The following is a 256,713-nucleotide window of genomic DNA, read 5'->3' on the forward strand; positions in this document are numbered from 1 at the left end:
AAAGAAAATGTCGTCGATGTATCTGGTGTATAGTGTTGGTTGGAGGTCCTGTGCAGTGAAGAAGTCCTGCTCGAACTTGTGCATGAAAATGTTGGCGTATTGGGGTGCGAATTTGGTCCCCATGGCTGTTCCGTGTGTTTGGGTAAAGAATGGGTTATCGAAGGTGAAGACATTGTGATCCAGGATGAAGCGGATGAGTTGTAGGATGGCGTCTGGAGATTGGCTGTTGTTGGTGTTGAGTATTGATGCTGTCGCAGCGATGCCGTCATCGTGGGGGATACTGGTGTAGAGTGCCGAGACGTCCATCGTGGTGAGAAGTGTTCCTGGTTCAACTGGTCCGTGGGTACTGAGTTTTTGTGGGAAGTCTGTAGTGTCGCGACAGAAGCTGGGAGTTCCCTGCACGATGGGTTTCAGGATGCCCTCGATGTATCCAGAGAGGTTCTCACACAGGGTTCCATTGCCTGATACGATAGGACGTCCGGGTGTGTTGGCTTTATGTATCTTTGGGAGGCAGTAGAAGTCTCCCACGCGGGGAGTACGTGGGATGAGAGTGCGTAGGATGCTTTGAAGGTCTGGATCGAAGGTCTTGATCAGTTTGTTGAGCTGGTGGGTGTGTTCTTTGGTCGGATCTGTGGGTAACCGTCTGTAGTGTTCCTGGTTGTCCAGTTGTCGGTATGCTTCTTTGCAATAGTCCGTTCTGTTCTGTATGACGATGGCTCCTCCTTTGTCCGCTGGTTTGATGACGATGTTGCGGTTGGTCTTGAGAGCGTTGATGGCGTTGCGTTGTGCTCGGGTGACATTCTGGACTGTCTTCTGAGTGCGGCTGATGAATCTGGCATAGACGCATTTCCTGACAGCTTCAGCATACATGTCCAGCTGAGGGCAGCAACCCTCCGGAGGAGTCCAGTGTGACTCTTTCCTCTTCGGTTGCTGTACCGCGGATCCCTCTGTCTGCTGTTCCAGATCATTGATTGTCTCATTGGGTTCGCTGCTGAAATCTTGGGGTTTGTGGTAGAATTCCCGGAGCCTCATTCTCCTGATGAATTCCTCTGTGTCCGCCGCGAGACTAGTGGGGTCCATTTTGGTAGTGGGGCAGAAATTGAGCCCTCGGCTGAGAACTTCAATTTCATCTGGTTGAAGGGTGTGGTCGGACAAATTGACGATAGACTTCCCTGTGATTGCAACCGTGGTACCAGGGGAAGCTTGGTCGATGCTGGTGGTGCTGCCGAGTTTCTCAAGCTTCCTGCTCTTGGTTTTCATGTAGGCAGCGTAGTTCCGTTGCCTCGTCTGTCTGGCGGTATCTCGTAGCTGGTCTGCTGTGTCCTGAGTACAGGTTGAGAGTATGGACTCTATCTTAGTTTCGAGGTTGCGGCGTCTGCTGTAGAGTTGGTGTACGAGATGGTTGCGGAGTGTGCGAGAGGTACGGCGGCAGAGTCTCTCAGCGTAATCCGAGTTGTATGTGGACTTGAGTGGGTTCGTGATCTGTAGTCCTTTCGGGATCTTGTCTGCTTTCTTGCAGCTCTGTAAAAACTTGATGTCTGTGTCTATATGTGCGATCTTCTTGGATATCCTTTCCACTGTGAGCTAAAGACCAAGATGTAGAATCAGTTTGGGTAGAGATAAGAAATAGTAAAGTCAAGAAGTCACTTGTAGTTTATAGGCCCCCTAACAGTAACCACATTGTAGGGCAGGGTATACAGGAAGAAATAATGGGGGCTTGTGACAAAGGAACAGCAATAATCATGGGTGATTTTAATCTACATATAGATTGGAAGAATCTGATTGGCAAAGGCAGCCTGGAAGATGAGTTCATTGAGTGCTTTCGGGACAGTTTCTTAGAGCAGCACGTTCTAGAGCCAACTAGAGAGCAGGCTATTCTAGGTCTGGTAATGAGACAGGATTAATTAATGACCTCATTGTAAATGAGCCTCTAGGTAGCAGTGATCACAATATGATTGAACTTCGCATTCAGTTTGAGGGAGAGAAGAGTAAGTCTAAGACCAGGGTTTTAAACTTAAATAAGGACAATTATGAGGGCATGAAGACAGAGCTAGTTAAAGTGAACTGGGAAATTAGGTTAAGGGATATGTCAGTAGAATGCAGTGGCAGACATTTAATGAGATATTTCATGACACTCAGCAAACATACATTCCAGTGAGAAAGAAAGACTCGAGGGGAAGGACGTACCATCCGTGGCTAACTAAGGAAGTTAAAGATAGTATCAAATTGAAAGAAAAAGCATACAATTCCACGAAGATTAGTGGCAGGTCAGAAGGTTGGTCAGAATATAAGAAACAACATAGAATGACTAAAAGAATAATAAGGAGGGAGAAATTAGAGTAGGAGAGAAAGCTAGCTCGAAATATAAAAACAGATAATAAGAGTTTCTACAGGTATTTAAAAAGGAAAAGAGTAAGTAAAGTGAGCTTTGGCCCTCTAGAGAGTGAGTTTGGGGAATTAATAATGGAGAATAAGGAAATGGTGGATGAACTGAACAGATATTTTGTGTCCGTCTTCAATGCAGACGATACAGATAATATGCCAGAAATAATTGCGAATCGAGAGGTGAAAGGGAGGGAGGAACTTAAAAAGTTTACAATCACCGGGTACGGTAGCAGTGTGGTTATGTTACTGGACCTGTAATCCAGAGGCTTGGACTAATAATCCGGAGTCATGAGTTCAAATCTCGCTACGGAATTTAAATTAAATTAATTAAATAAAATCTGGAATTAAAATACTAGTATCAGTAATGGTGGCCATGAAACTATCAGATTGTTGTAAAAACTCATCTGGTTCACTAATGCCCTTTAGGGAAGGAAACCTGTCGTCCTTACCTGGTCTGGCCTATATGTGACTCCAAACCCACAGCAATGTGGTTGATTCTTAATTGCCCTCTGGAATGGCCTAACAAGCCACTCAGTTGTAAAATCTCGTGAAAAAAAGTCATAATAAGAATAAAATCGGATGGACCACTTGACACGACAAAGGCAATCCAAGGCCAGTTGACCCTGCAAAGTCCTCCTCACTATCTGGGGACTTGTGCCAAAATTGGGAGAGCTGTCCCACAGACGAGTCAAGCAACAGCCTGACATAGCCATACTCCCAGAATCATACCTTTCAGCCAGCGTCCCAGACTCTTCCATCACCAAACCTAAGTATCTATTTTCACCACCGGCAGGACAGACCCACCAGAGGTGGCAGTACAGTGATATACAGTCAGGAGGGAGTGGCCCTGGGAGTCCTCAACATTGACTCTGGATCCCATGAAATCTCATGGCATCAGGCCAAACATGGGCAAGGCAACCTCCTGCTGATTACCACCTACCGCCCTCCCTCAGCTGATGAATCAGTCCAACTTCATGTTGAGCACCACTTGGAGGAAGCACTGAGGGTAGCAAGGGCACAGAATGTACTCTGGGTGAGGGACTTCAAAGTCCATCAACAAAGGTGGCTCGGTAGCACCACTGCTGGCCGAGTCCTGAAGGACATAGCTGCCAGACTGGGCCTGCGGCAGGTGGTGAGCAAACCAACACGAGGGAAAAACTTACTTGACCTCGTCCTCACCAATCTACCCATCTCAAATACATCTGTCTATGACAGTATTGGTAGGAGTGAGTTCCGTCTTTGCACTGAGGATACCATCCAACCACGATGCTAAATGGGATAGATTCAGAACAGATCGAGCAGCTCAAAACTGGGCATTGTGGGCCATCAGCAGCAGCAGAATTGTATTCCAGCACAATCTGTAACCTCATAGCCCGGCATATTCCTCACTCTACCATTACCAACAAGCCAGGAGATCAACCCTGGTTCAATGAGGAGTGTAGAAGAGCATGCCAGGAGCAGCACCAGGCATACCGAAAAATGAGGTGACAACCTGGTGAAGCTACATCTCAGGACTACATGCATGCTAAACAGGGGAAGCAACATGCAATGAACAGAGCTAAGCGATTCCACAACCAACGGATCAGATCAAAGCTCTGCAGTCCTGCCATATCCAGTCGTGAATGGTGGTGGACAATTAAACAACTAACGGGAGGAGGGAGGCTCTGTAAACATCCCCATCCTCAATGATGGCGGAGTCCAGCACGTGAGTTCAAAAGACAACGTTTGCAACCATCTTCAGCCAGAAGTGCCGAGTGGATGATCCATCTCGGCCTCCTCTAAATATCCCCACCATCACAGAAGCCAGTCTTCAGCCAATTCGATTCACTCCACTTGATATCAAGAAACGGCTGAGTGCACTGGATACAGCAAAGGCTATGGGCCCCGACAATATCCTGGCTGTAGTGCTAAAGACTTGTGCTCCAGAACCAGCTGTGCCTCTAGCCAAGCTGTTCCAGTACAGCTACAACAATGGCATCTCCCCGATAATGTGGAAAATTGCCCAGGTATGCCCTGTCCACAAAAAGCAGGACAAACCTAATCCGGCCAATTACCGCCCCATCGGTCTACTCTCAATCATCAGCAAAGTGATGGAAGGTGTCGTCGACAGTGCTATCAAGCGGCACTTACTCACCAATAACCTGCTCACCAATGCTCAGTTTGGGTTCCGCCAGGACTATTCGGCTCCAGACCTCATTATAATCTTGGTCCAAATAAGGACAAAAGAGCTGAATTCCAGAGGTGAGGTGAGAGTGACTGCCCTTGACATGAAGGAAGCATTTGACCGAGTGTGGCACCAAGGAGCCCGAGTAAAATTGAAATCAAAGGGAATCAGAAGGAAAACTCTCCAGTGGCTGGAGTCATACGTAGCACAAAGGAAGATGGTAGTGGTTGTTGGAGGCCAATCATCTCAGCTCTAAGCTCCAGGACACTGCTGCAGGAGTTCCTCAGAGCAGTGTCCTAGGACCAACCATCTTCAGCTGCTTCATCAATGACCTTCCCTCCATCATAAGGTCAGAAATGGGGATGTTTGCTGATGATTGCACAGTGTTCAGTTCCATTCGCAACCCCTCAAATAATGAAGCAGTCCGAGCCCGCATGCATCAAGACCTGGACAACATCCAGGCTTGGGCTCATAAGTGGCAAGTAACATTCGTGCCAGACAAGTGCCAGGCAATGTCCATCTCCAACAAGAGATAGTCTAACCACCTCCTCTTGACATTCAACGGCATTATCATCGCCAAATCCCCCACCATCAACATCCTGGGGGTCACCATTGACCAGAAACTTAACTGGACCAGCCATATAAATACTGTGGCTACAAGAGCAGGTCAGAGGCTGGGTATTCTGTGGCAAGTGACTCACCTCCTGACTCCCCAAAGCCTTTCCACCATCTACAAGGCACAAGTCAAGAGTATGATGGAATACTCCCCACTTGCCTGGATGAGTGCAGCTTCAACAACATTCAAGAAGCTCGACACCATCCAGGACAAAGCAGCCCACTTGATTGGCACCCCATCCACCACCCTAAACATTCACTCCCTTCACCATCGGCGCACAGTGGCTGCAGTGTGTACCATCCACAGGATGCACTGCAGCAACTCGCCAAGGCTTCTTCGACAGCACCTCCCAAACCCACGACCTCTACCATCTAGAAGGACAAGGGCAGCAGGCACATGGGAACAACACCACCTGCACATTCCCCTCCAAGTCACACACCATCCCAACTTTGAAATATATCGTCGTCCCTTCATCGTCGCTGGGTCAAAATCCTTGAACTCCCTTCCTAACAGCTTTGTGGGAGAACCTTCACCACACGGACTGCAGCGGTTCAAGAAGGCGGCTCACCACCACCTTCTCAAGGGCAATTAGGGATGGGCAATAAATGCTGGCCTCGCCTGCGACGCCCACATCCCATGAACGAATAAAAAAAAAGGTTCTGAAAGAAATATTCGAACTAAAAGCTGACAAGTCCCCAGGTCCTGATGGACTTCATCCTAAGGTCTTAAACGAAGTGGCTGCAGAGATAATAGATGCATTGGTATTAATTTTCCAAAATTGCCTAGACTCTGGAAGGGTCCCATCAGATTGGAAAATATCGAATGTAACTCCTCTGTTCAAGAAAGGAGGGAGGCAGAAGGCAGGAAATTACAGGCCAGTCAGCTTAATATCTGTTATTGCGAAAATGACAGAATCTATTATTAAGAAGGTTATAGCAGGACACTTAGAAAATCTCAATGCAATCAGGCAGAGTCAATACGGGTTTGTGAAGAGGAAATCGTGTTTGACTAATTTATTAGAGTTCTTTGAGGAAGTAACAAGTAAACGTGGATAAAGGGGATCCTGTGGATGTGGTGTACTTGGATTTCCAGAAGGATTTTGACAAGGTGCCACATCAAAGGCTACTACACAAAATAAGAGCTCATGGTGTCGGGGGTAACATATTAGCATGGATAAAGGATTAGTTAGCTAACAGGAAACAGAGAGTCGGCATAAATGGGTCATTTTCAGGTTGGCAAGAGTGGAGTGCCACAGGGATCAGTGCTTGGGCCTCAGCTATTTACAATCTATATCAATGACTTGGACCAAATGTATGGTTGCTAAATTTGCTGATGACACAAAGGTAGGTAGGAAAGTAAGTTGTGAAGAGAACACAAGGAGTCCGCAAAAGGATATAGACAGGTTAAGTGAGTGGGCAAACATTTGGCAGATGGAGTATAATATGCGAAAATGTGAACTTGTCCACTTTGGCAGGAGGAATAGAAAAGCAGTACTTTATTTAAATGGAGAGAGATTGCAGAACTCTGAGGTACAGAGGGATCTGGGTGTCCTAGTACATGAATCACAAAAAGTTAGTATGCAGGTACAGCAAGTGATTAGGAAGGCAAATGGAATGTTGTCATTTATTGCAAGGGGAATGGAATATAAAAGTAGAGATGTTTTGCTCCAGTTGTTCAGGGCATTGGTGAGACCACATCTAGAATACTGTGTGCAGTTTTGGTCTCCTTATTTAGGAAAGAACATAATTGCTTTGGAGGCGGTTCAGAGAAGGTTCACTCGCCTGATTCCCTGCTTCACCTTGATTCACAGAAATATAGTAACAAAAATGTTGCATTTAAATTTCAGGAGTTAACAACATTATATTGTGTCATTAACATATTGGAACATTCCAAGGCACTTCACAAAGGGGTGGGGGTGGATAAGATGGACACCAAGCAGGAGTGAGGGGAAGTGAGCAATGGTGCGGTTGAAGAACTGGGTTTTGAGGAGGCTTTTGAAAATAGGAGAGAATGTCGGGGGTTTAGGCAGAGAATTCCAGCGTGAAAGGCCTTGATGGCTGAAGTCTCTGCACTGATGGTGGACTGGAGGGAGGGACACACACAGTAGGCCAGAGATGGAAGAGCAGAGGGTGAAAATTGGAACATGGAGCTGGAGGAGGTTAAAGAAGTAGGGTGGGTCATGGAGGAATTTATGCAAGAATGAGGATTTTAAAATCAATGCATTGAAGGATGGCCAGTCAGTGGAGGTCACTGAGGACAGAGCTAATAGGTGAGTAGGACTTAGTACAGGATAGTGTGGTGGAGCTGGTGGAGTTTTGGATGAGTTGGACTTTGTACGGGGTGAAGCAGAAACATCAAGTGAGGTGAGCTTTTGGTTAGTGTTGTAACAATTTCTTGAAATTCAGTGATGTGATCACACTGTCTTCCCCTCCAATGCAGACATGAACCCCTTGTTCTGACCTTTCCATAGGACATGAGTTATCCCGAGGCTTCTCCCCCTCCACCGCTGTATGTCAGAAACCCTGTTTATGCACCTAAACAGGGTTTCCGCCAAAGTGAAGGCGGCGGGGCAGGGAAAGTCTCAAGGAAATCCACCCTCATCGTGCCCAGGGGTAGATTAAAGCCTATCAGATATTATATATTTCCATAGCCACTAGAGGGTAATATATTACAGTGAACAAATGCTTGCTTTCATTAACAATGGTTATCTTTACCTTCTGTAACTACAATTATTTAGAGCTAAGAGCTAACAGTGTAAGTTACTCACAAAACCTCTGCCTTAAGGTAATTTGCGTTAACTTTCAGCCCCTTAACTGTTGAGCTTTGTAAAATGTTATTTCAAGCTATTTAATTATTTTGTGCCCTCCCTAAGTTGACCTGAACAACACTTTGAACTGAGGTACTAGTCCATGTTCTCACAAATTGTGTTTTTTTTGTTTGTTTGTTTTTAAAGGAGAAGGTCGCAAACAACCACAGAGAGAGACAGACCAGACTGGTGGTGAGCCTGACAACTTCCTAATTCTAAATGTGCATACGAGGGTAATCCTTCAAATCACAGGAGTTGAGGCAATAGGGTTTGTGAGCCAGGAAGAACTTGGCGGCTACTCAGCAAGTCAAATATTCTCTTGAATTTCCTCTTCTTGGTCCCTCTTCAAACTCACCTGCAGGCACATGTGTGAAGCAGAAGCATTGCACTCAATGTGTTGGCATTGGTACTGAGTACAGAGCCATTCCATGCAGGCACCAGGGTGATACATACTCCTTTTCTATTTGTCTCAGAGCCTCCTGAGATGATATCCCTCCCACCAGACAACAGGTTTATGCTACCATGGACACTAAAAGCTAAATGGCATAAAGCACATTCATAACAGTATATAATGTAGTTATATTCAGGACTGGAACATTTGAACAACTTTGGATGCCAAATTCAAAGTTCAAACTTTAGAACCCAGTTTATCCGCATGAAAGAGACTCCACTGGAGTGGTAGGACTTGCGGGGGGGGGGGGGGGGATTTTAACTTTTCCTGATCAACGGGAAAAGAACGGGGAGAACAGTTAAAATGGAACGGCCTGCTCTGTTCCTGTCAATCACCCATTTTAATGCTGCTAATTTTGACAGTAAATGAGTCACCCACCAGACGTCGGTGTTATTATAACCTGCCTGCGGTGGCTGCCCCTATCAGGAAGCCAGTGAGGTCCTCCAAGGTAAATTAAGAAACTTTCCTTTAGTGGGGCCAGGAAGAGCAGGAAAGCTCCTCTGGGCCCCACCAGACTTTTGCTACCCCAGACTCCCCGCACCCACTCAAGCCACAAGATACTCACAGCACCTCAGACCCCCCAGACATATGTTGCTATGGGCAGCCTTCTCTTTGTACCGGCAAGTGGCTCAGCTGCCACTTTCCGACGGAAATGGGAGAGCAGCTGATCAGCAGCATTCAAATGAGTCCCAGCACTTAAAACGTGCCAAGCCATCAATGAAGATTCCAGCATGGGATTGCTGCTCACTTCTGCTGGCTTCCCACCAGGGGTGAAAATAGGCCCTTTGGTATTCATATATTACTGTGGCACTAGTGCTTCATGGGATCAAACTCACAACAAAGCTGAGAGTGTACAGGGCTGTTGTCATCACCACCCTTCTATATGGACGTGAGTCCTGGACATGTTACCTTCATGAAATCCGGCAACTCACCAAGTTCAACCTCCAATCTTTGAGACCCACCACGATGCCAACCCTTGTTGAAAAAAGAAAGTCTTGATGAGCCTGTTGATGGCTTTTGAGACCAAGTGAAGAGGGAGAAGCTCTCCCCCATGTTTCACAGACACAAACAGCCCATATAAGGGCTAGTAGGTGGCTGTAGTTCATACTTCCATTGTTCCTGTTGCTTTTTCCCTTTCAGAAGATTTCTGTGCAGATGTTCATACTGGCAGTGAGTAAAATAAATCAGATGTTGGGATGTATTAAAATGTCAATATTGAGCTGAAATAGTGAGGTAATTCTGCCACTTTACAAATCATTGGTGTGATCACACATAGAATATTGTGTACAGTTCTGGTTGCCTCAGTACAGAAAGGCTATTGCAGCTATTGAAAGGATGCAGAAGATAGCAACCAGAACAATTGAGGGGATGGAGGGATTGGATTATGAGGAGCGATTACGTAAATTGACATGTTCTCACAGGAAAAGGGAAGGTTGAGAGGTAATAATAGTGTTGTTTTTAGGATTCTAAAGGGACTAAATAATGTAGACTCTGGCAAGCTGTTGCATTTAGTCCAGAGCTGTAGAACCAGAGGACATGGCCTGCACTTGAAAGGGGGTAAATTCAAATCTAACCTGCACAAATATTGGGCCAAATCTTACTGAAGTGGGGCTTCTCACAGCGTAAGCCGTTAGTTAGACATTTTCCTGCACCCTTCAGTTTGAAAACGTTTTGCACCATAACTTGTTGGAAGTGCAAACTGATAATGGGGCAAGGGGGCATCTGGGACCTTAGTGAACGGCAGGACCAATAGTCTATCTCCTTAACCAATGAGATTTATGGATTGAGAAAGAAACAGGGGAATGACTGAGAAGAAGGGTGAATTAGAGTCAAATCAGGTACAGAAAGAAAAATAAAGAGGGAAAGAAAGATTGGATTAAGAGAGAGAAAAAAGAGACAGAAAGGAAAAGTAAGAAAAAAATAAAAATATTAAATTTAACATTTTTTAAATCTCTAAGAAGATTTACTGCATGCAGGAATTAGATTCAACGGTCTAAATAGTTCCCTTTCTGGGCTGGAGAGATTGATTGTATTAACAATGATCACATTATTAAAAGGGTCATTACATTGTTAATTATGAGCCCTCATTTTCTGTGGCAAGTTTAAAGGGTAATTGTTTTGCAAATCCAGCAACTTCTTAAAAATAACGGGGAGCTAAGGGCAGGTGTCATTTGTGCGAAGCAAACGGCGGAGCGGCGTAAATCGACCGACAAGTTCTGGAGATTGACAACACTCGGCGTATCTCTTCTTCCCCTGAACTTGCTGGACGATTTGCGCATTAATAATGGTGTGTGTTGTTAACACGCCATTATTTCTCCAGAAAGATTTGGCCCATTATTTCAGAGAGCAAGCGGTCAATCGATGGAACAGGCTCCCTAGGGATTGTATTGAGTCATTCAAATGCAAATTATATAGATTTCTTTCAGAAAATAATATTTTGGGGTACAGTATATGAGTAATTTGAGACATGACATAAGGGTGAGTGTAGCATGCTTGGGAGAAACAGGTGACTTTAGACTTATGATTCCCAATATTTTCCACCACTGGGGGTTTTCTTGCCTCATGTCTGGGTCTGTTGTAGACTAATTGATAGAGATTGATTGCTAGGATTAGTTAACACCTCCATTATCGTTGTATCATGCAACTACCCGGATAGTAGATGGTAGAAATTGATGGACCTTTGGTCTAATTTAAGTTATCATGACCTTTCACCTTATTCAAACAGGTCATTCCAATTACTATGTAGCTTTGCATTAGCTTTTTTAAAAAATGTACTCTGCACTGAAATTTAGCTCAATACCTTCAGGTGTTGATGCAATTAAGTGAGACACATTGCAGTATCCATATACTTAAGGGGTCTTTGGACTGCTCATCTCTGGAGCTTCTATTAAAGGATCAAAGTCCTCTGAATCCAGAACATCACAGCACTACAGATTTTTCTCTGATGATTACTGCCCCATCATCCCATCAGAGAAGGAGTGGGATGAATGGCAGGCCAGGGTACACAGGTGTAAGACTTATTGTGCCATGGAAATTACAGCAAAGAAGGAATGAACAGTTCAGGATGGGCAATAACTATGACCTTGCCAGCATTGCCCACATCCTGTGAAAGTTGAGGCTGTTTGAGCCATCATGCTTGTGCTGTTGCTCGCTTATCAAGTGCAGCTATCTGCACTTTAATCATATTCTCTTGACCTTTATCTGTATCATTTTATTTTCTTGCTTTTCAAGTACTTTTCTCCCTGAGGTTTCCGCAGCTCTCTGCCAAAGTTACGGTGGAAAACCAGGAGAACCCCTGTGGAAATTCACCCTCCATATTCTCAAGAAAGGATGCATAGGGCCAGAATGTTCTACCTGGGACTGACTGAGGAATGGGGCTGAAGAAACTAAGGCATTCCAGGAATGCAGTTACTGAACTATGTTTAGTATTAGCGATGGACTTGAAGGTCTGCTCCATGACTAGAAATATCTGTAAAGTTCACAGGTGCATTCAACATTTTTGTTACTGGATAATTCCAATCACCTATAGGGGATATCTTGGGTAGTAGAGAGTTTTATCTACCTGCATTCAGGACTGTTTCACATGAGCAGCAGTTAGAACCCCAATGGCTGAATGGACCTCATTGTATCGTAGGTCTGCTGGGATGCTGGGGGATCTGCACAGTTGTCACCAGTCAAGGCTGAAATGGGTAGATTTCATCACCCAAGTTCTAGTCAGACACTTGCCTTTCGTCTTGCAGGCAAACTGCCATTATGGAATTATCCCTTTAGATTGGAAAATTGCAGATTTTGCTCCATTATTTAAGAAAGGTGAGAGAAAGAAACCAAGAAATTACAGATCAGTTAATCTAACATCTGTTGTGGGGAAGTTATTGGAATCTATCATTAAGGACAGAGTGACTAAGCACTTAGAGAAATTTGAACTGATTAGAGAAAGCCAACATGGATTTGTAAAAAGTAGGTCATGTCTAATGAACCTAATTGAATTTTTTGAGGAAGTAGCTAAAGTAGTAGATAGGGGAATGTCTGTGGATGTAGTTTATATGGACTTCCAGAAGGCATTTGATAAGGTTCCACATAAGAGACTGTTAGCTAAAATTAAAGCTCATGGAAATGAAGGCAGATTATTGACCTGGTTAGGAGATTAATTAGGCAGTAGAAGTCAGAGATTAGGGATGATGGGTATGTAATCAAATTGGAAGGAAGTGACTAGTAGTGTCCCACAAGGATCTGTGCTGGGGCCTCATCTATTCATTATATTTATTAATGACTTAGATAACACGATAGCCAAATATCCAAGTTTGCCAATGTCACAAAGATTGGTGGCATAGTAAGAAGCGTAGACGGGAGCATAATTGTGAGGTCATCCATTTTGGATCAAAAAAGGATAGATCCGAGTATTTTTTTAAATGGTGAAAAGCTAGGAACAGTGCAGGTCCAAAGAGATCATGGGGTCCATGTACACTGATCACTAAAATGTAGTAGTCAGGTACAAAAAATAATCAAAAAGGCTATGGAATGTTAGCCTTTATAACTAGAGGGCTAGAATATAAAGGAGAGGAAGTTTTACTACAGCTATACAAAGCGCTGGTTAGACCACATCTGGAGTACTGTGTACAGTTCTGGGCATTGCACCTAAGGAAGGATATATTGGCCTTGGAACGAGTGCAGCACCGATTCACCAGAATGTTACCAGGGCTCCAAGGGTTAGATTATGAGGAGAGATTACATAAACTAGGCTTGTATTCCTGGAATATAGAAGGTTAAGGGGCGATTTGATTGAGGTTTTTAGGATTTTGAGAGGAATTGATAGGGTAGATGGAGAGAAACATTTTCCACTGGTGTGGAAGTCTAGGACAAGGGGTCATAACCTTAAAATCAGAGCCAGGCCATTCAGGAGAGAAGTTAGGAAACATTTCTTCACACAAAGGGTGTAATAAGTGTAGAACTCTCTCCCACAAATAACAGTAGATGATAGCTCAATTAATAATTTTAAATCTGAGATCGGTAGATTTTTGCTAGCCAAGGGTATTAAGCGATATGGAGCAAAGGTGGGTAAATGAAGTTAGGATACAGATCAGCCATGATCTCATTGAATGGCGGAACAGGCTCGAGGGGTTGAATGGCCTACCCCTGTTCCTATGTTCCTATGGACTGCATTAGTATAAATGCATCATGGCAGTTCCCAGGAAAATGAGCATTCATGTGCATGGTGCACTTGGTAGTCACATACCAGCTACACCTTGAAGGAGTGGCATCCTTTCCTGTTGATGTAGGACACTGACTTAGTCAAGGAAGCACATTTGGCCATATACTGCACCTTGAACTTTTGGGAATCCTACTGCTCTAAAGAATTCCGTGGCCCGCTCACGCCAAGTATCCATAGGAAAGCAGATAAAGTCACTTGTTGGAGCAAACAAAACATCCGTCAGTTGCCTGCGCATCTGTGGACAGCGAACTGAGACACGTTCAATATATCCCCTGAAGCAGTCTGAAAGGAATCAGTGGCAAAAAAAAAATCACTGCGGTGGTTACTTTTGACAGTCACTGGCAGTGCAGTGCATGAGCTTGAGGTGGTCTGCAGGTCAGCTTGCAACATATGTCACAACTCATGGATGGCTTCCCTTGGGAAGCAGGAGGCTCCTGATTCACTACTCCTGAGCAAGATACAGGTAGGAATTGCGGGATAGGTAGATGAGCGTGGCTGGATTCCGCTAGGCATTTTGGCGACGCCTCCTGTGCAGCCTTACTCACCTACTTTTCCTCTGATGCTCCTCCTCATCTTCCTATATGGCAGCCAGGTAGATGGATATTTTGAAAGGGAATGCCATCATGCCCAGGCTGGTATGGTATGTCTTGCAAAATTTGCCAGCTAAGCAGAAATACACATAACAGAACATGTTAAAGCGGCTCCAAATGAGAGAAATTTTATTAAAAACAAAGTTTAACCACTCAGGAAGAAGTCCTTGCCAGGCAATGCTCCAGGCATATGCTTAATGTTGCAATTTAAAGGTGCTGCTTCCTTGACTGCTGTGGCATAGCAGCAGTGAACATGTGCCTTACACAGGCTCCTCCAATGTCAGACATAAATTAAGGCATAATGATAGGAAATGTGACATCATTGTGCCTTCATTTACGGTTTTGTGCCTGTAAGTGGGCGGATGCAGAATGATTGTGGTGTGCTGCATGATCTCTCCATCGAGAAGGGGTTTCAGATTCAACAACAACATGCACTTATATAGCTCCTTTAACATAATAAAACATCCCAAGGTGCTTCACAGGAACAAATCAGATGAAAATTGACACCGAGCCAAAGAAAGAGATATTAGGACAGGTGGCCAAAAGCTTGGTCAAAGAGAATGATGGAGGAATCAACATCACTGGCTGAGTTTAGTAACAGGGCAAAGAAATGCCTTGCACAGCTGCCGTGGAGGGTACTTTGCCTTCCAGCAGGGCATAAAAAGCAATTTGTCAAAGCCTGTGCGACATCTGGGACAGGCTACTGTACAGAGTTCCAACTTCCTAATACTGCAATGTTCTATTTATGCCACTGGCGATGGTTATTTCCTTATGACTACCACTAATCTATTTCAGCATATGACACTGTACATCTATGAAATGAGTAAAGTCATCCATTATAGGTGACTTTAATCTTTCTCCAAGATGAGCTGGCCCTGACCATAGATCTTCTTGGATAGCAGGCCCATGTTAGGCATAGCAACAGTCAAAGCATTGTGGAGGAATGCCATTATTTATGATGTCCCTGTATGAATAAGGTTCCCACAGTAGCCAATCACTAGTGGAAAATGCTACAGAAGTCACAAATACAGTTTTTTATCTTACCATGGATGTATACTCAGTGTGCAGATGGAGCAATTAAGTCTACAGGCAACAAAGCATTGATAAAGATTCTTTAAGAACATAAGAAATAAGAACATAAGAACATAAGAAATAGGAGCAGGAGTAGGCCAATCGGCCCCTCGAGCTTGCTCCGCCATTTAATAAGATCATGGCTGATCTGATCCTAATCTCAAATCTAAATTCATGTCCAATTTCCTGCCCGCTCCCCGTAACCCCTAATTCCCTTTACTTCTAGGAAACTGTCTATTTCTGCTTTGAATTTATTTAATGATGTAGCTTCCACAGCTTCCTGGGGCAGCAAATTCCACAGACCTACCACCCTCTGAGTGAAGAAGTTTCCCCTCATCTCAGTTTTGAAGGAGCAGCCCCTTATTCTAAGATTCTGCCCCCTAGTTCAGAACAGGAGTAGGCCATAAGGCCCCTCGAGCTGCTCCGCCATTCAATATAATTATGGCTGATCTTCGACTTCAACTCCACTTTCCTGCCCTATCCCTTGATTCCTTTAGTGTCTAAATATCTATCAATCTCAGTCTTGAATATACTCAACGACTGAGCATCCACAGCCCTCTGGGGTAAAGAATTCCAAAGATTCACAAGCTTCTGAGTGAAGAAATGTTTCCTCATCTCAGTCCTAAATGGCCGACCCCTTATCTTGAGACTATGCCCCCGTGTTCTAGACTCTCCAGCCAGGGGAAACAGCCTCTCAGCATTTACCCTGTCAAGCCCTCTTAGAGTTTTATATGTTTCAATGAGATCACCTCTCATTCTTCTAAACTCCAGAGAATATAGGCCTAATCTACTCAATCGCTCCTCATAGGACAACCCTCTCATCCCAGGAATCAATCTAGTGAACCTTCGTTGCACCCCCTCTAAGGCAAGTATATCCTCACTTAGGTAAGGAGACCAAAACTGTACACAGTTGAGACCTCTTGCCATGATCTACAGATGGTCCACATGGCAATAACCCAGCTAGCGATCTCTCAAACTTGCCTTCCTGCACGCAGAAAGGATTATCCCAATCCTTTTGGCAAGAGTCTCTTATTCTGTGAATTGCACATCTGCGTCAGTGAAACATCTTTCTTGCCAACGATTAAGCCATGCCTATCAAAATCCTGATGAGTACATCGGCATTGATGAATGTTTCCTATGAGGGTAAGGAGTTCATTCCCTGTCTGTTTAGGTGCTAAATGCTAATAATTGATATTTCCCTATAATTGGCTTGAAAATGTTCACTAAACTTGACAAACAATAAGCAGCACAGAGACACAGACAGGAAATTTCAACATGCTTATGTGGTTATACATTTTTTGGGGCCAATTTTCACCCTCTTAGTGCCTGATTTGGAGTGCTAATAAGTCAGGAAATCCAGTGGAAATCAGTCCCACCAGATTCCCATTGGTTTTGGGGCCCGATTAAATCTTCTGGTCGGGCCATCCAAAGTAGTTGAGCGTTTCATTAATATATGCAAAAGGGAAGAGCACCACACCATTTTCTGGCCTGTAGGTACGTTGGATGCTGAATGCCCAGCAGGCCTATGGAAACCTGGCAAAAAGGTGGATCTGCAGGTAGGAGGACCTTTAAAAGGCCCACAGATTTCAAAGGTAAGTGCTTTAGGCCCTTTAAAGGCTCATCTTATATCATAAAATCATAGGGGGAAATAAATTGGATAGGGCCTGTTTTTGGGCGGGGGTAGCACGATCTGCTATTACCCCATGCCCATTGACCCCTGCGCAGGAAGGACAAGACTTTCCTCAGGCCTGAGGACTTACTGCAATCTGCGTTGCAAATCAGCATTGAATGAGGATTCCATGCAATTTGCACTTTCCACCAGCAGAGGGAGCTCAAAGAGTCATAGAGTCATAGAGTTATACAGCATGGATAGAGGCCCTTCGGCCCATCGTGTCCGCGCCGGCCATCAGCCCTGTCTACTCTAATCCCATATTCCAGCATTTGGTCCGTAGCCTTGTATGCTATGGCATTTCAAGTGCTCATCCAAATGCTTCTTGAATGTTGTGAGGGTTCCTGCCTCCACAACCCTTTCAGGCAGTGAGTTCCAGACTCCAACCACCCTCTGGGTGAAAAAGTTCTTTCTCAAATCCCCTCTAAACCTCCCGCCTTTTACCTTGAATCTATGTCCCCTTGTTATAGAACCCTCAACGAAGGGAAAAAGCTCCTTAGTATCCATCCTATCTGTGCCCCTCATAATTTTGTACACCTCAATCATGTCCCCCCTCAGCCTCCTCTGCTCCAAGGAAAACAAACCCAATCTTCCCAGTCTCTCTTCATAGCTCCTATCTCTTAAAGGCAGGCTGTCTGTTAGAAATCTCTTAAAGGTAGCCAGTGCCTGTTATTTGCTGAAAATAACAGTCTGCTGTCTGCACGGAGTCTGAACGGAGATCAGGCATCGCACACGTAAAACACAGATGCAAGTCCTGTCCCTATACACACTGATGAGTTATGTTAAAACATTGAATAAAGGTTGCCTACGACTAAATCCCACATCCTCCAATCTGTATGCCAGACCTCACCAATCTGCCGATCTGAGTTGGTACCATGCCTGCGAGAGAGCATGCACCAAGGTTCTCTGCTGATGCACTGGAGGCCTTGGCGCAAGAGGTGGACAGAAAGAGGGACATCCTATATCCGCGAGGTGGGGGGGGGAGCAAGAGGCCATCCAGACATATACCCAAAAGGCAATGGGAGGCAGTAGGGGACGAAGTCATTGCCAGGCGTATAGCACCAAGAACATGGATGCAGTGCAGGAAGAAGTTCAATGCTTTGACGCGAGTGGTCAAGGTGAGTGAGGTCAACTGTCAAGTGGCATCTCCTACCAACTGCACCATTAGCTGCATCCACTGCTCCACACACTACACCCCCATCACCCACCTACCAACAAACTCTTTCCATCAGTACTCAACTCTTCCAATCAGATGCTTCCTCTCACCCTGACACATTACCACAGTTGCAAGCCGCCCACCCACAACTCACAGGCCACACACACTGGCAACTATTCAACCATGACAGGCACATCACCCAGACACATGTCACACTTTCCTGCAGAAGAAGGTGGCGCATATCAGAGGCAGCAAGTGGCAGTGGCATTTAGCCCCTCAAGCCTGTTCCGCCATTCAGTGAGACCATGGTGGGCCTGTGACCTAACTCCATATACCTGCCTTAGCCCCATATCCTTTAATACCCTTGGTTCACAGAAATCTATCAATCTCAGATTTAGAATTCACAATTGAGCTAGCATCAACTTCCGTTTGCAGAAGAGCATTCCAAACTTCTCCCACCCTTTGCGTGTAGAAGCATTTCCTAACTTCACTCCTGCACGCCCTGGCTCTAAATGTTAGGCTATGTCCCCGCGTCCTAGTATTCAAGTATCCTAGTATCCAAAAACAGTTACAAATGTCTCGGCAGCCAGAAGCAATAATCCAGTCACTAACCTGTAAATCCTGCATGGTCTCTTTAAATAGCGCTGCTGTGGTCCTCCAGGCACTTTAAGACACGTTCAGATGGTCGGGATTAAGACTGTGCGTTGAGTTGAACGTTAAGTTCCAAAATTATGCCTATCACTTTAAATCAGAGTTGCACACTGATTGTATCCATTTTCTCCCTACTTTACATGCTTCCAGCGTTTGTTATCTGCGCCTGAGCTAACTCCTATACCAAGCACACGTCACACTGGAAATATGCATGTGCAGCCAAGACCCCATCTTGGCACATCAGGGGGCCATGTAGCGCTCAAACAATGGGCGCTACAAGGCCCAATTTAGCACGCATAGAATCTTACAGCACAGAAGGAGGCCATTCATACCTGTGCCGGCTCTTTGAAAGAGCTATCCAATTAGTCCCACTCGCCCGCTTTTTCCACATAGATCTGCAAATTTTTCCTTTTCAAGTATATCCAATTCCCTTTTCAAAGTTACTACTGAATCTGCTTCCACCACCCTTTCAAGCAGTGCATTCCAGATCATTACAACTCGCTGCGTAAAAAAGACTCTCCTCATCTCCCTTCTGATTCTTTTGCCAATTTTCTTAGATCTGTGTCTTCTAGTTACAGACCCTCCTGCCAGTGGAAACAGTTTCTCCCTATTTACTGTGAGCCTTTGTGCCAGTTATCATTATTCATTTATTTATTTATTGGGCTTCGGCTCTCTTTATTGGGATTATGGAATTTCTCAATAGGGATCCTCCACACTGATGTGTTTGGAGGGAGAGGAGGAGCTGTGGAGGGATGTCAATCAGATCAGATCCCTGAATGGTGCTCTGTGTCCTCCTATCAGCATCTGCGCTCTCACATCTGCAGAGAGACTTGCACCTGGAAGTGTGACTAATTACGCAAGTGACCTTAGTCTAGAGAATTGAGTGCCATTTGCACTTGAGATCAAGGCGGATCTTAAAAAGTCCAAACCCAATTAGAACTGAATTATACCTGAAGATAAAAATCAGTCCTAAACATGTCTGATGACAGATATATCCATTGGAAGCCCAAGTTTCCTATATGCAGCAACAATGACATACAGCATGCATGGGATTATATCATCCTATGTGAGAGTGACCATGGTAAACGAAGCCTCCTCATTCTTCTCGACCTGTCTGCAGCCTTTGACACAGTTGGCCACACCGTCCACCATCAATGCCTCTCCTCCGTGGTCCAGCTAGGTGGGACTGCGCTCGCCTGGTTCCATTCTTATCTATCCAGTCATAGCCAGTGAATCTCCTACAATGGTTTCTCTTCCCACTCCCGCACTGTTACCTCTGGAGTCCCCCAAGGACCTATCCTTGCCCCCATCCTATTTCTCATCTACATGCTGAGCCTCGGTGATATCATCCAAAAACACGTCAGGTTCCATATGTACGCTGACAACACCCAGCTCTACCTCACCACCATCTCTCTTGACCCGTCCACTGCCTCTGATTTGGCACACTGCTTGTCCGATGTCCAGTATTGGATGAGCAGAAATTAAATATAGGGAAAACTGAAGCCATTGTCTTCAGTCCCCGCCACAAACTCCGTTCCCTTTCCATCGACTCCATCCCTCTCCTTGGCCACTGTCTCAGGCTGAATCAGACCGTTCACAACCTTGGCGTCCTATTTAACCCTGAGCTGAGCTTCTGACCTCATATCCTCTCTATCACCAAGTCCGCCTACTTCCACATCCATAATATGTTGATTAGTTGAACAATTGTTTGCGTTGTAGACCAACAGTACGTTAGCATGTGGGAAGTTGTATTTATTCAGCCCTGCTCCATGCATAAGCATCAAATGGCCACTGCTTACTGGCTTCTGACTTAGATTACATTTCAACTGATTTGGAAGAAATTGAATGTTGGCAGAAGGGCCTATTTTATCCTTGTCAAGCAGAGAATGCTGTACAATGGAACACTTTCCCATTTCGGACATCCAGGCCCTGATTTTAACGGTGGGGGGGTGAGCCTTGAAGCGGGCGGCGCACCCGGAAACAACTGTGGGGTTTCATTTCAATACATTTCCTCCAACTCCCACCAAGCATTTGTAACAAAATGGATGAATTAATAACTCCAATAGAAATAAATATGTACGTTCTGATAGCCATTACAGAGATATGGCTGCAAGATGACAAAGGCTGGAACCTGAATATTCAATGGTACTTGACATTTTGGATGGACAGGAAGCGAGGAAAAGTTGGAGGGGTAGCTCTGTTAATTAAGGATGACATGAATATAATAGAGAGAAATTACCTTAGTTATAAAGACCAAGATGTAGAATCAGTTTGGGTAGAGATAAGAAATAGTAAAGGCAAGAAATCACTTGTGCGAGTAGTTTATAGGCCCCCTAACAGTAACCACATTGTAGGACAGGGTATACAGGAAGAAATAATGGGAGCTTGTGAGAAAGGAACAGCGATAATCATGGGTGATTTTAATCTACATATAGATTGGAAGAATCTGATTGGCAAAGGTAGCCTGGAAGATGAATTCATTGAGTGCTTTCAGGACAGTTTCTTAGAGCAGGATGTTCTAGAGCCAACCAGAGAGCAGGCTATTCTAGATCTGGTAATGTGTAATGAGACAGGATTAATTAATGACCTCATTGTAAAGGAGCCTCTAGGTAGCAGTGATCACAATATGATTGAATTATGCATTCAGTTTGAGGGAGACAAGAGTAGGTCTAAGACTAGTGTTTTAAACTTAAATGAAGGCAATTATGAGGGAATGAAGACAGAGCTAGTTAAAGTGAACTGGGAACTTAGGTTAAGGAATTTGTCAGTAGAATGCAGTGGCAGACATTTAATGAGGTATTTCATAACACTCAGCAAAGATGCATTCCAGTGAGAAAGAAAGACTCTAGGGGAAGAACATACCATCCGTGGCTAACTAAGGAAGTTAAAGATAGTATCAAATTGAAAGAAAAAGCATACAATTCCACGAAGATTAGTGGCAGGTCAGAAGATTGGTCAGAATATAAAAAACAGCAAAGAATGACTAAAAGAATAATAAGGAGGGAGAAATTAGAGTAGGAGAGAAAGCTAGCTAGAAATATAAAAACAGATAGTAAGAGTTTCTTCAGGTATTTAAAAAGGAAAAGAGTAAGTAAAGTGAGCGATGGCCCTCTAGAGAGTGAGTCTGGGGAATTTATAATGGAGAATAAGGAAATGGTGGATGAATTGAACAGATATTTTGTGTCTGTCTTCACTGTAGTGGATACAAATAACATGCCGGAAATAATTGTAAATCAAGAGGTGAAAGGGAGGGAGGAACTTAAAACATTTCAATCACCAGGGAAAGGGCTTTGAAAAAAATATTAGAACTAAAAGCTGACAAGTCCCCAGGTCCTGACGGACTTCATCCTACGGTCTTAGAAGAAGTGGCTACAGAGAAAATAGATGCATTGGTATTAATCTTCCAAAATTGCCTAGATTCTGGAAGGGTCCCATCAGATTAGAAAATAGTGAATGTAACTCCTCTATTCAAGAAAGGAGGAAGACAGAAAGCAGGAAACTACAGGCCAGTTACCTTAACATCTGTCATATGGAAAATGACAGAATCTATTATTAAGGAGGTTATAGCAGGGCACTTAGAAAATCTCAATGCAATCAGGCAGAGTCAACACGGCTTTGTGAAAGGGAAATCGTGTTTGACTAATTTATTCGAGTTCTTTGAGGAAGTAACAAGCAACGTGGATAAAGGGGATCCTGTAGATATGATGTACTTGGATTTCCAGAAGACATTTGACAAGGTGCCACATCAAAGGCTACTACACAAAATAAGAGCTTATGGTGAAGGGGGTAACATATTAGCATGGATTAAACATTGGTTAGCTAACAGGAAACAGAGAGTCGGCATAAATGGGTCATTTTCAGGTTGGCAAGAATGGAGTGCCACTGGGATCAGTGCTTGAGCCTCAACTATTTACAATCTATATCAATGACTTGGATGAAGGGACTGAATGTATGGTTGCTAAATTTGCTGATGACACAAAGGTAGGTAGGAAAGTAAGTTGTGAAGAGGACATAAGGAGTCTGCAAAGGTATATAGATGGCAGATGGAGTATAATGTGGGAAAATGTGAACTTGTCCACTATGGCAGGAGGAATAGAAAAGCAGTATATTATTTAAATAGAGAGAGATTGCAGAACTCTGAGGTACAGAGGGATCTGGGTGTCCTAGTACATGAATCACAAAAAGTTAGTATGCAGGTACAGCAAGTGATTAGGAAGGCAAATGGAATGTTGTCATTTATTGCAAGGGGAATGGAATATAAAAGTAGAGATGTTTTGCTCCAGTTGTTCAGGGCATTGGTGAGACCACATCTAGAATACTGTGTGCTGTTTTGGTCTCGTTATTTAAGAAAGGACATAATCGCTTTGGAGGTGGTTCAGAGAAGGTTCACTTGACTGATTCCTGGGATAAGGGGGTTATCTTATGAGGAAAGGTTGGACAAGTTGGGCCTGCATACACTGGAGTTTAGAAGAATGAGAGATGATCTTATTGAAACATTTAAGATCCTGAGGGGACTAGAAGGGGTAAATACTGAGAGGATGTTTCCCCTTGTGGGAGAGACTAGAACTGGGGGCCACAGTTTAAAAATAAGGGGTTTCCTGTTTATGTTGGAGATGAGGAGAATTTTTTTCTCTCAGAGGGTCATGAGTCTCTGGAACTCCCTTCCTCAGAGAGCGGTGGGGGCAGGGTCATTGAATATTTTGAAGGCTGAGTTAGATAGATTCCTGATTAACAAGAGAGTCAAAGATTATGGTAGGTAGACGGGAAAGTAGGGTTGAGGTCGCAATCAGATAGGTCATGATCTTAACAAATGGCAGAGTAGGCTCGAGGGGCCGAATGGCCTACTTCTGCTTTTAATTCGTATGAAACCCGGCCAAATCCACTACCTGACCAACGGGCGGGAGTGGGAATTCAGGTGGCAGGAAGCTGCATCTGGAAACCAGTGGCAACAGTCCACAGCAGTCAAATAAGTGGTAAAGAGTGGGGGGAACGGAGGGGCGATTGAGATCGGGATCAGGGGAAGGTGGAAGCCTGGGTCAAGGAAAGCTCCTCCTGGCCCACAAGGGAACCTAAAAAAATGTTTCAAACTTACCCACCTGGGCCTCTTCTGGCCCATGATTTGGCACCCAGCAAGTTTGGACTAATGGGGAAGCCGTTGCTGCTCCCCCGCTCAGGCCTCCAACTAAAATTATACTCACCTCCCAATGATGTCACCGGGACCAGATCTGCATATTTCAAGAAGGACCCTGCTGCCTTCCTGCGGGTATTCTGCTTGCCTGCTCAAAAGAGCAGCTTAATATCAGGACCCAGAGGGAAGGCAGTGGGATCACAGGGCGTAAGTAACTGTCCTTATTTTATTTTCCCACCGCCTGGATTCTGTCAGGTGGGGGCAGTTAAAATCGGGATCCCGTGTCAGCATCACGCATTCTCAGGCCAGGAAAAGCATGGATGGCTGTACAGCAAAGGTCCCTCTACTGATCCCTAATAACGTACCTTAGTCCCAATCTCAGAAAAGTACTCCTGCTACACGACTGTCACATTTTCATTTCCCACACCAGCCAGTTTGTGCCTATTTAGTTGAGTGACAGTTCTGTGTCAAGGGCCTAACTAGGAACTGTATTTAAAATGCCCAAATTCATTTCAGGGAACACCAGCAGAGAGAGGAAACTTACATCTCATCACTTTAGTCTACAAATGGAAGAAAGTGGGCATTTTCAGCACACTAGTGGTGCATAAATGGCACAGGAAATTTACTGAGCCAGAAGAATCAGGTGGAAGTCATTTTCACTTGCTTGGTGCCATTAAAATACTCCTCCGAGTTCCTTCATGGTTTTTGATTCTTCCCACAATCTGTCCACCAAGTCCCTATGGCCACATTTGCATATATCAGAGTGGGGGTCAGTAGCATTGCAGCTGCGAGTCTCCAGGGTTTGCACTTCTAATGCACTCTGGCTAAGTTAGGCTGAGATATGTGAGGAGCAGCAACAGTCTGGATCACCTGATACAGGCTGAAGTGAGGAGTTTACGAGCTGAATAGTTGGCGAGTTTAAACACTGATTTCTGAGAAATCGTGAAGCTGAGAAATGCTTTTTGAAGTGTTTTTAGGGGTATTTCTGACTACTGTGCTCTCTCAGTGGCTGCGAAAGTGACCACTACTCTCAACATCTGCAGCACGGGGTAATTTCAGGCAGCCATGGATAGTCTATTTAACATCAGCTAGGAGGCAGTACAGGCGTGCCTTCGTCAGGCCACTGATGCTCCTTTACAGGAGAGCAGGCTAATTCATCACCATTGGCATTATAGCAAGACAGCAGTGAGATATTCATGTAATTTTATGGGGGTGCTGACTTCCCAAAAATCTGGGGTACAATAGATGGCACACACATTGCTTCGAGGGCGCCCACAGAACATCTACTCAGCTACGTGAACAGGAAGGGCTTTCACTCCCTCAATGTATGACAACAATTAGTGGATCTGCATGTTAACACCCAATATGCAGGAAGTTTCCATGATGACGTTATCCTTCATAATTCATCCCCCCACTGCCCCAACCTCTTCAGCAAACAGAATCAAATCAACAGATAGCTTCCGGATGACTAAGCCGACAGAGGTTTTTACCTCCAGAGGCTGCAAGCCAGGAGACAGCTGAAAAGATTGCTAAAGAGCAAAACCTTGCAGTCCCCTCTACCTTTGGCAATATTTGAGCTCACTCAACCACCTCATCGTTCACCTACTCTTAAGCGCTCTGTAACCCAGAGACACCCACTTGAAGGGATACAGATAATGTAGATGAGGATTTGGCACACAGTGAGACACAGAGCTAAGGAAACCAGAGAATGTGGAAGTCGAGCTTGATGTAGTTGACTGGAGGTGTAAGACATGTCAACCATTGGCTGCAGAACAAATGGATAATGATTCCAGAGGTCGAGCCATGAAGAGTAGGACATCAGACATATATGGAGGTTCTGCATGGCCTCTTTTATTCGTTCATGGGATGTGGGCATCGCAGGCGAGGCCAGCATTTATTGCCCATCCCTAATTGTCCTTGAGAAGATGGTGGTGAGCCGCCTTCTTGAACCGCTGCAGTCCGTGTAGTGAAGGTTCTCCCGCAGTGCTGTTAGGAAGGGAGTTCCAGGATTTTGACCCAGTGACGATGAAGGAACGGCGATATATTTCCTAGTCGGGATGGTGTGTGACTTGGAGGGGAATGTGCAGGTGGTGTTGTTCCCATGTACCTGCTGCTCTTGTCCTTCTAGGTGGTAGAGGTCGCGGGTTTGGGAGGTGCTGTTGAAGAAGCCTTGGCGAGTTGCTGCAGTGCATCCTGTGGATGGTACACACTGCAGCCACGGTGCGCCGGTGGTGAAGGGAGTGAATGTTTAGGGTGGTGGATGGGGTGCCAATCAAGCGGGCAGCTTTGTCCTGGATGGTGTCGAGCTTCTTGAGTGTTGTTGGAGCTGCACTCATCCAGGCAAGTGGAGAGTATTCCATCACACTCCTGACTTGTGCCTTGTAGATGGTGGAAAGGCTTTGGGGAGTCAGGAGATGAGTCACTCACCGCAGAATACCCAGCCTCTGACCTGCTCTTGTAGCCACAGTATTTATGTGGCTGGTCCAGTTAAATTTCTGGTCAATGGTGACCCCCAGGATGTTGATGGTGGGGGATTCGGTGATGGTAATGCCGTTGAATGTCAAGAGGAGGTGGCTAGATTCTCTCTTGTTGGAGATGGTCATTGCCTGGCACTTGTCTGGCACGAATGTTACTTGCCACTTATTAGCCCAAGCCTGGATGTTGTCCAGGTCTTGCTGCATGCGGGCTCGGACTGCTTCATTATTTGAGGGGTTGCGAATGGAACTGAACACTGTGCAATCATCAGCGAACATCCCCATTTCTGACCTTATGATGGAGGGAAGGTCATTGATGAAGCAGCTGAAGATGGTTGGGCCTGGGACACTGCCCTGAGGAACTCCTGCAGCAATGTCCCAGGGCTGAGATGATTGGCCTCCAACAACTACTACCATCTTCCTTTGTGCTAGGTATGACTCCAGCCAATGGAGAGCTTTCCCCCTGATTCCCATTGACTTCAATTTTACTAGGGCTCCTTGGTGCCACACTTGGTCAAATGCTGCCTTGATGTCAAGGGCAGTCACTCTCACCTCACCTCTGGAATTCAGCTCTTTTGTCCATGTTTGGACCAAGGCTGTAATGAGGTCTGGAGCCGAGTGGTCCTGGCAGAACCCAAACTGAGCATCGATGAGCAGGTTATTAGTGAGTAAGTGTCGCTTGATAGTACTTGATGGACACCTTCCATCACTTTACTGCTGATTGAGAGTAGACTGATGGGGCGGTAATTGGCCGGATTGGATTTGTCCTGCTTTTTGTGGACAGGACATACCTGGGCAATTTTCACATTGTCGGGTAGATGCCAGTGTTGTAGCTGTACTGGAACAGGTTGGCTAGAGGCGCAGCTAGTTCTGGAGCACAAGTCTTCAGCACTACAGCCAGGTTGTTGTCTGGGCCCATAGTCTTTGCTGTATCCAGTGCACTCAGCCGTTTCTTGATATTACCTGGAGTGAATCAAATTGGCTGAAGACTTGCTTCTGTGATGGTGGGGATATCGGGAGGAGGCCGAGGTGGATCATCCACTCGGCACTTCTGGCTGAAGATGGTTCCAAACGCTTCAGCCTTGTCTTTTGCACTCACGTGCTGGACTCCGCCATCATTGAGGACGGGGATGTTTGCAGAGCCTCCTCCTCCCGTTAGTTGTTTAATTGTCCACCACCATTCACGACTGGACGTGGCAGGGCTGCAGAGCTTTGATCTGGTCCATTGGTTGTGGAATCGCTTAGCTCTGTCTATAGCATGTTGCTTCCGCTGTTTAGCATGCATGTAGTCCTGAGTTGTAGCTTCACCAGATTGGCATCTCATTTTTTGGTACGCATGGTGCTGCTCCTGGCATGCTCTTCTACACTCCTCATTGAACCAGGGTTGATCCCCTGGCTTGTTTGTAATGGTAGAGTGAGGAATATGCCGTGCCATGAGGTTACAGATTGTGCTAGAACACAATTCTGCTGCTGTGATGGCCCACAGCGCCTCATGGATGCCCAGTTTTGAGCTGCTAGATTTGTTCTGAATCTATCCCATTTAGCACGGTGATAGTGCCACACAACACGTTGGCTGGTATCCTCAGTGTGAAGACAGGACTTCGTCTCCACGAGGACTGTGCGGTGGTCACTCCTACCAATACTGTCATGGACAGATGCATTTGTGACAAGTAGATTGGTGAGGACGAGGTCAAGTAGGTTTTTCCCTCGTGTTGGTTCCCTCACCACCTGCCACAGGCCCAGTCTGGCAGCTATGTCCTTCAGGACTCGGCCAGCTCGGTCAGTGGTGGTGCTACCGAGCCACTCTTGGTGATGGACATTGAAGTCTCCCACCCAGAGTACATTCTGTGCCCTTGCTAACCTCAGTGCTTCCTCCAAGTGGTGTTCAACATGGAGGAGGACTGGTTCATCAGCTGAGGGAGGGCGGTAGGTGGTAATTAGCAGGAGGTTGCCTTTCCCATGTTTGACCTGATGCCATGAGATTTCATGGGGTCCAGAGTCAATGTTGAGGACTCCCAGGGCCACTCCCTCCTGACTGTATATCACTGTACCGCCACCTCTGGTGGGTCTGTCCTGCCAGTGGGACAGGACATACCCAGGGATGGTGATGGAAGAGTCTGGGACGTTGGCTAAAAGGTATGATTCTGTGAGTGTGGCTATGTCAGGCCGTTGCTTGACTAGTCTGTGGGACAGCTCTCCTAATTTTGGCACAAGTCCCCAGATGTTAGTGAGAAGGACTTTGCAGGGTTGACTGGGCTTGGTTTGCTGTTGTTATGTCTGGTGCCTGGTGGTCCGTCCGGTTTTATTTTTATTATGACTTTTTTTAAGCAAGATTTTACAACTGAGTGGCTTGCTAGGCCATTTCAGAGGGCAATTAAGAATCAACCACATTGCTGTGGGTTTGGAGTCATATATAGGTCAGACCAGGTAAGGACGGCAGGTTTCCTTCCCTCAAGGACATTAGTGAACCAGATGGGTTTTTATGACAATCTGGTAGTTTCATGGCCACCATTACTGATACTAGTATTTTAATTCCAGATTTTTAAAAATTGATTGAATTTAAATTCCCCAGCTGCTGCAGTAGGATTTGAATTGATGACTCCAGACCTCTTGGATTATTAGTCCAGTAACATAACCACTATGCTACCATACCCATAGATGTGTGACAAATTGCTGGGATAGCAATGGAATCCACTGACCTGCTGTGTGCCAACATCTAATTCATTGCACGGCAGCCTGGAGGAAGTGGCAGTTGTAGGAGCATCTGCAAAACTTCTCCCACTTCATGCGAGGTCCAGACAAGTCAGTCAACTTAATGCGGAGGCATTGAATGAAAGATTTCAGGTTTTGGGGGACCACCTGGAGAGGGCATTGTGAACTGGGTTGCAAAGTATAGAGGGCAGCATTTCAGAGGGACACAAAGACATTCGGTTGACTCTCTCTGAGATATATAACAATCTTTCTGATTTGTTCTCACATTGATTGTTCGTAACTAGAATCCTGCTCCCAGGACCATTGGAGAAGCTGATGTGCATGCCTTAGAGGTTGCTCCCATTAATGGCAGCAGCACAGAGGAGCACTCCGTCAGCTCCCCCAGAAGCCTTCATTTTTGCAGGAACATGCAGGCAAGGAGCCCATGACAAACAGTCAGCCTGTCCCAGGACCATTCTTCCATCCCGAAAGGCTCATAATATTTTGCAGCAGTCATCTACATCTCAGCCCCCAGGCCCTCAGGTGAAACATAGAAGATGTTTTAGAATAATGCAAAGAAAATCTCACGTGATCACAAGAAGTATGCATGGTGACAGAACCAAAAAGTGTTTTTGTTATTAGTTGCAATAAATCACTGGAATATTTGATGGGAGGACTGCTTGTTGTTTGGTTCTCTTGTATGACAATGCGGAACAGGTAATGTGCTGATGTTGAGGCTCAGGATTGGAATGTGATGGCTGGCTGTGAAGGGCAAGGATTTTCTTAAACATTAGAGAGGTTGGTGAGAGGAGGCAGATCTTTGATGGGTTGAGTCTTCAAACAATAGTACTCTATTCATCTGTGAAGGTGTGCCGAATGAGTCTGTCTCTCATAAGAACAAAAGAACATTAGAAATAAGAGCAGGAGTGGGCCATACGGCCCCTCGAGCCTGCTCCGCCATTCAATAAGATCATGGCTTATCTTTGGTCTCAACTCCACTTTCCTGCCCGATCGCCATATCCCTTGATTCTCCTTGAGTCCAAAATCTATCGATCTCAGTCTTGAACATATTCAATGACTCAGCATCCACAGACATCTGGGGTAGAGTATTCCAAAAATTCACAACCCTCTGAGTGAAGAAATTCTTCCTCATCTTAGTCTCAAATGTCCGACCCCTCCCCTAGTTCTTGACTCGCCAGCCAGGAGAAACAACCTCTCAGTATCTACCCTGTCAAGCAATCTTTGAATCTTATATGTTTCAATGAGATCACCTCTCATTCTTCTAAACTCCAGAGAGTATAGGCCCATTCTACTCAATCTCTCCTCATAGGACAACCCTCTCATCCCAGGAATCAATCTAATGAATCTTCGTTGCACCGCCTCTGAGGCAAGTATATCCTCCCTTAGATAAGGAGGCCAAAACCGCAAACAGTACTCCAGGTGTGGTCTCACCAAAGCCTTGTACTATTGCAGCAAGACTTACTTACTCTTGTACTCCAACCCCCTTACAATAAAGGCCAACATGCCATTTGCCTTCCTAATTGCTTGCTGTACCTGAATGCTAACTTTCTGTGTTTCTTGTACGAGGACACCTAGATCTCTCTGAACACCAACATTTAATAGTTTCTCACCATTTAAAAAATATTCTGCTTTTCTATTCTTCCCACCAAAGTAAATAACCTCTCAGCTGGCCAGCAGCTGTTGCCGCTGTACCTCCTTATTCTTCGTGGACCAGGACTACAGCACCAGCAGTGTCATCATCACGCTCTTTGGCATTCTCTGAGACGTGAGTCCTTTCCAGATTGCCAAGTTGTAAAGCACACAAATTGCTACCACTATTTGCGAGATATTACTGGGTGCATATTGCAAGGCAGTCCCAAATCTATCCATTTCCTTGGAGTATCCCAATGGTTTGCTCAATTCTTATCCCTGTCTTCATGTGTGCAATATTGTAATGCTCCTCTGCAGCATTGGTGGCCCTACAAAGAAGTGTCATGAACCATGGGAGTAGTGACTATTCTTTGTCACCCAGCAGCCATCCTGGCCCTTGCCTCTGATACTGAAATACAGCTGAGACGTTGGTCTGATGAACTATAAAGGCATCATGACAGTTCCCAGAATGTTGTCATTGCAAATGAGCTGAAGCCTTTGCGGTTCATATAAATATGGAGATTATATTTGGGGCACGCAATGCCACATGGGTACAAACAAGAGCCTCAACAACTCGGGAAATCCAACAATTCTGAAAAATTTGACAGTCCCCTCAGTCATCTCTCTGGGAGCACAGTCAAATTGTAAAAATTGACCAGCCCTGGCAAAGGGGTTTTGGTGACTTACCTTATAGTGGAGTGCACAGAAAATTGGCTGATCTGGTAAAAGTCCCTTGTGGCCCGTATACTGAGGCTGTGATGCAAAAGTTGAGAGCTGTGGTCACCTTCTGTGCCACAGGGAGAGCTGCCTGAACTGTGGACTTGGGTTGCAGATCTGGCTGCGGCAATGAAGAGAATTCCATCAAATATTTACAACTGAAATGCAACCTCCTGAGACAGAGCTCCTGGGAAAGGTCTCAGAAAGTGCACCTGGGTCTATACATAATATTGAATAGGTAGTGCTGGGATGGACTGGCTCTCATCTGGTGCTGCTCGATTAATCTGGCTTCGCTTACAACCTCTTGCTGCTCATCTTCTTCCAGCAAGCATATTGTGTAAAATGGGACCCCCACAGTACAGCCTCCAGAACCTAGCTCAGTAATTGTGTTGAAATGGAATGCTTTCCAAGGGTAATACAGAATGTAGGGAAAGGCTTCCTGAATATAAGAGTGAATTTCTTTTTTTGCAATATCTGCAGAGTCCCAAGATATGGCCAGAAGTCTCCACAAGCAATCTCAGTTGAGCAGAGTCCCTTTAACCAAATGCTTCCACCTTGCTAAAATGGGTCCTGGTAAATAATGACGCACATGCTCATGGATGGCAAGGTGGAAATGATGGAATTTAGGATGGGCGACATCATCTCGTCCTATCTCCGTCATTTGCATGTTGCTGCCACAGTGAGGATGGGTGTGTCTTCAACCCGCATTGAAACTCAATTCAATTTTTGCTGAGGCGCTTCTTCAGCGTAATCGGGTCAGTTTGAAATTCCTGGCCCTGCAAAGGCGCAAATCCTGACTTACAGCCTCCCCCAGGATTTGCGGGGCCATTGTCTTTTGAGGCATTTTACTTATTTCAGGCATGCAGGTTTAGAAAATGTATTTCTGTCAATTCAAACTGTTCTGTTTAGAAGTTTTTAGAATTAATAACAAATAGGTAGAAATGTGTGTATGTGCTATTTGTAATGAATTGCTTAACTTACTTGAGTGAAATTCTTCCACTGACTGTTTTAAGGAAGTTGTTAACTCATTTATAATAAATGGGTGAATGACTTTGTTAAAATAGTGAACAGAGGAAATTCAACCAATTTGTTACAAATAGACTACAAAGAAGCTTCTAGGCTTGAGATTATCTTTGGTTTCCAACTAATTGATGTCCCCATTTTTGATCGCCTACTGGGATAGTGCTACTGGTTTTAAGCTCGAGAAAAATGATTACAGCAAAAGTCTGAGAATAACACATCTTGTTCTAAACTTGTGGAATTATGTACATGATGAATTTCTGTACTTGGCAAACTTCACATTACAATTGAACATGTGTTCCATTCCACTTGTTGAGAACAAGCCAGTTCTTTCTTGAAAACAGCTGTAATATTATTTATACCACAGATATGGGCTTTAACCCATGAAAACATTTTTCAGATTTCCACAGGTATGAAGGTATTAAAACAAAACCAAGACTTGTTTAAAAAAACAAATTGTGGATCCATGTTCTTAATGATCTCCACTCATTCCCCTCCACTTCCAAAAAGATTCACCAAAGCAGAGAAAGCTCCACATTGTTTTATGCACCATTTCATAGAAAAGTGATGTGTGACAACCTAAAATATCTGCTTTTGGGCAAAGTTGAAACAGGGAGTGGGTCACAATTAGTGTTAACTCTTGATAGATTTTTACTTCAGTTACTCAGCTAGATATGTAGACTAACATTATGATAATGTTTTGGGGATTGCATTTGCTCAATTAGGAGATTGTGTATGTAATTGGCTAATGGATAGGAGGCAGAGAGTAGTGGTAAACGGATGTTTTTCTGACGGGAGAGAAGTATACAGTAGGGTCCCCCGGGGGTTGGTATTAGGACCGTTGCTTTTATTGTTTTATATAAATAGGAACAAAGGAACAGGAGTAGGCCATTCAGCCCCTCGTGCCTGCTCCGCCATTTGATAAGATCATGGCTGATCTGTGATCTAACTCCATATACCTGCCTTTGGCCCATATCCCTTAATACCTTTGGTTGCCAAAAAGCTATCTATCTCAGATTTAAATTTAGCAATTGAGCTAGTATCAATTGCCGTTTGCGGAAGAGAGTTCCAAACTTCTACAACCTGGACTTGGGTATAGGGAGTAAGATTTCAAAGTTTGCGGATGATACAAACTTGGCAACATAGTAAATAGTGCGGAGGATATTAGCAGACTTCAGGAGGACTTAGATAGGATGGTGAAATGGGCAGACAGATGGCTGATGCAATTTAATGTGGATAAGTGTGAAGTGATGCACTTTGGGAGGAACAATATGGAAAGGCAGTATAATCCAAATGGTACCAATTTGAGAGGGGTGCAAGACCAGAGGGACTTGGGGGGCATATTCACAAATCTTTGAAGGTGGCAGGGCAAGTTGATAAGGCAGTTTAAGAAAACATATGTGATACTTGGCTTTGTAAATAGGGACATTGAATACAAAAACAAGGAAGTCATGCTAAACCTTTACAAATCACTGGTTAGGTCTCAGCTGGAGTACTGTGTACAATTCTGGGCACCAAACTTTAGGAAGGATGTCAAGGCCTTGGAGAGGGTAGAGAGGAGGTTTACCAGAATGACACCAGGGATGAGGTAGGTGATTGGCTGATAAGTATTACAGCACTTTTTCCTCTCTAAATTAGGGCAGTGGGTTAAATTAAGAACTCGGAGAATAAAACTGCTATTACTTTATTAAATTAGTAACTTAAACTAGATTATTAACTAGATTAATAAAACTATAAATAACCAATTTAATAAAAACTTTTTAAAAACCAGTTAGATAAAACAAGGTTAGATAGGGATGGCAGGGCAGGTGGTGTGTCATAACTGCAGCAAGTGGGAGTTGGTGGAGACCAGTGAGATCCCAAGCAACCACATCTGCAGTAAATGTCTGCAGCTTGAGGAACTTCAGCTCAGAGCTGTCGAACTAGAGTCCGAGCTACAGACATTGCGATCCATCAGTGAGGGGGAGAGATATCTTGTCACTTTGTTCCAGGAAGCAGTCGCACCCCACAGGTTAAGTAGTAGTTTAGAGTTAGTCAGTGGTCAGGGACAGGAGGGTGTGACTGTGAGTCAGACAGGCATGGGGACACAGAATGTAGTGATGGTAGAGCATCAGCCCTCGACCTTATACAACAGGTACAAGGTACTTGCTACCTGTATGGATGAGAACGAGGACTGCAGGGAGGGTAGGCAAACTGACCACGGCACCTTGGTACAGGGGGCCATTCAAGTGGGGGGAGTAAAAAGGAATATGGTAGTGGTAGGGCATAGTACAGTCAGGGAGATAGATATTGTTCTCTGCAGCCACGACCAAGAGTACCAAAGGCTGTGTTTCCCGCTCGATGCCAGGGTTAAGGATATCTCCTCGCGGTTGGCAAAGAACTTGGAGCATGAGGGGAAGGATCCATTTGTCGTGATCCACATAGGAACCCTCTGCTGAGGGAGGTCAAGGAGCTAGGATCTAAATTAACAAGCAGAACCTCAAAGGTAATAATCTCTGGATTACTACCTGAGCCATGTACAAATTGGCATCGGGTCAAACAGATCAGAGTTAAATGCTTGGCTCAAAGAGTGGTGTGGGAGACAGGGGTTTCAATTCATGGGGCACTGGCACCAATACTGGGGAAAGAGGGAGCTGTTCCATTGGGACAGGCTCCACTTAAACCGGGCTGGGACCAGTGTCCTGGCGAATCGAATAACTAAGGCTGTAGATAGGGCTTTAAACTAAAAAGGTGGTGGGGGGGGGGGGTCATGTGAGGGGAAATTTAAAAATCTAATGAGAAAAGCTGGTCTGGTCACCCTATTATAGAAAGGATATTATTAAACTAGAAAGAGTGCAGAAAAGATTTACTAGGATGCTACCAGGACTTGATGGTTTGACTTATAGGGAGAGGTTAGATAGACTGGGACTTTTTTCCCTGGAGAGTAGGAGGTTAAGGGGTAATCTTATAGAAGTCTATAAAATAATGAGGGGCATAGATAAGGTAGATAGTCAAAATCTTTTCCCAAAGGTAGGGGAGTCTATAACGAGGGGACATAGATTTAAGGTGAGAGGGGAGAGATACAAAAGGGTCCAGAGGGGCAATTTTTTCACTCAAAGGGTGGTGAGTGTCTGGGACGAGCTGCCAGAGGCAGTAGTAGAGGCGGGTACAATTTTGTCTTTTAAAAAGCATTTGGACAGTTACATGGGTAAGATGGGTATAGAGGGATATGGGCCAAGTGCAGGCAATTGGGACTAGCTTAGTGGTATAAACTGGGCGACATGGACATGTTGGGCCGAAGGGCCTGTTTCCATGTTGTAAACTTCTATGATTCTATGATTCTAAAAGCGATTTGGGTAAAGATAAGTAGAGTGTGACAGGAAGGGACAGAGAACTTAACTGCAATAATGCATCAACGAATAAGGTCAAAGTAGGGACTAATGGTAGAAAGTTAAAATTAAAGGCTCTTTCTCTGAAGGCACGAAGTATCCGTAACAAGATAGATGAATTAATGGCAGAAATAGAGATGGATGGTTTTGGTCTAGTAGCTATTTCAGAGACGTGATTGTAAGGTGACCAAGGTTGGGAACTAAATATTCCAGGGTACTTGACTTTTCAGAAAGATAGGCAGAATGGAAAAGGAGGTGGGGTGGGGTTTAGCTCTGATAACAAAGGATGACATAAAGACAGTAGTGAGAAAGGATCTTGGCTTGGAAGACCAGAAAGTAGAATCAGTATGGGTGGAGATAAGAAATAATAAGGGGCAGAAAACACTGGTGGGTGTACTTGATTTTTTAATTTATTTTTTTATTCGTTCATGGGATGTGGCTTCACTGGCAAGGCCAGCATTTATTGCCCATCCCTAATTGCCCTTGAGAAGGTGGTGGTGAGCCGCCTTCTTGAACCGCTGCAGTCCGTGTGGTGAAGGTTCTCCCACAGTGCTGTTAAGAAGGTTGTTCCAGGATTTTGACCCAGCGACGATGAAGGAATGACGATATATTTCCAAGTCGGGATGCTGTGTGACTTGGAGGGGAACGTGCAGGTGGTGTTCCCATGTGCCTGCTGCCCTTGTTCTTCTAGGTGGTAGAGGTCGCGGGTTTGGGAGGTGCTGTTGAAGAAACCTTGGCGAGTTGCTGCAGTGCATCCCGTGGATGGTACACACTGCAGCCACAGTGCGCCGGTGATGAAGGAAGTGAATGTTTAGGATGGTGGATGGGGAGCCAATCAAGTGGGCTGCTTTGTCCTGGATGGTGTTGAGCTTCTTGAGTGCTGTTGGAGCTGCACTCATCCAGGCAAGTGGAGAGTATTCCATCACACTCCTGACTTGTGCCTTGTAGATGGTGGAAAGGCTTTGGGGAGTCAGGAGGTGAGTCACTCGCCACAGAATACCCAGCCTCTGACCTGCTCTTGTAGCCACAGTATTTATGTGGCTGGTCCAGTTAAATTTCTGGTCAATGGTGACCCCCAGGATGTTGATGGTGGGCGATTTGGCGATGGTAATGCCGTTGAATGTCAAGGGGAGGTGGTTAGACTCTCTCTTGTAGGAGATGGTCATTGCCTGGCACTTGTCTGGCGCGAATGTTACTTGCCACTTATGAGCCCAAGCCTGGATGTTGTCCAGGTCTTGCTGCATGCGGGCTCGGAATGCTTCATTATTTGAGGGGTTGCGAATGGAACTGAACACTGTGCAATCATCAGTGAACATCCCCATTTCTGACCTTATGATGGAGGGAAGGTCATTGATGAAGCAGCTGAAGATGGTTGGGCCTACGACACTGCCCTTTGGAACTCCTGCAGCAATGTCCTGGGGCTGAGATGATTGGCCTCCAACAACCACTACCATTTTCCTTTTTGATAGGTATGACTCCAGCCATTGGAGAGTTTTCCCCTTGATTCCCATTGACTTCAATTTTACTAGGGCTCCTTGGTGCCACACTTGGTCAAATGCTGCCTTGATGTCAAGGGCAGTCACTCTCACCTCACCTCTGGAATTCAGCTCTTTTGTCCATGTTTGGACCAAGGCTGTAATGAGGTCTGGAGCCGAGTGGTCCTGGCGGAACCCAAACTGAGCATCGGTGAGCAGGTTATTGGTGAGTAAGTGCCGCTTGATAGCACTGTTGACGACACCTTCCATCACTTTGCTGATGATTGAGAGTAGACTGATGGGGCGGTAATTGGCTGGATTGGATTTGTCCTGCTTTTTGTGGACAGGACGTACCTGGGCAATTTTCCACATTGTCGGGTAGATGCCATTGTTATAGCTGTACTGGAACAGTTTAGCTAGTTCTGGAGCACAAGGCTTCAGCACTACAGCTGGGAAGTTGTCAGGGCCCATATCCTTTGTTGCATGTTTGCTTTCAGTGACTCATGTACAAGGACACCCAGATCCCTTTGAACATCAACATTTCCCAATTTCTCACCATTTAAAAAGTACTCTACATTTCTCTTTTTCCTACTAAAGTGGATAACTTCACATTTTTCCACATTATATTCCATCTGCCATGTTCTTGCCCACTCACTTAGCCTGTCCATATCCCTTTGAAGCCTCTTTTCATCCTCCTCACAATTCACATTCCCACAAGTTTTGTATTATCAGCAAACTTGGAAATATTATATTTGGTCCCCTCATCCAAATCATTGATATAGATTGTGAATAGCTGGGGCCCAAGCACCGATCCCTGTGATACTAATACCAAAAATAGAGGGGAACCAAGGGGCAAATGACAGAGAGGAACTTAAAACAATTAATATCAGTAGAGAAAAAGTACTAGACAAACTAATGGGTCTGAAAGCCAACAATTCCCCTGGACCTGATGACCTACATCCTAGGGTTCGAAAAGAGGTGGCTGCAGAGATAGTGGATGCATTGGTTGTGATCTTCCAAAATTCTCTAGATTCTAGAACGGTCCCAGCAGATTGGGAGGTAGCAAATGTAATCCCGCTATTCAAGAAAGGAGGGAGAGAGAAAATAGGGAATTACAGGCCAGTTAGCCTGACATCAGTCATCAGGAAAATGCTGGAATCCATTACTAAGGAAGTTGTAACAGGGCACTTAGAAAATCATAATATGATTAGGCAGAGTCAACATGGTTTTATGAAAGGGAAATCTTGTTCAACAAATTTAGTAGAGTTCTTTGAGGATGTAACTACCAAAGTAGATAAAGGGGAACCAGTGGATGTAGTATATTTTGATTTCCAAAAGGTATTCGTTAAGGTGCCACATAAAAGGTTGCTATGCAAGATAAGGGCTCATGGGGTTGGGGGTAATATATTAGCATGGATAGAGGATTGGTTAATGGGCAGAAAACAGAGAGTAGGGATAAACATGTCATTTACAGGTTGGCAGGCTGTAACTAATGGGGTGCTGCAAGGATCAGTGCTTGGGCCTCAGCTATTTACAATCTATATTAATGACTTAGATGAAGCGACCGAGTGTAATGTATCCAAGTTTGCTGACGATACAAAGGTAGGTGGGAAAGTAAGCTGTGAGGAGGACAAAAAGAACCTGCAAAGGTATATAGACAGGTTAAGTGAGTGGGCAAGAAGATGGCAGATGGAGTATAATGTGGGGAAATGTGTGGTTATTCACTTTGGTAGGAAGACTAGAAAAGCAGAATATTCGTACAAGAAACACAGAATGTTAGCATGCAGGTACAGCAAGCAAGTAGGAAAGCAAATGGCATGTTGGCCTTTATTGCAAGGGGGTTGGAGTGTGAGAGTAAGGAAGTCTTGCTGCAATTGTACAAGGCTTTGGTGAGACCACACCTCGAGTACTGTGTACAGTTTTGGCCTCCTTATCTAAGGAAGGATATACTTGCTTTGGAGACGGTACAACAAAGGTTCACTGGATTGATTCCTGGGATGAGAGGGTTGTCCTATGAGGAAAGATTGAGTAGAATGGGCCTATACTCTCTGGAGTTTGGAAGAATGAAAGGTGATCTAATTGAAACGTATACGATTCTGAGGGGGCTTCACAGGGTAGATGCTGAGAGGTTGTTTCCCTGGCTGGCAAGTCTAGAACTAGGGGGCATAGTCTCAGGATAAGGGGTCAACCATTTAAGACTGGGATGAGGAGGAATTTCTTCACTCAGAAGGTTGTGAATCTTTGGAATTCACTACCCCAGAGGGCTGTCGATGCTGAGTTGTTGAATATGTTCAAGACTGAGATCGATAGATTTTTGGACTCAAGGGAAATCAAGGGCTATGGGGATTGGGCGGGAAAGTGGAGTTGAGACCAAAGATCAGCCATGGTCTTGTTGAATGGCGGAGCAGGCTCGAGGGGCCATATGGCCTACTCCTGCTCCTATTTCTTATGTTCTTATGTTCTTATGAGGGGCTTCAGTTATGTAAGAGATTGGAGAAGCTGGGATTGTTCTCCCTAAGCAGAGAAGGTTAAGGGGAGATTTAATAGAGCTATTCAAAATTATATGGGGTTTTGATAGAGCACATAGGGAAAAATTGTTTCCTCTGGCAAGTGGGTCAGTAACCAAAGGTGATAGATTTAACATAATTAGCAAAAGAACTAAAGGGGAAACAAGGAGAAATTTTTCCACAGAGTTGTTAAGATCTGGAACGCACTACCTGAAAGGGTGGTAGAAGCAGATTCCATAGGAAATTTCAAAAGGTAATTTGACATGTACTTGAAGAGGACTCATTTTCAGGGTTATGGGGAAAAAGCTGGGGTGTGGGATTAAATTGGACAGCTCTTTCAAAGAGCCGACATAGGCACGACGGGCCAAATGGCCACCTTCTGTACTGTAAGATTCTATGATTCTATGATTTCCACAATACAGCCAGGTAATGAGTGTAATGTATCTAATTTTGCCGATGATACAAAGCTAGGTGGGAAAGCAAGCTGTGAGGAGGACACAAACTGTCTGCAAAAGGATATAGACAGGTTAAGTGAGTGGGCAAGAAGGTGGCAGTTGGAGCATAATGTGGGGAAATGTGAGGTTATTCACTTTGGTAGGAAGAATAGAAAAACAGATTTTTTTGTAATGGTGAGAAACTATGAAATGTTGGTGTTCAGATGAATTTGGGTATCCTTGTACGCGGAACACAGAAAGTTAATAGGCAGGTACAGCAAGCAATTAGGAAGGCAAATGGTATGCTGGCCTTTATTGCAAGGGGGTTGGAGTACAAGAGTAAGGAAGTTTTGCTGCAATTATATAGGGCTCTGGTAAGACCACACCTCGAGTACTGTGTACAGGTTTGGTCTTCTTACCTAAGGAAGGATGTACTTGCTTTCGAGACGGTACAACAAAGGTTCACTGGATTAATTCCTGGGCTGAGAGGGTTGTCCTATGAGGAGAGATTGAGTAGAATGGGCCTATACTCTCTGGAGTTTAGAAGAATGAGAGGTGATCTCATTGAAACATATAAGATTCTGAGAGGGCTTGACAGGGTAGATGCTGAGAGGCAGTTTCCCCTGGCTGGAGAGTCTAGAACTAGGGGGCATAGACTCAGGAAAAGGGGTCGGCCATTTAGGACTGAGATGTGGAGAAATTTCTTCACTCAGAGGGGTGTAAATCTTTGGAATTCTCTGCCCCAGAAGGCTGTGGATGCTCAGTTGTTGAGTATATTCAAGGCTGAGATTGATAGATTTTTGGACTGTAAGGAAATCAAGGGATATGGGGATCGGGCAGGAAAGTGGAGCTGAGGTCGAAGATCAGCCATGATCTTATTGAATGGTGGAGCAGGTTCAAGGCGCCTTAAGGCCTACTCCTGCTCCTATTTCTTATGTTCTTATGTATCTCTCATTGATTAAAGTGAAATTTGTTAAATTCATGCCTTGTTTGCTTCTTTGATCCTTCAAAATAGCTTTCAAAATTCATTTTTGTAAAAGTATTAGACCTTCAAAATTGTTTTAAATGTCTCATTAACTAGTAAAAGATCATTGTTTGGTGAATTGGCATAAAATTATGATCACCAAAAGGGAGGGCTTAGGAGCATTTTTTTTTACACAGAGAGTTGCTAGGACAAGGCATACCCTCCATCTTACTTTAAAGCAGCAAGGCTGAATTTATGTAAATCTCTAACTCACAAAATGGAATTGAAGAATTAAAGAAAAACTAAACAAAAATTTAATTTGCAGCATATTTGAAAAATAAACTGATATATGTAAACCTAGCTGCTGTCAATAATCTTAACAGAAAAGGGAAACAGGCCTGTGTATATTTAAGAAATCTAACCAGAATAACTGACCTGCAAAAGACAATTTATGTATAGTGCCTAAATTACACCTAATCATAGAATCATAGAAAGTTATGGCTCAGAAGGAGGCCATTCGGCCCATTTTGTCTGTGCCAGCTGAAAAAGAGCTATCCAGCTTAATCCCACTTTCCAGTACTTGGTCTGTAGCCCTGTAGGTTACGGCACTTCAAGTGCACATCCAAGCACTTTTTAAATGAGGGTTTCTGCCTCTACAACCGTTTCAGGTAGTGAGTTCCAGACCCCCACCACCCTCTGGGTGAAAACATTTCTCCTCAGCTCCCCTCTAATCCATCTACCAATTACTTTAAATCTGTGCCCTTAGTCACTGACCCCTCTGCTGAGGGAAACAGGTCCTCCCTACCCACTCTATCCAGTCCCGTCATAATTTTATATACCTCAATTAAATCTCCCCTCAGCCTCCTTTGTTCCAAAGAAAAAACAACCCCAGCCTATCCAATCTTTCCTCATAGCTAAAATTCTGCAGTTCTGGCAACATCCTTGTAAATCTTCTCTGTACCCTCTCTAGTGCAATCACATCTTTCCTGTAATGTGGTGACCAGAACTGTACCCAGTACTCAAGCTGTGGCCTAACCAATGTTTTATACAGTTCTAGCATAACCTCCCTGCTCTTATATTCTATGCCTCGGCTAATAAAGGAAAGTATCCTGTATGCCTTTATAACCACCTTATCTACCTGTCCTGCTACCTTCAGGGATCTGTGGACATGCACTCCAAGGTCCCTCACTTCCTCTACACCTCTCAGTATCCTCCCATTTATTGTGTATTCCTTTGCCTTTTTTGCCCTCCCCAAATGCATTACCTCACACTTCTCTGGATTGAATTCCATTTGCCACTTTTCTGCCCACCTGACCAGTCCATTGATATTTTCCTGCAGTCTACAGCTTTCCTCCTCACTATCAACCACACGGATAATTTTTGTATCATCTGTAAACTTCTTGATCAAGCCCCCCGCATACAAGTCCAAATTGTTAATATATACCACAAAAAGCAAGGGACCTAGTACTGAGCCTGGCAGGACCCCATTGGAAACAACCTTCGAGTTGCAAGAACACCCATCAACCATCACCCTTTGCTTCCTGCCACTGAGCCAATTTTGGATCCAACGAGCCACTTTCCCTTGGATCTCATGGGCTTTTACTTTTTTGACCAGTCCATGTGGAACCTTGTCAAAAGCCTTGCTAGAATCCATGTACACTACATCAAATGCGTTACCCTCATTGACCCTCCTTGTTACCTGCTCAAAAAATTCATTCAAGTTAGTCGGGCACGACCTTCACTTAACAAATCCATGCTGACTGTCCTTGATTAACCCGTGCCTTTCTAAATAACGATTTATGCTGTCCCTCAGAATCAATTCCAATAATCTCTTCCACAAGAAAACTACCAAAAAAGAAAGAACTTTTTTCTGAAAAAAAAGTATTTCTGGATTTGGTAATAAGTGGGAAAGGATGGTGGAAAGCACTTTGGTGGACTAGTACGGACTGGGATTCGGGCAGAGAGTGGCCCAATGTGGGAGCTCAGTGAGATTTGAAATTTAATTTAAGTTAATCTTTCTCCAACTTCAATGTCATTTCTGTCTTCTTGTGACTTCTCCAGTCAGCCCAGTTTGATACCAACTTCTGAGAACAGAGCCCCAGCTCTGAGATTGTATCGCAGAAGAACATAAGAAATAGAAATAGGAGCAGGAGTAGGCCAATCGGCCCCTCGAGCCTGCTCCGCAAAGCACTTTGGCATTTGCACAGAGACATCAGAGGTACCTGAAAAATACAAATTTTGACAATTAAAACATCCCAAAGAAGACATCCATTTTGATTCATTGTTCTCTTAAAAGGCGAAGAATGTTCAGTTTCTTTTGGAATCTGTTTTGATTCAAGTGTCACCCTTGGCTTAGTGGTAGCAGGTAGAAGGTTGTGGGATCAAAAACCACTCCAGAGTCTTGAGTACATCATCTCAGCTGATACTCCAGTGCAGTACTGAGGGGGTGCTGCACTGCTGGAGGGGCTATTTTTCAGATGAGATGTTATCTCAGGTGGATGTAAAAGAACCCATGGCACTATTTGAAGAAGGGCAGCTTCAAAAATACTTTATTGGCTCCAAAGTGCTTTGGTATACCCCGAGGTTGTGAAAGGCGCTATATAAATGCAAATTCTACTTCTTATCTATTTACAGTTAGGAACATGAAATAAATCCTGAGAATGCTGCTTTTATCTTTTGATCTTTTATCTTGATTCTTTGAATAATTTTATAAGGCGTTAATGACTGCCAAACACACAAAACAGATCTTTGATTTTACTTGTATTATTAAAAGGAAAAGAAAGTATATGATGCTTACTCAGCTTTCCTAGTGTGCTTTCCTAGGATTAGACGATTCCAAGTTGCCTTTTAGGCTAGCTTGAAGTTATGTAAATAATGGAGCTAGTCCAGGACGCATGGGGCTCATCCCTGGCAGTGATGTCCCTGGAGCTACCAGGAGGCAAGTGGACCTCATTTGGCAGATCTCCTGAGGCCAGAAAATGCAGCTTTACAAAAAAAAAATCAAGGATTATTTTTGTGAATCTTGTTTTGATTAGGCTGACAAGTTTTATGGGTGGAAAAATTGGATAAGGGTCCGTTCTGGGCGATGGGTGGTGCGCTACTTCGTGCTGCCTGCTACTTAGCATGAAATCTCCATGCAGCAAGCGCTACCCGCACCGCTGAGAGGCTGCATGGAGAATGAGGAAGTTGGAAATGGGGCGTGCGCAGCGCACATCAACAGCAGCCTGCACTACTTAGAGGTGCAGGCACATTTCCAATGGCAGGTACACAGCCAACTAGGAGAAGGGAGAATGGCATTGCGAGTAGCTGCACCGGCAAGTGAGAGGGATCCACAATTCTCGGACGATGCTCTGGAGGCCCTGGTGGAAGGCGCACCACGCACGTAGGTGCAGTGCTGGAAGAAGTTTAATGATTTGACATGAGTGGTCAAGGTGAGTGAATACAAGTGTCAAGTGGCACATCCAACCAACTGCACCAATGTTCCACGCACGACACCTCCTGTCACGCACCCACCAACCAATAAACACTGCCCATCAATACGCAATGCTGCATCTCACCCGTTCATAGTACCACATTTTCAGGCCACACAACCACCACTCACAGGTCACACAAACTGGCAGCTATTCTACCATGACAGGCACATCGCCCACACACCTTACAGGACACTCACTGACACACTGTCCTCTGTCTTGCAGGAGAAGGTGGCGTATAACACCCACCAGCAGGAGGGACCTGAGGCTGGAAGGGCACGTCCTCACCCCCCCAGAGGAGACGGCGCTGCTGATCATTGGGCGAGCTGTCGCTGCAGCCGTCACAACGTGCCGCACTGGAGGTCCCAGTGAAGGGGGTCTCTGCATATCTAATGATCCTTCTCCTTTACCAAATCTCCCTCCTCCCATAGTCTTTTCTGACTCACGTGCTGCACATGCTGTCAGCACGCACATCTTACTTGCTCCTCTCCCCACTCCACAACTCAACCTGTTTCCCTTTGTCATTGCAGATACCCAAGAACACGTGACGGCACCCGAGGAGGAGGAGGAGAAGGACACTGAAGCCACACCGTCACTCGATCTGACACTTGCTTCCACCAGCTCAGAGACTGACACTGCGCGTCCTTTAGAGGTTAGGTTAGAGGAGGGATCTGCACGTGGTGAGACACCGAGCACAAGTGCGCAGGAGCTGGGACGAGGGAACGGATACCACAGGAGACAACTCGCCGGAGGGCGTGGCCACTCACCAGTTCTGCTGCAGAGGAGTCAGATGAGGACTTCGATGGGCCAGGCTACAGAAGACGGCTGATGGCCGTACACCAACAAATGCTTGGGGCACTGGAAAGCCTGCCAGAAAGCCTGCGCACAATGAGAAGGGGCATGGAGGAGTCCAGCTCCAACTTGGCACAGGGCTTTGTGCAGAGCTTGGAGCCCATCCTTTCCAACATGGAACGGGTGGTCACCTCCATCAGTGCACCTGTCGATCCCACCATGATGCAGCGTCTGATGACTGATGTCACAGCATCCATTGCAACACAAACATCTGCCATTCAAGGTCTGACTGCTGCATTCGCAGGTCAGACTGCTGCCTTGGAAGCTCAGACTGCTGCTATTATAGCTCTGGGGACCACTGTGGAACGGGGCTTCCAGGGCGTCACAGCACTCCAGCAATCCGTTCTCCAGCCAATCACCAGAATTGCTGAGGCGCCGCCCCGGGAGAGTGACAGTTGCACCATGGCAGTCAGATCTGCTGTCCTCTCTCAGGACAACAGCCTTCCTGCTCCCTCCTCTGCCACTCTGCCAGTGCCCCTGATGTTGCTTCTTGGCCAGCCAGGCCAGACTGCTGCAGCCTATGCTGAGGCGTTGCAGTTTGAAGCCGGGCCCTCTAGGCCCAGAGCTGCTCGAGGTCGTCCTCAAAGGCCATCTGGACATTCCTCCATTGAAGGCCAGCAGCCTCCCACCACCCATGCTCCAGCCACTGGGGAAGCACCTCGTAGGAGCACTAGGATAGGTAAAGGCACATAGACAACAGGCACTAAGGGAATGCACATGAGTGAATAGTTCTGTTATATTTGCATAATTTCATTTATTCATCCATAAATGAGAGTTTGATTTTGCATTTGATGGTGGTTTTTATTCATGCAATGAGCTGAGAGGGACACCAATGTGTAATCTGATGGAGGGCGATTTGATTGTCTTGTGGGAGGGGAAAGGTGGGGAGTGTAGGACTGTTGGTGAGTTGGGGGATGTAGTTCCAATTATTGATAGCAGGCACGGATCAGGCGAGCACGCACAGCCCTTGCAGACAAGGCATGTGGTTCCTGTTGCAACCTTGCGTCTTCCTCCACCTCCACCTCCTCTTCCGACTCCACCCCCTCCTCCTGCTCCTCCTCAGCCTCTTCCTCCTCCTGCTCCTCCGCCTCTTCCTCCTCAGCCTCCTCCTCCTCCGCCTCTGGCTCAGGATCTTCTGCAGTCATTGGTGGCAAAGGCTGATCCCTCATGATGGCGAGATTGTGCAGCATGCGGCAGACCACCATGAATCTGCCCACCCGCTCAGGGGAGTACTGCAGGGCTCCTCCAGACCGGTCTAGCCAGCGGAAGCATTGTTTGAGGAGGCCTATGGTGTGCTCCACGATGTTGCGTTTGGCAGCATGGCTCTCATTATAGGCCTGCTGTGGACGTGTGTGTGGATTCCTGACCGGTGTCATTAACCACATCGTAAGGGGATAGCCCTTGTCGTCCAGTAGCAAGCCTTTGACTTGCCAAGTCAGATGAAAGATAGCTGGCATGTTGGACTGCCGCATGATGAAGGCGTCGTGACTACTCCCAGGTTGGCGGGCATTGACCTCCAAGATGCGATGCGTGTGGTCGCACACCAGCTGCACGTTGAGTGGAAGTCCTTTTGGTTGACGAAGACAGCCGGGTTGATGTGCGGGGCACGCAGGGCAATATGTGTGCAGTCAATGGCACCCTGCACCATGGGGAAGCCAGCAATGCGAGCAAACCCTTGTGCTCACTCGTTCTGATTGTCTCTGTTGAGGGGGAAGGTGATGAACCTGTTCCTCATGTGGTACAGTGTGTCTGTGACCTCCCTTATGCAGCAGTGCACTGCATACTGCGAGATGTTACACATGTCACCAGCAGAGGCCTGAAATGATCCTGAGCCGTAGAAATTCAGCGCCACGGTGACCTTGACAGCCACAGGCAATGCTGTCTTCGCCCTGCTCTGAGGCTGCAGTTGTGGCCGCACCAGTTGACAGATCTCAGTCACGGCTTCCTTGGTGAACCTCAGACGTCAGATGCAATCCTCCTCGGTCATGTTGAGGTAAGAGAATTGATCACTGAAGGCCCCCATTGGGTAGGGCCTCCTGCTCAGTGCCCTGCGCCTCCTTGTCCTCCGTCTCCTCGTAGCTTGACCTGTTGCCCGTGGCCTCTCTGCATGCTCCCAGTCATGCTCAATGCCCAGCGGGAGCCCTAGCAGACCACTCACGGTTGGCAGGAATGTTGTTCCACCAGGGTTGTAACTTTCCGATCCGTAAGGCAATACCTGCCAAAGCACTCTCAAACGTAGTATAGGAACTCTCAATAAGAATAGGGAGCTTCAAAAATCACTTCCTACTTCTCCAGCAGCCAGAAGCAATAATCCAGCAACTAACCTGCAATACCTGCATGGCCCTATAAATAGCGCTGGGGCGGGCGGGTCCTTCAGGCACTGCAAGAAACATTTAGATGGTCGGGGATAAGACTGTGCGTTGAGTTGAGCGTTAAAGTCGAAAATGGTGTGTATCACTTTAAATCAGCGTTGCAAACTGATTGCAGCCATTTTCTCCCTACTTTACATGCTTCCAGCGTCCCGTATTAGCGCATGCACCAACTCCTATACCAAGATGGCGTCTGGCGCACGTCACGCAGGAAACATGCGTGCTCATCCAAGACGCCATCTTGGATGTCAGAGAGGCCGTGTAGCGCCGAAACAACGAGCGCTACACGGCCCAATTTAGTGCCCCTCCTCTTTAAAATAAATGTCATAATCCTGTAATATTGGCCCAGATTAGACATTTTCTCTCACCTTCTAGCTCTAAAATGTTTTGCCCTGCAAGTTGCTGGAAATGCGAGCTGATAATGGCACGGAAAGAGCAACGGGGCACCAGGGCCGTTTATGAATGATGGGACCAACAGTCTATCTCCTTCACCAATGAGATTTAAGGACTGAGAAAGAAACAGGATAACGACGAGAAAATAGTGTGAATTAGAGTCCAATTAGGTACGGAAAGAAAAATAAAGAGGGAAAGAAAAATTGGTTTAAGAGAGAGAAAAAAAGACAGAAAGGAAAAGTAAGAAAAAAAATGTAAATTTTAAATTTTAAAAGTCTCCAACAAAAATTTACTGTAGGAATGAGACTCCACAGTTTGAATTGTTTCCTTTTTGGTCTGGAGAGGTTGAGTGGCATTGCAGAAACATAAATCTTGTCATTAAAAAGGTACTCACACTGCCAAATACTAGCCCTAACTTTCTGTAGTGAGTTTAATTGGCAATTAATGTGCAAATCAGCAATTTAATGAAACTCACAGGGAGGTGGAGGGCAAGTTGCTATTTTCACTAGGCTAATGGCAGAGCAGCACAAATCGTCCAGCAACTTGTGAAAATCACAAATCACAGGGTGGCTCTTCCTCACCACAAGTTGCTGGACAATTTACATATTAATAATGGTGAGCGGCATTAAACCTCCCGTTATTTTGGCAGCAAAATCTGGACCATTGCTTTTTTCAGATTGATCAGAAAATGTAACGGTTAGGATTTCATCCTCAGATGTTTTACAAATGAAAATATCTCTTACAGTTCTTAGAGAAAGGTATCCTAACCTGGATTTGTGAAGACTGAGTAGACACAGGAAATCCTTGTTCAGTCTCTTAATCCTACCCTTGTCCAGAGTACTTATTAACTTTCATCAGTCCTGGCACATCAAATGAATTATGATAAGTAGATGAAATGAGGAGAAAATATTGTACTGAATGCTGACTGGTTACCCTCACTGGAATAATACTTGAAAAAGCATTCCGGTCTCACACTAAAAAACATGTTTATTTAAGAAATTTAAAATTTTAAGAAAATACTTAGCAAATCAAAGAGATTTTAACCATTTGAATCAATGGATGTTCTCATTTGGGAAAAAAAAAAGGGGATTGTATTAATGTCAGATATCATTTGGCCAGTTGTCTGGTGGCAAGTATATACAACAGCTCAATGGATTTCTTACATAAACAGAATTTGACACAGCTTCATCCAACAGTTACTCTCGCTGAACAGTAGAGTACAGACTCATGGAAGCAAAAATTAACCTCAACCGTCATTCTATAGCCTGAGGAATTGCTTGCTTGTTTCTGCAGAAATAATGACTTCATATGTCTGCTTCTATACATTTTATTTAAAAGGTCAGGAGAGGGTCAGCTTTTGCAACTCAAACAAAATAAATACTAGCACAGGACAAGGCTGAGACATGTTCAAAATATTTTGATAAAATGTAAGCCATCTGGACAGTCCATTAAAGTGGAAAATGTATTGGAGGTGTTATGTCAAGACAAATTTCAATCATTTTCTGAACTTACTGTTGGGGTATATCCAAGAACCATTGAAATTCCTTCCCACACTCCACCCACCAAAAATAAATCCAAAACTTTCTGCGGGCTGTTGGTACAGATATAAAGATAATCGCCTGAATTTTCCGTTGGGACTTTCCTGATCTACTGCCTTAACTTTGGCAGACGTTCAGCAGAACCCCCAGAGAAACTGCATAAACACTTGTTTACGCACTTTCTCCAGGGTTTTTGGCAATTATCTGCCAAAGTTACGGCTGTAGATTGGAGAACTCCTGCGGAAATTCTTCCCCCATAACTTGCTTCACGGAAATACAATGGACCTGAAATTCCAGGGGTTCTAATGTACCTTTGGTGCCTAATCCTAATTGCCCTGAGAAGATGGTGGTTGAACTTCTTGAACTGTTGTGGTCCTGGTGGTGATGGTAATTCCTGGGTCATTGCCAATAACTTCATCCAAATGTTCTCTTATGGTTGTGTTCTGTAGTGATTGTTTTACAACTGAGTGGCTTACGAGGTCACGTCAGAGGACATTAAGAGTCAACCACGTTGCATGAAACTGGAGTCATGCATAGGCCAGACTGGGTAGGAGTGACAGGTTCCCTTCCCTGAAGGACATTAGTGAACTAATTGGGTTTGTACAACAATCTGGCAGCTTTCCTGGTGCTAGCCCATAAATTACCAGAATTTGTTAAATTCAATTTAAAATTGTGCAGGGTGTAAAACCGGCGGCCATTCTGGTCCAATCACTTTCCCACCAGGAGGGTTAGGTTAAAATTACTCCCTCAGTCCCTAAACATGTTACAAAGAAAATGGAAAAATTACATTTTAATAACTGGATATGCATTGTTTTAAACACCAGTAGCATTTACCTCTTCAGTAATCAAGAGCATTTCCTTGAGGCCATCAATTTTTCTCTCCCTTAGAATAATTTATTAGTGGCAGTGTGAAGCGGTTACCTGTTTAGGTTGGTGTAGTACTTTACACCATGACATGTTGAAATAAAATCTCAAAGAACGTTAATAGAATTTTCTTGGTTTACTATTTCCTTGCACTAAAATATGAATTCTTTTGTACACAGTTGCATTTAATTTATATAAATGATGTAGGAAGAAACAATTCCAGGACTGTAGTAAGCTACCCTCAGTTAAGTATCTCAGTGATCTGTAGCATCAAAAATCTCAAATCAGCCTCCAGGCACAAGTAGGCGCATCATGCAGTTAAATTAATTAAATGGCACAAGGGAAAAATGAGAATTATAGATTGCATCAAAAATCTTAAATTGTCATTGAGACAAATTGTTTTTTTACCTTAAGTTATTCATGATCGGAGACATTCTTCTGCATATTTTCCCCAGCTCTAATTATTCTTCTCCTGAAGGCACTGTGTCATGCTGGAATACAATTCGCTGAGTGCTGGCAACCATTCTTCAGCTGTGAACCGAGATTGTGAACATTGGCCAGCTGTTTTCCTTGGTGGGGGGGGGGGATATCACAGCTGAGCCTAATCCTGTTCTCATCGAACATCTGCACACACAAACTTTCCAGCCAGTGTCACTAAACAATGACTGATTATTTTCCCTTCCCGAGCATCCTTTGAGTTTTATCATTTTTTGCTGTTCAAGCTTCTGCTGTTAATTTTGCACGATATTAACATTTTTTAAAATTAAATCTTTGTAAAAGTAGCTTTATAAAAAAAGAAAGTGTGACTTAGACTAAACAGTATGCAGTCATGTGAATTTTTTTCTCACTTAGTGGAATTTGTGCAGAAAGTAATTGAGTTGTAATTAAATACACTTTTGTCACTGAAGCAAAAAGATTATCTTTTCATTGTTACATAGTTCTCATGTTTCTCTTTTTTATACTCTGGTATTAATTGCAGATTGAGAAATCTCACCTAGGAATGAACTGAAATGTTCTAAGTTGGATTATAGAATTGCTGGGAGTCTGTGGGGGGCTTGAAGATTTATCTCCTGAAACAATACACATTTTAGACTCAGAATGGGTGGTACTCTGGAATGATGAGATGAGGAGAGAAAGTAAATGGCCATTTTTTTGCCAAACAAATGGGCGCAGATGGTTCCAATATGGCAGACGGCCTGCGTGCTTTCATTCTGTGCCAGGAGAGCACCACATGCCAAATTGGTTTGGGCACCCCAAAGTCGTCCAGGGCACACACCTGAAACTAGTGTAAGGCCCATATACTATGCAAATCCAGGGCCTAACAACAGTTAAAGGGTACGCTGGAGCTGCCACAAAATGGTAAGTAAAAAATGTTTACTTTCATGAATGTGGAGCCAGGAGGAGTGGGATTGTTCCTCCTGGCTCCACTTTGAAACTGTGGGCTGCTGCCAGCCACTGCTCGCCCCCTCCCGATCTCTCCTTCCTCCTCCCCCCAAATCTTAGACTCACTGTGGGCCCAATACTGGCATCTCCGCCGACCAACTTTCGTCCTCTTTAGGACCGGTGGACTGACTCTTGGGCACTCCCAGCACACCCGTCTCATCCTGATGACACAAGAGGACCAAGTTGCAGCATGATGATCTTGGGTCTGAAATTCCTCAATTTGTTAACTTTAGCAGAAATAATATCCAGAAGTAGGTAGTATAAATTTGTTAAATTAGGATTTAAATGGTTTTATGGTTGATTTTCCTTTTCAAATGTTACTGTGCAGTTCTTCTGCCATCATTGGGGAAAGATTTCATACGTGCCCTAAGTGCAGCAAAATCATAAGCCCATTCTCTATAAACAAGTGTACAATTTGATCACCTATAGCATACAAGGGAAATCTTCTCTTACACAGTCCTAGATCTAATAAAACTTCTCAGTTCCTATCTCTATTAAGCTTATTTGCTTCCGTTTCTTAATTGTAGCTCCTATCAATCCTATTGTTGCAGTTCCTTCTCTGAATTTTTCTTTGTTTCAGGATCACTGGTTGTACACTGGTAGAAAGAGGTTTATTCTGTTCACTTCCTCTTGTGTAATGATGTCTCTTTGATGTTAGTCTTGCGATATTTTCAGCTCATTTCAGCTTCTGCTGACCTGAAAATGATTACTTAGGGCTTGGTATTCCTTGTATTGAAATGCCTGTTCTTCATCATTATTGACAAACCATTAATGAAATTTCCTCAAGGCATGGCTTTAAAACACTCACCTCCTATGAATATAAGAACATAAAAACTAGGAGTAGGAGTAGGCCATATGGCCCTTCGAGCCTGCTCCACCATTCAATCAGATCATGGCTGATCTTCGACCTCAACTCCACTTCCCCGCCCGATCCCCGTACCCCTTGATTCCCCTAGTGTCCAAAAATCTATCGATCTCAGCCTTGAATATATTCAACGACTCAGCATCCACAGACCTCTGGGGTAGAGAGTTCCAAAGATTCACAACTCTCTGAGTGAAGAAATTTCTCTTCATCTCAGTCCTAAATGGCCGACCCCTTATCCTGAGACTATGCCCCCTAATTCTAGACTGTCCAGCCAGGGGAAATAGCCTCTCAGCATCTCCTCTGTCAAGCCATCTCAGAATCTTATATGTTTCAATGAGATCATCTCTCATTCTTCTAAACTCCAGAGTACAGGTCCTATACTACTCAATGAATGTAATTTCATTTGCTGCATGCAATAGTGTATCTGCAATAATGATCCATTAACACTTTAGAGCGTACAATTTTGTGGAAAGTGGATCAATATGAAGTGAAAAGATGTGATTTACTGATGAGGCCCTGTGAGCACTGGTAACCGCTCTTATGGAGAAACGAGAGCAGATTTTTGATGGGGGAGGACTCCCTAAATATGCTCCAAATGTGGCAATATGTCATTCAAAGAGTAAACTCAGTGCCAGTTAAGCGAAGACCACAAAGGGAAGGCATGAATATTTTTGCAAAGTAGAAGCACAATGCACATTTGCACCTGAATAAAGGTTAAAATGCATAAAGATATATTCAAAAAAACTCGTGTACTGACACAGAGAAATGTTATCCAGCAAGGCAATAGAAATTAAAGTAGCAGGGTTATGCAAATTACATTATACTTGCTGTGATGGGAAAGAAAATGTAATGTGGGAAGGAATGTCCATGGGTAAAATTGCCATGTCTCAATCCCTACTGCCCTTATGTTTAAAAGTCAAATTCACACATGTACAGCCCAGACCAGATAGCGAACACCCAAATATAAAATAACTCCCTCAATATAGCAAATGATAAATAATTGACCACTATGTTGGAAGGTGGTCTGGGAAGTGTGAAAGAGTCCAACACCCAGATATTCGCTGCTATCTCAAGAACATCCAGCTGACAGTAGTTTCGTGACATCAGATAGTCCTTTACAAACAGTGGGTTCTACCTTATGAAACAACAAGCCCATAGTCCCTTCAGCAAAGACGACTACTGGCATAAATGCAGATCCATCATTGCTAGTCACAGGTATAGATGGTAGTAGCTCTTCTGTATTGCTTGCAGTTTACCAGCTGGCTATGTGGTCATTCACCATTGCTACTTCCTCAACTAGAAGTCCGTCCCTAGTTGAGGAAATAGCGCTGGTGAGTGACTGTATAGCCAGCTGGTGAGAAAAGTAGGACAGAAAAGTTTATGACATACAAGCAGCTAACATGACATGAAAAAATTTCGACATGCACAAGATAGTATAGCAAACTGAATTCAATATATGGACACAAAGAAAATAATCCAGAAGTTGGAAATCTGAAACAAAATCAGAAAATGCTCGAAATACTCAGCAGAGCAGGCTGCATCTGTGGAGAGAGTAGATAAATTAAGGTTTCAAATGTAGATCCTTGTTCTGATGAAGGGTCCATACTTGAAATATTAACTTGTCTGTTCTGTCCACAGATGCTGCCTGACCTGCTGAGTGTATCCAGCATTTTCTGAATTTGATGTATCTTGCTGTTCGTCATTCTCCCATTGTGTTGCAAGTGAAGTTTCAACTGTTCAAACGCCAATGGTGACTGACTTCTGTGATTTCACCTGTGGATGTTTGGAAGATGTATTTCTAAGGAGTTCCAATAGTACGTTTCCCTGGAAAAGTTTGAATTTTTGCATTATAAATGTTACATTCTGGTTAATTTTAAACAAATTTATACTTCAAAATTGTTAGATTTTGAATCTTAAGAAAAAGTAATGCAAAGACATTTGCATTTTCAAACGACAAACCAGCCATGCACTAAAATAGCAGAGATATTGGGCTCCATTTTAGCACCCACTATCGGGTGCGTTCCTGGCAGGGGGGGCTCCGAAAATCGGGGAAGCCCGGAGCGGGTCGGGACCCCTGCTCCAACCCGCCCACTTCCAGGTTCCCCACAGACGCGCCGACGTGCGCGCGCAGCCCCCGCTGGTGGGAATCCCGCAGGCAATTAAAGCCAGCGGGGTGCCACTTAACAATATTTATCTAGCTATTTCAGGTCATTAACAGACCTGATTAAGGGAATATGTCTGGAGGGGTGGGATTTTAGAAACAACTGGGACTGTTTCCCACACTGGGGGAAACAATCCGAATTGAAATGGACGTGTTGCAGCTATCAGCCTGTGGCAGCTGCAAAGGTCCATTTGACAGGTGGGGGGGGAGACCCTCACTCATTGCAGGAGGCCACTCTGTCACTTGGGACAAAGTTTGGCCTCTACCACCCTCCTCCTGACAATCAAATTCACCAACTTGCACACTTACCCCGGGGTCCGGAGACATGTACCTACCTTACGGACCCCCTCAGATGTACATCTTCCGGATGGGGGCTGCCGTAGCTGCAATCATGACCTCCTCGGAGGACGAACAGCATCACCAGCCTCGCCAGCCTCGCCGTCCACCTCTGACACGTGGAGCTCCACAACACAGTGCTGTGACACATCCACCTGTACAGCAGGAGGGAGGGCTACCGCAGAGAGAGATGAGTCGCAGAGGGCACTACCCTCGCCACAGGGTCCACAGACCAAGGCTCAGCTTCCTGGACCTCTCTGAGCAGCAGTGCACACGGAGGCACAGAGGCACTCGACATGTAGTCGTGGACATCTGCAGCCTCCTTCATGCCGAGCTGCCCCCGGCTGGCCCAAGCACCATCTTCTTACCTGTCGCTCTCAAAGTCACCACTGCCCTCAACAACTTCTCCTCCGCATCCTTCCAGGGTGCCACCGGGGACGTCGCTGATGTGTCTCTCAGTCGTCTGCACAAAAGAGTCCTGCAAATACACCTACACCCATTTTGCAGTGACACAATGGATGGCATCAGTTGTGGGTCTTCATCGTGGTCCTCAGGAAATGGCATTATTGCACAAACCAGACAAGGTTCGCAAAGACGTGACAGTAGTGGTGCCAATATAATATGTGATATGAGTTGGTCAGAAATCAATAGAAGTATAAACCATGACAAACCCTCAAACACCCTTGTGCATCCCCTTCATGCTCACAACACGTTTGCCTTACGCTGCCTACTGCACATATGTGATGCATGCCCTGTGGCTGCAGCACAGGTAGTGGCAGGTTGAGTGTGGCTGACCGTGAAAGAGATGCATGAGAGGGTGAGTATGAGATAGAGCCATGAGATTGTATGAGGATTGGGTTGAGTGGTAGTGGCGGGATGAGTACTGGCGAGGTGAGTAAGTGCAGGTAAGATGAGGATGAGGTTTGAGTGGGTATGAGGGGTGATGTGACAGAGTAGTGTTGGCAGTGCAGAAGGAGATGTGGGGTGGGGGCAGTGTTGTGGCAGATGGAGTGCAGGGGAATGAGTAAGTGTACTCACTTTGACTGACCTACTGAGGTCATTGTAGTGCCTCCTGCACTGTATGCAGGTGGGCGATATGTTGGTGGTGCAGGTGACCTCCTCTGCCACCTCGAGCCAGGCCTTCCTGGTGGCAGAGGCAGGCCGCTTCCTCCCGCCCACCGGGGGGAAGATCTCTGTCCTCCCCCTCCTCCTCACCCCATCTAATGATACCTGGAGTGAGGCATCATTAAACTGGGAGCAGCCTTACCCCTGGGCTGCTCCATGCTGTAATTTTTCCTATTTGTTGCAGCATCTGTCAGTGGAGGACTGCCCCTTTAAATAGAGCTCCACCAGCTGACAGACCTTACTGCGCATGCGCAGCCCGCCCGACGCGCAGATCAGCAGTGGGGAACCTGGAAGAACAGGTAAGTGGCTCCAATTAGGCTGCGATCGCGTGCGGGGCAGACTGATTTCACCGGGCGCTAGACTCCCCCCCCACCGCCCCATGAACCCACAGCCCTGGCAATATTGAGCCCAATAACTTTGACAAACACAATAAGCATTCGTATGCTATTATCTCAAGCATAATTTCAAAGCCATGTTAGTTAGTGCCAATGGTAAGTTAAGTTGTGCAATTAGATATAATACAAATTAAACAGATAAACTAGTAGAAATTTCATCATCGACCAGAAACATTGGGCATCATTTTAGCACCCGCTATCGGGTGCGTTCCTGGCGGGGGGGCTCCGAAAATCGGGGAATCCCGGAGCGGGACCGGAGCCCGGCTCCAACCCGCCCACTTCCGGGTTCCCCACTGACGCGCCGACATGCGCGCGCAGCCCCCGCTGGTGGGAATCCCGCAGGCAATTAAAGCCAGCGGGATGCCACTTGAAAGTATTTATGTTGCCCGTTCGGGTCCTTTCCAGACCTGATTGAGCTGTTTTATTAGGAGGGGTGGGATTTTACATACTGGGGAAACACTTCCAGTTCAAACGGAGGTGTTGCAGCCAGCAGCCTGTGGCAGCTGCAAAGGTGCATTCGACAGGTGGCCACTCCGTCACATTGGACAAAGTTTGGCCTCCACCACCCTCCTCCTAACTAGAAAATTCACCGACCTGGAACCGCAACCCCGGTGTGAGGACACACTTACCTACCTTGCGGACCCCCTCAGATGTACATCTTCTGGATGGGGGCCGCCGAAGCTGCAGTCATGACCTCCTCGGAGGGCGAACAGCATCACCAGCCTCACCAGCCTCGCTGTCCACGCCGTCCACCTCTGACACGTGGAGCTCCACAACACAGTGCTGTGACACATCCACCTGTACAGCAGGAGGGAGGGCAACCGTAGAGAGAGATGCATCGCAGAGGGCACTACCCTCGCCACAGAGTCCACAGACCGAGGCTCAGCTTCCTGGACCTCTCTGAGCAGCAGTGCACACGAAGGCTCAGAGTCACTCGACATGTAGTCGTGGACATCTGCAGCCTCCTTCATGCTGAGCTGCTCCCGGCTGGCCCGAGCACCATCTTCTTACCTGTCGCTCTCACCACTGCCCTCAACAACTTCTCCTCCGCATCCTTCCAGGGTGCCACCGGGGACATCGCCGACGTCTCTCAGCCGTCTGCACAAAAGAGCCCTGCAAATACACCTACACCCACTCTGCAGTGACACAATGGGTGGCATCAGTTGTGGGTCTTCATAGTGATCCTCAGGAAAGGGCATTATTGCACAAACTAGACAAGATTCGCAAAGACATGGCAGTAGTGGTGACAGTATAATATGTAATGTGAGTTGGTCAGAAAGTCAATATAAGTCAAAACCATGACAAACCCTCAAACACCCTTGTGCATCCCCTTCATGCTCACGACACGTTTGCCTTACACTTCCTACTGCACATATGTGATGCATGCCCTGTGGCTGCAGCACAGGTAGTGACAGGTTGCGTGAGGCTGACCGTGAAAGAGATGCATGAGAGGGTGAGTATGAGATAGAGCCATGAGATTGTATGAGGATTGGGTTGAGTGGTAGTGGCGGGATGAGTACTGGTGAGGTGAGTAAGTGCAGGTAAGATGAGGATGAGGTTTGAGTGGGTATGAGGGGGTGACGTGACAGAGTTGTGTTGGCAGTGCAGAAGGTGGTGTGGGGTGGGGGCAGTGATGTGGCAGATGGAGTGTAGGGGAATGAGTAAGTATACTCACTTCGGCTGATCTACTGAGGTCATTGGAGCGCTTCCTGCACTGTATACAGGTGCGTGATATGTTGGTGGTGCTGGTGACCTCCTCTGCCACCTCGAGCCAGGCCTTCCTGGTGGCAGAGGCAGGCCGCTTCCTCCCGCCCGCCAGGGGGAAGATCTCTGTCCTCCCCCTCCTCCTCACCCCATCTAATGATACCTGGAGTGAGGCATCATTAAACTGGGAGCAGCCTTCCCCCTGGGCTGCTCCATGCTGTAATTTTTTCTGTTTGTTGCAGCATTTGTCAGTGGAGGACTGCCCCTTTAAATAGAGCTCCTCCAGCTGACAGATCTTACTGCACATGCGCAGCCCGCCCGACGCGCAGATCAGCAGTGGGGAACCCGGAACAACAGGTAAGTGGATCCAATTGGGCTGCGATCGCGCCTGGGCTGACTAATTTCACCGGGCGCGTTACCCACGGGCCCAATAGCCTCCCCGCCGCGAACCCGCAGCCCTGGCAATATCGAGCCCATTAACTCGGTTTCTCTTTCCACAATTGTTGCCTGACCTGCTGAGTATTTCCAGCATTTTCGGTTTTTATTTCAGATTTCCAGCATCTGCAGTATTTTGCTTTTGTACTAGAAGTGAACTATTTGTTCTTTGAGTGTAACTCGTTTGCCATGGTAGTTAACTGAAGCAAAATGCCTTACCAAAGCCCATTGAAAGAGAAACCATATTTTAGAGAGCTGGAGCATTTTAGTGAAAGAATTTATGCTCAAGAAAGAAGTAATTATGGGCTGCAACCCAGTGGGAAGCCAAGTTAAAAAGTCCCTGCCTCTTTGTTAACATTAAAATTTCTCAGCACTTGGTTGTCTCTGGTCAGAAAGTGACAGACACATCAGCCAATGGTTTGATGTATTCCAAAATGGACTTAGCAGCTCAAATTGACAGTGCCACCGCACTGGCCTCATGGAGACTAAGTCCCATCTTCGCACTGAGGATACCATCCAACGTATTGTGTGGCACTATCAACGTGCTAAATGGGATAGATTGAGAACAGATCTAGCAGCTCAAAACTGGGCATCGATGAGGTGCTGTGGGCCATCAGCAGCAGCACAATTGTATTCCAGCACAATCTGTAACCTCATGGCCTGGCATATTCCTCATTTAACCATTACCAACAAGCCAGGGGATCAACCCTGGTTCAATGAGAGTGTAGAACATCATGCCAGGAGCAGCACCAGGCACACCTAAAAATGAAGTGCCAACCTGGTGAAGCTACAACACAGGACAACATGCATGCTAAACAGCGGAAGCAACGTGCTATAGATAGAGCTAAGCGATTCCACAACCAACGGATCAGATCAAAGCTCTGCAGTCCTGCCACATCCAGTCATGAATGGTGGTGGACAATTAAACAACTAATGGGAGGAGGAGGAGGATCTGTAAACATCCCCATCCTTAATGATGGCGGAGTCCAGCACGTGAGTGCAAAAGACAAGGCTGAAGCATTTGCAACCATCTTCAGCCAGAAGTGCCGAGTGGATGATCCATCTTGGCCTCCTCCCGATATCCCCACCATCACAGAAGCCAGTCTTCAGCCAATTTGATTCACTCCACCTGATATCAAGAAATGGCTGAGTGCACTGGATACAGCAAAGGCTATAGGCCCCGACAACATCCCGGCTGTACTGCTTAAGACTTGTGCTCCAGAACTAGCAGCGCCTCTAGCCAAACTGTTGCAGTTCAGCTACAACACTGGCATCTACCCGACAATGTGGAAAATTGCCCAGGTATGTCCTGTCCACAAAAAGCAGGACAAATCCAATCCGGCCAATTACCACCCCATCAGTCTACTCTCAATCATCAGCAAAGTGATGGAAGGTGTCGTCGACAGTGCTATCAAGTGGCATGTACTCACCAATAACCTGCTCACCGATGCTCAGTTTGGGTTCAGTCAGGACCACTCGGCTCCAGACCTCATTACAGCCTGGTCCAAACATGGACAAAAGAGCTGAATTCCAGAGGTGAGGTGAGAGTAACTGCCCTTAAATTAAGGCAGCATTTGACTGATTGTGGCACCAAGGAGCCCTAGTAAAATTGAAGTCAATGGGAATCAGGGGGAAATCTCTCCAGTGGCTAGAGTCATACCTAGCACAAAAAAAGATGGTAGTGGTTTTTGGAGGCCAATCATCTCAGCCCCAGGACATTGCTGCAGGAGTTCCTCAGGGCAGTGTCCTAGGCCCAACCATCTTCAGCTGCTTCATCAATGACCTTCCCTCCATCACAAGGTCAGAAATGGGGATGTTCACTGATGATTGCACAGTGTTCAGTTCCATTCACAACCCCTCAGATAATGAAGCAGTCTGTGCCCGCATGCAGCAAGACCTGGACAACATCCAAGATTGGGCTGATAAGTGGCAAGACAAGTGCCAGGCAATGACCATCTCCAACAAGAGAGAGTCTAACCACCTCCCCTTGACATTCAACGGCATTACCACCACCAAATCCCCCACCATCAACATCCTAGGGGTCACCATTGACCAGAAACTTAACTAGACCAGCCACATAAATACTGTGGCTGCAAGAGCAGGTCAGAGGCTGGGTATCCTGCAGCGAGTGACTCACCTCCTGACTCCCCAAAGCCTTTCCACCATTTACAAGGCACAGGTCAGGAGTGTGATGGAATACTCTCCACTTGCCTGGATGAGTGCAGCTCCAACAACAATCAAGAAGCTTGACACCATCCAGGACAAAGTAGCCCGCTTGATTGGCACCCCATCCACCACCCTAAACATTCACTCCCTTCACCAGTGGTGCACCGTGGCTGCAGTGTGTACCATCCACAGGATGCACTGCAGCAACTCGCCAAGGCTTCTTCGACAGCACCTCCCAGACCCGTGACCTCTACCACCTAGAAGGACAAGGGCAGCAGGCACATGGCAAAAACACCACCTGCATGTTCCCCTCCAAGTCACACACCATCCCGACTTGGAAATATATCGCTGTTCCTTCATTGTCACTGGGTCAAAATCCTGGAACTCCCTTCCTAACAGCACTGTGGGAGAACCTTCACACACGGCCTGCAGCGGTTCAAGAAGGCGGCTCACCACCACCTCCTTAAGGGCAATTAGGGATGGGCAATAAATGCTAGCGTTTCCAATGACGCCCACATCTCACGACCGAATTTTTAAAAAATTAAGCAGTTACTGATGCCTTTTTCTGTCTTGGCAGGCATTTCACTAACATCCCAGATTGCATGAGATAAGAAACATTTGTTCTATCCATGGAAGTAAAACATGGGCCATTAAACAAAAAGGTAATTTTTAAAGTAAACCCTACATTTGACCCAAAGATTAAAACAAATAGAAATACAGTAGAGACAAAAGCCATTTAATGCATGAACCACACAATCTTGTCTTCACTGTTTTGGCCAGGTTAATAAAATGCATCCAGAAAGATAGCTTACTTGTCATATTGTGCATTTCAGAATGGGGGCAGAAGAGATCATGCAAAAAAAAAATATGCCATGAGAGGAATTATTCAACTTAATAGATAAATATGATAAACGTTCAGCCACATCTTTTCCCTGCAACAAGATAAGACAGCAAAAGGAAAGTATCCTAATTGCTGAAATGGAAAGGGGAATGCCACAGTGTTTATTGGGTACTCTAGTGATTGAAGTCACATAGCTGCCCTACACTCAGGAGGCCTACTGGCCTCAGCTGAAGTTGTCAGCTAATCTACTAAATAAGATCGGTGACAAAAGAATCTCTACACAGCCTAACAAAAAAAAGCTTCATAATTGTCATAACAACTTTTCTGACCTTTCAGAAAGAACAATGTTAAAAAATGGAAAAACAAAAGTGTGGCATTTACCATAGAAACTGGTTCAGCTTCACACAATCAATCAGACTGCAACAAGGATGTCCTTATTGAAAACATTTTATTACAGAGTATTGATATCTTCAAGAATACAATTTCTGCACAACATGTTCCCAAAAACAAAACCACTGCCAACCAGGGAAATCCTCCTCACACCCATGTCTCAAGCAGAATCAGGGGGCAAACAGGGGGCAGGTCCTGCACCACTCCTTCAATTGGCCACAGACTCTGTTTCATGCCTCCACATTGATTTTCCTGTCACTTTGTTTTTGCCTGTCACTCCTCTCCCCACACACCAACAGCTATCACAAAGGCTGACCAATATTTAAATCCACTTTGAACCTTTATAAAAACTGAATCAATATTGTCTCCCATATGTAGCCACTCACCTATAAATAAGCTGCTAGCCAGTTTTTTTGCATCCACCATTCGTCTAATTTCTGGTGCTTGGAGCTCATGTTAATTATTCAAATGAACTGATCCCGGAAAATTGCAGGCAGTCAGCTCAGCACACTTTATGCTAGCTATTAGCCATTCCTGTCTCCACTTTACCAGGATCAAAAAATTGGCCCTCAAATGTCAGGGACACCTGAGAGGTATAGAAGGTAGACCCATCTGTAAAGGATGAGCTTCCAAATGAGCTATTCTGACTGGAAGTATGTAGGGTAAATGCAGCTAAGATAAATCTAGGGGATTGCTATGGACTACCAGGTAAAAACAAAAAGGACAGGTTATTTTATGAAGGGAACATGAAATTAGGTGTAAATATAAAAATGATGCTAATGGGGATTTTAATCACTAATATCAATTGGGAACACATAATGGGTCAAGAATATAAGCTAGTAAATGCAATGCATCACTACATTTTAATTCTTTGTATTAGGGATGCCAGGAGAGGTAAGGCACATCTTGATTTGGTAATCACAAGTGACCTAGATAGTATTCTAGGAATGGAAATAGGCACTCCTAGGAAATAGTGATCATAACATAATTACATTTGACATGATCTAGGGTACACCAGTATCACAAATCTATAATCAGATATATTATTTTTAAAAGGCTAATGTCAAGGAAATAAGGGAAAAGCTTAAACAATTCAACTGGGTAGTTCCAAAGAAAAGTTCAGTTGAGGGCATACTGTTGAGCATGAAGGATAAATGTATACCAAAGAACAGTAATTGGAGACTAAAAAATCATGACACTAATTGGATTAACAACACAACATAATAAATATAAATAAGAAAAAAATCTATGGGAACAAAGGTGAGAAGACCCTAGGTAAAATACAAGAGACTGCAAAAAAAAGGTGAGAAAGGGGCAGCCATAGGGGCAGTATATCTGTAGCAGCCAAATGTAAAAGTAAGAAATCCTTGCAGTATTATAATAATGAGTTATTAAGGAAGAAATGGGATCCATTAAAAATGCAACTGATGTTGAAAGTCAGGAGGAACTAAAATGAGATACTAAGTAATAATTTCCTGCAAGTATTCACTAGAGATGACACTAGTACCACGCCACCTGCCATAGGAGGCTCTAGTACTAAACTTTGGCATATACTTGTTTGGAGGTCCCAGACATGCTCAAAACTAACAAATTCCCAGGGACGGACAGTATATTCCTGAGGATGCTAAGTGAGATTAGGGATGAAATCTATAAAGTGCCGGGTGGTCATCATGAGGGAGTCCCTAAGCACAGGGCAGATTCGATTGCATTGGAAACAAGCCAACATTGTATCCAGTTTCAAAGGCAACAAAACAAATTTGGTAACTATATACCCATTAATCTTACATCTATAACTTACAAAAAATTGAGTCAAATCGTTAGGAATAAATGTAAGCAACCTTGGACCTGGTCCTGTGTAATGAGCCAGGATTAATTAATAATGTCCTAGTTAAGGATCCCCTTGAATGAGTGACCATAACATGGTTACATTCCATATCCAATTAGAGGTTGAGAAGGTTGGTTCTCAAACAAGCGTACTGAGCTTGAATAAAGGAGACTATAATGGTATGAGAGCGGAATTGATTAAAGTGGACTGGGAAAATAGATTAAAGGGTAAGACGGTACATGAACAGTGGTGTTCATTTAAGGAGTTATTTTACAACTTTCAAAAAATATATATTCCACTGAGGAAAAAAGGGTGTAAAAGAAATGACAGCCATCCGTGGCTAAGTAAAGAAATTAAGGATAGTATCTGACTAAAAACAAAGACATATAAGGTAGCCAAACTTAGTGGGAGGATAGAAGATTGGGAAGTCTTCAAAAGACAGCAAAAAGTAACTAAAGGATTGAATAAGAAAGGGAAGATAGATTATGAAAATAAATTAGCAAAAAATATAAAAACAGATAGCAAGAGTTTCTACAGTTATATAAAAAGAAAAAGGGTGGCTAAGGCAAACGTAGGTCCGTTAGAGGATGAGACCGGGAAATTAATGGTGGGAAACATGGAGATGGCAAAAATGCTGAACAAATATTTTGTTTTAGTCTTTACGGTAGAGGACACTAAGAATATCCCAACACTAGACAGACAGGGGGCTCTAGGGGGGGGGGGGGGGGGGGAGGGGCTAAATACAATTAAAATCACTAAGGAATTGGTACTCAGTAAATTAATGGGACTCAAGGCGGATAAATCCCCTGGACCTGATGGCTTACATCCGAGGGTCTTGAGGGAAGTGGCAGTGGGGATTGTGGATGCTTTGGTAATAATTTTCCAAAATTCTCTGGACTCGGCAGATTGGAAAACTGCTAATGTAACACCCTTATTTAAAAAGGGTAGTAGGCAGAAGGCTGGAAATTATAGACCAGTTAGCCTAACATCTGTGGTGGGTAAAATTTTGGAGTCTATTATTAAGGCGACAGTAGCGGAACATTTGGATAAACATAATTTAATAGGACAAAGTCAGCATGGCTTTATGAAGGGGAAGTCATGTCTGACAAATTTGCTTGAGTTCTTTGAGGACATAACGTACAGGGTGGATAAAGGGGAACCAGTGGACGTAGTGTATTTAGACTTCCAGAAGGCATTCGACAAGGTGCCACATAAAAGATTATTGCTCAAGATAAAGAATCACTGGATTGGGGGTAATATTCTGGCATGGGTGGAGGATTGGTTATCTAACAGGAAGCAGAGAGTTGGGATAAATGGTTCATTCTCGGACTGGCAACCAGTAGCCAGTGGTGTTCCGCAGGGGTCGGTGCTGGGTCCCCAACTCTTTACAATCTATATTAACGATTTGGAGGAGGGGACCGAGTGTAACATTTCAAAGTTTGCAGATGATACAAAGATGGGAGGGAAAGTAGAGAGTGAGGAGGACATAAAAAACCTACAAGGGGAAATAGACAGGCTGGGTGAGTGGGCGGAGATTTGGCAGATGCAATACAATATTGGAAAATGTGACGTTATGCACTTTGGCAGGAAAAATCAGAGAGCAAGTTATTATCTTAATGGCGAGAAACTGGAAAGTACTGCAGTACAAAGGGATCTGGGGGTCCTAGTGCAAGAAAATCAAAAAGTTAGTATGCAGGTGCAGCAGGTGATCAAGAAGGCCAACGGAATGTTGGCTTTTATTGCTCGGGGGATAGAATATAAAAACAGGGAGGTATTGCTGCAATTATATAAGGTATTGGTGAGACCGCACCTGGAATACTGCATACAGTTTTGGTGTCCATACTTAAGAAAAGACATACTTGCTCTCGAGGCAGTACAAAGAAGGTTCACTCGGTTAATCACGGGGATGAGGGGGTGGACAAATGAGGAGAGGTTGAGTAGATTGGGACTCTACTCATTGGAGTTCAGAAGAATGAGAGGTGATCTTATTGAAACATATAAGATTGTGAAGGGGCTTGATCGGGTGGATGCGGTAAGGATGTTCCCAAGGATGGGTGAAACTAGAAGTAGGGGGCATAATCTTAGAATAAGGGGCTGCTCTTTCAAAACTGAGATGAGGAGAAACTTCTTCACTCAGAGGGTAGTAGGTGTGTGGAATTTGCTGCCCCAGGAAGCTGTGGAAGCTACATCATTAAATAAATTTAAAACAGAAATAGACAGTTTCCTAGAAATAAAGGGAATTGGGGTTACGGGGAGCGGGCAGGAAATTGGACATGAATTTAGATTTGATGTTAGGATCAGATCAGCCATGATCTTATTGAATGGCGGAGCAGGCTCGAGGGGCCGATTGGCCTACTCCTGCTCCTATTTCTTATGTTCTTATGTTCTAAGAATTACCTGTATGAAAATATTTTGTAAACAAGAAGTAACATGGCTTCAGAAGGTAGCGATCCTTTCTGATCAACCTCGTTGAGCTTTTAAAAGTAACATTTGTCACATACATGTCTGTTTATCCTGTGGTCATGTTTTAACTTGAAATAAAACCTTTTCCATTCCACTTAGTAATTTATATACCTTAATTAAGTTACAAAGTTGAAAATTGCGAGTTTTTCTAACACTGCTATCTAGGGATCGGCACTGCTTCCAGGGCTTAGATGTTTCTCTTGTGCCTTGTTTACTAGGACTGAATGAAGTATTTAGGGTGCTGCCTGACTATAGTACGATTCAGCATGATGGCCTCAGACTCAGACACTGCTGATTTGGTAACATAGCTCAACATTCTAAGAGCATAAGAACATAAGAAATAGGAGCAGGAGTAGGCCATCCGGCCCCTTCTGTTTAGTTTTTCATGCAGGACTTTATCTGGAAGTTCAGATGCAGTAAATTATAGGGCTTTCCAATGAAACAGACATGTATAAACCAGTAAATGACTAATTCAGGACGAATGTGAGGAAGCACTTTTTCACAGAGTGATCAATACCTGGAATGATCTTCCAGGAAGGATAATGGAGGGAAGACCATGAAATCATTGAAGAGCCCAATGGATGCTGTAAGTTTATATGGCAGGATAAGCTCAATAGGCTGAATGGTTTCCCTCATCTGTACTTATTTTTGTGATCTTGATGAATAGGAATGTTCTATGCTTCTCTAAAGAGGGTCATCAATGGACATGCTAAGTCAACACTGCAGCCTTTCAAGGTAATGGGACAGATGATTGGGACCTTTTGTTCATCAGGAAGCCCTGAATCAACTGCCATGATGTCTGAGGGGGCACTTAGAGGTCAGAAACCCAAAGTCATTGCATTTATATAAGGTCTCATTACACCAAACCATCTAAAAAAAACTTCACACAAAGAATTACTTTTAAAATGTGATGATTGTTATGTGACAACCATACTACACTAGCAAACTGAATGAGGAGCTAATCTATTTGGTATTGGTTTTGTTGTATTGGAATGTTGGCAGAGGACCTATAGAACTTCTTGTGTTTCTTTGAATAGCACCATGAGATTTTTAGCATTCATCTGAACCTGCAAATGGGAGTCAAGTTAGTACCTCATTCAAAGGACTGTGCCTACATAATGCAACATTCCTTCAGTACTGTACCGGAATGTCTGTCAGATTATGAACTCAAACCTTAGGAGAGGACATGAACCCAGAATCTTACCACCTGGGGCAAGATTGCCACCAACAGAGCCAAGATGACATACTCCATACATCTGAATAAAATTTCTCAGTTTGACTTTTCTCAAGATATTCTCCTGCCCAAATTTTTTTACGTGCTACAATGTTTTGAGATAAAACACAACTGCCACTGGCTAGATGTCTGTAGAATTAGCACAACAATAGAAGTAAAGCACTGCGAATGCTTAGATCATTTAATTAGACGAGGTTTACTCCATCATCATGCAATGTATTAGTAGATGGGTTATGGTGTATATATACATATAATATAAACTATCAGGTCAACAACAAACAGATAAAATTATAGTTTATCCCACTTCAGCTTTGGCCACCAAATGGTCCAATATGAAACAATCACTCTAGAATTTATTGGTAAGGTAGCCCATGGAATAATCCGTTAGGCTCCACTAAACAGAATTTGTCTGGACTTTAAATTCAGAATATGGTCTTCTTAAGATAGATACAACATAAACGATACAAAGCCCACTCCACATTTTTGCCACTGCAGTTGGCACAGTGATAAATTAGGCTCAATGAATGAGAAAGACCATACCTCAGGTATGATGTGGAGATGCCGGTGATGGACTGGGGTTGACAATTGTAAACAATCTTACAACACCAAGTTATAGTCCAGCAATTTTATTTTAAATTCACAAGCTTTCGGAGGCTACCTCCTTCCTCAGGTGAACGATGTGGAAATGAAATCCTCAAAATGAAGTCGCATTTATAATTCACAGAACAATATACATTCTGTGAGACCATGCAGGTAACACCTGTCTGTCTGCACACTGATTGCCTTGGCAACGGGCAGTTGAAAAAACTGTCTGTACTCACCAAGCATTGTTCTGTGAATTATAAATGCGACTTCATTTCGAGGATTTCATTTCCACATCGTTCACCTGAGGAAGGAGGTAGCCTCCGAAAGCTTGTGAATTTAAAATAAAATTGCTGGACTATGACTTGGTGTTGTAAAATTGTTTACAAATACCTCAGGTAGGCCATTAAATTTCTTGTTTTCCATATAATTTCCAGTTATGTATGTTTGAAACCCCAGAAAGTGTGTGTGGATCTAATAAGTAAAGTCTTTGGGCTTGATTTTCGCACCCCCGATCGGGTGCGTTCGTGGCGGGGGGGTTGCGAAAATCGGGGATTCCCGGGGTGGGTCTGGAGCCCGGCTCCAACCCGCCCACTTCCGGGTTCCCCAGTGACGTGCTGAGATGCGCGCGCAGCCCCCGCAAGTGGGACTCCCGCCGGCAATTAAAGCCAGCGGGGTGCCACTTAAAGTACTTAAACAGGTACTTCAGGTCGTTTACAGACCTGATTGACCTGATATTTTAGGAGGGCTGGGATTTTGAAATTAACTGAGACTGTTTCCCGTACTGGGGGAAACACTCCCAGTTCAAATGGACGTGTTGCAGCCATCAGCCTATGGCAGCTGCAAAGGTCCATTTGACAGGTGGGGGGGTGGGGGGGGAGACCCTCACTCATTGCAGGAGGCCACTCTGTCACTTTGGACAAAGTTTGGCCTCCACCACCCTCCTCCTAACAATAAAATTCACCAACTTGCACACTTACCCCCGGTGTCCAGACACATTTACCTACCTTGCGGACCCCCTCAAATGTACATCTTCCAAATGGGGGCCGCCATAGCTGCAGTCGTGACCTCCTCGGAGGGCGAACAGCATCACCAGCCTCGCCATCCATCTCTGATACGTGGAGCTCCACAACACAGTGCTGTGACACATCCACCTGCACAGCAAGAAGGAGGGCAACCGCAGAGAGAGATGTGTCGCAGAGGGCACTACCCTCGCCACAGGGTCCACAGACTGAGGCTCAGCTTCCTGGACCTCTCTGAGCAGCAGTGCACACGGAGGCTCAGAGTCACTCGACATGTAGTCGTGGACATCTGCAGCCTCCTTCATGCCGAGCTGCTCCCGGTTGGCCCGAGCACCATCTTCTTACCTGTCGCTCTCAAAGTCACCACTGCCCTCAACAACTTCTCCTCCGCATCCTTCCAGGGTGCCACCGGGGACATCGCCGACGTCTCTCAGTCGTCTGCACAAAAGAGCCCTGCAAATACACCTACACCCACTCTGCAGTGACACAATGGGTGGCATCAAGTGTGCGTGTTCATGGTGAACCCCGTGAAAGGGACCTATTCCACAAGCCAGTAAAGAATGGGCAAGACGTGGCAGTAGTGGTGATAATAACAATATTTATTGTGCATGTGAAAGAAAACAAATATAAATAAAAAACATGACAAATCGTCAGACACCCTTGTGCATTCCCTTTGTGTTCACAAAACCTTCGCTTGCATTTCCGGGAACCCTTACGTAGTGCTACCCCTGTGGCTTCAGCAGAGGTAGTGGCAGGTTGCTTTTGTCCATGCCCTGACCGATGAGATGCATTGGGCCGACGCCCTCTGGGTTTCAGTGCCCGTGAGGGCCGCTCCAAAGACTGCTCCACCTGCACCTGTGCAGGGGCAGACTCAGCCACCTGGAGAGGGGGCAGCATTGCGGGTACTGGTTGAGAGGGGGGGCAACGGGTGAGACGTAGGAGCGCTTTGAGTGGCGTCCCCACTTCCACGTCCCCTTTCACCATCATCCCTCTCGTGGCCCAGGCCCACATCACTCCTTCCACCCTGCTGGACGGCAGTTTGGAGGACTTGTGTGAGGCCTTGGAAGGCCACTTGTAAAGTATCTGTCAGCCTGTTCAAGGCTGCAGAATGTTGCTCACCCTGAATCCGAATGGCCGTTGTCAGGGCCTAAATGGACTCATTGTTGAGCCGTGCTTGACGCTCGAGGGAGGCTAGCCTTCCCTCCATTGCAGACATTCCCACACCTACCCACGACACTATCTCAGAGATGCCTTCACGTCCCTGTATCAGTATCTCGGAGATACCCTCCTGTACCCGTGCCACCATTCCACTCATGCAGGAGTTGGACTCCTCCATCCTCTGCACGATTGTGGAGAGTGCGCGTGGCAACTGTTCCAGTACCTCGGCAAAGTGCTGCTGGCCCTCGATGACTCTCCTTTTCATGGCTGGCCCCCAGGGTTCAGCATCTGGGTCCAGCTGAGCAGAGCCTGGAGAAGAGTGCTCCCACTGACGCGGACTCTCCACGGCTGCTCCTGCCACCAGGGTCTGCTTGTGCTCACATGTGCGTGGTGACTCACCATGTGCAAGCCCAACTAAGTGAGGACGGGGACCCACCGAGGTGTGTGTATCTGCGCTGGTGGATGGCTGGCTCAGATGTGATGATGGACCCTCAGAGGCCGGCAGGTCCTCTGAGGAATCGTGCTCTGCAGTCACGGCGCTCGCAATTGGCCCTGCAAGAGAACAGAAAGCAATATTAAGCATGTGGACAGATGTTGAGGTGCTGCAGATGCCAAGTGATGCTAAGGTCATTCGCTATCACGAGTGCTGAGTGTTAGCTTTCTGTCACCGGCCGCTTGTGCAATCCCAGCCTCGGCATCCGCCACGGACAAGCACTCCATCGTGCGGCTGATCTCCAATACCTGCTGCTCTGTGTCTGTTAGTGCCACCTGGTGTGGTGGGCCCCCTCCGGTCCATGCCCTCTCCCGGCTGTTCTGGCATCTCTTCTCCTATCAAGGCAAAACACAGAGGCATGATTGAGTAATGGTTGCATGGTGAGCCGCTCATGCATTGGTGTGGGTGGGGGTGACTGTGAGGGAGATGCATGGGAGGGTGCATGTGCAACATAGCCTTGATATTGTATGAGGATTGGGTTGCGTGGTAGTGTTCGAATGGGGACAGGGGCGGTGAGTACGTGCAGGCAAGGTGAGGATGATAGTTGAGTGGATGTGAGGAGTGATGCGAGAGCGTCATGGTGGCAGTGCAGAAGGAGTTGTGTGGTGGTGGAGGTGGTGTGGGAGAATGCGTAAGTATACTCACTTTGCCTGACCTGGTTAGGTCATTAAATCTCTTCCTGCACTGGACCCAGGTTCGTGGCACATTGCCGCTGCTGGTGACCTCCTCGGCCACCTCCAGCCAGGCCTTCTTCATGTTGGAGGGAGGGCACTTCCTCCCATCACACGGGAAAAGGATTTCCCTCCTCCTCCTCACCCCATCCAGCAGCACCTGGAGTGAGGAGTCCGAAAATCTTGGGGCAGCCTTCCCTCTGGCCTGCTCCATGATTCAGCATTGGTTGTTTGCTGCAGGAGGAGCATTGGTGGCCTGCCCCTTTAAATAGGGCTCCTCCAGCTGACAGACCTTGCTGCGCATGCGCAGTCCTCCCACCGCGCAGCTTACCAGCGGGAAACCCGGAAGCACAGGTAAGTGGCTCCAATTAGCCTGCGATTCCGTGCGGAGCACACTGATTTCACTGGGCGCGTTACCCACACGCCCAGTCGACCCCCCCCGCTGAGAACCCGACGCCCTGCTAATATCGGGCCCTTTAGCACTGTAGAAAGATGGGATTTTAGTAAATGGACAAGTATAATATGTTATACAAGCCTGCCCAAGATGGGGTCCACTAAGCTATTGAACTTTTGAACTGAAACTGACCCCTTCAGCAATGGCCATTTTAATTGGGTTGCTTGATGAGCTAACCACTTAATGTGCCTAGTAATATAGGTACCAGGATTCTTAATTGGAGTGTTGCCAGTGTAAGCTATTTGCCTAGTTTAGATTAGAACAAATGTACAAAAGTACAGAATTAAAAGCAGACTTGTGCTCAGTAGATTCACATGGTTAAACAACAATTAACTACAGGAATTAAGGGCTATGTTACAACAGGAATAAGGAATTGTACTGATCTTGTTAGCTTAACTGTAGAAAGATATATGCTGGCTTCTTAGTTTGGAACTCATCACTGCAGAAAGATATATGTTAGCATAGAATTATAGAAAGGTTACAGCATGGATGGAGGCCATTCAGCCCATCGAGTCCGCGCCGGCTCTATGCAAGAGTAATCCAGCTAATCCCACTCTTCCGCCTTTTCCCCCGTAGCCTTGCAATTTTTTTCCTTTCAAGTACTTATCCAGTTCCCTTTTGAAGGCCACAATTGAATCTGCCTCCACCACCTCCTCAGGCAGTGCATTCCAGATCCTAACCACTCGCTGTGTAAAGAAGTTTTTCCTCATGTCACCTTTGGTTCTTTTGCCAATCACCTTAAATCTATATCCTCTGGTCCTTGACCCTTCCGCCAATGGGAACAGTTTCTATCTACTCTGTCTAGACCCTTCATGATTTTGAATACATCTATCAAATCACCTCGCAACCATCTCTGTTCCAAGAAGAACAACCCTAGCTTCTCCAGTCTATCCACATAACTGAAGTCCTTCATCCCTGGAACCATTCTAGTAAATCTCTTCTGCACCCTCTCTAAAGCCTTCACATCTTTCCTTAAGTGTGATGCCCAGAACGGGACACAATACTCCAGTTGTGGCCAAACCAGGTTCATCGTGACTTCCATACTTTTGTATTAAGTACTAAGGGTAATTTGCGCTGGCAGCTCATTATGAGACAGGTGTGCAGCCAGCGCTACCTGTGCTGCTTATTGGCTGTGTGCTTCTTTGAGGGGGGAGGGGGGGGAGGGGGGGGGAAGGGAGGGGGGGGGGGAAGGGAGGGGGGGGGGGAAGGGAGGGGGGGGGGAAGGGAGGGGGGGGGGGGAAGGGAGGTGTCTGAAAATCAGGAACCACTGATGCCACTTGAGGGCAGTCTGCACCTCTAAAGAGGAGTTGCATTGTAGCTGCAGACACAGCATGAGGTAACATGGCTGGAAGAGATGCAGATAGGTCCCCCAGATTTTCAGATACTGCTCTGGAGACCCTTGTGTGGGTAGTCACCAGGAGGAGAGAGATCCTGTTCCACCTTTGAGGGAGGGGGGGCGGCAGAAAGTGCAGACAATGCAAGGAGGTGGTTCAGGAGGTCAATGCCAGGAGATTAGCTCCCAGGACCTGGCTCCAATGCCAAAAGAAGTTTAATGACCTCACCAGGGTTGTCAAGGTAAGACTCCTCACTCAGCTCATTTACTCTCTGCTCACACCTACAGCCCGCATTACTCAGAACCCTCCCTACCCTGCTTCACTTCATTCTCCTATACATTACAAATCAGGCAGAGGCAGGCAAATTCACTAAAGGGTCTTACAACCAGCGTAGGTCCCTTTATTATAATGAGTTTTGTATGCTTCTGGCACAACCAGGATGCCTATGGAGCACCCGATCCAATATGACAGCTAATACGATAGCACGTCTGCCGTGGGATGAGCCCATATGCCATTTGGACCCTTGGTCATCCATTTCACACCTGAAAATCGGTAGCGTATATCTGTTTATGTCTACTGAATATAGCTTACAAGGTGATGGAGTGTCTCATTGTAGGGTGTATCTAGAATTTGTCACTGCCTATGTACATCTTGTACAAGTGAAAGTTAATTACTAATGCCATTTTAAGGCACTGTCATTGAGAAAACAGAAGTTTGGGAAAAGTACTTTCAATATCAAATACTTCCCTATCGATGTAATCATCTCCTATCTTGTAGACGTATTCTTTTTGTTACATCTCCCTTTCTTTCACTTTAATGTCTGTACACAGCTAAAGCAAGAAAAAAAACCTCGCATTTTAGACACTGAATTTTTGAACAATTCGACCTAGGTTGTAAAACTGAAAAAAGTAAAAGGGAGATTTCTAATTTTATTTAAGCATTTCTTCTAGAGTTGTGGTTACAGTTCTTTTGCGTTCAATGATTAAATCATAATGAGTAAAATGTTCAACAGCTTCTTGATAATTTATTATACTCCAGTCTTAAATCAGTCTTACTGTCGTCACCCCCAGCACTACAAAATTACCTACAATTAATTTTCTATATTTATTCTTGGCAAATATCATCTGGCAACAAATTTAGGGTATCAGTTGTACTGTGTACTTATGTTCTACTATAATGCCAACACAACTGATCAACATCCAGCACAATGAATCATGTCACTGTACAAAAGATGCTCCAGCTGGTGCTGGTGATGTAATGAAATTAATGGCACCAGGAGGCTAATGTGAGCTTGTCTGAGTGGGAAAACTCAACCTTGTATTGTTACCAAATTTACATTGTTTCTGACAATATAACAGGGGATAACTATGGAATATTACAGTAATTTATGTACATTTGAGTCTCACCACCAGGACCCCTATTAAAAATAAAACTTTCAAAAAAATTAGCATTAACAGAAGCATCCTCTTCTGCCCTTTTCATTTGATTTTAGATTAGTCACCTATAGCAGATCTTAATCTGCTGCCTTCTTGTCATCAATGTGTCACACACCTTCAGAGGCCCAGTGCAATTCCACCTTAAGTTAATTTGGAACAGTGCTGTAAACAGATAACATTGACTTGCTCTTCTTAGCCTCCTCTTGGTGCAGTACTGTGGTCCAGGTCTCTGACTCAGTGCTCCCTATGTCTCGATACATCTCTCCACACCTGCAAAAGACACCAATACCTTCTCTTTGATGACACCTTCAGTTACCTCCCATAACTTTTCGACCAACTCCTGTTTGGTGTCCACTCCCTCCTGCAAAGCATCTTGGGATTTAAAAGGTGTTTTATGAATGCAAAAAGCTGTTTGGCAAACACAAATGATTTGAATACATTATAGATGGAACTATAAAAAGAAAAAAACAGGTTTAGAAAATGTGCTACTTAATTGAGAAGGGGCTAAAATATCACAGTTACAGGTTTATATCTGTGTCAAATTTTAATTATTCTTCAATATACAAGGCATGTGTGAACATTTTTTTATTCCAAAGTTTTCATTTTCCATTATTATATATGTTCCACTGAAATCATTGCTAAAAGCATTAGAAGGAAATAAACTATTTGACAAGGAAGTCAAAATCCATACATTTTAATTCATTGAGCAAAAATACTTTAGCTGGTACTTTTGATTACAAATAACAATTGCATCCTGTGGATGAAAAATCAGTTTGTAAATTGCCAACACAGACCAGAATTTTGAACATGTAACATCAGAATTTCATGAGAGAAAATTCTAAAATCATAATATGAACAAAAGGCTCTCCCACATCAGTCAATAATCTCTGAATGAGACTGCCAATTGATACTGAATTATGGGCAGTTTTGTACTATGGACAGTGCCCAGTAGGGACTGAGTTGAATCTTCCCAAATTGCTTTATGCCATATCCTAACAAGTACTAGAGGGGCGAGACAGCCTATCAGTCTAGGGTGGATTCAAACCGAGGCTCCAGGAGTGAAATTAGCCCTTTAACCTGCTCCCGTACTCCTGAATTACTAGGGATTTCAAAGTCCTTTCCAGGAATGTATTTCTTTAAAAGGAAAATAATTACACAGTATCCAGGAAAACAGTGAATTTTCCAACTACTGTAGGATAAATTCTAGAAGAGAATTAGCGACCTCAGATGCTGCTCCAACTGTTTATGGATTGGTGGAGTTACTGATGATCTGAATTACAACAGAACTGACCCACCTATTACTTGCAGAAGTGAGTAGATTTCCCACAAAAGTAGTGAGTATTCCATGGTTTAATTTTAAAAAGCACAGCAGCAAGACTGGAAGTTAATTGTATCCCTTCTTTTGAAGGTCTCCCACTTAAAAATATACTCTTTAAACTTTCATAGTTATCAGTGGGACGAAAGGCAGCTATCAGTGAGAAATTCAGGAAACTAACAATGGCTCGCAAAATGTTAAAATTCAAAGCATTTTAAATATAAAATTAATAAAGCTGGTAGAAATGCAGCCGACATAAATTATGAAAAGCCCTTGAAAAGCATATCCTCTTAGCAACCAACAAAAGTGGTTTTGTTTTTATTCATTTTTCTCCTCTTTAGACTCCAATGCACCATTCTTTGACCATAGGGACAATCAATCAGCCTGCTCCCATGCTTCCAACTACCCACTAGGATGTGCAAAAGAGCATTCCTCCCTACAGGAATGTATCTATCTTCTGCTGCCCCACCACACCCATTCACTTCCATGACCATTTTGGAACTTTTATTACTCCATTCAACATCTCAAGCACTGGTGTCAAAATATTAAAGCAGCATATTTTAAATGTAAACAATAATGATGTACGGCAATACTTCTTTAAGGAATTTGCTCTTATTTTTACAAAAAAATCTTATGATAGCAAGCTGGCACTGCATGCTGGAGTATCAACAAATTGCACCGCTCAAGCTCCTAAACCTCGCTAGAGGAAGCCAGGCAACTCCATTAGTGCTGCACTGTCTCTAGAAGGTGTATGAAAAGCAGCCTGATCAGGAGGTCTGACAGTAGGTCACCTGTCTCACTGCTCAGTTTGAAGACCAGGGATGGAGACAAAAGCTACTGAAAAGACAGATTTAAATGTTGCATCAAAACAAGGTGAGAACATCTCACAAGCTGTTGCGAGGGACAAGAGAAATGCGTAGAAACTTTTGTGTTAACCCTATTTATATCTTTGAATCTTATATTATTTTGAAATATATATATACACTTCCCATGCAATTCTAGTAATTAGTGGATAAGCAATAAAAGGATGATGTAGCTCTATTTGGCTTCCCTTCCCTCCACCACCCCATCTCCCACCTTCGCCAATTCCACAGCAATTTGGTCAGGCTTTCGAAAAAGTGACATGTAGAATCATAAAGATAGTCCCATCCCTAATTACTCTGTTGCATAGCTTGTTAATGCACCAACCTGCTACACCACCATAAAATGTTTAAATCCAACCTGTGGAAATTAGAAAATGAACTGTATTGTTAATTAGTTAACACTTAAAAAGTAAGAGGTGCCATTTTCCATTTCATTCCTCACCATCTTTAAAATCTATTGACACAACCAACACCATTATATATCAGTGCACTTGCTATAAGAAAATGAGCAAAATTAATTTTAAATGTAAGAGTTATACTGTTACTGATTTTTTTTCATAAACATGAAACGCTGATCTGATTAGCAACCACTGTGGCAGAAAACATGAAACTACAGTCTGCAATATGACTGGAACATCATTCTCTTTTTTAAAAAAAGTCTTTAAGATTAATTATACCTGAATTATTCCAGAATAGTTTCTTAGCTGTATGTGATGAGATAGATCCAAATACTGGAGTGCACAAATTTATTTCACCTCAGTTTAATAACCCAATAGAGTACAAAGAATACAAAAAATGCAAATAACATCATGTAGCATATCACTTTTGTTTGGCTCCCACGAGATAAATGTTTGAGTCTACCCATGGTTGCTCCCAGCAGTCCACCTGTAGATTCAAATCCTGTATCCTGTGAAAACAGGGGGTAAATACATAGTAAAATACCCAATGAAACATTATTCTAATGTGTACACAGCGTTATGTATAATTTTTAACACTAAAAGATGGTCTGGTGCTTTAGCACGATAATATACTTTATCTTAAATGTAAAAAAAAAATCGGCTCAATTCCAACAACTTAAAAAGCAAAGACCTGGAAGAAATTAACATCCTTCAGAGTAGTTTGCTTTGGAGTAACAAATAGTATTTCAAGAGCCTACAACTGCCTGTCTCAAACCATTTTTAGCAGTTATAAATTAAATTCCTATCCCAATTCATCTGTTTTCAGTTACACCAGCGCAATTCTTGCTGCCTTTGTATTTTTTCACCAGTCGGGCACATCTTTGTTTTACATAACCTCACTACCATAGGAGCCAAGGATCTTACCTTCATTTTATTGATTCACCTACCAGAGTGCACACTTGCATTTGAACTTAGTGACTTGCACTTGTTTGCACATTTTTTTTTGTATAAATGAACAGTGACTGGTGAATTTTCACCGTCACAATGTGTCGTTACATTTTTCATTGTTGGCAATGATAGGATAGCCATGATGTAACATTCCTTGATAAACAGAAACAAATAACTTGGAAAAACTAACTTCCAGCATAATCCCTTAATGAGGTAATGAAGCCACTATAGGCACTGAATGTTTACTAAGGTGGACTTTCTTTCCACTGGATCAAATTGAAGCTTTCCTACCTCTCGATTAACATTATGACTTGGCCAATGGGAGTAGCTAGAAACCCCCCTCCCGCCCAGAACAAGGGCAATATTCAAGTCTCATTTATTAAGGACAGCTTGTGAGAGCGTGTGATACGTACCATTTCATCCAGCATTTTATTATGGTATTTAACTTCAGTTCCAATATCAATGGAAAGCTGTGGGGAAGGAGCGGGAAGAACAAACACCAAATGTTTAACAGCATACAGTTGTCTTAGTCCATATTTTACACTATAAATACTTTTTATTTTATGCCATGCTAATGATGCAATTTTCATTCAATGCCATATTTCATGGAGTTTTTTCTAGTCTATATTTGATGGCAAAACAACAGGGTGCAGGTAAAGACATCCAATGGCACCTCACAAAGTTGGCCCTGGTGGTCACTGGGACTTTGATAAATTTTACCAGTGTCTAACATGTCCTATATATGGAACCATTTTCACTTGAAAAGACTGTTCATAGTAAACATTCTACCAACATTCCACAATTATGGCCCAATTACACTGACAACAAAGTAGACAACAGAATAATACATTATTGGTGCATAACAGTCAGCCGGGAGCAGAAATCAGAGGGTTATCACACAGACAGTAATTACTGCAGTTTAGCAGTAGCCCTGCATGGAAACCTTCTGGAATATTTACCGATTTGGCTGCTGTCTCGTAGCCAAATGCACATCAATAAGTAGAACACGCAATCTTGGAAGGGTACAGTGAAAGTTAATAATAAATAATAATAATAATACAGAAAATGCTGGCCAAGTGAGGCAGCATCTGTGGAGAAAGAAAGAGTTAATGTTTCAGGTCAAAGACCTTTCGTCAGAACGTTTTGACAAAAGGTTTTCGACCTGAAACGTTAACTCTGTTTCTTTCTCCACAGATGCTGCCTCGCTTGCTGAGCTTCTCCAGCATTTTCTGTTCTTGTTTCAGATTTTCAGCATCTGCACTATTTTGCTTTTGATGGAGTGAAAGTTAGACAGTAGCCTGTTCTTAAAGGCTTACCCTCAAACTGTAATTGTTCTCAAATTTAAGAACCAGGTGGGAGTCGAGGAGAATTTTTTTTACGCAGCGAGCTGTTGTGATCTGGAAGGCACTGCCTGAAAGGGTGATGGAAGCAGATTCAATAGTAACTTTCAAAAGGGATTTGGATACATATTTCAAAAGGAAAAACTTGCAGGGCTATAGGGAAAGAGCAGGCAAATGGAACTAATTTGATAGCTCTTTCGAAGAACTGGCACTGGCACGACAGGCCAAATGGCCTCTTTTTGTGCTATAAGATTCTATGATTGTACGAATTACAAAAGGTGGCATCTTCCCTCTTCCAATGTTTCTTGTTTGGCATTTTTTCCATATTCTCCTTCCCTTCCAACTAGGGCATGTTTTTGTCCATCCTGCTTATTTTTGCTCGATTTCCAACTCTAGATGCAGTGAGTGGGAAAGGGAGACTAAAAGGCACGAAGCGCGAGAGGGGTAAACAACTGAACAATTCCACTGATTATTATTTTTCCAAAGAATTAGATCCCAGAGTTCAAACACTGATTCATTTTGCTGTGTGTGGTAAAGGAGTGTGGAGATATATATATAAAATTACAAACATTCCAGTTCTTAAACTGCAACACGACTGCACTTAAACCTATGGCTCAAATTCAGTGCAATTTTTTTTTTTAAAAAAGAGAAACAATAGTGTTCATTCATTATCAATTTTAACAGGTAAAACTTGCACGAAAGGTTAACATCAAGTCCCAAGTGTTGGGAACAGAAAAATTCGTAGCAGAGGATACTTTTGTGAGGTTGAGTTAAGCCACTTCAGGAGAAGATTTCCCTCTTCACTTTAGTAACAAAATCACAAATAAATGCATTATACTCAAGTTGATGATTTTGTTACAAATATCAGAGGAAATCTTACCCCATTGTTGGGGACACCATCTGGTCTGTGTAAAAGAGCTCCATTCCCCAGCAAGGACAACAATTCATCAAACAGCTCATAAAACATTCTTTGAGCTCTTCCAAGACCATCATTGTTTCTAAATGTTAATTTCTCCTCTATTGATACTGCTTTCTGTTGTCTTAGTTTGATTGATGAGGAGATCAATTCATTCAACTAATAATTAATCTATCATGACATAGAAACAAAAAAAATACTATAGCAGTTTAGAAATAATAATTGGGGTCCACTGGAAATTTTTACAGTAAAGCCAGTTCAAAGTACAAAGTACAATCTGTTAATTGAAAGCCATGTTTCACTCAAACAAAATGAAATTATCCAGTAGTTTGAATTAATAAACACAACAGCACATGGGGTGTTTTTTGTACTATTTCAATTCAATTTAAATTAAGCAACTTCAAATTAAGAGCAGCAGTCTGTATTCAGAATTGATGGACTTCAGTACCTAAGAAAATGAGTGCAAGGAAATATATAATAAATAACATAATGAAAACATGCACAATATCAGAACGGTTATTAGTTCATTTGAAACTTAAATCATTGTTTACAAGTATTTGAACTTACTGATTTTAATGCAGTCACTTTTTCTCGAAGGCCCTCTGTTAATTTATCATTTTCTTCTTCATAAACACTGTAACCACTTCCAGCGTAGGCAGCGGATCCTTCCCCTAGGGGCAGGGCGGGGGAGAGAGATAAAGAGTAAATTGTGTGCAAGTGAAACATTGAAATCTATCTTTGTAAACTAACAAGTGGTTCCCAAACATAAGAACTTTGATTTTATGTTACATGTAGGAATGTTCATCTTTCAACATTACAAAAGCACTGGAAATGTCATAGTAGAGATGAGAAGACAAGAGGGAAATTAGAGTGTTCTAGAATACAACTAAGTCTGTGGTACTTACTGAAATTAAGTCTCTGTAACCTCTCAAATAATCTTACCATTTAAACATTTTTTAAAAATTCACAAGTTATTTTAATTTCTGTAATTTACAACAATGAAATAATTTTAAGTAATTACATATTGCCAGATCATTTTAAGCCATGTTATCACTAGTTTTGTATTTAGCAATATAAACCATGAAATTAGTTTTCTGGATAATTTGACACCCAGCTCGACTTCTCCATCACCTCTCTTGGTCCCTCACTGCCTCGGTGCTGTCAGACTGCTTGTCCAACATATAATCTTGGATGCATGGCATATCATCCAGCTTATCATGGGGGAGACCAAAGCCATCGTTGGCCCCTGCAACAAATTCCATCCCCCTCCCTGGCCACTATCTCAGCTGAACCAGACTGTTCAAACTCAGCATCTTGTTTAACTCTGAATTGGGCTTCCGATCCCATATCTTCTCCGTCATAGGGACCGCATAGTGCCACCTTTGTAACACTGCCTGCCTCTACCCCTACCTCAGTCCATGTGTCACTGAAACTCTCATCCATGCCTTTGTCACCTCCACACTTGACTATTCCAATGCCCCCCTGGCAGACTTCCCATCTCCCATGCTCCATAATCTTCAGTTCATCCAAAACTCTGCTTCCTGTAGTCTATCCCTTATCAAGTCCCACTCACCTATCACCCCCTTCCTCGCTGGCCTACACTGGTTCATGGTCCCAGACAAAAGCTTCAAATTTAAAATTCTCATTCTTGTGTTTAAATCCCTTCATGTCCGTGACCCTCCATATTTCCTTAACCTCCTCCAGCCTTACAACTCCTACCACACTCATCCCTCCAATGCTGGCCTCTTGTGCACCCCTCATTCTCCCACCAACAGTGGCTGCACCTTCAGCTGTCTTGGCCCCACATTCTGGAATTCCCTGAAACTGCTCTGTCTCTCCAATGCCTTCTTTTCCTTTAAGGCCCTCCTTAAAACCAATTATCTTTAATAAAACCTTTGGTCATCCCTCCTAACAGCTCCTTCTTTGATTTAGCATCCAATTTTTCCTGTCTCTGTGAACCACCTTGGGACATATTTCTACATTACAAGTGCTGTATAAATCCAAATGGTTGAAATCAAGAAATCTATGTAATCGTTCAGTTATGTAGTATCCTCTCATGCACAACCCCCCAATTGCAGCTGTTCTTTCAAAAATGATGCAGTCTGGGAACTGATCACTTAGCTGTATAGATCACTTAGCTGCTCCTCCTCCCATCACTTACCCTTTCCTAAAGAGCAGCAGATATCTTTCTACAAATCACTTCTATTAAATTCTCCCAGTGATTTAAGTAGGAGTATTACAGATCAATAATACTGCTACTATCAGTTAACTGGTGGCCTGGGATCTGTATTCCATTAAATATATACCACCTACACACATCGTTTATCATTTTAATTTGATTTTTTTTTTAAATGTCTGAAATCCTCGTCTTACCCAAACCCGCACGTCTCATTTTGTCCTCCTGTGACGATGTCACTCTAGGTGTAAAACAGTACACTAGAGTCCTCCTGTTTGCTGAACTCTTTTATCACCGACTTCCTCGCAGCGCCACGACATCAATGAACCTTCGAACGTCGCGTTACGCACGCGCCAGCATGCTGGGAGAATGTTGTGCAGTTTCGGCTGTCTCCGCGTTCCAAATCGTAGCTTCCTCGCGCTGTTCCCAGTGTAATGCGGCGGACAGGCCGTGCCTGCTTTTTGTGAATGGGTTGTTGGGGTTCGAATGATTGTCATTATCCTCTTTCATTATTCTTTCACACTACAGCGCCCAGAGTTCACTGGCAACAGCTTGCGGACTTTCGTCATCACGTTCGGTCCCGTGGGCCTGCAGGGAGGACTTCTGGAAAATGTTTGTACGGAAATGTGACTGCTGTCTTAACGTGAACGTACAAGCATGTTTTGGAGAGTCAGAGTTTTGGAGAATCCAAGTTATTGCATCTTTAGAGATTGTAAAGTTTCAGGAAGACACAATTATATTGTGATCAAACAAATAGGCAGAGAGGGATATAGATCCACTTGTAACCACGGTTGCACTGACATCTCAGCTAGGTCAGTTATTGGGAACTTAAAGAAATAATGCTGAGCATGCAGGACAAAAAGGCACCTAACAAATCGTGTAGGGAGAAAAGTGACAGGGCTTACTGCAATTTAAATAGGAACATAGAGAAACAAGTTAAAAAGGTTGAGCAGAGAGACCTAGAAAACAAAGCATTGCTGCAGAGGTAGGACATAACAATAAAACAAATCTTTTAGTACTTCAATAGCAAGAGGATATTGATAGGTTTGAGGGGTGAGTTAGCTAAAGTTGATTGGGGAATTAGATTAAAATATATAACCGTGGATAAGCAATGGCAAACATTTAAAGAAATATTTCATAATTCTCAATCAATGTATGTTCCATTGAGGAATAAAAACTCCACGGGAAAAGTGATCCATCCGTGGCTAACTAAAGAAGTTAAGGAGAGTATTAGATTAAAAGAAGAGGCTTATAATGTTGCCAAGAAGAGTAGTAAGCTTGAGGATTGGGAGCATTTTAGAAAGCAGCAAAGGATTACCAAATAATTGGTACAGAGGGAGAAAATAGAATATGAGAGTAAACTAGCAAGAAATATAAAAATGGATTGTAAGCTTCTACAAGTTTGTAAAAAGGAAGAGAGTAGCAAAAGTAAATGTTGGTCCCCTGGAGGCTGAGACTGGAGGAATTATAATGGGGAATCAGGAAATGGCAGAGACGTGAAACAAATATTTTGTATCTGTCTTCACAGTAGAAGATACAAAAACATACCAAAAATAGTGGGGAACCGAGGGTCTAATGAGAGTGAGGAACGTAAAGTAATTAATATTAGTAAAGAAAAAGTACTGGAGAAATTAATGGGACCAAAAGCTGACAAATCCCCTGGACCAAATGGCCTACATGCTAGGGTTCTAAAAGAGATAGTGGATGCATTGGTTGTGATCTTCCAAAATTCCCTAGATTCTAGAACGGTCCCAGTGGATTGGGAGGTAGCAAATTTAAACCCGCTATTCAAGAAAGGAGGGAGAAAGAAAACAGGGAACTATAGGTCAGTTAGCCTGACATCAGTAGTGGGGAATATGCTGGAATCTATTATGAAGGACGTAGTAACAGGGCACTTAGAAAATCATAATATGATTAGGCAGAGTCAACACGGTTTTATGAAAGGGAAATCGTGTTTGTCAAATCTATTAGAGTTTTTTGAGGATGTAACCAGCAAGGTAGATAAAGGGGATCCAGTGGATGGAGTATATTTGGATTTTCAAAAGGCATTCGATAAGATGCAACACGAAAGGTTGTTACACAAGATAAGGGCTCATGGGGTTGGGGGAAATATATTAGCATGAATTGAGGATTGGTTAACGGACAGAAAACAGAGAGTAGGAATAATCGGGTCATTTTCAGGTTGGCAGGCTGTAACTATTGGGGTGCCACAAGGATCAATGCTGGGACCTCAGCTATTTACAATCTATATTAATGACTTAGATGAAGGGACCAAGTGTAATGTATCCAAGTTTGCTGGCGATACAAAGCTAAGTGGGAAAGTAAGCTGTGAGGAGGACATAAAGGGCCTGATTTTAGCAGGCCTGCGGGTTTCCGGCGGGTTGGGTTTCGGGTGCGTGGCCTCCGCGCCCGGTGAAATTAGTGGGTTTCCCGCGCGATCGTAGCAGGCAACCCACTAATTGGAATCACTTACCTGCTCCTCCGGGGTCCGCGCTGCTGGTCTGCGCGTCGGGCGGGCTGCGTATGCGCAGTACGATCTGTCAGCTGGAGGCTCTCGAGTTAAAGGGGCAGTCCTCCACTGACAGATGCTGCAACCAATGGAACAAATGACAGCATGGAGCAGCCCAGGGGGAAGGCTGCTCCCAGTTTAATGATGCCTCACCCCAGGTATCATCAGATGGGGTGAGGAGGAGGGGGAGGACAGAGATCTTCCACCCGGCGGGCGGGAGGAAGTGGCCCGCCTCTGCCACCAGGAACGCCTGGCTCGAGGTGGCAGAGGGGGTCACCTGCACCACCAACATATCGCCCACCTGCATACAGTGCAGGAGGCGCTCCAATGACCTCAGTAGGTCAGCCACAGTGAGAACACGTAGTCTTTCCCCTACACTCCGTCTGCCACAACACTGCCCCCACCCCACATCTCCTTCGGCAATGCCAACACTACTCTGTCACATCACCCCTCATACCCACTCAAACCCCATCCTCATCTTACCTGCACCTACTCACCTCGCCAGTACTCACCCGCCACTACCACTCAACCCAATCCTCATACAATCTCATTGCTCTATCCCATACTCACCCTCTCGTGCATCTCTCTCATGGCCAGCCTCACTCAACCTGCCACCACCTGTGCTGCAGCCACAGGGCATGCATCGCATATGTGCAGTAGGCAGCGTAAGGCAAACGTCTCGTCAGCATGAAGGGGATGCACAAAGGTGTCTGAGGGTTTGCCATGGGTGTTACCTATATTGAATTTCAGAGCAACAAACAGCACACATTATATTGGCACCACCACTGCCATGTCTCCGCGAATCCTGTCTGTTGTGTCCAATAATGCCCGCTCCTGGGTATCACTATGAGGACCCACCACTGATGCCACCCATTGTGTTACTGCAGAGTAGGTGCAGGTGTATTTGCAGGGCTCGTCCGCGCAGACGACTGAGAGACATCGGCGGTGTACCCGGCTGCACCCTGGAAGGATGCGGAGGAGAAGGTGTGGAGGGCAGTGGTGACTTTGGCAGCGACAGGTAAGCAGATGGTGCTGGGGCCAGCCAGGAGCAGCTCAGCATGAAAGAGCCTGCAGATCTCCACGACTACATGTCGAGTGAATCTGCGCCTCCGTGTGCACTGCTGCTCGGAGAGGTCCGGGGAGCTGCGCCTCGGTCTGTGGACCCTGTGCGGAGGGTAGTGCCTCCTGCGACGCATCTCTCTCTGCGGTTGCCCTCCCTCCTGCTGTGCAGGTGGGTGTGCCACAGCACCGTGTTGGGGGGCTCCACGTCTCCGAGGCGGACGGCGTGGACTGCGAGCCTGCTGGGGCTGGTCATGCTGTTCGTCCTCCGAGGATGTCAACGCACCACCCATCTGGCAGGTGTTGGTCTGAGGGGTTGTGCAGCGTAGGTAGGTGGTTCCTCGCACTGGGGCTGCGGTTTCACGTCGGTCTGTCCTCTGGCTTGGCGGGGGGTGGTGGAGGGCAGGGGTTGCCCTACGTGACGCGGTGGCCTCCTGCGTGGGTGAGGGCTCTCCCACCCGCTGTGGAGTGCACCTTGGCAGCTGCCACAGGCTGCTGGCTGGAACACGACCGGTTGAAGGGAGACTGTTTCCCCCAGTGTGTGAAACACACTGCGTTGAAGCTAAAATCCCACACTTCCTGTTTTGACAGCTGCTTCAGCTCATTTAATGACCTCAACAAGCAAGGTAAGTACACTCAAGTGGAACCTCGCTGGCTTTAATTGCCTGCGGGATTCCCACCAGCGGGGCCTGCGCACGCAGCCCCCGCACGTCAGCGCGGCACCCGGAAGTGGCCGGGATCTCGGCGCGATCCGGTCACGTGACTGGATATCGGGATTTTCGGGGCCCCCCCGCTGGAAACCCGACAGTAAAATCGAGCCCAAAGAGTCTGCAAAGGGATCTAGACAGGTTAAGTGAGCGGGCAAGAAGGTGGCAGATGGAGTATAATGTGGGGAAATGTGAGATTCACTGTGGAAGGAAGAATAGAAAACCAATATTTTTTAAATGGTGAGAAACTATTAAATGTTGGTGTTCAGAGGGATTTGGGTGTCCTTGTACACGAAACACAGAAAGTTAACATGCAGGTACAGCAAGCAAATGGGAAGGCAAATGGTATGTTAGCCTTTATGGCAAGGGGGTTGGAGTACAAGAATAAGGAAGTCTCGCTACAATTGTAGAGGGCTTTGGTGAGACCACACCTAGAGTACTGTGTACAGTTTTGGTCTCCTTACCTAAGGAAGGATATACTTGCCTTAGAGGTGGTGCAACAAAGGTTCACTAGATTGATTCCTGGGATGAGAGGGTTGTCCTATGGGGAGAGATTGAGTAGAATGGGCCTATACTGTCTGGAGTTTAGAAAAATGAGAGGTGATCTCATTGAAACATATAATATTCTGAGAGGGCTTGACAGGGTAGATGCTGAGAGGCTGTCTCCCCTGGCTGGAGTGCGTAGAACTAGGGGGCATAGTCTCAGGATAAGGGGTCAGACATTTAGGACTGAGATGAGGAATTTCTTCACTCAGAGGGTTGTGAATCTTTGGAATTCTCTATCCCAGAGGGCTGTGGATGCTGAATATATTCAAAACTGAGATCGATAGATTTTTGGACTCAATCATGGGATATGGGGATCAGGTGGGAAAGTGGAGTTGAGATCAAAGATCAGCCATGATCTTATTGAATGGCGGAGCAGGCTCAAAGGGTCGTATGGCCAACTCCTGCTCCTATTTCTTATGTTCTTTTGCAGGACTATCAGAGAAGAGGTGAGTTTGGATTTGAAACTGAGAATGAGCATGGGTGACTTACCAGAAAAAGAGCACTGGCAATATTCATGACTTCCATTATAAATTATATGGAAAACCTAGACAATCTGACAGATCCTAAAATAAATAAATCCCCCAAAATTAGATTATATTTACTTCAGAGTGCTAAGAGAGACCAGGGAGGAGATTTGTGAGGCATTGACTATCATTATGAGGGAGTTAATGGACACCAAGAAGGTATCAGTAGATTGGAAATATACTGGTGTGTTTATATTCAAAAAGGGTGATAAAAACAGATACAGGCAATGACAGACCCTTTAGCTTTTGATTATGTGTAAAATAATGGAATTGATTATCAGGAGTAAATTTGAGTAAATCTGTACAACATTAACCTTCAGCCGTTAACACTGCGTTAGACGGAATTCTGCCTGATCCACTTCCTTGATTTCTTTGAGGAAGGGATGACAATGGACTGTAGTAAACCCTACAACATTGTCTACTTTGACAAAGTTCCACACAAAAGGCTATTAGTTAAACTCAAAAGCTGTGGGGATTCGGTGAATCATGAAAATTGATAAGAAATTGTTTGAAGAGTAGAAAACATCAGGTTCTTGTTAAGGGAGTCATGTTGGAGGGTGGTGCACAGCATTCAGTGGGGTACTGGGTCCAATACTATTTCTGATTTACATCAATGACTTGGATTTAGAAACTCCAAGTCTCCAGTCTTTCTTCGTAATTCACAACTATGCAAATTACTCATTTGCAGAAAATACCAAACTAGGAGAAGCAGCAGAATCAGAGGACGCAGTTCAGAAATTACTAAATTAGTTAACCAAATATATGAGTGGGCACAACAATGGAAGATGAAATTTAGTGCAGACGGATGTGAAGTACTGCACAAGAAAAAATAGGTGACACACATACATGAGATATATATCAATGATTTGGACTTAAATGTAGGGGGCATGATTAAGAAGTTTGCAGATGATACAAAAATTGGCCGTGTGGTTGATAGTGAGGAAGAAAGCTGTAGACTGCAGGAAGATATCAATGGACTGGTCAGGTGGGCAGAAAAGTGGCAAATGGATTTCAATTTGGAGAAGTGTGAGGTAATGCATTTGGGGAGGGCAAACAAGGTAAGGGAATACACAATAAATGGGAGGATACTGAGAAGTGTAAAGGAACAGAGAGACCTTGGAGTGCATGTCCACAGATCCCTGAAGGTAGCAGAACAGGTAGATAGGTTAAGAAGGCAAATGGAATACTTTCCTTTATTAGCCGAGGCATAGAATATAAGAGCAGGGAGGTTATACTAGAACTGAATAAAACACTAGTTAGGCCACAGTTAGAGTACTGTGCACAGTTCTGGTCATCACATTGCAGGAAAGATGTGATTGCACTAGAGAGGGTACAGAGGAGATTTATGAGGATGTTGCCAGGGCTGGAGAATTTTAGCTATGAGGAAAGATTGGATAGGCCGGGGTTGTTTTCTTTGGAACAGAGGAGGTTGAGGGGAGATTTAATTAAGGTGTATAAAATTAGGAGGGGCCTAGATAAAGTGGATAGGAAGGACCTATTTCACTTAGCAGAGAGGTCAATAACCAGGGGGGGCATAGATTTGAAGTGATTGGTAGAAGGATTAAAGGGGAGTTGAGGAGAAATTTTTTCACCCAGAGGGTGGTGGGCGACTGGAACTCACTGCCTGAAAGGGTGGTAGAGGCAGAAACCCTCATCACATCTAAAGGGTACTTGGATGTGCACTTGAGGTGCTGTAACCTACATGGCTATAGATCAAGAGCTGGAAAGTGGGATTAGGCTGGATAGCTATTTTTTGGCCTGCACAGACATGATGGGCCGAATGGCCTTCTGTGCCGTAAATTTCTACAATTTGATGAATATTGTTGAAATAGCTAAGGATGAAGCTAAAAGAGACCTTGTGCACTTCGCAGTCTTGACACTCAACATGTCAAACCAGTGCAGTACATTAATTAACAAATCCAAGAGAACGTTCAACTACATCGCCAAAACAATAGAATACAAGTCAGCAAGTCGTCAACAAACCGTCGATGCCATGGTCAAACTGCACCTTGAATACTACGTTCAGTTCTGGTCACTGAGAAACAAGAGAGTCATTTAAGTGCTGGAGGCTGATGCCTAGGCCTGGATTTTTACTCCAAGCTGTGGAGAGAGCAGAGGGAAGGATTTCCAGACGGGAAACCCGGAAGTATGTGTTTCCCGGACCTCCTGCCGATTTGGCATAAGGATGTCTTTTGAATTTTTCAGCAGGTTTCCCGCGCACCAGTCAGCCAGATTGACGGGAAAGCAGCCTGGGGAACGGATGCCAGGTAAGCCGGACATCGGGGGAGGAGTGGTTGGGGTCGGTCATTGGAGGTGGGGGAGCAGTGGTCGGTCATCAAGGGGAGGCGGTCATCAGTGGATCAGACTTGGTGGGGGGGGAGTCGGAGACATTTGTGAGGGGGGAATACATCACGGTGGGGGGGGTGGGGGGGGTCGGAGACATCGGGGAGGAGGGCCATGGTTAGATCGGGGGACGGACATGGGGTGGGGAGGGGGATCGGCCGATCGCGTGTGTGGGATCGCGCAGGTAAGCTTGTTGGGCCCCCGGGAAACACTTTTGCTCCTCCTGGCCCACAAGCAGTGCAATAAAGGCACTTACCTGTTGATCCAGCTCTTCCCGTCTCCTCTCACATGGCGTGAATCAGAAGGCCCAGTAATCCCGGCCCGCAGGAGTTAAAAATAAAAAAGCTATTCAAAGATTTTACTGACCGACCGGCCTCATGAGAGCGGATTGGTCGCCTGCCCCCTGACCCACCTCCGTTAACACCGGAAGTGGGCGGGCTGGGGTCAGGTTTTGCATTTTTACAATTTTTAACTTTCCACCCATCCCCAATCCAACCATCCTTGGGGGTTAAAATTACCCACCTAGTGTCGGAATTGTGAATGGCGAAGAAAGACTTGAGAGATTTGGAATTTCCAGCCTGGAAAGAAGGGGGAAAAATTTGAAAGGGTCCATTTTCGGGCGCGGGTAACGTGATCCGCTATTACCCCGTGCCTGATAGCCCCTATGCAGGCAGCACGTGAATTTCGAGCTGCCTGCTACTCACCATGATATCTCCGTGCAGCCAGCGCTACCCGCGCTGCTGAGAGGCTGCACGGAGAATGAAGAAGTCGGAAATGGGGTGTGCACAGCGCACGTCATCAGCAGCCTGCACCTCTTAAAGGACCGGCGCGAGAGAGGGCTCCACGCTTCTCCGATGATGCTCTGGAGGCCCTGGTGGAAGGGGTGGATGAAAGGAGGGCCAACATGTAGGGTGGCAGGAGAGTCTCCAGACTGCAGCTCCGCAGACATTGGCAGGCTGTGGCGCAGGAAGTGAACGCCAGGAGCATGGCACCGCACACGTGGGTGCAGTGCCGGAAGAAGTTCAATAATTTGACGCGAGTGGTCAAGGTGAGTGAATGTAAGTGTCAAGTGGCACATCCAACCAACTGCATCACTGCTCCACACATCACCCTGTCACCCACCCACCAACAAACACTGCCCATCCATACGCAATGCTGTACTCGGCATGCTGCATCTCACCCGCACATAGTACCACACTTGCAGGCCACACAACCACCACTCATAAGTTACACAAACTGGCAGCTGTTCGACCATGACAGGCAGATCACCCACACACCTTGCAGGATACTCACTGACACACTGTCCTCTGTCTTGCAGGAGAAGGTGGCACATAACAGCCGGCAGTAGGAGGGACCTGAGGGTGGACGGGGACACTTACACGTCGTAACCTCCCCTAGAGTAGACCGTGCTTCAGATCATTGGGCGGGCTGTTGCTGCAACATGCTGTGCTAGAGGTCCCGATGAAGGGGGTCTCTGCATATCTAATGATCCTTCTCCTTTTCCACATCTCTCTCCTCCCATAATCTTTTCTGACTCACGTGCTGCAGATGCTGTCGGCACACACGTCTTACTTGATCCTCAACTCAACCTGTTTCCCTTTGTCATTGCAGATACCCAAGAACATGTGGCGGCACCGTCCAAGGAGGAGGGGGAGGAGGAAGAAGGAGGGGGAGGAGGGGGACACTGAAGTCACACCATCACTCGATCTGACACTCGCTTCCACCAGCTCAGAGACTGACACTGCGTATCATTTAGAGGCTAGGTTAGAGGAGGGACCTGCACGTGGTGAGACACCGGGCAGACAAGGCGTGTGGTTCCTGTTGCCCCCTTGCGTCTTCCTCCACTTCCTCTTCTGGCTCCCCACCCTCAGCCTTTTCCTCCTCCTCAGCCTCCACCTCTGGCTCAGGGTCTTCTCCGATCATTGGTGGCAAAGGCTGGTCTCTCATGATGGTGAGGTTGTGCAGCATGCAGCAGACCACCACGAATCTGCCCACCCGCTCAGGGGAGTACTGCAGGGCTCCTCCAGACCGGTCCAGGCAGTGGAAGCATTGTTTGAGGAGGCCTATGGCGTGCTCCATGATGTTGCGTGTGGCAGCATGGGTCTTATTATAGCCCTGCTGTGCATGTGTGCGTGGGTTCCTGACCGGACTCATGAGCCATGGCGTGAGGGGATAGCCCTTGTCACCCAGTAGCCAGCCTTTGACTTGCCGAGTCGGGTGAAAGATAGCTGGCACGTTGGACTGCCGCATGACGAAGGCGTCGTGACTGCTCCCAGGGTAGCGGGCATCGACCTCCATGATTCGATGTGTGTGCTCACACACCAGCTGCATGTTGAGGGAGTGGAAGCCCTTTCGGTTGACGAAGACAGCCAAGTTGATGTGCGGGGCACGCAGGGTAATGTGCGTGCAGTTAATGGCACCCTGCACCGTGGGGAAGCCAGCAATGCGGGCGAACCCCCGTGCTCACTCGTTCTGCTTGTCTCTGTCAAGAGGGAAGGTGATGAACCTGTTCCTCATCTGGTACAGTGTGTCTGTGACCTCCCTTATGCAGCAGTGCACTGCATACTGCGAGATGTTGCACATGTCACCAGCAGAGGCCTGAAATGATCCTGAGCCGTAGAAATTTAGCACCATGGTGACCTTCACAGCCACAGGCAATGCTGTCCTCGCCCTGCTCTGAGGCTGCAGTTGTGGCTGCACCAGTTGACAGATCTCAGTCACGGCTTCCTTGGTGAATCTCAGGCGTCGGTTACAATCCTCCTCGTTCATGTTGAGGTAAGAGAATTAGTCCTGGAAGGTCCTCATTGGATACGGCCTCCTGCTCAGTGCTCTGTGCCTCCTCGTCCTCCCTCTCCTCACAGCTTGACCTGCTGTGCATGGCCTCTCTGCATGCTCCCAGTCGTGCTCAATGCCCAGCGCGGGCCCTAGGAGACCACCCATGGTTGCCAGAAATGTTGTTCAACCATAGTTGTAACTTTCTGAATCGTAAGGCAGTACCTGCCAAATCACTGTCAAATGTACTCTGGGAACTCTTGGTAAGTATAGGGAGCTTCAAAAAACACTTCCTACTCCACCAGCAGCCGGAAGCAATAATCCAACAACTAACCTGTAAATCCTGCATGGTCCCTTTAAACAGCACTGGTGGGGGGGTCCTCCAGGCACTCTAAGACACGTTCGGTATGCGTAGTTAAGACTGCGTTGAGTTGAGTGTTAAGGTCCAAAATGGTGTCTATCACATTAAATCAGCATTATACACTGATTGCATGCATTTTCTCCTTACTTTACATGCTTCCGGCCATTCGGTATTTGCTCATGCTCTCACTCCTATACCAAGATGGCGTCTGGCACACGTCATGCTGGAAACGTGCGTGCGCAGCCAAGACGCCATCTTTGATGTTCGAGAGGCCGCATAGCGCCAAAACAACAGGCGCTACACGACCCAATTTAGCGTCCAAGATGTCTGAGAAGTGATCTTATGGACATATATAAGTTAATTAACAGAATGGAATAAGATTAATCTGGAATATTACTTTAAATTAAACTTGGGAGTAGGACACTGAGATACAGGTTCAAACTAGCAAAGGATAATTTTAAGATTGGCATCAGGAAATTCTTCTTCATACAGAGAGTAATTAATGATTTACACTTGGAATGGATTTCCAGATAGAGCAATGGAGATGAACCCTCTGGAATCATTTAAGAAACAATTAGATGCAGCAATTGGGGGGACTGTAGATTCTTTTTGGATGGGTCAATTAAGGTGGGCTGAAAGGTCTTAGTTATTGATAAGTATCTTGTGATCAGATGAAGTTGAAGGTTATCATCAGATTTTTAAATGATATAGCCACCATCATCAGAACTGGTGGCTGAAATGCATCTACTGGCCCTAGCTTGCCTGGATATGCATAGCCACAATAAGCTGCAAAGCCACTGGTTTTGTGTGTGAGTTAGATGAATTCGCATGGCCCACTTTGGTTACTTTCACACTGTAACAGGATGCGGGCAGCACTACCCATTTTCATTGTTCTCTTATGCATTTTTAACAGAAATCAAGGAATGGCTTAAAATTATGACATATAAATAGCAACTAAGTATACAACAACAACAACTTGCATTTTATATAGTACTTTTAACGTAGGAAAATGACCCAAGGTGTTTCACAGGTGCGTAATCAGACAGAAATTGACACCGAGCCAAAGAAGGAGATATTAAGATGAATGAACAAAAGTTTGGTTGATGAGGTTGGCTTTAAGGAGGGTCTTAAAGAAGGAGAGAGAGAGAGAGAGAGAAGCGGATAGATTTAGGGAGGGAATTCCTGAGCTTAGGGCCCATAAGGCTGAGGCACTGCTGTCAATGATGGGGCGAAGGGAGTGGGAATGAACAAGAGGCCAGAGTTGGAGGAAGGCAGAGTTGTCTGAGAGTTATAGGGCTGGATGAGGTTACTGAGATAGGGAGGGGCGAGGCCTTAGAGGGATTTGAACACAAGGATGAGAATTTTCAAATCATGGCATTGGTGGACCGGGAGCTAATGTAGTCAGCGAGCACAGGAGTGACATCCAGTATTAAAAAGGAAAAGCACCAAAGTTAGATTGATAATAAGATATTGGAATTCTGTGAAGTATATGTTAGGAATCCAGGTAATACTTTGTGCTCAGTATTTTATAGGTCCGGGAGGTCATGTTTCTGCAGTATGTGTGATGTCGGTAAGAGGGACCAAAGCTGGATAATGGCTTGACTTAAAATCATAGAACGATACAGCACAGAAGGAGGGCATTCAGACCATGGTGCCTGTGCCGGCTCTTTGAAAGACCGATCCAATTAGTCCCACTCCCCTGATCTTCTCCCATAGCCCTGCTATTTTTTCCCCTTCAAGTATTTATCCAATTCTCTTTTGAAAGTTACTTTTAAATCTGCTTTCACCACCTTTTCAGGCAGTGCATTCCAGATCATAACAACCCGCTGCATAAAATAATTTCTCCTTATCTTCCCTTTGGTTCTTTTGCCAATTACAGTAAATCTATGTTCTCCGGTTCCTGACCTTTCTGCCATTGGAAAAGGTGTCTCCCTATTTACTCTATCAAAACCCCTCATAATTTTGAATATCTCTACTAAATCTCCCCTTAACCTTCCCTTTTCTAAGGAGAACAGTCCCAACTTCTCTAGTCTCTCCACTCTGCACCCGCTCCAAGGCCTTGACATCCTTTATAAAGTGTGGCGCCCAGAATTGGCCACAATACACCAGCTGAGGCCTAACCAGTGATTTATGAAGGTTTAGCATAACTTCCTTTCTATGGATACTTCTCATGGATGTTTTATTGTGCAAGATGGTTAGGAGGGAGGCATGGAAACGCAGTGTTGTGATAGATGAAATGGTCAGGAGAATGTCTCCATGATAAGGTTTCTCTCGATGGTTTTACCAGTATCTGCTGTGATGCCTTTAGCTGGCAAGTCATCCTGCTCCTTCTTTGCCTGCAGCATTTCTATCATCTCCAGGTGATTACCCCATCGGATAACCAGGTTATGGAGAACAAACCAAGCCATGACAATCCTTTGTGGGATTATGATCCAAGACTTCCCCCCCCCACCCCCGCCCAATCCCAACGATTCAGAAGCATGAACATTATTATACCTTCGCTCCGCTGCAGTAGAAGATGGCAATAACGGGAAGCCAATGTGCCCAGCAGCCAGTCTTTGTATCCTTGCACTTCCACAAACAGTGGTTGAATGCTGACAAAGGAAATCTGCATTCACCTGCATTATTTTGTGCCAATGATTGCACTTTATCTTCACATTGCTAGAGTAATACCCCTCACAATGCATGTAAGGGGCATCTCTATCTGTTGGAACTCGCAGAGACACATAGGTGCTGGCAATTGCACCCTGGGCAAGCCAGTAAAGAAGTCAAACCAAGAGCAAATGCTTACTGCTCCCTGGCATTCATGGAAAAAATGGTAGTAATTTGCCCTGGAAAATAGGACATCAGTGACCTGGTGAAAGCACCTACATATCGCCGACTGACTGATGCAGGCATTGTCACCTGTGTACCCCTGAAACCTTCCAGTGGTCAAAAACTTCAGTGCCGTTGTTAATTTTACTGGTACTGAGAGAGCTGTAGAAGCTTGAGAGCGTGGCATCAGATTTTCTTCCATCAGATGACAAAGATCTTGTACTAATTACCTGCCAAACCAGCACCTCCTTAAGTCCTCTGAGAGGTCCAGGAATGTCCATCTTGCTCTGTATACCCGCTCAGCATCATACTTTGAAGTCAGCTCCCTCCTCGTCTCGTGTTAGCTCTTTGCCCTTGCATCCAGCAGTGCTTCTTGCTCATCCTGCTCCATATAAAAACATGTTAAGGGAATTCCCAAAGGGCACTCCACCCTGTACTTTGCATTGATGTCCTCCCAGCAGCCACAACTAACAGGACAAATTACCACAAAGTAAATGCCTCTTTAAACAGCAATGTAAAGTTCCAATATCAGATTAATTGCTTTAGGAAATCTGCTGAGTCAGGCTTCATAGCGTCCTAACAGCTCTTTAACTTTTCACAGCACCCCCTTCTTATTGGGGACAGCTTATTGCCCACAACCTGCGACTGGCCCTGTACCTGCAAATTGAGGCATAGTTTCCTATGACATTATAAATGTGATGAAAGCTCCTGATATGCATTGCTGCACTTTCCAGAGGCACAGCCCTTCTGGGGCCCTTAGCATTCATGGCAGGAAACGTGTAGGGAGCATTGTTATGACAGAGGCTCGGTGTCATGGGTGCTTGACAGGCGGTCCAGTGGCACTAAGGCCAGGAAAAATCAGTCCCCATATTTTACTGCTTAAAAAACAATAATAAACAGATGTGATTTTATTTGAAAAGATAAAATGATGTGTACATACATTTTTTAACCATGACATATTTACAGTACTCTGCCAAGGCTTAGGTCACAATGAGGTTTTTCTCTAGGCTACAAGAAACCTCTTGTGCCATCTCTGAAAGCTCAGTGAATTTATCCGGTCCATAGTTTAGCCGTACAGATCAGCAAGGTTCCAGATTCTGTCCTCAGTTTCCTAAACTGAGCCAGGGTCGGTACAATTGGCCTCAACAACACTGGCATAGATGGAGAAATTGCTAGGTACGAATGTATAGAAATGTAAAGGTAAATAATTTTTTTAGACTGGTGGTTTGTCGGTGATGGAGTTCCCCAAGAATCTGTACTGCAACTGCTTTTGTTTTCTATTTATATAAATGTTGTGGATGTAGGCATAAGAGGAATGATATTGAAGTTTGCTGATGATACCAAATTAGGGGGCATGACACACTGTGATGAAGAATTCAGGAGATTGCTGGAGGACATAGACAGTCTGGCAGAGTGAGGAAATAGATGTCTGATATCGTTCAAAGCAGAGAAATGTGCATTTTTGGAGAAGTAACGGTGAAAAAAAATTTGGGTTCTGTGCCAGGATGCCTGGCTGTCAGAGCAAGGTTAGCCCACTGCACATTGAGCTGACTGTGCAGGATTTTGCTGGGTCAAAGTTATTTGAATAATTAGCATAAGCTCTGGGCACAGTTTTGGCCTTGAGTTGGCAGCTAGCCTAATGGAGCAGGCAGAAAATTTGTCTAGCAGCTCAAATTAAAAGGTATGTGACTGCATGTCGGGGAAAATATAAGGATGGATTTTCTGACTCCTCACCCATGGCAAGATATTAGGCCCACCGGCAACGATTTTCCTTTCCGTGCTTGCGGTGGGCCAGATAACCCATTATGGGCAATGACTCTGAAATCTATCTATTGTTCCAGCCTTTACAAAGGTCCAAAACACATTTGAAATTTGTCAGCTTTTGCTAAGGCTGGAGTGGGGGAGGGAAATAAATGCCAGGCAAAAATGAACTGAAAGGAAAACTAGTGCGGAATCTGTAGGCAAGAGATGGAATGATGCAGCACCTGACATCATGTTTGATTGCTGGCAAAGTGGATGTGCTGCTGCATGAAGTTGGTGTGAGGAACATTGCTCTGTTTGACAGCCCAGACCACCCTCTCCAGAGGACAGCAGTGAAACTTGCATGTCATGGGGTAGGGGCTATGCTCAATCATCTGTACAGTACATAGAAAATCATAGAAAATTTATGGCACAGAAGGAGGCCATTCAGCCCATCGTATCCGCGCACGGGTACCATCTACCATGTTCTGCATTCTCAGTAACCTTAACACTCGGGAAAAGCTCTACACCCTGTAAAGCTGATGCTGCAGCCCTTATAAACAAAGCTTCTGTCACTTGCTTGATACATCTTTGGACAACCGGCTGATTTGGCATATCCCACCGTGGGGCGGCTTGCAAAGATCCAATGGTATAAAAGTTTAATGACTTCCATACCCACAGGAAGAGCTGTCGCTGTGGTGCAAGTTGTCCACAGCTCTGCCTCCAAGTGATGGTTTGGCTTTATGGCAACCCCTATTTGTGACACAGAGGCACTGAAATGCCCAGGACAGACTGCCTGGGATAAAGACTGGTGTGTACATGACACATGAGGTACAGTCAAGCATTATGTTATCTTGTCACTTTAAACTGCTCTTCCTCCTCTAAATCTAAGAGCACCATTGGAACCTCCAAAAGAATTCTCATCCTGCCCACTTTGATTGGTGCAAGCGAAATAGTTGCTAGAAGCAAGATTTGGAAATAAAAGTCTGACAGTACAAAATAAAAAATCAAGCATAAAGAGCAACACAAATTAACGTGCCTATGAAAAGGCATATAAAGTGATGAGTTAAAAAAATGATATGCAGTCACTTCCCTTTTAATTTGAGACTGATTTTCTACAGGCTCCATTAGGCTAGCTGCCAACTAAAAGTTAAAATATGATACTCTGCTTGAAGATGCATATCCTACAGGCCAGGCCATTCACACACCACTGCACCCCTTTCAAATGAGCGAGCAGTGGCTGCCCACAGACAAGTAGCAAGAAAGAGATAAGGCCCTAAGTGGGTGCCATTATATGTACAATGCAGGTTGCACTAGTTACCAGCAAAGACTCGCTAATCCTGGCATGCACTGTGAATCAGGCATACCAGAATGTACACTCCTCACAGGTGAGGAAGCCTGTCAGAAACATGAAGTTAAAGTAACATAGCAGTGTTTTGGGCAGGAGAAGAGCCTTGTTCGATATGGCGTACACTTCCAAATGTCCCATCAGCTTCCTTACTGTGATCTGTAATTAATGCCTCTGTCCAACAGGAATTCATGCTATCCTTTTTTACATCCTGCTATGGCTTTTTGTTGGAATAGATTGGTAATCAATTCTATCATCATCTTACCAAAAACATGTTAAATATAAAAGTGTCAGCCTTGGCTCAGTGGGAGGTAGCACTCTCACATCTGAAGCAGAAGGTTTGGGTTTAAGGCCCACTCCAGCACTAAAGCACATAATCTAGGTTGACACTTCAAGTGCAGTCCTGAGGGGATGCTGTCTTTTGGATGAAACATTAAACTGAGGCCCAGTCTCTTAGGTAGATGTAAAAGATCCCATGGCAATATTTAAAGAAGAGCAGGAGAGTTCTCCTGGTGTCTTGGCCAACAGCCATCTCTCACCCAACACCACGAAAAACAGATTGTCTGGTCATTTATTTCATTGCTATTTGTGAGACCTTGCTGTGTGTAAATTGGCTGCTGTTTTTTGCCTACATTACAACAGCGATTATGCTTCAGAAGTACTTTGTTGGCTGTGAAGTGCTTTGGGATATCATGAGGACATGAAAAGCAATATAAATGTAAGTCCTTTGTCTCTTTTACAGCAGCAAGGAAATGATGTTGAATTTGTATAACACATTGGTTAGGTCACAGCTCAAGAACTGTGTGCAGTTCTGGGCACCTCATTATAGGAAGGATATTAGAAGCATGGATCCACCAGAATGATACTGGGAATGAGAAGTTCTAATTAAGAAAGGCTCCAAAATTGAGGCTTTTTTGCTAGAACAAAAAAGATTAAAGGGGATCTGCTTTCAAAATTATGAAAGATTTTGAGAGGGTAACTAGTGAAAGATTGCTTCCACTGGTTGGTGAATCAGTAACAAGGGACATAGACTGAGGATTATCACTAGAAGGATGAAGGGGAAAGTTAGAAGATTTTGTTTCACACAGAGGGTTATTAGAACATGGAATACTTTACCACAAGTGGATACTTGGACAAAGACTACAGGGAATTACTTGAGTATTTGAAAATGAGGAAAATGAAAGGATACATAGAAAGGGAAGGAAAATAGCATTAGAGTGGATAGCTGCAGTTGGAGAGCTAACACTGGCATAGGCTTGATGGATTGCATGACCTCCCTCTATGTTGTAATTTCTATGATGCTGTGAAATCCCCTGCTGATATGCACTGTCAAGGCACACACATAAAGAATGAGCACTTGGGTAAAGTACCAGACGGGTAATTTTATGAATTTGCAAAGCTTTGCCTGCTGGCAGCACCCATCAGGAACTTGAGCATGCACACCATCCATTAACTGTAAAATTACCCCTCGGAGGTCAGTTGGTCAGTGATAACTACAAGGTATCAATGTGCATTTGGAAAATGGACCCTGATGTGTTTTGTCAAGAACTAGCCTCAGTACCTCTGGATTAGAGAGACCAGGCTTCCTGCTCCTGATCGTCAGGAAACCCTGTTTGAAGTGCGCATATGTGGATGTTGAGTGAGAACGTAACAGGACCGGGCTCAGCTGTGATGCTTCCTGTGACAAATAGTTTGCCACCATTCACCCTCAAGACTTATCCATGAATAATTGCCACTTGAACAAGGTAAAAAGAGTGTCCTGTATCCACCAATGAGTCAATACTTTCAGGTGAGCAGGGAGGGGAGGGAGAAAATTGGTAGAAGATATTTTGGGAGGAATTGTTTTTTAAATAAACAATATAAGCTTTGCCAAATATGTTTTTATGAAGCTAGTGCCTAGTGTTCAGCCATTATACATTATAAAAGTATACACGTTTGTCCTATACTTTTAATCCGCTATTGTGTAAAGATATTAATCTACTCTGATCTCCAGCCTTTCTTCAAGATAACTTATTGTCAGTCTTCAATACTGAGCCAAGGTCTCACATTTTTTTTGTAATGTTTGAAGGAAGAATTTCTATCCAACTCGAAGTTGGCACAAGTCCCAGATAAAGTACCTTAATTGATTTATAGGAAAGATTCATAAACTGTTGACAGAAAAATTTATCATTATACTTTACTTCAAAGCTTAGTTAGAAAACCTTACTGCAGCATTCTTCTTATTACAAGTAAATTTTACAATTTTGAGCTCCAGATATAGAACATTGATTGCCAGAATTGTATATTGGAAATTCTGGCAGACAGAAAATTATATGGTGCACAAATATGGTGCACTGACCTCCATATTGGAATTCCTGATATCCCCACCCATCACACCAAGAAGCACACTAAATCATAACATTTATCCCTTAATTTTAAAAAATGTTTTCAATTAAATCTAGCCTACCAATTAAATACATTGTGAAACACTGAGGTACATTTCTTGATGGAGTAAAGTGTAATAAAATCAGAGAGGTGTGTATACTGGTAAGGACTATTAAATATTATCACAATTTTACTTCCAGTATTGTAATTATTTTTTGAATTCTTAAACTTTCCTTCTATAGGTAAAGGGCTGAAAGGCAATAATGAATGAAAAGAAAGGAGAATAAAATGATGCTAACGACTTGGATGGGCAATAAATGCTGGCCTTCCCATGAATGAATGAAAAAAGAAACTTTCTATTTGAAGTGAAGACCACCAGTATTGTCAACGTTTATGTCATTGGTATCAGCTAGGCACCTTGGGAGACATGATAGATTTAGCCATTATGCCATGAGCATTACGGACATGACTGAAACCCCCTATTGAAAGGTTCATCATTATATAGATTTCAACAATGTCCACCAGGTTCAAGAGCTTAAGCAGCTTTATTTCTTTTGCCTGGTAAGCCTCCTCAAAGTGTAAGGCATTATTGACTGCACACATGTAGGTGGTAATTTTAATCTAATCTGCCCGGTGGGAAATTGATGGGATTAGATCAGCCACCCATTTTACACCCTGTCCGATTTTATTTTCCATTGACTTTATCCGATCCCATCAGTTAGATTAAAATTAAGCCTGTAGCCTTTCACTTGCCTACTTATAACCTCTAACCCTGCATGAACAGGAAGGGCTTCTACTCTCTGAACATGCAGCTGTTACATGAGCCCCAGTTGAAAAGTATGTACGTTACTCAGGGAATATGCATAACTCCTTCACATTGAGACAGCCCAATGTGACTGACCTGTTTTACGACGGAAGATGGAAGGTTAGTTCCTGGTAGACAAAGAACATACAGTACCCAAAAGGCTTATAATACCTCTGCTCAACTCTCATACTCAAGCTGAGCAAAACTATTATGAAGCAAACATGCAAGAAACATAATGTTTGTGCTGTTATCGGTGAGACATAAGCATAATGCATATGCATCTCAATTTTCAGGGTCATCTTTCAGGATGGGACCCATTTCCATAGTGTTTGCCAACATTTCTAGCGCAAGTGTGTGGATGGGTGTTCCATTAGTTTCATCTGCTCCATCACCAGTGCGCACATGCAAAGGAGATAGATGGCACAGGACATCAGGAGTTCCTGTCATTTCTACCCCCATTCCGCTCTGTCTAGCTTATAACTAGATAAGAGAGGTGTAGCCTTGTCATGAGTAGATCTGCTTGGTGGAAATGCTCTATTTCAAGATGCATTGAGCTTGGGCGACTTTTGTCCTAAGTCAGGTTTGCCTGCATATTTTGCGATTTTTTTTCTTTGGAGAGGTAACGAGGTGCACTTTAAACTGCCAGAGTTTGGGACTCCCTGGTCACCAGCATATTTTTGATCTTTCATAGTAAGGGACACTATAAAACAATATAGGTTTCCCTATGGGGATTCCACTATTTGCAATCTTAATGGAGGAGAATGGATGAGAGCAAAGGAGAGTGAAGCAGCATCAAAGTAGGATGAGACTAACCCATTACAAGGTTATAGGTTCCAAAGACTTTATGAAGTAATGAGTGAGGAGTGGCAGCTTCCCAGGATGAACTATGCCACTTTTTGCACTGTGACCTGCGGCCTGATCAACTACCTGAAACGCTTTGCCAGTGATTGTAAAAGCTTTCAGTTTTTGTGTCACTAGCTCCTTCCAAGCTGAAAGGGAAGTTGTCACAACATTTTTGTCATGTGAAAGTCCAACCTCTCAGCTCCAATAAGGAAAGTCAATCAAGTATCAAGATGGCTTCTGGAAGAGATGGGATATTCCTAGCTACCATAAACTCAGTTCAACTGCCAAACTCACTAGCAGAATATTGCAACAAGACCCATTCCTTAACGCTGTCCGAGCCAGCCTCCTGTTCTCAACCCTCCATAAACTTCAGCTGATCCCAAACTTTGCAGCATGTATCCTATCCCACATTGTTCTGCTCACCCATCAACACTGTTCTTGCTGACCTACATTGGCTCCCAATCTCCAAATGCCTGAAGTTTACAATGAAGTAATGGTCAGAGTCTGCAACTAATGCATGTAGCCAACATTGGAACCTCCTCTTTTCTCCGTGCATACCTGAATTTATGACCATTTTGCAACCATTCCTAGTTAATTAGCTATTCAGCTGCTTAAGAATTGTGAGGGTAACCATCAGTGCAAGTTTCAAACAGGCAAAGGATTACAACTTGGAAGGACAGGAAACCACTAGGAAGAAAGCATCTGGGAGAAACAGCCAGATTGAGGACAAGTACCATACATAATCAGAAAAATGGGTTCTCGTGGTGATGGTACATAGCAATTGTTTATACAAATGAGTGATTTGCTAGGCCACTTCAGAGGGCATTAAGAGTCAACCATGTAGAATGGACTAGAGTCATGTGTAGGGCAGACATGGTAGGGATGGTAAATTCCTTTTTCTGAAGGGCATTAGTGAGCCAGTTTGGGTTTTATAACAACCCAACAGATTTCACAGCCATTTTATTTTGGTATCAGCCCACAGATTACCAGATTTATTGAATTTATTTTCACAACTTGCATTGATGAGATTTGAATTTATTGGCACTGGTACTGTCTCCCTCCCTTTCAAAACTACCATCATCACCGTCATTCTTAAAAAAAATAGTTAGCGTCTCTGCCCTCGCAAATTACTGGCTGAAGCTGATCTGTGCTGGAACCCTCATCCTTGCCTTTGCCACTTCTAGAATCGATTACCGTAATGCTCTCCCATCCTCCACTTTCCATAAACGTCAGTTCAATCAAAAACCCTGCTGCCAGTATCCTATCCTGCACCAAGTCACATTCGTCATCATCCCTGTCCTCCAACTGGCACCCTGTCCCCCAACACCTCGAATTTACAATTCTCATCCTTGTGTTTAAATCCATCTTTGCCTCGTCCCTCCTTATCACTGTAACCTCCCTTAGCTCTACAACCTCTCTTTTACCTCCCCCTCTTGCCCCTGGAAATCCTTATGCCTATGACTCTCCCCCCTTTTTGCCCCATCATTGGCGGCTGTGCCTTCAGCTGCCTAGGCAGCACGCTCTGGAATTCCCTCCCCATCTTCTGCATCTTTCCAACTCCTTCTCCTCTAAGGCCCTTATTATAACTCACTTCTTTGACCCAACTTTTAGTAATTCCTCCTAATATCTCCTCTTTGGCTCAGTGCTCATTTTCCCTTACACATCTGCAAAGCACCTTGGGATGTTTTCTACATTAAAGGCACTGTATAAATGCAAGTTGTTGTTGTTTATACCTCTAAAAGGTTCCTCTCTCCATCTTCTTTCAAGGCTGAAGAGTTTGAGTTTTTCTAAGCTTGCAACATTATTTTAACAGTAACTGGACAGAATTAGTGGAGTGTAATTATCCAAGTTTCATTTATCACCTTTCTAGAAAAATAGGTACCATGTTGGATTGTTTCCCATGTAACGGAACCTCCCACATTTACACTGAAGCCAAAGCCCTCATAAAGACTGTCTGTACTTTGTAGATCTTGTCCCTGGTCTCACTTAGCACCCTCAGTATATAGTATTTGTCCCTGGGGATTTATGGCTTTAATCCTCTATGCCTATCTAGGACATCCACACAATTGATATCAAAGCCCTTAAGTTTAGTTGTAGATCCTCCTATGATGGGTACCATGCTACCAGTATCTCTAGTGAATACTTCCAGGAAGTAATCATTTAATATATTAACCATTAACTATTTTTAGTATTTGTACTATCACATTTTTGTTTATTTAGTTGCTTCCTGCTCATTATATTCATCTTCTGGAGGAATATTAGCAGAGATTTCACAAATTTTCACCCCCAACATGGAGATTTGTGGGCTAAGTGCAAAAAATTGTAAAATCAACCCTAATAGGCCAGCTTTGACAATCGTACCTATGCTAGATGATCTATTTATGATAATCCAATGTGTTTAATATGAAATTCATGATGTTGAGGTGGTATTCATCTGTGTGGGTGTACTGCATCCTTACCCACTCCTGAATTCTGCACTCTTGCAAAATAGGATAACCCATTGCCAACAGCATCAATGAATTATGCTGAAACATAGAGGGCAGGGCCAAGTTATTCCTGGTTTGTTCACAAACTTCTCAGAGTGGTGTTGTCCACCAGAGTGGTGTTGTTGACCCAATGAGTACTGGCATATCTGGCCCTACCAAAATTAGAATACCAGCCAAATATCACAAAAGATAATCCCAGGTCATCAGTGACTTGGTCCAAGCACCTCTGGTAGGGCAGATGCATCTCTTACCAGAATGAGAAATTGGTGTTGGAACGGTGTATATGTGTGTGGGTGTCATAGGCACATACAAAATATGCTTTCTTGGGACCAGTAAGTTCAAAGCATTGTTAGTGCTTGATTGCCTTTATAGAGTCATAGAGAGTCATAGAGTCATACAGCACGGATAGAGGCCCTTCGGCCCATCGTGTCCGCGCCGGCCATCAGCCCTGTCTACTCTAATCCCATATTCCAGCATTTGGTCCGTAGCCTTGTATGCTATGGCATTTCAAGTGCTCATCCAAATGCTTCTTGAATGTTGTGAGGGTTCCTGCCTCCACAACCCTTTCAGGCAGTGAGTTCCAGACTCCAACCACCCTCTGGGTGAAAAAGTTCTTTCTCAAATCCCCTCTAAACCTCCCGCCTTTTACCTTGAATCTATGTCCCCTTGTTATAGAACCCTCAACGAAGGGAAAAAGCTCCTTAGTATCCATCCTATCTGTGCCCCTCATAATTTTGTACACCTCAATCATGTCCCCCCTCAGCCTCCTCTGCTCCAAGGAAAACAAACCCAATCTTCCCAGTCTCTCTTCATAGCTGAAGCGCTCCAGCCCTGGTAACATCCTGGTGAATCTCCTCTGCACCCTCTCCAAAGCGATCACATCCTTCCTGTAGTGTGGCGACCAGAACTGGACACAGTACTCCAGCTGTGGCCTAACCAGTGTTTTATACAGCTCCATCATAACCTCCTTGCTCTTATATTCTATGCCTCGGCTAATAAAGGCAAGTATCCCATATGCCTTCTTTACCACCTTATCTACCTGTTCCGCCACCTTCAGGGATCTGTGAACTTGCACACCAAGATCCCTCTGACCCTCTGTCTTGCCGAGGGTCCTCCCATTCATTGTGTATTCCCTTGCCTTGTTAGTCCCTCCAAAGTGCATCACCTCGCACTTTTCCGGGTTAAATTCCATTTGCCACTATACTATGTCAGTATAGCTCAATTGGTAGCACACTTATCTCAATCACAAGATTGTAGTTTCAAGCCCCACTACAGACTTGAGTACAAGATCAAGGCTGCTACTTCGGTGCAGTACTGAGGGAGTGCTGCTTTTAGATGAGGTGTTAAACCAAAGCCCCACCTACTATTCCAGGTAGATGTAGAAGGTCCCATGGCACTGTTTGAAGAAAAGCAGGGAGTTCCTCGGCCCAACATTCTTCCCTTGATTGAAATGACCAAAAAATAAAATTATCTGGTCATTCATTTATTTGCTGGTTATGGAACCTTGCTATGTGCAAATTGGCGGTCAAGTTTACCTACATAACATCAGTGACTACACTTCAAAATAATCCATTGGTTGTAATGTACTTTGGGACATCCTGAGGATAGGAAAGGCATTAATATAAATGTATGCTCTTTCTTTACTGGGATAGTGAATTGTGTTTGGAAGTCCACTGATCAAAACTGCAATAGGCTTATGGCAGGTCTGAGGTTCACTACCATAAGTATTGCCACTGCCATTTATCTCACTAAGAGGAAAGTAGAGTTGAAGCTGAAAATTTCTGAAAGAATCTAATGGCAATAACACCATGATTTGTGCTACAAATGAAGCCTTAAATTCACATCTCTGAAAATTGCATTAAGGTCTTACTCTGCACGTCTTTTCCAGGCACACGGAGCTCATTCCAATTAAGCATTGGGGCCAGGTCAGTTGTGCATTAAACATGGGTGGGCGTAGTCCTAATTTTCCTGAACTCAGAAAATCGAGGTTATCCTTGGAAGAGGTCAGGAAGAAGTGCAGTCTGAAGTTTGAGACCACTTTCGAACAATCTGAGTATATTTCACTTAAGCATCTTAATCAAAGTTGTCTCCCTAAACAGTGTAGGCAGAATTGGGGACAGGTCTCCACAAAGGATTGGCATACTTTAGTAATTCTCCCATCTATAAATGATGTCTGGATATTCAAAGAAAGGCTTACAGGTTTTCAAAGATCTATTTGACTAGATAGTGTCAGGAAGTGCAATTTTCAGTACACTTATCTTGGTATGTCTGCCAATAGAAAATTTGAAAGACCAACTATTCTTATAGGGAGGCACCTTTTGGCTGGACTTTGGAGCTGCAGGATATTATTTGGAATTTGTGAGATGGTGGCCATGGAGAAAACTCCAGTATTCAACTCTAGTACAATGGAGGCCCTGATGAGGTATATGCCCCAGGAGGGTATTCGCCTCTTTGGAACAAAAGTCTTAACCTAGCTCAAGCTGCATGGGAAGAGATCATCTGATGTGTGAATCCTAATTTAGGTGGACCTGGAAACAAATGAGGAAGAAGCTCTCTGGCATCAGAAGTGCCAAGATAAATGTGTTCACTTTAGCATACATGCATACTTTTCCTTCATACAAAGCTTGGCCACATTTAACTGACTATTGACTCCACCTTTAGTGAGAACAGTTACCAATAGAAAAATTGAAAGACCAACCATTCTTAAAGGGAGGCACCTTTTGGCTGGAATTTGAAGTTGCAGGACATTATTTGGAATTTGAGAGATGATGGCCATGGAGAAAACTCCAGTATTCAACCCCAGTACATTGGAGGCCCTGATGAGGAATATCATTGTATTGTTCCCTTAATGCTACCCACCTTAATTCTACAGAAGCTGCACAGCACATTGACATGGTGGGACAAGATTTCAACGCACAAAGATCTTTACAGGTCACTCTTGAGTAGTGACAGGAAAAGCAGCATTCGAATCAATGGGAGAAATCTGGGCTAGGAAGGGACATGCTCAGGACACAGGGGTACTGCTTCTATTGCTCAGTCACCAACTGACTTGTTCGTTAATGTGCTCTGTTTACAGGCCAAAACTACCCTCAACTACAGGGAGAGAACAAGGACAAGAAGTTGGCCAGCTCTATTCAAACATTTATATAGGAGGAAATGGCATTCACTATGTAAAGTACCACAAATAAAGTAACATTGTTTAATTTATCTACACAAAACTACTGGTCTCCCTATGGTTCTTTCTAGGAAACCATTACAAAAAGCTGACAAAGCTTATCGGGGAGGAAAACAATGGCATAAAATGACTAAATTATTAACAACTTGCATTTATATAGCGCCTTTAATGTAGGAAAACATCCCAAGGCACTACATGGGAGCATAATCAGACAAAGGTTGACACCGAGCCAAAGAAGGAGATATTAGGATGGGTGACTAAAAGCTTGGTTAGAGGTAGGTTTTAAGGAGGTTCTTAAAGAGGTGGAGAGGTTTAGGGAGGGAATTCCAGAGCTTAGTGCCTGTATGGCTGATGGTATGGACGCAAAGGGTTTGGGGGGGGGGGGGAGGGGAGGGGAGAGATGCATTTAAATATTGGTATTAATTGTAATATGTACCAGTAAAAAATGTGATTGAAAACAAACATTGTAATTAGATTTTGACTGTACAGTATTACAGATCGTTTACCCTTTGCACATTAATAAGGCAGTACTTTAACAAAACTCTGGGGGGTGCTAGTGTGACCTGTATGTAACATTCTGCTTTAGAGATCAGACTGGCAATTCAATGATTTAAAATAAACATCTTCATGACATTTTACTCAAGTGGAAGCAAATTAAGGGACTTTAGGCATATAACAGTACTTCATTTAGTTATCTATACATTTTTATCATTTAAATAAGTTTACTACAAGGTTTACTTGCATTTCACTATCGGACAATAATCTATTACAGTGCTTTATTACCTTATTGTTCCTGTCTGTACAGTAAATCTATCATATTAAAAACGCTGAGTGGGTTGCAACATTCTATTTAAAAATGCATTGCAAATTCCTACACCATCTAACCCTGCTAAACCTGAATACTGCACTTGGTCTTCACTCCCCATATGCAACACCATGGGAAATGGACTAGTCATTAAATAATTTGAAGGAATATTTCAGAGAAGGTTAACAAAACTAACCCCCTGCATGTTGATAAAAATGTGAAACTTACATACTTGTGTTATCTTATATTTATTCCTCAGCTAACATCATGAAAACAGATTATCTGGTCAGTTATCTCATTGTTTGTGGGTGTGCACAAATTGGCTACTGCATTTCCTACAACAGTGGCTACACTTCAAAAAGTACTTAATTGGCTTTAAAGCGCTTTGCGACATCCTCAGGTCTTAAAATGCGCGATATAAATACAAGCTTTTCTTTTATTGGGCTAATTATAGCCATTAGCTTGTTTCTGCACCCATTTTTGGAGCCCCATGGTACCTGAGAAATGATTGAATGTTAAGTAATTCCTCAAGCAATAGAATCTAGCTCTACTCATGTACTGCCCTCTCAATGGGTGCGTTAATAATTGTCCTCAGATGAAATGTTTAAAAGGAAAAACAGCTGGGAGATCAGTATATTGATACAATAACATTTTATTTTGATCAGTGGAGAAGTCTGAGGAGTAGGTACGTTTTCCAGCACTCATGTTATAGTTCTCCAAAAATTGTTACGTGCGGTCAAGCTAATTCATGAGAATAATTGCTAGTATCAATTGTCTATGAGTCCATGCCATTGCTTACACTGGTATTGTGATTGGCTGCCACGTGCTCATTCTTCAATTACCTATGTGATCCTACAAAGTTTGCCATAAGACAATCAGCCGGTCATTACTAATAATGTGATTTTGGCATGCCTCCCCAGACTTCCTCCACCATGATAGAAAGTGAGGTAGAAATTGGTCCTCGTTGCACCCATTTTCCATGCATGCCTGAAATACATCCAATCCCATACTGCATATCTTAATGAGGGGCCTAATGTCTGTTTTAGGATCCCTTTGCCAAATTGGGCTGCCGGGCCTGCTCCACTCAGGTTTTCCCATCATGAATGCGGCCGTCACCAAAAAGGTAAGCAAAACATTTTTTTGCTTGATGCGGAGCCAAGGGGAGCAGGAGTGCTCCTCAGCATTTCTAAGGGCTATTGCTGGTCTGCTTTTGGCTCCCATTCCTGTTGCCCCTCCCACCCCCCACCTTCCCAGGACTTACCTGAGGGCCACTTGTTTTTTCCCTAGGAAATGGATAAGCTGCCTGTGGAAGGAGTTGCCCAAAGTATTCAAATGAAACCCAAGGCCTAATTTAGGGCTAGCCTCGAGCCTCCCAGACTGCGCTGTCGAAAACAGGTCATAATTTCTACCCCACTAATTCTTTTCCTAAAATAGCTGGGGAGATGGAGTTGTGTATTTTCTTTTACTGTATTTATCAAAGTCTTCTTAAAGATTATATGGTTTTGTTCCATTAACTTCAGATTGCACAGGAATTTCTTTAGTAGTTCTTTAAAAAAGTTAGTTTTTACTAAAGTAACTACTCAGTTCAAAACCAAAAAGAATCTTTTCATCCATATCAATTTTTTTACTTGCCACATAGCGGAGATTCAACATGTTACTATTTTAAATTAATATTAATATCTTCCTTTATATTTATTTGCTGCTTGAAAGTAAAGAAACAAACAAACATTATTGAACTATAGCAGGGATTTATTTATTGCTGTCATTATACCAGGGAAGAGTAGGGTCAGAGATAATGTTAACAAGATTTCATTGTGCGTATATTTGTCATTTTTCTGGTCATATGGTAGAGATTCCATCCACTGTTGCTATTTCATTTTTACAATTTTTGCACATGAACAATGCCATGGGCGATCAACTAGTACATTTTTATATATATGTATAACACAAAATCATAATGTGCAATGTGACAGGAGATCAACCAACATTACATAAAATTATAAAATGTAATGACTCACCAAAATCAGACATAGAACCAGTTAAGATTTCAATAGAACTTTGGCAATAAAATTTGAGTCATAGATTCAGGATTTTTACTTCTGAACAGTGGGTTTCAGAAAAACTTCCCACCTGTTAAAACTGGTTTAAAAGGATAGAAAAGTCTAAGGGGAGTATTTTCTCTCAAAGGTACTACCCACAACTTTCCCTTAATAGTTATCTTAATGCCTATTATGAAGTATGTGCCATTTGCTAGCTTCAGAGAGATCCACAATGCCAAATTATCATCCCTGTCAGCCACTTCACATTACATGTGTCTCAGAGTTATTCCATTTGCTTCAATTGGGGACAGAATTTTGGACTGGCCTTGGAGCTGCCTGATCTAGTCACAGTATGTTTTTTGCCCCCCCAAGGGTGGCAGACTCTGGATTTAGTGGCAGGCTGGTTTGAAGTGCCGGCTTTCACTAAAGTGAATGGAGTCACTTTGGTACAGACTGGGCTCTTTCTGTAACATAGCTCTCAGAGCTTAAGAGGAAGGGGACCTGAAGCGCGGCAAGTCTGTGAGGCACCAAAATCCCCCATATTTCATAATAGGTAATAATATAACTATAGAGATTTACAGCACATAAGGACACCATATGGTCCATTGTGTCAATGCCAGCTCTTAGCTGCAGCAATCTAAAACTAATACAACTGCCCTGATCTCTTTCCATAGCCCTGTATCTTCCTCTGCTTAAATATTTATCCATTTATGCCTTGCTATAGCAACGTATTTCATACATTAAGAACTCTCTGCATAATGACATTTCTCTTAACTTCTCCCCTTACTCTCTGTGAGACAATTTAAAATGATGACATCTCATCACTGACCCCTCAACCAGAAGCAGTAGTCCTTCTCTATTCACCCTGTCTAAACCCTTCATAATTTTAAAGTTTTGTTCTAGTGGAAATAGTCCTAATATCTCAAGTCTCTCCTCATAACAATAGTTTCTTATCTTTGCTATCAAATACCATCAGAAAGATAAATATTGAGAGCTGGGTGTAAGTACTTTGAACAGAAAGTAGTCCCACAGTCTTTTCTCCTCTTTATATATTTTATTAGATCAGGCTAAAAACCAGTATTACATTAAAAGAATAATATCCGTTCATTCTTCAACTTGTATAAAGGCACAAAAGTATTTTGCAAGTGAAATAGATTAAATGTCTCCTGACAAAATATTTATTACAGAAAGGCACTGTACAACATACAGTATTGTGTAGATATTTTTCTGTATGTTAACATTTTCCAAATGTGTTATAAAATCAAACAATGTCACATAGAAAATGTCAAAAGTAATGAATGCAACAGAACATTGTTTTCTTCTTTCCCTGGTGATGAATTTTCTATTATTTGAATCAATCATTTCTTTTCAGGAATGGTCCCCATATACTTGCATATGATGGACAACATGACTTCATCTACACCAGCTCCTATTGACAGCAACCTCATATCCCTCAAGGATAAAATAAGAAAACAGAATCATTAATTAACTGAACATAGAGATATACAAAAGTTGACTTTTTAGTTCTATTCAGTAAATAGCATACTGCAATGTCTAGCCATGTGAAGCAATGTTTAATTGAGTATCTTACTGGCAGCATTCTGACATATATTCTTATGCTCCTTTATGTGACCTAGAGGAGGAGGTGCCACTGTCTCAACTGAGCACCTCACACTATGCTAATTCGGTAACATGCTCAGGGTAACAATCTAGAACAACTTGTTATTTATTTGAGTTACTAGAATTATCCTATGCCTTCACAGAATCTCTCCTATCTTCAATAAGTAGTAGAGCATTGTAACATCAAAATTTGTTTGAGGTTGAAGCTAATAAGCAACTTCACCTTCAGTCTCTACAGGCAGCCCAAAAAACATAATAAAAAAAAGTACTAGAAAATAGCCCATCTACTATGTCTCTATACGTGGTATAGGCACATCCATGTTGGCAGTGATAAGGGCTGACCTTGTCAGAATTGCAATAGGCTCCCAGGACCTGGATATTCAACAGACAAAATGTCACTATAGTAATCATATTTGTATGCCTCATTAAAAAAGATGTCTATTTTGCAACAGACACTTGCTACCACACATATTCCTTAAGGTTTAAGGGCATGGAAGTCTGGGATGTACCTTTTCAATCATTGCCATCAATGGCTGATTTGTGATTTGCTATGACAGTTGATTCAGATCTGTAACATCCCACAGCTGAATGATAGTTTCAAAATAGATACAGAATACCCCACAAAAACACAAAGCATTACTTTTCAGAAATCTTCCATTTTCACCTAACAAAACTGCACATTTTACCATCACGTATAGCATCATCACTTGAATGAAAATGTCAAATTAAAACATGGCCATTCAATAATGGAACATATTTAAACTCCAAATGGGAAAACTCAAAGTAAACTTAAAAGCAACTGCAGCAAATATAGGGGAGGGAGTGAAGACCCCATTCTATCACCTAATCCTGAATTAGTTGAACAGCAAGAAATGAGTTTTAATAGGTCAACTATTGCACGTGTGTGTGTATACTTTGAAATCAAATTATTTTTCCTCCGTCGTCTTGGGTTTTCCCACATCATACAGTAACCCAGGCAAATATGATGTCTAGCAGCCATTACCTCTCAGATCATTTGGTCCAAACTCCTGTTACTACATGTGATGAAATGCCACATTTCAAAAGAGCTAGCAATGTATTTTCCCTCAGTGCATGTAGGATTCATTGTTTTGAGAATAAAGCCATTGTTTACTCTTTTTCCATCACTCATGGCAAACTTAAAATTAGTAACTTTCCATGTGAGTTGGTGCTAAACCACTCTGTGGTTAAGCAAAAACAGAAGTCTACCAACTGTTTTTTAAAAAGAGGTCTTTTGTGGCCACTGTTACAGGTTTTTAAATGAGAAGAGTTATATATATATATATATTATTTCTCCCCTCTCCAAAATGTTCTTCCTTCCAACTCTTGCAGGGGTGCAGTTCCATAGGCCCCAGCAGCCCTTCTGTATGTTGCACAAGTGACAATTCTTCATGCCTTGAGAATGAGTGAAGTAAATTTAAATTTAAGTGTGCATTTCAAATATAAAAGTTGCCACTTAAATAATCTCAGATTTAAAAACAAAGAACGGAAATGTGACATGACAGTTTCTCACCAACTTCACCTTCTGTCTCTACAGGCAGCCCAAAAAACGTATTAAAAAAACAAGTACTATAAAATAGCCCATCTACTATGTCTCTATGCATCCTTGTGACTCTATCCACTAAATTCCAGATACTGCCTGCTCCTTCTCTCCTTCCATGTCTTCAGCTCACCTGCTCCTCAATTGCTCCTTCTAACCTGGGACTTGTCTGCTTTCCAACTGCTTCCTAGGTGCCTCAGGCCCACCCTGTTTCTCTTGAAGCTACAGAGCATTTCAGGAGCACAGCAACCTGCTTCTTCAGAGGAGGACTGAAAGTCCTAAGCACCTGCATAGGCTCACTCAGTGTTTGTGGCCAGCAGATGAGCTGATTTCCCAAGCACTGATCCAGCTGCTTCTAAAGATATATAATTCCACAAACTGGCAGTCTCCAAACTGAATAAGCTTGTGTGGTAACTTAATCTCCTCACCAATATTGGCACTGCAAGCAACATCACAGGAAATCCACTATTAGCTTTAAAGAGTGAACTATATTTGAGAAACATGAATTAGAGAATTGGGCTTGAAGTTCTTGCAAAATTTACCCTAAAGTTGGTAGCAGTCTGAGTTAGAAGTTATAAGTTCCAGCCCCATTCAGGAATTCAGCACATCAGTACAGTACCAACGGAGTGCTACATTATTCGAGGTGCCATCTTTCATATGAGATGTTAAACTGAGGTCCCGTCTGCCTTTTCTGTTTGTTCAGATGAATTTAAATAGTGCAATGGCACCTTTAACGGAGTAGAGTGTACCCCTGGTGTCTTGGCCACTACTCCTTCCTCAACCGACACCACCAAAAGCAGATTAACTGGTCATTCATCGCATTGTTGTTTGAGAGTATTGCTATGTGCAAAATGGTTTCCATATTTACCCACATAACTACAGTAAATACACAACGTAATTCATTCTATGTGAAACACCTTGGTTAATTTTTAAGAAACATGAGAAGGCACTCTTATAGATGCAAGTTCTTTCTTGTACAGCCTATACCTAGCAACAACTAAGCTGTTCAGTTCTGATATATCCAGGTAGTGGAGTCTTCGCTGGGCTTGTGGAATTTAGGTGAGAGCAAGTGAGCACTTTTTAGACCTACTGTACATAAGACAGGACATCTGGCCCAATGCCAGGCAATGATAATGTCAGGTTTAGCTGTTGACAAGAGTCAATATGATTATTTGGTGATGGCCTCTCACCGGCAAACAGTGTTGCTAACTCTAGATAGACCTTGTAGTGATATTATCATCTTTTATCTCATCTGGAATCCCAAGGTAAAGTCAGCTATCATGTTTTTTTCTGAATATATGCCTCAATTTCATGGATCACTTTGGTATAGATTTACCAAAAAAGATAGAATACATTTTGACCCTGATCTGAATAGGTCTGTAAGTGTATATCACAGCAATCATCCGCCAACAGTGAATGTAGCATTTTCTTATTCACAACCCATTATTGCTGCTTTCTGATACCACGCAAATACTAATTTCCAGCTGTATCAGTTCCCACAAAAATAACATTTCATTAGAGGTCTGCTTCTAGACTCCAACTGTTTTTAATTGAGAAACACTTCATTAAGGGAGTGGTTTACCAGAATGTGTCATTTTTTCAACCTTTCAAACCACACAGTGCTTCATGTCTACATTTTTAAAATTTTTGGTTAACATAGGATTCTTTCTTGGAATGAATTAAATAAAATCTTCTATGACTAACACATCCTCTCTGTTTACTCATAAGGTGCAAGTATAATAAATTTTCTTAAGAATCAATAGGCCCAAAATTCCAGGGTTCATGCTCCAAAAGCACAAGTGTGGCAGAGTGGGAATCCCAGACCCCAACCCCAAATGGCAGGGATGGGGTCGTGATCATAATCAGGTTGGACGGTCCACAGCTGCATAGGTGCTTTAGAGGTGCGCACCCAGTCCTGCCAATGGAAATTGAGGCAGCAGCAGCCAGCTTGAATTAAATTTTCTTCTGCTCCTAAGTAGCAAACGGGCATGTATTTGAGGGTTATCGGTCTCCTCCAAGATCAATTATCTGAGTCTTGGGGCCCATACAAGCCTCTCAAAAGAACTCACATCAGCTCTCGGCCTCTTTTTCTTCCCATAGTCCTGTATCTACCTCTGTTTCAAACAGCTATCTACTCTTCCCTTAAAAAAAACTCCCGGTAGCAATGCATTCATATTCCAACTCTGCATGAAAAAATCTTTGTTAATATCTTTCCTCAATCTCTTTGTGACAATTTTAAACTGATGATCCCTCGTCACTGGTTCCCCAACCAGAGGAAATAGTCTTTCCCTATTCACCGTATCAAAACCCTTCATAATTTTAGAAACCTCTACTAAATCTTCTCTTAGCCTTATTTGTTCCAATGGAAACTCTCAATTCTCTCCTCAAAACTATAATTTCTCATCCCTGGTATCATCCTGCTGAACCTATGCTATATGCTTTCTATGGCTTTAAAGATCTTTCTATGATGGATTGTCTAAAACTGTACTTAGTACTCTTAACTGTGGCCTAACCGTTTTCTTCTACAAATTTAACATGACCTCTTCACTCTTGTACTCTATGCTCCTATTTATAAAACCCAAAATATTGTTGCTGATTTTATGGCTTTTAACTACCTGCATTCACACTCTCAAGGATTTATGTATTTGCATCCCTAGGTCTCTGTTCCTCCACACCCTTCATTATATTTCCATTGTGTGTATTCCAATTCCTTGCTTTCTCCCAAAATGCATCACTTTCCATCTACCCAATTAAATTGCCTCTGCCATTTGTCTGCCCATTCCACTAACCTGTTTATGTCCTCCTGGAGCATTTTACAGTCATCAATAGATATCATCTCTGAAAACTTTTAACCAATAGTGACTTCAGCAAAGGAGACCCTTGGAACTGATGCAAGTCCGTTATTGTTAGTCACAGATGGGGTAACTAGCCATCTGTTTCACTGTGCCTCACCAGTTAGCCATGCATCCATCCACTAGTGCTACTCCCTCACGTAGGGGACCAGTTACTAGTAGGGCACTCCCATAAGCAACATGGAGAAGTTCATGATACTCAAGGGGCAAATTTGGCAGAAAAGTAGAGCATGTATACCAGAGGTGCTGAAAAACAGTGAAATTAATAATTTGGCAGCTGGAAATGCATTTCTCCAACTCTCTTTTCTGTCCCTAATGGCCAATGAACTGGTGCACATGGTGTTATGGATAGAAAAATCAGCCCTTCTGTTCTTGCTCTATATCTAACATTCTATTAGCTTTTTTAAAATTTGCTTTGCCATCTTGTCTGGCGATTAAAAGTGACATGTCTACAGTTATTCTCAGGTCCCTTCCAAGGCACACTAATTTTAGCACGAGTTTGAAAAGTGGTATTATTTGTTTAATCCTCGGTTTACCTTTGTGAAGGCAAAAGAAAGAAACAAATGCTGATTAGATCACTTCTTAGTCTGCATCTCATGCTGGCAGTTGCTTCATTACTTTTATGAATGTGGTTATCATGCTATCTGAGGAATGTTTTATCCCCGCTGTACAAATAAGTTTGTTGAACTGAACGTAACGAAATCCAGTTTGAGCATTTCCCCATCTGTGCAGCTGTTATATCTCATTCTGGAGTAAGAACTCTCAAGGTAAACAAAAACTACTAAGAACTGCCTGTTATTACACAGGCCTAACAGATATTTCTATAATATGTGAAGCAATTACAGAAAGCTGAGTCAGAAATGCTGCAAAATTATCTGGACATAATATCAAGTAATTTAGGATTACTTAGCATGCTTCACAGTTGTGTTTAATAATGATTTTCTGGGATCACAATCACTTTGGTTTTCAGTAATGATGGAAAAGTCGCTACATGGAGAAACTTGCTACTTTATTCATCACCTGTTTATTTCTGATGTAAGAACATAAGAGTTAGGAGTAGAAGTAGGCCCCTTGAGCCTGCTCCACCATTCGATAAGATCATGGCTAATCTTCTACCTCAACTCCACTTTCCTGACCTATATGTTCCTGCTCCAGTATGTTTTGTGTGTCTTCTACTGTGAAGACAGATACAAAATATTTGTTTAACATCTCTGCCATTCCCTTATTCCCCATTATAATTTCTCCTGTCTCTGCCTCTAAGGGACCCACGTTTATTTTCACTAATCTCTTTCTTTTCACATTCTGTAGAAGCTCTTACAATCTGTTTTTATATTTCTTGCTAGTTTACTCTCATATTCAATTTTCTCCCTCTTAATCAATTTCTTGGTCATCCATTGCTGACAAACATAGACGCAAGAGCAAAGGAACTCACTAATAATAGAACTGATTTCCATCAGCCTGACTAAAATAAATTAACAGGTTTTCCATGGGAGGCTAACGTTCTTTTAAAACACACTTTAATTATCGCTCTTTTAAAAAAAAATTTGCTCCTTTGTAAAATGATGCCAAAAAAAAATCAGCAATCAAGGGCATAAGGGACGTCAAACAGAATCAAAATCCCGAGGGAAAAAAAATACTAATGCTGCATTTTAAAAATAATTTCCTGTAATTTCAAACACTTTCTACTGTAATAAATGATTTGTGTTAACCTATTTTGACTACATAGATCCTACACACTCCAATCCCATCATTACAATTCAAAACACATTACATATCTTCTAATACATTCTGTACAATACAAAGTGGGATGGCCTTTCCCCATAGGGCCTTTGCGTAGGCTGAACCTCACTTCAGTGCGTCCCGCAGCACGTACTCCTGGACCTTGGAGTGTACCAGTTGGCAACATTTGGTCGTGGACAGCTCCTTCAGCTGGAAGACCATTAGGTTTCGGGCAGACCAAAGGGCCTCCTTCATCGAGTTGATGGTCTTCCAGCAGCAGTTGACATCTGTGTCGGTGTGCGTTCTGGGGAACAGCACTTAGAGTACAGTGTCCTGTGTTAGAAGAAGGCCATTTGGCCCATCGAGTCCGCGTTGGCTCGATGCATGAGCAATCCAGCTAAACCGTCTGACCCGCCCTATCCCCGTAGCCCTGCACATTTCTTTGTTTCAAGTACTTATCCAGTTCCCTTTTGAAAGCCACGATTGAATCTGCCTCCACCACTCCCTCGGGCAGTGCATTCCAGATCCTAACCACTCGCTGTGTAAAAAAGTTTTTCCTTATAGCACCTTTGGTTCTTTTGCCACTCACTTTAAATCTACGCCTCTGGTTCGTGACCCTGCTGGGGATGAACCGGGACAGATACCAACACATCTCTCTCCACACCTTCTGCTTAAAGGGGCAGTCCATCAGGAGGTGGACGATGGTCTTGTTTCCGCTGCAGCCTCAAGGGCATCTCGCAGTGGCACTGAGATTCTGTGCGTGCAGGAAAGGCCAGACTGGGAGGGCCCTTCTCACCACCACCCAAAGTACATCCTAGCGTCTGTTGGTCTGTTCCGGCGACGAGACGTTCTGCCAAATGGCTTTGACTGTCTGGTTGGGGAACTGCTCGATTGAATCCACCCTCTCCTTTCCCTGCAGGACCCCCAGAACCTTCCATGCTGACCACTGTCTGAAGGCCTTGTGCTCAATGGGGTTCCTCCTCAGGAACTTCTCCACCTGGGACAGTTGGTGGGGTACAGTCCAGCTGGACGTAACATGCTGCGTCTGCTTGGCCAGACCCAACCTTCTCAGTGACACTTTGTGTTTGCGTACTGGGCACTACACACATCCTGAAGCAGCCACACACAAAGCTGATCAGGATCAGGGCGACATTCGGGACGCCCTTCCCCCCTTTGTCTGGGGGCTTGTATATGGCGCGGTCGCGGTCTACCTTGGACCTCCAAAGTGGAAGATAGCTCAGGTGATTGTGACGGTGAAGCACTGGAGAATGGGCTAGACCTGGGATATGTAGAGCAACACTGCGAGCACCTCACACCTTATCACCAGGTTCCTGCTGGCCATGGAGAGGGAGCACCCCCCCCCACCACACCACATACCAAGCTTCTGTTTGGCCTTGGTGACCCATTCTTCCCAGTTCTTGGTGTAGGCCTGGGGTCCCCCGAACCAGATCCCCAGCACCTTCAGGTAGTCGGACCTGATGGTGAAGGGAACAAAGGATCGGGTCTCCCACCTGCCAAAGAACATGGCCTCACTCTTACTGTGGTTCACTCTGACTCCCAAGGCCAGCTCAAAGCGGTTGCAGATACCCATTAGTCCGTGGACCAACCGCTGTTCGGAGCAAAAGACGGTGACGTCGAACACATACAGGGAGGCCTTAACCTGAGACCCTTCTCTGCTTGGGATTGTCACCCCGGATACCTGTGCCCTTCTTGATGGACACGGCAAACGGCTCGATACAACACATGAGCAAGACTGCAGAGAGAGGACAGTCCTGCTCGACTCCAGATCTGATCGGAAAGCTCTCCGACTCCCACCCATTGATTAGGACTGTGTTACGGATGTCCGTGTAGAGCAGTCAGATCCAATTGCGGATTCCCTCCCCAAACCCCATTTTGGAGAGCACATCCATCATGTACGTGTGGGATATTCTGTTAACGGCCTTCTCCTGGTCCAGGCTGATGAGGCAGGTGTTCACTCCCCTGCCCTGCACATAGGCGATCGTATCCCGGAGTAGTGCAAGGCAACCAGAGATCTTCCTGCCGGGTACAGCACAGGTCTGTTTGGGTGGATCACCAGCTCCAGAGCCTGTTTGCGATGACCTTAGAATCTTGTAGTCGACATTTAGCAAGGAAATGGGTTGCCAATTTCTGATTTCTTCCCTCTCCCTCTTCCCCTTGTGGATGAGGGTGATAATGCCTTTCCTCATGGACTCTGACATGCTGTCTGCCGGAAGTATACCCCCGTATGCTTCCACCAGTTCTGGGCCTATCCAGTCCCACAGAGCCGAATACTGGGGAGCAGGGATCAAACATGCGACCTTCCAGGGCTGTGTGGTTGAGCCACTGAAGGAGCTGAATTTTATTAGATCCAATATTAACTCATTATATGCACAAACTTGAGAACGCACCAGTTTGGATTTGAAGACTTATAAGGAAAGATTTTCCTAAATGAGTGCACTGGATCGCCTGGGCACAACGAATATTGGAAAATCCTATGGGTCGTATCACAGATCTGTGAAGGAACCACCCAATCGGGCCCGTTTCTTTACAGGGGTGCATCACAACCTATCTGATTTTCCAATATTTGCTGCGCCTACACAGACCCAGGAAAATCTCCTCTATAAATCAATTCATAGTCAAATGATATGATTAAAAATCTTCATGGTAATTTATATATTTCACAACCCATCAATTACTGTTGGACTATCTACTTTTATAGATCATTGTTTTAATGGAGACAATTCTTAGCTTATGTTGTGTGCTGCTTTTAAAATATGAAGAAAACGTTTGCGGTTAAACTCAGTTCATGAATGAATCCTTTAATTTTACTCACCTATACAGTCTGCTGACCAGCACCTCATTAGTAAAACCCATTCCTCCCCAGAACTGGAGACAGCTGTCAGCCACCTCACGAACCAGGCGGCCTGCCTTCAACTTTGCCATTGAGGCTAATTTTGTTGCATCATTTCCTTGAATATACTGAGCTGAATGAAAAAAAAATGAACCTAATCATAACTATCATTTAAAATAATTCTTGACGAACAAAGCATGACACAAAGTCTATTTACTGTGTTAGAATCATAGAAAATTTATGGCACAGGAGGCCATTCGGCTATTGTGTCCAGGCTGGCCGAAAATGAGCCACCCAGCCTAATCCCACTTTCCAGCACTTGGTCTTGATTCCATAGTTAGGGGAGCAGGCAGGCGTTTCTGCAGCCGCAGGCGTGATTCCAGGATGGTATGTTGCCTCCCTGGTGCCAGGGTCATGGACGTCACTGAGCGGCTGGGGGAGGGTGAACAGCCAGAGGGTGAGGTCCATATCAGGACCAACGACATAGGCAGAAAGAGGGATGAGGTCTTGCAGGCAGAGCTTAAGGAGTTAGGAAAAAGATTAAAAAGCAGGACCTCAAAGGTAGTAATTTCCAGATTACTTCCAATGCCATGCGCGAGTGAGAATAGAAATAGGAGGATAGAGCAGATGAATGCGTGGCTGCAAAGGTGGTGCAAGGAGGAGGGCTTTAGATTCCCGGGGCATTGGGACCGGTTCTGGGGGAAGTGGGACTTGTACAAGCCAGACGGGTTGCACCTCAACAGGGCCGGGACCAATATCCTTGTGGGGAAGTTTGCTAGTGCTGTCGGGGATCATTTAAACAAGCTTGGCAGAGGGATGGGAACCTGAGTGTGGATTCAGATGGGATAAAGTCGGAACTAGAAATGGAAGGCATAAAATTAGTGAGTGAGTCTGGAAGGCAGAGGGAACAAAGGTTAGAAAATAAACAAGAGGAGGTTGGCCGACCTTAAATGTATTTACCTTAATGCAAGGAGTATAGGAAATAAGGCGGATGAGCTGAGGGCACAGATAGACACAAGGCAGTATGATGTCTTAACTATTACAGAAACATGGCTTAAAGAGGGGCAGGACTGGCAGCTCAATGTCCCTGGTTACAGGGTTTTCAGACACGATAGAGAGGGAGATAAAAAAAGGGGGGGGGGTGGCAATTTTGGTTAAGGAAACAATTACAGTTGTGAGGAGGGATGATATTTTAGAAGGAGCATCAAATGAGGCCTTATGGGTTGAGCTAAAGAACAAAAAAGGGGCAGTCACACTACTGGTAGTGTACTAAAGACCCCCAAACAGTGAGAGGGAGATAGAGGAGCAAATATGTAGGCAAATTTCTAAGGAGTGCAAACACAATAGGGCAGTAATAGTAGGGGATTTCAACTACCCTAATATCAACTGGGATACAAACAGTGTGAATGGTATAGAGGGTAAAGAATTCTTAAATTGCATACAGGAGAATTTTTTTAGCTAGTCTATAGCAACAAGAGTGGGGACAGTTCTGGATTTAGTTCTAGGAAATGAAGAGGGGCAGGTGGAAGAAGAAGCAGTGGGAGAGCATATTGGTGGTAGTGATCATAATACAGTTAAGTTTTAGCATAGTTATGGAAAAGGACAAAGACAGAGCAGGAGTTAAAGTTTTCAATTGGGGAAAGGCCAATTTTACTAAACTGAGAAGTGATTTAGCAGAAGTAAATTGGAAAGAGCTACTTGAAGGTAAATCAGTGTCAGAGCAGTGGGAGGCATTCAAAGGGGTGATTCAAGGGGTTCAGGGTAAACATGTTCCCACAAAGAGAAAGGGAGGGGCTGCCATATCTAGAGCCCCCTGGATGTCAAGATGCATTCAGGGTAAGGTAAGGCAGAAAAAGAGAGCCTATGGTAGACACCGGGAACTCAATACTACGGAAAGCTTGAGGAGTATACAAAGTGCAGGGGTAAAGTTAAAAAGGAAATTAGGAAAGCAAAGAGAGGGCATGAAAAAATATTAGCAGGTAAAATCAAAGAAAACCCAAAGATGTTTTATAAATACATTAAGAGCAAAGGGATAACTAAGGAAAGAGTAGGGCCTATTAATGACCAAAAAGGTAAACTATGTGTGGAGGCAGAAGATGTGGGTATGGTTCTTAATGAATACTTTGCATCTGTCTTCACAAAGGAGAGGGATGATGCAGTGATTGAAGTTAACGAGGAGGAGTTTTTTCTAATTCGTTCATAGGATGTGGGCGTCGCTGGCGAGGCCAGCATTTATTGCCCATCCCTAATTGCCCTTGAGAAGGTGGTGGTGAGCCACCTTCTTGAACCGCTGCAATCCATCTGGTGAAGGTTCTCCCGCAGTGCTGTTAGGAAGGGAGTTCCAGGATTTTGACCCAGCGACGATGAAGGAATGGTGATATATTTCCAAGTCGGGATGGTGTGTGACTTGGAGGGGAACGTGCAGGTGGTGTTTTTCCCATGTACCTGCTGCTCTTGTCCTTCTAGATGGTAGAGGTCGCGGGTTTGAGAGGTGCTGTCGAAGAAGCCTTGGCGAGTTGCTGCAGTGCATCCTGTGGATGGTACACACTGCAGCCACTGTGCGCCGGTGAAGGGGTGGTGGATGGGGTGCCAATCAAGCGGGCTGCTTTGTCCTGGATGGTGTCGAGCTTCTTGAGTGTTGTTGGAGCTGCACTCATCCAGGCAAGTGGAGAGTATTCCATCACACTCCCGACTTGTGCCTTGTAGATGGTGGAAAGGCTTTGGGGAGTCAGGAGATGAGTCACTCGCCACAGAATACCCAGCCTCTGACCTACTCTTGTAGCCACAGTATTTATATGGCTGGTCCAGTTAAGTTTCTGGTCAATGGTGACCCCCAGGATGTTGATGGTGGGGGATTCGGCGATGGTAATGCCATTGAATGTCAAGGGGAGGTGGTTAGACACTCTCTTGTTGGAGATGGTCATTGCCTGGCACTTGTCTGACGCGAATGTTACTTGCCACTTACGAGCCCAAGCCTGGATGTTGTCCAGGTCTTGCTGCATGCGGGCTCGGACTGCTTCATTATCTGAGGGGTTGCGAATGGAACTGAACACTGTGCAATCATCAGCCAACATCCCCATTTCTGACCTTATGATGGAGGGAAGGTCATTGATGAAGCAGCTGAAGATGATTGGGCCTAGGACACTGCCTTGAGGAACTCCTGTAGCAATGTCCTGGGGCTGAGATGATTGGCATCCAACAACCACTACCATCTTCCTTTGTGCTAGGTATGACTCCAGCCACTGGAGCATTTTCCCCCTGATTCCCATTGATTTCAATTTTACTAGGGCTCCTTGGTGCCACACTCGGTCAAATGCTGCCTTGATGTCAAGGGCAGTCACTCTCACCTCACCTCTGGAATTCAGCTCTTTTATCCATGTTGGGACCAAGGCTGTAATAAGGTCTGGAGCCGAGTGGTCCTGGAGGAACCCAAACTGAGCATCGATGAGTAGGTTATTGGTGAGTAAGTGCCGCTTGATAGCACTGTCGACGACACCTTCCACCACTTTGCTGATGATTGAGAGTAGACTGATGGGGCGGTAATTGGCCGGATTGGATTTGTCCTGCTTTTGTGGACAGGACATACCTGGGCAATGTGAAATATTAGATATGATAAACATAGTGAGAGAGAAAGTATTAAGGGGATTAGCATTTTTGAAAGTGGATAAATCACCAGGGCCGGATGAAATGTATCCCAGGCTGTTAAAAGAAACCAGGGTGGAAATAGCTGAGGCTTTAACAATCATTTTCCAAACTTCAATGGATACAGGCATAGTGCCGGAGGATTGGAGAACTGCTAACGTTGTACCGTTGTTTGAAAAGGGAGCGAAGGATAGACCGAGTAATTACAGGCCAATCAGCCTAACCTCGGTGGTGGGCAAATTATTGGAATCAATTCTGAGGGACAGGATGAACTGTCACTTGGAAAGTCACGGACTGATCAAGAACAGTCAGCACGGATTTGTTAAGGGGAGGTCGTGTCTGACTATCTTGATTGAATTTTTCGAGGAGGTGACAAGGAGGATCAATGAGGGTAAAGCAATTGATGTAGTCCACATGGATTTTAGCAAGGCTTTTGACAAGGTCCCACATGGCAGATTGGTCAAAGAAGGCCCATAGGATCCAAGGGAATGTGGCAAATTGGATCCAAAATTGGCTCAGTGGCAGGAAGCAAAGAATAATGGTTGACGGGTGTTTTTGCGACTGGAAGGCTGTTTCCAGTGGGGTACTGCAGGGCTTGGTACTAGGTCCTTTGCTTTTTGTGGTGTACATTAATGATTTGGACTTAAAGGTAGGGAGCATGATTAAGAAATTTGCAGATGATGCAAAAATTATCCGTGTGGTTGATAGTAAGTCGGAAAGCTGTAGATTGCAGGAAGATATCAATGGACTGGTCAGATGGGCATAAAAGTGGCAAATGGTGTTCAATCCGGAGAAGTGTGAGGTAATACATTTGGGAAGAGCAAACAAGGCAAGGAATACACAATAAATGGGAGGATACTGAGAGGTGTGGAGGAAGTGAGGGACCTTGGAGTGCATGTCCACAGATCCCTGAAGGTAGCAGGACAGGTAGATAAGGTGGTTAAGAAGGCATATGGAATGCTTTCCTTTATTAGCCAAGGCATAGAATATAAAAGCAGGGATGTTATGCTGGAAATGTGTAAAACACTAGTCAAGCCACAGCTCGAGTACTGCGCACAGTTTTGGTCACCACATTACAGGAAGGATGTAATTACACTAGAGAGAGCGCAGAGGAGATTTACGAGGATGTTGCCAGGACTGGAGAATTTTAGCTATGACGACAGATTGGATAGGCTGGGGTTGTTTTCCTTGGAACAGAGGAGGCTGAGGGGGGATTTGATTGAGGTGTACAAAATTATGAAAGGCCTAGATAGAGCGGATAGGAAGGATCTATTTCCCTTAGCGGAGGGGTGAATAACCAGGTGGCATAGATTTAAAGTGATTGATAGAAGGATTAGAATGGAAATTAGGATTTTTTTTTCCACTCAGAGGGTGGTGGGGGTCTGGAACCCACTGCCTGAGAGGGTGGTAGAGGCAGAAACCCTCAACTCATTTAAAAAATACCTGGATGTGAACCTGAAGAGCCTTGACCTGCAGGGCTATGGACCAAATGCGGGAAAGTGGGATTAGATTGGGTGGCTCGTTTCTCAGCCGGCGCAGACACGATGGGCTAAATGGCCTCCTTCTGTGTCGTAAATTTTCTATGATTCTACGGTCCGTAGCCCTGCAAGTCACGGCACTTCCGGTGCATATCCAGTTACTTTTTAAAATGAGTTGAGGGTTTCTGCCTCTACCACCCTCTCAGGCAGTGAGTTCCAGACCCCTACGATCCTGAGTGAGAAAATGTTTCCTCAGCTCCCCTCTAATCCTTCTACCAATCACTTTAAATCTATGCCCCCTGGTTATTGATCTCTCTGCTAAGTGAAATAGGTCCTTCCTATCCACTCTATCTAGGCCCCTCATAATTTTGTACACCTCAATTAAATCACCCCTCAGCCTCCTCTGTTCCAAAGAAAACAACCCCAGCCTATCTAATCTTTCCTCATAGATAAACTTCTCCAGTTCTGGCAAGATCCTCGTAAATCTCCTCTGTACCCTCTCTCATGCAATTACATCCTTCCTGTAATGTAGTGACCAGAACTGTACACAGTACACAAGCTGTGGCCTAACCAGTGTTTTATACAGTTCCAGCATAACCTCCCTGCTCTTATATTCGATGCCTCAGCTAATAAAGGAAAGTATTCCATATGCCTTCTTAACCGCCTTATCTACCTGTCCTGCTACCTTCAGGGATCTGTGGACATGCACTCCAAGGTCCCTCACTTCCTCTACACCTTTCAGTATCCTCCCATTTATTGTGTACTCCCTTGCCATGTTCGCCCTCCTCAAATGCATTACATCACACTTCTCTGGATTGAATTCCATTTGCCACTTTTCTCCCCACCTGACCAGTGCATTGATATTTTCCTGCAGTCTACAGCTTTCCTCCTCACTATCAACCACACGGCCAATTTTTGTATCATCTGCAAACTTCTTAATCATGCCCTCTACATTTAAGTCCAAATCATTAATATATATCACAAAAAGCAAGGGACCTTGCTAAAATCCATGTAGCCTACATCAAATGCACTACCGTCATCGTCCCTCCATGTTACCTCCTCAAAAAATTCAAGTTAGTCAGACACGACCTTCCCTTAACAAATCCATGCTGACTGTCTTTGATTATTCCGTGCCTTTCTAAGTGACGGTTTATCCTGTCCCTCAGAATTGATTCCAATAATTTGCCCACCACCGAGGTTAGACTGACTGGCTTGTAATTACTCAGTCAATCCCTCGCTCCCTTTTCAAACAACGCTACAATGCTAGCAGTCCTCCCATCCTCCAGCACCACGCCTGTATCCAGTGAGGATTGGAAAATGATGGTCAGAGCCTCTGCTATTTCCTCCCTTACTTCTTTTAACAGCCCTGGTGATTTATCTACCTACAAAAATGCTAATCCCCTTACTACCTCTCTCACTATGTTTATCCCATCCAATATTTCGCACTCCTTCTCCTTAACTACAATGTCTGCAACGTCCCTCTTTTGTGAATACAAACATAAAGTATTCATTAAGAACCATACCAACATCTTCCACTCCACACATAGGTTACTTTTTTGGTCTCTAATAGGCCCTACTCTTTCCTTAGTTATCCTTAATGTATTTATAAAACGTCTTTGGGTTTTCCTTGATTTTACTTGCCAATATTTTTTCATGCCCTCTCTTTGCTTTCCTAATTTCCTTTCTAATTTTACCCCTGCACTTTTTATACTCTTTTAGGCTTTCTATAGTATTGAGTTCTCGATTTCTAACATAAGCTTCCTTTTCTGCCTGATCTTACCCTGTATGCTCCTTGACATCCAAGGGGCTCCAGATTTGGCAGTCCCTCCCTTTTTCTTTGTGGGAACATGTTTACTTTGCACCCCTTGAATCTTCCCCTTGAATGCCTCCCACTGCTTGACACTGATTCAGCTTCAAGTAGCTGTTTCCAGTCCACTTTTGCTAAATCACTTCTTAGCTTAGCAAAATTGTCCTTCAGCCAAATGAGAACTTTTACTCCTGTTCTATCTTTGTCCTTTTCCATAACTATGCTAAAACTAACTGAATTATGATCACTACCACCAAAATGCTCTCCCACCGATACTCCTTCCATCTGCCCAGCCTCATTTCCTAAAACTAAATCCAGAACTGTCCCCTCTCTGTTGGGCTTGCTATGTACTGGCTAAAAAAGTTCTCCTGAATGCAATTTAAGAATTTTGCGCCCTCTATACACTTCATACTGTTTGTGTCCCAGTTACTATTAGGGTAGTTGAAATCCCCTATTATTTCCCATCTCAGAAATTTGCCTACATATTTGCTCTTCTATCTTCTATCTGACTGTTTGGGGGGTACATTCCCAATATTGTGACTGCCCCTTTTTTGTTCCTTAGCTCAACCCATATGGTCTCATTTGATGATACTTCTAATATACCATCCCTCCTCAAAGCTGTCATTGTTTCTTTAACCAAAATTGCCACCCCCCTCCTTTTTTATCCCCTTCTCTATCTTGTCTGAATACCCTGTAACCAGGAACGTTGAGCTGCCATTCCTGCCCCTCTTTAAGCCATGTTTCTGTAATAGCTAGGATATCATACTGCATATCTCTCTGTGCCCTCATCTGTGTTAGAAGGCAGTATCATATTTGGTGGTGGTTGTTTGTGGGGGGCGGGGTGGTGCTGGTAACATGATGATATAAACTACAAGGCAAAGCTTTGTATAAAAATATCACCTCAACCCCCTGAGGTACTACTGCCTTGAACAAACTCCAATGTGTGTTTTTCTTTGTAACTTATACAAATTAAGAATGTTGCAACATTGGCATTTTTTGCCAGCAGGGTGTCAGGGCTGACAGTGACATAAGTTCCCCTGATCAAATCAAGTGATTTGATAAATAGTTATGTTGTGCCATGTAAATGTGACAAGCAGTGATTTTGAGATTTATTTTAACAAATTATATTAGGGAATGTCATAGTTTATATATGTTACAATAGTGCATACAAAACAACTGAAATGACTTACTTTAATTGTGTAGCAAACTGCAAAAACGAATTCCTTTTTCACATAAAAAGCAAGAATTATCAAAAATGACAAAAAACTCAACAAAAAACTCAACAAAAAACATACGCAAATGTTCACATTAAATGCTAAGAGGATGTAAAATTAGCTTGAATCCCAATAAACAGTTTAAATGTATGTCAATAGAAAAATCTAATATCTGCATCATTACAATATCTTTATTTCCTTATAAACAATCTTATCATCCTAAAGTATCACTGGAGCTGAAGGGGCAGGGCCCCTATGCGACATAATAAACAACCTTTCTAATGTCAATTTAGCCACTCCCTCCCCTACCTTTCCCAAAGTTATTCCTTTGCCTTGGTTAAGTATTTGAAAATAAAACTGTATAAAGCAAAAATGGTTTCAGTCCACAAATCTAGCAATCAATAACAATATTCCATCATTCTCAGTAAGCAACAATTCCACGTTTTTATAGGCCAGTAGTTTTTAACAAATCGAATGCTGCCTATGGCGAAATATCATTGTCACTGATTTACATTAAAAACCTAATTTAAGAGATATAGGCCCCGATTTTAACACTCCTTGCCTGGCGGAATCCAGCCGTGGGGCAGTTAAAATGAGGGGAACGACTTACGCAGTCATCCCGCTGCCTTCCAACTGGGTCACGATAGCACGGGAGCAGTGATGGCCTCCCCATCAGGCCAGACCTGTCGGGAGGGAGATTGGGGGCCAGAAAAGGCCAGGGCAGGTAAGTTTTTAATTATTATTTTAGGATTCCTTGTGGGCCACGAGGAGCAGAGGTACTCCTCCGGGTCCCACAAGGGAGCCTTTGGCCTCCCTTACTCTGGACCTCCCCTCCCCCGATCACCTTCACCCCACCGATCCCCCTCTTATCTGCGGGATTCATCCCAGGCAGTCAGATGCCTGGCTGCGGCCTCCTGCCTGCGATCCTCCACTCCCGCCGGTCAGCCAGATAGTGCATCTGGTCAGTTCGGGCTGGAATCCGAAGAAAGTTATGGTAATGAGGCCCCACCGTTAAGAACGGCCAGGCCTCCACGATCCTGGGCTCCCTAGGTGTGCCGCCTATTTAGGGGCTCACCAGCACTGTACCCACTCCCACTTTAAAATCAGGGCCACAGTAACCAAAGCCCACCAAACATGAAATGATAAAAATGTTTGAGCTTGAAATTGACAAGTTATTAAAGTTCCATACCAACACAACGATAAAGGAGAGAACGAACAAGTTCGATCTCAGTCTCAAGTTCAGCAAGACGGAAGTGTACGGTCTGGTTGTGCAAGACTGATTTGTCAAAAATTTTACGCTGGCGTGTATACTCGATTGTTTCTTGTATGATGTTCTGCATTGGAACCAATGCTGCAAAGAAAGAAATACCAACATTTTTACACAACTGTTAATATTGTGGAGTGTGATTGGTAATGCAGTGATACCGCATATTGGAACCTCAACACGTGGTGTGAAGGATCTGCAGAGCCTGCTCTGACTCTGAGGTCCAACTTACATTATATACACCAGCTAGCTCAATAAGATGTTTCATTCCCCTTAATCATTTTCCATTTGATCATCCTTATTAACTTCACTTTTTGTTGCCAACTGATAATCAATGGGTTCTTTACTAATTAGGGTCATTGAATGACTATTTTGGCCTTTCCAAGTATTTTTAAGCAGTAAGGTAGGATTCATTACCCCGTCCTCAAAGACCCCACCCTCGACGCCTCTTGTCGTTGGATACTACTGCCCCATCTCTAGCCTCCCTTTCCTTCCAAAGTCCTTGAATGTGGTCTCACCTACCAAATGCATATCCATCTCTTCTGCAACTCTGTTTGAATCTGTCCAATCAGGATTCCATAACTACCACATCACCAAAACGGTCCTTGCCAAAGTCATGAATGACATTCTCTGTGATTGTGCTGCATTATCCCTCCACGATCTCTCTGCAGTCGACCACACCATCATCCTGCAATGCCTCTCTTCCATTGTCTACCTCGATAAGACTGCCCTTACTTTGTTTCGCACTTACCTTTCCGATCATAGCCAGAGCATCCATTGCAATGGCTTCTCTACCTGTCCTACACTATTACCTCTGGAGTCCCGGAAGAATCTATCCTTGGTCCCCTCCTCTTCATCTACATGCTCTGCCTGGTGACATCGTCCACAGTCACGTAAGCTGACAACACCCAGCTCTATCTCTCCATCACCTCACTCGACCCCTCCACTGCCTCTATGTCAGGCTGCTTATCCAACATCAAGTCTTGGATGAGCCACAATTTCCTCCAGTTAAACATTGGAAAGACTGAAGCCGTTGGGCTCAATATTAGCAGGGCAGTGGGTTCGCAGCGGGGGGTCGACTGGGCGCGTGCGTAATGCACCCGGTGAAATCAGTGCGCTCCGCACGGAATCGCAGGCTAATTGGAGCCACTTACCTTTGCTTCCGGGTTTCCCGCTGGTAAGCTGCGCGGCGGGCGGACTGCGCATGCGCAGCAAGGTCTGTCAGCTGGAGGAGCCCTATTTAAAGGGGCAGTCCTCCACTGACCGATGCTGCAGAAAATAGGAAAAATTACAGCATGGAGCAGCCCCGGGGGAAGGCTGCTCCCAGGTTTAATGATGCCTCACTCCAGGTATCATTGGATGGGGTGAGGAGGAGGGGGAGGACAGAGCTCTTCCACCCGGCGGGCGGGAGGAAGCGGCCTGCCTCTGCCACCAAGAAGGCCTGGCTCGAGGTGGCAGAGGAGGTCACCAGCACCACCAACATATCGCGCACCTGCATACAGTGCAGGAGGCGCTTCAATTACCTAAGTAGGTCAGCCGAAGTGAGTACACTTACTCATTCCCCTCCCCTCCGTCTGCCACATCACCACCCTCACCCTACATCTCCTTCTGCACTGCCAACACTACTCCATCACATCACCCCTCACACCCACTCAAAGCTCATCCTCATCTTACCTGCACTTACTCACCTCGCCAGTACTCATCCCGCCACTACCACTCAACCCAATCCTCATACAATCTCATGGCTCTATCTCATACTCACCCTCTCATGCATCTCTTTCACGGTCAGCCTCACGCAACCTGTCACTACCTGTGCTGCAGCCACAGGGCATGCATCACATATGTGCAGTAAGAAGCGTAAGGAAAACGTGTTGTGAGCATGAAGGGGATGCACAAGGGTGTTTGAGGGTTTGTCATGGTGTTTACCTATATTTAATTTCTGATGAACTCACATAACATATTATATTGTTACCACTACTGCCACGTCTTTGCGAATCTTGTCTGGTTTGTGCAATAATACCCTTTCCTGAGGATCACTATGAAGACCCACAACTGATGCCACCCATTGTGTCACTGCAGAGTGGGTGTCGGTGTATTTGCAGGGCTCTTTTGTGCAGACGACTGAGAGACGTCGGTGATGTCCCCGGTGGCACCCTGGAAGGATGCGGAGGAGAAGTTGTTGAGGGCAGTGGTGACTTTGACAGCAACAGGTAAGAAGATGGTGCTCGGGCCAACCGGGAGCAGCTGCTCAGAGAGGTCCAGGAAGCTGAGCCTCGGTCTGTAGACCGTGTGGCGAGGGTAGTGCCCTCTGCGACACATCTCTCTCTGCGGTTGCTCTCCCTCCTGCTGTGTAGGTGGATGCGTCACCGCACTCTGTTGTGGAGCTCCACGTGTCAGAGGTGGACGGCGTGGCCAGCGAGGCTGGTGATGCTGTTTGCCCTCCAAGGATGTCATGACTGCAGCTACGGCGGCCCCCATCCGGAAGATGTACATTTGAGGGGGTCCGCAAGGTAGGTAAATGTGTCTGGACACCGGGGTAAGTGTGCAAGTTTGTGAATTTTATTGTTAGGGGGAGGGTGGTGGAGGCCAAACTTTGTCCAAAGTGACAGAGTGGCCTCCTGCAATGAGCGAGGGTCTCCCCCCCACTCCCCAACCCGTCAAATGGACCTTTGCAGCTGCCACAGACTGATGGCTGCAACACGTCCATTTGAACTGGGAGTGTTTCCCCCAGTACGGGAAACCATCCCAGTTAATTTCAAAATCCCAGCCCTCCTAAAATATCAGGTCAATCAGGTCTGTAAACGACGTGAAGTACCTGTTTAAGTACTTTAAGTGGCACCCCGCCAGCTTTAATTGCCGGCGGGAATCCCACATGCGGGGGCTGCGCGCGCATGTCAGTGCGTCACTGGGGAACCTGGAAGTGGGCGGGTTGGAGCCGGGCTCCAGACCCATCCCGGATTTTCGCAACCCCCCCGCCACGAACGCACCCGATTGCGGGTGCGAAAATCGAGCCCATTGTCTTTAGCCTCCACCACCACCTCTGTACCAATTTCATCTCCCTCCCTGGCCAGAGTCAAAGAATGAACCAGACTGTTCACAATCTTCGTGTTCTATTTGGCTTCAAGCTGACCTTCCAAACTCTCATCCTCGTCATCACAAAGACCACCTAATTCAACTTCTATAACAGCATAAGCTCTTTGGGACATCCTTAGGTCATGAAAGGCATTGACCTGGATTTTGCTCTAAAAATAACGGCGAGCCTAACAGCGCTCACCCTTATTTCAGTGCAAATCGGACAGCAACTTCCGGCGACCGCACATGCGCATTTAAACGCGGAAATCTGGAAGCTGCTGTCCAAGATGCCCTGCTCGTCCAGAAGCTACACGGGGAGGAGATCTTGCCAGCTCACTCACCATTAAAATGATTGCAACAATGTGAAGTTCCTCTACTGCCCTGATGGAAACAAAGTAATCATGCCAGAAAAAGTAACACCAAGTTTTTTTTTAAGTCTAAGCAAACTTTTAACAGCGTGGTAATTCTTAATGACTGCCAAACAACCTCTCTGGCACTGAAAGTTAACTTTAACAAGTGTGGAGTCTCATTCCTTCACATTTTAATTGTTCTTGGATATTTAAAAAAAAAATGTTTTTTTACTTTTTCTTTGTCTCTTAATTCAGTATTTCTTACCCTCTTTTTATTTTTCTTTATGTAATTGATTTGACACTGAATTTACTATTCTAACTTATACTTCCTGGTTCTGTGTCTGTGCTGCTTCTTAATATGCTTCAGTCTCATTGGTTAAGGGAATAGACAGCACCTTGCCCCTTTCACACAGCTCATAGATACCCGGGAGAGGGCACCGCGCTGGATTGAGGACCTGATAAGAGGAACTTGTAGTGCAAAACCCCATGAAAAGTCTATGGGCAAGTCCAATTCCAATGAGCAGCAGGCGATGTTCGTTCGCCGCTCAGAGCAAAATCTAGCCCATTATATAGATTCAAGTCCTTTCTTTCTTTTGCTGCCTAGAGGGTCTGTTGAGGTTAATATTTTCTCTTTATTTCACTTTTTTATTACTCCATCTAGGTTCATGCCTGCTTAGCAAGAGACTTGCTGTATTTAGGTATGTAAGGTATGTACTTGTCCTGCATGCTCAAAATTATGCCTTTACAGATGTTCCACTTTTTCTCAACTGCAGCATCCCTCAATCAATTTGCTTTAGTTGTTCTTTCATTGCTTTGAAACAAACTTTTTTTAAAAAGTTATATACTGAGCTCCTAGATTTTGCTTTCTTGAGTCTCTTGGTAGCTAATAAAAGAGTGTTCTGGTTCCAACCAACTTGGCTCATGTACAGCAAAATTACTTACCTCCTGCAACTCCCCACATGCGCTCCTCTTGGAATTGCAACATCTGATAGGTGAAGCCCATTCCTTCGTCCCCAATGAGATATTTTCTTGGAACCCTGACGTCTTCAAAAAAGATCTGTGCTGTATCTGATGACCTCATGCCCAACTTATCAATCTTTTTAGCCACATGGATTCCTGAAAATATAATATACATGATTAATTTGGAATAATTAATTATTCTAACAGCACTTTGAATCAAATTTCCTTTTCTCAACATTAAGATTTTTTTTATAAATACACACAATGGAAAGAGGGTGCTGGAGGCTAGTCCACCTTCAGTCTATAATAGGTTGTGGGTTCTAAGCCTCTCTACAAACTTAAGCACATAACCTAGGCTAACATTTCAGTGCTGTGCTGAGGGAATGCTACAGTCTTTTGACTGTCAGGCCTCATCTGCCTGCTCAGTTGGACTATTTGAACAACAAGGAGCACAGTCAATGCTCTGGCCACTCACAGGTAGTGAGTGGTATGGCATGGTGTGACAGGGAAAAGAGCTATCAGCGGCTGCAGGCTGCATTTGGTGTGGGTCTGCAGGGGAAAACGTGGCCTTCAGAGGCTTCCTTCCCTTCCTCTCCCCAATCACTCAGGCACCTTCCCACCCTTCATTCCTTTTGTATCCCTATCCCGTTACCTTTCCACCATCTCCTCTCCTTCCTATCACCACCTCATTCTCATCACTATCCCTACCCCTTCTCCTTTGAACTACTTGATTAAGCCTTGTATCCTCCCATCCTTCTTGCTCTACTGTCGCTCTCCTCACCCTAACCTTTCATCCCCTATCTCACGCACTCCCTCCAGGATAGAAATGATGGGAATAAGTGAGGGAGGCTATAGCTCCTCCCTCACTTATTCCCATCATTTCTATCTGTTTCCTTCAAAGAAGCTTTGTTTGCTCAACTGACTTGATTTTTACTAAATCAAATGAGAACAAGGAAAGAAACTGTCTGTCTTTCTCTCTATCTCATAGATGTAAGGAATTAGCAATTATATTTCCCAACTGTCAGCAAAACATAGGTGGATAATTAGTTGGCTTCAAAATTCAACTTTTTTTTTTCAAAATTGAACTATTAATATGGTCTCTCTCTCTCTACTTCCCTCTTGCTCTTTTCTTCTCTCTATCCCCAGTCTCTCTCTTTCTCTTTCCCTCACCCCTTAATATAACACACTTTCTGAAGTTCATAGAACTCAACACAAAAGCTTCTAAAGTTGAAAACCAGAAAGCTAGAAACTGAAGAAAATGTTCTATCAGCACAGCTGACTAAGCAATACTGATACATCTGTGGAAATTAGGTACAATGCACATGCTCAGGCTGCACAAACCAAATTCAGATCACAGGGTTACAGCTTTGGGCAAAAATATCAAATCCAAGTCCAAGCTTTGGGAGAGGCTAAAGCCTTTAAGTAAAAACTTAAATGAAAGCATTAAAAGACAATTCAGTGGATACATTTAACGACATTGTGAAATATGTAATTTTTTGAATTATTTATTTTGAGCATTAGAAATTTTAGTTGCTGAGAAAAAAATGGCAGATGAAAAATATTCTCAGAAAACATTTTGGGTGCTTTATGGCCACATTTGCAATCTCAGGGTAATTTATTTTCACTATAAAATAGCAGCTATTCCTTATCACATAGGGTGACACTTTTTACTATTGAAAACACCTGTACCACCTACAGGAAAAACAGGTGCTTCAAGTACCTATAATGAATTTTCAATAAAACACACCTCACATCTCCCAATATCCCCACCATCACAGAAGCCAGTCTTCAGCCAATTCGATTCACTCCACGTGATATCAACAAACGGCTGAGTGCACTGGATACAGCAAAGGCTATGGGCCCTGACAACATCCCGGCTGCAGTGCTGAAGTCTTGTGCTCCAGAATTAGCTGCGCCTCTAGCCAAACTGTTCCAGTACAGCTACAACACTGGCATCTTCCCGACAATGTGGAAAATTGCCCAGGTATGTCGTGTCCACAAAAAGCAGGACAAATCCAATCCGGCCAATTATCGCCACTTCAGTCTACTCTCAATCAATAGCAAAGTGATGAAGGTGTCGTCGACAGTGCTATCAAGCGGCACTTACTCACCAATAACCTGCTCACCGATGCTCAGTTTGGGTTCCGCCAGGACCACTCGGCTCCAGAACTCATTACAGCGTTGGTCCAAACATGGACAAAAGAGCTGAATTCCAGAGGTGAGGTGAGAGTGACTGCCCTTGACAACAAGGCAGCATTTGACCGAGTGTGGCACCAAGAAGCCCTAGTAAAACTGAAGTCAATGGGAATCAGGGGGAAAACTCTCCAGTGGGTGGAGTCATACCTAGCACAAAGTAAAACGGCAGTGGTTGTTGGAGGCCAATCATCTCAGCCCCAGGACATTGCTGCAGGTGTTCCTCAGGGCAGTGTCCTGGGCACAACCATCTTCAGCTGCTTCATCAATGACCTTCCCTCCATCATAAGGTCAGAAATGGGGATGTTCGCTGATGATTGCACAGTGTTCAGTTCCATTCACAACCCCTCAAATAACGAAGCAGTCCGAGCCCGCATGCAGCAAGACCTGGTCAACATCCAGGCTTGGGCTCGTAAGTGGCAAGTAACATTCGTGCCAGACAAGTGCCAGGAAATGACCATCTCCAACAAGAGAGAGTCTAACCACCTCCCCATGACATTCAACGGCATTACCATCGCCGAATCCCCCACCATCAACATCCTGGGGGTCACCATTGACCAGAAACTTAACTGGACCAGCCATATAAATACTGTGGCTACAAGAGCAGGTCAGAGGATGGGTATTCTGTGGCGAGTGACTCACCTCCTGAGTCCCCAAAGCCTTTCCACCATCTACAAGGCACAAGTCAGGAGTGTGATGGAATACTCTCCACTTGCCTGGATGAGTGCAGCTCCAACAACACTCAAGAAGCTCGACACCATCCAGCACAAAGCAGCCCACTTGATTGGCACCCCATCCACCACCCTAAACATTGACTCCCTTCACCATCGGCGCACAGTGGCTGCAGTGTGTACCATCCACAGGATGCACTGCAGCAACATGCCAGGGCTTCTTCGACAGCACCTCCCAAACCCGCGACCTCTACCACCTAGAAGGACAAGAGCAGCAGCCACATGGGAACAATACCACCTGCACGTTCCCCTCCAGGTAACATACCATCCCGACTTGGAAATATATCGCCGTTCCTTCATCATCGCTGGGTCAAAATCCTGGAACTCCCTTCCTAACAGCACTGCGGGAGAACCTTCACCACACGGACTGCAGCAGTTCAAGAAGGCAGCTCAGCACCACCTTCTCAAGGGCAATTAGGGATGGACAATAAATGCTGGCCTCGCCAGCGACGCCCACATCCCATGAACGAATAAAAGAAACATACTGCAATTAATATATAGTAGATGGTTGAAATCTACCAAAATTCAGCAATTAAGGGACGTCAAGTCTCAATCATGGAGGAGGCTGAATTCATATTTAATGTATGGGAGTCTAATGCTTCACAGATTTCCTCATATCTATTTTTTTGATAGCAGCAGATAGGACAGTAGGACCTCCACAAACTTCTCATCTCAGCCTATATTTTATGTTCACTCTAATTCTTACCTGGTAATTTCATGGGCAGACATATGAGAGACTTGTTTCTATGAACATGCCCATCAGCAGTGTTTGCAAAAAGACACATCCAGTCAGCTTGACAACCATTAGTTATCCACATTTTCCCTCCATTTATTATATAGTCATCTCCATTCTTGACAGCTTTGGTCTTGATGTCTGCAAAGATGAATATTTTTTTTCCAAGATGTAAAACATAACACATACAAAACATAGTGATGCAAAACTTTTTGTGAATTCCAAATGTTCCTTTTAGCTTTAACCTTTTCTCCATGACTGAAAGAAACAAAAACACCAGCCAGATCTCAATAGGTGGCTCTCTAGAAATTCTGGAGTTGGCAGCAAAACTGTTAATCCTATGTCCAATTCTGTGTTGTACAAGGATGTATGAAGCTATTAGTTCCACCTAATTAAAATATAACTTTGTAATTAAATCTGAGAGTATTGGAAGCAATATCTGCTTATTAGGATTAATGCAGTGATTTACATATAGCCACAAGTGGTTTGTGATTCAGTGCTTTTATGGGGTGGTCTTTGTTCTGACCAAAACATTTTGTTTTAGTATAAATCTTGGCTACTGACAGTCCAGGAAGTTCCTGTCTCACTGTTCCAACAGTTATTGTTTATTTTCACCTAATGTACCATGAAACTGAAAATAGCACTAATATTACAGTAATAAATCTACTGTTTACATAGATCTACTGCAGTCTGGATCTACTGCAGCTTTACTATTGTTATATTTTGCTTCGATAAGGTTAATTTATGTTTTAAATAGGATCCTGAAGCGATTTTAACCTCTGGCCGTGCAGGAGGTGCACAGTAAAATCTGGCGGAAGCAGGAGCATGGCCAGAAGAGGCTCAGGTAAGTTTGAATTCTTTAATTTTTCATGGTTTTCTTGAGGGATCAGGAAGAGCAGGAGTGCTCCTCTGGGCCCCACAAGCAACCCTTCCCTGATCATGGTTCCCACCCATCCCCCCACCGACTGCGATCCTGTCTGGTCCCCCCATTGCTCACTTACCTCAGTGCCAAGGACCGTTCCCTTGGGTCCCAGCGGTGGCCTCCTGTTGCGTGAAATCTTGCTTTTGCACACCGACCAGGAGTTGGCTCCCCAACAAGGAGGAGTTAATATGGCCAGGGCCTTACGCCGGTGCTGTCATGGGAGCTTCCCACCTACCCCGGGCCTCACAAGCCGTACTCACCCCCAAATTAAAATCAGAGCTTAAGTTTCAAATCTCCATCTACCTTGTTTTTGTACACAGCATTTTCACTTTGTTGAACTGAAAGCCCACACTTGTATCATTTTTGTATATCAGATTAGGAAAAGAACTGCCGTATGAGTATAAGTGTCAAAAATCTCCAGAGCTGAACAATGTCTGGATGATCAAATTGTTCAGAGGTTTAACATCAGTTACATCTGGGATAAATGAGTTTCAATGCTCTAAAATTTACTGCAATATGTAGAGGTGATATTCACATTTATGCTTCAGGTGCTATGAGCTGCTATCAGCAGTTTGTGGCCATCAGTTCCTCAAACCCCGATTTCCCTATCTTCCTCCTATTCTCTTTGACCATTTTTAATTTAACTTTAATTTTACTTTTTTTCTGTGCAACACTTTTTTTCTTAATGTGGGGTTCAAAACCCCTTTAACAAAAGACATTTGAAGGAAAGGGTTAACTGTACCCCTTTTAAGCAAAGACATTTGAAAACCTGCAAACACAGTAATGTGGTAAACTGTTCTCGCAAATCCTGTTTTTCCCTCACTGGCGCTGATGGCATTGGAGAAGTATGAGTTTCGGGATCGAAGATATTGTACTGCGGATAGATATCTAGATTGTTAAATATATAAGCTAGATGGGTCATATTGAGCTTAAACTGTTGTCAGGTTTTCAAAACACTTAGGCTTTTGGAAGCACAAGCTTTTCAACACAACAGGGGGTAATGTAAGAAAAGGCAACAAGGACATACATCAAAGGTTTCGGATCAGGAAAGCAAAGATCGGTGTGAAAAAAGCAGGGGTCTCTCATTCCAATCTGGTAATCTGTTCAAAAGAACTGGGATTTGTAAAACATCAAACAGTGTTGCACCCAGCATATGGTCAAATAACATAAGGAATGGATTTGATGCCATTGGAGCAATCAAAATTGGACACGCAAGGACCATTAAGACTGTCTGGGTATAGAAATGTGAGGAGCCTTTTACAACCCATCGTTCAAACACGTGGTCTTTTCTACATCAAAGGGTCTCCAGCCACATGATCAAAGTCTAAACTGTCAATCACTGAGCTATGTTAATGATTGAGGCATAGCAACAGGGAGTGATTGGACAAAAAGAATGACCCTCCCCAATCCTACGTCCTATTGGTAAAAAACAATACAAAAAGAAGACTTTGAGAGAAGAAGGCTCTCTCTCCTCTTCCCTCCCCTTCTGCTCACCACCCGGCAGTCACAAGAAACACACACTGCAGTTGAACATCACACAAGAAGAGGACCTTGAGGACTGAAGAGCTGATCAACCTTCAGGCCCGATGAGCAAAATCCTTGGTTTAAAGGTTGTATATGTATTAATGATTTGCCTGATGTGTAGATGAATTGTTAAGTCATTACATAATAATGTTGCAAATTATTAAATATATAGCAGGATTTTATAAAGGAAAGTCATACATATGGTTTGATTTTGCTTCATGAATGCTCGTATGAATTATATAATTAAATAATTAATTTTGATTGACAAAACTTCCTTGAATGAGGGTGAGTGTCCTTGCTTGTCCAGGGTCCAAGAATCACAAATAATAAGGAATTCCCAACATTACTTAAGTTTAAAATCTTTCACTATATTTATATGTTTCTATATCCTGATTCCACTTTTCATTCTAGAGGTGGGCAACTACTTGAAGCTCCAATATGCACCCAATGGCAAATCCAGATTCAAAAAACTTCCATGGTCCCAATTTAGAAGCAACCAGTGTGACCACTATTGGGAAAACTGCATCAAAATGAGTAAGTGTTTGCCATTGACAAATAAACCTAATCATTGGTTCTGGGAACTCAACAGTACCCAGACAAGTAAGATTGTTTGTAGTACTGTAAGGTTGAATCTCCCCATGTGCTATCAAGTCTGATATTAATTAGCAAATTTGGAAATTGATATATTTGGTAGAGTTTCAAATACCAGCAACACTAATACATTTCAAAATATCAAATTTAGTCCTTATTCTACAATACCGTAAATAAATTTATCGAGTTGTTGTTACCGACTTGTGTTTCATATTTAGTTTACTAATAAATATATCTTACGTACTTGCGATATCAGATCCAGCTCCAACTTCACTGATTCCCAAACAGGCTACCATGTCCCCAGCAATGGTTGGTACGAGGAATTGACGTTTCAGTTCATCTGAGCCAAATCTGGGAAAGAAATGACACCAAATTTTGAAGATTGTTACTATTTTCTTACCCTTAGTCAACATTTTTATATAACTATATATGTGTAGAAGCTTGATGTATGCTAAATAAAAAAGGATTGGTGTGTTTTTCTGCAAGAAACAAGCAATGTAACTTTGGACTAGTTTTTACCCTGTTCATCAAGAATAAACTTGACGCTTTCATGTAATTTAACAAGAATAAATCTTCAGTAAAATGTTGAACATCCCGCTCTTTCTCTTTCACGGACACGCTTGTTGATAGAAGAAATCATCCAAAATGATTTCACCACTGAAATTCTTGGCCTCCCACTCTGCTGGCAGAAGTGTAGCAGGGCAGGACTTCCAGCTGTTCCTGCAGAGAGAGATGCTGATCCCACCTGAAATTCCGGGGTCAGCTCATTTGAATATTGTTAGGCAAGACATAGACAAGAGTTCCCCCAGCAGTAGGGCATTTACACCCAGGAAGTCTCCAAAAATTCAAGAGAAGGACAAAAGAGGGCATAGATCAAGGTGCAATGTAACATTTAAAGGGTTGCAGCAAATTAAAGGCCTGGAGAAGACACAGAGGTGGCATCTGCAAAACAAAAACGAAACAAAACCAACAAAGCTCCCTGGGTGACTAAAGATATGGAGATTAAAATGAAACAGAAAAAGGAGGCTTATGATGAATGTAAGATTCATAATACAGTAGAGAACCAAGCTGAATACAGAAAGTACAGAGGAGATCTAAAAAAGGGAGAGTATGAGAATAAATTAGCGGCCAACATAAACGGGAACCCAAAAGTCTTCTATAAACATATAAATAGTAAAAAGGCAGTCAAAGGAAGTGTGGGACCGATTAGGGACAAAAAGGAGAGCTTCTCGTGGAAGCAGAAGGCATGGCTGAGGCACTAAACAAATACTTTACATCCGTCTTCACTAGAGAAGTGGATGCTGCCATTGTAGCAGTTAGAGATAGTAGCAATATTGGAAAGGATTAAAAAAAGATAAAGAGGTACTTAAAAGATTGGCAGTCCTCAAAGTAGAAAAGTCACCCAGTCCAAATGGGATGCATCCTAGGTTACTGAGGGAAGTAAGGGTGGAAATTACAGAGGTTCTGGCCACAATCTTCCAATCCTCCTTAGATATGGGGTGGTGCCAGAGGACTGGAGGATTGCAAATGTTATACCCCTGTTCAAAAAAGGGAGAGGGATAAACCCAGTAATTACAGTCAGCCAAACGTTGGTGGTAGGGAAACTTTTAGACACAATAATCCAGGACAAAATAAATTGGCACTTGGAAAAGTATGGGGGCATAAATGAAAATCAGCACAGATTTGTTAAAGGAAAATCGTGTTTGACCAACATGATTGAGTTCTTTGTTTAAGTAGTGGAGAGGGTTGATGAGGGTAGTGCGGTTGTTGATGACTATACGGACCTTCAAAAGGCATTTGATGAAGTACCTCATAATAGACTTGTTAGCAAAATTAAAGCCGATGGGATTAAAAGGACAGTGGCAGCATGGGTACAAAATTGGCTAGGGGACAGAAACCAGAGAGTAGTGGTGGACGGTTGTTTTACAGGTTGGAGAGAAGTACACAGTGGTGTTCCCAGGGGGTCACTGCTCTTTTTAATATATATTAATGACCTGGACTTGGGTATAGAGGATATAATTTCAAAGTTTGCAGATGATACGAAACTTGGAAATGTAGTAAACAATGTGGAGGATAGTAACAGACTTCAGGAGGACATAGACACATGGCAGATGAAATTTAATACAGAGAAGTGTAAAGTGATGCATTTTGGTAGCAAGAATGAGGAGAGGCAATATAAACTAAATGGTACAATTTTAAAAGGGGTGCAGGAACAGAGAGACCTGGGGGTGCACATACACAAATCTTTGAAGATGGCAGGACAAGTTGAGATGGCTGTTAAAAAAGCACATGGGATCCTGGACTTTATTAATAGAGGCATAGAGTACAAAAACAACAAAGTCATACTAAACCTTTATAAAACACTGATTAGGCCTCAGCTGGAGTAGTGTGTTCAATTCTGGGCACCACACTTTAGGAAGGATGTCAAGGCGTTAGAGAGGCTGCAGAAGACATTTACTAGAAAGGTGCCAGGAATGAGGGACTTCAGTTATGTGGAGAGATTGGAGAAGCTGGGGTTGTTCTCTTTAGAACAGAGATGGTTAAGAGGAGATTTGATAGAGGTGTTCAAAATCATGAACGGTTTTGATAGAGTAAATAAGGAGAAACAATTTCAAATGGCAGGAGGGTCGGTAACCAGAGGACAGGATTTAAGGTGATCAGCACAAGACCCAGAAACGACATGAGGAAACATTTTTTTTTACACGGTGAGTTGTAATGATCTGGAATGCACTGCTTGAAAGGGTGGTGGAAGCAGATTCAATAGTGACTTTCAAAAGGGAATTGGATAAATACTTGAAGGGAAAAAAATTGCAGAGCTATGGGACTAATTGGATAAGTTCTTTCAAAGAACCAGCACAAGCATAAAGGGCCGAAAGGCCCCCTCCCATGCTGTACCTACTATGATACTATGAAGAGGGCCTTAAACTTCACAGAGTGCAATTTGGATATACCAACGCGTGAAATAAGAATGAGAAGCAATGGCATTCTTGGCTCTGGAGGCAACAAACCTGCCAATGCAACTGCCTCTGTGACGTGGAAGGAGGTGACAGTGAGAGTCAGTGGTAGTTCCATAATCCCAACAACCCCCCTGCAATGGAAGAAGTTAATAACCTGACAGGGACAGCAACGGTAGATGACATGCCAACTAAGTGCTAGGACTACCTAGTGATGCCCTCAGGAAGAAAATACCATTCCTTGCCTTTAATTAATAGGAACTGCATTAGGAGGTGTCCCAGAAGATATATAGCTTCATCATCAGTGTCTCACATGAATTACCCACTTCACCAACCCCCACATCTTGCCATGCTGTTAGCTCTTTGAAGTTCACCTCCCACATCCAAGTGTCAGTACAGCTCCTTCCAATTCATTCCCACGCTTTGAAACTGGGACTCTCTTCAGATAAAACTACAAGACTGATGCCAGCATATCAAAGGTGCACCTCTCCAAAAAGAGCAGGGGGATTCTCCCCGGTGTCCTGGCCAATATTTATCCCTCAACCAACTTCACCAGATTATCTCGTCATTATCATATTGCTGTTTGTGGGACCTTGTGTGCAAATTGGCTGCTGTGTTTCCTACATTGTAACAGTGGTACACTTCAAAAGTACTTCATTGGCTGTAATGTGCTTTGGGACGTCCTGCAGCCGTGAAAGGTACTAAATAAATGCAAGTCTTTCTTTTTTCTTTGAGACAGAATGAGCTATTGTAAGTAGTCCAATGCAAGACAAAAATTTTAAAACCTTTCATGTCATTTTACGACAACAATTTGGACTACTCCACTGTATAGTAATCTACTCAGGTAAACAGTACCTGTATGAAGTTTCTTTTAAATGTATACATTAACACAATAGTAGGAAATATGAATGTGAACTTTGATTTAGATAACTTAATAATGTGCTTATTTTTTGCTACTGCATATTTTAGACTTAAATCATGAACACAAAATCAAATGGTGAAGGATAGGGAAACAAAAGTATACCACAGGTGAAGAATAGATTTTTTATCTTCGTTCATGGGATGTGGGCATCGCTGGCAAGGCCAGCATTTTATTGCCCATCCCTAATTGCCCTTGAGAAGGTGGTGGTGAGCCGCCTTCTTGAACCACTGCAGTCCATGCAGTGAAGGTTCTCCCACAGTGCTGATAGGTGGGGAGTTCCAGGATTTTGACCCAGCGATGATGAAGGAACGGCGATATATTTCCAAGTCGGGATAGTGTGTGACTTGGAGGGGAACGTGCAGGTGGTGTTGTTCCCATGTACCTGCTGCCCTTGTCCTTCTAGGTGGTAGAGGTCGCGGGTTTGGGAGGTGCTGTCGAAGAAGCCTTGGCGAGTTGCTGCAGTGCATCCTGTGGATGGTACACACTGCAGCCACGGTGCGCCGAGAGTGAATGTTTAGGGTGGTGGATGGGGTGCCAATCAAGAGGGCTGCTTTGTCCTGGATGGTGTCGAGCTTCTTGAGTGTTGTTGGAGCTGCACTCATCCAGGCAAGTGGAGAGTATTCCATCACACCTTGTGCCTTGTAGGTGGTGGAAAGGCTTTGGGGAGTCAGGAGGTTGAGTCACTCGCCGCAGAATACCCAGCCTCTGACCTGCTCTTGTAGCCACAGTATTTATGCAGCTGGTCCAGTTAAGTTTCTCGTCAATGGTGACCCCCCGGATGTTGATGCTGGGGGGATTTGGTGATGGTAATGCCGTTGAATGTCATGGGGAGGTGGTTAGACTCTCTCTTGTTGGAGATGGTCATTGCTTGGCCCTTGTCTGGCGTGACTGTTACTTGCCACTTATCACCCGAGCTTGGATGTTGTCCAGGTCTTGCTGCGTGCGGGCACGGACTGCTTCTTTATCTGAGGCGTTGCAAATGGAACTGAACACTGTGCAATCATCAGCGAACGTCCCTATTTCTGACCTTATGATGGAGGGAAGGTCATTGATGAAGAAGCTGAAGATGGAAGGGCCTAAGACACTGAGGAACTCCTGCAGCAATGTCCTGGGGCTGAGATGACTGGCCTCCAACAACCACTACCATCTTCCGTTGTGCTAGGTATGATTCCAGCCGCTGGAGAGTTTTCCCCCTGATTCCCATTGACTTCAATTTTACTAGGATTCCTTGATGCCACACTCAGTCAAATGCTGCCTTGATATCAAGGGCAGTCACTCTCACCTATTTTGAATTCAGCTCTTTTGTCCATGTTTGGGCCAAGGCTGTGATGAGGTCTGGAGGCGAGTTGTCCTGGCGGAACCCAAACTGAACATCGGTGAGCAGGTTATTGGTGAGTACGTGCCGCTTGATAGCACTGTCGATGACACCTTCCATCACTTTGCTGATGATTGAGAGTAGGCTGATGGGGCAGTAATTGGCTGGATTGGATTTGTCCTGCTTTTTGTGGACAAAATTCATGGCTTATGCTTAGCAGCATAAGCCATAAATAAATGATTAGGTACTCTCAAGGCGGAAGAGCTGGTGACTAAAAGTGAAGGTAAAAGCTTAAGAGACATGTTGCCAGCAGATAAGCCAAAGGAGGACAAGATATCCTTCAACACTGAAAGAAGGGAAAGAAAAAGAAAGAGACCAATAAGCAGCACATAATATGTATATTGCTAAACACTTCATGAAGTGCATCAGTACTCTGGATCTGATTCTAATAGTATCATATATCTTAATGTTGTCATTGCTCTTCAACCCTCAATGTTGCAATAACAAACCTTGATGACTAAAGAATGTACATTCTTCTAAAGTTTCTCTTATTAAAATTAGCTCCATTCTATTAATCAAATAATACACAGGCCCAGAATTTGCTGTCAAAGTAACAGTGAGGCTAATGGCACTCACTGTTATTTATGCACAAATTGCACAGAAACTTCAGACGAGGGCAGATGGGAGGTTAAATGTGAAAATCTGGAAGTTGCTGTCCGAGATGCACCACTCCACCGTTAGCTTCGCAAAAACTGCATCTTGCTGTCTGCCTCACCATTGAAATGCATTGAAGTTCCTGCATTTGCGTAGTAGATACAAACTAAACTCGCCACAAATAGTTAGGGCTTGTCTATTTCAGTCTAAGCACCCTTTTTAACTGTATGATATGTGTTAAAGATGCATAGAAAATTAACTATTACAAGTGTAGAGTCTTCTTCAGCTTTTAATTGTTGTTGTAGGAGATTTTTTTTACTTTTTCTTTCAGTTTCTATTTTCTCTCTCTCTTAATCCAATTTTTCTTTCCTTCTCTTTATCTCTCTTTCTGTACCTGATTCGACATTTAATTCTCTATTCTAACTTACAATTCCTGGTTCAGGCTCTGCACTGTTTATTTCACAATCCTTCAATCTAATCGGTTAAGGAGATACACAGCTGCTTGCCCTGTTCACGCAGATCCCAGATGCCCAGTCGAGGGCGCCGCAACATTTCCATCTCGCATTTCCAGCAACTTCCAGTGCAAGATTTCTTGGAAATTAAACGGGCATGGGCAAATCTAACTAACGGTGGGTGCGGTTCATTGACCAGCCACTGCAAATTCTGGACCATTATTAATTTTCGTTGCAAGATTTGAAGAAAAGGAAGAGCTATCATTTCATTTCATTCATTTTAGAAACAAGTGTTTTTTGCAAGGGTTATGGCCCGGGCTACCATGACAATTGAGTACTCAGCTGCTTGCCTTTATGACCAAAGGAGTGGAATTAGGAGCTGTCGATGTATGCAGAAAAGATTAAGTTTTGAATCCAGAAATCTAAGTAGTTGTCTTTTGTTAACAACTGCAGAGTTGAAAAATGTAAACTGAAAGTTGTCTGAAGCTCAGAAACAAAGCTGAAACACTTGCATTATTCTGCATTGTGAATAAATATGTGTTAACCTTTACTCTAGTATAGATCTGTACTGAACGACAAAATGGAATTAACCGCTGAACCAAATGCCTCATGTTTGCAAATTCACTGGCAGACCAGGCTTATGCAACAATTGGTGGCAGTAATGGGATCAGCTTGGTACATTCGTCCTCTAATCACTCACTGGTTGGTTTATAGTGTCATTACAATAGTGAACCACTGTAAAATAAGTGAGAAGTTTGGAGTTAATTTGTAAATGGAATTTCCACTAATTCAAAAAAAAACATTTTCCTTGGAAAAGCTACTTTGACTAAATCTCTGTTTTACAATATTTTGATAAGATTTGCTTTTTCAAGAAAGGCGGCTTCCTTTAAACGGATGGAAAATTTGTTGAAACAGGACTGTAATAGTGAAAACAGCAATAAATCTCATTTTATACAAGGAATACATCTGGAATTGAGATATCAAAAACATAATTAAACACTAACGCTGTGGAGATCTGATGAAGGAATTCACATAAATATTCATAGAATCATAGAAAATTACAGCACAAAAAAAAGGAGGCCTGTTGGCCCATCGTGTTCGTGCTGGCCAAAAAAGTACTATCTAGTTTAATCCCACTTTCCAGCACTTGGTCTGTAGCCCTGTAGGTTACGGCACTTCAAGTGCACATCCAAGCACTTTTTAAATGAGTTGAGGATTTCTGCCTCTCCCACCCTTTCAGGCAGTGAGTTCCAGACCCCCACCACTCTCAGGGTGAAAAAAATTCTCCTCAGCTCCCCTCGAATCCTTCTACCAATTACTTTAAATCTATGTCCCGTGGTCACTATCTATCCACCCTATCTAGTCCCGACATAATTTTATATATCTCAATTAAATCTCCCCTCAGCCTCCTTTGTTCCAAATAAAACATCCCCAGCCTATCCAATCTTTCCTAATAGCTAAAATTCTCCAGCCCTGGCAACATCCTCGTAAATCTCCTTTGTACCATCTCTAGTGCAATCACATCTGTGGTGACCAGAACTGTACCCAGTACTCAAGCTGTGGTCTAATCAATGTTTTACACAGTTCTAGCATAACCTTCCTGCTCTTATATTCTATGCCTCGGCTAATAAAGGAAAGTATCCTGTATGCCTTATTAACCACCCTTATCTACCTTCAGGGATCTGTGGACATGTACTCCAAGGTCCCTTTGTTCCACTACACCTCTCAGTATTCTCCCATTTATTGTGTACTCCTTTGCCTTGTTTGCCCTTCCCAAATGCATTAACTCACACTTCTCTGGATTGAATTCCATTTGCCACTTTTCTGCCCACCTGACCAGTCCATTGCTATCTTCCTGCAGTCTACAGCTTTCCTCCTCACTATCAACCACATGGCCAATTTTTGTATCATCGACAAACTTCTTGCTCAAGCCCCCCACATTCAAGTCCAAATCGTTAATATATACCACAAAAAGCAAGGGACCTAGTACTGAGCCTTGCGGAACCCCACAGGAAACAGCCTTCACGTCGCAAAAACATCCATCAACCATTACCCTTTGCTTCCTGCCACTGAGCCAATTTTGGATCCAACTAGCCACTTTCCCTTGGATCCCATGGGCTTTTACTTTTTTGACCAGTCTGCCATATGGGACCTTGTAAAAAGCCTTGCTAAAATCCATGTACATTATAGAGTCATAGAGTTATACAGCACGGATAGAGGCCCTTCGGCCCATCGTGTCCGCGCCGGCCATCAAGCCCTGTCTACTCTAATCCCATATTCCAGCATTTGGTCCGTAGCCTTGTATGCTATGGCATTTCAAGTGCTCATCCAAATGCTTCTTGAATGTTGTAAACAATTTTACAACACCAAGTTATAGTCCAGCAATTTTATTTTAAATTCACAAGCTTTCGGAGATTTTCTCCTTCCTCAGGCAAATGTTGAATTCTTGAATGTTGTGAGGGTTCTTGAATGTTGTGAGGGTTCCTGCCTCCACAACCCTTTCAGGCAGTGAGTTCCAGACTCCAACCACCCTCTGGGTGAAAAAGTTCTTTCTCAAATCCCCTCTAAACCTCCCGCCTTTTACCTTGAATCTATGTCCCCTTGTTATAGAACCCTCAACGAAGGGAAAAAGCTCCTTAGTATCCATCCTATCTGTGCCCCTCATAATTTTGTACACCTCAATCATGTCCCCCCTCAGCCTCCTCTGCTCCAAGGAAAACAAACCCAATCTTCCCAGTCTCTCTTCATAGCTGAAGCGCTCCAGCCCTGGTAACATCCTGGTGAATCTCCTCTGCACCCTCTCCAAAGCGATCACATCCTTCCTGTAGTGTGGCGACCAGAACTGCACACAGTACTCCAGCTGTGGCCTAACCAGTGTTTTATACAGCTCCATCATAACCTCCTTGCTCTTATATTCTATGCCTCGGCTAATAAAGGCAAGTATCCCATATGCCTTCTTTACCACCTTATCTACCTGTTCCGCCGCCTTCAGGGATCTGTGAACTTGCACACCAAGATCCCTCTGACCCTCTATCTTGCCTAGGGTCCTCCCATTCATTGTGTATTCCCTTGCCTTGTTAGTCCCTCCAAAGTCCATCACCTCGCACTTTTCCAGGTTAAATTCCATTTGCCACTGTTCCGCCCATCTGACCAACCCATCTATATTGTCCTGCAGACTGAGGCTATCCTCCTCGCTATTTACCACCCTACCAATTTTTGTATCATCAGCGAACTTACTGATCATACCTTTTACATTCATATCCAAGTCATTAATGTAGACCACAAACAGCAAGGGACCCAGCACCGATCCCTGTGGTACCCCACTGGCCACAGGCTTCCAGTCACAAAAACAACCTTCGACCATCACCCTCTGCCTTCTGCCACTAAGCCAGTTTTGTATCCAAAGTGCCAAGGCACCCTGGATTCCATGGGCTCGTACCTTCTTGACCAGTCTCCTGTGGGGGACTTTATCGAAGGCCTTACTGAAATCCATGTATACCACATCCACTGCGTTACCCTCATCCACACGCCTAGTCACCCCCTCAAAAAATTCAATCAAATTAGTCAGACATGATCTTCCCTTGACAAAGCCATGTTGACTATCCCTGATTAATCCTTGCTTCTCCAAGTGGAGACTAATTTTGTCCTTCAGAATTTTTTCCAATAATTTTCCTACCACTGATGTTAGGCTCACTGGCCTGTCGTTCCCCGGTTTTTCCCTACTCCCCTTCTTGAATAATGGTACTACATTAGCGGTTCTATCAAACGCGTTACCTTCATCGACCCTCCTTGTTACCTGCTCAAAAAATTAAATCAAGTCAGACACGACCTTCCCTTAACAAATCCATGCTGACTGTCCTTGATTAACCCATGCCTTTCTAAATGATGATTTATGCTGTCCCTCAGAATTAATTCCAATAATTTGCCCACCACCAAGATTAGGCTGACTGGCCTATAATTACTCGGTCTATCTCTTCCTCCCTTTTTAAACAACGGTACAACATTAGCAGTCCTCCAATTCTCCGGCACCATGCCTGTAGCCAGGGAGGGTCGGAAAATGATGGTCAGAGCCTCCACTATTTCCTCCCTTGCTTCTCTTAACAGCCTGGGATACATTTCATCCAGGCCGGGTGATTTATCTACTTTCAAAAATGCTAAACCCCTTAATACTTCTTCTCTCACTATGTTTATCCCATCCAATATTTCACACTCCTCCTCCTCAACCACAATCTCTGCATCGTCCCCTTCTTTAGTGAAGACAGACGCAAAGTATTCATTAAGAACCATACCCACATCTTTTGCCTCCACACATAGTTTACCTTTTTGGTCTCTAATAGGCCCTACTCTTTCCTTAGTTATTCTCTTGCTCTTTATGTATTTATAAAACATTTTTGAGTTTTCCTTAGTTTTACTTGCCAGTATTTTTTCATGCCCTCTCTTTGCTTTCCTAATTTCCTTTTTAATTTCACAGCTATACTCCTCTAGGCTTTCTGCAGTATTGAGCTCTTGGTGTCTGACATAAGCTTCCCTTTTTTGCCTTATCTTACCCTGTATGCTCCTTGTCATCCAGAGGGCTCTAAATTTGGCAGTCCCACCCTTTTTCTTAGTGGGAACATGTTTACTCAGAACCCCTTGAATCTTCCCTTTGAATGTCTCCCACTGCTCAACACCGATTTACCTTCAAGTAGCTGTTTCCAGTCTACTTTTGCTAAATCACTTCTCAGCTTAGTAAAATTGGCCTTTCCCCAATTTAGAACTTTTACTCCTTTTCTATCTTTGTCCTTTTCCATAACTACGCTAAATCTAACTGAATTATGATCACTACCACCAAAATGCTCTCCCACTGATACTCCTTCCACCTGCCCAGCTTCATTCCCTAAAACTAAATCCATAACTGACCCCCCACTCTTGTTGGATTTGCTATGTACTGGCCAAAAAAGTTCTCCCGTACGCAATTTAAGAAATCTGCGCCCTCTATACCTTTTGCACTGATTGTATCCCAGTTAATATTAGGGCAGTTGAAATCCTCTACTATTACTGCCCTCTTGCTTTTGCACTTCTCAGATATCTGCCAACATATTTGCTCTTCTATCTCTTTTGGGGGGTCCATAGTACAGTCCCAACAGTGTGACTGCTCCTTTTTTGTTCTTTAGCTCAACCCATATGGCCTCATTTGATGATCCTTCTAACATATCATCCCTCCCCACAGCCGTGATTGTTTCTTTAATCAATCTTGCCACCTCCCCTCCTTTTTTTAAAAATCTCCCCCTCTATCTCATCTGAAAACCCTGTAACCAGGAATGTTGAGCTGCCATTCCTGCATGTTTAAGCCATTTTTCAGTAATAGCTAAGGTATCGTGTCTATCTGTGCCCTTAGCTCATCTGCCTTATTCACTATACTCCTTCCATTGATGTATATACCATTAAGCACAACCAAACTCCTTTGTTGTCTAGTTTCTAACCTTTGTTTTCTCTGCTTTCCAAACTCACTTACTAATTTTCTGCCTTCCATTTCCAGCTCTGCTTCTCTCCCTTCTGAATCTACACTCAGGTTCCCATCCGCATGCCAAGTTAGTTTAAACCCTCCCCAACAGCACTAGCAAACCTGTCCGCAAGGATATTGGTCCCGGCTCTGTTAAGGTGCAACCCGAAAAGCTTGTACAGGTCCCACCTCCCCTAGAACTGGTCCCATTGCCCCAGGAATCTAAAGGCTTCCCTCCTGCACCATCTCTCCAGCCACGCATTCATCTGCTCTATTCTCCTATTTCTATATTCGTTAGTGCGTAGCACCGGGAGTAATCTGGAGATTACTATCTTTGAGGTCCGGCTTCTTAATCTCTTTCCTAACTCCTTAAAATCTGCCTGCAGGACCTCATCCCTCTTGCTACCTATGTCGTTGGTACCGATATGGACCACAACCTCTGGCTGTTCACCCTCCCCCTCCAGAATGTTCTGCAGCCACTCTGAAATCCTTGACCCTGGCACCAAGGAGGCAACATACTATCCTGGAATCACGTCTGCGGCCGCAGAAATGCCTGTCAGCTCCCCTCACTATAGAATCCTCTATCACTATTGCTCTCCTGACCTTTCTCCTCCTCCCTGTACAGCTGAGCCTCCCATGGTGCTATGGTGTTGGCTCTGGCACTCCCCAGGGGAACCCTCTCCCTCACCAGTATACCGGTTAGAGAGCGAGATGCCCTCAGGGGACTCCTAAACTACCTTCCTTGTCCTTCTTATCTGTCTGGCGGTCACCCAGTCCCTCTTTGCCTGCATTTTCTTAAGCTGTGGGGTGACCACCTCCTGAAACGTGCTATCTACGTAGATCTCAGTCTCGCAGACCCCATGCGGTGAGGCCAGCTGCTCCTCAACCTCGAAATCCGGAGCTCAAGCTCCTCCAGCTAACGACACTTCCTGCACCTATGGCTGTCCAGGACACGGGAAGCATCCTGGTGTTCCCACATGGCACAAGATATGCATTCCACGGAAGTGAGATGCCCTGCCGTGCCTTCATTATTAGATTATTAACTCAACTTAACTGAATGTAAACTAAAGACTTAATAAAAAAAACTCACCAGCTACTCACCAATCAGCTCCTTCCCTTGTGTTGACATCACTTTGGGGCTTTTTTCTCTCTCCCAGACGCTCGTGCTCCGATTCCTGCCTTTTTATGGGCCGCTCCCTCTCCTCTCTTCTGCCACCTCAGCTGCTCTCGGGCTTCCGACTCCCACCGTCTTATATTAACCTGTCTTTTCTTTTTCAGATACCTTTTGACCTATTGTGCATTTCCTGCATTTTTCTTTTATTTTGGATTTCATAGTAACATAGTAGGTACAGAACGGGAGGAGGCCATTCAGCCCATTGTGCCTGTGCAGGCTCTTTGAAAGAGCTATCCAATTAGTCCCACAGTCCTGCAATTTTTTTCCCTTCCAAGTATTTATTCAATTCCCTTTTGAAAATTACTACTGAATCTGCTTCCACCACCCTCTCAGGCAGTGCATTCCAGATCATTACAACTCGCTGTGTAAAAAAATGTTTCCTCATGTCGTCACTGGGTCTTTTGCTGATCACCTTAAATCTGTCCCCTCTGGTTACCACCCCTTCTGCCACAGGAAGCAGTTTTCCTTAATTACTCTATCAAAACCGATCACGATTTTCAACACCTTTATCAAATCTCCTCTTAACTTTCCATGATTCAGTTTTCTTTCTATCTCCAGCTTGTGGTAAGTGTACTTTAAATTGAATCACAGTCAATTTCTTGTTTATGTTATTCAGAAGAAACCGATCACTTTAAAGCTTTCAACTTACTGCCATTTTCATCACAAGTCTAACATTTCACCTCCTTCTTAAAAAAAATAAGCCATTTCCCTCCTCCTTAGGTTTCCTGCAAAACTTCCCAGCCATGAGAGCAGGTAATATGATCCCAAGCTTCTTCCTAAGTTACTCCAGAACTAACTGCCAGAAAGTATACGAGTGAACTGGGGGCGATTGGAACGGGGATGCTTGTCTGCCAACTTTCCCTTGCTACCTGCAGACAAGTGCCTGGCTTCTACTCAATGTCTCTCCCTAACAGCATAACATCAGGGATCCATCGTTCTGTTGAGAATAAGCTCTGTGGCATTTTCAACTAATTGAACTGCAAAATATTAATGGCACTTACAGAAACCTCTAACTGATATGGAGTGTTTCCAACCCCAACTTCCACTAACATTTGGCCGTACAAGAAGAGGAGTAAAAAAAGATCATCAGGCCCACATGCTAAGGGAATTCTGCTGGGAGACCACGATGAAATGATAATGACCCTGACTCAGGAAACCCTGCCAGTGTCAAGGCGGCGAGTAGAAGGCCTGTACCTCCTCCATGCCCAGGATCAGGAAAATCCAGTCTAATGTCTCCAAACCGTTTAAAGGCAGCCTCTTTATGGTATGATCTATCATTTTCACTTGGTCATTTGTGAGCATAATAAAATAAGAAATAGGAACAGGAGTAGGCCATATGGCCCCTCGAGCCTGCTCCGCCATTCAATAAGATCATGGCTGATCTTTGACCTCAACTCCACTTTCCTGCCTGATCTCCATATCCCTTATTCCCCTAGAGACCAAAAATCTATCGATCTCAGCCTTGAATATACTCAACCACTGAGCATCCACAGCCCTCTGGGCGAAAAGAATTCCAAAGATTCACAACCCTCTGAATGAAGAAATTTCTCATCTCAGCCCTAAATGGCCAACCACTTATCTTGAGACTATGCCCCCTAAGATCTAGACTCTCCAGCCAGGGGAACCAACCGCCTCAGCATCTACCCTGTCAAGCCCTCTTAGAATCTTACATGTTTCAATGAGATCACCTCTCATTTTTCTAAACTCCAGAGTGTATAGGCCTATTCTACTCAATCTCTCCTCAGAGGACAACCCTCTCATCCCAAGAATCAATGTAGTGAATCTTCGTTGCACCGCCTCTAAGGCGAGTATATCCTTCCTTAGGTAAGGAGACCAAAATTGCACACAGTACTCCAGGTGTGATCTCACAAAAGCCCTGTACAATTGCAGCAAGACTTCCTTACTCTTAGTACTCCAATCCCCTTGCAATAAAGGCCAACATATCATTTGCCTTCCTAATCGCTTGCTGTACCTGCATGATAACTTTCTGTGTTTCGTCTACAAAGACACCCAAATCCCTCTGAACACCAACATTTAATAGTTTCTCAGCATTTAAAAAAATTCTGTTTTTCTATTCTTCCCACCAAAGTGAATGACCTCACATTTCCCCACATTATACTTCATCTGCCACCATCTTGCCCACTCACTTAACCTGTTTATATTCCTTTGCATACTCTTTGGGCTCAATTTTAACATTGAAAAACAGGTGGGTTGGGGGTGGGGGGCATTGAAAATTGACACCATTTCAGACCTGCCCCCAACCCGCCGATTTCCGGTTTTCACGGGGCGGGAAGAGGGGAGGGCGATCAACCCGCTCCCAAGAGGCTGGTCAGGCCTTAAAACCTTTCAAGGAGGCTTCGGGCATCCATTTTTCTGGACTTCCTGATTTTAACACTGGGCCTTCTGTTTTATGCCTTGTGAAAGGAGGCGAGAAGGCCCGAGACTAACACGTAGGTGCCGAAAAAGGCACAGCTTGTGGGCCCGGAGGAGCAGGAGTGCATCCCCCAGGCCCAACAAGCCTATCTGCGCTGACCCCCACCCAACGATCGCGGACCCCGACCCCCGATCACGGACCCCCAAACCTGATCCTCCCCCCCACTCCAATCCTCTGACCCTATGCCCACCCATGGTCCGTCTCCCCCCCGCCCCCATCCATACAAACAAAGACTTGCCTGCAGACGTCCTCTCCCTGGCTGGTCTCCCGTCCGTCTGAGACCAGCCTGTCAATCAGGCCAGTCAGTCAGACAGGAAACCGACAAAAAAAAAATAAAGACGTCCTTACGTCAAAATCATAAGGATGTCCGGGAAACCCGTAATAATGGGTTTCCTGACCTCAATTGGACACCCCCACCCCCTTTCCCAGCTCGGTTTTAAAATTAAGCCCTTTGTGTCCTCCTCACAGCTTACTTTCCCACCTAGCTTTACATCGCCAGCAAACTTCGATACATTACACTCGGTCTCTTCATCTAAGTCATTAATATAGAATGTAAATAGCTGAAGCCCAAGCACTGATCCTTGTGGCACTCCATTAGTTACAGCCTGCCAACCTGAAAGTGACCCATTTATTCCTACTCTCTATCCGTTAACCAAGCCTCTATCCATGATAATATATTACCCTCAACCCCATTAGCATTTATCTTGCGTAACAACCTTTCGTGTGGCACCTTATCAAAAGCCTTTTGAAAATCCAAATATTCGACATCCACTGGTTCCCCTTTATCTATGCTGCTAGTTACAGCCTCAAAAATCTCTAATAGATTTGTCAAACACGATTTCCCTTTCATAAAACCAAGCTGACTCTGCCAAATCATATTATGATTTTCCAAGTGCCCTGTTACAACTTCCTCAATAATAGATTCCAACATTTTCTCAATGACCGACGTCAAGTTAACTGGCTTGTTTTCTCTCTCCCTCTTTTCTTGAATAGCGGGGTTACATTTGCTACCTTCCAATCCACCGGGACCATTCTAGAATCTATGGAATTTTGGAAGATCAAAACCAATGCATCCACTATCTCTGCAGCCACCTCTTTTAGAACCCTAGGATGTAGAACCATCATGTCCAGGGGATTTGTCGGCTTTTAGTCCTATTAATTTTTCCGGTACTTTTCCTTTACTAATATTAATTACTTTAAGTTCCTCAATCTAATTAGCCCCTTGGCTCCCCATTACTTCTGGTATTTTTTTTGTGTTTTCGACTGTGAAAACAGATACAAAATATTTAAAGTCTCTGCCGTTTCCTTATTCCCCATTATAATTTCTCCTGTCTCAGCCTCCAAGGGACCCACATTTGCTTTCGCTACTCTCTTCCTTTTTACATATTTGTAGAAGCTCTTACAATCTGTTTTTATATTTCTTGCTGGTTTACTCTCATTTTACTATTTTCTCCTTTATCAATTTTTTGGTCATCCTTTGCTGGTTTCTAAAACTCTCCCAATCCTCAGGCTTATTTCTCTTCTTGGCAACATTATAAGCTTCTTCTTTTAATCTAATACTATTCTTAACTTCTTTAGATAGCCATAGATGGATCACTTTTCTTGTTGAGTTTTTATTTCTGAATGGAATATATATTCGTTGAGAATTATGAAATATTTCTTTAAATGTTCGCCTTTGCTTATCTACCGTCATATCTTTTAATTTTATTTCCCAACCAACCTTAGCCAACTTGCCCCTCTTACCGAAGAATTGGCTTTATTTAAGTTTAGGACTCTAGTTTCAGATTTAAGGATGCCATTCTTAAACTCAATGTGAAATTCTAACATATTATGATCACTCTTCCCCAGAGGATACCTTACTATGAGATTACTAATTAACCATGTCTCATTACACAAGACAAGATCTAAAATAGCCTGCACCTTGGTTGGTTCCATGACATATTGTTCTAGGATACTGTCTTGAATGCATTCCATGAACTCATCCTCCAAACTACTTTTGCCGATTTGATTTGTCCAGTCTATATGAAGATCAAAGTCTCCCACGATTATTACATTAATTTTGTTACAAGCTCCTCTTATTTCTTGATTAATACTCTGTCCAACAGTATAACTACAGTTAGGGGGCCTATAAACTACTCTCACCAGAGTTTTCTGTTCCTTGTTATTTCTTGTACGTGTACTGATTCTAATTCCTGATCTTCTGAGCCAAGATCCTGTCTCACTACTGTCTTTATGTCATTGTTTATTATCAAGGCTATCCCCCCCCCACCCCCACCACCCACCACTTCCTTATTTTCCATTTGTCTGTCTTTTCGAAAAGTCAAGTACCCTAGAATATTTAGTTCCCAACCTTAGTCACCTTGCTACCAAGTCTCAGTAATCGCTACTAGATCAAACCCATTTATCTCTGTGTCATTAATTCGTCGATCTTGTTACGAATGCTTTGTGCATTCTGATAAAGCGACTTTAATTTTAGCTTTTTACTATTTTTCCCTTAATTGACCTTATTCACTAATGCTCTATTACCATTAAACTCTCTGTCCCTTCCTGTCACACTCTGCTTATCCTTACCCAAATTGCTACATTCTATTGCCTTGTCTTTTCTCTTTCGATTCATAAATTTCCCCTCATCTGAACCCTCTCTCCCTTTTTTTAAGTTTAAAGCCCTATTTAGAGCTGTAGTTATTTGATTCGTCAGGACACTGGTCCCAGCCCGATTTAAGTGGAGTTCGACCTAACAGAACAGCTCCCTCTTTTCGCAGCACTGGTGCCAGTGCCCCATGAATCAAAACATCTGTCTCCCACACCACTCTTTGAGCCACAAATTTAACTCTCTGATCTGTTTGTCTCTATGCCAATTTGCGCATGGCTCAGGTAGTAATCCAGAGATTATTACCTTTGAGGTTCTGCTTATTAATTTGGACCCTAGCTCCTCAAACTGTCTCAGCAGAACCTCATTCCTAGTTCTACCTATGTCATTGGTTCCTACGTGGACCATGGCAAATGAATCCTCCCCCTCATGCTCCAAGTTCTTTGCCAGCCGCGAGGAGATATCCTGTCACCGGGCAGGCAACATAGCCTTTGGAACTCCCGGTCGCGGCTGCAGAGAACAGTATCTATTCCCGACTACTACCACATTCCTTTTTACTCCCTCCATTTGAATGGCCTCCTGTACTACTTGCTGTGGTCAGTTTGCCCATCCTCCCTGCAGTCTTTGTTCTCATCCATACAGGTAGCAAGTACCTTGTACCTGTTGGACAAGGTCAAAGGCTGAGGCTCCTCCACCACTGCATCCTCGGTCCCCATATCTGCCTGACTCACAGTCACATCCTCCTGTCCCTGATCAAAGACCAAATCTAAACCACTACCTAATCTAAGGGGTGTGATGCCTTCTGGAACAAATTGTCCAGATAACTCTCCCCCTCCCTGATGCATTGCAATGTCTGCGTCTCAGAATCCAGCTCAACAACTCTGAGCCGAAGTTCCTCGAGCTGCAGACACTTACTGCAGATGTGGTTGCTCGGGATATTGCTGCTCTCCACAAACTCCCACATGCTGCAGTTATGACACACCACCTGCCCTCCATCGCTATCTAACCTTGTTTAATATATTTAATTAGTTAAAGTTTTTAGTCACTCGATATTTTTAGTTTTATTAAGTAATTAGTTTATCTAGTTTAAGTTATTAATTTAATAAAGTAACAGTTATAAGTTTCCCAGCTCTTAGTTTAACCCACTGCTCTAGCTTAGAAAGCAAAAAAAAGGTAATACTCACCAATTAATCACCTAACTTTTGTCCTGTGACAACACTCCTTGATTTTTTTTGCTCTCTCTCCCCATTGCTCCTTTAGATCCCCGGGCCGCCACGCTTTAGATCCCCACCCCTCGCACTGTGCTCTCGCTGCTTTTAATCCCGCGCCACCGCGCTTTATATCCTCGCCGTTCTTAAGCATAGGAATAATTTAAATTGAATGGGATATTTATAATTTTTAGGCAGTAGTGTGAGGTCAAATCGCATCGTCACTGCTGTTACTTTGTGCAATCATGGCATCAAATTATTAGTTTCTTTGACAACATTCCTAATTTGCCTTTATCAAATAACTGTCCAAAAATAAAAGTACAAATATTGTTACATGCCACCCTGAAAAATGCAGTCATACCTGGCTAGAGCTGGTGTAGCCATATCACTCTGGACACCGATTGCCATAGGAATTCCACCGCAACGTATGTTTCCCAGCTCTTCTGCCACTGCTATATTGTAGCTGAAATCCAAACCAAGCCCACCATATTCTGAGGAAAAGAAAGGAAAACTTTACAGCCTTTCTAGTTGTATCAATGGGCTTTAAGCCTAACATATAATTTCTGTACGTGAGTGTGGTTAGTAAACAGCAGAAACAAGGAGACAACTCAGCTTTAGATGCAGTATTCATTCTTTAAATTATAGGATCACAAGATTTTATATATCGGGAAGGCCCATCTTTGCTCATCCATCCAGAATGATGGATGATCAGGTTAATCATGCAAGATCTTCTTTTCTGAATCCACGTTGGTCGCTGTTTACTAGATTACTACACTGGTAATCCTTACACTTACTCTTGATAATTGGTTTCATTTTACTCAGTGTTGAAGATTATTGAGTGTAGTTTCCGAGAGCTGTTGCGTCACATAAGACTTTGAAGAGGAAACAGGAGATGGGCAAGTAGGAGAACTGGCAGCAGCGCAGGGTTTGTACCACACTTATCCTTCCTTCCGTCTCCATCCTATTCATACGTTCACTAAAACCAAAGTATGCACTGAACAGCAGGTCCATGACAGCATTACAGAGAAAGGCTTCATGTGACTAAGTTGTAACGAGGACAAGTTGGTAACACTGTTTTCCCTTCTGTTTCTGTAGATACAGCAGGAGAAACTGAGATGGGTCCCAATGACTATGACCATGCACCTCACAGTACATCATGTCATTCATACTGACCCTGAAAAGCAGACCTCTATTGTGAACTGAAGGCGTCCGATGCATTGGTCGTCACTGAAGTTGAGGTAAGAGAATTGTTCCCTGAAGATCTGCCGTGGATACAGCCTCCTGCTGAGTGCCCTGCTCCTCCTCCTCCTCCCTCTTCTATCTGCTTATCCTGCTCTGCGTGGCCTCTCTTCATTCTCCCAGTCATGTTCAATTCTCAGAGGAAGCCCTACCAGGCCATCCATGTCTGGATGCCACTATTTTAAATGACACAAAAAGTACTGCAAGACCAGCCAGAGCACTCCCTGTAGAATACTCATTTAAACTTTAGCCAAGTATAGGAAACCTCCAAAAACGGGTACAATTGTACGAGCAGCCGGAAGAAATAATCCAGCAACTAACCTGTAAGTACTTCATGATCCCTTTAAATAATGCTGGTAGGGGGGTCCATCATGCCTTTTAACGTCGTGTTCAGCTGTGCACAGTTAGGACAGGGTGTTTAGGATCTGGAATGCACTGTTCGAGGGAGTGGTGGAGGCAGATTCAATCACGGCCTTCAAAAGGGAACTGGCTATGTACTTGAAAGGAAAAAATTTGCAGGGCTTCGGGGTAAGGGGGGGGGGGGGGGGGGGGGGAGTGGGACCAGCTGGATTGCTCTTGCATATAGCTGGCACGGACTCGATGGGCCGAATGGCCTCCTTCCGTGCTGTAACCTTTCTCTGATTCTATGGTCTTAGTTGCAGTGTGGGGTTGCAAAATGGCAGCGGTGGCTTCAAATCAGCGTTGTACACTGATTCGCGACATGATCTCGCTGCACTGCATGCTGCTGGTAGTCGCTAGGCTCGCGTGCAAACCCGCGTACCAAGATGGCGTCCTGCGCACTTTCCATCAGAAGTGTGCATGTGCATCTTGGACCCCATTTAGGTGGCCATGTAGCACCTAAAAAACAGGCGCTAGGCGGCCCAGTTTAACCCCCATGGTCCTTAAATATGCTGCTTGTCCCCCTCAGTAGCAAAAGTCGTGATATTTACATAATCATGTGGTTTAAGAAGGGTTAATTCTTTAAATTCTACATTTCCTCTCCATTAATGTATCACTATCAAATCTACCTATTGGAAACATGGCCACCAGTCACATCTATGCCATCTGAACCAGTTTTGCAGTTTAACTGATATACTAAGCCGATATTTATGAACCACATCAGATTAAGACTCATGTGGACAACTGTATCTACAAAACACTTACATCATCTGACTGGTAATTAAGCCAGGCACAACATGTGTTTCCAAGCTGTGAACATATGGTGAAGGACATTCACTTTCAGATTCCAGGAATAATTATCTGATATAAATGCTCCTTTGGCTGACAGCTCACACACAAATGTCCAAATTGCCTAATTTATCTTTTCAACATATTTCCCTGCCATCTTAAAGTTATGCTAATACTGTAGCTCACTGATTGATAGGGTTGTCTTGTAGTGCTTTTGTCACCAGTTGATGAGTCAAACTGGGTTTTTCATTAGAATTTCTTTTGCCATATCTGAAACAAAATTCTACACTACCTAAAGAAACTAATAATATTTTAAACACAATAGACTCAACATCACTTTCAATCCAATCATGTTGAGTAACATACCAATATATTCTAACAAAGTAATATTTATACAATACAAAATGTATGCTTTATTTGAATTTTAAACACATTTGCTTTGATTTCAAATAGATTACAATCGGATGTTTTGTCAGCCATTGTAAATTTTTAGATAAAGTGGATTATCCAAACTCAACTACCCACATGAATAATTGCGGGAGTTGGGGATAAGCTTTGCATTAACCAGCTAAAATAAAATTGAATGTTTTTAATTGATATTTTTCACAGAATCTAAGTTCTTGATCCAGCAAGAAAAAAAAATTGTTTTCTGGTTGTCCAGTACCTGGTAGAACTTAGTAGTCATGCAACGTTTCAAAAAATTAGATCTCCTTGGGAAATGCCCTAAATTTATGTTTGGATCAGGAGCCCTGCAGGAGTCAGGGATTCCAGGAGACAGCATTGGCTCAGTGGTAGCACTCTAGCCTCTGACCCAGAAGGTCATGAGTTCAAGGCCCACTCCACAAGCACATAAGCTGTGGAAGCTACATCATTGAATAAATTTAAGACAGAAATAGACAGTTTCCTAGAAGTAAAGGGAATTAGGGGTTACGGGGAGCGGGCAGGAAATTGGACATGAATTTAGATTTGAGGTTAGGATCAGATCAGCCATGATCTTATTGAACGGCGGAGCAGGCTCGAAGGGCCGATTGGCCTACTCCTGCTCCTATTTCTTATGTTCTTATAATCTAGGTTGACACTTCAGTGCAGTACTGAGGGAGTGCTGCACTGTCGGAGGGGTTGGCTTTCGGATAAGATGTTAAACTCAGGCCCATCTGCCCTCTCAGGTGGATGTAAAAGATTCTACGGCACTATTCAAAGAAGAGCAGGGGAATTCTCCAAGTCCTGGCCACCATTTATCCCTCAGCTAAAACCTCAGATAGATAATCTGGTCATTTATTTCATTGCTGAGCGCAAATTGGTTGCCGTATTTCCTATAGTACAACATCAACTACACTTCAAAAGTACTTAATTGGCTGTAAAGCACTTTGGGATGCCCCAAGGTCGTGAAAGGCGCAATATACACGCAATTCTTTCTTTCTTTCTGTAAACAGCTGAAGGCATGGCTGAAAACGGTGCAGCGAAGGGAGTGGGGGATGAACAAAAGGCAAGAGTTGAAGAAATGCAGAGTTCTCGGAGGGTTTAGGGCTGGATGAGGTTACAGAGATAGGGAGGGGCGAGGCCATGAAAGGTTTCGAACATTAGGATGAGAATTTTAAATTGGAGATGTTTGAGGGACTGGAAGCCAATGTAGGTTAGTAAGCAGAGGTATGAAGGATAAGTAGGAGTTGGTGCAGCTTAGGATATGGGCAGCAAAGTTTTAGATGAGTTGCAGTTTATGGAGGGTGGAGGATGGGAGACAAGCCAGGAGAATATTGGAATCATTGGGCTCGAATTTAGCAGGCCTGCGGGTTCCCAGCGGGTGGTCCTCCGGGAGCGTCGAAAACGCGGACGGGTAATTGTTCGCGTCCCCCACGCGATCGCGGGATAATTGGACCCATTAAGGCCTGCTTCCGGGTTCTGCGCTCCCCAGCTGCGTGCCGGCCGGCTGCGCATGCGCAGTACCGTCGACGCGATGTAGGAGCTCCAGTTAAAGGGGCAGTCTCCCAAAGCCCCTCCTGCTGCAAGCAAGAGGTCTGGGAGAATGGCTCAACCAAGGGGAAAGGCTGCGCCCCGTTTTTCAGATCTGGCACTGCAGCTGATGCTGGAGGGCGTGAGGAGGAGGAGGGAAACACTCTTCCCTGAGGATGGGCGCAAGTTCCCTGCCGCCGCAACCAGGAAGGCATGGGCAGAGGTGGCGGCGGAGGTGAGCAGCAGGGGCAACACCCCAAGGACTTGGGAGCAGTGCCGCAAGCGCTTCAATGACCTGACTAGGTCTGGCAAGGTGAGTACACCAACGCACCCTCCCACATCCCGTCCCCACCATCACGCCAAGCAGATCACAACCCCCTCCTGCACAGCCACCACTGCGCTCCATCAGCAATCCTCACAGCCACTCATTCACCATCCTCGCCGTGCACGCAAGTACCCACCGTCCCTGACCCCACCCGAACACTACCACACACCCCAATCCCCATGCAATGGGATGGGCACGTGGCCCACACTTCCTCCCATCCGTTCCGCGCCACGCTCAACCCAACCACACCGATGCTCGATGCGTCTCACGATGCAAGACGCACCCACTCACACATCTGTGTTTGGCCTTCACAGGAGAAGAGGAGCAAGAACAACCGCGAAAGGGCACGCACCGGAGGTGGGCCGCCGCAAGTGGTGGAGCTCACCGACGCAGAGGTGGAGGCGCTCGACCTCGCCCGCACGCGACATTGCCTGTCGGTGGCCGATGGCGAGTGTGTCGCTGCCGAAATGGGCGGTAAGGGAAAGCTGACACTCAACACCCATGATCGCGAGTGACCGTATCATCACCTGCCATCAGGCGCACTGTCAAGTTGGTCCACATGCCTCAAAGTGCCCTCTGTTCTCTTGCAGGTGCGTCTTTGGATCAAGCGAGCATGGAGGGCGATTCCTCAGAGGACATGGCGGTCTCTGAGGGTGCATCGTCACATCAGAGCCAACCATCCACCAGCGCAGAGACACGCACCTCGGTGGGTCCCCCTCGCCAACTAGTTGGGGTAGCACTTGGTGAGTCACTGCGCACGAGTGAGCACGAGCAGACCCTGGTGGCAGGGGCAGCCGCGGAGGGTCCGCGACGGAGGGAGCACTCATCTCCAGGCTCTGCTCAGCCGGACCCAGATGCTGAACCCAGGGGGCCACCAGAGAAAAGGAGAGTCGTCGAGGGCCACCAGCTAATTGCTGAGGTGCTGGCAGAGGTGCCGCGCGCATTGTCCACAATAGCGCAGGCGATGGAGGAGTCCACCTCCTGCATGTGGGCATTGGTGGCGCAGGCACAGGAGGGTACCGACGACACAGTGTCGCAGGTAGGTGCGGGACTGTCTGCGGTGGAGGACAGGCTGGCCTCCCTCGAGCGTCACGCACAGCTCCACTTCGAGTCCTTGCAGGCCCTCACAACGTCTGTACGGATTCAGGGTGAGCAACATTCCGACGCCACCAACAGGCTGAGGGATACACTAGGGGTGGCCTTGCAAGGCCTCACACATGCCATCCAAACTGCCGTCCAGCAGGGTGGAAGGGGTGATGTGGGCCGAGGCCAAGAGAGGGATGATGGTGACCGGGGACATGGAAGCGGGGACGCCTCTCAAGGCGTCCCCACGTCCCACCCGTCGCCCACCTCTCAACCAGCACCCGCAATGGTGCCTCCTCTCCAGGTGGCCGAGTCTGCCCCTGCCCCGGTGCAGGAGGAGCAGTCTGTGGAGGTGCCCTCACGGGCACCGAAACCCAGGGGCCGTCCGCCAAAAGCATCTACCCGGTCAAGGCAAGAAGACGAGCAACCTGCCACTACCTCTGCTGGAGCCACAGGGGTAGCACCACGTAGGGGTTCCCGGAGAAGAATTCCAAAGGCCTTATAATCACAAAGGGAATACACCAGGGTGTTTATTATTTTGTACTTTGTTTCTTAAATGATGTCACATTCCACATATTAAATAGTCTATTCTCACCACTCCTGCCACCTCTCGTCCATTCTTCCGCGGCTTGTGCAGTAGTTGCGTTCCGTGGAGGCCATCATGACGGCGAACACCTGCTGCCACCCATTGGGCACACTGCTGTGGGTGCAGGATTACTGGCAGCACTCTTCAGTGGAGGGGGCTGGTATGGCCGCTCGCATGTGCAGGTGAGGAGATGCGAGCGCCTCGCAGTGTCTGACTCTAGGAGAACCGTTGACGTATGAGTGCGTCCCTGGCCCGGCGACCATCCCGGTGAGTCGCGGCTCGGCGCATGGGTCGTCCAACATCCTCGGGCGCGTCCTCCTCCTCCTCCTCCGCCTCCGCCTCCTCCTCCTCCTCCTCCTCCTCCTCCTCCTCCTCGCCCTCGCCTTCCTCAATGTGGGTGGCGGGTGTGGATGGGGCCTCCTCCAGCGGCACCCCTCTCTGTTGGGCCATGTTGTGCAGGGCACAGCAGACAACTATGATTCGTCCCACTCTGAATGGTGTGTATTGGAGCGCTCCCCCAGAACGATCAAGGCACCTGAAGCGCATCTTGAGAAGCCCTATGGTCTGCTCAATTGTAGACCTGGTAGCAGTGTGGCTGTCATTGTACCGACGCTCCGGCTCGGTGATGGGGTTCCTCAGAGGTGTCATGAGCCACGTGTGGAGGGGATACCCCTTGTCGCCGAGGAGCCAGCCGTTGCCGGCGTTGGGTGCCTGCAGGATGGGCGGGACGGCGGACTCCCTGAGGACGAAGGCATCGTGGCAGCTGCCGGGGTATCTGGCGCACACGTGTAGGAATCTCTGGCGGTGGTCACAGATGAGCTGGGCGTTCATGGAGTGATACCCCTTCCTGTTGATGAACAGCCCTGGCTCATGCGGAGGTGCCCGTATTGCGATGTGGGTGCAGTCGATTACACCCTGCACCCGTGGGAAGCCGGCCATGGCATGGAATCCAACCGCCCTCTCCATCTGGCTGCGCTCGTCCATGGCGAAGTTGATGTAGTGGGAGGCCCTGCGGAACAACCCATCGGTGACCTGCCTTATGCACTTGTGTGCAGAGGACTGACAGACCCCGGTGATGTCCCCGGTGGCACCCTGGAAGGAACCGGATGCGAAGAAGTTGAGGGCAGTGGTGACTTTGACGGCGACAGGTAAGAAGATGCTGCTTGGTCCATCAGGGAGCAGCTCGTCGTTAAGGAGGCTGCAGATGTCGGCGACTACCTGGCGATTGACTCTGAGCCTCCGTATGCACTGCTCCTCGGAGAGGTCCATGAAGCTGAGCCTCGCTCTGTACACCCTGTGCGGAGGGTAGTGCCTCCTGCGACGCATCTCTCTCTGCGGTTGCCCTCCCTCCTGCTGTGCAGGTGGTTGTGCCGCAGCACCGTGTTGGGGGGCCCCACCTCTCCGAGGCGGACGGCGTGGACTGTGAGGCTGCTGGGGCTGGTCATCCTGTTCGTCCTCCGACGATGTCAACGCACCACCCATCTGGCAGGTGTTGGTGTGAGGGGTTGTGCAGGGTAGGTGGGTGGGTCCTCGGACTGGGGCTGCGGTTTCGTGTCGGTCTGTCCTCTGGCTTGGCGGGGGTTGGTGGAGGGCAGGGGTTGCCCTATGTGACGCGGTGGCCTCCTGCGTGGGTGAGGGCGCTCCCCCGTGGAGCGCACCTTGGCACCTGGCACAGGCTGCTGGCTGCAACACGCCTGGTTTGAAGGGTCCTGTTTCCCCCAGTGTGGGAAACTGACTGCTTTGACCGTAAAATCCCACACTTCCTCTTTTGACAGCTGCTTCAGCTCATTAACTGACCACAACGAGCAAGTTAAGTGCTCTCAAGTGGAACCCCGCTGGCTTTAATTGCCTGCGGGATTCCCACCAGCGGGGCTTGCGCGCGCAGCCCCGCACGTCAGCGCGGTACCCGGAAGTGGCCGGGATTTCGTCTGAATCCGGTCACGTGATCGGAGATCGGGATTTTCGGGGCCCCCCCGCTGGAAACCCGCAGGTAACCCGACCCTAAAATCGAGCCCATTGAGTCTGCAAGTGACCAAGGCAGGATGAAGGTTTTGGCAACAGATGGGCTGAGCAGGGGCAGAGACAGGCGATGTTATGGAGGTAGATGTATGTGGTCTTTGTGAAGAGAGATATGTGACTGCGAACTTTTGGGGACTTGCATCCTAATCATTCAGGGAGTCCCCTAATGCCGCTATCAGCCAGATCCCCGAAGAAAACTTGCAACCTAATCCAGGAATTTATCCACCACCATTGGCAGAAGGGGTACTGACTGAAGACATCGTCCCAGGTCGAAATAGGTGACTGAGTGCTGATTAAATATCATCATGATGCTAACCAAGTAAACAAGCTTTATCATAAGAATATATAAAATAGGAGCAGAAGTAGGCCATCCGGCCCCTCAAGTCTGCTCCGCCATTCAATAAGATGATGGCTGATCTATTATTTGGTTAATAAATTTGTTGAAACTAAATACATAAGTGTCGCTTAACTGTGGTCTGGTGCGGTTGTCTCTGTATGCCATCGAGGATCACAACTGGGAGCTGCACTCTCAGGAACTGACATTATAAATTCAACCATTTCATCCCTTGATGTATATTTTCAGCTGGCTTAGATTTCCTTTACATCAAGAGACTTTAAATTATTTATAAATATATTCCTTTCACAACAAAACTATGTCAGCATTTAAGATCAGGTTGGATAGGTGAATGAAGGAAAAATGCTTCAGCCATCTGTTGCTGAAACCCTCATCCATGCTTTTGTTACCTCCAGACTCGACGATTCCAATGCGCTCCTGGCTGGCTTCTAGTCCGCCACCGTCCATAAACTTGATCTCATCTAAAACTCTGCTGCCCTAACTCGCACCAAGTCCCTGTACTCGCTGACCTACATTGGTCCCGGTCCATCAACGCCTCAAATTTAAAACTCTCATTCTTGTATTCAAATCGCTCCATAGCCTCGCTCCTCCCCATCTCTAACCTCCTCCAGCACTACAACCTTCCAAGAACTCCGCGTTCCTCCAATTCTGGCCTCTTTTGCATTCCCGACTTCCTTTGCCCCATCGTTGGCACAATTGTGCTGCCTGCTGTCTTAATTGACTGCTGCGTGCAGCCAATGCTACCTGTGTTGTTGATTGGCTGCACGCATCAGCAGGGGGTCCCAGTGTCGCAAGTTGCTTGTGCTTCTCAAAGGCAGCCTGCACCTCTTAAAGGGGAGGTGCATCGTGGCTGCAAGAAGTGGTAGGAGTCATTTCAAAACTGAATCTGTGCTGTGATACTTTGAAGAATGACTGCACACCAAGGTTCGCTGATGATGCACTGGAGTTCTTGGTGCAAGAGGTGGAGAGAACAAGGGACATCTTGTATCCGTAGGCGGCAGGAGGCCCTCCAGACATATGCTCAAGAGGCAGCAGGAGGAAGTGGGTGGGGGGGGGGGGGGGGAGGTAAATACCAGGAGCATAGCTCCAAGAACATGAATGCAGTGCAGGAAGAAGTTCAATGATTTAACACGACTTGTCAAGGTGAATGAGTTCAAGCTTCAAGTGGCATATCATACCAACTGCACCACTAGCCTCATCCACTGCTCAATTCACTACACCCCCATTTCCCACATACCAGCAATCTCTCTGAATCAGTACTCAACCGTTCAAATCATAAGCTTTATCTCACCCTTACACACTTAGCCCTGTTGCAAGCCTCACACCCACAACTTACAGTTCAAACACACTGGTAGCTATTCAACCATGACAACCCAAACATCTTGCAGGACACTCACTTACACACTTCCCTCTTTCTTGCAGGAGAAGGTAGCGCATAACAGGAGGCAGCATGTGGCAGTGGCTCCATGGAACACAAACCTGCTGTCCTCTCTCAGGATGACAGCATTCCTGCTCCAACCCCTGCCACTCCGCCAGTGCCCTTGCTGTTGCCCGTCAGCCGGCCAGCCAGCCCACTCCCTGTAGATTAAGAACATTAGAACATAAGAAATAGGAGCAGGAGTAGGCCAATCGGCCCTTCGAGCCTGCTCCGCCGTTCAATAAGATCATGGCTGATCTGATCCTAACCTCAAATCTAAATTCATGTCCAATTTCCTGCCCGCTCCCCGTAACCCCTAATTCCCTTTACTTCTAGGAAACTGTCTATTTCTGTTTTAAATTTATTTAAAGATTATCAAAACTTTATCCAGTTATAGGAAACCTCCAAAATCACGTACAAATGCACCAGCAGCCAGAAGAAATAATCCAGCAACTAACCTGTAACTACTTTATCATCACTTTAAATAACGCTGGTAGAGGATCCTTCATGCCATTTAAGTCATGTTCAGCTGTGCGAGGTTAAGACAGTACGTTGGATGGAATGTAGAGTTCCAAAATAGCAGCATTGCCTTCAAATCAGTGTAGCACACTGATTTGCATCATAATCTCCCTACTCTGCATGTTGCTGGCAGTCATTAGGCACGCGCGCAAACGCCTTTACCAAGATGGCGCCCGTACACTTCCCGTAGGAAGTGTGCGCATGCATTTCGGACCCCATTTTCGAGGCTTAGTTGTCCATGTGGCGCCTAAAAAGGCGCTACATGGCTCAATTTCACCCCTTTTGCCTCTCAATCTCACTCCTCCTTTAAGACATTCCTTGAAAGCTACCATCTAACCAAGCTTTTGGTCACCTCTCCTAATGTCTCCTTCTTTGGCTTGGTGTCAAATTTTTTTGCCTGATTACACTTCTATGTCATGCCTTGGGATGTTTAACTATGTTAAAGGCACTAATATAAGTGCAAGGTGCTGTTGATGCATGGATTGATTGGGCCGAATGGCCTGTTTCCTTGTAGCAACTTCTATGTATTTCTATAAGGTGTTCTGGCTACAATTGGATAAGTAAGAGCAAGTTGTATGATACTTTCTTTTAGAAAGACAGGACCGTTATACGATGTAATGTCTAGTGCATTATCCTGTTGCTAAATTGCAGCTGTATGTAACTTGTGTGTTTGATTAAAGCTTTAAGGTTTAATTTCTGTACCTTCTTTAAGTCAATTAGACATTGATTACCCTTAGCAGGTCCTCACTTTTTTAAGTGCGATTCCAGAAGACAACTAGAAGATGTCTTCTGTGCCATCCTCAGCTCAATTAGCAGCTGATCAAAGAAAGACTTGCATTTATATAGAACCTTTCATGACATCAGGACGTCCCAAAGCGCTTTACAGCCAATGAAGTGCTTTTGGAGTGTAGTCACTGTTGTAAAGTAGGAAAGTCAGCAGCCAATTTGCATACAGCAGGCTCCTACAATGTGATAATGACCAGATAATTTGTTTTAGTGATGTTGGTTGAGGGATAAATGCTGGCCAGGACACTGGGGAGAACTTTCCTGCTTTTCTTCGAATAGTGCCGTGGGATCTTTTACATCCACCTGAGAGCGCAGACAGAGCCTCGGTTTAATGTCTCTTCCGAAAGATGGCACCTCCAACATTGCAGCACTCCCTCAGTACTGCACTGGAGTGTCAGCTTGGATTATGGACTCAAGTTGCTGAGTGGGGCTTGAACCCATAACCTTCCGACTCAGAGGCAAAAGTGCTATCCACTGAGCCAAGGCTGACCTTTTTACTCTTATTCCTAGCAGATCCTCAGCTCAATTAATGATTGGACTGGCTTTCATACCTTCTTTAGTTTGCATGTGTGGCAATGTGAATGTGAAGTGTGACAGACACATCTGAAAGCTGGTGTGAGGGGGCAAACTGGGCCCTGCATTTGTAATGGGCCTAGGGCCATTCTTGACATTTTAATTACTGTAAGTGGGAGCAGGGGTCCCAGCCGCTGCCTTTCTCCTGTATTAATCACTGTGAGCTGGCAGTGGATTTGTGCCGGGAACCCTTCTCAGATGGTGGAAGTGGGCCCCAACTGGGGATTCAGACTGGAATCAAGTGAGGTTTTTTTAAAAATCAATATATAGTAAAACCATATAGTAACATAGTTTGAATCTGTCAGAGTGCATCAAACAACTAAGGATAAATTGGAAATGCTATCCATTAAAGTGATACAGCCAAAATACTTGTCTGACTCACATCATTTTGTAAGTGGTGATAAATCTGAAGTAGTTTATTGTCACCATGAAGTATATCTTAAGGTCCCTTTTGCAAACCCTTTATAGAGATGTGGAAAACAGTCGGTTTTTTATTATAATTATTATATTTAGCAAAGATTACAGTGCCAGGAAATTGCTCTCCTTTTAGCTCAATAACTAAAACAGCAAAAATAGTAGAGCTGAAAGAAAAATCTGAGGGCATCCAGCAACAGTAAACAATAAAAAAATTGTAAACTCATTTATAACCAATTCACTACACCTAGTCCACAGGGGAAATCCATCCCTTTACGTGCAAGCCAACAAGGTTAATGAAAATATCAACAGGGCTAAAAAAGCTTGTTAGAATTGTTTGAAAATATAACATTTACTCAATGACGGTAACATAAGATATACGAGCGGCAGTAGGCCTTAGGGCCCCTCGAGCCTGCTCGGCATTCAATAGATCTTGGCTGATTGACTACCTCAACTCCACTTTCCCGCCCTATGCCCATATTCATATCCCTTGATTCCCGTAGTGTCCAAACAAATGGAACCAAAAATCTGCACGGGCGCAACCCAGCGCAAGCGCAGCGATATGCCCATGTGGTACCTCCACCATTGACCCATCAAAGTTTCTGGGGTCAGGAGAACATCCCTTAATTTGAATGGGAATGGTAGATACTCCACGAGGGCATCTCATCTGCCAAAGAGGCCACAAATTGCAACAAAACTGTGGCTGCCCGGGAAGGAGGGGGTCTCTCTAGCAGTCTCCATACAATACAACTCTCGGGCTCATGCCACAATTCCAGTCTGGACCCCCTGATGTGGCCTACTTCCGCCACTGGTAGGAATAGGAAGCCTGGTCTCACCAGAATTAAAGTGTTGTCTGAGGGGTGTTGACTGAAAATGTTTGATATCAAACATATTGGGGCTGAAAATCTGCGGTGCTTCTGGTGCACTCCCACCATAATGTTGACATACCACTTGTCAATCCTACGTCAGGCCCCAGCAAGAGAATGAGACGCAGGAACTCCTGGTGTTGCAAGTCCCTGCCCCTGGCCCTACCCCCGCTCACGCCACTGGCCTTGTAAGGAGCAGGCAAAGGATCAGTCCCTTACAAGGCCTGGGGAAATCCCGATGCAAGGCCGAGACCCACCCTAATTACCAGCCTACACTGTGCACTCCCGTCAGAATGTTCGGGAGGGGCCACAGACTTTCAGCTCCAATATGTTTGATTTCATACATTTTCAGTCAGCGTTACACAAAGTGCCTCAGACAACAATGAGGGACAAAGTGAAAATTCATAAAATTCTTTCATTTTGGGTGAGGGCTGTCTTGCCCTGATCTAATATCATAATGCGCAGGGATAAAGTACAATGGAGATTCTGATTGAGGTTCTCTCATTATAAAAGATTCTTTCCAACTAGACGGGAGGAAAAGACTGTACTCCAGCATGATGAAAAAAGAAATGAGTCAGATAATCGCTGTGTGAGTAGCCAGAAGCAATTTAATTGAATTTGAGATCTTTTGGCACTGTCACTCAAAAAAGATGCTCAGCATTTGCAATTAATCCGCTGCATTTTCTGTTTAAAGACAAAAGGGAAAGGTAATTGAGTAATGTGTGTGTGTGTGTGTGTGTGTGTGTGTGTGTGTGTGTGTTTAGATATATATATATATATATATATCTATTGTATCAGTGCTAGGAACAGATGAAGAGCATAAGAACAGGAACAGAAATAGGAATAGGAGTAGGCCGTACGGCCCCTCAGGCCTGCTCTGACATTCAATAAGATCATGGCTGATCTTCTACCTCAACTCCTCTTCCTGCCCAATCCCCATATCCCTTCATTCCCTTAGAGTCCAAAAATCTATCAATCTCAGCCTTGAATATACTCAACGACTGAGCATCCACAGCCCTCTGGGGTAGAGAATTCCAAAGATTCATAACCTTCTGAGTGAAGATATTTTTCCTCATATGGGTCCTAAATGGCCTTGATACTATGATCCCTAGTTCTAGACTCTCCAGCCAGGGGAAACAGCCTCTCAGCATCTACCCTGTCAAACCCTCTAAGAACTTTATACATTTCAATGAGATCACCTCTCCATCTTCTAAACTCCAGAGTATAGTCAATCTCTCCTCATAAGACAACCCTCTCATCCCAGGAATCAATCTAGTGAACCTTTGTTGCACCACCTCTAAGGCAGGTATATCCTTCCTTAGATAAGGAGACTAAAACTGTACACAGTACTCCAGGTGAGGTCTCACCAGAGCCCTGTATAAATGCAGCAAGACTTCCTTGCTCTTCTAATCCAACCCCCTTGCAATAAAGGCTAACAAACCATTTGTGTTCCTAACTTTCTGTGGTTTGTGTACAAGGACACTCACATCCCTCTGACTACCAACATTTCTTAGTCTCTCACCTTTTAAAAAATATTCTGCTTTTCTAGTCTTCCTACCAAAGTGGATAATTTCACATTTCCCCTCATTACACTCCATCTGTCATCTTCTTGCCCACTCACTTAGCCTGTCTATATCCCTTTGCAGCCTCTTTGCATCCTCCTCACAGCTTACTTTCCCACTTAGTTTTGTATCATCAGCAAACTTAGATACATAACACTCAGTCCCCTCTTTTAAGTCATTGATATATATTGTAAATAGCTGCAGCCCAAGCACTGATCCTTGCAGCACCCCACTAGTTACAACCTGTCAACCCGAAAATGACCCGTTTATTCCTACTCTCTGTTTCTGTCAATTAACCAATCCTCAATCCATGCTAATATATTACCCCGAATCCCATGAGCCTTAATCTTGTGTAACAACCTCTTGTGTGGCACCTTATCGAAAGCCTTTTGAAAATCCAAATATTCTACATATACTGGTTCCCCTTATCTACCCTGCTAGTTACACCCTCAAAAAAATGTAATTGACTTGTCAAACACGATTTCCCTTTAATAAAACCATGTTGACTCTGCCTAAACATAGTGATATTCCAAATGCCCTGTTACTACGTCCATAATAATAGATTCTAGCATTTTCCTTACTGCAGATGTCAGGCTAACTGGCCTATAGTTCCCTGTTTTCTCTCTCCCTCCTTTCTTGAATAGCGGGGTTACATTTGCTACCTTCCAATTCACGGGGACCGTTCTGGAATCTAGGGAATTCTGGGAGATCAAAACCAATGCATCCACTATCTCGGCAGACACCTCTTTTAAAACACTAGGATGTAGGCCATCAGGTCCAGGGGATTTGTCGGCTTTTAGTCCCATTAATTTCTCCAGTACTTTTTCTTTACTAATCTTAATTACTTTAAGTTCCTCACTCTCCTTAGACCCTTGGTTCCCCACTATTTCCGATATGTTTTTTGCATCTTCTATTGTGAAGACGGATACAAAATATTTGTTTAACGTCTGCCATTTCCTTATTCCCCATTATAATTTCTCCTGTCTCTGCCTCACGTTTACTTTCGCTAATCTCTTCCTTTTTACTTACTTGTAGAAGCTCTTACAATTTGATTTTATATTTCTTGTTAGTTTACTCTTAATCAATTTTCCCCCTCTATCAATTTCTTGGTCATCCTTGTTGATTTCTAAAACCCTCCCAAACTTCAACGAGAAGTCAATGGGAAGCGGGGCACATTTTGGCAGCATAACGAGTGTAAAAATTTGTAGATCTTAGGAAAAACATCACATTGGTCTCACTGGACACCATTATCCCTCAGTGTAAGAGTTTCCTTGGATGAGACTCGTGGTGGAAAATTCCCTTCTTGTCCAATAGAGTGTGTTCAGCCTTGCAAAGGACAATGTGCCAATGAAAATTAAATCACAATTACAGATAGACCTTAAACTGAAGAAGAATGTAAGCATAAAACAGCAAAAAATCCAAATTTAGAAAATAGACAGCATCTCCCAATTACTGACATTCAGTTAAAGAATAATGAATACCTAATTCAGAATAAAATTTAACAGGATAACCACAGATGTCAATCCCAACAAAATCCATATCCATAACACCCACACATTAAAAGCATGCATTAGAAATGAACACTTCATCATTCATGAATGAGTGTCACTGGAAGTTTTGTAGCTTTAATGATTCTGGTCCTGAGCCAGTAATTCGACAATAAGGTTAGAATTTGTGAATGATGACCTGTTAATTTCAATTGCATATTTCTGACATCTGGTTTCACTGTACAGTGAAGCTGTTAGCCAAACCACGCACAAACTAAACTCTCAAAAGCCAAATGGGAGATGCCCTTTCTATAAAACGCTGTCACCAAATTCCATTGACTATTCCAGATCTTGAAAATCAGGTTTTCCTCCCTACATTTTTCCAGGTTTATTCTGTAGATTTCTTGTCTCTGAGGACCAGGCATGATTAAGGACACTGTGACAGTGACCTATTGGAGGGTAGTTACCATCACAATGCTAGTTACTGTTCTGCGTTTAGCTAGGACTGAATTTTCTATTCTTGGATACTCCCAATCAGCATCCAGGTCCAGCAAGTTTTTTGTCTGTCCAAAGTTTAAAATCTGTTAGTACAAGAGATTGCAATCGAGTTTCTTCTTTTGAGATTAGATCTGAAGTTACTTTCTATCATTCCTGTGAGAGAGAACCACATCGCGTTTACATCAAAACTATAGCAGAGAAACAGGCCATTCAGCCTAACTGTTTTATGCCGGCCTTTATGATCCACAAAAGCCTCCTCTCTCCCAACTTCATCTAACCTTTCATCGAATGTCCTTAAGGGAAGGAAACCTGCCGTCGTTACCCGGTCTGGCCGACATGTGACTCCATGTGGTTGATTCTTAATTGCCCTCTGAAATGGCCTAGCAAGCCACTCAGTTGTAAAATCTTGCTTAAAAAAAGTCACAATAAGAATAAAACCGGATGGACCACCCGGCACCGGACACAACAAAGGCAAACCAAGCCCAGTCGACCCTGCAAAGTCCTCCTCACTAACATCTGGGGACTTGTGCCAAAATTGGGAGAGCTGTCCCATAGACGAGTCAAGCAGCAGCCTGACATAGCCATACTCACAGAATCATACGGTTCAGCCAAAGTCCCAGACTCTTCCATCACCATCCCTGGGTATGCCTTGTCCCACCGGCAGGACAGACCCACCAGAGGTGGCACTACAGTGATATACAGTCAGGAGGGAGTGGCCCTGGGAGTCCTCAACATTGACTCTGGACCCCATGAAATCTCATGGCATCAGGTCAAACATGGGCAAGGAAACCTCCTGCTGATTACCACCTACCGCCCTCCCTCAGCTGATGAATCAGTCCTCCTCCATGTTGAGCACCACTTGGAGAAAGCACTGAGGGTAGCAAGGGCACAGAATGTACTCTGGGTGGAGGACTTCAATGTCCATGACCAAGAGTGGCTCGGTAGCACAGCTACTGACCGAGCTGGCCGAGTCCTGAAGGACATAGCTGCCAGACTGGGCCTGCGGCAAGTGGTGAGCGAACCAACATGAGGGAAAAACTTACTTGACCTCGTCCTCACCAACCTACCTGTCGTAAATGCATATGTTCATGACAGTATTGGTACGAGTGACCACCGCACAGTCCTCGTGGAGACGAAGCCCCGTCTTCGCACTGAGAACACCATCCAACGTGTTGTGTGGCACTACCACCGTCCTGAATGGGATAGATTCAGAACAGATCTAGCAGCTCAAAACTGGGCATCCATGAGGCGCTGTGGGCCGTCAGCAGCAGCAGAATTGTATTCCAGCACAATCTGTAACCTCATGGCCCGGCATATTCCTCACTCTACCATTACCAACAAGACAGGGGATCAACCCTGGTTCAATGAGGAGTGTAGAAGAGCATGCCAGGAGCAGCACCAGGCGTACCTAAAAATGAGGTCCGAACCTGGTGAAGCTACAACTCAGGACTACATGCATGCTAAACAGCGGAAGTAACATGCTATAGACAGAGCTAAGCGATTCCACAACCAACGGATCAGATCAAAGCTCTGCAGTCCTGCCACATCCAGTCGTGAATGGTGATGGACAATTAAACAACTAACGGGAGGAGGAGGCGCTGCAAACATCCCCATCCTCAATAATGGCGGAGTTCAGCACATGAGTGCAAAAGACAAAGCTGAAGCGTTTGCAACCAGTTTCAGCCAGAAGTGCCGAGTGGATGATCCATCTCGGCCTCCTCCCGATATCCCCACCATCACAGAAGCCAGTCTTCAGCCAATTTGATTCACTCCACCTGATATCAAGAAACGGCTGAGTGCACTGGATACAGCAAAGGCTATGGGCCCCGACAACATCCCAGCTGTAGTGCTGAAGTCTTGTGCTCCAGAACTAGCTGCCCCTCCAGCCAAGCTGTTCCAGTACAGCTACAACACTGGCATCTACCCGACAATGTGGAAAATTGCCCAGGTATGTCCTGTCCACAAAAAGCAGGACAAATCCAATCTGGTCAATTACCGCCCCATCAATCTACTCTCAATCATCAGCAAAGTGATGGAAGGTGTTGTCAACAGTGCTTTCAAGCGGCACTTACTCACCAATAACCTGCTCACCGATGCTCAGTTTGGGTTCCGCCAGGACCACTCGGCGCCATTACAGCCTTGGTCCAAACAGGGACAAAAGAGCTGAATTCCAGAGGTGAGGTGAGGTGAGAGTGACTGCCCTTGACATCAAGGCAGCATTTGACCGAGTGTGGCACCAAGGAGCCCTAGTAAAATTGAAGTCAATGGGAATCGGGGGAAAACTCTCCAGTGGCTGGAGTCATACCTAGCACAAAGGAAGATGGTAGTGGTTGTTGGAGGCCAATCATCTCAGCCCCAGGGCATTGCTGCAGGAGTTCCTCAGGGCAGTGTCCTAGGCCCAACCATCTTCAGCTGCTTCATCAATGACCTTCCCTCCATCATAAGGTCAGAAATGGGGATGTTTGCTGATGATTGCACAGTGTTCAGTTCCATTCACAACCCCTCAGATAATGAAGCAGTCCGAGCCTGCATGCAGCAAGACCTGGACAACATCCAGGCTTGGGCTAATAAGTGGCAAGTAACATTCGTGCCAGACAATGACCATCTCCAACAAGAGAGGGTCTAACCACCTCCCCTTGACATTCAACGACATTACCATCGCCGAATCCCCCACCATCAACATCCTGGGGGTCACCATTGACCAGAAACTTAACTGGACCAGCCATATAAATACTGTGGCTACAAGAGCAGGTCAGAGGCTGGGTATTCTGCAGTGAGTGACTCACCTCCTGAATCCCCAAAGCCTTTCCACCATCTACAAGGCACAAGTCAGGAGTATGATGGAATACTCTCCACTTGCCTGGATGAGTGCAGCTCCAACAATACTCAAGAAGCTTGACACCATCCAGGACAAAGCAGCCCGCTTGATTGGCACCCCATCCACCACTCTAAACATTCACTCCCTTCACCACCGGCGCACTTTGGCTGCAGTGTGTACCATCCACAGGATGCACTGCAGCAACTCACCAAGGCTTCTTCGACAGCACCTCCCAAACCCGCGACCTCTACCACCTAGAAGGACAAGAGCAGCAGGCACATGGGAACAACACCACCTGCACGTTCCTCTCCAGGTCACACACCATCCCGACTTGGAAATATATCGCCGTTCCTTCATCGTCGCTAGGTCAAAATACTGGAACTCCATTCCTAACAGCACTGTGGGAGAACCTTCACCACACGGACTGCAGCGGTTCAAGGCGGCGGCTCACCACCACCAACCTTTCAAGGGCAATTAGGGATGGGCAATAAATGCTGGCCTCGCCAGCGACGCCCACATCCCATGAACGAATAAAATTTTAAAAATCTAATTGTATCATAGTAGGTACATCACAGGAGGAGGCTATTTAATTAGTCCTATTTCCCTGCTCTTTCCCCATAGCCCTGTAATTTTTTTCCCTTCAAATATTTATCCAATTCCGTTTTGAAAGTTACTTTTGAATCTGCTTCCATCACCCTTTCAGGCAGTGCATTCCAGATCATTACAACTCGTTGCATAAAAAAACGTTTCGTCATATCGCCTCTGGCTCTTCTGCTGATCACCTTAAATCTGTGTCTTCTGCCACTGGAAACAGCTTCTGTTCATCAGTTCTGGGTCTCTCAGGAATTGCTCTGCTCAAAATAGTTCTTGTGAGTTTGTTATGCCAAGGAAACAAAGGGCACATTTTTCAGGTACAAAAAAGTATTGTGCCCCTTAATCTCTGATCTTTTAGCAGTCCCTACTTGAAAGCTTCAGCAGTGCCTGTCAGCATTTAACTGGCCTTGCTCCTTCAGTAATGAAAATCTTGTTACAACTCAGCATTAATTCAGGGGCTGGATGCGATCGGCATTGCTGTGAATGCTCATTTAGACTAAATGAAAGTTGACATGCTTCTTCTCAACCTCTCTCACTCAGGCTGAACTCAGACAGGGAACAGTGCGCGAAATGGAATCAATTATCAATTGATCTCTGAGTCAGAATTTCCAAGACAGCATGGGCCTCTTTCCATTCACCTCCTGACTGACTTAGGCACAGTGTCTGATGTTCCCTTTGATGTGAGGCCCTATGTTTCACATATTGCAAACATATCTTCAAAATGGTGAACTACTTAAGATTATGATACATTCTTATGTAGATAGCATTTTCCTCAACCTTCCGGTGAAACTGAAACTCCAATCAGGGGTTCCCTTTATCCCATGGGGGGAAAAAATCACTGAGACACCACCTCTTTTAGAATTTATACCTCTAATGTCATATGCCCTTCCTTCTTTCCCACACCTATCTGTAACAAAGTCTTCCCGCAAGGGAAAAACAGTGACATTTAGGTTTCTAATAGATCAACCAGTCTATCATTTCCATGTAAGCCAGCTTCAGACTCAGTTCACAGAGATGCTACATCACTACCCAATCCCCTCACCCTCCAAACCAGTTCACAAAGACACTCAAGATTTCAGATTTCCAGCATCTGTGGTATTTTGCTTTTGATTTAGTGTTGAATTCATTGCCACATCTCTTCCAGGAATACCCACCTTGAAGAAGTTCTGCTCATCTCTCGGACGGGATTTCCGTTTGCCTCTTTTACCTTGTTCACCTTAAATCTTCCCTTCTTCCAGTTCTGACGAACGGTCATCGACCTGAAATGTTAATTCTGTTTCTTTCTCCACAGAAGCTGCCTGACCTGAGTATTTCCAACATTTTCTGCTTTTATTTCAGAGACACTAGCTCCCGCTACAATTCTCCCAGTTCAAGTTGGCACTCTTTCCTCCAAATCCTCAGTTCATATTGCGATTTTGTTCCCCCTTAATTCAATCTGGCAATCTCCCTTTTCCAAGCCCCCAGTTTAAGCTGGCACTCATCTCCATCTCCCCAATTCAAGTAGTCACTCTTCCTCCAAACACCCCCAGTACAATCTGGCACTATTCTTCCACCCTACCCATATACATTAAACCCCAATTCATGCTGCACTCACCTTTCCATCTACTCCTGAATTGATCCTAGCACTCTCTTCCCCCAAAAAACATCAATCCCAGCATCTCAACCCCTTCAAAACAATGTTCCCATGCCTAGCTTTTCACCTATCTTCCCCCTCCTTACAAATGTTCTCCCATCTACTCCCTCCTCTCCACTCCCTACAGTCTCCCAATTTCGTCCTTTCCTTTCAACCCCAAACACTACTCCTGGCTCCCCCCTTTCCTCCTTGAAGCACTGGTCCTGAGCTTCCTACCTCCTGCTTTGATTAATTGATGCTGTTGCATACTGTGTGGAAATTCCTGATCTTGTTAGAATTCTTTCCCAGTGTGCAATGGAAGGAATCAGTCAGATTGGTAGCACCAGGACGCAAGAGCTTGGGAGCAGCATTTGGGGGAAGGGCCTGATCCACATCGATTTTTAGTTGCAAACATGGGCACATGGACAGCATCCCTGAAACACTTACTGTCTGCAGTTCTGCATAAAAATCCCTGATTTGTGTACTTATTTTTGTCATTTTGAAATAATGTTTTGGAAGAAAATTGTTTGAAGCAGACATAGCCTTGGCCTAGAATTTGCTTATTTTTTGATCGAGTTTTACTGAAACAAATCTTATATTTCATTTTTTTTAGGAAACTAATTCTGCCAAACACATATTGGAAATGCCAGAAGGCAAGAGCTTATCAGTGCAGTCTCTCTCTCCATTTGTCACAATACCTGGAACTTGGCAGAACAAAATTCTGAACAAAAAACATCCTATTATCTGTACTAAGTCTTGCAGGAATCAAAACACCACACAATAAAGAAACTAAAATCTTAATCTCCAACAGTTCAAATGAATCACATTAGCACTTCTTGGTTTTTAGCAGGAGTTTCCACTCCAACATTTTGAACTGTAGGAAAAGAACTGATCAGTGACAAAAATACTCCCTCCCTTCCAAAGTAAATAGTATCGGGAAGAAGGCATGGTGTCTCAGAATGTTGGAGCATGAGTTCACACTGTGGGGTTGTGTGGCTGAGGGTGGGGCATTGAACAGAGATATTATGATAAAAGAAAATGAAGGTCAGGACCAGAAGTGACAAATTAAAATGAATGAAAAATAAATTAGAAACAGACATCAGGAAGAACTTGATAAATACACAGTCACAAAGAAGGAAAGGAACAATAATGATGGTTAACAGGATGAAAGAGATAAATGAAAATCACAATGAAGTGAAGAAGAGAACATCTTCAAGACGTGCATTCCTTGAAGGGAATCAGCAGTGAGTCAAACTATGCAAATAAAAAGGGTACTTATCTTTTTCACTTTACAGTTGCTGACATACCTGCTCTGAATTTTCCACATATTCTATTTTTATTTCAGATTTTCAATACTTTTATTTTCATTTTGTTTTTGCTCCAGGTAGATCATATTTATTTAGAGTGCTAAATGTTTGCAAAAACCTGCCAGACAGTATAGTAAAGGTAAGATCATTAGGGGGTCATTGAAAATACAGTTGTATACTTTAATGGGATATTTAAGGTGCTGGAATGATGATTCTTGAAGGGACGAATGGCTTTTTCTCATCCCTGATTTTTCTTATGTTTAAGAACATGGTAGATCCCAAGCCTGTCTCGCACACCTCCTGGTGACTAGATCACGAGCAACAACAGCAAAGGCCCGAAAACAGGTGACCCACCCGCCCACAGCTGGTACATTTTGTACAGAAACCAGGAAAACACGGGTCTTATCGTCAAATGGAAACAATACCAAAGTCAGGAGCTTAGAACTAGGAACATATAGCACAAATAAAATCGATTACAGCAAAATATAACAATTTTAAGTTTTAGAGGGTAAAGATACCATGGGACAATTACAGTTATAAATTTTGTGAAGTATTATATTATCTTGGAGACAGACAAATAAGGATGATGTGGGTGAATTGATTGCCACGTTTGATCCAGACCATTACTTATAAATCCTCTGAACAGTTCAAGTGCTGGAACTGATTCCTGGCAACTCTGCTGGTCACAGCTTCTTAATTAGAATCTCTACCAGTGATTACCATTCTTTGTTTTCTATTACTCCCTTGGCATTGCACATGGGGAGTCAAGGCAAAGTGTAATCTTCAGGTGACGCTGGGTTAGAAGGCAGGAGATAATTTGAGCAGGGTGTGCAGACGTGATCCTTATTTTAAAGTAATTCATTCTGTCCTTATGTTAAATATTACAACCAGTCAAACTGTAATGGCATTGCTCATGGGAAGTTGAGGAATATAGGCTTGATAAAGACAGGAGGAGTGAAGGGTGTTAAGGTATATTGGATCACTGTAGAGCTACATAGAAATTATAATAAAATTAATGTAAGCAATTGGAAATTGAGATGAAATTGTATATGAGAAACCTTTTATACTATTGTAGAGGTTTGGAAAAAAGGAAATGAGCGTTACAATAAATTGTGAAATATATAAACTGTATAATAAAATGTCATGTATCTGTAGTGTATATGTAAAAATGCAAAATTTTCTTCTATAACATGTATAAACTGTTGAATATAAGTTATATGTAGTACCATGCATATATATGATAATAACAGTATGAAGAAAATTTATTATGAGTATGTCAGGTGCTGTCAGGATTGGAAGACTAAAATTGGATATATGACGGTGAGTGGGGTTAGTTTGGGGAGTTACGCTGATGTGTTAGAGAGGTATAAAATATGAGGAGAGGAAACAGAAATAAACATTTGGCTTAGTGAGAGGTTGGCAGTAGTTATTGAGAAAGTTTGCAGCGGTGGATAGATGGTAAAACCTCAAGTGACAAAAAAGCTGTTGAAAAACTTAAGAAAATGGTGGTGGTGAGTACATAGATTAGTGGGATGATGTCTGAGCAGTAAAGAGGGAGTTACAATGAAGAGAATGGTGGGGGAAAACATAAGAAAGGTGGAAATAATATGAAGTGTTGAGGGGAAAGTTTTGGGAGGTTTAATAGTGAGTGGATTGTTAAAAAAGCATGAAACTAAAAGAAAAAGCAAACAAAAATGCAAAAAATAGCACAGATCCTGGTGACTGGGAGAGATACAAAGAACAGCAAAGGGTCACAAAACAGATAGCAAGAGCTACAAAAAGGGAGTATGAAAAGAAACTTTCAAGGGATATTAAAATCAACACAAAACATTTTTACAATTATATTAGGAAAAAGAAAGTGGTTAAGAGCAATGTTGGCCCCTTAAAAAATGATAATGGTGATACTGTAAATGAAAATAAGGAAATGGCGGACAAGTTAAATAATTACTTTGTGTCAGTATTTACAGTAGAGGGAGAGGATAGCATGCCAGATACCCCAAGGAAACTCATATTGAATCAGGGACAGGGACTCCTCATAATTGATGTAAGCAAATTAACAGTAATGAAGATAATAATAGCACTAAAGAGTGACAAATTCCGAGGACCAGATGGTTTCCATCCCAGGGTTTTAAAGGAAGCAGGTGAGAACATTGCAGATGTCCTAACTATAATCTTCCAAAGTTCTCTTGATTCAGGAACCATTCCTTTAGTTTGGAAAATAGTACACGTCACTCCGCTAACAGTCAGAGGGAAACCAAGGAATTGTAGACCAGTTAGCCTAACATCTGTTGTTGGGAAATTACTAGAATCTATAATTATCTCCTCACAAACATCTGGGGACTTGTGCCAAAATTGGGAGAGCTGTCCCACAGACTAGTCAAGCAACAGCCTGACATAGCCATACTCACAGAATCATACCTTTCAGCCAAAGTCCCAGACTCTTCCATCACCATCCCTGGTTATGTCCTGTCCCACCGGCAGGACAGACCCACCAGAGGTGGCGGTACAGTGATATATAGTCAGGAGGGGGTGGCCCTGGGAGTCCTCAACATTGACCCCATGAAATCTCATGGCATCAGGTCAAACATGGGCAAGGAAACCTCCTGCTGATTACCACCTACCGTCCTCCCTCAGCTGATGAATCAGTCCTCCTCCACGTTGAACACCACTTGGAGGAAGCACTGAGGGTAGCAAGGGCACAAAATGTACTCTGGGTGGGGGACTTCAATGTCCATCACCACGAGTGGCTCGGTAGCACCACTACTGACTGAGCTGGCCGAGTCCTGAACGACATACCTGCCAGACTGAGCCTGCGGCAGGTGGTGAGCGAACCAACATGAGGGAAAAACTTACTTGACCTCGTCCTTACCAATCGACCTGTCGCAAATGCATCTGTCCATGACAGTATTGGTAGGAGTGACCACCGCACAGTCATAGGAACATAGCAAGGAACATAGGAACAAGAGTAGGCCATTCAGCCCCTCGTGCCTGCTCCGCTATTTGATAAGATCATGGCTGATCTGTGATCTAACTCCATATACCTGCCTTTGGCCCATATCCCTTAATACCTTTGGTTGCCAAAAAGCTATCTATCTCACATTTAAATTTAGCAATTGAGCTAGTATCAATTGCCGTTTGCGGAAGAGAGTTCCAAACTTCTACAACCCTTTGTGTGTAGAAATGTTTTCTAATCTCGCTCCTGAAAGGTCTGGCTCTAATTTTTAGACTGTGCCCCCTACTCCTAAAATCCCCAACCAGCGGAAATAGTTTCTCTCTATCCACCCTATCTGTTCCCCTTAATATCTTATAAACTTTGATCAGATCACCCCTTAACCTTCTAAACTCTAGAGAATACAACCCCAATTTTTGTAATCTCTCCTCGTAACTTAACCCTTGAAGTCTGGGTATCATTCTAGTAAACCTACGGCGCACTCCCTCAAAGGCCAATATGTCCTTCTGAAGGTGCGGTGCCCAGAACTGCTCACAGTACTCCAGGTGCAGTCTAACCAGGGTTTTGTATAGCTGCAGCATAACTTCTGCCCCCTTGTAGTCTAGTCCTCTAGATATAAAGGCCAACATTCCATTTGCCTTCTTGATTATTTTCTGCACCTATTCATGACACTTTAATGATCTATGTACCTGAACTCCTAAGTCCCTTTGGACATCCACTGTTTTTAACTTTTTACCATTTAGAAAGTACCCTGTTCTATCCTTTTTTGATCCAAAGTGGATGACCTCATATTTGTCTACATTGAATTCCATTTGCCACAGTTTTGCCATTCACCTAATCTATCAATATCGCTTTGTAATTTTATGTTTTCATCTACACTGCTTACAATGCCACCAATCTTTGTGTCATCGGCAAACTTAGATATGAGACTTTCTATGCCTTCATCCAAGTCGTAAATAAATATTGTGAATAATTGAGGCCCCAAGACAGATCCCTGCGGGACTCCACTAGTCACATCCTGCCAATGTGAGTATCTTCCCATTATCCCTCCTCTCTGTCGCCTTTCGCTCTGCCAACTTCCCAACCAAGTCCGTACTTTTCCCTCGATTCCATGGGCTTCTATCTTAGCTAACAGTCTCTTATGTGGGACCTTATCAAATGCCTTCTGGATGTCCATATAAATAACATCCATTGACATTCCCCTGACCACTACTTTAGTCACCTCTTCAAAAAATTCAATCAGGTTTGTCAGGCACGACCTACCTTTCACAAATCCATGCTGGCTCTCTCTGATTAACTGAAAATTCTCAAGGTGTTCAGTCACCCTATCCTTAATTATAGACTCCAGCATTTTCCCCACAACAGATGTTAGGCTAACTGGTCTATAATTCCCCGGTTTCCCTCTGTCTCCTTTCTTAAAAAGCGGAGTGACATATGCAATTTTCCAATCTAGAGGGACAGTTCCTGAATCTCATGGAGATGAAGTCCCATCTTCGCACTGGGGACACCATCCAATGTGGCACTACAACCATGCTAAATGGGATAGATTCAGAACAGATCTAGCAGCTCAAAACTGGGCATCCATGAGGCCCTGTGGGCCATCAGCAGCAGAATTGTATTCCAGCACAATCTGTAACCTCATGGCCCGGCATATTCCTCACTCTACCATTACCAACAAGACAGGGGATCAACCCTGGTTCAATGAGGAGTGTAGAAGAGCATGCCAGGAGCAGCACCAGGCGTACCTAAAAATGAGGTGCCAACCTGGTGAAGCTACAACTCAGGACTACATGCATGCTAAACAGCGGAAGCAACATGCGATAGACAGAGCTAAGCGATTCCACAACCAACGGATCAGATCAAAGCTCTGCAGTCCTGCCACATCCAGTCGTGAATGGTGGTGGACAATTAAACAACTAACGGGAGGAGGAGGCTCTGCAAACATCCCCATCCTCAATGATGGCGGAGTCCAGCACATGAGTGCAAAAGACAAGGCTGAAGTGTTTGCAACCATGTTCAGCCAGAAGTGCCGAGTGGATGATCCATCTCTGCCTCCTCCCGACATCCCCACCATCACAGAAGCCAGTATTCAGCCAATTTGATTCACTCCACCTGATATCAAGAAACGGCTGAGTGCACTGGATACAGCGAAGGCTATGGGCCCCGACAACATCCCGGCTCTAGTGCTGAAGACTTGAGCTCCAGAACTAGCTGCGCCTCTAGCCAAACTGTTCCAGTACAGCTACAAAACTGGCATCTACCCGACAATGTGGAAAATTGCCCAGGTATGTCCTGTCCACAAAAAGCAGGACAAATCCAATCCGGCCAATTACCACCACTTCAGTCTACACTCAATCATCAGCAAAGTGATAGCATTGTCGACGACACCTTCCATCAAGCGGCACTTACTCACCAATAACCAGCTCACCGATGCTCAGTTTGCGTTCCGCCAGGACCACTCGGCGCCAGACCTCATTACAGCCTTGGTCCAAACATGGACAAAAGAGCTGAATTCCAGAGGTGAGGTGAGAGTGACTGCCCTTGACATCAAGGCAGCATTTGACCGAGTGTGGCACCAAGGAGCCCTAGTAAAATTGAAGTCAATGGGAATCAGGGGGAAAACTCTCCAGTGGATGGAGTCATACCTAGCACAAAGGAAGATGGTAGTGGTTGTTGGAGGCCAATCATCTCAGCCACAGGACATTGCTGCAGGAGTTCCTCAAGGCAGTGTCCAGGGCCCAACCATCTTCAGCTGCTTCATCAATGACCTCCCCTCCATCATAAGGTCAGCAATGGGGATGTTCGCTGATGATTGCACAGTGTTCAGTTCCATTCGCAACCGCTCAGATAATGACGCAGTCCGAGCCCGCATGCAGGAAGAACTGGACAACATCCAGGCTTAGGCTGATAAGTGGCAAGTAACATTCGCGCCAGAAAAGTGCCAGGCAATGACCATCTCCAACAAGAGACAATCTAACCACCTCCCCTTGACATTCAACGGCATTACCATCGCCGAATCCCCCACCATCAACATCCTGGGGGTCACCATTGACCAGAAACTTAACTGGACCAGCCATATAAATAGTGTGGCTACCAGAGCAGGGCAGAGGCTGGGTATTCTGTGGTGAGTGACTCACCTCCTGACTCCCCAAAGCCTTTCCACCATCTACAAGGTACAAGTCAGGAGTGTGATGGAATACTCTCCACTTGCCTGGATGAGTGCAGCTCCAACAACACTCAAGAAGCTTGACACCATCCAGGACAAAGCAGCCCGCTTGATTGGCACCCCATCCACCACCCTAAACATTCACTCCCTTCACCACCGGCGCACAGTGGCTGCAGTGTGTACCATCCACAGGATGCACTGCAGCAACTCGCCAAGGCTTCTTCGACAGCACCTCCCAAACCCGCGACCTCTACCACCTAGAAGGACAAGTGCAGCAGGCACATGGGAACAACACCACCTGCACGTTCCCCTCCAAGTCACACACCATCCCGACTTGGAAATATATCGCCATTCCTTCATCGTCGCTGGGTCAAAATCCTGGAACTCCATTCCTAACAGCACTGTGGGAGAACTTTCACCACACGGACTGCAGCGGTTCAAGAAGGTGGATCACCACCACCTTCTCAAGGGCAATTAGGGATGGGCAATAAATGCCGGCCTCGCCAGCGATGCCCACATCCCATGAACGAATAAAAAAGGATAAGGTGACTGAACATCTTGAAAATTTTCAGCTGATTAGAGAGCCAGCATGGATTTGCAAAGGGTAGGTCATGCCTGACGAACCTGATTGCATTTTTTGAAGAGGTGACTAATGTAGTGGACAGAATTATCAATGAATGTTGTTTATATGAACTTCCAGAAGGCATTCTATAAAATCCCTCATAAAAGACTGTTAGCTATAATTGATGCTCATGGAATGGAAGGCAAATTATTGACCTGGTTCGGAAATTGGCTGAGCAGCAGGAGAGAAAGAGAGTAGGGATATTGGGCAGGCACTCAAAATTGGCAGGATGTGACTAGAGGTGTCCCACAGGGATCTGTTTTGGGGCCTCAACTATTCACTGTATTTATTAATGACTTAGATGACAGAATAGAAAGTCACATATCCAAGTTTGCTGATGACACAAAGATAGGCAGCATTGTAAGTAGTGTAGATGGAAGCATAAAATTAGAGAGAGATATTAATAGATTAAGTGAATGTGGCAAATGGATTTCAATATGGGCAAGTGTGAGGTCATCCCACTTTTGACCTAAAAAGGATAGATCAGAATACTTTCTAAATGGTGAATAGCTCAAAACAGTGGAGGTCTAAAGAGACTTGGGGGTCCATGTACATAGATCATTAAAATATCATGGACAGGTACAGAAAATAACCAAAAAGGCTAATGGAATGCTGGCCATTATATCTAGAGAACTAGAATCCAAGGGGGTAGAAGTTACGCTACAGCTCTACAAAGCCCTGGTTAGACCACACCTGCAGTACTGTGTTCAGTTCTGGGCACGCATCTTAGGAAGGATATATTGGCCTTGGAGGGAGTGCAGCATAGATTTACTTGAATGATACCTGGACTCCAAGTTAAATTACGAGGAGTGATTATACAAACAAGGGTTGTATTCCCTGGAGTTTAGAAAATTATGGGGTGATTTGATCAAAGTTTTCAAGATATTAAGGGGAACTGATAGGATAGATGGAGAGAAACTACTTCTGCTGGTTGGGGAGTATAGGATATGGGGACATAGTCTAAAAATTAGAGCCAGGACTTTCAGGAGTGAAGCTCAGAAACAATTCTACACGCAAAGTGTGGTAGAAGTTTGGAACTCTCTTCTCCAAATGCCAGTTGATGCTAGCTCAATTGTTAATTTTAAATCTTTATTTATATTAACCAAAGATAATAAGAGATGGGGCTAAGGCGGGTATATGGAGTTAGGTCACAGATCAGCTATAATCTCACTGAATGGCAGAAAAAGGTTCAAGGGGCTAATTCACCCACTCCTGTACCTGTGTTCCAAAGTGGGAGTAAGATTATAAACAGAAGAGTGGCAATTAAAAAAAGAATGGGAGTGGGACTGAGAAACAGAAGCAATGGCAGGGGGAGTAAACAAATTGCCAGAATGGAAGAAAGACTAAAAGAAACAGAAATACCAGGAGCAGAAGTTAAAAGCAAAAAGAGATTTGTACTTGAGAGAAATACTAGGAGTTCAAAAAAAAAGGAAATACAGGGAGTTGGCACTGAAAAGACAAACAGCAGGGCATTAGGTAAAAGAAATAGAAAGACTGGAAGAAGATGGAAACAGCAGTTATATTTAAAAACCTAAAGATTGGGAGCAACATTAAAATAGATAGAAATAACATAACAGGGGGTTAAAAATATAGAAACATGCAGAAGGAATTTAAGAAACAAACAGCACAAGGAAGGCTACAATAAAGACAAAGAGCAGCAAGACTTAGAAAACATATCAACATCTGGAACGGGAGTGCAGCATGAAAGATGTGGACAGCTTTGGCTTTGTGGGTCGTGAGAGTGATCCAATCGTGATTTGAGGGAGATTTGCCCATAATCAAAGTCATGCTAATGGGCCTCTAACTTCCCAGTTCTGAATAATTGCCCTTTTTAAATATTGGCACCATAAGAGCCTCTCTCAAGGGCTTGCACTTTCATTGAGCACTCTCAGGTTCTTAACGAATACTTTGTGACTGCCTTCAGAAAAGAGAGGGATGATGTAGACATTGTATTTAAGGAGGAGGGGTGTGAAATATTGGGTGGGATAAACTTAGTGAGAGAGGAAGTATTAAGGGGATTAGCATCTTTGAAAGTAGATAAACCACCAGGGCCAGATGAAATGTAACCCAGGCTGTTAAAAGAAGTAAGGGAGGAAATAGCGGAGGCTCTAACCATCATTTTCCTATCCTCACTGGATACAGGCGTGGTGCTGGAGGATTGGAGAACTGCTAACATTGTACCGTTGTTTAAAAAAGGAGCGAGGGATAGACTGAGTAATTATAGGCCAGTCAGTCTAACCTCGGTGGTGGGCAAATTATTGGAATCAATTCTGAGGGACAAGATAAACCGTCGCTTAGAAAGGCACGGACTAATCAAGGACAGTCAGCATGAATTTGTTAAGGGGAGGTCGTGTCTGATTAAATTGATTGAATTTTTTGAGGAGGTAACAAGGAGGGTCGATGAGGGTAGTGCATTTGATGTAGTCTACATGGATTTTAGCAAAGCTTATGACAAAGTCCCACATGGCAGACTGGTCAAAAAAGTACAAGCCCATGGGATCCAAGGGAGAGTAGCAAGTTTGATCCAAAATTGGCTCAGTGGCCAGAAGCAAAGGGTAATGGTCAACAGGTGTTTTTGTGGCTGAAAGGCTGTTTCCAGCAGGGTTCCACAGGGCTCAGTACTAGGTCCCTTGCTTTTTGTGGTATATTTTAATGATTTGGACTTAAATGTAGAGGCCATGATTAACAAGTTTGCAAATGATACAAAAATTGGCCATGTAGTTGGTAGTGAGGAGGAAAGCTGCAGAATGCAGGAAGATATCAAATAGATTTAAAGTGAAAGGTAGAAGGATTAGAGGGGAGCTGAGGAAATTTTTTTTCACCCAGAGGGTGGTAGGGGTCTGTAACTCACTGCCTGAAAAGTTGGTAGAGGCAGAAACCCTCAACTTATTTAAAAAGTACCTGGATGTGCATCTGAAGTGCCGTGACCTACAAGGCAAGTTTGATCCAAGTGCTGGAAAGTGGGATTAGGCTGGGTGGCTCATTTTCGGCCGGCACGGACACAATGGGCCAAATGGCCTCGTTCTGTGCCATAAATTTTCTTTAATTCTATGAATGCCTTCAGGGCCAGCAGCCTGATCTGTTTTGAGATCCCTTATTCTAGTCAGGATTATATCCGCATCCACTTTTACACTTTCAACTTTTGCATCAATCCTACAATGTACTATTGGTAACTCAGCGTCGTCTTCTGTAATAAAGATTGACACAAAGTAACCAGTTGAATCCTCTGCAATATTCAGGGAGTCCATCCAAATCTGTCCTGAGGAATCTTTCAAAGATCCTATAAAATCCTTAATGGCCCTCTGACCCTTAAAGTTGTAAAAGACTGCTATTACCACTACAGCTATCCAATATCATCTTCTCCAAAGTCCTTTTGGTTGCTCTGAGAGCAGGTTTTATTACCTTTAACTGAGATCAATCAATGCCTGTTCTCCTGAGAACTATTTTTTTTTAAATGTGTAAAAATATTTCTGCTTAAATCTGATTTATCTTTGAACATGACCGATTAGCCAATTTGACTTTGTTTTACCATGTGCCCTCGCTTTAACTCTAGGGACAAACATGGCCTCCTTTTAAGCATTCCATTTTTCTTCCCTTGTCTAGTAGGACTCCCAGGTCAAGTCATTTGACATCTTTGCAAATCTAGCCCTCTTAAAATCTGGTACTAGCATTAAGTTTTCAGCAACTTTGATTTGGCTGATCAAGTTGAATCTAATAATATTGTGATCACTGCTGCCTAGGTGTACCCCACATGGAAGTCTGATACCACATCAGGGTCACCACCAAAATTTAAATCTAGTAACTGATTATTCCTAGTTTCCTCATTAACGTGTACAGGAACAATTTATTATATCTACAAATCTTTCAGCTAAAACTGGAACACTATCTATTTCCAATCTTCTTTGCTATCTCTATCATAGTAGGTACAGCACAGGAGGCCATTCGGCTCATTGTGCCTGTGCTGGCTCTTTGAAGGAGCTATACAATTAGGACCTGTTCTTTTCCCATAGCCCTGTAAATTTTTTTCCTTCAAGTATTTGTCCAATTCCCTTTTGAAAGTTACCATTGAATCTGCTTCCACCACCCTTTCTGGCAGAGCATTCCAGATCATTACAACTCACTGCGTAAAAAAATATTCCCTCATGTCGCCTCTGGCTCTTTTGCCGATTACCTTAAATCCTAGTCTTCTGGTTAACAACCCTTCTGCCACTGGAAACAGTTTCTCCCTATTTACTCTATCAAAACTGTTCATGGTTTTGAACACCTCTATCAATTCTCCCCTTAACCTAGCATAACATCCTTGCTTTTGTACTCAATGCTTCTATTAATGAAGACCAGGATCTCATAAGCTTTTTTAAACAGCCTTCTCAACTTTCCCTGCCAGCTTCAAAGATTTGAGTATGTGCAACCTCAAGTCTCTGTTCCTGCACCCCAGGTCGCTCTGTTCTTGCACCCCCTTTAAAATTGTACCATTTAGTTTATATTGCCTCTCCTCATTCTTCCTACCAAAATGTATCACTTCACACTTCTCTGCATTACATTTCATCTGCCATATGTCTGCCCATTTCACCAATCTGTCTATGTCCTCCTGAAGTCTGTTACTATTCTCCACATTGTTTACAACATTTCTGAGTTTCGTGTAGTCTGCAAACTTTGAAATTATATCCTCTATACCCAAGTCCAGGTCATTAATATATATCAAAAAGAGCAGCGATCCTAATTCTGACCCCTGGGAAACACCACTGTATACTTCCCTGCAGTCTGAAACACAACCGTTCACCACTACTCTCTGCTTTCTGTCCCCTAACCAATTTTGTATCCATGCTGCCACTGTCCCTTTAATTCCATGGGCTTTAATTTTGCTAACAAATCTATTACGTGGTGCTTTATCAAATGCCTTTTGAAAGTCGATATACACATCAACCGCACTACCCTCATCAACCATCTCCGTTACTTCATCAAAGAATTCAATGAAGTTAGTCCAACACGATTTTCCTTTAAGAAATCTATGCTGACTTTCATTTATTAGCCCATGCTTTTCCAAGCACCAGTTAATTGTATCCCAGAATATTGTCTCAAAGTTTCCCCACCACCGACATTAAGCTGACTGGCCTGTAATTGCCGGGTTAATCCCTCTCCCCTTTTTTAAACAGGGGTATAATATTTGCAATTCTCCAGTACCATCCCCATATCTAAGGAGGATTGGAAGATTGTGGCGAGAACCTCCGCAATTTTCACCCTTACGTCCCTCTGTAGCCTAGGATGCATCCCATCTGGACTGGGTGACTTTTCTGCTTTGAGTACTGCCAGTCTTTTAAGTACCTCCTCTTTATCTATTTTTATCCTATCCAAAACCGCTACTACCTCCTCCTTTACTGCTACAATGGCAGCATCCACTTCTCTAGTGAAGACGGATGCAAAGTATTCATTTAGTGCCTCAGGCAAGCCCTCTGCCTCCACAAGATCAACTTTATTGTCCCTAACAGTCCCACACTTCCTTTGACTACTCTTTTACTATTTATATGTTTATAAAAGATTTTTGGGTTCCCTTTTATGTTAGCTGCTAATCTATTCTCATACTCTCTCTTTGCCACTCTGATTCCCTTTTTTAGATCTCCTCTGTTCTTTGTGTATTCAGCCTGGTTCTCTACTGTATTATGAACTTTACATTTGTCATAAGCTTCCTTTATCTGTTTCATTTTAATGTCTATCTATATCTGTAGTCATCGAGGAGCTCTAGCTGTGGATACCCTTCCTTTCCTCCTCATAGGGATGTGTCTACTCTATACACGAACCAACTCCTCCTTGAAGGCCTCCTATTGTTCAATTACTGTTTTGCCTAGCAGCAGTCTTGCCATCAGAGGCACTTAACCCTCCTGGAATAGAGTTTTTGCCGGTGCTTCTGACGGAAACTGCCAGTAGCAACACATACAAAAAGTGCAAGTGGCAGCAATGATGTTATGTTATGTGCTTACTTCTGTGATCTGTAATTTCTGAAAGAATAAGTAAAATGTTGAACTGCACACTGTGAATTATTCATCATCAATAACCTGCAAGGCCAAAGAAATAAAATTTTGAAGTGAGATATAGAGCATATATTACCATCAATTTTAATATATAACATACATATTTGTTAAGCTAGCACCTGTAGCATGTAAAATCCATCACCATAGTGTAAATATGGTGTAACAGTATTTCAATTCAAATCACAATTCAATCATAGATGTTTACTGTCTGCTGCCATCTACCGCACTACCCACTACCGATTAATGTGTAGCAAAATCATAATTACATTTATAATGAATGGAGTGTTTACAGTTCTATTGCAGATGGCACAGAGAAGCAATTTTCTCCCTGAATGTATGTCAATCCTTTCTTCTTTTAAATACATAAAGACATCTTAAACACTAGCATAAATTACAATGTTAGCCAAAATTGAAATTTTAAAACAAGTATATTATATACAACAATAACTTTATATTTTAGGATAATCAATTAATTCAACTTTTACTCAATGTTACAAGTTTTGGACTTGCCTCAGATATTCTCTTGCATACAGTGGTGGTAATCATTCCCATTAGTGGCCTGAGGGCTTACATTTAGGGATGTGCCAGTACTACCCAATATCAAACTATATGTTGGCATAACTCGGGGGCAACAATTGCTCCCCATTGTGATCTGAATTGGATATTTGTGCCTTTCGCACATTCCTGAAAGTGTGCCTCTCAAATCTTTTCACAGGATGACCAAGGAAATACTTAGTAAGATGAGGCCAGATCTAAATTGGTTAAGCTGCTTTACTTCACAGCAAATGAACATAGAGCAATAGTTATGATCGGACTCACTTAATGCTTTGTGTAATAATACAAAATAATGAATGCAATACATTTTCCCACATCATTAGCTCATATTGCTTGGCTTAAACAAAATAACCTCTAACTACCCTTCTGCAGTCTAAACTACTGAACCTGGCAAAAGCTTGGGTTCACAGCTTTCTGTTTAAAAACCTGACTGAGAGTATCTATTTCTGTTCCTGCTTTGAAATCCGTGTTCACAGCCCATGGGGAAGGTCTATGCCAGAAACCCCCTGCCAAGTGTCCAGGGCCAGGAACCTCCCATACATAGGATTTGAGGTCAATTACAGAGACCGGCTAATGAATTGCTTTTTTAAAAAAAAAAGTCTAAGGAAAATTAACATTTTAATTACCTTTTATTTCTGCCTTTTTAAAAACTGTGTGAGGGTACACTTTGCTTTAAAACCTCAACATTTAAGTGTAACTCTTTTCCAAATCGCTTGTGAAAAAATGGTCAAAAGTCCGAAACCGTGATACTGGATTACACTCTGACTAATCGTAAAAATTATATCAATGAGTTTCAAAGTTTGTTTTTTTACATTTCAAAGCTCCAGGGATGCACATACTGCAAAAATGTGTGCTGCTATTTCAGCAAAATCACATTATTATTGCAGAGAAGTGCACTTTTAAATCCTTAGTGTTTGTTGTGAAAAATTCAAGTTTCTAAGACAGCTGGTTCATTTGCTGATAGTGAAAAATTCTAACAATTTCAAGGAGTCACAGGTGATCCCACAGTCCTTATCACAGAAATTTCTAACAAAATTAAATTCTGTCAGCATTCATTTACAGTTCTAGAATGTGAAAGAATACACAGAGCTGTAATACGTGACTATTCCATTTTGGGCATCTGTATCAAAAAGAGTAGTGCTGCTAGTTTACAATTATATTATAAATCATTATAAATAAATATGTATCAACAACTTGCATTTATATTGTGCCTTTAACGTAATAAAACATCCAATGTGCTTCACAGGAGCAGTATCAAACAAAATTTGACACCAAGCCACATAAGGAAGTATAAGGATAGGTGACCAAAAGCTTATTCAAAGAGGTAGGTTTTAAGAAGCGTCTTAAAGGAGGAGAGGGTAGAGAGGTGGAAAAATTTAGGGAGGGAATTCCAGCCACTAATGGATTGTTGTCACAGGTAAGTGCAAGAATGTCTGCAATGGAGTGGCAGCCTCCATTGAGCTTCAAGCACGGCACTCAAAAGGATCTATACAGGGCATGACAACGGCCGTGCAGACTGATGATGCCAACATGTCTGCCGCCTTAAACAGGCTGACAGATACTGTATCCGTGGCCTTACAAAGTGGCACATCTGTTCACCAACCTGCTGTCCAGCAGTGTGGTGGGAGTGACGTTGTGCTGGCCCAGGAGAGCGATGATAGCGAAAGGGGACATGGAAGTGGGGACTCCACTCAAAGCGCTCCCACGTCTCATCCGTTGCCCCTCCCCCTCCCAACCAATACCCAAAATACTGCCTCCTCTCCCAATGGCCAAGTCTGCCCTTGCACAGGATCGGACGCTCAAAAGCTCCAAAACCCAGAGGGTGTAGGCCAAGAGCATCTCAGCAGTCAGGGCAGGTATCTGAGCAACCTTCCACTACCTCTGCTGAAGCCACAGGGGATGCACCACCTAGAAGCGGTAGAAAGCGCAAGGTTAAGCAATTGTAGCTCACCAAGGGTATGCACAAGGTTGTTTGACGAAATGTCATGTTGTTCATTTATATTTTTTCTTGTATTGGCACATTAAATTTATTCATTATCACCACTTCCATGTCTTGGCCAGTATTGCGTCCTGAGTGGAAAGTCACCCTTTCATTTGCTTCATCATGAATGCCAAGTGCCAAGACATGACAACAGCCATTGGGCGGATGTGCAATGGGTGTATACGTGGTTGAAGGACTGTTTTGTGCAAAGGTGGGAAGGGTAGGGGGGCGGGGAAGAGGCGTTGCTGGTGTTGGTTGTTCCAGGCGGCCCGAGTTGTTCAAAGCCTTCAATTTGCAGGTCTCATTATGAGAACCCGTTAGAGATGAGGGCATCCCTGGCATCACGGACAGCAATGTGGGCGGCTGCTCTGGTGATGGGTTCCCCATCTTCATTTTCCTCCTCTTCCTCCTGAGCGCATTCAACCTCCTCCACCTGTAACCCTTTCTGCTGCCGTATGTTGTGCAGCTCATGATGATTATTCTGGACACCTTGCTGGCGAGTACTGAAGGGCTCCCCCAGATCTAACCAGGCACTTGAAGCACATCTTCAACATGCCTACGGCTTGCTCAATGACACACCTGGTGGTCACATAGCTCTGATTGTATGCTGCAGTGCCTCACTGGTGGGGATTCTCACAGGTGTCATGAGCCACATTTGCAGGGGGTATCCCTCGTCTCCAGCCAGCCTGCCCTTAGGTCTGTCTCCTGTCTGGAAGAAGTCTGGGATGTTGGACCGGCACAAAATGAATGAATCATGACTGTTGCCAGGGAATCTGGCCCACACCTGCAGAAATCTTTTCTGGTGCTCGCACGCCAGCTGTACATTGATGGAGTGATATTCCTTTTGGTTTATGAAGACTCCCGGCACATGTGGTGGTCCTCAGATTGCCACGTGTGCGCGATTGATTGCGCTCTGTACCCATCGGAAGCCGGCCAGATTGTGGAAACCCAACGCCCGCTCATTCTGGTTGATATTGTCGTGGGGGAAGTTCATGTAATCGGATGCCATGGCAAACAAGCCATCCCTCACCTGTCGTATACATTTATGTGCAGATGACTGACACACACTGGAGATGTCACCGGTGACATCCTGGAAGGATCCGGAGGCAAAGAAATTGAGGGCAGTGGTGACTTTAACTGTGACGGGCAATGTGTGGCCACCAGGTCCAGCAGGGAGCAGCTCTTCCTGAAGGAGACTGCAGACGTCTGCGAGCACCTGCCAGCTCAATCTGATCCTGCGTAGGCACTGCTCTTCGGAGAGGTCCAGGAAGCTCAGCCTCTGCCTGTAGACCCTCTCACGTGGGAAGTACTTCCTGCGACATTGGCCCCTCCATTGGTCCCCTCTCTCAACTTCTCCAGGTCCTTGTTGCGCACCTGCCTTGTGCGCCTGCAGATCCCAGAACTGCACGACATGCCTGTCACAGATGGTGATGTTCCTCCTCCCCATATTTACTGTGGAATAGGTCCATTGCACACCTCATCCTGATAGTCAGTTTGAGGGTCTCCAAAATGTTGGTAAATTTATCTGAACACAAGAACACTCTGTCTAAACACCAAGAACTCCCAGCCAAACATTTGCCTGAGAACTGAATGACCAGCTGCAATACCTGACCTTTTATTGAGAAGTGTCAATCACAGGTTTAAAGGACCAAACGAGCTTCAGCTGCATCTAGCCTCCGTTTCAATAGTGCATTTCAGAAGCCACGGGAAACACGTGCAGGTGAAGTTAAATCCGTTCCAGTTGCAAAATCCACAAAAAATTAAGTAGCTCAACTGTTTAAATTACCTACTTTGTCCCTTTAACAAGCTGGCTGCGGGCATTAAGTGGGGACAGGACTTCCAGGTTTTGGTTACTTCTGTGCGTGTGGGTTAAACCCAGAAATGGGCGCGTTGGAGCCAGGTTGCTGTCCCGCTGAAGAAATCAATGATTTTACTACCCACCCATCCCCAGCCCACCGGGTCTTGGGGGTTAAAATGACCCCCTAGGTGCCCGAAAGGAAAGCATTTCGTGCTGCATCACTAACATCCCTCACATTGATGAGTACAAAATTCGTAACAACAAAGTAAAGGATAATCAGCCGGTGTTAATGTTCCTGACCAATACCCTGTCACCACAGGTGGAAACGCGCACGTGTGGACTTTGGGGCGAGCATAGAATTGCAATCAGTTATAATGTCTCCCACAGTCAAATATATTGCCGAAGTTCATGGTTTAGGTTCATACATGGAGAATGATTTAGACAACGTACCAGAGAACACCTGGAAACATACCCCGGTGAACTGCTTCATGAGAGAGGGAAAATTAATTTAAAAATCAGCCGGAAAAAAAGTCAGAAAGTTGGAAGCAGGATTAAACACTATAAGGATAAGTATACAGAGAGGATCAACTACTCTATGCAGCCTAATTATTTCTTTACTGCTGAGGCATAAAAATATTGTGGAAAATAACCAGAGCTGAATAATGGAGGTTGTAAGGTTAGCTAAATATTCTGGAGATTTTCTCTTTATCTTTGGGACTTCTGATGACTGTGTGGGTTGGGTAGAGAAAATAATAGAGCAGGCTGTGTATGATTTGGCCAAGTACCAAGCTTGATGAGCCAAAAGGCCGTTTATCATTCCATACTATTTTATGTTTTAAAGAAATCCAAATAAGTAGTGTAGCAACACAGCAGGTTCTAGGTTTTATTAAAGTTACATTTTTGAGATCACAGTAGCCTAATCTGTTTGATGATTAAGCTAAAATATTAAACTTTGCATGATTAAGCAATTTGAAACTTTTTCACATTGTTTCCCTCGAGTCCTGATTTTTAGATTATGCCAAATTTATATAAGGAGATACTTTTATTAGTTACTGTGCAATTTGTAGATTGTTAAGGGAGTAAACAAAAGAAGCTTAATCAGAAAATAGTGTTAAATTATCATTAACTGCTTAACCCAACATTTCTCCAGGGAATTGATGAAACTACATTCTTATTTGACTATTGATAACAATCATCAAATTTTCAGTCCTCTTCCAACCGCATGACATATTACAGCACACACAGAACAAGGAAAAACATTCATAAATACATATACTTGCACCGTTTTTTTTTACATCTTATCATTAAATTTCATGTTGAAAGGTAGAAGAACCCAGGTACATCTGAAGAACAGCAGGCAGTTTGCCCAGTGATCTTGCCAATATACATCTCTCAATCGCCATCCCCAAAACTGGTCATTTACCTTGTGTGCTGTCTGTGCAACCTTGTTGCTGTGTTTGGTTATAACAACAACAGTGCCTGCACTTCAAAAGTAAGGCACTGGCTGTGAGACACTTCAGGGTGTTATATAAATACATGTTTGTACTTTCTCTTCCTTTAAATAATCGTGGCATGGTGAATTGCCTTAAAATGATGGAAAGTGAGCATCATGATCCCGTTTTAACGGTCAAATATGACCTGCACTTTGATGGACTTTCCTGGAAACTCTCACACCGTGAAAGCTATGGAATTATGTACAGGGCCTTGAGGCCACTTGGATGCCAATGATATCCTAGGCTTTGGGGAAACTGCCATCGAAAAAAAATTCAGAACCCTCTTATTTTGTTGACAGTTGCCTAAGAAAAAGAAGTGATGAAATTGTTCATCTTAGCAAAAAATGCATCAATTAATACTTAATTTGCTTAATATTGCTTAATACATCTGTGAACTGCAGATTATCTGATATTGCTAATGTCCCCTGGAGCAGGTTGGAAAGAACCAGCGACATAAAAGTCCGGGGCTGTGGTGACCTTGACAATCAGTATTATATTGGAGGTCCGTTAGAGGTCAGATATTCTGGCACAACACTATCACAGTCTCCTTGATGAAGTGGAGTCTGTGAAAGCAGTTTTCCTCCAACAGTCCAAGGTAGTATACTTCTGCCTGCAGTATGGGTTGTGTAATGACAAGTAAGGGCAGTCCACCTCTGATACAAAATGGCCTGCCTTATATCCCTCTTAATTCTCTTCTTCATCCTCAAAATAACACAAAAATAGATGAATCCCTGCTTTCAAAATTATGACTGCAACAACTAAAAATTTGGCAGTCAACACTTTTGAGAAAATATAGCCTGACAAAAATAAGTGAAAATAACAACCGGCACGCAGAATATTCCCAGCAAGAATCACAATGATTGTATACATAGTAACATGCATCCAATTAAAATATATTTATATTAAAATAAAGCTCTTGATTGTTCTTAAGGCCTGATATCAACACCATGGCTACAAGAGCAGGGCAGAGGTTTAGTCCCTCAACTAACACCACCAAAACATATCAACCAGTTATTCATTCCATTGCTGTTTGTGGGACCTTGTGTGCAAACTGGCTGTCATATTTGCCTACAAAACAACAGTGACTGCATTTCAAAAGTAATTCATTGGCTGTAAAATACTTTGGGACACCTTGAGGAGTATACTATATAAATACAAGTTTTTCCTCTTAACTCTTCAATGAGTGGCTAACCTCCTGATGTCTCAAAGCCTCTCCATCATTTAAAAGGTTCAAGTCAGGTGTGTGATGAAAAGTACACCATTTGCCTAGACAGGTACAGTCGCAACAAAACTCAAGAAGCTCAACACCATCCATAGTGCAAATGTAACCCCACTATTGCAAATGTAACCCCACTATTTAAAAAAGGAGGGAGAGAAAAAACAGGGAATTACAGACCAGTTAGCCTAAAATCAGTAGTGGGGAAAATGCTAGAGTCTATCATAAAAGATGTGATAAAAGAACACTTGGAAGGCATTAACGGGATTCGACAAAGTCAGCATGGGTTTATGAAAGGGAAATCATGCTTAACAAATCTACTGGAGTTTTTTGAGGAGGTAACTAGTAGAATAGATAGGGGAGAACCAATGGATGTGGTGTACTTGGATTTTCAGAAGGCTTTTGATAAGGTCCCACACAAGAGGTTAGTGTGCAAAATTAAAGCACATGAGATTGGGGGGAAATACTGGCATGGATTGAGAATTGGTTGACAGACAGGAAACAGAGAGTAGGAATAAATGGGTCTTTTTCCGGGTGGCAGGCAGTGACAGTGGGGTACCGCAGGGATCAGTGCTTGGGCACAGCTTTTCGCAATATATATCAATGATTTGGATGAGGGAACTAAATGTAACATTTCCAAGTTTGCAGAAGACACAAAGCTGGGGTGGAATGTGAGCTGTGAGGAAGACGCAAAGAGGCTCCAATGTGATTTAGACAAGTTGGATGAGTGGGCAAGAACATGGCAGATGCAGTATAACGTGGATAAATGTGAGGTTATTCACTTTGGTTGTAAAAACAGAAAGGCAGATTATTATCTGAATGGTGATAGATTGGGAAAAGGGGAGGTGCAACGAGACCTGGGTGTCCTTGTACAGCAGTCGCTGAAAGCGAGCGTTCAGGTGCAGCAAGCAGTTGGGAAGGCCACATCTGGAGTATTGTGTGCAGTTTTGGTCTCCTTATCTGAGGAAGGATGTCCTTGCCATTGAGGGAGTGCAACGAAGGTTTACCAGACGGATTCCTGGGATGGCAGGACTGACATACGAGGACAGATTGGGTCGACTGGGACTATATTCACTAGAGTTTAGAAGAATGAGAGATGATCTCATATAAACATATAAAATTCTAACAGGACTAGACAGACTAGATGCAGGGAGGATGTTCCCGATGGCTGGGAGTCCAGAACCAGGGGTCACAGTCTCAGGATACGGGGTATGCCATTTAGAACCGAGATGAGGAGAAATTTCTTCACTCAGAGGGTGGTGAACCTGTGGAATTCTCTACCACAGAAGGGAGTGGAGGCCAAGTCATTAGATATATTCAAGAAGGAGATAGATATATTTCTTAATGCTAAAGGGATCAAGAGATATGGGGAAAAAGCAGGAACAGGATACTGAGTTAGACGATCAGCCATGATCATTTTGAATGGCGGAGCAGGCCCGAAGGGCAGAATGGCCTACTCTTGTTCCTATTTTCTATGATTCTATGTCCAGGACACAGCAGTTCGCTTGACTGGCGCTCCTGCCACTGGACTCAATATCCTCCCACTACTATGACTGTAGTATGCAAGATCTACAGGATGCACTGTAGCAACTCATTAAGGTTACTTTGACAACCCCCTACGACCTTTATCACAAGCAGGATGAGAGCAGCAATGTTGTGGGAACACCATCCCAAGTCCCTTCAAGTCACTCACCATCCTGACTTGGCCATATATTGTAGTTCCTTCATGGTTGCTGGGTCAATTTTCTGAAACTCCCTACTTGGTGAGAGCGCCATCACCACAGCGGTTCAAGAAAGCCCACTCCAACTTCTCAGGGAAACTAGGGATGGGCAGTAAATGCAGCTTTGCCAGTATCTCCCACAACCCAAGTACAAATTTTTAAAACATTTTTGTAGTTAGATTCAATTATTTCTAATAGGTTCTCAAGAGAACTGCTATAAAATGAAACACCACCATAGTAAGGAACTCAGGGAAGACAGGACGATGATGTTCTTAGTTTTACAAAAAATGTGATCTATGCCTGAGGCTACACATTTTTTATTTGCTTTTCTTACCTCATTTTTAAACAAATTCTAAATCTATTTATCACATTACAATTTTTCTTATGCTCAAATAGCATATAGTTCAGAATTATAATTATAGAACCATAAATGTTAGTTACCTGTTGGTCTGTTAATACCCAGGAAGCCAGCTTGTCCAAGAATTTTGAAGACTGTATGGGCTGGGAATATCCCTGCTTCTTCCCACTTATCAACAAAGGGATTGATTTTCTTCTCAATGATCTATTAGAAGTAAAACCAATAATCTTTTATTTATTATACCAATAATATTTATCAGCATCTTTCAACAAGGATGACTGAGCTTTGGTAACAGATAAACATTACTTGATTTTTAAAAAAAGTTGCCACATCTATTTACCCTTCCTATTTGACACAGTGGCCAATATTGTAACATTGCAAGAACCACTGCTCCTCAGGCACTCAGTGAGCCTGTGCCCCACAGAGCAGACCTCACCCAATAATGTGAACAGCTCATTTAAATATTTCTGTGGCGCTCCCAGTGCCTAGAACATAATGTGATGGGAACATCATAGGAATCAGTGAGCACGAGCAGTTAGTGAGGAGCTGCTGTTGGCCCCTCAAGCATTGCCATTTTTATTTTAGTTCAACAGTTTCGAGCACAAAGACCCTTTCATCCATTGGCCTTTGGAGGCCAAAGAAGCAAGGTTTACTAATAAAGGGGAGAATACCATCCAGGAGAAAAATTCAACTATTTTTCAACCAGCTTCCCAAAATATCTGTTCCAAACGAGTGCAAGTGCAGGGGTGCTCCAACCTCACAATGGGGCTTCAGCCTAATTTAAGTAGAATTCAGGGGGAGGGTATTGAACCTTGCGTCGTCGGTGTGCAGGCACTTTGTGCACAAAGTGCTTGCTGCCCATGTTATGAGTAACACTCAGCACTCGATAATATGGACGCTAGGCACCTGAAGTACAGCACTTTGTGCATCAGCCCCATAGCAAATTACCACACAGTTTTTGTTTCACAGAACAATTTCTCATGCAGTTTGAAGCAATCCAGTTATGGAAAGGTGTTGAAATATTTATTTGTGAAACTTTTGTTTATTATTGTTTGTTTATTGTTTGCAAAGCCTGGTCACTCAGTAAGCACAAACCCCGTACGTAGTACTTGGGTCATTCTGAGACTCGATGGCCTTAATCCATCACGTTACATATACTACAATGCTAGTGTTGCAAATCTCCTCTTATTAAAGTGATTAGCCTTATAAAAGTATTTAGCCTGATGCAGTTCTGGGCTGCAATTAGATCTGACTTAAGCATCTTAAGCAGTTGTGGAGGTCATGGTTTGCACAAAAGTCTCTGCTAGTTATAGAAGATGGAATTGCTTCAACGGCCATTAGCAAGCCATCTCCTCTTTACCTGCAGACATCGGCTGACTTAAAGCTCCATGACTTAAATTTCCCCGAAGATTTTGCACCCATCTTGGGTTGATTTTGGGGCAGATGGGAATGGAAAACATGGAGGGAAACCCTTCCACTTGCTCCCTTATTGCCACCGTTCCAGCATTTTTCATTTGAAGTGACGATAGACATTGTATGCAAACGATAGGTTAATAACAGAAATATATTTCCATCATCAACACCTTAGCAATGTTGGAGATCGGGAATACTCTTGCATTTGATATCCAGCACTGCTAAGGAGACGGGGGTAGGGAGGTTCAAAAATGAATGGGCCACCTTGCATTAGGCAGTTCATTGCAGAGCGATTGACTATACTACGCAACGTAAGCGATTTAATGGAGATGTAAAAGAAAATAAAGACCCGAATTTACTCGAGGGTCCCACCAGACTCCCACCGTAACTCTGCCAGCAGAACCCATAAGAAAAACGCAGAAACCCAGCTACGCCAGATCCCCGCCAACTTCCCAGTCAGCCTTGTAAGTGAAGGAGGCGACCGCTTTATAAAGCCAATAATGCTGAGGGGGCGGAGCCAAGGCAGAGACGCCCTACACCAGGTTCTCACTTATCCAGCTCAGAAGGGACTTGCCACATTACTGGAGGCTGGTACGCCGACGAAGAACATACTGGCTTCCAGATGGGTGCAAGTGGGCCCCATTTAGAGGGGTCAGGTAAGGGGAGCAATGGATCCCAAAGAATGGTAGGAGCATTTTATTTTAAATTTTGGATTGGCCACCTAAGGAGCATGGGCTAGATAGGGGACCCTGGAGCCTTCCCCAATGGAAAACACATGCCATATTTCTCAGCCCCGTGTGGCGGGCAGGCACCGGAAATGCGCCCATAGTGACACCAGTGACCCATGCAAATGGAATATCCTGATGACCCCACATCACTGACCCTCAAAATCCAACTGGATAAGTTCTGATGGGCACTATCAAGATTGCAGTCTGCGGATTTTCAGGACCACAGCTTTTCTTCTCTCTTCTCCCCACTTCTTTCCCCCACTAAAGGCAGGGAAACCACCAGTTCCGGAAATACAGCTAGATGCCATTCACGAACACTCAAATAAGCCTAACCCCAGCTCTGCTGGGATCAGAGGGCAGGGAGATGAATGGGAACCGGCACCGATTCATTGAAATTCCACCAGAATGGAAATGTAGGTCATTTGTCTTTGAGCAACCACTCACGACTTGACTAATTATGGGATATTGCCCAGGCCAAGATTTAGTGCTGTTACCTCTTCTCCTCCAGATAAGGCGACAAAGGAATATTGTTAGTAGTTATCTCAGCTTCCAAATAACAAGTGAACGCACAGTATTAAAATAGAACAATTAGCCCAACAGTTTTTTTTCTCTCCCTGCAAGGAAGTATCTGATATCCATATGTCACTGTATACAGTGGCATGACTGGAATCAGCTCACTGAGTAGTGAATTCATAGGTACAGACCCACACAGGGATAGACTGGCATATGGGAAATTTCTTGAGTGGCCAAAAAGCTGTTGAGGCTAAGTCAATTGAAAATTTCAAAACTGAGATTGATAGACTTTTGTTAGGCAAAAGTATTAACGGTTATGGAACCAAAAGCTGGTAGATGGAGTTAAGATACAGATCAGCCATGATCTAACTGAAAAGCGGAACAGGCTTGAGGGGCTGAATGGCCTACTCCTGTTCCTATGTTCCCTGTGAACGGTTCCATAGCACTGTATTATCGGCACCCCCTTTTACCATGAGAATCCCAAAGAATCCCATGCGCTTTTGGGGGATTCAGTCCGCTGGTGGACTCACATCCCATTACTCATAGGAAACTGCAATGTGCAGAACCTAAGAGTGGTCATTAAAGAAAACAATGACTGGAACTGTGAACTTCAATAAAAAGCTACTGAAACGCTGGCCTTAAAGAACAGGTTATCAGGCAGAAGAGAAGGAAAGCTAACCTTACAGGCATCTCTTTCTCTCCATTAAATTGTGGTGACTAATAGTTTCACAAACAAGTTGCAGTTGGTACTCAGAGGCACTTGAAGTTAAATCATCCATTGTCCTTTTTTCTCACCTTTTCCTCAGCGTATAGCATGAACGTTACTTGGCAAATCTACAGACCAAGAGTGGAATCTATTAGAGATACCAAACAAGTACATGTCCATAAAAGTCAAAAGGGATACCTCTGGAGTGATGCAACCATGGGCAATGAGAATGATTAGCACCAGTATTAAATAAAAAAGGTTTATGTAAGAGCTAAGAAAGGTAGTATGATGAGAACTGGAAGGATTGTAGAAAGTACAGAATGTGACCAAGAAAATAATACAGTAGGCAAAAAGAGAATATGAAAAATACACTTCAGAACGTATCAGGGGCAATAGCAAGAGAAATAGCCCATTAAAAGTACGGCACTCTCTCCACTCCCCATGTGCCAGCCGCTGTACACTGTTGACAGCAACCTCAATTCTCACATGAATTCCCAATTACAGTATACATCCGCTGGGATTAATGGCATTGAGAAAATTGAGGTTTTGGACTGACTTTTTATATGAGGAGCTGGAGTGTTTGACAGCTGGGGCTTTATTCTATATTAACCCTGCCCACTGTTCATAACAGTGAGTTCTGCAGGGTAGCAAAGAGAGGTTAAAAACAGGGAGACAAGAGTGAGAATAAAGGAGGGACAGACTGGTACAGATAGAGAAGTAAAACAGAAACAAACTACATGATAAGCAGAATAACAAGCCAAGGGAGAAAATCAGAGCGTGCAAAAAGCGGACTGAGCAATTACAGGAGGTGAGGTAGGTACAATTTTTCTCAAGCAGTTCCAGTAGCTGGCATATAGCCCAGGTATGTCCTGTCCACAAAAAGCAGGACAAATCCAATCTGGCCAATTACCGCCCCATCAGTCTACTCTCAATCATCAGCAAAGTGATGGAAGGTGTCGTCGATAGTGCTATCAAGCTTACTCACCCTCCTGTTTGGCGATTGTTGCGCGGTGTCCGTTCATCCGTTGTCGCAGCGTCTGCATGGTCTCGCCAATGTACAACGTTGTCTACCTCATACGTTGCAGGAAAGGATGCTCCAGAGCATGGTACATTGGCGAGACCATGCAGACGCTGCGACAACGGATGAACGGACACCGCGCAACAATCGCCAAACAGGAGGGTTCCCTCCCAGTCGGGGAACACTTCAGCAGTCATGGACATTCATCCACCGACCTTCGGGTAAGCGTACTCCAAGGCGGCCTTCGAGACACACGACAACGCAAAATCGTCGAGCAGAAATTGATAGCCAAGTTCCGCACCCATGAGGACGGCCTCAACCGGGATCTTGGGTTCATGTCACGCTACACGTTACCCCACCAGCGAACAAATGTTATCTGTTTTTAATATAACGGGTCAGTTGCTGTCTTTTCTATGTTTCTACCTCTCTATCTCTGTTTTTTTTTTGTTTGTTGTTTTTTTTTTGGTGATTTGTATATTCTGAGACCTGGCAGGTAACACCTGTCTGTCTGCACACTGATTGCCTTGGCAACGGGCAGTTGAAAAAACTGTCTGTACTCACCAAGCATTGTTCTGTGAATTATAAATGCGATTTCATTTCGAGGATTTCATTTTCACATCGTTCACCTGACGAAGGAGGAAGCCTCCGAAAGCTTGTGAATTTAAAATAAAATTGCTGGACTATAACTTGGTGTTGTAAAATTGTTTACAATTACTCACCAATAGCCTGCTCACCGATGCTCAGTTTGGATTCCGCCAGGACCACTCGGCTCCAGACTTCCTTACAGCCTTGGTCCAAACATGGACAAAAGAGCTGAATTCCAGAGGTGAGGTGAGAGTGATTGCCCTTGATATCAAGGCAGCATTTGACCGAGTATGGCACCAAGGAGCCCTACTAAAATTGAAGTCAATGGAATCAGGGGGAAAACTCTCCAGTGGCTGGAGTCATACCTAGCACAAAGGAAGATGGTAGTGGTTGTTGGAGGCCAATCATCTCAACTCCAAGACATTGCTGCAGGAGTTCCTCAGGGCAATGTCCTAGGCCCGACCATCTTCAGCTGCTTCATCAATGTCCTTCCCTCCATCATAAGGACAGACATGGGGATGTTCCCTGATGATTGCATAGTGTTCAGTTTCATTCGCAATCCCTCTGTCCGTGCCCGCATGCAGCAAGACCTGAACAACATCCAGGCTTGGGCTCATAAGTGGCAAGTAACATTCGCGCCAGAAAAGTGCCAGGCAATGACCATCTCCAACAAGAGAGGGTCTAACCGCCTCCCCTTGACATTGAACAGCATTACCATCACCGAATCCCCCACCATCAACATCTTGGGGGTCACCATGAACCAGAAACTTAACTGGACCAGCCATATAAATAGTGTGGCTACAAGAGCAGGCCAGAGGCTGGGTATTCTGTGGCGAGTGACTCACCTCCTGACTCCCCAAAGCCTTTCCACCATCTACAAGGCACAAGTCAGGAGTGTGATGGAATACTCTCCACTTGCCTGGATGAGTGCAGCTCCAACAACACTCAAGAAGCTCGACACCATCCAGGACAAAGCAGCCCGCTTGATTGGCACCCCATCCACCACCCTAAACATTCACTCCCTTCACCATCGGCACACTGTGGCTGCAGTATGTACCATCCACAGGATGCACTGCAGCAACTCGCCAAGGCTTCTTCGACAGGACCTCCCAAACCCGTGACCTCTACCGCCTAGAAGGACAAGGGCAGCAGGCACATGGGAACAACACCACTTGCACGTTCCCCTCCAAGTCACACACCATCCCGACTTGGAAATATACCGCCGTTCCTTCATCGTCGCTGGGTCAAAATCCTGGAACTCCCTACCTAACAGCACTGTGGGAGAACCTTCACCACACGGATTGCAGCGGTTCAAGAAGGCGGCTCACCACCACCTTCTCAAGGGCAATTAGGGATGGGCAATAAATGCTGGCCTCACCAGCGACGCCCACATCCCATGAACGAATTTTTAAAAATGAGATCCTCAAATTACAGTTGTATACCACTGCTGATAAACCCTCATACATGAAATAAGGCACATTCTTTAGTACAGACGTGAATTTGGAATTGGCCGACCGCTTGTTCACATATTCTTACAATAAATTAACATAGTTCTCAACCAGAAAGAAAAGCTTTAAATTACCACCATTTGAATTTCTACAGTTCTTTGTTTTAACAAAGTGAAAATTGTATGGTCTTACTGCTACGCCAATCTATTTTTAGTTTATGAGCCATATTGTTATTGTGGAACACATTATCCATGGACACCTGTTTGTCGAGACTAATTCATTAAGCAGAACAGTCATCTAAAACCTATATATCCATTTAGCGTGACCCAAATAGCTTTCCAAGCTAATTAATTTAACCTTGAGCATTAGCAAAGTATTCTTTTCAAAACTAAGGCGTGTACTTTTTTTACATAACGAAGTATTTGTGCAATTATAAGGAGTCGTACAACACCAGGTTATAGTCCAACAGCTTTATTTGAAATCACAAGCTTTCGGAGCTTTTCTCCTTCGTCAGGTGAGGAACCTGACGAAGGAGCAAAGCTCCGAAAGCTTCTGATTTCAAATAAAGCTGTTGGACTATAACCTGGTGTTGTACGACTCCTTACATTTGTCCACCCCAGTGCATCACCGGCATCTCCACATCTGTGCAATTACAATGCGATATTGTACTAGCACTGGAGACAAACTCAAAGAATGTCAGGATTCATTCAATGTGAAAATTTTCCTGACTGCAACATTAGCACTCCTCATATACTGAAGGACATCTCAAAACACTTAACAAGGCAGAGGAAAACAGTGCACACTGAGCTGGAGTGAAACAATCGAAAATTGAAAAGTTGTGGGGGAGGGGGGGGCAAAGGTATGGTCAAAGAGAAGAGCATAAGGAGACTTTTGAAAGCAGGGCAGAAAGATTTAGAGATTTTCTCAGAAACCATCTTGCAGTTTATAATAAACAGATTAAAGTCACTTACTGACAATCATGCCTTCATCTTAGTTTTGAAAACATTTGAAATTCTCTCATGTCATTGCTGTACCTCAAAGCAAGCACTGTAATGTTTAGAACCACCACCAATAGGGAGATCTTGCGCTTTCAGTTCAAAGCCCCATTATTGGAGTAAACCTTAACAAAGGATTCACATTGCTATATTCTTACACAATGCAGCAATGAAGAGCAAAATGTACACATTTGGTATAATACATCAAAGGCATGTTTTACAGTGCGCACACAACTTTGCTGACAGGTTGCAATTTTAAAACTGCATGAAGCAGTTTGTGGGGCACTACAGATTTAAAAAGGTATAATGCAAAGAAGAAAGGCAGCAGGTGCTTCCATCAAAATAGTAAGACATGCATTCATGACTATAATCCCTGCATGAAGAATTCCTGAACTCAGTTGTGTTATTAAGCACAAGGCACCGAGCAAAGGCCACTTTAACCAGAGGCAGAGGTGAAAAATCAGTGGGTAAATTATTCCAAACTACTTCTTTGCAGCTCCTTGCAAGTGGCTTAGAGGTGACAGAAGAAACCTGGAAAAAGGCTCCTTCACAAAAACACTGCTTAGTGTGGGACAGGAAGAAAAAAAACATTTAAAAGTGGGGCTGGGAAATAGGCATCTGTATGAGTTCAATGTGTAACAAAATTATATCATCATATATATCAATGACTTGGATAAAGGAATAGAGAGTTGTATATTCAAGTTTGCCGATGACACTAAGTTCGGAGGTACGGTAAGTTGCGTAGATGGGAGCAGGAAGTCATTAAGGGACAGAGACAGATTGGGCCGATATTAGGAGGGCGGCGGGTTCGCAGCGGGGGGGGGGGGGGGGGGTCAACTGGGCGCGTGGGTAACGCGCCCAGTGAAATCGGGGTGCTCCGCACGGAATCGCAGGCTAATCAGAGCCACTTACCTGTGCTTCCGGGTTTCGGGCTGGAAAGCTGCGCAGCGGGCGGACTGCGCATGCGCAGCATAGGCTGTCAGCTGGAGGAGCCCTATTTAAAGGGGCAGTCCTCCACTGACTGATGCTGAAGAAAGGAGCCAAAATTACGGCATGGAGCAGCCCAGGGGGAAGGCTGCGCCCAGGTTTAACGATGCCTCACTCCAGGTCTTATTGGATGGGGTGAGGAGGAGGGGGAGGTCAGAGATCTTCCCCCCGGCGGGTAGGAGGAAGCGGCCTGCCTCTGCCACCAAGAAGGCCTGGCTCAAGGTGGCAGAGGAGGTCACCTGCACCACCAACATACAGTGCAGGAGGCGCTTCAATGACCTAAATTGGTCAGCCGAAGTGAGTACACTTATTCATTCCCCTACACTCCATCTGCCACATCACCGCCCCCACCCCACATGTCCTTCTGCACTGCCAACACCACTCTATCACATCACTCCTCACACCCACTCAAAGCTCATCCTCATCTTACCTGCACTTACTCACCTTGCCAGTACTCATCCCGCCACTACCACTCAACCCAATCCTCATACAATCTCATGGCTCTATCTCATACTCACCCTCTCGTGCATCTCTTTCACGGTCAGCATCACTCAACCTGCCACTAGTTGTGCTGCAGCCACAGGGCATGCATCACATATGTGCAGTAGGAAGCGTAAGGCAAACGTGTCGTGAGCATAAAGAGGGTGCACAAGGGTGTTTGAGGGTTTGTCGTGGTTTTTACCTATTTTTAATTTCTGATCAACTCACATAACATATTATACTGTCACCACTACTGCCACGTCTTTGCGAATCTTGTCTGGTTTGTGCAATAATGCCCTCTCCTGAGGATCACTATGAGGACCCACAACTGATGCCACCCATTGTGTCACTGCAGGGCGGGTGTAGGTGTATTTGCAGGGCTCTTTTGAGCAGACGACTGAGAGACGTCGGCGATGTCCCCGGTGGCACCCTGGAAGGATGCGGAGAAGTTGTTGAGGGCAGTGGTGACTTTGACAGAGATAGATAGGAAGATGGTGCTTGGGCCAGCCGGGAGCAGCTCGGCATGAAGGAGGCTGCAGATGTCCACGACTACATGTCGAGTGACTCCGAGCCTCCATGTGCACTGCTGCTCAGAGAGGTCCAGGAAGCTGAGCCTCGGTCTGTGGACCCTGTGGCGAGGGTAGTGCCCTCTGCGACGCATCTCTCTCTGCGGTTGCCCTCCCTCCTGCTGTGCAGGTGGATGTGTCACAGCACTGTGTTGTGGGGCTCCAAGTGTCAGAGGTGGACGGCGTGGACGGTGATGCTGTTCGTCCTCCGAGGAAGTTATGACTGCAGCTATGGCGGCCCCCATCCGGAAGATGTACATTTGAGGGGGTCCGCAAGGTAGGTAAATGTGTCTGGACACCGGGGGTAAGTGTGCAAGTTGTTGAATTTGATTGTCAGGAGGAGGGTGGTGGAGGCCAAACTTTGTCCAAAGTGACAGAGTGGCCTCCTGCAATGAATGAGGGTCTCCCCCCCCCCCCCCTCCCAACAACCTGTCAAATGGACCTTTGCAGCTGCCACAGGCTGATGGCTGCAACATGTCCATTTCAACTGAGAGTGTTTCCCACAGTACAGGAAACAGTCCCAGTTGTTTGGAAAATCCCACCCCTCCTAAAATATCATGTTAATCGGGTCTCCAAATGACCTGAAGTACCTAAATGATTACCTTAAGTGGCACCCCACCGGCTTTAATTGCCGGCGGGAGTCCCACAAGCAGGGGCTGCGCGCACATGTCAGCGCGTCACTGGGGAACCCGGAAGTGGGCGGGTTGGAGCCAGGCTCCAGACCCGCCCCGGGAATCCCCGATTTTCACCCCCCCCCCCACCCACCCCGTCACAAACGCACCCGCTCGGGGGTGCGAAAATCGAGCCCATTAGGTGAGTGGGCAAAACTGTGGTAGATGAGAGTTCAATGTGGGAAAGTGTGAGGTCGTCCACTTAGGATCCAAGAAAGACAAATCGGAATATTTTCCTAATGGCAAAAGACTAAGAACTGTGGAAGAGGAAAGAGATTTAGGTGTCCATATACACAAATCACTAAAAGCTCATGCACAGGTACAAAAAGTAATCATAAAGGCTTATGGGATGTTAGCCTTTATGTCAAGGGGACTGGAATACAAAGAGGAGGTAGTTAGAGCCTCGGTCAGACCCCATCTGAGTACTGCATTCAGTTATGGGGATTGTACCTCAGGAAAGATATATTGGCCTTGGAGGGGGTAGAGTGCAGATCCACCAGAATGATACCAGGGCTTAAATGATTTAATTAAGAGGACAAGTTGCATAAACTTGGCTTGTATTCCCTTGAGTTTAGAAGGTTGAGCGGTGATCTAATTTAATAGGTGTTTAAAATGATTAAGAGATATGATAGGGTAGATACAGAGAAGCTATTTCCTCAGGTGGGTTAATCCATAACAAGAGGGCACAATTTTAAAATTAGAGCTAGGCCACTTAGGAGTGAAATCAAGAAACACTTTTTCACATGAAGTGTAACAGATATCTGGAACTCACTCCCCCAAAAAGCTGTGGATACTTTTAGGTCAACTGAAATTTTCAAGACTGAGATTGACAGATTTTTATTCGGTAAGTGTATCGAGGGATATGGATAAAAGGCAGGTAAATGAAGTTAAGGTACAGATCAGCTATGATCTAATTGAATGGTGGAAGAGGCTCAATGGGCTGAATGGCTTACCCCTGTTCCTGTGCAAATCATAAAGTAATGTAGGTGTATATTAAAAATTATATACAACATTTATAAACATTTGAAGTGCAAAAGTATAACAATTTTTTTTGTTATGGTAAATCAGAATACTGGTGAGAGTAAAATATTTAAGATAGATGAGAAACCACTGCAGCCGGACTGCTGGAAATAACAAGTGGAGGAGTTAAAATTTGGGATAGAATATTTGTTTTTAAAGGTGATTAGTGATTAATGGCAGTATTCAACAACTCTTCATTGATGCTACCCACTTCCAAAACTGCAGCATTTGGAAAATGAATTTTATATTCATCATAAGCAGGCATAATAATGGCCAAATTCAACCTGATACTTTTAGGTGAAAAGCAACATTTTGATAAATGCAGTAGCATTGTGCAACAAAAGTAATAGATATTTAAATATCTATTTTGTTCAAAGTGTATGAGGAAAAAGATATGATATAAATTACAAGCAGCTCTTTGCTCCAGGGTTCTGCAATACTGAGCATTATTTTGTGTATGTGTTTACGTTGGGGAAGAAAGGTGGTGAAGAATACTTAAAAACAAATTATACTGTGTAAATGTTTCTCAAAAATAAAAGATTAGAATGGCACATGATTACATTATGTGAGATTGTCTAGGTCTTCAGCGTTGTGTATTTACAATCCAATTTAAAAATATGAGCTCATAACAATTATTTAGAAATTATACTTTAATATTTTGATGTGGAGATGCCGGTGATGGACTGGGGTTGACAAATGTAAAGAATCTTACAACACCAGGTTATAGTCCAACAATTTTATTTGAAAATCACAAGCTTTCGGAGATTATCTCCTTCGTCAGGTGACTCACATTAATATTTTGAGGTGTTCTATGATCCTTCTCTTTTAAAAAGTTATATTTAAATATCTGCTCCTTTGACTAGAGTTTGATGTTTTTTGGCATTTTACAGAGCACTCCTCTGTTTTTGCCAGACAAGCATGTAGAAGAATAATATTCAGTAAAATAACCATGACAGTTAGATTCCATCAGTGGATGAGCCTAAAGGGAAACACAAGATGACCTATTATCTTGACTTAGAGTTTTGACATGAGCTGTCAGCCATGCAGACGGAAGAAGCCAAGGACTGGGAACCAGTGCCCACACATACAATGATTTGCTGAATGGATTACTATTCGATTATGTTGATTTTATTGTGCTAACATTTTATTACTTTTGTGTTGCAAATAAGTCCCAATTTGTCTATTTCTCCCAAAGTTATTTTAGAATGGTATTTAAGTAACAATGTAGTTCCATTCATCAGGCTGATTTATCTGTCTTCTATTTCCAGCACACTCCAGGCTCAGTCAATATTACTATTTGATCAGTTCTTGTTTAATGTCCTACATTGACTTTCTTGTTTGCAGCTTTCAAAAATCATTATTGCTTCATTCAAACAATGAACTTTCCGTTGCTGCTGTCAGACTTAAAGGAACAGCTAAGTCTGGTCAACACGTGATAAGAGTGCCTTATTTCACCTAATTCTATTCAATCATTTTTGACTAAATAGCATTTGGTTACCATATTGTCAAACAGTGTGATTAGACTGCCGTGCAATGTATTATGCTATGAAATAGTGAAATTCCATGTTTAGTAATATTACTCTCTTTATATTTACTTGACATGTGTAAAAACAGAAAGATAGCATAAAAATTAGATTTCATAAAACAGTATTGCTGGAGTAAGGTTCCATTTTAACTGTTTTGGGGACACTGCAGAAATGCTACCAAGCTTAATCGCAGTAACTCCACCATCTACGTTTCACATTATATTTTTTCCTCTCCATGTACACATTTCAAAAAGCAAACAGTATGGATGGGTTTCTGTTGATGTCGTTGTCACTGATGGCAGGTAACTACAGACTTAGCCTCATGTCAATAGAAAACTGTTAATTACCATAACAATGGATAACATTAATGAACAATTATAAAAGTATGGGCTAATCATGGACATTCAAGTCAGATTTGTAAAGGGCAGGTCATGTATGACTAATTTATTTAAATTATGAGGTAATTAACAAACATATGGACAAAGTGAATGTAGTGGATGTGATATATTTGGACTTTTAAAAAGCATTTCATAAAGTGCCACATAAGAGGCGTGTTGCAAAGATTAAGGCCAGTGGTATAAAGGTAAAGTGACAGCAATGATAGAGGAATAGCTGAAGGATACAAAACAGAAAGTAAGAGTAATGGGATGCTCTTGGTGTGGCAAGATGCAGCTGGTAGTGTGCCAAAGGAACTGTGCTAGGACCACTCTTTCTCCGTATACATAATGTGTTTTTGGACAAGTAAAGAAAGACTTGCATTTATATAGCACCTTTCACGACCTCAGAAGTTCCCGAAGTGTTTTGCAGCCAATGAAGTATTTTTTTTGAAGTGCAGTCACTGTTGTAATGTGGGAAACACAACATCCAATTTGCACACAGCAAGATCCCACAAACAGCAATGTGACCATAACCAGATAATCTGTCTTAGTGATGTTGGTTGAGGGATAAATATTGGCCACGACACTTCTTTGAAATAGTGCGGAGGGACCTTTTATGTCCACCTGAGAGGGTAGATGGGGCCTCAGTTTAACTTCTGAAAGACAGCATCTCGGACAGTGCAGCACTCAGTGTGGCAAGATGCAGCTGGTGTGTGTCAAAGGAATTCCCTCAGTACTGCACTGAGGTATCAGCCTGGATTATGGGCTCAAGTCTCTGGAATGGGACTTGAACCCACAACCTTCTGACTCAGAGATGAGAGTGCTACCAACTGAGCCACGGCTGACACCTACTATTGAATAATATTGAAAATTACTGACAATACCAAGCTTAAGACATGGCAAACTAAGAAGAATCAAACTATGCGAGAGACTGGAGAACACATACAGGTTATGGGAGTGAGCTGATGTGGCAAATAAAGGTCAATGTAGATAAATGTAAAGTGGAACATTCTGGGGAAAAAGAAGAGAATGGAAATATATCTTAAAGTGTTAAATTCTCAATGAAATAGAGGTGCAGAGGTATCAATGAGTGCTGATATAGGAATCTTTACAAGTGGGATTGCAGGTGGAAAAAGTTATAAAACAGGCAAATGGGGTTCTCGGATTTATATAGAGGCAAAGGTTAGGGAAGAAAAGAAATATTTACATTGTCTGTAAATGTCCTGAAGCCGTGAAAAGTGCAATGTGGTACAAAACGGACTGCAACAGATCGGCTGCCAGTTATCCATGGAAAGGAATATCAAGCGGAATGTATAATGGTCGAATAGCCTGTTTCTGTGCTGTACATTCTATGCAATTCTATGTACACTGGTCATACTGTAATTATACCATCCCACTAGTGGTCATGCTGCAGCACCACCATATGGGAGAGGATGTAATTATAGCATGGCAAAGTTTACATAGGCATTTTCCATCCTAAATGTGGACACCGCAATTTATAATGGAAAAAGATTACAGAAATTGTGCATAGATTTGCGTAGGTTTCAAGTGGATACTTCATCTCCACTTAAAAATAAGTTTCTCATGGAGTTGTCTCCAGCAATATTACACACATCTGATTTTTTTTCTAGAAATTTTACACCTGCTAGGCACTTTCCTTATCTTGGAACAGTGATATTTTAAAAATGAAGAATGCATAATTTATTTTGTTTTAAATAGAAAGGTCTATATTTTGACAGTTTAAAGCAGCATTCAATACACAAGTGATGCAAAAAGTCCAATTTTGGAACTTAGGCTATATCTAAAATGGAACAACTTGTATTTTGACAGTTTGACGGGGACTGGAGACAAAGTTTAACAACTCAGATAGGAAACATCTGCTACCTGTACTGGCATCAGCAAAAAAAACTGCAACAACTAATACTGTAATAAAACACAGCAAAAAGTTGCCATACAGGAGATCTCAGATTTATAGATGCACATTTATAAAAGGATTCCACTTAAACATTCTTTATGCAATAAAGTATGCCATACTTTTGTTGTTCAACTTGGACAAGTCACATAATAAAAACCTATTTTAAAAGCCACAATTATGATTTAGCAATGAAAAGACTCAGTAGACTCCTAACAATTTAAAATATCAAACAGCATGATTCCTTCCAACTACAATCACCATCTTTCAATTTTGATGTCCTTAGAAAGACAAAATGGAAACAACTGCAGCCACATGGAACAAAAAGAATAACAGGAAACAGCTTTCCTATCAACACTTTACTGCTGTAAATTTAAACCAAGTCCATCACATCCAAAATGGCATAATATCAAAAATAAAAAAGTAATTGATTCTACCTCTGGCCAATAAGTACAGCAAAAGGAAGTGGCAGACCATAGATGAGGAAATGGTTGATAATAAACAATGCTGAATTGACCACTGGGAATTTGCAATTTACGTAACTTAAACAACTAAGCACAGCAAATTACCAAGGTCACATTGGAGAACAGCCTCATAATACTCAACTACAAACTTTTTTTTTCATGAATCATAAAACCACCAGAGCAATATTTTTTTCAAGCCATGCCTGGACATTATATTAGGGCACTCAATGAACATAAGCAAAGATAAAATATGCTTCAGTGATCTGCTCAATTCAACTGTGTGACTTAATCAGCACCCTAACGCTGCCTGATTCAGTAACTTCTCCAAATCAGTCACACTATGAAGTAATTTGTGGTACTTGTCAACTAAACAAAAATATTCAACAGCAATGCATGGGAAAAAGACGAAAGATGACCAGAATTTTTTTAAATAAAAGTTAGATTTGCAGAAGTAGTACAAATGGTGAGATTCTTTAATATTTGTTGGTTAAACAACCCTCTCCACTAACCAGAGAGAACTGTCAATAAAATAGAAAACAGGACTCTAAGAAAAAGGTTTAAAGAGTGACTAAGAAAAGTCAAATCAATCTACTGTATGTCATAAAAGCAATTTAAAATTATACTCTTCGAAATTCCTCAACATTTTATTATTTATTATTTTAGTTGACATGCACATGACATTAAATTGGAGGGAAGCTGTTGACATGGACAAAGCAGTCAAGAATCTACAAAGAGAAGTTACATAAAATCTATACTTGCACAAAGTAGTGGCATATGAAATTCAATACAGATAAATGCAAGGTACTACACAATGATAAGAAAAAATGGATGTCACAAGTTTACTATGGAATGTGCAAAAATAACTAAAGGTGAAGTAGAAAGGGATGTGTATGCAGTAGTAGATTCAGCACTTAGCATGTCAAATCATTGGTCAGCAGCAATAAATGAAACAAAAAGAATGCTGTTACATAGCTAGCTGAGGTGAGTCGGAAGGAGAAATTGATACACAGGACTGTAGAGCAACAATGGGATGTTTTTAAAAAGAGACTGCAAAAGTTCACAGTAACTATATTACATTAAAAAAGAAAACTACTAGTTTTTAGGATGCCATGGACAAATAATTAGGTTAGAAACTAATTAAAATTAACAAGAGGGCCAAAGAGAATAATAATAATGAAAAAAAACTAAAGGAGATTAAAAAATAAGAGGTTAAGAACAGGATAAGGAAAGCTAAGAGACGGTATGAGGAAAGAAATTCAAAAAATATCAAAAGGAAAAATGAAGTATTTTACAAATTCACATGTAAAAAGAAAATTGTTAAAAGTGAGGTGGGATTCCTAAGTGGAGAAGATTGTCAATTTGTAGATGATCAAAAAATGGCAGAGGTATTTAATAAGTACTTTGTATCAGTCTTTACTAAAGAGATGTAAAGAATATCAGAGGAGCTGCATCCAGTGCGAGATGAGCGATATTATGATGGATAAAAGGAACACTTTTGATAAGTTATTTAGGTTAATGGAAGACAAAGCACCAAGGACTGACATGATACATCCTAAGAACCTGAGGGAGGAAATTGCCACGGCCCTAGAAATTATATTTCAGGGCTCAATTGAGTGTGGATGTATGCCAAAAGACTGGAGAATGGCCACTGTAGTACCCATTTTTAAAAACTGTGACAGAGTTAATCCAGGTAATTACAGGGCAGTTGGCATAACATCTGTGGTAGGGAAAGTTTTAGAATCTTTAATTAAGGATGCAATTACCACATATCTAGGTAAAGAGAAAATAGTTAGCAGCCAGTATGGAATTCAAAAGGGACAATCGTGCTTGACGAACCTCATAGAATTCTTTGAGGAGATAACAGATATGGTAGATGGGGCAAATGCAGTGGATGTAGTGTACATGGACTTTAGTAAAGCCTTTGACAAGGTACCACATATGAGACTACTAGAGAAGGTTAAGGGGTATGGAATTAGAGGGAGGATAGCAAACTCAATTAAAAATTGGTTAAAAGGGAGAAAACAGAGTAGGAGTTAAGCACAATGTTTCAGAGTGGGTGGAGGTACGTAGTGGTATCCGATAGGGTTCAGTTCAGCAGCCATTTCTGTTCACTGTGTAGATCAATGCTTTGAATATGGGCCTACAGTGAGTTGTGTCAACATTTGCCATTGATAGCAACATAAGAGATATAGTTAATTCTTTAGCAGACCAAAGGAAGCTGCAAAGGGATATTGATTAAAATGGGAAATGGCAGATGAAATTCAATGTGTGAGGTGATATATTTTGATTTAAAGAACAGCAGTGATTATTCTCTGAATGGAAGTAGACGGTGCTGCAGAAGAGCAGGATTTGTAGGTTCACAGGATATTAAAGGCAACATTTTAGGTCAATAAGGCCATAAAAAAAGCTAATGGAATTCTATGTTTTATCACCAGAGGTATAGAATGTAAAAGCGAAGAGGTAATGCTGAGCCTATATAAAACCTTAATAAGGCCTCAGTTAGAGTGCTATGTGTAGTATTGGGATCCACACAATGGGCCCGATGTTAGCAGGGCTGCGGGTTCTCGGCGGGGGGGCTATCGGGCGCGTGGGTAACGCGCCCGGTGAAATTAGTCTGCTTCCCGCGCGATCGTAGCAGACAAACCACTAATTGGATCCACTTACCTTCTCCTCCGGGTTCCCCACTGCTGATCTGCGCGTCGGGCGGGCTGCGCATGCGCAGTACGATCTGTCAGCTGGAGGCGCTCTATTTAAAGGGGCAGTCCTCCACTGACAGATGCTGCAACAAATAGCAAAAATTACAGCATGGAGCAGCCCAGGGGGAAGGCTGCTCCCAGTTTAATGATGCCTCACTCCAGGTATCAATACATGGGATGAGGAGGAGGGGGAGGACAGAGATCTTCCTCCCGGCGGGCGGGAGGAAGCGGCCTGCCTCTGCCACCAGGAAGGCCTGGCTCGAGGTGGCAGAGGAGATCACCAGCGCAACCAACATATCGCCCACCTGCATACAGTGCAGGAGGCGCTCCAATGACCTCAGTAGGTCAGCCAAAGTGAGTACACGTAGTCTTTCCCCTACACTCCATCTGCCACATCACTGCCCCCACCCCACATCTCCTTCAGCACTGCCAACACAACTCTGTCACATCACCCCTCATACCCACTCAAACCTCATCCTCATCTTACCTGCACTTACTCACCTCGCCAGTACTCATCCCGCCACTACCGCTCAACCCAATCCTCATACAATCTCATGGCTCTCTCATACTCACCCTCTCGTGCATCCCTTTCACGGTCAGCCTCACTCAACCTGCCACTACCTGTGCTGCAGCCACAGGGCATGCATCACATATGTGCAGTAGGCAGCGTAAGGCAAACGTGTCGTGAGCATGAAGGGGATGCACAAGGGTGTTTGAGGGTTTGTCATGGGTGTTACTTATCTTGAATTTCTGAACAACTCACATTACATATTATATTGGCACCACTACTGCCCTGTCTTCGCGAATCCTGTCTGGTTTGTGCAATAATGCCCTCTCCTGAGGATCACTATGAGGACCCACAACTGATGCCACCCATTGTGTCACTGCAGAGTGGGTGTAGGTGTATTTGCAGGGCTCTTTTGTGCAGATGACTGAGAGACATCGGCGATGTCCCTGGTTGCACCCTGGAAGGATGCGGAGGAGAAGTTGTTGAGGGCAGTGGTGACTTTGACAGCGACAGATGGTGCTCGGGCCAGCCAGGAGCAGCTCGGCATGAAAGAGGCTGCAGATGTCCACGACTACATGTCGAGTGACTGAGCCTCTGTGTGCACTGCTGCTCAGAGAGGTCCAGGAGGCTGAGCCTCGGTCTGTGGACTCTGTGGCGAGGGTAGTGCCCTCTGCGACGCATCTCTCTCTGCGGTAGCCCTCCCTCCTGCTGTGCAGGTTGATGTATCACAGCACTCTGTTGTGGAGCTCCACGTGTCAGAGGTGGACGGCGTGGATGGTGAGGCTGGTGATGCTGTTCGCCCTCCGAGGAGGTCATGACGGCCCCCATCCGCAAGATGCACATCTGAGGGGGTCCGCAAGGTAGGTACATGTCTCCGGACCCCGGGGTAAGTGTGCAGGTTGGTGACTTTGACTGTCAGGAGGAGGGTGGTGGAGGCCAAACTTTGTCCCAAGTGACAGAGTGGCCTCCTGCAATGAGTGAGGGTCTCCCCCCACACCTGTCAAATGGACCTTTGCAGCTGCCACAGGCTGACAGCTGCAACACGTCCATTTGACCTGGGAGTGTTTCCCCCAGTGTGGGAAACAGTCCCACTTTGTTCTAAAATCCCACATAGTCCCTTAATCAGGCAGTTAATGACCTGAAATACCTAAATAAATACTGTCCAGTGGCATCCCGCTGGCTTTAATTGTCTGCGGGATTCCCACCAGCGGGGGCTGCGCGCGCACGCCGGCGCGTCAGCGGGAAACCCGGAAGTGGGCGGGATCGAGACGGGATCCGGTCCCGCTCCGGGATTCCCCGATTTTCGGGGCCCCCCCCCGCCGAGAACGCACCCGATAGCGGGTGGTAAAATCACCCCCAAATGGAAAGACAGAGCTTTACAGAAGGTACAATGCAGATTCACTTGAATAATGCCGGATTATGAGGAAATACAAATACGAAGAAAGATTTGAAAAATTGGGGCAATTTTTTGTTAGAACAGTGCAAATTATGGGCAGTATAATAGAAATCTTTACAATTATGAAAGAATGAAACAAGGTAGATGGAAGCAGTTGAGAGACCTAGAACAAGGTGCCATAGGTACAAGAACGGATAAAAAAACAAGCATTGATATAGTGACTGTCACAACTTCAGGACGTCCCAAAGCACTTGACAGTCAGTGAAGTACTTTCTTTCTTAAGTATAGTCACCGTTGTAATGTAGGCAAATGCTGCAGCCAATTTGCACACTACAAGGCTCCCCAAACAACTATGAAATAAATCTGTTTTAGTACTGTTAGTTGAAGGATAAATGTTGGCCTTTTCAAATAGTGTCATGGGATCTTTTACATCTGTCTGAGGGGGCAGATGCAGCCTTGGTTTAACGTCTTATCTGAATGACAGCAACTTCGACAGCACCGTATTCCCTCAGTACTGCATTGAAGTGAGAGTCTAAATCATGTACTCTAGTCTCGGTAGTGGGGCTTAAAGCCACGACCTTCTGACTCTGAGGTGAGAGTTAAAGGTAAGAGATTTATAACAGACAGCCAGAGAAACTTCTTTACACAGAGTTGAGAGGCTGTGGAATTTACCTCCAGGATTAGTGGTTGAGATACTATGTCAACATTTAAGATTAGATTGGATAGGTGGATGAAGGAAAAGAGACAAAGGGATATGGCTGATAAATGTGATTAGAACTTTTTATTCATGTGGAGGGTAAACACCGATATGGACTAATTGGACTGAAAGGCCTGTTTCTGTGTTGTCCTCAACTATACAAAGAAGTTACATGTCGATAGAGGTAACACTAGAATTCTACATTTCTCTGGTAAGGCCCCACCACGAATACTATGTTCAGTTTTGGTCAGCAAGATATAAGGGAAATATTCAAGCCATGAAAGCGATTGAGAAGAGCCACAAGGCTGATTCCTATCATCAAAGGATTGAGCTCTATAACATAAGAACATACATAAGAACATAAGAAATAGGAGCAGGAGTATGCCAATCGGCCCCTCGAGCCTGCTCCGCCATTCAATAAGATCATGGCTGATCTGATCCTAACCTCAAATTTAAATTCATGTCCAATTTCCTGCCCGCTCCCCGTAACCCCTAATTCCCTTTACTTCTAGGAAATTGTCTATTTCTGTTTTAAATTTATTTAATGATGTAGCTTCCACAGCTTCCTGGGGCAGCAAATTCCACAGACCTACTGAGTGAAGAAGTTTCTCCTCATCTCAGTTTTGAAAGAGCAGCCCCTTATTCTAAGATTATGGCCCCTAGTTCTAGTTTCACCCATCCTTGGGAACATCCTTACTGCATCCACCCGATCAAGCCCCTTCACAATCTTATATGTTTCAATAAGATCGCCTCTCATTCTTCTGAACTCCAATGAGTAGAGTCCCAATCTACTCAACCTCTCCTCATATGTCCACCCCCTCATCCCCGGGATTAACCGAGTGAACCTTCTTTGTACTGCCTCGAGAGCAAGTATGTCTTTTCTTAAGTATGGAGACCAAAACTGTATGCAGTATTCCAGGTGCGGTCTCACCAATACCTTATATAACTGCAGCAATACCTCCCTGTTTTTATATTCTATCCCCCGAGCAATAAAAGCCAACATTCCGTTGGCCTTCTTGATCACCTGCTACACCTGCATATTAACTTTTTGATTTTCTTGCACTAGGACCCCCAGATCCCTTTGTACTGCAGTACTTTCCAGTTTCTCGCCATTAAGATAATAACTTGCTCTCTGATTTTTCCTGCCAAAGTGCATAACCTCACATTTTCCAATATTATATTGCATCTGCCAAATCTCCGCCCACTCACCCAGCCTGTCTATATCCCCTTGTAGGTTTTTTATGTCCTCCTCACTCTCTACGTTCCCTCCCATCTTTGTATCATCTGCAAACTTTGATATGTTACACTCAGTCCCCTCCTCCAAATCGTTAATATAGATTGTAAAGAGTTGGGGACCCAGCACCGACCCCTGCGGAACACCACTGGCTACTGGTTGCCAGTCCGAGAATGAACCATTTATCCCAACTCTCTGCTTCCTGTTAGATAACCAATCCTCCACCCATGCCAGAATATTACCCCCTATCCAGTGATTCTTTATCTTGAGCAATAATCTTTTATGTGGCACCTTGTCGAATGCCTTCTGGAAGTCGAAATACACTACGTCCACTGGTTCCCCTTTATCCACCCTGTACGTTATGTCCTCAAAGAACTCAAGCAAATTTGTCAGACATGACTTCCCCTTCATAAAGCCATGCTGACTTTGTCCTATTAAATTATGTTTATCCAAATGTTCCGCTACTGTCTCCTTAATAATAGACTCCAAAATTTTACCCACCACAGATGTTAGGCTAACTGGTCTATAATTTCCAGCCTTCTGCCTACTACCCTTTTTAAATAAGGGTGTTACATTAGCAGTTTTCCAATCTGCTGGGACCTTTGCCGAGTCCAGAGAATTTTGGAAAATTATTGCCAAAGCGTCCACAATCCCTACTGCCACTTCCCTCAAGACCCTCGGATGTAAGCCATCAGGTCCAGGGGATTTATCCGCCTTGAGTCCCATTAATTTACTGAGTACCAATTCCTTAGTGATTTTAATCGTATTTAGCTCCTCCCCCACTAGAGCCCCCTGTTTGTCCAGTGTTGGGATATTCTTAGTGTCCTCTACCGTAAAGACTGAAACAAAATATTTGTTCAGCATTTTTGCCATCTCCATGTTTCCCACCATTAATTTCCCGGTCTCATCCTCTAAGGGACCTATGTTTGCCTTAGCCACCCTTTTTCTTTTTATATAACTGTAGAAACTCTTGCTATCTGTTTTTATATTTTTTGCTAATTTATTTTCATAATCTATCTTCCCTTTCTTAATCAATCCTTTAGTTACTTAAACCTTGAAAGGAGGCAACTGAGAAGCAATCTTATAGATGTATACAAGATACTAAATGGTATAGAAAACATTAATCTGGAGCACCACTTCAAGGTATACCAGGTTACTAGAACAAGGGGGCATAAGTCAAACTGGTGAAACATATGTTTAGGACTGATATCAGGAAAAACTTCTTCACTCAGTGATCAACACTTGGAATGGTCTTCTGGGTAGCAGAGCAGGTGAAAACTTTAGAATCATTTAACAGTAAGTTAGATGATGTAATGGGAAAATGTAAATCTTTTTCTGGATGATTGAGTCAAGATGAGTAGAATAGTCTCCCTCATCTGTAGCTATCTTGCAAAATCTTGTACAATTCTAAATGTCTGTTTTGTATTCACTGTGAATTTTTTTTTGGTTGGATGGAACTTATAAACAAACAGGGGGAGCCTAACCATAATTTTGCTTTATGAATGTTTCATTTTTAAAAGTGGTACAGGTGGTAAGATTTCATCTTTAATGTTCATATATTGTATTTGTTTGTTTGTTACACAAAACCTTCTCCCGTGGTACTTTTCAGGAACTCGTGGTTAAAATGCCCACTGACTGGAAAGCCCACAGTATTGTAAGGGTCAAACATTGTCTTTAGAACCTCAATTCCAGATTTAAAAGATAATCACATAGGTTTTACTTCCCAACAAGGTTAGCTCTAGCTTTTGATTAAATTATTAACAAAAGCCATAACTACGGATAGGAGAAGACAATAAGAACAGGATACTGAGTGGCTAATAAAAGTCAATTAATAAATCAATTTTAGCATAAAAGCTGCCCTGATGTGACCACTGTCAAGGCGACTTACAGGCAGAAAGAATATTTAAGGCAACTATGTAAGCAGTAGTTAAGGATACTAAAAAAAGAGGAAACTCAGTTCAATTCAGTCATATTTTGTGTACATGAAATAGGTAAGTGTGGTAAAAGAATAGATAATATTACTTAAAAATGACAGGACTGCATTAAGAAAATAAGGGAGGAAAAAGGTTAATTGATATATCAATTGCAAAACAATTTATGTCAATGAAGAATTACCATTAGTATACAGAATATATCAACAATTAAAAAATCTCAGCTGACAGAAGGACTAAGTCTGCTTAGGTAGAACCCTGTGATACCAAGGAAAGGAAACTTAACTTCACAAAGAAACTAAGTTGAAATTACAGTACATTAGTATAAATAATAACATACAAGAGCAGTTTGTTACTAGTTACAGTATAGCTTTTTTGAGGTTTTATGTTCTGAAATAGGAAAGTTAGATAGTGCCTAAAGGAAAGGCAAAATGATTTACAGGAACTGAAGAACAGCAAGATTGTACACATGAAAGATAAACCAGGAATACTTGCAAAGCCAGTCACAAAGGACAACAATGAAATGAAATTATCTGGATATCATAGTAGTATCATAATATGGTAGAGCACAGGAGGAGGCCATTCGGCCCATCGTGTCTGTGCCAGCTCTTTGAAAGAATATCCAATTAGTACCATTCCTCTGCTCTTTCCCCATAGCCCTGTAATTTTTTTCCCTTCATGTATTTATCCAGTTCCCTTTTGTTAATTACTATTGAATCTGCTTCCACCACCCTTTCAGGCAGTGTATTATAGATCATTACAATTTGCTGCGTAAAAAAATGTTTCCTCATGTCACCTCTGGCTCTTTTGCCAATCACCTTAAATCTGTGTCCTGTTTACCAACCCTTCTGCCACTGGAAACAGTTTCTCCCTATTTACTCTATCAAAACCGATCATGATTTTGAACACCTTTACCAAATCTCCCTTAACCTTCTCCGTTCTAAGAACAATCCCAACTTCTCCACATAACTGAAGTCCTTCATCCCTGGCACCATTCTAGTAAATCTCTTCTGCAATCTCTCTAAGGCCTTGACATACTTCCTAAAGTGTGGTGCCCAGAATTGAACACAATACTCCAGCTGAGGCCTAACCAGTGTTTTATAAAGGTTTAGCATAACTTCCTTGCTTTTGTACTCTATGCCTCTATTAATAAAGCCTAAGATCCCATATGCTTTTTTTTAAAAAAAAAACAGCCTTCTCAACTTTCCCTGCCAGCTTCAAAGATTTTTGTATGTACACACCCAGGTCTCTGTTCCTGCACCCCCTTTAAAGTTGTACCATTTAGCTTATATTGCCTCTCCTCATTCTTCCTACCAAAATGTATCTCTTCACACTTCTCTGCATTACATTTCATCTGCCATGTGTCTGCCCATTTCACCAGTCTGTCTATGTCCTCCTGAAGTCTGTTACTATCTTCTACATTGTTTACTACATTTCAGAGTTTCATGTCATCAGCAAATTTTGAAATTATACCCTCCACACCCAAATCCAGGTCATTAATATACATCAAAAAGAGCAGTGGTCCTAATACTGACCCCTGGGGAACAGCATTATGTACTTCCCTCCAGTTTGTAAAATTGTTCACCACTACTCTGCTTTCTGTCCCTTAGCCAATTTTGTCTCCACGCTGCCACTGTCCCTTTAATCCCATGGGCTTTAATTTTGCTAACAAGTCTATTATGTGGTACGTTATCAAATGCCTTTTGAAATTCCATATACACATCAACCGCATTACCCTCATCAACGAACTCAACCAAGTTAGTCAAACACTACATTCCTTTAACAAATCCATGCTGACGTTCATTTATAACACCATACTTTTCCAAGTGTCAATTAATTTTCTCCCGGATGGCAGGGCCAGCATTTATTACCCATCCCTATTGCCCTCGAGAAGGTGGTGGTGAGCCGCCTTCTTGAACCGCTGCAGTTCTTGTGGTGAAGGTACTCCCACAGTTCTGTTAAGTAGGGAGTTCCAGGATTTTGTCCCAGCGACAATGAAAGAACAGCAATATATTTCCAAGTCAGGGTGGTGTGTGACTTGGAGGGAAATGTGCAGGTGGTGGTGTTCCCATGAGCCTGCTGCCCTTGTCCTTCTAGGTGGTAGAGGTCACGGGTTTGGGAGGTGCAGTCGAAGAAGCCTTGGCGAGTTGCTGCAGTGTATCTTGTGGACGGTACACACTTCAGCCATGGTGCATCGGTGGTGTTGGGAGTGAATGTTTAAGATGATGGATGGGGTGCCAATCAAGCGGGCTGCTTTGTCCTGGATGGTGTCGAGTTTCTTGAGCGTTATAGGAGCTGCACTCATCCAGGCAAGTGGAGAATATTGCATCACACTCCTGACTTGTGCCTTGTAGATGGTGGAAAGGCTTGGGGGAAGTCAGGGGATAAGTCACTCGCCACAGAATACCTAGCCTCTGACATGCTCTTGTAGCCACATTATTTATATGGCTGGTCCAGTTAAGTTTCTGATCGATGGTGACCCCCAGGATGTTGATGGTGGGGGATTCGGCGATGGTAATGCCGTTCAATATCATGGGGAGGTGGTTAGACACTCTCTTGTTGGAGATAATCATTGCCCGGCATTTGTCTGGCGCGAATGTTACATGCCACTTATCAGCCCAAGCCTGGATGTTGTCCAGGTCTTGCCGCAATGCGGGCACGGACTGCTTCATTATCTGAGGGGTTGTGAATGGAACTGAACACTGTGCAATCATCAGCGAACATCTCCACTTCTGACCTTATGATGGAGGGAAGGTCATTAATGAAGCAGCTGAAGATGGTTGGGCCGAGGACACTGCCCTGAGGAACTCCTGCAGCAATGCCCTGGGGCTGAGATGATTGGCCTCCAACAACCACTACCATCTTCCTTTGTGCTAGGTATGACTCCAGCCACTGGAGTTTTCACCCTGATTCCATTGGCTTCAATTTTATTAGGGCTCCACAATGTCACACTCAGTCAAATGCTTTCTTGATGTCACCTCACCTCTGGAATTCAGCTCTTTTGTCCATGTTTGGACCAAGGCTGTAATAAGGTCTGGAGCCTGGCGGATCCCAAACTGAGCATCGGTGAGCAGGTTATTGGTGAGTAAGTGCTGCTTGATAGCACTGTCGACGACACTTTCCATCACTTTGCTGATGATTGAGAGTAGACTGATGGGGCGGTAATTGACCGGATTGGATTTGTCCTGCTTTTTGTGAACAGGACATACCTGGGCAATTTTCCACATTGTCGGGAAGATGCCAGTGTTGTAGCTGTACTGGAACAGCTTGGCTAGAGGCGCAGCTAGTTCTGGAGCACAAGTCTTCAGCACTACAGCCGGGATGTTGTCGGGGCCCATGGCCTTTGCTGTATCCATTGCACTCAGCCGTTTCTTGATATCACGTGGAGTGAATCGAATTGGCTGAAGACTGGCTTCTGTGATGGTGGGGATATCGGGAGGCGGCCAAGATGGATCATCCACTCGGCACTTCTAGCTGAAGATGGTTGCAAACACTTAAGCCTTGTCTTTTGCACTTACGTGCTGGACTCTGCCATCGTTGAGGATGGGGATGTTTAATTGTTAGTTGTTTAATTGTCCACCACCATTCACGACTGGATGTGGCAGGACTGCAGAGCTCTGATCTGATCCGTTGGTTGTGGAATCGCTTAGCTCTGTCTATAGCATGTTGCTTCCGCTGTTTAGCATGCATGTAGTCCTGAGTTGTAGCTTCACCTCATTTTTAGGTATGCCTGGTGTTGCTCCTGGCATGCTCTTCTACACTCCTCATTGAACCAGGGTTGATCCCCTGGTTTGTTGGTAATGGTAGAGTGAGGAATATGCCGGGCCATGAGGTTACAGATTGTGCTGGAATACAATTCTGCTGCTGCTGATGGCCCACAGTGCCTCATGGATGCCCAGATTTGAGCTGCTAGATCTGTTCTGAATCTATCCCATTGAGCATGGTGGTAGTGCCACACAAGACGTTGGATGGTGTCCTCAGTGCGAAGACGGGACTTCGTCTTCACGAGGACTGTGCGGTGGTCACTCCTTGGGCCCCAGCTAGTCACAATCTATATCAATTATTTGGATGAGGGGACCAATTGTAATATTTCCAAGTTTGCTGATGACACAAAATGGGAATGTGAGTTGTGAGTAGGATGCAAAGAGGCTTCAAAGGGATAAAGACAGGCTAAGTGAGTGGGCAAGAACATGGCAGATGGAATATAATGTGGAAAAATGTGAAGTTATCTACATTGGTAGGAAAACCAGAAATGCAGAGTATTTTTTAAATGGTGAGAGACTGGGAAATGTTGATGTTCAAAGGGACCTGGGTGCCCTTGACCATGAGTCACTGAAAACTAACATGCAGGTGCAGCAAGCAATTAGGAAGGCAAATGGAACGTTCGTCTTTATTACAAGAGGATTTGAGTACAGGAATAAAGATGTCTTACTGTAATCATATAGGGCCTTGGTGAGACCGCACCTGGAGTATTGTGTACAATTTTGGTCTCCTTACCTAAGAAAAGGATATACTTGCCATAGAGGGAGTGCAACAAAGGTTCACCAGACTGATTCCTGGGATGGCAGGATTGTTGTATGAGGAGAGATTGAGTAGACTAGCCTGTATTCTCTAGAGTTTAGAAGAATGAGAGGTGATCTCATTGAAACATACAAAATTCTTACAGGGCTCGACAGGGTAGATGCAAGGAGGATGTTTCCCCTGGCTGGGGAGTCTGGAACCAGGGTTCATAGCCTTAGAATAAGAGTTAGGCCATTTAGGAGTGAAATGAGGAGAAATTTATTCACTCAAAGGATGGTGAATCTTAGGAATTCCCTACCCCAGGGGGCTGTGGATGTTGAGTCACTGAATATGTTCAAGACTAAGATGGATAGATTTTTGAACTCTAGGGGAATCAAGTGATATGGGAATTGGGTGGGAAAGGGGAGTTGAGGTCGAAGATCAGCCATGATCTTATTGAATGGAAGAGCAGGCTCAAGGGGCTATATGGCCTACTGCTGTTCATATTTCTTATATTCTTACATTCTTATCCCTTTTTAATTCACTGAAATTAGCCCTCCTCCAGTTAAGTATTTTCACATTTGATTGTTCCTTGTCCTTTTCCACAACTATTCTAAACCTAATATTATGATCACTGTGCCCCAAATGCTCCCCTACTGAAACATGCTCCACTTCATTCCTTAGAACTAGATCCAGCACTGTTTCCTTCCTGCTTGGGCTGGAAACGCACTGTTCCAGAAAGTACTCTTGTACACATTTCAGGAATTCCTCCCTGTCTTTGCCCTGTTACTGCGCCAGTCTATATTGGGATAATTGAAGTCTCCCATTTTCACTACTTTATAGTTCTTGCATCTTTCTGTAACTTGCCTGCAAATTTGCTCCTCTATCTCCTTCCCACTATTTGGTGGGCTATAGTATACAACCAGTGGCCTAATAGCTCCTCTGTTGTTCCTTAATTCTAACCAAATAGATTCTGTCTTTGACCCCTCAACTACATCATCCCTTTCCAGTGCTCTAATAGCTTCTTTGATCAATACTGCCACCAACCCCCTGCCCCCCCCCCTTTCATATCATTCCTGAATACCTTGTAGCCAGGAATATTAAGTATCCAATCCTCCCCTCCTTTGAGCCAAGTCTCTGTTATTGCCACTACATCACAGTCCCATTTGGTGACTTGAGCCTGCAGCTCACCAACCTTATTTACGCTACATGCATTTACACACATGCACTCCAAACTCATCTTAGTCTGCCTTGCATTTGCTCCCTGTTATACCCCTCCTATTTCTGAACTCTTCTTTACTCTAGTGCTATTTGTCCCTCCCAGTCCTCTGCACTTTTTTTCTCTCTAATGTTTCATCCTGGTTTCCACCCCCTCCCAAATGAGTTTAAACCCTCCCCCACAGCACTAGTTAACCTCCCAGCGAGGAGATTGGTCCCAGTTCTGTTGCGATGCAACCAGTTCATCTTGAACAGATCTCTCCTGCCCCAGAAATGGTCCCAATGCCCCAGGAATCTGAAGCCATTTCTCCAGCCACACATTTACCTGCCTTAGCCTAGTATTCCTATACTCACAAGCACGTGGTACTAGGAGTAATCCAGAGATTACTACCTTTGAGGTCCTGCTTTTTAAACTACCTCCCTAGCTCCTGAAACTCTGACTGCAGAACCTTGCCCCTTTTCCTTCCAATATCATTGGTTCCCACATGGAAAACAACTTCTTGCTATTTCCCTTCCCCCTCAAAATGTTCTGCATCCTCTCAGTGATGTCCCATTCCCTTGCTCTTCCCCCATTGCCCTGTAAATATTTTTCCCTGCAAGTATTTATCCAATTCCCTTTTGAAAGTTATTATTGAATCTGCTTCCACCACCCTTCTAGGCAGTGCATTCCAGATCATAACAACTCACTGCATAAAAAAATGTTTCCTCATGTTGCCTCTGGTACTTTTGCCAATCATCTTAAATCTCTGTCCTCTGGTTACTGACCCTTCTGCCACTAAAAACAGTTTCTCTTTTTTTACTCTTATCAAAACCGTTCATGATTTTGAACACCTCTATCAAATCGCCCCTTAACCGTCTCTGCTCTAAGGAGAACAACCCCAGCTTCTCCAGTCTCTCCGCATAACTGAAGTCCCTCATCCCTGGTACCATTCTAGTAAATCTCTTCTGCACCCTCTCTAAGGCCTTGACATCCTTCCTAAAGTGTGGGGCCCAGAATTGAACACAATACTCCGGCTGAGGCCTAACCAGTGTTTTACAAAGGTTTAGCAAGACGTCCTTGCTTTTGTACTCTATGCCTCTATTAATAAAGCCCAGGATCCCAAATGCTTTTTTAACAGCCTTCTCACCTCATCCTGCCACCTTCAAAGATTTGTATATATGCACCCATAAGTCTCTCTGTTTCTGCACTCCCTTTAATTTATATTGCCTCTCCTCATTCTTCCTACCAAAATGTATCACTTCTCACTTCTCTATATTAAATTTGCCCATTTCACCAGTCTCTCTATGTCCTCCTGAAACAAGTGGAGTTTTTTAAGAAAACAAAGGTGAGACACTAAGAGTGGCTATGATGAACCTTAAAATTATATTTTTTACAACAGTTTAACTATAGCAGATATTAGGAACATTCTCATGCAGATAACCAACGTTGGTAGGGCTACATCCAATTTTCTCCAGAAAATAATTAAAAATGAAACGGTCAAGGAGACTTGCAGATTCCAGATGGAAGCATTAAGAATAGTAAATGAAATGCAAGTAGTTGGCAGAAGCTTTGCACAGCTCGCTGAACAAAAGCATGATATTCAAAGTTATAAATAATTTGCATTTATGTAGCATCTTTAATGTAGAAAAACGCCACGATACGCTTCACAGAGGCATAAGGAAAATGGATGCCAAGCCAAAGAAGGCGAGATTACGAGGAGTGACCAAAAGCTTGGTCAAAGAAGTGGATCTGAAGGAGAGGCGTGGCAGGGCAAAGGGGTTTAGGGAGGGAATTCCAGAGAGGTGGACTTAGCTGACTGAGGAATGGCTTCCAAAGGTGGGGCAAAGGGAGGAGGAGATGCACGAGCAGCCGGAGTCTGAGGAAGCAAGAGTATGGCGGGGTTATAGGCTGAAGGAGGTTATAAAGATAGGGAGTGGCAAGGAGGTTACTAAATCTACTTGCTTGACATCTACATCAGAAAAATACTGGGTCAAATACAAAAGAAACAATGCAACAACTACAGTAGGGGCAATAAAATCCAAACCATCACTGTTATGTGAAAGTAAAGGAACAGGTGGATGTTGTATATTTACAAAAGCACTTACTAAGTTCCCTCAAAAAATCTGAGTGCTGTGGTACTGCCCATGATTATACACATCAGTAGTAGCCCTTCCAAGTGCTGAATATGCTAACAATTTATTTTGCCACATCTATGATTTGGACATGACTGTTACCAACACACACAAAAAGTTTAGATTGAAATATTCAAAAAAGATATTCCTTTTTTTAACATATATATATATATAGTTTTGGGACTTATCTATTAACAGATGTCAGTGCTCGGGAACAAAATGTAGTGTGGCTACTCACTCAACCTGAACGAGACAGTGCGCATCTTCAGCATCCTGTTCAGCCTAGAGTTGAGCTTCAAACTTAATCCTCTCTCTCATCAAGACTGCTTACTTCCACCTTCACAATATCATCCCCCTTCATCCCCAATGCCACTGAAACCTTCATTCATGTTTTCATCACCTCTAGAATCAATTTCTCTAATGCCTCCCGATCAGCCCCCTCACCTTCACTCACCATAGTTCCAACTTGTCCAAAATTTGCCACCAACATCCTGACCCATCCTAAATCCTACTTACCTATCACGCCTGTCCTTACTGACCAACACTGCCTCCCTATCCCCAATGCATCAAAATGAAAATCCTCATCTACAAATCCCTCCATGGTCTCATCCCATCGACCTCTGCAACCTTCGTTTCATAGAATCATAGAATCATAGAATCATAGAAGTTACAACATGGAAACAGGCCCTTCGGCCCAACATGTCCATGTCGCCCAGTTTATACCACTAAGCTAGTCCCAATTGCCTGCACTTGGCCCATATCCCTCTATACCCATCTTACCCATGTAACTGTCCAAATGCTTTTTAAAAGACAAAATTGTACCCGCCTCTACTACTGCCTCTGGCAGCTCGTTCCAGACACTCACCACCCTTTGAGTGAAAAAATTGCCCCTCTGGACCCTTTTGTATCTCTCCCCTCTCACCTTAAATCTATGCCCCCTCGTTATAGACTCCCCTACCTTTGGGAAAAGATTTTGACTGTCGACCTTATCTATGCCCCTCATTATTTTATAGACTTCTATAAGATCACCCCTTAACCTCCTACTCTCCAGGGAAAAAAGTCCCAGTCTGTCTAACCTCTCCCTGTAAGTCAAACCATCAAGTCCCGGTAGCATCCTAGTAAATCTTTTCTGCACTCTTTCTAGTTTAATAATATCCTTTCTATAATAGGGTGACCAGAACTGTACACAGTACTCCAAGTGTGGCCTCACCAATGCCCTGTACAACTTCAACAAGACATCCCAACTCCTGCATTCAATGTTCTGACCAATGAAACCAAGCATGCTGAATGCCTTCTTCACCACCCTATCCACCTGTGACTCCACTTTCAAGGAGCTATGAATCTGTACTCCTAGATCTCTTTGTTCTATAACTCTCCCCAACGCCCTACCATTAACGGAGTAGGTCCTGGCCCGATTCGATCTACCAAAATGCATCACCTCACATTTATCTAAATTAAACTCCATCTGCCATTCATCGGCCCACTGGCCCAATTGATCAAGATCCCGTTGCAATCCCAGATAACCTTCTTCACTGTCCACAATGCCACCAATCTTGGTGTCATCTGCAAACTTACTAACCATGCCTCCTAAATTCTCATCCAAATCATTAATATAAATAACAAATAACAGCGGACCCAGCACCGATCCCTGAGGCACACCGCTGGACACAGGCATCCAGTTTGAAAAACAACCCTCTACAACCACCCTCTGTCTTCTGTCGTCAAGCCAATTTTGTATCCAATTGGCTACCTCACCTTGGATCCCATGAGATTTAACCTTATGTAACAACCTACCATGCGGTACCTTGTCAAATGCTTTGCTGAAGTCCATGTAGACCACGTCTACTGCACAGCCCTCATCTATCTTCTTGGTTACCCCTTCAAAAAACTCAATCAAATTCGTGAGACATGATTTTCCTCTCACAAAACCATGCTGACTGTTCCTAATTAGTCCCTGCCTCTCCAAAGGCCTGTAGATCCTGTCCCTCAGAATACCCTCTAACAACTTACCCACTACAGATGTCAGGCTCACTGGTCTGTAGTTCCCAGGCTTTTCCCTGCCGCCCTTCTTAAACAAAGGCACAACATTTGCTACCCTCCAATCTTCAGGCACCTCACCTGTAGCGGTGGATGATTCAAATATCTCTGCTAGGGGACCCGCAATTTCCTCCCTAACCTCCCATAACGTCCTGGGATACATTTCATCAGGTCCCGGAGATTTATCTACCTTGATGCGCGTTAAGACTTCCAGCACCTCCCTCTCTGTAATATGTACACTCCTCAAGACATCACTATTTATTTCCCCAAGTTCCCTAATATCCATGCCTTTCTCAACCGTAAATACCGATGTGAAATATTCATTCAGGATCTCACCCATTTCTTGTGGTTCCGCACATAGATGACCTTGTTGATCCTTAAGAGGCCCTACTCTCTCCCTAGTTACCCTTTTGCCCTTTATGTATTTGTAGAAGCTCTTTGGATTCACCTTTGCCTGATCTGCCAAAGCAATCTCATATCCCCTTTTTGCCCTCCTGATTTCTCTCTTAACTCTACTCCGGCAATCTCTATACTCTTCAAGGGATCCACTTGATCCCAGCTGCCTATGCATGTCATATGCCTCCTTCTTCTTTTTGACTAGTGCCTCAATCTCCCGAGTCATCCAAGGTTCCCTACTTCTACCAGCCTTGCCCTTCACTTTATAAGGAATGTGCTTACCCTGTCCTTCAGTCCTCTGGCTTTCTGTACACCCCCTTCTCCCTGTACTCCACTATTCTTTGCAGAGGCTTTGACCTATCCACCCTACTTTCTGGAACTCTCTCACTAAACCCCTCAATATTGCACTCTTGCTTTTAAAAGCCTCCTTAAAACATATTTCTCTGATGAAGCCTTCGGTAAACTGCTGCTTGGTGTCCTCTGTGACGTGCCAGTGAACATTATATTTTATGCTTTAAGGGAGCTTTATAAATGCAAGTTGTTGTTAAAATTGAGAACAAGCAATTCTAAGAAAGTGGATTTGTGGCCTGGCCAATATTTATCCCTCGACCAGCATCACTGAAACAGATATCTGGTCATCAGCTCACTGCTGTTTGTGGGAGTTTGCTGTGTGCAAATTGGCGGTGAAGTTTCCTACATTAGAACAGGGACTACTCTTCAAAAGCACTTCATTGGTTGTAAAGAGCTTTGGGACGTCTTGAGGTCGTGAAAGGCACCAAAAAAATTAAAGTCTTTCTTTTATCTCATTCACAACACCAGCCTGCCGTTGGTTAAAAGGCTGCCAACTGTGGAGTCTCCTTTAATTTAGGTCACGTGTCTGAGAACTGAAGGCAGGTGCCGTTTAAACGGAGCTGGCCGAGCGGCCCCGCTCCCAGCGGGTGCCTGCAGCCTGTCTCCACGGGCCGGGGCCGGGGGCCTGGGGCCTGCAGCCTGCAGCCTGTCTCCCGGGGCCTGCAGCCTGTCTCCCGGGGCCGGGGGGGTCGGGGCCGGGGGGGTCGGGGCCGGGGGGGTCGGGGCCGGGGGGGTCGGGGCCGGGGCCTGCAGCCTGTCTCCCGGGGCGGGGGTCGGGGCGGGGGCCTGCAGCCTGTCTCCCGGGGCCGGGGGCCTGCAGCCTGTCTCCCGGGGCCGGGGGGGGGCGGGGGCCTGCAGCCTGTCTCCCGGGGCCGGGGGGGCGGAGGCCGGGCGCGGGGGGCGGGGGCCGGGCCGGGGGGGCGGGGGCCGGGGCCGGGGCCGGGGCCGGGGGGGGGCCGGGGCCGGGGGGGCCGGGGGGGGGGGGGGGGGGCCGGGGGGGGGGGGGGGGGGGCCGGGGCCGGGGGGGGCGCGACACGGACCCTGGGGCTCGCTACGAGCACAGGCGTTACCTTTCGGAGGGACTCTCTCAGACTGTAATGCTCCTGAGTGTAGATGATGTCCTCGGTCGGTGGTGGGGAGGAAGAAGTTTCCCGGGCCGCTTTCTCCGAGTAATACTTGGGGCTGAGCCTGAGCAGCCCGCGGGCCCCGACCCGGCTCCGCAAAAACATCCGACCACAGCTGGAGGCCATTGCGCTGCCACTGCGCATGCGCGGCAGCTAACCTCAGCCTCACGTTAATGGCAAACCTGGAGCTCGGTCACGAACATTGGAGAGTAGGGGAGGGGGGGTCACTGTAACATTGGAGAGTAGGGGAGGGGGGGGGGTCACTGTAACATTGGAGAGTAGGGGAGGGGGGGTCACTGTAACATTGGAGAGTAGGGGAGGGGGGGGGTCACTGTAACATTGGAGAGTAGGGGAGGGGGGGTCACTGTAACATTGGAGAGTAGGGGAGGGGGGGGTCACTGTAACATTGGAGAGTAGGGGAGGGGGGGTCACTGTAACATTGGAGAGTAGGGGAGGGGGGGGGTCACTGTAACATTGGAGAGTAGGGGAGGGGGGGGGTCACTGTAACATTGGAGAGTAGGGGAGGGGGGGGGGTCACTGTAACATTGGAGAGTAGGGGAGGGGGGGGGTCACTGTAACATTGGAGAGTAGGGGAGGGGGGGGTCACTGTAACATTGGAGAGTAGGGGAGGGGAGGGGGGGGCGTCACTGTAACATTGGAGAGTAGGGGAGGGGGGGGGGGTCACTGTAACATTGGAGAGTAGGGGAGGGGGGGGGTCACTGTAACATTGGAGAGTAGGGGAGGGGGGGGGTCACTGTAACATTGGAGAGTAGGGGAGGGGGGGGGTCACTGTAACATTGGAGAGTAGGGGAGGGGGGGTCACTGTAACATTGGAGAGTAGGGGAGGGGGGGGGGTCACTGTAACATTGGAGAGTAGGGGAGGGGGGGGGTCACTGTAACATTGGAGAGTAGGGGAGGGGGGGGGTCACTGTAACATTGGAGAGTAGGGGAGGGGGGGGCGTCACTGTAACATTGGAGAGTAGGGGAGGGGGGGGGTCACTGTAACATTGGAGAGTAGGGGAGGGGGGGGGTCACTGTAACATTGGAGAGTAGGGGAGGGGGGGTCACTGTAACATTGGAGAGTAGGGGAGGGGGGGGGTCACTGTAACATTGGAGAGTAGGGGAGGGGGGGGGTCACTGTAACATTGGAGAGTAGGGGAGGGGGGGGGGGTCACTGTAACATTGGAGAGTAGGGGAGGGGGGGGTCACTGTAACATTGGAGAGTAGGGGAGGGGGGGGTCACTGTAACATTGGAGAGTAGGGGAGGGGAGGGGAGGGGGGGGCGTCACTGTAACATTGGAGAGTAGGGGAGGGGGGGGGGGTCACTGTAACATTGGAGAGTAGGGGAGGGGGGGGGTCACTGTAACATTGGAGAGTAGGGGAGGGGGGGGGTCACTGTAACATTGGAGAGTAGGGGAGGGGGGGGGTCACTGTAACATTGGAGAGTAGGGGAGGGGGGGTCACTGTAACATTGGAGAGTAGGGGAGGGGGGGGGTCACTGTAACATTGGAGAGTAGGGGAGGGGGGGTCACTGTAACATTGGAGAGTAGGGGAGGGGGGGGGGTCACTGTAACATTGGAGAGTAGGGGAGGGGGGGGGTCACTGTAACATTGGAGAGTAGGGGAGGGGGGGGGGGTCACTGTAACATTGGAGAGTAGGGGAGGGGGGGGGTCACTGTAACATTGGAGAGTAGGGGAGGGGGGGGTCACTGTAACATTGGAGAGTAGGGGAGGGGAGGGGAGGGGGGGGCGTCACTGTAACATTGGAGAGTAGGGGAGGGGGGGGGGTCACTGTAACATTGGAGAGTAGGGGAGGGGGGGGGTCACTGTAACATTGGAGAGTAGGGGAGGGGGGGGGTCACTGTAACATTGGAGAGTAGGGGAGGGGGGGGGTCACTGTAACATTGGAGAGTAGGGGAGGGGGGGTCACTGTAACATTGGAGAGTAGGGGAGGGGGGGGGTCACTGTAACATTGGAGAGTAGGGGAGGGGGGGGGTCACTGTAACATTGGAGAGTAGGGGAGGGGGGGGGGTCACTGTAACATTGGAGAGTAGGGGAGGGGGGGGGTCACTGTAACATTGGAGAGTAGGGGAGGGGAGGGGGGGGGGGCGTCACTGTAACATTGGAGAGTAGGGGAGGGGGGGGGGGTCACTGTAACATTGGAGAGTAGGGGAGGGGGGGGGTCACTGTAACATTGGAGAGTAGGGGAGGGGGGGGGTCACTGTAACATTGGAGAGTAGGGGAGGGGGGGGGTCACTGTAACATTGGAGAGTAGGGGAGGGGGGGTCACTGTAACATTGGAGAGTAGGGGAGGGGGGGGGTCACTGTAACATTGGAGAGTAGGGGAGGGGGGGGGTCACTGTAACATTGGAGAGTAGGGGAGGGGGGGGGGGGTCACTGTAACATTGGAGAGTAGGGGAGGGGGGGGGTCACTGTAACATTGGAGAGTAGGGGAGGGGAGGGGGGGGGGGCGTCACTGTAACATTGGAGAGTAGGGGAGGGGGGGGGGTCACTGTAACATTGGAGAGTAGGGGAGGGGGGGGGTCACTGTAACATTGGAGAGTAGGGGAGGGGGGGGGTCACTGTAACATTGGAGAGTAGGGGAGGGGGGGGGTCACTGTAACATTGGAGAGTAGGGGAGGGGGGGGGTCACTGTAACATTGGAGAGTAGGGGAGGGGGGGTCACTGTAACATTGGAGAGTAGGGGAGGGGGGAGGGGGGGGGGTCACTGTAACATTGGAGAGTAGGGGAGGGGGGGGGGTCACTGTAACATTGGAGAGTAGGGGAGGGGGGGGGTCACTGTAACATTGGAGAGTAGGGGAGGGGGGGGGTCACTGTAACATTGGAGAGTAGGGGAGGGGGGGGGTCACTGTAACATTGGAGAGTAGGGGAGGGGGGGTCACTGTAACATTGGAGAGTAGGGGAGGGGGGGGGTCACTGTAACATTGGAGAGTAGGGGAGGGGGGGGGTCACTGTAACATTGGAGAGTAGGGGAGGGGGGGGGTCACTGTAACATTGGAGAGTAGGGGAGGGGGGGTCACTAACATTGGAGAGTAGGGGAGGGGGGGGGGTCACTGGAACATTGGAGAGTAGGGGAGGGGGGGTCACTGTAACGTTGGAGAGTAGGGGGGGGGGTCACTGTAACATTGGAGAGTAGGGGAGGGGGGGGGGGTCACTGTAACATTGGAGAGTAGGGGAGGGGGGGGGTCACTGTAACATTGGAGAGTAGGGGAGGGGGGGGGTCACTGTAACATTGGAGAGTAGGGGAGGGGGGGGGTCACTGTAACATTGGAGAGTAGGGGAGGGGGGGGGGTCACTGGAACATTGGAGAGTAGGGGAGGGGGGGTCACTGTAACGTTGGAGAGTAGGGGGGGGGGTCACTGCAACATTGGAGAGTGGGGGGAGGGTCACTGTAACATTGGAGAGTAGGGGAGGGGGGGGTCACTGTAACATTGGAGAGTAGGGGAGGGGGGGGGTCACTGTAACATTGGAGAGTAGGGGAGGGGGGGGGTCACTGTAACATTGGAGAGTAGGGGAGGGGGGGTCACTGTAACATTGGAGAGTAGGGGAGGGGGGGGGTCACTGTAACATTGGAGAGTAGGGGAGGGGGGGGGTCACTGTAACATTGGAGAGTAGGGGAGGGGGGGGGTCACTGTAACATTGGAGAGTAGGGGAGGGGGGGTCACTGTAACATTGGAGAGTAGGGGAGGGGGGGGGGTCACTGGAACATTGGAGAGTAGGGGAGGGGGGGTCACTGTAACGTTGGAGAGTAGGGGGGGGGGGGTCACTGTAACATTGGAGAGTAGGGGAGGGGGGGGGGTCACTGTAACATTGGAGAGTTGGGGAGGGGGGGGGTCACTGTAACATTGGAGAGTAGGGGAGGGGGGGGGTCACTGTAACATTGGAGAGTAGGGGAGGGGGGGGGGGTCACTGGAACATTGGAGAGTAGGGGAGGGGGGGGTCACTGTAACGTTGGAGAGTAGGGGGGGGGGGTCACTGCAACATTGGAGAGTGGGGGGGGGGGTCACTGCAACATTGGAGAGTGGGGGGGGGGGGTCACTGTAACATTGGAGAGTAGGGGAGGGGGGGGGTCACTGGAACATTGGAGAATAGGGGAGGGGGGGTCACTGTAACGTTGGAGAGTAGGGGGGGGGGTCACTGTAACATTGGAGAGTAGGGGAGGGGGGGGGGTCACTGTAACATTGGAGAGTAGGGGAGGGGGGGGGGTCACTGTAACATTGGAGAGTAGGGGAGGGGGGGGGTCACTGTAACATTGGAGAGTAGGGGAGGGGGGGGGGTCACTGGAACATTGGAGAGTAGGGGAGGGGGGGTCACTGTAACGTTGGAGAGTGGGGGGGGGGGGGTCACTGCAACATTGGAGAGTGGGGGGGGGGGGTCACTAACATTGGAGAATAGGGGAGGGGGGGGTCACTGTAACATTGGAGAATAGGGGAGGGGGGGGTCACTGCAACATTGGAGAGTAGGGGAGGGGGGGGGTCACTGTAACATTGGAGAGTAGGGGAGGGGGGGGGGTCACTGGAACATTGGAGAGTAGGGGAGGGGGGGTCACTGTAACGTTGGAGAGTAGGGGGGGGGGTCACTGTAACATTGGAGAGTAGGGGAGGGGGGGGGGTCACTGTAACATTGGAGAGTAGGGGAGGGGGGGGGGTCACTGTAACATTGGAGAGTAGGGGAGGGGGGGGGTCACTGTAACATTGGAGAGTAGGGGAGGGGGGGGGGGGTCACTGGAACATTGGAGAGTAGGGGAGGGGGGGTCACTGTAACGTTGGAGAGTAGGGGGGGGGGGTCACTGCAACATTGGAGAGTGGGGGGGGGTCACTGCAACATTGGAGAGTGGGGGGGGGGGTCACTAACATTGGAGAATAGGGGAGGGGGGGGTCACTGTAACATTGGAGAATAGGGGAGGGGGGGGTCACTGCAACATTGGAGAGGAGGGGGGGGGGTCACTGCAACATTGGAGAGTAGGGGAGGGGGGGGGTCACTGCAACATTGGAGAGTGGGGGGGGGGTCACTGCAACATTGGAGAATAGGGGAGGGGGGGTCACTGCAACATTGGAGAGTAGGGGAGGGGGGGGGTCACTGTAACATTGGAGAGTAGGGGAGGGGGGGGGTCACTGTAACATTGGAGAGTAGGGGAGGGGGGGGGGTCACTGGAACATTGGAGAGTAGGGGAGGGGGGGTCACTGTAACGTTGGAGAGTAGGGGGGGGGGGTCACTGTAACATTGGAGAGTAGGGGAGGGGGGGGGGGTCACTGTAACATTGGAGAGTAGGGGAGGGGGGGGGTCACTGTAACATTGGAGAGTAGGGGAGGGGGGGGGTCACTGTAACATTGGAGAGTAGGGGAGTGGGGGGGGTCACTGGAACATTGGAGAGTAGGGGAGGGGGGGTCACTGTAACGTTGGAGAGTAGGGGGGGGGGTCACTGCAACATTGGAGAGTGGGGGGGGGTCACTGCAACATTGGAGAGTGGGGGGGGGGGTCACTAACATTGGAGAATAGGGGAGGGGGGGTCACTGTAACATTGGAGAATAGGGGAGGGGGGGGTCACTGCAACATTGGAGAGGAGGGGGGGGGGTCACTGCAACATTGGAGAGTAGGGGAGGGGGGGGGTCACTGCAACATTGGAGAGTGGGGGGGGGGTCACTGCAACATTGGAGAATAGGGGAGGGGGGGTCACTGCAACATTGGAGAGTAGGGGGGGGGGTCACTGTAACATTGGAGAGTAGGGGAGGGGGGGGGGTCACTGTAACATTGGAGAGTAGGGGAGGGGGGGGGTCACTGTAACATTGGAGAGTAGGGGAGGGGGGGGGTCACTGTAACATTGGAGAGTAGGGGAGGGGGGGGGTCACTGGAACATTGGAGAGTAGGGGAGGGGGGGTCACTATAACGTTGGAGAGTAGGGGGGGGGTCACTGCAACATTGGAGAGTAGGGGGGGGAGTCACTGCAACATTGGAGAGTGGGGGGGGGGGTCACTAACATTGGAGAATAGGGAGGGGGGGGTCACTGTAACATTGGAGAATAGGGGAGGGGGGGGCACTGCAACATTGGAGAGGAGGGGGGGGGGTCACTGCAACATTGGAGAGTAGGGGAGGGGGGGGGTCACTGCAACATTGGAGAGTGGGGGGGGGTCACTGCAACATTGGAGAATAGGGGAGGGGGGGTCACTGCAACATTGGAGAGTAGGGGGGGGGGTCACTGTAACATTGGAGAATAGGGGAGGGGGGGGTCACTGCAACATTGGAGAGTGGGGGGGGGGTCACTGCAACATTGGAGAATAGGGGAGGGGGGGTCACTGCAACATTGGAGAGTAGGGGGGGGGGGCACTGTAACATTGGAGAGTAGGGGAGGGGGGGGGTCACTGCAACATTGGAGAGTAGGGGGGGGGGGGCACTGTAACATTGGAGAGTAGGGGGGGAGGTCACTGTAACATTGGAGAATAGGGGAGGGGGGGGGGTCACTGCAACATTGGAGGGGAGGGGGGGGGGTCACTGCAACATTGGAGAGTGGGGGGGGGGTCACTGCAACATTGGAGAATAGGGGAGGGGGGGTCACTGCAACATTGGAGAGTAGGGGGGGGGGGCACTGTAACATTGGAGAGTAGGGGGGGAGGTCACTGTAACATTGGAGAGTAGGGGGGGAGGTCACTGTAACATTGGAGAATAGGGGAGGGGGGGGGTCACTGCAACATTGGAGGGGAGGGGGGGGGTCACTGCAACATTGGAGAGGAGGGGGGGGTGGTCACTGTAACATTGGAGAATGGGAGGGGGGGTCACTGCAACATTGGAGAGTAGGGGGGGGGTCACTGTAACATTGGAGAGTAGTGGGGGGGGGTCACTGCAACATTGGTGAGTAGGGGGGGGGTCACTAACATTGGAGAATAGGGGAGGGGGGGGGTCACTGCAACATTGGAGAGTAGGGGGGGGTCACTGTAACATTGGAGAATAGGGAGGGGGGGGGTCACTGCAACATTGGAGAGCAGGGGGGGGGTCACTGTAACATTGGAGAATAGGGGAGGGGGGGGTCACTGCAACATTGGAGAGTAGGGGGGGGGTCACTGTAGCATTGGAGAGTAGGGGAGGGGGGGGTCACTGCAACATTGGAGAGCAGGGGAGGGGGGGGGGTCACTGCAACATTGGAGAGTAGGGGACGGGGGGGTCACTGCAACATTGGAGAGTAGGGGAGGGGGGGGTCACTGTAACATTGGAGAGGAGGGGGGGGGGGTCACTGTAACATTGGAGAGTAGGGGAGGGGGGGTCACTGTAACATTGGAGAGTAGGGGAGGGGGGGGGGGGGTCACTGCAACATTGGAGAGTAGGGGAGGGGGGGGTCACTGTAACATTGGAGAGTGGGGGGGGGGGTCACTGTAACATTGGAGAGTAGGGGAGGGGGGGGTCACTGTAACATTGGAGAGTAGGGGAGGGGGGGGTCACTGTAACATTGGAGAGTAGGGGAGGGGGGGGGTCACTGTAACATTGGAGAGTAGGGGAGGGGGTCACTGTAACATTGGAGAGTAGGGGAGGGGGGGTCACTGTAACATTGGAGAGTAGGGGAGGGGGGTCACTGTAACATTGGAGAGTAGGGGAGGGGAGGTCACTGTAACATTGGAGAGTAGGGGAGGGGGGGGGGGTCTCTGTAACATTGGAGAGTGGGGGAGGGGTCACTGTAACATTGGAGAGTAGGGGAGGGGGGTCATTGTAACATTGGAGAGTAGGGGAGGGGGGGGTCACTAACATTGGAGAGTAGGGAGGGGGGAGTCACTGTTACATTGGAGAGTAGGGGAGGGGGGTCACTGTAACATTGGAGAGTAGGGGAGGGGGGTCACTGTAACATTGGAGAGTAGGGGAGGGGGGGGTCACTGTAACATTGGAGAGTGGGGGAGGGGGGGTCACTGTAACATTGGAGAGTAGGGGAGGGCGGGGGTCACTGTAACATTGGAGAGTAGGGGAGGGGGGGGGGTCACTGTAACATTGGAGAGTAGGGGAGGGGGTCACTGTAACATTGGAGAGTAGGGGAGAGGGTCACTGTAACATTGGAGAGTAGAGGAGGGGGTCACTGTAACATTGGAGAGTAGGGGAGGGGGTCACTGTAACATTGGAGAGTAGGGGAGCGGGTCACTGTAACATTGGAGAGTAGGGGAGGGGGTCACTGCAACATTGGAGAGTAGGGGAGGGGGTCACTAACATTGGAGAGTAGGGGAGGGGGTCACTGTAACATTGGAGAGTAGGGGAGGGGGTCACTAACATTGGAGAGTAGGGGAGGGGGTCACTGTAACATTGGAGAGTAGGGGAGGGGGTCACTAACATTGGAGAGTAGGGGAGGGGGTCACTGTAACATTGGAGAGTAGGGGAGGGGGTCACTGTAACATTGGAGACGAGGGGAGGGGGTCACTGTAACATTGGAGAGTAGGGGAGGGGGTCACTGTAACATTGGAGAGTAGGGGAGGGGGTCACTGTAACATTGGAGAGTAGGGGAGGGGGTCACTGTAACATTGGAGAGTAGGGGAGGGGGTCACTGTAACATTGGAGAGTAGGGGAGGGGGGTCACTGTAACATTGGAGAGTAGGGGATGGGGTCACTGTAACATTGGAGAGTAGGGGAGGGGGGTCACTGCAACATTGGAGAGTAGGGGAGGGGAGGTCACTGCAACATTGGAGAGTAGGGGAGGGGAGGTCACTGTAACATTGGAGAGTAGGGGAGGGGGGGTCACTGCAACATTGGAGAGTAGGGGAGGGGGTCACTGTAACATTGGAGAGTAGGGGAGGGGGGTCACTGCAACATTGGAGAGTAGGGGAGGGGAGGTCACTGTAACATTGGAGAGTGGGGGAGGGGGGGTCACTGCAACATTGGAGAGTAGGGGAGGGGAGGTCACTGTAACATTGGAGAGTAGGGGAGCGGGTCACTGTAACATTGGAGAGTAGGGGAGGGGGGGTCACTGTAACATTGGAGAGTAGGGGAGGGGGTCACTGCAACATTGGAGAGTAGGGGAGGGGGTCACTAACATTGGAGAGTAGGGGAGGGGGTCACAGTAACATTGGAGAGTATGGGAGGGGGTCACTAACATTGGAGAGTAGGGGAGGGGGTCACGAACATTGGAGAGTAGGGGAGGGGGTCACTGTAACATTGGAGAGTAGGGAAGGGGGGGGGTCACTGTAACATTGGAGAGTAGGGGAGGGGAGGTCACTGTAACATTGGAGAGTAGGGGAGGGGGGGTCACTAACATTGGAGAGTAGGGGAGGGGGGGGTCACTGTAACATTGGAGAGTAGGGGAGGGGGTCACTAACATTGGAGAGTAGGGAAGGGGGGGGGTCACTGTAACATTGGAGAGTAGGGGAGGGGAGGTCACTGTAACATTGCAGAGTAGGGGAGGGGGGGGTCACTGTAACATTGGAGAGTGGGGGAGGGGTCACTGTAACATTGGAGAGTAGGGGAGGGGGGTCACTGTAACATTGGAGAGTAGGGGAGGGGGGGGTCACTGTAACATTGGAGAGTAGGGGAGGGGGGGGGGGTCACTGTAACATTGGAGAGTCGGGGAGGGGGGGGGTCACTGTAACATTGGAGAGTAGGGGAGGGGGGGGGGGTCACTGTAACATTGGAGAGTAGGGGAGGGGGGGGTCACTGTAACATTGGAGAGTAGGGGAGGGGAGGTCACTGTAACATTGGAGAGTAGGGGAGGGGGGGGGGTCACTGTAACATTGGAGAGTGGGGGAGGGGTCACTGTAACATTGGAGAGTAGGGGAGGGGGGTCACTGCAACATTGGAGAGTAGGGGAGGGGGGGGTCACTGTAACATTGGAGAGTAGGGGAGGGGGGGGTCAATGTAACATTGGAGAGGAGGGGGGGGGGTCACTGTAACATTGGAGAGTAGGGGAGGGGGGGGGGTCACTGTAACATTGGAGAGTAGGGAGGGGGGGGGTCACTGTAACATTGGAGAGAAGGGGAGGGGGGGGGGTCACTAACATTGGAGAGTAGGGGAGGGGGTCACTGTAACATTGGAGAGTAGGGGAGGGGGGGGGGGGTCACTGTAACATTGGAGAGTAGGGGAGGGGAGGTCACTGTAACATTGGAGAGTAGGGGAGGGGGGTCACTGTAACATTGGAGAATAGGGGAGGGGGGGGTCACTGTAACATTGGAGAGTAGGGGAGGGGTCACTGTAACATTGGAGAATAGGGGAGGGGGGGGGTCACTGTAACATTGGAGAGTAGGGGAGGGGGGGGGTCACTAACATTGGAGAGTAGGGGAGGGGGGTCACTGTAACGTTGGAGAGTAGGGGAGGGGGGTCACTGTAACATTGGAGAGTAGGGGAGGGGGGGGTCACTGTAACATTGGAGAGTAGGGGAGGGGGGGGTCACTGTAACATTGGAGAGTAGGGGAGGGGGGGGTCACTGTAACATTGGAGAGTAGGGGAGGGGGTCACTGTAACATTGGAGAGTAGGGGAGGGGGGGTCACTGCAACATTGGAGAGTAGGGGAGGGGGGGGTCACTGCAACATTGGAGAGTAGGGGAGGGGGGTCACTGCAACATTGGAGAGTAGGGGAGGGGAGGTCACTGTAACATTGGAGAGTGGGGGAGGGGGGTCACTGCAACATTGGAGAGTAGGGGAGGGGAGGTCACTGTAACATTGGAGAGTAGGGGAGCGGGTCACTGTAACATTGGAGAGTAGGGGAGGGGGGGGTCACTGTAACATTGGAGAGTAGGGGAGGGGGTCACTGCAACATTGGAGAGTAGGGGAGGGGGTCACTAACATTGGAGAGTAGGGGAGGGGGTCACAGTAACATTGGAGAGTATGGGAGGGGGGTCACTAACATTGGAGAGTAGGGGAGGGGGTCACGAACATTGGAGAGTAGGGGAGGGGGTCACTGTAACATTGGAGAGTAGGGGAGAGGGTCACTGTAACATTGGAGAGTAGGGGAGGGGGTCACTGTAACATTGGAGACTAGGGGAGGGGGTCACTGTAACATTGGAGAGTAGGGGAGGGGGTCACTGTAACATTGGAGAGTAGGGGAGGGGGTCACTGTAACATTGGAGAGTAGGGGAGGGGGTCACTGTAACATTGGAGAGTAGGGGAGGGGGTCACTGTAACATTGGAGAGTAGGGGAGGGGGGTCACTGTAACATTGGAGAGTAGGGGAGGGGGTCACTGTAACATTGGAGAGTAGGGGAGGGGGGTCACTGCAACATTGGAGAGTAGGGGAGGGGAGGTCACTGCAACATTGGAGAGTAGGGGAGGGAGGTCACTGTAACATTGGAGAGTAGGGGAGGGGGGGTCACTGCAACATTGGAGAGTAGGGGAGGGGGTCACTGTAACATTGGACAGGAGGGGAGGGGGTCACTGTAACATTGGAGAGTAGGGGAGGGGGGGTCACTGAAACATTGGAGAGGAGGGGATGGGGTCACTGTAACATTGGAGAGTAGGGGAGGTGGGTCACTGCAACATTGGAGAGTAGGGGAGGGGAGGTCACTGTAACATTGGAGAGTAGGGGAGGGGGGTCACTGCAACATTGGAGAGTAGGGGAGGGGAGGTCACTGTAACATTGGAGAGTAGGGGAGGGGGGGTCACTGCAACATTGGAGAGTAGGGGAGGGGGGGTCACTGCAACATTGGTGAGTAGGGGAGGGGGGTCACTGTAACATTGGAGAGGAGGGGAGGGGGGTCACTGTAACATTGGAGAGGAGGGGAGGGGGTCACTGTAACATTGGAGAGTAGGGGAGGGGAGGTCACTGTAACATTGGAGAGTAGGGGAGGGGGGGTCACTGTAACATTGGAGAGTAGGGGAGGGGGGGTCACTAACATTGGAGAGTAGGGGAGGGGGGGGGTCACTGTAACATTGGAGAGTAGGGGAGGGGGTCACTAACATTGGAGAGTAGGGGAGGGGGGGGTCACTGTAACATTGGAGAGTAGGGGAGGGGGGGGGGGGTCACTGTAACATTGGAGAGTCGGGGAGGGGGGGGTCACTGTAACATTGGAGAGTAGGGGAGGGGGGGGGTCACTGTAACATTGGAGAGTAGGGGAGGGGGGGTCACTGTAACATTGGAGAGTAGGGGAGGGGAGGTCACTGTAACATTGGAGAGTAGGGGAGGGGGGGGGGTCACTGTAACATTGGAGAGTGGGGGAGGGGTCACTGTAACATTGGAGAGTAGGGGAGGGGGGTCACTGCAACATTGGAGAGTAGGGGAGGGGGGGGTCACTGTAACATTGGAGAGTAGGGGAGGGGGGGGTCAATGTAACATTGGAGAGGAGGGGGGGGGGTCACTGTAACATTGGAGAGTAGGGGAGGGGGGGGGTCACTGTAACATTGGAGAGTAGGGGAGGGGGGGGGGTCACTGTAACATTGGAGAGAAGGGGAGGGGGGGGGTCACTAACATTGGAGAGTAGGGGAGGGGGTCACTGTAACATTGGAGAGTAGGGGAGGGGGGGGGGTCACTGTAACATTGGAGAGTAGGGGAGGGGAGGTCACTGTAACATTGGAGAGTAGGGGAGGGGGGTCACTGTAACATTGGAGAATAGGGGAGGGGGGGGGTCACTGTAACATTGGAGAGTAGGGGAGGGGTCACTGTAACATTGGAGAATAGGAGAGGGGGGGGGTCACTGTAACATTGGAGAGTAGGGGAGGGGGGGGGTCACTAACATTGGAGAGTAGGGGAGGGGGGTCACTGTAACGTTGGAGAGTAGGGGAGGGGGGTCACTGTAACATTGGAGAGTAGGGGAGGGGGGGGGTCACTCTAACATTGGAGAGTAGGGGAGGGGGGGGTCACTGTAACATTGGAGAGTAGGGGAGGGGGGGGTCACTGTAACATTGGAGAGTAGGGGAGGGGGGGGTCACTGTAACATTGGAGAGTAGGGGAGGGGGTCACTGTAACATTGGAGAGTAGGGGAGGGGGGGGTCACTGTAACATTGGAGAGTAGGGGAGGGGGGTCACTGTAACATTGGAGAGTAGGGGAGGGGAGGTCACTGTAACATTGGAGAGTAGGGGAGGGGGGGGGTCACTGTAACATTGGAGAGTGGGGGAGGGGTCACTGCAACATTGGAGAGTAGGGGAGGGGGGGGGGGTCACTGTAACATTGGAGAGTAGGGGAGGGGGGGGTCACTGTAACATTGGAGAGTAGGGGAGGGGGGTCACTGTAACATTGGAGAGTAGGGGAGGGGGGGTCACTGTAACATTGGAGAGTACGGGAGGGGGGGGTCACTGTAACATTGGAGAGTGGGGGAGGGGGGGTCACTAACATTGGAGAGTAGGGGAGGGCGGGGGTCACTAACATTGGAGAGTCGGGGAGGGGGGCGGTCACTGTAACATTGGAGAGTAGGGGAGGGGGGGGTCACTGTAACA

The 256,713-nt window shown here is 45.0% G+C and overlaps 2 protein-coding genes across 2 annotated transcripts; both read right to left on the reverse strand.

Annotated features, from left to right (window-relative positions):
* Positions 1-78,138: 78,138 nt before the first annotated feature.
* bet1 (Bet1 golgi vesicular membrane trafficking protein) lies at positions 78,139-83,699 on the reverse strand. The gene is made up of 4 exons (XM_068004454.1): positions 83,369-83,699; positions 81,563-81,666; positions 79,153-79,209; positions 78,139-78,300 (listed from the first exon to the last, which is right to left on the reverse strand). Exons 1-4 carry the CDS (start codon positions 83,385-83,387, stop codon positions 78,145-78,147), a joined length of 336 nt encoding a protein of 111 aa, XP_067860555.1. The 5' UTR covers positions 83,388-83,699; the 3' UTR covers positions 78,139-78,144.
* A 28,401-nt stretch (positions 83,700-112,100) lies between these two features.
* Positions 112,101-243,540, reverse strand: zgc:85777. Its single transcript, XM_068004465.1, has 9 exons — positions 243,317-243,540; positions 207,845-207,965; positions 163,039-163,168; positions 143,737-143,843; positions 140,429-140,596; positions 136,781-136,954; positions 132,342-132,503; positions 122,994-123,144; positions 112,101-113,863 (listed from the first exon to the last, which is right to left on the reverse strand). Exons 1-9 carry the CDS (start codon positions 243,512-243,514, stop codon positions 113,770-113,772), a joined length of 1,305 nt encoding a protein of 434 aa, XP_067860566.1. The 5' UTR covers positions 243,515-243,540; the 3' UTR covers positions 112,101-113,769.
* Between the last annotated feature and the right edge of the window lie 13,173 nt (positions 243,541-256,713).

The sequence above is a fragment of the Heptranchias perlo genome, chromosome 2 (assembly GCF_035084215.1).
Source record: "Heptranchias perlo isolate sHepPer1 chromosome 2, sHepPer1.hap1, whole genome shotgun sequence".
Taxonomy (NCBI): domain Eukaryota; kingdom Metazoa; phylum Chordata; class Chondrichthyes; order Hexanchiformes; family Hexanchidae; genus Heptranchias; species Heptranchias perlo.

Coding starts and splice junctions, on each gene's coding strand:
- bet1 (XM_068004454.1), bottom strand. Junction 79,210..81,562: donor AAGTGACTGCATTAAAATCA/GTAAGTTCAAAT, acceptor CCTTCCCCACAG/CTTTCCATTGATATTGGAAC. Junction 78,301..79,152: donor ATAAAATGCTGGATGAAATG/GTACGTATCACA, acceptor CTGTTTTCACAG/GATACAGGATTTGAATCTAC.
- zgc:85777 (XM_068004465.1), bottom strand. CDS start 243,514: ATGCGCAGTGGCAGCGCAATGGCCTCCAGCTGTGGTCGGATGTTTTTG. Junction 143,844..163,038: donor GCTACACCAGCTCTAGCCAG/GTATGACTGCAT, acceptor TTTCTTTCCCAG/ATTTGGCTCAGATGAACTGA. Junction 136,955..140,428: donor TCTGCCCATGAAATTACCAG/GTAAGAATTAGA, acceptor TTATATTTTCAG/GAATCCATGTGGCTAAAAAG.